Source organism: Cynocephalus volans, chromosome 8 (genome assembly GCF_027409185.1).
Source record: "Cynocephalus volans isolate mCynVol1 chromosome 8, mCynVol1.pri, whole genome shotgun sequence".
Lineage (NCBI taxonomy): Eukaryota > Metazoa > Chordata > Mammalia > Dermoptera > Cynocephalidae > Cynocephalus > Cynocephalus volans.
In genome coordinates, this window is record NC_084467.1 from 154,394,633 (window position 1) to 154,682,990 (window position 288,358).

The window sequence follows — 288,358 nt, forward strand, 5'->3', positions numbered from 1 at the left end:
AAAGGGAGTCAGCCACAGCTACCATCACTTGCATTTGGCAGAGACTCAAATTCATTCAGGTGAGTGGAAAAGCTTCGCAGGAAAAAAAAAAAAAAATGGATGGCTTTAAGGTATGTTCTGATTGGAGGTTGCGGCATGGGGAAGCCAGAGGTGAGCTAGTTAGAAGTGGGGGATCTTACGTGGTTACTTTGGGGAGCCTATTTGGCTTGGTTTCTCTGGTTGGTCCTAAGTTGGAAGCAGGGGCAAAATATGAGGGAGCTGCCAGTTATTGATCAAGTTCTCACCGTTTCATTCAATTACTACAGAGGTAGTGGTTCAACGTTCTATTGTTATATATCATCTACCATTGTCTGTATATTCAGTCTCCCAGTTCCCCTTTTCTTTTGGTCATTCTGTCTCTTGTGAGAGATTGATCAATTCAAGGATGGCTAGAGATTCGTACATTTGTGACTTGGGCAGTTGTCATCATCGTCCAGTTGTCACCATCATCAACTGTATTACAGATCTTCTTGACAATTATGTTGTTATGCCAACATGATGATCACCTGCTGAAAGAGAGAATACATAGAAGCATTTAAAATTCTGGATTGAATGGAATAGAAAAGTCTCGTGATCACCATAACAAAAACAAGGACAATTAATAGTCCCTGTAAGATGCTTCAGAACAAGGAACCCCATTTTACCAACCCAGACATGGAGAACAAATTCCACAGGCCATGAAGATCAACCTTAAAGAGGCAAACATCTTTTTCTTCAAGGTGATATATAGACTTGTTCCCCTTTCCCATTTGATTGATACAACCACATACAGAAAGAAATATTAGCAATAGCACAGACACCACCATAGCTAGCCAGCACAAAATCTAGAGCAATGAGATGGCTCTTTCCTACACATGATGATAAATTGAGACTGATTTGTATTCCACCTAGGGCAGAAGTGGCGTTATTAATAGATTGTTAATAATTAATAATAAATTCTTATAGTAAAGTCAGCAGTCTGCTTCCCAGAAGAGGAAACTAACCAGCATCTACCATGTTGGCATCTTGATCTTTGACTTCCAGTGTCTAGACTGTGACATATAAAATTCTGCTGTTCACACACCACCCAGGTTATGACATTTTGTTATAGCAGCCCAAATGGATTAAAACATGAGGCAACTGGAGGCAAAGAAGGTAGAGGATTTACAAAGGAAAAAAAAAAAATCCTAGCTTGGTAGCTTGTTGTTGCTTAAGTTTGTCAAACCATTCATTGGCTTATGAGCATTAGCCAAAGAAGATTTTAGTGCAACAATTTTTGATTCAGAATTTCTTTTGAAAGTCTCTACGTATCAGTCAAAAAATACTGCCTATTTGGCCTGAGAAATCGTATTCCTATTTTTTTTTTCTAAAGTGTCTATCAAATGAACAATTTTGCTCATGTCAGATGTTCCCCTGAGCAGCCACTAAAATCAAAACCATCCTTGGTGAAGTTATGTCATTTAGAAAGAGAAGCATAAGAATTAAGACTATAATAAGGAGTACATATAAAAAGCAGGAGATTTTCCTAGAAGAGGAGAGGATACAGATTTAGATGACCCTTTGCGAGCTGGCAGTGACATGTAAAAATGTCTGTCTGAGGCCCTCAACCTGACATTTGGCCTCTGAACACAGACCCAATCTATGCTCCTGGCTGGCGGGAAACTAGAGAGATCAAAGCCAATCTCACAGCACAACAAATCAAGATGGAAGAACTGTGTTCAGTTGTATTGGTGACCCACAGAAAAATTTATCCAAATGGACATTCATCTGGTGAGAATTGCAAGCTCAGCCATTTGTGAGGCTAGCTCGAACAAAAGACTTACAAAGCTTGTACCTGTGTTTTTCCTTCTTCTGAGAAAGAACTCTTTTAAACAATAAAACAAAACATGGAAACACAAAGGAATAAACAAGAAAGGCCTGATTTCACCAAGAATGATAAACAAATGGGAACCAATAACAAACCCAGGGTACAAAACCAAGAGGAAACATTCAAAGAACTCACTGAAAAGGAGCAAAATTCAGACCTACTGTTGATTTATCATGTTGACATGTGCTGGAAAAAACTGTGAGCAGCAAGGCACAAGGGGTCTTTATGAGTGCTGTCCCTGGTGAAGAGACAGTCAGCTATGATGGTCAATGTAGAAGAACCAAATGGAAACAGACAGAGTCTATTTATTCAGAGATTGCTATATAGCAAGGGAGTCAGGCACAGCCATCATCACGTCTTTGGCAGAGACTCAAAGGCAGGCTGGGGAATGGAAAAGCTGTATAGTGGAAAAAGGGATGATTTCAGACATGTTCTGATGGTTGTTGGCAATAGAGAAGACAAAGGTGAGCTAATTAGAAGAAGCATATCTTATATGAATAGTTTCATGAGTTTGTTTCGCTTTTTATGGTCAGTACTGAGTTAGAAGTCAGAGCAAAAATTAGGGAGGCTGACAGTCATTGTTAAGTCTTCACCATTTAAGGCCAGTTGCTGCAGAGGTAGGAATTCTGTTGTCATGTGTCATCTGGCAATTATTTGCTTGTGTATTGTCTCTCAGTGTGTGTGTGTGTGTGTACTTGTAACAAACATCTGAGATGCCAGCTTTAAACTCTCCTCTACTGATCACAGATTACTGAAGTTAATAGACTTTATACCAAATCTGAGCATAATTGATAATAAGCCATAATATGTATTTGTTATATATTTAATATGTATTTGTTAAATGATTGTTGATTTGACTGAAAAACGTGATGGAATTTCAATTTCATTTTACTGTTACAGCATTTGAAGCTTTATTTTAAGGCCATTTCTTGACACTGTTTGGGTCAAATAGAGTTGAACTATTTTGCCAGGGCACACCACCAACAGAGATCCACTTGGCTTTCTACACCTTTGCGTGTGACTGTTGGAAAAGGCTGAAACTGCTTCTCTCCTTTGATACTTGGTCTGCCTGAAACTTCAGGAAAACAAGAACAAGAGAGGAGGTATCTCTAGTGGTTTGCTCAGACCTCAGTATCTGAATTTGTCGTCAGAACCTAGCATTAACTATATTGTGCGGCTTTTCTTATTATTATCCATTATTTCAATTCCTGATTTTATGTGAGTGAATAATGGTCACTTGTATTTATATAATAATGTCAATGACAGTTAATTGCTTGAAATGCCTGTAGAATTATATACATATTTTATGCCAAGACTCTAAGCCTGTATCTCATTCACTTAGATATTATGTACTACATAGAAGTTTTCAGAAATCAGTTTTCAAGCCTAAGTATGTGTTTGCTACATATGCATTTATATATAAAAGTGAAAGAAAGGCAAATGATCTAAAGTATGTACAATGATCTCTGGGGCTCACTTGATGTATATTTCAGCCTTTAATTAATTTCTTAAATGTGGTAAAGAGAAACTATTTCTGGTATAACTTCATTTAATTTAATAAACTGTTTCATGATTAATTCATTTTTTCCTAACCCTGTCATTTTTACACTATGACATCAACCTACTTTTAAATCTTTTATTTGAAGTATGCATTTTCACAGTTATTAGTTTAACCTATAATTCTAGAATCAACAGATTTTTTCTGTTGAAACATCATGCAAAGTTGTGTACATCTATTTTATCTATCATGAATCTTCTGATTTAAATGAAAAGGTGATTGATGATAATGTTAAAACATACAATTCTGTCTCCTGTTTGATTACACTCTAAAATTTTATTTATAAAAACAGAGTAATAAAATACTTCCTTGATAATGTCCTTTAAATGAGATAATAATAGTGGATTCCTTCTATCAAGGAAACAGGGCAATAAAAGCTGCACTATTGTAACCACAACTTTTTATGCTTAGTCAATATAATGTAAAATGAAAAGATTGTATGGTAAAATTTTACAAATTGGAGAGAAAGGGATGTGCGAGAATCATGAATTAGACTTTTTCAACAACCAGCTTTTTGTAGGAATTCCTATCATATCTGGATGTTCTCAAAAGAAGGGCTATAGGTATTCATTTAATCTTCAGTATGCTGTTTTGGGTCAGAAGGATATATCTCAGTTTTCCCTGTCCATCTCTCTGCTTCCAACTGTAGAGAATAATCTTCTCCATCTTTGTCCCAAAACAAACAAAAACCAAAACTCTTTTTTTTACATCTTTTAAAGGTTGATTTGTAGATAGAATATGTAACAAAATTGAAAATAGCAAGGATGAACGAAGAGGAGAGATTAACTATGAGTCCTCCCAGTAACCACCCCATCCCATATCCAGCACCATCTAGAGTCTTTGTAAAACATCCTTAGTTTGGGAGGCATCTTCAATCTGTTAGGATGTAGGTAACTCAAAAAAAACACATTGAAAGTAGAAGCCCTCTTAAATGTAGATGAATCATAACTTTTCATGTATACTCAAATGCACTCTGATCATCAATTTACAATTTTCCTCTAGGGTTCAAAATAAATAAAAGAGAAGCAGAGAAGAACACACGGATACTTTTTTCCTGTATTTGTATCATGTATGTGGGCCTGACCTCGTTCACAAGCTTCAGTGGCACGTGTGCAACTCTCTACTTCACATCTTCACCTTGTTGGCTAACAGGTTTCCCAAAATCTCCATGTCCAAAACTGAGTTACCCGTAGAAACAGTTCTCCCAACTTTTTCCCTCCCCCTATCAACAGTGCCTTTATACAGTCAATACTCGAGCTAAAATTTGATAATCATACTTGAGTTTTCATTTTGCTCTCTTTCCTAAATTCAGAGATATTTCACAAAAATGGAAGTGACATCCAATAAGGAGAAAGTATGCTGGCCTCTCTGACGATCAAGACCTTTAAGATTACGTTGAAGAATTGTGGATGTATCTGGAGTGTTTGGGGAGAGAAGAGCCAATGAGATGAGGGAAAGCCCTTGGGAAGCTAAGCACATTATTTATCCACTGGTGCATACAAATTTTCCTATTTTGAAGACCAACATAACTCTGATGATAAGTACTTGGTGAATATGACTGCTGAATTCCATCTGTCAGAAGTCCTCCTGGACTCAACTGTACAATACGTCTTGAACCTACACTTTTCTCCATCATTATGGAAGCCTCCCTAGTCAACCCCATCTTTTCTCACTGTGACAGATTCCTGCCTACCTCCTGGACATCTACTCCAGAGTAGCAAGAGTGCAGTAGTCTAAAGATATAAATCTAATCATGCCATTCTGATTAGACACTTTTTATGACTTTCCTTTGAGTTCAGAATAAAATACAAACTTTAACCTTTGCCAACAATTTCCTATGTGATTTCAATCTTGTTTTGTTTCAAATTTTACTATTGCTTCCTTGCTCACTATTATTCAATCACACTAATCTTATTTCTCTTTCTAGGTCAAAGCAAATTTATTTCTATTCCATAACCTTTTGCACTTCCTCCTGCCTTTCAGTGAGCTGGCTGTTTCTCTACTTTCAAGTGTCACCCAAAATGTCACTGCCCCAGAGAACATATTTCTGACCAACCAATGAATTATTTTCTATTGTATTAAGCTGTTTAATTCACAGCATTTATCAAAATTTGAATTTTTTTTTTACTTTCGTATTTTCATTTTTATTATTTATATTTTTAAAGTAACTGTAGGTAAATTTAACTGAGGGGACTTGTACTCCCCATATAACACCACAGTAGAACTCCAATCACTTATTGTTTAATAAAAGAATGTTCCTGGTTGGTGAAAGTATGAAAAACAAATTTTGCAAACTCCAAAAAAGCAAATTATGACTTATTTTGGGCAGATAGTAAAGATTATCTTTTTTATTTCTACTTCCAGTGGAATTTCTAGCAAGTTTCTGGTGTAATAAAGTTACACTTTCGAGAATCAATTGAACAGATTTTAGAAGGGACAAGTGAGATTAAATATTAGGACCTCTGAATCCGTATACAACATTGATTGTTAAATGGTGCCTAAACTACATGCAATTCTCCTTCACACAATAATTATTAAGATCGAGCGATTGTTTATTGAATCAAAGCCTATTCATCTTTTCCAAATGCATTGAATTTAAAAATGATTTTAAACATAGTTACTGAGAGTTATGAGGAAAAAGAGAGTGAGGTTTCTGCCATAAAGTTCAAAGCACCTGTAGCTCTACCCCCTCCTCTTCCATGCTGAATTTAAAATGAAAAAAAAAAGGAGTCAGTCGATTAAAAATCCATATTTTCGTCATTCAACAACAACCAAATGTAAGGTTTAAAAATCAATTGTGGTTGATTTTTTTTCTTGCACAAAAGAAGTTGATAAATTTTATAGATTGCTTTCTGTATTGCTTTTGAATAATTCACAGTGGCAAGATGTGGTAGAGCTACCATATATTTAGGGCTCACTGTGAGCTTCTAACTTTTCTCATTTAATTCTACAATCATTTAATGACACTTATTAGTATTAGTTTTACAAATGAGAGCGTAACGTTTAGAAAGTTAGGCAAATCATTTAAGGTTACACAGCTCCGAGTAATTGTGATGAAATGTATTTCCAGGTCTGTGTGACTCTGAAGTCTGTGTCTTATCCATAAACAATTGCTTTTTTTTTCCCACCTATAGATATGTGATACCATGGCCTATTAGAACTTATTTACCCACTCCTTTTTGATATTAAGAATCACTAGCCATCCTGTTATTTTAAAAGGGGCTATTACTGTTAAGCTTTATAAGATTTACTTTAGAATAAAAGAATGTTAGTGTTAAAGATGGACCTTCAAGATAGTCTAGTTATAGTCTGCTGATATATATACATGCACATATATGTATATGCACACACATATATGTATATACATATATTTTAAAGAAAAATTTTAGTGACAAATTAAATATAGTGATGTTACTGTATTACTATGAATGTAGAATCAATGAAAACCTAAATATAATTAACTAATTATTAGAGGATTTGTTAAATGAATGATGAAATGTTATGCAGCCATGGAATTTGTGTTTTTGAAGGTACTTATTTACATGGGAAAAAGTTCACATAATATTTAATGAAATGAGAATACAGAATTGAACACGGGGTAAAATCACAGTTTTATTACTATACATGGAACTATATATTAAAGTGGAAGAAATGGAAGTAATAAACAATAAATGTCAACCACAGACTGACAGAGTTTGAAAAAAAAAAAAAAAAAAGAAGTAATCATTAATATTGCCTTAAGTACGTTGAGACAAAGTGGGGAAGACTTGGAGTGCATCCTCAGCCAGGAGTTGAGTTACTAATTCTCTCTATGCTAAGCACACTCTAGTGCCCACCTACTGCTGAGAAGGGTGGGCTTTGCATTAGTGACTTTTAAGTAACATGAGCATCTTTTCAAGGATGAATTCTATGTTTGTAGTTCAATAAAGGACAAGCACTTCTATTAGGACGTTTGGTAGACCTAACAGCAAAGGTTGTTCCAGAGAAAAAGGAAAGACCCTGTGTCCTAATTCCATTCTCTTTCCTATGTGCAGACAAAATGAACTGAATGAACCGGCTGGGTGTGCTCTCACCCTTCCCATAATATCAAGGAAATTCACTTTTAGGGGGTGGACACCTTAATCTTAAAAAGTATCCACTATTTTTTGGTGGCTGGCTGGTCTGGGGATCTGAACCTGTGGCCTTGGTGGTACAAGGCTGTTCTCTAACCAACTGAGCTAATCAGACAGCCTAAAGGATCCATTTTTAAGGGATAGGAAATATTTATTTATACTTATATTTAGGAAATGCACGTGTGTGTGTGTGTGAGCGTGTGTATACATAAAATCTCCAAAACACAAGAGCTATCTCTGTTTCAACATTTGTTGTGTTCTGATGATGCAGAACACAACTCAATGGCTCGATGGCCTCAGGATATATGATTTATGACTTACAGCATAGGAGGAGAGAAGGCTGCCACCGAGGGCCACGTAGAGGACTGCTCCAAAGGAAGGGCAGCAGCCAGCCAGAACTATAGGAGCTAGTTTATATATGGCAAGGTAGCTTCCTGAGTATTGGGTATTTTGAATAATTTCACAGGCTTATGTGAGAAATGTCTCTTCTTAGATGTTTGGCATGTGGCGTTTCTGGCAGCTGGGTATGTATGTTCTAACCCAGGAGTGTTATAGTCTGGTAAAGGAAGTGGCTGTGATGTGGGCTTAACACACTGCCCACAAAGTAGAACTGTGAATGTTTAGCCATGATCTCAAAACTGGTTCAAAACAGCAACTATGAAATATGATATTCCAGCCTCTACAGGTAAAAATCACTTTAAATCTCAGCCAGTAATATACCAAACGTAGGTTTGATTCCTAAATTCAAACTGTTTTCTTGCAATTAAGTTGCATCTTTAAAGGTATATACATATTTGTGTGTGTGTACGTGCAGGTGTGTGTGTGTAGTCCTTCAGTTTTTAACTGCTTTGTCTTTAACTGGTTTAGAGGTGATTACCAAAAGGAAGCAAGTTGTTTTTCAAAGAAGCTGTTGGGAAGAATCAGACTAGGCCCCAAAATCAGATTTTTCCCAAAGCCTCTTTACTAAGACATTCACTGATATTATAAAAATGTGACCCCTGGATATCTTGTATAGATTTCACTTTCTTTTTATACACACTTATCTTTATGAAGTTTTCTACAATGTACATGTTTAGCTTTCATAATAAGCCAGAAATAACATCCAATTTTAAAGATTATTATATTTGGAACATACTAAAGGATCTGCTAAATATCCGCTCTATGGTATCATATTAAAATGTTAATGTTTTCTCAAAGACTATGCTCATTTTATATGAGATTATTTGACATTTCAGTCATCCTCATTAACATACTCTTTATTAAGCATTCCCAACTGTCATAAATCCTGTTCTTATGAACAGAAAATAAAAAATCCTTATTGGAGCTTTACCTTTAAAGAGCTTTGATTTCCTTTTTTTTAATGAAAGTTTTTATTTATCACTTGGACTTTTCATGTTATTTTTCAGTTGATTTGATTGTGTGATGACCTTTAAGTTTTTGTTGGTTATAAATTCTAGCTTATCACAATTTTATGTACTTCTTTACTCAGGAGAAGCACAAATATAAGTGATGCAATAGGACATAGGGATACTAGTGAGATTCTATTGTTACTTGTAATAAATTGGGAAGTAGATCTAAGATGAGTAGGTGATTGTCAAAATGAGGTAAATTTGAATTTAGCATTAAATTTAAAACACGGAATAGACTGACTTGCAAAATTGTAAGCTCTTACACACACACAAAAGTGGAAGCTGGATGATCTCTCAGGTATATTTCATAGGGACTTAAACAGTAGAGTTAGATGATTTTTAAGTTTAATTTCAATCACACTATTGAGTAGTTTAAAAAGTTTTGAGAGGTAAAAGTTACTTTCCTTAAAAAATAATGACTCTTTTATTAATACATAAGCAATGATTAAGCTAGGTTGTTTTTAAATGTTTATATGATTATAATGAAGATCATTTGATCCGTGGAGAGATCCAGATCAGCGATAATAACATATGATTATTAAAGATTTTATTTAAAAAATATTAGAACTAATAAACAAATTCAGTAAAGTTGCAGGATATGAAAATCAGCATACAATAATCAGTTGCATTTGTTGTTCAGAAGTTTTTTAGTCTGATGTAGTCCCACTTATCTATTTCTCCTCTTTTTTTTTTGGCCTGAGCTTTTGGGTTGATATAACAAAAAAACATTGGCAAGGCCAATATCAGTGAGAAAAGACAATTTATGGACTGGTGAAAATATTTGCAAATCTCAGATCTGATAAGGAGTTAATATTAAAATTATAAAGAACTCATGCAACTCAATAGCAAGAAAATATATAACCCAATTTAAAAATGGGCACAAGACCTGAATAAACATTTCTCCAAAGAAGGCATAAAAATGGCGAAAAAGTATATAAAAAGATACTCATCATCACTAATCATCACTGAAATGCATGTCAAAACCATTATGCGATATCGCCTCACTCATGTTGGTTATTATCAAAGACAAGAGATACCAAGAGTTGGCAAAGGGAACCCTCATACGTTGTCGGTGGGAATGCAGATTGTTGCTGCCATTATGGAAAACAGTATGAAAGTTCCCAAAGAAGATAAAAATAAAGCTATATGATCCGTCAATCCCTCTGTTGGGTATATACCCAAAGGAAATAAAATCACCACCTCATAAATGTATCTGCACTCTTATATTCATTTAAGCATTATTCACAGTAGCCAAGATATGGAAATAACCTAAGTATCCATTGATAGGAAAATGGATAAAGAAACTGCATAGTTATGAGTACAACAAATATTATTCACCCTTAAAAAAAGGAGATCTTACCATTTGCCACGAATGGATAAACCTGGAGGACATTACACTGAGTAAAATCAACCAGATACAGAAAGAAAATTATTGCACAATCTCACTTATATGCAGAATCTGAAAAACAAAAAGTCAACTATACAAAGATAGCAAAGAAAACAGTGGCTACCAGGAGTGAGATGGTGGAGAGGAAATAGGAAATAAGATGAACAAGTCTGGAGAGCTAATTTACAACATGAGGACTATAGTTAAAAATAGGGTAACAGGTTCAGGATTTTCACTAAATGAGTAAATTGTAGCTGTTTTTACAACAACAACAACAACAACAAAAGGATAACTATGTGGGATGATGGTCATGTTAATTTGTTTCACTATAGTAACTATTTTACTAACTATATGTATCTCATAACAGCATGTTGTATACCTTAAATATACCCGATAATACTTATTTTTAAATTAACAGAAAAAGAGAATGTAAAAGATTTCATTAGTAGTTACTTTGTACTGACTACATGTTGAAATTGTAGTATTTTTTATGTATTAAGCTAAATAAATATAATCTTTTGATATATCAAATAAAATAAATAGAATCTTAAAATTTAAAAAAAAAATCAGTTGTGTTTTTTCACACTAACAAACTCCCTATAAAGGAAATTAAGAAAACAATTCCATTTAAAACAGCACCAAGAAGAACAAAATACTTAGAAATAAACTTTATTAAGGGGGGTGAAAGACATCTTTACTGAAAACTAGAAAACACTAATAAACGAAATTAAAACACAAATAAAAGATATCCCATTTTCATGGATTGAAAGACAATATTGTTAAAACATTCATACTACCCAAGGCAATCTACAAATTCAAAGCAATCCCTATCAGAATTCCAATAGCATATTTTTTTACAGAAATAGAAAAAACAATTATAAAATTTACATGGAACAAAAAAAGAACATAAATCACCAAATCAATCTTTCCAAATAAAAAGAATCTGGAGGCATCACACTTCCTGACTTCAAACTATACTACAATGCTAAGTAATCAAAACCGTATGGCACTGGCATAAAGACAGTTCAACAGAATAGGTAAAGACCAACTCAACAGAATAGAGAGCAAGAAATAAATCTGCACATACATGCTCAATTGATTTTTGACAAGGGTGCCAAGAATACAGTGGGGAAAGGAGATTTCTTCATCAAATTATATTGGAAAATAGGATATTCACATGCTAAAGGATGTAATTGGACTCTTACCATATACCATACACAAAAATCAATTAAAAATGGATTAAAAACTTAAACATAAGACCTGAAACCATAAAACTCCTAGAAGAAAACAGAGGGGAAAAGTTTCACAACATCCATCTTGGCAATGATTCTTAGATATGACACCAATAACACAGTCACCAAAACCAAAAATAAACTGAGAGACCCCAAAATCAAGTGGGACTCCATTAAACTAAAACGCTTCTGCATAGCCAAGGAAACAATAAAGTATGAAAAGATAACCTGTTATATGGGAGAAAATATCTGCAAATCAAGTATCTGATAAGAGGTTAATCTCCAATATATAAAAACAACTTCAACAACTCAATAGTAAAACATAAAAATTCAATTGTAAAACTAAAAATCTTGTAACCCAATTAAAAAATGGTCAAAAGATCTGAATAGACATTTTACCAAAGAAGAAGTACAAATAGCCAACATGTATATTAAAAAATGTTCAATTTCACTAATCATCAGAGAAATGCAAATTAAAACCACAATGCGATACCACCTCACACCTGTCATCTGTCAGGATGGTTATCATCCAAAACAAAACAAAACAAAACAAGAGACAAGTGTTGATGAGGGTGTGGTGAAATTGGAACTTCCCACACTGATGGGGGAATATGTAATGGTGCTGTGGAAAACAGTAAGGAGTTACCTCAAAAAATTGAAAACAAATCTACCATATGATCCAGCAATTCCACTTCTAGATATTTACCCAAAATAATTGAACCAGGATTTCAAAGGGAATTAGAACCCTATGTTGAATGAAGTATTATCTGCAATTGCCAAAATATGAAAGCAATCTAAACTTCCATTGACAGATGAATGGATAAAGAAAAGGTGGTAAATATCAGCAAAGGAATACTATTCATCCTTGAAAAAAGAAGTAAATTCTGCAATATGTTACAACATGAATGAACCTTAAGGACATGATACTAAGTGAAATAAGCCAGTCACGTGACAAATATTGTGTGATTCCATTTATATGAGGCATCTAAAATGTTAAATTCATAGAATCAAAGAGTAGAATAATGGGGATCAGGGACTGGGGGAGGGGTGAGTGTATAATTACTAGTCAAAGGGCATAAAGTTTTCATCAAACAAGATGAAAAATTTTAGAGATCTGGTGTATAACATTGTATCTGTAACAACAATAATGTATTGTGCATTTAAACATTTACTAAGATGGTGGAACTCATGTTAAGTTCTTTCCACAATAAAGAAAATAAATAACACAGTGATTGCACTGACTTATGCTGGTATTTATATCTTTCCAAGACAGCACTCAACAAAGTAGTATTAATTTTGTATTGGTCCTGCCAGTGGGTTCATTTTTATTTCAGTGTCACTAATGTTGTTTTGTTGTTGTTAGTATCTTTCATATCTGTTTTTTTCTTGTATATTTACATGATGAATTTATACGCTAAACGTTAAACATAATGATTTCATAATCTAAGGTAATATATTTTATCAACATGTAGACAGCATTCATTATGATCTCATTAATATTGGACTACCTGCCCACTAACCATATATTTTCTGTGGAGAAATCATGTTATAGGATTATAACTTAATGTCAAGTATTTCCCTATTTGGCCTGTATCTCTTCCTCATCCAACAGAAGCTTAAACAAAATAAACATTCAAACCATATCATATCTAACTGCCACATGAAGATTTTGGAGATATGCTTGCTGGGCTGTTTTTTCCCCTCCAAAACATGATTATGTAGCACCTTGAGTTGGAGAGTAGGAACAGAGAACTAAGGATTCCTAAAAGTAGTAGTAAGCATGAAACATCATGGAAAACCAGGTAGCAAAGCTGAAGGAAACCCCAAAAGGGCTGTTTTCCACTTGAGGAATGCTCGTCTGGAAAATCACATGAGGACAATTGTCAGCTAATAGCCTTGGGCACTTGCAAGTCCCTGTGAGCAGACGGAGCAACTTAAATCCCTTCTTGGGAATGCAGACATGGAGGAATAATCTTGCACTAGAGATTCATTATGTGCAGAGCCACAACAGACCTACCATCACTGTTACATGTGTATCATTGTTCATTTACCAAATTTCATTAAAATATGTTTTAATACACAGAATATATTATCTGTCTGAAAAACTATTTCTTAGGATCCGGTTTCATGGAGCTTGATAATAAACAAAGCTTTGGTTAGTACCTGGAGTTTGTATTAAACAACCTTGGATGTCATGGGAAATTATTCAAAGATAATTTAATTTTTAAAACACTACAAAATATTTTGACATGCAAAAATTAACAAAGGGTAATATGCTAAGTCTCCAGTTACTCATCAAGTGGCAAAAGAAATAAACTCTACTATTTAGTACCATGTACCATCCTTTAACCAAAAGTAAAAATAGAAATTACTATAAACATTATCTTAATGTCCCTTCTTCAAGGCAACAAGTATTCAGATGTTGATGTTTATCATTACCATGTATTTTTAGATGCATTTTATGCCAAATATATGTGTATATAATATATAGTATTATTTAGCTTTTTATTCATTTATGAAAATATTATAAAACTGTGTATTTTCTGCAATTTGTTTTTTAACATCCTATTGACATATGTAATAATGATTCATTTTCACTGTTGTATAGCATTTTATTACATAAACACAGCACAACTTAATTGTTTATTCTCATATCAATAGGCTGCTATGTGTTTCCCAATAGTTTTCTTTTACATAGCATATTACTGTGACCACTTTAAATGTCTCTTTGTGTATGTTGTATACATTTTGAACACCTTTAATTTTACTAGATATTGACAGTTTTCTCCATAAAATTGTTCTATCAGCTGAGACCATCACCAATAGTGTATGAGCTTTGCCGAAACTTGGCATCCAGGTCTACATTTGATATATGAAACTTCTAATGTTTGCTGAATAGTAGGTATAAAATTATATCTCATGATGGTTTTAATTTACATATCTCTGCATGATAGTCATTTGCTATAGTTTTAGGCTTCCTGGCATCCAATCCCTTTTCCACAGAGAATTCCTCACTTCCTAAATTTTGTTGGGAGCAAAGTGTAACTGCACTCATAGGACCCAAAATGCCACTTTGCCAGGCCCTGAGATGTCGGGTCATAGGTGCATATTCTACACACCTCTTGTCAGACATACCTTGGCTATAGAAAACAATGACTTTGACTATAGAGCCAATGAATCAAGAAGGAAAAGATTGGAAGTTCTCTCTCTCTTTTTTTTTTTTTTTTTGGCCCTACCAGAACTAACTTTGGTTACTAAAATTCCTTGAGCAATCATTGGTGTGGTAGTAATAACATTTACATCAAACTCAACTATGCCAACTGTCTTTTGTAGTTCTTCATGATGGTGGAATAATTTTTTCATGTTATACCAGTTCTATAGACGATATTGGGAATGTTTATGAGGAAGCACTGACACATTGAAGAACTTGCCGATTTATATTCTCCCACTACAGCCAATTTCAAACTACCATAGTGATGTCACTGATCATGGAGCTGGCAAGAAATACTAACATTCAGAACTTGAAAACTAAGCCATCTGCAACATGCAACACATACACACACACACACACACGCAGAGCAGGATTTGGGTTTCCTTTTACGTTAATTCTTGTTATATCTTTTAATCGTTGTTTTGTATGAGAGGTGGAGAGGTGTACATTTATCTTATTCTAATTCTTTATTCTGGCTATTAATCACTTGCAAATTGCATGTGTTTTGATTTTCATCTTTCAGTCTCTGACTATTATGGTGTCTTTTGACTCACAGATGTTTTGTTGGTATTTTAATTCTTGTTTTTCTAAATATGTGTTTTATGCCATATTTCAAAAGTCCCTCACTTCCACAAAGTCATAAAAATATCTTCCTATGTATTCTAAAATATCTGAAGAACTCTACTTTTTTTTTTTTTTTTTTAATATTTAAGACTTTAATCCAAATAGAATTGATCTCTATATATGGTGGAGAAGAAAATTTATTTATTATATTTTATTTCACATGTGGATAATCACTCTTCTCATTTATTGAGTTGTCTAACCATGCCCAGTTATCTGAAATGACATGTCTGTAATATATCAAGTTTCCATAAAAATATGTGTTAGTTTCTGAGTTCCCCATTTTGTTCCGTTAGTCGGTTACATCTGTTCCAATACTTAGATTGTCTTATTTTTCATAATGTTTATAATAAGTGTTGAAATCTGATAAGGCAGTCTGCTCACTTTTTTCTTTTGGAAAATTTTCTTGAATATATTTGTCCCCATGCTTTTTCAGATATACTCATTTTGTCAAGTTCCACGGGGAAAAAAAGAAAAGAAAGAAACTATTAAAAATTTGTACAAAGGAGTTTCAAGATGGCAGCGGCTGCGGCGGCTGGCGCGGAGTAGCTGAGGTGGAAAAGGTGGCCACTGGGCCTCAGGCAGCCGGGAAGCTTGTGGACCTTCCTCTGGCCATGTCTTAAGGGAGGACTGCTGCTGCTGGCCGGTCGTGGGGGCTCAACGCCACTTTGCCCCTGGCAGGAGAGGCTGCCTCATTTACAGGCAACAGCTTTGAAGTGTGGAGCAGGAAAAGAACTGATTCTTAGCTGCAAAAGCGAGTCTAGAAACAGGGAACACGGTGCCAGGGCTGCTGTGGATGCAGCCAGGATCCCGGAGGCTGGGGCCGCACTGAAGGCGGCCAGCTGCCCTATTCAGGATTCGAGGTTTCAGGCCGGCATTAAAGAAGATTCCTGGGAGCGCCCGAGCGGCGCCGCGACTGAACAGCCCGAGGCGGCAGCTCAGAGAACACGGAAGGCAACAAACCAGAGACAGAGCGAGCGCCTGACCTGGCACAGCACTGTGAGTGATCCCTGGCACAGCTCTGTTCGGGGGGTGGATGCCCACGCGGCTCCCGCCTGCACCACCAGGCCACTCACTGCCCGGGTGCTGCCTCCATTTTCCCAGGTGCGGGCAGCTCCGCCCTGCTCGGCCATCACTGAGCCCATTTGCTTGGCCTGGCGCGGGGCTTTCCGGAGCCTGCGGGCCGGCCTCCTCTCCCACTCCCTCCGCGGTTCTCTGGCGGGGCTGGGGATGTGGGGCGTCCCGACCAGTCTTGGGAGGGCTAGGAAGTACGGGCGGGCCGACTGTCACTCCACCACACCCTGGACTCCGGCCCCGGTAAACTTCCTGTTACTGGGAGGCAGATACCATCTCTGTGACCACCAGTTTGGAAAAAAGCCTAACGAATTTCTGGTTGGGAATAGTGTGGTAGGAGAGTTCCCAGGTCCGCTTGAACCTGCCGGAGAGCAGGCTGCAGGTGGGCACTAGACTCGGTTTATACCGGGGGGATACAAAGGTGAACAAGACCCGAGAAAGATCTACACAGTGCTACAAAGGCACCCAGAGAGACCGGTCGTCTGTGCCTAGCAGAAACCTGGTAGACTTCGTGGGCGAGGCGGTGCTGAGCAGGGTCTTGAAGGCCCAGCTGATAGACGAGGGGTGCAGAAGACACACCCCAGCCCAGCACAGTGTGCACAGAGGGGGGAGACGTGCGGCCAGGGAGGCGGAGACTCGACAGAAACCACACACCCGGTGGGGTGCCACTGCACGATCTGACAGCCTGGGCCAGAGCACACAGAACGGGGAGAAGTCCTGTACAGAAAGTGAAAGCTCAACAGAGATCACACACCCTGTGGTACGTGATCCACCAGCCCAGCAGAGTACAAGCTGACCAGAAAGGTGGATCCCCGGAGAAGCCCAAGACCCGAGGCAACCACACACACAAGACACTAGAGGCCAACTGAGCAGTCACGGCGGGAGCCATACCAAATTGGCAACCACAGCAACATCCTAGTTAGTCATTAGTCTCAAACCGGTGGACTGTGAAACCCCCTGCCACAATGAATAAACACCAAAAAAAAGACACCAGAAATACAAAAAATCAAGAAAGTACACCACCAAAAGTTAATAAATCTCATACTCTAGATCCTATAGAACAAGAAGCCCTTGAAATAACTGACAAGGAATTTCGAGTGATAATTCTAAGGAAACTGAATGAGATACAAGAAAACTCAGCTAGACATCATGATGAAATGAGGAAAAGTATACAGGATCTGAAAGAGGAAATATACAAGGAAATCAATGTCCTGAAAAAAAATGTAGCAGAACTTGCTGAACTGAAGAAGTTATTCAGCGAAATAAAAAACACAACGGAGAGTTTAACCAGCAGGCTTGTCGAAGTTGAAGAGAGAACCTCTGAACTTGAAGATGGGCTGTTTGAAATAACACAAGCAGACAAAAAGAAAGAAAAAAGAATCAAGGACATGGAAGAAAATCTGAGAGAGATATCAGACAACCTCAAGCGCTCAAATATCCGAGTCATGGGTATTCCAGAAGGGGAGGAAAATGGAGATTCCATTGAAAACATATTCAACAAAATAGTGGCAGAAAACTTCCCAGGTATAGGAAAAATCACAGATCTTCAGATCCAGGAAGCTCAACGATCTCCAAACGTATTCAACCCAAAAAGGCCTTCTCCAAGACATGTCATAGTCAAATTGGCAAAACTCAGACACAAAGAGAGAATCTTAAAAGCTGCAAGAGAGAAGCGTCAAATCACCTATAAGGGAGCCCCAATCAGGTTAACATCAGACTTTTCATCACAAACCCTAAAAGCTAGAAAGGAATGGGATGATATTTTCAAAATACTAAAAGACAAAGATTGCCAGCCAAGAATACTCTACCCTGCAAGGCTATCCTTCCGAAATGAGGGGCAAATAGTATATTTCTCAGACAAACAAACACTGCGGGAGTTCACTACCACAAGACCACCCTTACAAGAAATCCTCAAGGGAGTACTGGGTTTGGTTCCTGAAAAATAACTACCACTGCCATAAAAAACTAAGAAAAATCTAAACCCGCTAGTACAATAAAAATGGCATTCATGAAGAGAAAACAAGCTAACAAAAACACTATCTACAACCTAAGGAACCAACAAACAAAGAAACCAAACAGTAAATCAGAAAGCAAGGAACAAAAGACACCTAAGACAACCAAACAACCAATAAAATGCTAGGAATAAATCAACACCTTTCAATAACAACTCTTAATGTTAAAGGCTTAAATTCCCCAATTAAAAGACACAGACTGGCTGACTGGATCAAAAAGCAGGACCCAACTATATGCTGCCTACAAGAGACCCACCTCACCCATAAAGATTCACACAGACTAAGAGTGAAAGGATGGAAAAAGATTTACCATGCAAACAGAAAAGAAAAATGAGCTGGAGTGGCTATTCTTATATCTGACAAAATAGACTTTAAACTAAAAACCATAAAAAGAGACAATGAGGGACACTACTTAATGATAAAAGGACTGATCCATCAAGAAGACATAACAATCATAAATATGTACGCACCCAATGTTGGAGCAGCCAGATTTATAAAACAAACTCTATTAGACCTAAAGAAGGAAATAGACACTAATACCATAATAGCAGGGGACCTGAACACTCCACTGTCAATATTAGACAGATCATCTAGGCAAAGAATCAGTAGAGAAACACAAGATCTAAACAAGACTCTAGACCAATTGGAATTGGCAGATATCTACAGAACATTCCACCCAACAACCTCAGAATATTCATTCTTCTCAGCAGCACATGGATCATTCTCCAGGATAGATCACATATTAGGTCACAAATCAAGTCTCAATAAATTCAAAAAAATTGGAATTATCCCATGTATCTTCTCAGACCACAATGGATTAAAACTAGAAATTAATAACAAACGAAACTCTGGAAACTATACAAACACATGGAAATTAAACAGCATTCTACTTAATGACATATGGGTCCAAGAAGAAATCAAGCAGGAAATCAAAAAGTTTATTGAAACTAATGAAAACAATGATACATCATACCAAAACCTGTGGGATACTGTAAAAGCAGTATTGAGGGGAAAATTTATTGCATTAAATGCTCACTTCAGAAGAATGGAAAGATGGCAAGTGAACAACCTAACACTTCACCTTAAAGAACTAGAAAAACAAGAACAATCCAATCCTAAAGTTAGCAGACGGAAAGAAATCATTAAGATCAGAGCAGAACTGAATGAAATTGAAAACCAAAAAACAATTCAAAAGATCAACGAATCAAAAAGTTGGTTTTTTGAAAAGATAAATAAAATTGACAAACCATTAGCATGGCTAACAAAAAAAAGAAGAGAGAAGACTCAAATAACAAAAAATAGAAATGAAAAAGGCGATATTACAACTGATTCATCTGAAATACAAGGAATCATTCGAGACTACTATAAACAACTATACGCCAACAAATTTGAAAATCTGGAGGAAATGGATAAATTTCTGGACACACACAAGCTCCCAAAACTGAACCGTGAAGACGTAGAAAATTTGAACAGACCAATAACAATAAAGGAGATTGAAGCTGTTATCAGAAGGCTCCCAACAAAGAAAAGCCCAGGACCAGATGGATTCACAGCAGAATTTTACCAAACATTCAAAGAGGAATTGACACCAATTCTTTACAAACTATTCCAAAAGATTGAAACGGACGCAAATCTCCCAAACTCATTCTATGAAGCAAACATCATCCTGATACCAAAACCAGGTAAAGATATAACCAAAAAAGAAAACTACAGGCCGATATCCTTGATGAATATAGATGCAAAAATCCTCACTAAAATACTAGCAAACAGAATACAGCAACACATACGAAAAATTATTCATCACGATCAAGTGGGATTCATCCCAGGGATGCAAGGTTGGTTCAACATACGCAAATCAATAAATGTGATACACCATATTAATAAACTCAAACACAAGGACCATATGATCATCTCTATAGATGCTGAAAAAGCATTTGATAAAGTTCAGCACTCATTCATGACAAAGACCCTCTATAAGTTAGGTATAGAGGGAAAGTATCTCAACATAATTAAAGCCATATATGCCAAACCCACTGCCAATATCATCCTGAATAGGGAAAAGCTGAAAGCTTTTCCTTTAAGAACAGGCACTAGACAAGGATGCCCACTCTCACCACTCCTTTTCAACATAGTGTTGGAAGTACTAGCCAGAGCAATCAGAGAAGAGAAGGAAATAAAGGGCATCCAGATTGGAAAAGATAAAGTCAAACTGTCCCTGTTTGCAGATGACATGATCCTATATATCGAACAGCCTAAAACCTCTACAAAAAAACTGTTGGAATTGATAAATGATTTCAGCACAGTAGCAGGATACAAAATCAACACACAAAAATCAGTAGCATTTCTTTTCTCCAATAGTGAACATGCAGAAGGAGAAATCAAGAAAGCCTGCCCATTTACAATAGCCACCAAAAAAATAAAATACTTAGGAATTGAGTTAACCAAGGAGGTGAAAAATCTCTATAATGAGAACTACAAACCACTGCTGAGAGAAATTAGAGAGGATACAAGAAGATGGAAAGATATTCCATGCTCTTGGATTGGAAGAATCAACATAGTGAAAATGTCCATACTACCCAAAGTGATATACAAATTCAATGCAATCCCCATCAAAATTCCAAAGACATTTTTCTCAGAAATGGAAAAAACTATTCAGACATTTATATGGAACAATAAAAGACCACGAATAGCCAAAGCAATGCTCAGCAAAAAAAATAAAGCTGGAGGCATAACACTACCTGACTTTAAGCTATACTACAAAGCTATAATAACCAAAACAGTATGGTACTGGCATAAAAACAGACACACTGACCAATGGAATAGAATAGAGAATCCAGAAATCAACCCACACACTTACTTCCATCTGATCTTTGACAAAGGCACCAAGCCTATTCACTGGGGAATGGACTGCCTCTTCAGCAAGTGGTGCTGGGATAACTGGATATCGATATGCAGGAGAATGGAACTAGATCCATACCTCTCACCGTATACTAAAATCAACTCAAAATGGATTAAGGATTTAAATATACACCCTGAGTCAATAAAACTTCTTAAAGAAAACATAGGAGAAACACTTCAGGAAATAGGACTGGGCACAGACTTCATGAATACGACCCCAAAAGCACGGGCAACCAAAGGAAAAATAAACAAATGGGATTATATCAAACTAAAAAGCTTCTGCACAGCAAAAGAAACAATTAAAAGAGTTAAAAGACAACCAACAGAGTGGGAGAAAATATTTGCAAAATATACATCTGACAAAGGATTAATATCCAGAATATATAAGGAACTCAAACAACTTTACAAGAAGAAAACAAGCAACCCAATTAAAAAATGGGCAAAAGAGCTAAGTAGGCATTTCTCTAAGGAAGATATCCAAATGGCCAACAGACATATGAAAAAATGCTCAACATCACTCAGCATCCGGGAAATGCAAATCAAAACCACATTGTGATACCATCTAACCCCAGTTAGGATGGCTAAAATCCAAAAGACTATGAATGATAAATGCTGGCGAGGCTGCGGAGAAAAAGGAACTCTCATACATTGTTGGTGGGACTGCAAAATGGTGCAGCCTCTATGGAAAATGGTATGGAGGTTCCTTAAACAATTGCAAATAGATCTACCATACGACCCAGCCATCCCACTGTTGGGAATATACCCAGAGGAATGGAAATCATCAAGTCGAAGGTATACCTGTTCCCCAATGTTCATCGCAGCACTCTTTACAATAGCCAAGAGTTGGAACCAGGCCAAATGCCCATCATCAGATGAGTGGATATGGAAAATGTGGTACATCTACACAATGGAATACTACTCAGCTATAAAAACGAATGAAATACTGCCATTTGCAACAACATGGATGGACCTTGAGAGAATTATTTTAAGTGAAACAAGTCAGGCACAGAAAGAGAAATACCACATGTTCTCACTTATTGGAGGGAGCTAAAAAATTAATATATAAATCCACACACACACATACACACACACACACACACACAAACCGGGGGGGGGGGAGAAGATATAACAACCACAATTATTTGAAGTTGATACAACAAGCAAACAGAAAGGACATTGTTGGGGGGGAGGGGGGGAGGGAGAAGGGAGGGAGGTTTTGGTGATGGGGAGCAATAATCAGCTACAATGTATATCAACAAAATAAAATTAAAAAAAAAAAAAAAGAAAAAAGAAAAAAAAAAAAGAGGAACTACAAAGAACATCCCTAAAAATGCTGGACATAGTTTCTGCTTGACATGACACATGGATCCAGAGTTTGGACTGCAAGGTGCCACAAGAATAGTAAGTGGAGTTGAGCTGGGACAGTACCAGCCCTGCCTGGCCAGGCCTCAGGCTTAACCTCATATTTTTATATGACTTTTCTAAATAAATAAATAAATCTATACATAAAAAAAAAAAAAAAAAAAAATTTGTACAAAATTACAATGACATTTTAGAATGATATTTTTTATGATACTGTGTCATCTTATGCATAGACTTCATGTATATTTTTATGTTGAGAGGTCTTCTTTAACATCTTTAATAAAGTTTTTTTTTTTCTCTCCGTAAAGGTAACACAGATACATTCTTCAGCAAATTATAGACTTTGCTGCTATTTTAAACATTGTTTTAATATACTCTGTTTTTACAACTGTCTCTTGCTTATGTAAATCAAGCAACCCTGCTGTACCTAGAATTAGTATTATATATACATTTATAGATTTTCTTGGATTTTCAGAGAGAAAATTATATTGCAAATAATGACAAAATTCTTCCTTTTAAATCCTAATTAGTTCTACTGATTTTTCTTGATTCACTGAGCTGGATAGAACCTCCAGCAAAGTGTTGGAAAAAAGTACTTTCGTTGTGTCTGACTTTAAAATAATTTTTCTCCTGTTTCTCTATTATGAATGATGTCTGGTATAGGTTTGTGTATTTATTTTGTTAATATTTGCATTAATTTTCAGTTGCTGTGTAACAAATTACCACAAACTTAGTGGCTTAGAAAGTTGACCAACATTTATTATCTCATAGTTTCTGGGGACCAGAAGTCCAACATGTTTTAGCTTGGTCCTCTGCTCAGGGTCTTAAAAGACTAAAATCAACGCATGAGTTGGCCACATTGTTACCTAGGTACTCTACTGGCAAAAGATCTTTTTGCATGCTTATTCAGGTTGTTGGCAGAATTCAGTTCCTTGCAATTTTGGAACTGAAGTCTCCATTTTTTTGCTAGTTGTCAGAAGGGCACTACTTCTGGCTTGGCCCTCAGTCCTTGCCAGAAGGTCTCCCAATTTGGATTTTCCAACAGAAAGTATCCAGTCATCTTTAAAGGCTCACCTATGCTGTTCACCTATGAATTACATCTACATCTGTGAAATTCTTTTGCCTTTCTCATATAAGTTAATTAATCACAGAAGTGAATTTTTCTTTTTTTGTATTCAAAGTCGTATCACTAGTCAATAAGAAATTATACAGGGTGTGTACACAAGGGGACAGGAGTGTTGTGGGGCTAATTTAGAATTTTGTTATCACATCATTCTTTACCAGATTAATAGCATCCTTTTTGGTTGATGGTTTGCTCCCTTTTTAAATGTATTTATCCTTATATCTATTCCTTAAGAATGAAGACTATAGCTTTAAAGTAAATCTTGAAATTGGGTAGTATAAACTCTTCAGATTTGCTTGTTTTTAAATTTGTTTTGACCAGTCTAAGTCTTCTGCTTTTTCATAAACGTTTTAAAGAAAATTGATTACTTTTGTTCGATGCCTTGTATTCCCTGGCCTCCTTTTTTTTTCCCTGAGAGTAAGAAGTAGAAATTCATTCGTAGTCATGATCCAACTTAGAAATGAAGCACTAATAAAGACAATATATTTATTAGTTTTTTATAACATTTTCTTTATTTTATAGATTAACTGTAGCAGTATACTTGTACATGAGTTAATTTGGATCAGATTTTCCCATATTATTTACATTTATCAGATTTCTCTCCTGTGGGAGTTCATATGAGGAGCTATCAATCTACCAAAGTTGTGCATATACCCATGGAGGTGACACTACGTCACTTTATCAGACAACACAGACAACACTCATACTTGTCCACAGATAGATTCTACACATAGTCTTAGCTTTATTCCTTAAAAATTTATGTATAATGAAATATTATAATGAAATATAATGAAAAATAAATCATCTAAAATTGCAAAGATATGTTGGGTGAAAGCAGAATTTACTGAACTTTTTGAATAAATAATTGACTCTCTATACACTCCATAATATTGTGGGGACAAGACTGAATTCATCTGTTGAGGAAATTTTCATGTTATATCATATATTCTCCCATCAACATTGACTCTACTGTTAAAATCAGGAATTAATATTAATTATTAATATTAATTATTATTTCCTGTGCAAATAATAATATTAATTTGCGTTCTGTCAAGGAATCGTTTCTAAACTATAGTTAAATGTCATTTCTAAATTTAAAAAAATACTGTAATAACAATACTTATGATTGGAAGGACATGTACTTAAAGGGTAAACAATTTACAGTAAAAAGTAATTGAACAACTGAGAATGATTTTTTGAGACGTGCAAGATCTATATAAAAAAAATAGGGACATTTCGCAGAAGGTATTCATTTAAATAATCACATTTTGGGATTTAAAAATGCAACTATTCTAAAGATGTCACTTACCCTTAATTAAGATATAAATTTCATGAAATTCCAATAAGAATACTAAGCTGAAACTTTTTTGAAAAGCATACTAATTTATGGGAACATTTTATAGAAGGTATTTTGAGGCATTTTAAAGCTGACATAATTAAAACCATGTGTAACCGGCAATATGACAAAATACAAGTTTCAGTAATTAAACAAAATTACGTGGAATAATTTATTAAAGTAACTTGTAAAATCAGTAGAAATAAGTAGAATGTCTTGTACTTGGTATTGATATAAGCAGCTAAGGTTCTGGAAAAACATTACATTAATATATTATTTTATAACCAAAATAAATTTCAATACATGGTATATTAAATATAAAAAAAATAAAAAGAAATCATAAGAACATTAGAAGTATATCAAGGCAAATATTCTTTGTAATAAAGCAGAGCTTTATAAAGACAGAAAAAAATGAAAAAATATTGATAGAAGTAAATATGATTGACAAAAATCATCCAACATAAATAAATGAACAGCAGACAAAACCCAGGAAAAACATCTTCGGCATACATCTCAGGTAAATCAGGAATAAAATTGTTACATTTGAGAGCAAAGCAGTAATGATTAAGAAGGCATATTTTTCTGTCAGAAAGTGCTGGGTCAAACTCTAGCAACATAGCTCTAACTACAGGTAACTTAATTTCCTTGTACTTCATTTTTCTCATCTAAAAATTAGGGATTTTAATAGCTAGTTTCAGGATTCTTTTAAATATTAAATGCATTGAAAAATGACATCATATTTCCTCACATAATGTATATATTGAAATCTAGAAGTCATCCTTTGCTTTTCTTAAAGTTGTCTTAAAGTTTTCTTAAAGTTGACATATATATATATCAATAAATGTCAGTTATTAAAAACACACACACACACAAATCTTATTATCAAAAGTGCCAAAGGACATGAATTGGCAATTCTAAAAAGTAATAATAATAAAAGGAAACAACCAAAAATTTCAATTTATCTATTGGTCATCAAAATAAAAATATTTAAAGGAAATATTATTTTTCACTTAATATGAAAAATGCCTATTTTACCGAGTTTTTGGAAGTAGATAGACGTATGAAAGGTACAAGAGCACAAAAAGGGATTTTGGCATCTGTAGTGGCTGCTGTTTTTATTTGCCCAGACCCATTTTTCCTTCTTTGGTCACAATGTGCTGTTTTATGCAATTGTTCCCTATAAAAATAGAAACTGGATAAAAGATTAGAAGTTATTAAAATTGTGTTCTGATAAATACAGACACACCCTGAATTTGACTATTTTAATGATGGTAGGTTGGAAGAAAAAAATTACCAGTATAGTTCAAAGCTCAACTCAACAGGACTTGTGATCAATTAGACAACTTTAAGAAAAGCAAAGGATGACTTCTAGATTTCAATATGGGATAAATTAGTACAGCTATATAGTACAAGCAGGTAAAGAAAACCAAGAAAAGCACTTTTGATTGAGCTTGTCATTTTCAAGATGTTCTTCAATTCAGAAGACCATTTTAACACAAATCTGAATTGCCCTGTGTAAACCTGAATATTATTTATTTGGATAATTTCATTGAGGAGAATAGAAAGTTCTGTTGTTTCTGGCATTTATGTGGTCAAGAAGACAAGACTGTATAATATCTTGTAATCTACTTTTGCTATATATATATCAATATTGATCAAATACTTGTACATTGAGCATTTTATTTGATCTTTATCGAAATTTCAATGAAATGGGCTTTCACTTAATGCCTAAGTCGACCTTAAAAATAAAATGCAGGTGAGGATGCAGAGAATAAGGCACTCTCCTACATTGTTGGTAGGAATGTAAATTGGTATAGTGACTGTGGAAAACAGTAGGGTGGTTCCTAAGAGAACTAAAAATAGACCTACCCTGCTACCCAGCTATTTCACTGCTGGGTATACACCCAAAGAAAATGAAACCAACATGTCAAAAAGACACCCGCACCCCCACATTCGTTGCAGCACTATTCACAATAGCCAAGAGATGGAATCAACTTAAATGTCCAACAGATGAATGGATAAAAGAACTGTAGTTTACATACACAATGGAATTTTACTCAGCTATAAAAAAGAAATGATATTATATCATTTGCAGCAACATGGACAAAACGGGAAACCATCACATAAAGTGAAGTCAGTCACAAAAAGACAAGAACCACATGATCTCACTCATATGTGGGAATCTAAAAAAAGGGAAAAAGTGGTTCTCATAGAAGTAAAGAGTAGAATAATGGCTACCAGGAGAGGGGAAAAGGAGGAAAAAGTGGCGGACTAATGGGTACAAAATTACGCTATCTACCCTAAGCAAATCATTGTGCAGTATATGCGTGTATTGAAATAACACACTGTACCCCACAGATATGTACAAATAAATGTTTTTAAAAAATAAAGAGAAAAGAAAAATGCTGGCCTATATGTGTGTGTGTGTGTGTGTGTGTGTGTGTGTGTAAATGTATATATGTACACATATACACACATATATATATATTTCAGTTTTTTATATTTTACCACAACTTTCACTCCATTGTAGAAATCAGGAAGAATGTGGCTTCTGTACCTGCTTGTTTGTGAAACGAAGCAAGAATGCATTGAAATGACTGCATCTGCTTTGGCTGTTCAAGATGTTTTTCAGAGCAGATTAATTCACCATGATTAAACTTGGCCATAGATTTACTAAGATAATTTAACAGCAGCTTTCATTCTTTCTCAAATTTACTATTGAAGCCGGTTGCCAAGAATGAGAACTAGGCCACTGTGAAGAGAATAACCAACGACAAATCAGGGTCAGGAGCTTAGTAACAGGTCATATGTTTCTTGACTCCTCTTTGAAACTGCTGATGTATTACCCACCGTAATGGATCGAGTTATGTCCCCCCAAAACTATTGAAGCTTGAATTGGCTCCCAAGTTTTATGTATTAGAAACTTAGCTCCCACTGTGACTGTTAAGAGGGTGGGAAATCCTGTTAAATTGGATCCTATTAAATTCTATGGAGTCTGTCTCTCTCACTCTCTCTGCTCTCTCTCCTTCTACCATCTTGCAGTGGGAGAACCTTGGGTCACTGTCACCACCACCAGATGGACTTTGGAATTCCCAGCCTCAGAAACTGTAAGCAATAAATTTTGTTTTCTTTATAAATCACCTAGTTCACTGTATTTTGTGATAAGAAACAAGAACACTCACCTATGGCAATATCTACAAGTGAAGTGACTAAAATCATCAGTCAGAGCTATTATGAAACTACATAGGCCGATTGCAAAATAAAGCATATGAAAGCCAGGTGAAATTTCCCCCTGGTTGTGCCCTGAAACATAGGGATATTTTCTTAAACTTGATAAAATCGTGCATAAAACTTGAGTCTTAATGTGTGTTCCTGAAATGAAAACACATATAAGAAATATTCCAGTTTTCTAGCTAATGGTGGTCTTAATGGTGGTTCTATCAAGGGCTCTTGAAAGCCAGCTGTATAATACAAATGATTTAAAGAGTGTAAATCCACATAAGTTGAAACAGGTTAATACATTGCCCCCTACTTAATATTTATGTCTGCTCGTGTAGTGTACGGAGCTTACGTTGTAGTCTCTCAAACTTAAAATATGGATACTGACCCCCTTCTATCAAGAAGGCATCTTATGGAAATTAAAAAGCCATTTAAATGAATGACTAGAAAACTTTCTCATGAAACTCTTCTTCAAGAAGATTTTGTTTTGGACAGGTAATATACCAGTAGCCTTGTAGATAAACTTTTTAAACTGTCTATACATTGCTCTGCCAATTCAGCAGGAGTCAAATAAATATTATGATAATTTTTTTTATTTCCCCATAGATATGACAATGCTATATTATTCTTTTATTTATATTATTACACAATCAGTATCTCATGCAAATTGAGATTTATTGTTTAGATGACTGAATCACGTGTATTCAAATACCGAGAGAGGAAGGTTTAATAATGCATAATTATTTTAAAATTTATTTTGCTTTAGTAAATTTCATATACTGAATATATATACTTAACAGCACATAAAATTAATAATTTGGAATTATTTGAAAGCTGTATGTTTTTCTCTTCTTCATTTCAAACATCCAAGCAATGATAATCATTGGTTAAAGAAGTGATGCCTTTAAAAACTAAAACCCGTTATTTTTCATGCTAAATTAAAATGTCTAAACTTCCCTTTCTTTTATACATATGGTTTTCTCTAAATCATTTCTATGAATATTCTGTTTGAATTCTTATGCTTTGCTTTGCTACTGTTATTTTAAAATTTTAAAATCTCTCTGCATTTCCCAAATGAAAAGAAAGCATTTTCCAGAAACCCGTTTAGCAGGAATGCCCTGGTTTTAGAGATTCATTCTGTTACTAATTTAGCAGATTATCTACAGACATCCAATTTTCTTTTCTTTTCTTTTCTTTTCTTTTCTTTTCTTTTGTCGATATACATTGTGGCTGATTATTGCTCCCCATCACCAAAACCTCCCTCCCTCCCTTCTCCCTCCCCCCCTCCCCCAACAATGTCCTTTCTGTTTGCTTGTCATATCAACTTCAAGTAGCTGTGGTTGTTATCCAATTTTCTGCTTTGAAAGCAGGTACATTGATTACTTAAAATATTGCATAATTATACATTTTAAAATTAACACAAAGTGGCTTGCTATATAATATACATTTAAAGAAACAAAATATTTTGGCCAATTTTCTTCTACTTCATTGCTAGAATAAAGTAGGATATTTCTGATTAATGTGTTTGAGAACTGTGATCACTCTTTAAGTCCTTTCTGAATGATAGCTGGTTAATAGCTTTGTCTGTGTTCAAAGTTCTAAATACATTCCCAGGCAGCCCATGTAGATGGAAAATGTTTTCCATGAAAAAGAAGAAAAGTGAATTCATCATTTTGAATTAGACTTTCAATGTGCTTCAATAAGCCTCCGTTCTATTTTAAGGACAGTTAAAATACAAGTGATTAAACAGTAACATGCTTTATAATAGAAAACTTTCCATTTGAAAGGAAGATTAATGCTGAGCCTTGAAATAAAAGAAAAAAAGTTATAATTATGTTTGAATCTACTTGTACTAATATCTATGCTCTCCATACACCCGTTACTTATATCGCTGCTGTACAAATTTTTTAAAGGGCATTGAACAGGATCAATGATAAATGTGCCCTTTAAAAGTTCATTTATGTTTCATTCTTTACAATTCACATTAAAATCAGGTGTTTTGGAGTTTCTCTTTTTCATTTGTTCAGTGTCGATTTTACACATTAAAAAAATGTAGTGGAATCTAGCATCAGTTAGCAATCCTATGCATAAAACTATCCCCAAAACTTAGTGCCTTAAAACAAGCACTTACATAGTTATTATTCTGTGGATTGACTGAGCAGGGTTTTTTGGGTCTGGATCTATGCAGCGGAGCACTTTGGATGCTCTACTTCATCTGGTAGGTCAGCTGGTAGCTATAAGATTTAGGAGGGCCTGCTCACACATCTGGCACTGGGGAGGCCATCCTGGGCTTTATCTCATGGTATCAGTCACAGGATTCCAAAAGTAATGGAGAGAGCCATCCCTGTTGTGCAAACAGTGCTCAGCTTGTGTCTGGTTCGCCAATATTGTTTTGGACAAAATAAGTCATATGGCCAACCCATATGAAAGGGTGGGAAATAGATGCTAAGTCTTGATGGAAGAGGAAGAATTTGTAAGCATTGTTGCAGTCCATAACTTCCTGGATTAAAAACACTCAATGACTCCTCATTACCATGGGAAGCTCTAAAATGTTTAGCATGGCATACAGGGACCTTTTGTCTCCAGGACCTGCACCCAGCCATGTCACACTTCTTATTGCCTTATGTGTGCTTTATCTGCACAAAAAGATTTGTATTTTAATATAGTGCTCTTATACTATTAACACCCTATTCACACCTATCTCTGTTTCTACATGACAAACTATTTTGTATTAATTATTAAATGATCAGGTCCTTTTCTCCAAATAATGTTCTCTAAAGTTCCAAAAATGTCTCCAGAAAAGATGATCAAGTTCTCTTTTGCAGATCTTATATATAAAACATCATATAGTATTAGAGTTATTTGTTTACTTTAACATTTCTTTCTTCTGGCACAACCCACAATCCAGATTATCAACTACGAAAGACAAGCCCACTCATATAATTTTTTATCTTTTTTTCCTTAGATCTTCTGATATTATAAATTGAATGCATTGGGACATTATTAATCCTAGGTATGCTATAATCACAAATGATTATATGCCACCCATGTTTTATTTTAAACAAATGGAGTTACATATGTTCCATATGCATTTCATTTTATAACAGCGCAAACCTCTTGTATTAGTCAGGGTTCGCCAGAGAGATGGAATCAAAAGGATCTGTATACAAATATATGAGAGGGAATTTATTAGGGAAATTGGCTCACACTGTTATGAAAGCTGAGAAGTCCCATAATAAGCCAGCTGCACACTGGATGCCAGTCGCATGACTCACTCCAAGTCTGGAAGCCTCAAAACCAGGGAAGCCAATGGTGTGAATCTCAGTCCAGGGTCAAAGACCAGGGAGCCCAGAGGTGCTGCTGGTGGAAGTCCTAGAACCCTAAGACTGAAGAGTCTCAGGTTCTCATGTCCATGAACAGGAGAGAAGAGGGTATCCCAGCTCTAGAGGACAGAACAAGAGATTCACCTTTTCCCCCCATCTTCTGTTGTCTTTGGGTCCCCAGTGGATTGGATGGTGACTGCCCATGTTGAAGGCAGATCTTTCCCACATTTTCCACTCAGACTCACATACTAATCTTCTCTGGAAACACCCTCACAGACACATTATGTTCTTTTGCCATTCAAAACATTATAATGACTTGTCACATACCTACAACCCAAAAATATTGCTTTCTCAGGTTTGTAGACATTTCTTAATCTAGTCAAGTTGACACCTAAAATTAACCATCTCAGTCCTTCAAGGGGAAATGTACGTGTTTATTTTTGTGTGTGGTTTAATGTAGTTTGGAAACAAGGCTGGTATTTTAACAATAGATTTTGAATTGAAGGTAAAATTTCCTTTTTGCTAGCTAAAATTATACACAAATTATTAATTTTAACTCATATATGGAGAATAATCTAGTTTATTGAATCTTTAAAGCTTTAACATAAATTTTTTACTGTCATAAATACTGCAGTTTAGCTGTATCAAGTTTATATAACACTATGAAGTTAAAACACTTATGAAAGCCCTAAGTACATTTATTTTCAAAAAAGGAGGTAAGCGTGCAGTAGAAAACATTTACAAAGCTGTTCATTTAACAATTATTAGTGCCTCATAATCCAATTAGTGGACTGATTAAAAGAAAAATCTCAGCTCAATTTATTTAAAGAAACAGCTGTAGTCTAGACATTTTGATTATATGCTAGCTTTTGTGAAACTATTTTATTTAAATCTTTGACCCCATTTATTCAGCTAAAGCCTGGGATGAATTTAATCACCCAGATCAACAATGTAAGAATGAAAAAAAAATTAAAATAAAAAAATAATATGCTTTCGTTGAGTGAACTCTGGGCTGCAAACTAACACAAGGCTTGACAATGTATCTGATGGTTTAGCCACTTCTCTGTTCATTTTCTCTACTACAGTCTTGCCTCTCTTCCGCCCTATGATAGTTGACCTGCAAACCTTCTTTTATGATGGATTATTTTATTTATTTTGTATTAGCTCTGGTAAGTAATAGGTCAGCATATGCACATGTGCATGTCACTATTCCTCTACTACTCAGTTTTTAGCAATAAGAAAAGAAAAAAATTGATATACTGTCAAATATGTACTAAAAAGTTCTTGTTTAATACTTAGTTTTGACCCATGATTGAAAGGTCAACTCAATGTACATATAGCATGTGCTCTTGCCATTCAAAACATATTAATCAAATGAGCCATATCCATAATAGTCAATATTATTTTGATGTCTTAAACAACGTCAGACTGAAGCTTATTAAATTAAATTGACTATATCTCAATTGCAAATCAGAGCTTGCATGTCCAAGAATCCACATAAACTACGCTCAGTGTCATACTCATATTTAAAAATCAATATTTTTTGTTCAACCTTAGTACATATGGAATGAATTTCTCATATGGATATCAAACAAATCTCACACATCTGTGGTGCTGCAATTTAAGCTGTTAAAAGAATGATTTTCTCTATTTTTTTAAGTGCCTCCAGGGTCCCTGGAAGAAATTTTAGTAGGTCATGTAATCTATCCTAATCTATATCTAAAACAGAATAACAGAAATATTCACAAAATATTTCGTTAAAATCTTTCTGTATTCTCAACCTCTACAAAGGGAGATTCTGTATTTTGGGGATGTTCCTCAGACTATACAATGGATATATATTTTTTATGTGATATACCATATTGAAAGTCATATCAACCCAAATTCATCCTTCTAACTCCATAAAAATCTGTCCTACATTTCCCCTAGGATGAAGAATGACTGCCCTTTTCTAAGATGTGTTCTGCAGGAGAGCAAATCAAATCTTACAACTACCCCATGTCCTATATTTTAAGCAAAATCCTCTCAAACTTAAACTTCAAAATGGCTTTAAATACATCCTGCTATTTGCATGTATCGTGGAGACAAATTTGTTTTTAATTATTTAACCATCAGTTTTATTTTCGATTATTGTCTAAACTCAAAGTTTAAGAGTAAAAAGGACTGAAAAATCCACTAATTATCTAAGGAGATGAGGTTATATTATAAGAACATACAAGAAGTAAGAAGGAAAAAGGAACTGGCTGAGCTGCACATGTAGCTCACATGAAGAGTTGGCGTCTCACATGACCCGCAAAGCAACTGTTAGGTTAGGCTCTGGCGAGTCTAGGGGGGAGGAAAAGATGTCCTCACGGCCCAGCCATCTCCTCGTCCCTCAGTGGCTCATATTCAAGTGTCTTAGTTTCTCTTTCTCTTTGATTTATTCTTTTATTTCTTTTTTTTTTCCTGTTTCATTGAAACTTTTCAACAAACAGAGTCTCTGACTGTGTCCACAATCCTTGTGTGATATTCAGTACCATCTACAATTTGCCAAGCTAAGTAACCAATGTTCTCTCTTATGTTGAGGAAGATACCTAAACCAGAGACCATCAGTTGTAATCAGTATTACAGGGTGTTATAATGCAAAGGATAAGCATGCATCCGCAATGTTTCCTGTAGAAAGAGAATTTGGATCTGTCATATATTTAGAGCCTTGTACATTTCTATACAGGTCCAAAACCAAGTATTAATTATAATCATTAGACTGGCTTCATTACAATTATTGCCTATTCTGTTATAGCTATCCATCTAAGTGTTCTAAATATAGTACTTTAAACATTTATCACAACCTGTAAAGTAGGTATAATCTCTATTTTAGATTTAAGGAAATTAATCAGAGAGATTAAGCATATAGCTCCAAGTTCATACAGTTAATTAGAAGCTAAGTGAGCATTTCAACACATATCATTTTATCTTTTCACATTTGTATGTAATTTCTTCAGTTTACCACAATACATACATTTGAGATTTCCTCTAAATATACAACTTAAAAATATATTAAAATATTTTAATATATGAACAAAACAGAAAATTCCCAATTATTTAAGCATGAGTGGAAAAAAAAAAAGATTTTCTAAAAGGTATGAACTTTCAGACTGTTAAATCAGTTGGAAATATCTTATGATATATATTATGAAATGGAGAGGCATATGAAATATAGTGTAATATACAAACCCTAAAAATAAGACAGAGAGAGAAATTATGAAGAAACAGCTTTGAAAAGCTCCTACATATTATTTATCTTGCTCTCAGGACATTTTAATTTATGCCTTGAGTTCTAAAATTGTGTGATGAGAGATGTGTGTCTGATTAAATTTTTTGATACGTTTTAGTACTTTAAATCTGGAAATTCTGTCCTACTGTTCTGAAAAATATTCTTGCTTTAATTCCTAAATTATTTTCTCACATTCCTTATTTTTATTGTTTCTCCCTTCCTCCCTTCCTCTGTCTCTCCCTCTCTTCTTCTCCCCTGCTTTTTATTGCAGTTGTTTGAAATCCTGAGTTTCAAACAATTTTCCATTTTTTTTCCCATTGTGTTCTCCAATTCTCTATGCTATACTTTCTGGAGGTATTTCTGAAGTTTTTCCACTATGTATTCTATTTAAAAAAAATATTATCTGGGCCAGCCCATGACTCACTCGGGTTCGGAATCCATATAGGGATGGCCGGTTAGCTCACTTGGGAGAGTGTAGTGCTGACAACACCAAGCCAAGGGTTGAGATCCCCTTACCAGTCATCTTTAAAAAAAAAAAAAAAAAAAAAAAAAAAATTCTTTTTGTGTAATACTGTGTTTATAATTTTCAAGAAACAGTTTTCACTTTTTGCTTTTTTTTATATATTATTTGCTATTTTTCATATCATACTTGTATGTATGTGTGGTAATTCATATGTTAAAGAGTCTGATCTAGTCATTCCACAATATGTACATGTATCAAAACATCATGTTGTACACTATAAAAATGTACAATTTTTACTAGTCAATAAAAACTAAATTAAAAACATTAATGGGTAACACCCAATGGGTTTGTGTGCATGATTGGGCTATACAGTCTCCTTAAAGATATCTTGGACTCCAAATGTTGTTATTATATTGGAGAAAAAATCTTAATTAATTTTCTTCATGTTTATGCTTTTATATTTTATTTTGTTTGTTTTACTCTTGTTCTAATAAAACAACATTTTTAAGGCTACAATATATTAATCTATGCACCTTAAAATCTCATAAAATCATTTACTAATTTTCACTGCTATGGTAACAATTGAACCAAATATCTCAGGCAAAACAATTCTTTTTGATTAAATAGTGTAAACTTTTCTAGATATTTATAATGTAGCAAACAAATAATTTATATCATACTTTAGTTGCTTTAATAATTACTGCCTGAAAGCAAGAGGTACTTATCAAAAATATCTCTTTGGTCTATATCTTTGTTAAATATTATTATTCAACACAATTTAAAGTCTGGATAAATATTCAGCATCAGCTGCATTAAACTCATGTTAGAACTGCTTAGCATTACTCCTGTCCATCATTGGAAAGAGTACTTGGCTGGAACTTCAATATGTATGGCCAAGATCAGTTGGCAAGAGCGTGACATTGTCAGTTACTATGCATTCTGAGTGACTTTACTATGCCTATCAAAGTCAAACACGTCTTTTTTTTAATCCCACTTTTTACATTTTTAGGAATGTGAGTGATTTGTGCAACCTCAAAAATATTGCATTTCTATCAAGAACTTTCATTTCCTATATTATATTTGATTTATACATGACACCCATCTACATGCACCACCACCGCCACCATCACTGAAAACAGAAATCCAAAAGATTTTTTTATGTTTGAGTTTTTATAATTTAAACTTTTTATTATTAATAAAATATTTATTAGTTGTTACCTATGAAATGCTTCTAATAAATTGTATTTTTATTTATTTTAAGGGTTTCACTAAACCCAATTTTGAATAAAATAATTGAATCAAATCTTTTGAATACTTACCATTATAAAACAATAGCACATTACTATCACTTTTCAATATAGCAATTATCTAAACGTATTTCTTCAGAGCAGAATTCCTTAGTCTATACAAATATGGTTCCCATTTGACAAATAAAACTATTGAGGCAATAAAAGATAAGTTTTGAAAATAATTTATGTTATAATACCAAGATGTCTGTGAGTCTAATAATTCCCAACACAATGTCAATATACTGGGCCATCTTATTATTAATACTAAATGATATCACACTGGATCATTTGGGATATAATATCATAAAATAGTTAAAAATTACAAATAATATTAAAAAGTTTAAAAAGTATAGTCCTACAGAACTTTGTAAAATGGAACTGTTGAAAAAGCTAAAGATTTTTTTTTTTTTTTTTTTTTTGTCATTTTTTCGTGACCGGTACTCAGCCAGTGAGTGCACTGGTCATTCCTATATAGGATCCGAACCCACGGTGGGAGCTTCGCCGCGCTCACAGTGACGCTCCCAGCGCAGCACTCTACCGAGTGCGCCACGGGCTCGGCCCAGAAAAAAAAAGCTAAAGATTTTGATTAAGAAAAACAAAACAAAAAATGTAGAAACTCCCATACAATTATATCACTGTATAATTGCAGAACAATTTGCTTATTTTATGTACTTTAGATGTTTTAGTTCTTAGAATTAATATGCAGGTGAATGTCAATGTTTTACATTTTAGATTCTACAATCTCCATCTCATGAAGTTGTATTGTGAAATTATATAAGAAGTTACCTTTCTAGTTATGATTTAAAATACATCTTGGTTAGCCCACTTCAAGTGCCAGTAATGAAAATTTTTTTTTTTTTAAAAAAGCTCAAAAATAAAGAAGTACAGGATATTTATAAGAACTCTAAATACAATAGTACAGTTGTACCTAAAAAATGGACTAGAACCAGAAGATGGAAAAGGATCTTTTTCAGACTCTTGCCTTTATGTTTTCCTTCCTCAAATGGCTCACTCTCTTCTCTTACTACAATTTTTTTTCAATATAGTTCAGAAAATTTTACACGGCTTTTCCTGAAAAAAGATTGGATTCTTTGTGAAAGCTTTGGGAATTCTAAAAGGAGGCTCAAAAAACAGGCGGACACTTTTGTTGTTGTTTTGACTGCTACACGGTACCAACAGCAGCAAAGCTAGTCCAATAACAGCTGTCACTCCTAGCTGCCATTTGATACTGGCTTCTATACTGTGCACTCTGACACCTCCAGTACCGGACACTAGATTTTGGCACATATCATTGCTATTTTTTTTTTTTTTTTCTGGTATGGATGTAACAACCTTACTATTAGAATAAACTTAAGTTCCAGGTTCAAAACTCTTCATATGCATCCCTTAGTTGTTATGGATCACCAATTTTACAGGTGTAGCTGAGCTTCTCATAGAGCAGAGAAAAAGTACATGTACTTTTTTCCCCTTTAAGAGTGTAAGAGGGTGGCTCTACGTCCCGCAGAGGCTTACTGTTTGTGAAAATACCTAATCAAGAAAAAGGGCATAGAAATTGTCAGAGACAAAGTCGTGACATATTTGCCCCTGTTACCAAGTCCAAATGATAAACGTCCAAGTTAAGAAATGTTAAAGTAGTTACCTAATTTCTATGCCAAATTTTCAGGGGCAGAGTGTATTATTGTGGCAAATTTGATAAGGTACACGTTTCTGTCATATCTAATTGACTCAGAATAAAGGACAGGGTTACGTGATATGTATTAAGGCAGGCCCACCTCTGTATTAGTTTCTTATGGGTGCTGTAACAAATTATCACATATTTGGTGGTTTAAAACAATGGAAATTATTCTCTCATAGTTCTGAAAGGCGGAAGCTTGATATGAGTTTTCCTGTGCTGAAATCATGGCACTGGCAGGCCCGTGCTCCTTCTGGATGCTCTAGGGGAGAATTTATTTCTTTCCTCTTCCAGCTTCTGGTGGCTGCTGGCACTTCTTTACTTGTGGTCATACCACTGAACGCTTTCTCTACAGTCACATTATCGCCTTTTTTTTTCTGTGCATGTCAAAGTTCCCTCTTCCTCCCCTTAAAAGGACATAGGTGATTGCCTTTAGAGCCCACACAGATAATTCGGGATAAGACTTTCTCAAGAGCCTTAAATTATATCTATACACTATTTACTCATGTCAGGTAGTACGCACCATTTCCAGGAATTAGGGCAGAGATATCATTTGGTGGGGGGCACTCATTAGACAACTACAACCTGCTCTATGGACCCTAAACATTCATATTCATCCTATATGCAAAATACATTCAGCGCATCTCAGAGTGTCCAAAAGTCTCACCCCATGAAGAATTGACTCGAAGTCCAAAATCTTATCTAAATATCAGTTCAAACATCTAAAATCTCACCATCTCAATGATCTCAATCAGTTACGGGTAAATCTCAGGGTATTATCTCTACTGGGATAAAATTCATCTCCAGCAAAGAGATGAAGACCAGCAAAACTAGAAAACAAGTTGTGCACTTCCAAAATGCAATGGCGATGTTAAGTAGGTAGTCAGACATGAACAGGTAGGAGAAATGAGAGAGAAAAGAATGGAAAATAACAGGTCTGGTAGCCCAGAAACTCTTGTCCCAGGCCCACCTCAGTCTGCCCTAGCCTGCCCATGGGACACCGATTTAGCACTCAGAACAGAATAAACTGCCACCACATTTTAACTACAAACCATTGGTGAGGATTTTGCACAACTTGAAGCATGCACAGATACAAAAACGCAAGACCATTGACAACCTTTGAACATGCTAAATACTCATTAAAGCTTATGCACGTGCAATCCATAAATATATCATTATACTACAATTATAACAGAATGAGTTATAGGTAAGGATATGCGCAGCAGAGAAAAACCGTTCAATGCCAATTAAGATGCCACTCAAGCAAGCTTATGTTTATGCAAAATGAGTAGATAAAAAGCTACAGGAAACACCCAGGGGGCCACTCTCTGCTTGGAGTTTGGCCCAGGCCACATCCCACCCAGGATCTGACCTGCACAGCACGTTGTATTTTCCTTCCCCCCTTTCCTTAAACGCCTCTTTCGTTCTTGGCAATAAAGCTGCAATTTTAACTGTGCTTTGGTTTCTGATTCTTCTTTAACGCAAAGCAAGAATCGAGGACTGTTGACCTGCCAGGTGCTGGCCACCCAGTAACAGTGGGCAGGCATAGGATAAAGTTATGGACATTCTCATCTCCAAAACAAAGCAAAAAAATAAAAATAAAAAAAGGAAGAATGAGGAAAGAAGTTACTGATTTCAAGCAATTTCAAACTCCATCAGGGAAAGTTCCGTAAAGTTTTAAGGTCTTGAAATAATCGTCCTTGGCTGGATGGTCTACCCTCTGGGGCCCGCAGGGGTTGTGAGGACTAGCATTCTACAGAGAGAGCAGATTCCAGAGAAGGAGAAATGGTTATAATTTTGAAGACATTTCAAAACATATCTACCACAAAAAGGATTGCTGGTGAATTTTTAAAATATTCTAAAAATTATATTGGCTTCTCTCAAGTTGTCTTGAGAAAATACCAATAAAGCATACAAGCTGAATGTCTTTCAAATCCAGACCTGTGCAGTAACTCTTATATATGAGCAATTGAGCCTCTATATTGTAATCTCTTTCATTGACATGTTTTCGTAAATGATCAGTGCCTTAGTAATGTTAAATTATATATGCGTGTGTGTGTGTGTGTGTGTGTGTGTGTGTGTGTGTGTGTGTGTGTGTGTATTTAAAACTCCAGGTAAAGCATTTGATTTTCTAAGCTACTTCCTCAGTCTAGAATTTTTGTATACGATTCTTTCCTCAAAGAAAAAAGAAAAATAAAGTTTACTGTAAAAGGTGACAAAGACTCTCCCCTTTTACCACAACTTTAGTCAGGCTCCATTGAGTATTCTGCCTGACTAGGTCCAAACTAGGGCTTCCCGCCCTGTCCTTGTAGAATCCAATTTGGAAAATAATTCTGCCAACTCAGTTTAGTGAAAAATCCCCACCTTTGGAATCTGACCACCCTTCAACAAGAATTCTGTAAAGTGGGTGCAGCAAGAATCCCCATCACCCTTAATGTTTCTTCTTTGTAATTTTCTATTAACAAGCCCCCACCCTGCTCCTTGGCTGTAAGTCCCCACTTATCTTTGTTGGAGTCGGAGTGGAGTCCAATCTCTCCCCCCACCCCCCACACTGCAAGACCCTATTACAGTGGTCTCTATACCTAAAGCCATGGCCTCCCTTGAATAAAGTCTGCCTTCCAATCAAGTGTCATGAATAATTTCTTCTTTACAAAAAGGTATTCATTTCCTAAAATCATGACTTCCTTGGAAATTCATCACAGCTGCTGTTTGTCTTTTTATGAAAATAAATAGTCTTTCCTCTCTATTTAAAATCCATTGATGTACATGTGCTTTTGAATGTGACAAAGTCTTTTACAATGAAAAGAAGTTAAGCTACCAAACAATGTGTCAAACTACTTTTCTTGTAACTTTGCGTTTGCAAGACTGCTTGGTTAATGATTTGAAAAATAATATATTCCACTGCCCCATTTGACGCTGGGTGAAATGAAGCAACATCATCATACTTCAGTGCATTTAAGCCCAACAACATGTCAAATTCTTTTGAGATAAACTGCAAATCATTAACTGAACTTTTTCTTTTTTTTTCTTGCAAATCTTAAAAGACAACTTTTTCACAACAAAATAATTTCTGGGAGCATAAATGTAATGCCATTTTCTAACATATTAGGTTCATTTTTGTTTGTTTTGTTCATTTATTTATTTTTAGTATATAATACTAATAGCTATTACTTATTTAACTCTTGCTGTGTAGCAGAGTCTATACTAGATATTTCATTTTCACAACTATAAGGGAAGTAATTGTTGGAGAGGCAAAATTTTACCTTTACCTTCTTTTTAATGGCTGGGTCCAAGAATTAACTTGACATAAGACAGATCAATCGGAGAAAAGCATGCAAATTTACTTAATACAGGTTTTCCATGGCACAAGAGCCTTCATACGGAAATGAAGACACAAGATGCAGTGAGAGTTAATCACTTATACACTGAATTGAACAAAGAGTAGTGAATTATGAAAATATGACAAGGCAAAGTGGTTGGGGCAAGTGTAGCTAACTGGGTGCAGAAGTAGCTAGGATGGTAAGGGTTAATTTAACAAGGTGTATTTATATAGATTTCCCTTGATCTCAACTTCCTGTCCTTGATAATAAGAATAAGTTTCTTGTGGTATTAGCAGGACAACTTTCACATGAGAATTTCATCTCCTGCTTTTAAGAAACAGAAGGAAGTTCAGAGTAATCTTCTCACACCTGCTGTTGTCTTTAACCCAAAATACTTAATATGTCAAAGTGGCATATTCTGGGGTGGCATGTTCTTAGTTCCTTTATACTATTTGTGGCACTGGATCTCAGATCCTTCTACGCTTTCTTGTGCAGGCCATGAGTCAGGTAATTGAAAGAAGATTCTGGCAGCTTTATGCAAGGTAGACATAGTTTATTCTTCAGATTTGAGCTTCACAGACGTGCTCTAGCCTCAGACATGAGCTCTGCTGTTCCCTCTGCCAACCCTCCGTAAATGTGCTGAATCTTGCCCATTTTTAACAGATGTCAGGCGAGAGATCCTGACTAAACTTTTTCTACTTACCTTACAATAGTCTTCTTCTTCTTTTAGATAAGAAAATTGAAGCTGAGAAAATAATTTTCAAAAACCGTACTATTATTAATGGTAGACTAAATATATAAAATATTTATTTCTCTGACTGAAAAGATTATGATCACTCTCTTATAATCCATGGCCCTTGTGACAACAAATAAATATGAAAATAGTTTGTCTATCCACATTCTCACCTTCATTTCTTATCCATGAGCAGTATAAAAATAGACTAAGAATAAACTTTGAGGAGTAAACGGAAAGGTCATTCTTTTACATGGTTAACGAATGACCATGAGCTCTATGGAGGAGGAAAACGAGAAACTTTATTTCCATAGAAAAAGAAAGGCAATCTGCAGGTCAGCGAAACGTGACCTCCAGGGAAAAGCTAAAGTGCGTGGTCCACAGAAGGGGGGGAGGAAATAGTATTTATGTCTTACAGGGTTAGCTTTGCATATATATTTAGAAGGTTTAGAGGAATTCTATAAATATTTATTAGGGAAGTTATGCACATATGTAATGGGTAAAGATACATGTAACGTACATCCCCTGTTGACTTTAGGGTAAAGATCTAGTATTAAAATGGGGTAAAATTTGGGTCCTGTAGGGCACAAAAGACAATCAATTTGCAGTCCCTACGAACTGGTCAAAGCTGATTCAGAAGTTGCAGACGCTTATTAAAGAAAGAACATTTGTGAAGCCAGTTCTCTGTACAATTGAAGCTGTAACAGGGCTGCAAGAACGAGGGTGGGGGTACGGGGTGGGGGAGAGGGTTAGTGGGCTGGCAGCCAGGTGCTATGTTGGAGGTCAGGTGGGAAAATTTCGAGTTGTAACTATGTTGATATTAATTTCCAGGAGCCGGTTTCTGCTAAGTTACAGGGGAAATAAAGCTTCCTGACAGTCAGTAATATGCACATATTTTGTAAGCAGGGGAATATTTGTCTAACCCCTCACTCTGCTATGGCCATTTGGTTCTGATAGATTTAGAGCATCTCTTTTGACACAGGGAACTCATTTTGTCTATCTGTTGGGGTTGTTGGGGTGCTTTTTTTTTTTTTTTTTTTTTTTTTTTTTGGCAGATGGCCAGTGCAAGGATACAGGGATTCAACCTTGGATCTTAACCAACTGAACTAAATGCGCAGCCCTGTTGGAGTATGTTTTAACAAGATTATTTTTGTATATCTTTTTGTATAACAGGAAAACTAAAACTTTTGTCTTGGGACACAATAAAGTTATTAAATGAGGCCATGAGAGCATAATCAATGGTAGTCCCGTAGCTCTTGGTCATTGTCCACTAGCAACGTCATACCCCCAGCCTGTGAACATGAAGCTAATCCAACTCCCCTGACAAGTAAGCAGAATAAAACACTCTCCTTAAGGGCTGGAATATCTCAAAGTAGACTGGCTTGGAACCTATTTGTACGGGAGAAGATAACACCTTGGTGGATTAATTTTACTGTTCCTAAATGTCATGGGCTTCTAGCTACCATTTGCAGTTACTGTTATTCTCTATATCCTCTTTATATATGTTTCTATGACCAGGGACATTGATCTGTTGTTCTCTCTCTCTTGGGCTTCCTACAACTTACCTCAGAGGTAATGAAATACTGCTTTATGCATATGGAAATATATAGATTCCCAACATCAGTTTACAAGTTGCCATGTCTTGGCTGAGTCTGGGACAAAGGCATCCTCACTAACACACGATGGTCAAGGAGATCAGGTCCCCACACCAATCCCAAAATGCTGTGGATTGAATTGCATCCCCCAAAGTCCATGTATTAGAAACTTAACCCCACTGTGACAGTGTTTAGTGGGTAAGAAATCCCATTATGGTAATTGAAAGGTGGGGCCTTGAAGAGGTGATTAGACTGTGAGGACCACGTCCAAGTAAATGGATTAATCCATTGATGTTTTAATGGTGCTCATGGGCATGGTTCTGAGGGCTTTTAAAGGAGGACTGAGGAATTAGCGCTCTTCTGCTTCTACCATTTCACATGTGACAAGCTGCTTTGCTGTAAAACGTCACTACTCACCAAGAAAGATTTCACCAGATACGTTCTTTGGACTTTGGACCTCCCAGCTTCTGAAACTGTGAGCAATAGACATTCCATCTCTTTATAAATTACCCAGTTTCAGGTATTTTGTTATAAGCAGAAGAAACAGACTAATACACCAAATTAATACATGGACTGTAGTCTGTTTAGTCTTCCCACCTCCATGAGATAGTTTCTACGCTCACATGTTCCAATGTTTTTTTCTATTCCTTATTAGATTTCTCTCAGTTTGTTTTTTTAAAATTAGTTCTTTCTCACAGTTGCCAGGATTGTTTGCATGAAACAAATCTACTATGGTAGTTTTGCATAAAAAACTGACACAGAAAAAAGGAAAGAGCCTGTTAAAAATATAGATACTTGAATGGTAAAATTTGATAGAAAAATATTCAGCATAATAAGAAGTTTAAAAATAAAGATTTTTTTTCCTATATTCAAGCATAGTATTTATCTTACAGGATTTTTTTAAGACTTAAATGACATAACTTTTAAATAGTCCTACATCTGAATCATCAGTATAGATATTGTTATGACATCCACGATTATTTTAACAATTATATCTATAGTGTGGAAACTAAAAACCACATATGGGCATTCTTTGGGCAAGAAACTACAGGCATTGTGTGGATAATGACAGCCCCTCAAGAAAGCCCTTGGTATTTTAAATAACTTATTTTTTTTTTTTGGTTTGCAGAAATCAACAGCAACATCAGTAAACTTCTAAACAAGTAGCAATGTTTTCAAAATCAAGACAGTTTATTCTTGAAGTTCTTGCTTCCTTTGGCTTCCATTTTATAAAGCTACTGGCAGCAAATCAAATTAGAGAGTGGCTGATTGGCTTATTATCATCTGTTCTTTAGAAATATCTGTTTTCCACCAAATCACTCAGTCACCACCAAGCACTGTAGCTATAGAATCCCCAATTAAGAGAGGTAGTTTTTCTTATCCAACTATCAAGCATATCCTGTTTTATTCAAATTTGCTATTATTAAAATACTTGGGCTTTTAAAACCTATCAATCTTTTTAATTTTAAAAGTAACATAATTCCTAGGTTGAAATTTTAGAAAATTGATACATACATAAAACAAATTAAAAATATCTTTTATCATGATGGCTAGTTTCAATGTTTTCATGCTTTTTTTCCTGGATATATTTCAATGCGTATTTAAATAATTTTTTCTCTCACCAATTCTAACTATAAAGGAATTCAAAATAGTGTAAAAAGCATAAGTCTAATTTTGTAAAAAATAAATATGTTTTAAGGACTTTTATCTTCCTCTCCTGCAATGACAGTCTCATAGGTTATAGAAAGAAAATAAATGTAAAATATGACAAATTTGAGAGCATTTTTAACACTCTACTTTGTGTCTTCATGCCATTGACTTTTAAGAAGAAAATTTATCCAAATAATATAATTAATACCTATACATGGAGAAGTGAGCCAACATAAATGATGAAGTTGTAAGAAAATTTAAACATTCAGTACACGTTCAGTACTTTTAGTACATATTCCATTCATTAAAGCATAACAGGTAAAAGTATGAGCCTTAAAATGAGCCGTAAATTCCAGTTTCACTTTTTACTCACTGAATTATGGCTAAATTGCTTGGTTTCTCTAAGCCTCAGTTTCCCCATTGTAAAATGTGGTTAATACTAATAATAATATCTAATGAAATGGAATTTTATAAGGTTTATGAACTAATCTATGTATATTCTCAATACACGATAGCCATCATTATTATTACTTTATTTGGATGCATAGGATGAGTTATTTGTTCAAAATAAGTAAATCAGGCAGTTTTCCTGATAGCCTAAAATTCCAATTGTCTGGAAAATTTTAAGTTAGAAAAAATGAAACAAAAACAGACCAAGCAAACAAAAACTTTCATTAACCATGATAAAGTTTTATACTTAGATTTTTTTCATTTAAAGTTTTTGTACTTTTTTGGGAAAGGGGCTGTTATTTTTCTGTATAATATGGCATTATATGTTACATTTATGTCAAATTAGTAAATTAAATGTGTTCAGTATTGTGTGCTCAGAAATTATTTGCTCATTTTAAAATGTGCATTTATTTTCAACCAACAACGAACAACAAGAAATATTTAAATATATTGAGATTTTTTTAAAAATTGTCATTCACGATATAGTATTTTCATTAATGTTTACGTTCTATGGACTGCAAATAGTTTGACAGAATGTTCTTGCTTCTTTTATTTATTTTTACAATTAGAATGATCAGGCTCACCCATTTTACCACAAATAACAGAATTTCATTTTTTATTTATGGCTGAATTTCCTTATCCATTCATCTGTTGGTGGACACAGGTTGATTTTATATCTTGACAATTGTAATCAGTGCTGCAATAAAACATGAGAATGCAGATATATCTTCAACATTCTGATTTTCTTTCTTTTGGATATATACCCAATAGTGGGATGCTGGATGTTTTAGTCTGTTTTGTGTTGCTATAACAGAAATACCTGAGACTGGGTAATTTATAAAGAACAGAGGTTTATTTGGCTTATGATTCTGGGACAGTTGCATCTGGCATAGGCCTCAGGCTGTTTCTACTCATGGCAGAAAGCCAGTGGGTACAAGCAGATCACATGGCCAGAGGAAGCAAAAGAGAGAGAGGAGGTGCCAAGGTCCTATAAATAACCAGTTCTCGTGGGAACTAATAGAGCAAGAACTCACTTATTAATCCCCCTACCTAGGGAGAGCATTAATCCATTCATGAGGGATCCACCCCCATGACTCAAACAGCGTCCGGCACTGCCACATTGGGGATGAGATTTCCACACGAGTTTTGACAGGGACAGCACATCCAGACTCTATCACTGGATCATATGGTAGCTCTACTTTTAATTTTTTGAGAAACCTCCATACTGTTTTCCATAATTGTGAACTAATTTACACTCCTATCAACAGTTTATAAGTGTTTCCCTTTCTCCAAATCAACACCCATGTTTGTTATTTTTTGTCTTTTTGGTAATAGCCATTCTAATTGGGGTGATGTGCTAATCGCACCGTGGTTTTGATTTTCATTTCTCTGATGATTAACGATGTTAAGTGAAATGAGTCAGGTTGAGAAAGACAAATACTGCATGATCTCACTAACACGTGGAATCTAAAGAAGTCAATGTCATAGCAGTAGACAGTATCATAGTGGCTACCAGAGGCTGGGGAGGGGTGGGAGGAAGGGAGAGATCGGGAGAGATTGGTCGACAGGTACAAAATTACAGTTCGATAGGAGGAGTAAGTTCTGGTGGTGTATTGCACAGAAGAGTGACTATAGTTAACAATATTGCATATTTCAAAATAGCTAGAAGATAGGATTTTAAATGTTCTCATCACAAAGAAATGATAAACGTATGAGGAGAAGATATTCTAATTACTGGGATTTGATAATTAGACAATGTATGCATGTACTGAAACATCACACTGCACCCTACAAATATGTATATTATTATGGGCCAGTTAAAACAAAAAATTAGAAATGTCAGCAGTCACGTTGTCAATTTCCTTTCTGTGAATAAAACAGTTATCATTGTACTCATTTTCTCTTTCACAGTTTTAATGACATCCACCTTAAAACTATTTTGACATAAAAATGAATAAGAGTTTTCTCTCAGCTCTTCATACGATCACTTTGACCACCACATTGATGCAAATATAACCACATTTATTTTGGCTCTGATGAACAATTCAATGGATTCATGAATATAAATCAGTTATTTAGAGATTGCTTAGCAGGTAGTAAATTCATACATATCTGTCTATATATTGCTTGGCAAACTTCAAGTTCATATCTTATTACATTTTTCCGATAATTCTCTCTGTATTTACATAACCACAGGTATAGCTTCAAATCTTAGTCATTTATTTTGGTTGTACATGACCTAATCTCATGCTTATGGAGGGAAGAGAAGCTATTCAACTGCTTCAAATTTGTTTTTTCTTTGCATAATACAAAATGCAATATCAGAGTGATTATTATGGTCTGAATTACAGCTATCCTCAGTGTCCCAGGCTTGTCCTATCAACACTGGCTTTTATAACTCTGAAAAAAAATGTGTTCATATTATTACTATTAATGGATTTGCAGATCCCTTAGCTAGGTATGGCGTATTTTCAGCAGACTCTGTTATTGGTTCAGTTATTCTTCTTTGTTAACTTTTCTCCTTTCATCTATTCTCTATTTTTGTTTACATCTTAGGTTAGTATATTACCTCTGGTCATTACATTTAATAAAATATTATTTATTTTCTAGAAGAAATACCAGATAAATAAGTTTCTATTCGTACTTCAAAAGGAGCAAAATACAGATAAACCCACTTAATTCGGAAGTTTTCAATTTTGTACTCTTTATCAAAAGGACATCTTTTCCTAATATCCCAAATGGACTTGACACTTCTTAGTAAATCTACACGATTTTAGAGTATACAACCTCATTTCTTAACATTTAATAAGCTCATGAATCCCTATGAGAAAAAAAATAAATATCGTATCCTTCCTTAAATGTAAAGTCAAAATAAAATGAATATCCTGAATTAAAGCGAATCAAGACAATCAGACAAGCCGTAGCTTGTTTTAAAAAAACATTTTTACTTGTTTATACTTTAATATAATTGAAAAGAATTGTGAGGTACCTGTGTTGTTTTTATGTTAAACACATTAAATAAACTGAAGATTCAGAAAAATCAGCGAGAAATATTTAATATAGCTCTTTTAATACCAGTAAGTTACCCATGTCCACTAAGTTTATGTGAACTCTGAGAGGTTAAGAAGTATGAAGAAGAGAACTCACCTTAGCCGTAATCTTCTAAGTAAGCTATTACTTCCTTACACAGAATAAGTATATAATCCTTTTTGAAATTCTTTTTAGGGTTAAGATTAACTTTGTAGGGGTCAGAGAGTAATTGGCTAAGAGACACAAAGAATAACAAGCTAATAATATCAATTTGATCATCACATACTCTACACAAATACTGACAGTCAGCTGAAGTATGTTTAATAAAAATTAAATTAGTATTTTAGAAAAAAACATTGTTTGTAAAATTTCTTTGTTTTTCTTCATTCACAAAAGTATGTGGTTGAATTTAGATGATTTTTTTGAGAACATTAGGGTATGGCATTCTGAGGAGAGCATATTAATAGCAGATATTTTATGGAAAGTGTTCCATTTGTTTTATAGTGGCATACGGATATAGATAGATAGGTAGACAGATAAATAGATGAATAGACTTCCCTTCTTGTCCTTTAATACTGTGTCTTGACACAGCTTGGCCCTGGTAACAGAAGTTTTTAGTCTCCATCTTAATAAGCAGACAGTTTGGTATTTAATTTGTTTTAAATAATATGGTAGCCTATAATTGAAAAGTTGAAAAAGATTAATGAGTATAAGAATATGTAAAACCTTCTTGAGCAGGTAGCTTGTTTTACTCTTAAATCTTACTTTCTTTTTTTTTTTTAAATTTTTTATTTTATTTATTTATTTTTTAAGTTTTATTTTTTCGATATACATTGTGGCTGATTATTGCTCCCCATCACCAAAACATCCCTCCCTTCTCCCTCCCCCCTCCCCCCCAACAATGTCCTTTCTGTTTGCTTGTCGTATCAACTTCAAGTAATTGTGGTTGTTATATCTTCTTCCCCCCCCCCCCGGTTTTTTTTTTTTTTTGTGTGTGTGTGTGTGTGTGTGTGTGTGTGTGTGTGTGTGTGTGTGAATTTATATATTAATTTTTAGCTCCCACCAATAAGTGAGAACATGAATCTTACTTTCAATCTTTTGTTTTTGAATGTTTCAACTAACCATGGGAATGTACCTCAGCTTCTTCTTGGTTAAATTATGATATGAAATACTTGATACACTTGGGATAATGTTGGTCAGTTTTGGGGGGATGAGCACTGTACATTTTGTTATGAGTATAATAAATAGGTCTTATCTGTTAATAACAAGAAAATCAGCATAGAGACAAAGTTTGACAAATTAAGCTATTCTGCATTTATTCAGATAACATAAAGAGCAACATAGTACCGTTTATACTATAAGAAAATGTAGAAAAAATATTTTCACATTTTGATATGTCTTTCTCAGGGCATAACCTTAAAACATGCAGAACTTTCAAGTGGTTTGAATATTATCCATCTCTGCAAAGTTCGTGCACATCTAACACTTTTCAAGAGCTGCACATACTCTTTTTTAACCTTCATCGTTCACATGCTTGGAGCTAATTTTGCCTGCATCTGATGCAATATTTGTAGATAAAAGTCCGAGGAATTAATAAATTAAAACATTCTGTCATAAAGGACTAAACAAACCATGATGTTTCAAATAAAATTTTAGGTTGAAAAAGGTTTTGATATTGTGAGAAAATGTGATCGTGTCTATGATCAATTTGAAGGATTGTTGTGCTCGAGGGCTGGGAAACACACAGGGATATTTAATAGCTCCACATTTCAGGTAGAAGGAAATGAATAATTTCTTTTTAGACTAAGGATTTAAGCTTTTGTTTCTGTCTCTTACAAGGCCTTTGTAAAATATGCATAGTATCTTAAGGGATTATTTTATAGACATTTCTTATGTATGCCTGATTCTTAGACATCATAATTTTCTTTTGTACTGCAAAGTATTTAGACACAAAAATATACAATAAAATGCATAAGGCATGAAATTATTTTCTATATTTAGAGTATTTGGAGCATTCCATTGTTCAATACAATAAAAGCCTTTTCTCTCAGAGAAGAGAATATTAATACAATAATTTTATGTCACTAAAGTATGAACTGACTTGTGCAATTAGTATCAGTAATATAAGAAAAACAATATACATACCATTTAATTTACTTTTTTTTAGTGACCCACATATTCCTCCTCCTTTCTCTCTCACTCCTCCTTCTTCTCTTTCTTCTGCTCTTTTCTCTTCTCCATCAACTCAATATAGAGAAATTGGCATAACAATTAAATGCACAAATTTTAATATTGAATAGTATGGTTTAATGCAAAATCTAGAATAGGACATTTTCATCACCTCTAAATGTTCCCTCATACCCTTTTGTTGCTATACCTACAAACTTGGCCTAGCAGATTATATTTGCCTATTTGAGAATCTCGTAGAAATGCAGTTATATCATGTGCAGACTTTTGCGACTGTCATCTTTCACTTAGCCAACACTTCTGAGACTCATTTCGGGTTTAATGCTGCTAAGCACTATTTTACTGTGTTGATGTAACATACTTTGGGTATCTATCTACGCTTTGGTGGACATTTGGGTTCTTTCAGTTTTTCCATTTTTGAAAAAACTGTTAGGAACTTTTTGGTGGATAAGAAACTGCCCAATTGTCTTCAAAAATGGTGGGGTATGAATAGATCCCATTTCTGACAGCAGTGGGAATTTCAATGGTCCCCATCCTCGCCAACACTTGTTGTGGTCACTCTTCAAATGTCACCACTCTAATGGCTGTGTAATAGTACCATATTGTAGTTTGATAATTTTTGATATTGAGTTTCTTTTCATATATTCATTGGCCAATAATATAGGTTATATATACATTCTTTTCTGAAGTGTCTATTTTAGTCTATTTTGACTATTTCTAATTGGGTTATTTATGTGTTTGTTTTCTCATTATTGATGTTTTTATCCACGTATTTATGAGGAGGGCCAAACTGGCAGCTGTAAGAGTTTATTTGTCCATATGTTTCAGTTCTATTAGAATGTGCCTCAAGTATTTAGAATCTCTATCATAAGGTGAAAACATACTGAGAATTGATATCATTTTTTGAAAATTTGACTCTTTCATTATTATAAAATGCTCCTTGGGTTGGGTTGAATTGTATACTTTAAAAAGACATATCACATTCCTAAACCCAAGAACATCAGAATGTGACCTTATTCGGAAATAGTGTCTTTACAGAGAGAACCACATTAAAATGAGGTCATTAGGACAATCCCTAATCCGATATGATTGGTATCCTCGTGAAAAAGGAGAAATTTGGACAGGGAGCGAGACACATGCAGAGGAAAGACAATGTGGGCAAACGAGAAGAATGCCATTTGAGGGTGGAGTTATGCTGTCGCAAGACAAGGAATACCAAACGTGGCAAGGAAACTACCAGAAGCTAGGGGAAAGTCATGGAACAGATTCTTCCTTCCAGCCCTCAGAAGGAACCAACGCAGCTGACACCTTGATTTCAGAATTCTAACTTCAAGATCTAAGAAGCAGTAAATTTCTCTTGTTTTATGCCATCCTGTTTGTGGTACTTTGCTGTGGCAGCATTAGGAGAATCATATACCCTCTATATCTCTGGCTAACTTCCTTGCCCTGAATTCTATTTTGTCTTGCATTAATATAGTCACTCTAGGTTCTTTAAGATTATTATTGCGCTGTATATCTTTGTCCATCTTTTTACTTACAACCTGTTTCTTTATATTTTGAGTGTATTCACCGACAACATATAGATGAGTTTTATTTAAGTCGACCAACATTCTTTTACGTTTAATAAAATTATCAATATGGTTGTATTTAAATCTACCATCTTGCTATTTGTTTTCTATTTGTCCTGTCTGCTATTTCCCCCCCCCCCTTTTTTTTTCTTCTTTTCCTATATTATTTTGGGACAGTTTATTTTATTTGTGTTTCTCTTTATTACTTGGTTGTTGACTCTCTCTATCTCCCCACTCCATTTCTTTCAATTTTGACTAGAGTCAAGCATATACCATATTTTACTTATCACACTCTATCTCCATGTAATAGTATAGCACTCTACATATAGTTCAATAAGTGTAAAGTGTAACATATCCTTGACTTCCTTCATGATGTGTACTCCAACTATGCTAAACTTATTTTAATCCTTTGAATGTGATAGGATTCTTCCCACTCAAGTGTATTCATATATGTTAAACCCTCTGCCTACATGCTTCTCTGCACACATGCCTATTTAACTCATGAATTAAATGTTTTGCAATATTATCACACAAAATATTTTAGTAGAAATGATTATATATGTATATATACAACTATATCCACGTTTATGCATGTGTGTATACACACACACTCATATATACAAGTTTGTATATACAATTTCCTGCTGTTGATGTTGTTTTCCTTCCTTGGAATTACAGTGTCAAAAGAAAACAACACAAATACAGATGCTTTATTGTAGGAAATATCTAAACTCTTTCTCTTCTTGCTGAATAGGAAAGTATTTTCAAAAATGGTAGTGCTGACATTGATTAACCTACCCAAAGTTTGAGAACAATTTTAATGAATAGCTTAAAAATCAAATTTCATGACTGCTGCAGCAGGCACCGAGGTGAAGAGACAACCTGAAGTCTGCAATCTGTAACCTGCAAGAGATTCTTCTCCAGAACCCGACCTTGCTGGCATCTCTGTCTCAGAATTCCAGGCTCCAGAACTCTGAGAAATGAAATTATATTGTTTATAAGCTATAAAAAAAACAAAAAAAATCAGATTTCCTGGAAACTGTTTTACACCAAATTCCAAAAATTTGTGAATGTGTGTATCTTTTTTTGTGTGTGTGTGTTTGTGTGTGTGTGTGTGTATTAAGTGTTTCCTTTTTTCTTTTTTTTTTTTTTTTTGGTAACCTGTAAATTATATTTATTCTCAACTGAGGGGTTCACTTTCTGGAGTGTCTAGGTTCTTTTCCCTTTCATTTTCATAAAGACTCTATAAGCAAGCAGCTTTTTCCTCTTAACCTATCCTTTTGCCCCTGATTAAAGCTTTAATGGAAGATAAAAGAATACTTAAAGAAACTTGGTTTCCCAAGGTATATTATTTTTTCTTTAATACTCATAAATAATAGATCATCACAAATCGATATATTCTAAAAAGATATTTAGTATTCCCTATGGTCTGAATCTTAGCGTCTCTCCAAAATTCATACATTGAAACCTAATATCCAATGTGATAGTATTAAAAAGTGGGGCCTTGAGAGGTGATTAAATCCTGAGGGCCCCACCCTCATAAGTGAGATTAGTTCCTTTATAATAAAAGAGGCTGGAGGGAGCTTCCATTGTCCTTCTGCAGTGTCACAAGACACAGCAAGAAGTTGCTATCTATGAAGGAGACAGAGCCCTCAATAGACACAAAATCTGCTGGCACATTGATCTTGGACTTCCCACCTCCAGAACTGAGAGAAATAAATTTCTGTTGTGTATAAATTACCCAGTCTAATGTATTTTCTTTAAGCTGCCCAAATGGACTAAGGCAATAGTAAACTACTTAACTGGAAATTTGTGATATATAATTATATTTCTGAATTGTTTACTTTGGTTCAATATGTAATGTACTCCCATGTGTCAAAAATCTTTCTATATAAAAACATCTTAAATTTTCCTGTATTTTGAAAGTGGAAGAAAGGAGTTTGATAGAGACTCTAATTTGTTTTCTGTTCTTCGTTCTTTCCTCCCTTTCCTCATTTATAATACAACTTCCTTCAGAGTTTAGTAAGTTATATGGACACCAAAATCGAGACTACTTCTTACCTGTAGTTTAATGGGGCCACATGACTAATTTATGGCCAAATGGGATGAGAAGTATTAAAATATGTAACTTCTCAATCATGCTCTTAAAATTATTAGATATCTACTTCTTTTATTTTATGTTTCCCAAGGAGTGGAACACAGAAACAGAGTGTAAAAGCTTCCTATGCTTAGGAGCACTACACTTTATTGCTGATGGTACAAAAATATAGAGGGGCCTTGTATGACATTGTGAAGTTAAGCCATCTACTGATCCTGAACTCTCTATCTGCATCTGGACTGTTATATAAGAGAGCAGTCTCATGATTGCACCAAATAATTGTGTTTACTTTTATTTCTACAGCGTGCTCTATTTACTACTGCAAGCATTTTTCCCATATTTAACCTTTCATTTGTAAAGAGTTGGAAATCTAAATGCCAGACACTCTTAAAATTTCAAACACAGGATGAGCATATCTTTTCTGCAAACAAATAACTTCCTTTGCATTCTTTAATTTTATTTTTTAGCACATATTTTGGCCAATCCTTCATATTGCAATTGCTAGTGACTATAGGCACAAAGCATTACTATAATTTAATATTAATATTTAAAGAAAAAATAAATTTTGTAATGATTATACCGAAATATTTTACACTTCGGATGTATTTTTCTTACTGAAAGTATGTATAATATCTGTGCATTTTTGTTATTTTATTTTTGGTTACAATTGAATGGCATTTGATTGCCTGGAAAGCTGTTAAGCTGGGTTTTTTTGTTTGTTTTCTGGTTTTTTAACAAAAACACTTGTAGGCATAGAATTTATAATTTAATCTACACTTTAAGAATCACCACCTGTATGATTTATGCATGTGTTCGTACAAAACATGTTTTTATTGCAAATATGGAGATAAAATTATATACAATCATACAAATTTATCTCTAAACAGTTCCCTCCAGATATATTGATCAGAGTGATGTTTTTGTAAAACTAAAAGTTCAAAAGAGCACATATTTTCAATTAAAGCTTATTGCTTTTAATGATCTGTCACATGTTTGAAACACGTTGAGATCTATAAGTAGGCCCATTGTATTGTTTTCTATAATTTTATGAATAAGTAAAGGCATTTATTATAAATTGGTAACATGACATATACTGATTTGGGAGATGAAGTTATAATTTCATTACCTCTTTTCTTTTAACTTTGCATTTTTGCCATGATCATTCAGCCTGCACTCTGAAAACAGTGACTCCCACGAGAAGCTGATCAATTAATATTGGTTTTATCAGCCCATACCTAATACATTTTCTTCTGTTGCTTAATAAAAGTGTGCTAATTTTTCAGAAGATGAAAAAGTCTGGGTTTCTTATACGGATTTATGTTTAATGAAGGACATAAATATATCTTACATAAATATAACAATTAATGTGGAAGCAGCTTCTAATAAGAGAATATGTATAAACGTTAACAGTTCATGTGGATTGATTTAAGTAACCGAGTAAAAAGCATCCACTCATTTTTCTTTTCAGGTTTATTCAATTAGAAAAAATATTGTCTGTATATTTCATCAGTAGGGAAACTAAATGAGTGCATAAATTATAAAAGTTGCAATCTTATCTTAACACTGGGGATTTAAAGTGTTTTTTTTTATACATACATACACATTGATTCTTAAAGTTAAAAAAAATTGAATTAATTGACATGAAAACATTTAGTAAATGGTTAAGCATTTAACATATAGTTTTGTGATGATTGACTTAAATACTTACTCCCCTTTCTCATAATTCCTAAATTAATAACTCAGACATTAAATACAGACGGTAATACATATTTCTCCAATATATTAAACTTCTGAGATATATAGAAAAGTTTTGATAAACATAGGAAATATTATCCTTTAACTAACCCTCTCTAACAGAATTTTTTTAAAATCGAATTTCCACCTCCAGTCTTTTGTGTAGTTTAGAAAATCCTCTCTCTCTTTCTTAAAAAGAGAGTTTATTCTATTAGTTCTGTTATTTTTATTAAAACAGATTTGCAGGAAGCTTTTCCTTATTCAATTCAGACTTCTTAGATATATTTAAATCTTTCGTGTGTTTAGTGCTCAGAATCTCAATCCAAGGACACTAATACATGAATAACTGACTCTAATATTTTCTTGAATGTTCGTAAAAATAAGCTGAGCCAAAATTTTAATTTTCTACCTCAAGCAGGCTTACCTCACAGTTTTACTAATCTCAGTAAATAGCAAAGTCAGCTTTAAATATGTATATTCCTGCCACATACTTATGTATTTTGGCTCCTGTAAAAACAAACACACACCACCACTCAACAACAAATCTTGGACTTGTTCTTGTTTCCTTTCTCATATCACATCCAAGCGATCGCTAACATATTGCAAACCCACACCTCCTTCAAAATAACTCATCTGACTGATTTGCACTTTGCCATGTTTACTGTAGAATAGTTGCTGCAAGAGTTTCCTATCACGTCTCTCTGCTTTGCCCCACCACAGTGTCTCTTCAATACAAAAGTGAGAATGCATCAAGTGTGCACAGCTGTCACTCTTGCTCAAAAGAGTACATTAGTTTCAGTCACTGAAATGCTTGCATCTCACTCAGAGTGAAGCCCAAGTTCTTATAATTGCCTAAAAGGCCTAACCATCCTCACTTCCTGCTAACTCCATGGAATCTCCTTCCTCCCTGGCAGCAAACGTGCTTCCACCTGAGGGCCTGGGCACTAGTCTTCCCTTTCCTAGAATCCCTTCTCTAGAGAGCCTCCTGCTCATGCCTTAACCTTCTTCAGATCCTACCCAAACATAAGCTTCCCAAGCAATTTTTCTCACAAGTCTCTGGGTACAATAGGAGTACTTCACCCCTTCTCTCCAGTTATCCTACTTTGTTAGTTTTCGTAATACATGTCATCACCTTGCCGTATGTACATGGCATATGTGGGATACTTTGGCTGGTACTTGTCAGCTCTCTTGTAAGTTCTTCTTCTGTCCCCTGATTTTGTATTTTATCCTGAAGTACATGATCTATCTTATATTTACGTTTCAAATGAGATTTTGAATAATTTGAATGTTGAATGGAAAAAAGTATCCATTTTGCTTTGAGTCTCTATTTATTACAGAAAGTATATAATTTATAAATTGGGGTATTTTTTATAGAAATTATGCAGTATACGGTATTTTTGAAGACCAACCTTTCTTTATCTGACTATATATTTCTATAGCAGGAAGAATCTATTGAATCTAATCTGAGGTATAGGAAAGGATGATTTACTAAAATAACAATATAATGTTATATGATGGCTATCAGTGGGGTTAGAAATAATAAGTTTAACAAAAAAATGCTTATTTTAACTAAATTAAACATAACTCCCATTCTTTTGTTTAATTACATGAGTAATTAAAAATCTTGTAGCAAAATTGAAATATTTGCATTCTATATTCATAAAATATAATTAAAATAATAACTTATAGTAATTTAACATTTGGAAAAAAATTGAAAGTAGAATATTTTTCACCAAAATGTATATGTGATGAGCAGCATACATGTGTTTCTGCAGAATAAATTATTTTGGGCTTCTGATGTTCTTTCTTGTTAGGACTCCAAAAAATACTTTACACCATCTTCGCTGCTCCCCATATATAAGAACGTCTGGGATTGTAGTTGGGAGAGTACATTGCATCAAACATGGACACAATATAAGAATAGAAAACTTGTACATTTTTGTGCATGAAAGTATGTCGTTATTGTTCTTTCAAGAGTAGCTATATGCCTACCTACCAACAAAGTGACATAATTAATTAAATCTCGGCTTTCTGTGAATAAAAATTCACAGCGTGGAACCTGCCCAGCAGGTCCTCCCGTTCGTCTCTCTTGTACCAGCCTCCACATTCTGGCGCTCTCTCAATCCTTTGCATGATGAGTCACAGAATTCCCACTTCAGGAACAGAAAGTACCCTGCATGTGCACCAATTCACGGAATGTTTCTTATATTTTTATGCCTTAATAAAAACTTGGGCCAGCTATGAGCTGATGTGTGCTGTAGTTCTCTTAGGTACAGAATGCTTACTTTCATTGACATTCTATTTGAAAAGAAGTGAGTTTGCTATGTTTTTCTTCATTAGTACTACCCCAAGCAATAATTGCCTCACTGTTTTAAAAATTACTGTTTGTTTTTGTTTATTCCATCTACCTATTACATTCTCCACCACTCCTTATTGCTATATTCTTTTTATTATTATTTATTCATTTTTTTTTGAGAAATGCATTTTGAGCTGGATTTCAGTCTCCCATAACAAAGTCTGTCAAAGAAAGTAAATGATAGTTACATACTTAACAAGTTACACAATATATATAAAGATTATCATACCCTAAAAGAATTGCATAAAGTTAATGATTGATTAAAATATTTACATCGATGGTGCTTTGCAGACTGCTTAATAGCCTTTTTTTCTTTTTCTCTCTTTTTTGATTCTTTAAAAAGATCAACAAAATTTGCAAACCTTTATCCAGACTGACCAAGAAAAAATAGGGAAGACAGAAATTACTAAAATCAGAAATAAAGCAGGGGTATGGCAGAGCAGTTGCCTCTTCTGTAATGCTGCAGTGGACTTTGACGAGGGAGCCGTCCCCTTCTTTTTCCGGCCTCTGCTGGTGACTCTCCTTGTGTCACAGTGGCTGTGACTGCTGCTGTGGCGTTAAGCCACTTTTGCTGTTGCGGCCGTCGTGGCCGTGGTGGCGCCTGTGGTGGGCCACCCGGAGGAAGTGGTGTTTTCCTCATGTCCCTTGCTTGTTTCCCGGCAGGGATGCTGCCCTCGGCTTCAGCCTCAGGACCCCACCCCTCCCCCCGTCTGCTATGTTCTATTTGTACCAAACACACCTTTTCATTCATTGACATCTGGCCCTTGTTTCATAGTCTCTCTTTCTGTGATGCACTTGTTGCCTTTGGTCTAGGCTGACCAGTCACATGACAACCTGGCCTCTAAGATCTCTAATCCACAAGCCTGTGATTCAAAGATCCTTTTCACTCTTTGTCAGTTGTCATTCCCCTGGCCATGACCTAGAATTTACGACTGATTCATACTGCAGAAGTTCTGAGACCTCTAAGTTAGACAGCCACGGTCTGAGAAGAACCTTTTGTTTATCTTGCTTCCTGTTCAACTACTCCCAAGATAGTTCTGCCTTGCCCAGTCCATGTCTTCCTGTCCATCAGACTCCTCTGATCTCATTCAGCTTAGAATCCACTGTCAAGGTGATCATCTAATAAATGTCCTTGGCCCTTTTTTTTATCTTTTTAATATCCGTACAAGTCAAAATCCCAATTCTCAATAGATATACCAGTTTTTCCCTATTATCTTCTCTACTCTTGCCAAACAGCTGACATTCTTATTCCCGCTCTAATAATCAGCTAATAATTTCCTCATCCAGTTAATTTTAAAGAAAAATAAAAACCAGAGGGAAGATATTACAACAAAACCCCTTTAACTTCTTACCACAAGGTAAACAAGCTACAAATAACTGCATTGTTCTTTTCTTAATTCTTTCTTAAGTGGATTTCACTGGGTAAGATGACAATAAAATCCCCTTGTGCTCTTTGGCTAATGCCCCTTATCTCTTCTGCTGGCCTCCCCTTTCTGCCCAGACATTATCTGTTGGAGTTCTTCAGGAACCCTCCATTTTATATATCATCTTTATGTGACTGTATTGAGTCCTATTGATCCAGTTGCCTCTAGACTCGATCACTCACCCTCAGACTTGCATATCTGACCTGCCACCAGACATCTCAGCTGGGACAGTTGTGGGAAAACTCATATTCTACTGATTCATAAATTATATGATATCTCTTGCCCTAATTTGCTTACTTTTTATTCTTTGTCTCATGACACAGTACCTTGAACCATGCTTGTGCAAAAAAAAAAGAAAAAGACAGCCAATTTTTTCAAAATTTACTATCCTAAACCTAAGTAGTCAATCAATCTCTAAATTTGGTCAATTCTACTACATATACATCAGTTCTACTCCACATATATCTTTTCTGTTTTCCTCCTTCTCTCTATTTCTACTGTCACTACTGCAATCCGTGCCAGCACTATCCCTCCCCTCCTCTGGACTACGGAAGTAAGTTGCTTTTTGGTGTCTCAACTCTTATTAATCAATGCCAATAATTTTACTCTGAAACTAGAGGGATATCATTTTAAAACTCGAATGTGTTTCTCATCATATTTCTCTGAGGACAATGTTCAGAATCTTTACTGTGATCCATAATACCCTGTGTGGTTTTGTTCATTTGTTTATGTCTAGTCTCAGCTGTAGCCACTGTCCCTCAAACAGTTTTAGCTCCAGGACATGGAAATACATTTGCCTTTTGAGGATTATGCTCTTTCTTAGTTTAGGACTTTCCAGACTAGGTTCATTCTTTTGTTTAGTTGCTCCACAGTTCTCTGCATTGCCATTTAATCTGTTGATCAGCTTAGGGGTTTTTTGTTTGTTTGTTTGTTTGTTTGTTTGTTTGTTTTCCCCCTTCCAAATGGTGATTAACATGTTGGGCAGGGATGCACTTGTCTTATTTACTTCTGTATCTCTGATACCTGTTATAATAAAACATTGTTGAATGACGCATATATCTTGCAATATTACCTAACTGTGATTTTGTTTGGTTTTTGCTGTTTCCCTTTTTTTGGTGAGAGTGTGTTTGTGTGTGTGTGTGCTTGTGTGTAGTCTAGTGTATGCAGGTATTATTTGATTTTCCTTTTCCCCTATATTAGGGTTACAGTAGATGGTAGGCTAATTTAGCTCACTTGGAGAGGCCAAGTATATCCTCTTGCTTTTAATTATTTTTTCATTATTTATCTTAACAAGAAAAATACTTAACCTACTTACTTCGTTTATTATTTAAAGTAAATTCTTAGTGAGAACTTTATATTAATCTTTCTATATTTGTGTTAAATTGAACATAACAGGTACTAAAGGGATTTTTAAAATAAATCAATAACTAGAATTACCTAACTTGACTGATTTTCTAAATTGTATTTCCTCTGCCTCTTTGTCTACTTTTTAATGCCAGTTATATAAATATTGATATCGAGAAACTAAAATGTTGAAGTAAATTCTATTCAACATGTGCATTTAATTGCATGTGATAGCAAAATTAGGTGTTCCTTTATTCATTTACAGATGGTCCTGATGTTGTGTGTGTGCCTAAGGCAGTCTATCTGACCTCATTCCAGTTGAAACTGCCATATTGACAAATATCTATGAAGCAAATAGACCAAGTGTTTCTTTTCTATTTGATTAAGCCACCTGTAAATGGATGCAAGTAAAAATATGTTTTTCTTTCTAGATATTATAACTTCTTTGAAGGGTAATACACAGAACCATTTAAAATATTATCTGCTTTCTTATTAAAAAGTAATTCCTTAAACTTTACATTGCTATTTTAATTGGTAAATCCAGAACAAATGCATGGTTTTAATTCTCCACATTTTACATGTGAAAATGACTGAGCTTACAAATTATTACTTAAATAATTTTCTAATAAAGTTATTAGATAAATACGTTTTATTAATTTGCAATATGATTTTTTTCAATTATATTACAATGCTATGTCTTGAAGTAAAGTGTAAAATAGAATCAGTTCTAATAGACAAGTGCAAGATATTTAGAATAAAGTATAATCTAAGTTCAGCTATTGAACTACCAATAAATAAAAAATGGGCTGAATTGCAGGTACACTGTCTTAACTTAATAAGTTAACACATTTTTAAATCAGTGTAATTCTGGTACCACTTTTTCATAGAATAACATCTGACTTGGCTCAGCTGTAGGCCATAAGACAGTTCCAGATTCAGAGTTATCCCCACCTAGCCACTGTTTTTGCCCTAATCAAAGCACCCGTTAGCTGTGATTATTAGTTGAAGCCCAATGTCTGATACTTTTGAGATGAGTACTGAAAAACCTCTTTCCACTGAGACAAAGTTTTCTTCATATGTCTGCATTACTATTCTAGTCTACAGGAGAAAATTCCTGCCTTTCTTAATTTTTTGAACTTTTCTTTGGGTAATCTGCTTTTGCAAGGACGTACAATAAATGAACTTTCATTTGGTCACAATCTTTCTACAGTCTATGCATTCTGCTCTTTGCTTTCTGAATATGTTCAAAAGTATCAGGACAATCACTATAATAACAATGCCTCTGGATTAATTCAGAATATAAGTACTTCCTGAAGCACTTTTTGCAATACTCATAAACTCTATACCAAGTCCATATTCTTTCCTTATGAACAAACAGCTAGTTGATATTTCCCAGCCTCCTTTGGAGGTAGACATGGCCAGGTCATGTAGCTATGGTCAATGGATGTGGACATATGTGATGTACATTCTGTCTGGGCTGGGTATATGAAAAATACCTATGTAGTGATTGACTCTCTCTTTCACATCTACTGGCTAGATGTCAACACACACAGTGAGTTGTGCCTAATCAGACTTTAAGTGAGAAATATATAGATTTCCATAATGTTAAGCTACTATGATTCAAGGTTTAACCTGTTATAGTGGCTAGAATTATCTCATGTAATTTATACTCCCACCAGTTAAGTCTCTTCCTTGACAGTCTCTTTTTGCCTGGGCTCAATTCTTTTTTTTTTTTTTCCCCCCCAGACACTGACATTTGGCATTCTGCCAAATATGCCTTGCATCTGCTTTGTCTTGACCATGCATAGGCCCAGATTAATCTTCTTTGCCCCACCATCAAACAGGTAGATTCTCAGAATACCTAAAGCCTGGCCTGCTCCAGATATGACTTAACATATTTTCTTAAAGAATATCTTAATAATTTATCACTGATACAAAAAATTTCGGATTGAGATTTAAGCATTGGGCAAGGCAAGTGAGTTTCATATACGATTACTAATAAGTAAGATATTTTCAGTAGTAACTATGTGCTAAACACTGTTTTAAACTCTACCAGTAAATTCATTTAATCCCTAAGAATGACTGAAAATATAAAATTATTTAAATTTGTAGAAATACTGTAAAATATATTCAAACAAAACCATCAGACTTCTAAAGTCTTGGCATATCAAAAGAAGATGGTGGGCGAGGGACCACAACAAAGCCCCGGAGAGGCCCGCTCACTGCCCAAGCAGGAGCCGAGATGGTCTACCACAGCCACCACCAGACCTACTGCCACTGCAAGGATAACTCACCACCACAGTAGCAGCCAGGACCACCCTGCAGATATAGCCCACTGCACACTTGACTGCACTGATACAAGAAGAGTCACCAGCAGAGTCTACAACCAGAGGAAGAAGCCTTTGTACTCACAGCCCACTCCAGAGTAGTAGAAGCAAGTACCCTACCAGATGACTAAACATCAATGAAAAAATATTAGAACTACAAATAAACAAGAAAATATGATACCATTGAAGGAGTACAGTAATTCGCAAGTACCAAACACTATAGAGCAGGAAAACCTTGAAATATATGAAAAGAATTCTGAGCAATGGTCTTAAGAAAACATAAACAGATAAGAGAAGACTCAATTAGAGAACACAATGAAATAAGAAAAAATATCCAGGACACGAAGGAGGAAATTACAAAGAGATCAATATCTTAAAAAAGAATGTAGCAGAACTCCTAGAACTGGAGGATTCACTCAATGAAATAAAAAACGCAACAGAGAGATCGAGCAGCAGGCTAGATTAAGCAGAAAAAAGAATTTCAGATCCCAAAGATGCTCTTTTTTGAAATAACCAGGAAAGCAAAGTAAAGGAAAAAAGAATTTTAAAAATAATGAAAATCTAAGAGAGCTAGCAGACAACCTCAAGTGCACAAACATCTGAATCACAGGTATTCCAGAAGTGGAGGAGAAAGAAAAAGGCATTGAAAAAACTATTCAAATGAAAAATAACAGAACACTTCCCAGGTCTAGGGAGAGACACAGATCCAGAAAGGCCAAAGATCCCCAAACAAATTCTATGCAAAAAGATCTTTTCCAAGACATATAATAGTCAAGCTGGCAAAGCTCAAAGAAAAAGAGACAATTCAAAAAGCAGCAAGAGAAAAGCACCAAGCCAGCTATAAGGGAGCCCCCATCAGACTAACAGCAGACTTCCCAATTAAAATCTTACAGCCCACAAGAAAATGGGATGATATACAAAATACTAAAAGAAAAATATTGTCAGCTAAGAATTCTATACACAGCAAGGTTATTCTTCAGAAATGAGGGAGAAATAGTGTATTTCCCAGACAAACAAAAATTATAGGAGTTCACCACCACACAACCAGCACTGCAAGAAATTCTCAAAGGAGTCCTGCAACCAGAATTTGAAAAATAATAATCACTATCACAGATACACAAGACAGAGCAACACCCATCCTTAAAACAAAAATGCAAATGAGAAAGAGAAAGAAACTAAATCACACCACCTCAAAAATTCAACTAACATTGAAGATGAAAAATAAAAGGGTAAGAAAGGAACAAAAGATATCTAAAACATTTAAACAAAAAGCAATAAAACTACAGGAGTAAAGCAATACTTGTCGATAACAATCCTAAATGTAAATGGATTAAACTTTCCATCAAAAGACACAGACTGACTGATTGGATTATCAAGCTAGATCCACCTATCTGCTGTCTTCAAGAGACTCATCTCACCATATAGATAGACCACATGTTAGGTCAAACATCAAGTCTCAGCAAATTTGAAAATGTCTAAATCATTCCAAGTATCTTTTCAAATCACAATTGATTAAAACTAGAAATCAATAACAAGCAAAACTCTGGGAACTATAAAAGTGCATGGAAACTAAACAACAGGCTCCTGAATGACCTTTGGATCCAAGAAGAAATTAAACAAGGAATCAAAAAATTTCTTGAAACTAGTGAAAATAAAGATACATTATACCAAAACCTGTGGGATACTGCAAAAGCAGTACTAAGAGGAAAGTTTATTGCAATAAATGCTTACATCAAAAGAATGGAAAAGCTTCAAAAGAAGATGGCAGGCTTTTATATTCATACTCCATATGCAAGAGCAGTCACCAAAAGTACCATAGCAAATTTGATCAAAAAAAGACCTTTAAAAATATGAATAAATGGGTTCTTGAATGTTCTCCAATATCACTAAATATCATGTTGATTTTACTTGGTTTGCTTTGACACACACACAGATGCACACACATGCACTCACATTTGCCAGAATGTTAAATTTTCAGAAATTTATTAAAGTGATAATCAACAAACGTGGATACATATTGAATTCAAGCACGTCTTGCATTCTAACATTATTTTATTAATATGCATTTACCAATTATAAAGCATATGTGTATTTTTGATAACTAATTATTTTAAAATTATTATAACTTTAATAATTGTATATGTGTTTGGGTGTGCATATCAAATTTATGACATGAATTTAAATAATTACACTACATTTTTTTTATTTGGTTCATGTTAATTTCATATGACATAAAAATAGAACTACGAAGACAATTGAGACCTTGGAGGAAATTTTCTTGATACCAAAGACAACAATTGTAGTATATCTCCAGATAGCCTAATTTTTTATATTTTTTTGTATCTAAAATGCTTATTATAATTCTTTCTCATGTATTTCTCATTCACTTAATTTTGGTGTGCATGAATTTGCTAGACAGGCCAATTTCAATCCAGCAGTGCAAGAGAAATAAATCAACTTATTGACAATCAAATCTCACAGCCAATATGCTTGTACAATGCACTTGAAAATAACTGTCATTATTCTGTACCAGAGGAATATGTGTTCGTACTTTAAAACACAGCTGCCATTTGAATTGGAAAATTAAGTTCACAAATTCCAATCACCACAAGATCTTAGATTTATAGCTAGTGTGATCAGATACTTAGTGTGAGATAATTTTCACACGTTGGAAGGCTGTCATTATAAATCAAGGTACCCACTCCAAATAATATAGGAACATGGTGAATGTTCTAAGCAAAAGCAAAATGAAATATTTACTAGAAAATAAGCCTTCGTGTGCCAGATATATACACCATAACAAACTTTAAAATAGTTATAGCATAGTTTTTAATTCTGTAATCATATTTTTTTTGTGTCCGAAAACACAAAGCCACGTACTTAAATAAACCCGAGTAAAAAAATTGTTCAAGCCAAGAGATAGACCTCTTGGAGTGCTGCCATCAGCATTGGCTCCTTTGTAAACCCATTAGATTGTATGTGAGAGAGAGTTATTTACGCATCCATAAAAACTAATTCAGAATTTTTTTTCACAGAGCTATCTTTATTCACTGTTCCTTTCTTCCTGCCTTTCTTTCTTTCTTTCCCTACTTTTCCCCACCTTTCTTATACAAGAGTTTACTAAGTGTCTATATGATGTGGCAAAGTCCAAATACTGAAATACATGTATTCATACAAATGTGTGCTATTAAAAATAACTTTGTATTACAAAAAGTGATGAAGGTAAGAAGAAAACATGCTTGGGTACAGCCTTGTACAAAAGGAAGGAGAAAGCATCATGATTTATAAATTTCCATAACTACATGGATTATGATTAAAATTTCCCAAAGGCAATGGAAGATATATATTACTAGAAGGGGCAAAAGTGAAAGTTTGCTTGAACAACTAAATAATAGTTTAAAATATGTACTGAAATATACGTTATTTTACCTTCTTACTGCCCGATATGTATTCATGCCATTTCCCATGTTACATTTAATTGCAATGATATTTACTCCTAATATAATACACTGTTTCTACTTACAATGGAAATTAAGCCTATCCTTTCCCAATGAATGGCAGTCAAGTGTTTATAAAGTTCCAAGTGCTTTAACACAGTCTTTCTATTTTTATTGTAGCATGTGACTTCTGATGGCCTGTCATTTTCAGGCTAAATGATATGCTCATCCTCTATAATGCAATCAAACACAAAGGCAGAGTGAAAATGAAATATCAGCAATAGAGAATCTTCTGTGGAAAAAGAGCAAAGTGGGGAAAATAAACCAATTCAAACCATATTCTTTATCAAAAAAAAAAAAGGGGGGGGGGGAAACAACAACACAAAACGAAAAGCTTCCCTGCCAATTGAAGAGTATGTCCTTTGGTTACTGAATGTGACTGTCTTCTGATTTGGTTACTGGGATTATATTTCTTGGATATTTATTTTTCATGGTGTTGAGAAATTTGTGACAAATATTTTACAAGTTTGGAGTTTCTTCTCTACAATGAACCTCCTCTGGAATCCCCGTAAGTTGGATTTCTTTTGAGTTTTGGAAACTGTTTTTTACTGACCAGCACAAGAAATCTGATCATGGTCTTTGTGGTCTAATTATCAGACATCATAGCTCTTTCTGCCTATTTAGTCTTTGGTTTATGGGCTTATGTTTCTTATGTTTGGGTCCAGGACTAAAGTGAATTGGCATATATTATATGTCTCCAATAACCATGTTATAATCCAATTGATAGTAATATAAAGTAGAGAAGAGTTTTAGCTATCAGAAATTTTCTGCAGAACTTAGGCAGTTTCATATAATTCACATTAATATTTCAGAAAATCTAGATTAGTGCCATAGAATAGAAATACAATGTAAGTCACAAATGTGAACCATATATAATTTTAATTATCCTAATATTTCACATTGAATAATATAAAAATTAATGCTAAAATTAATTTAAGTGATATAATTTATTTAACTCAAAATATCCAAAATGTTATTATTTCAGCATAACCAATATAAAAATTGTATGATATATTTTAACTTTTTTACGTGTATAAAGATTTGAAATTCTAGTGTGTTTTGTACACTTATACACATTTTAAGTGCTCAATGGTCACATCACTTTAGTATTAGATGGTGCAAAGAGACCAAAATTTTCCCTTTTCTCTGGACCACATTTTTATCTCATGGTCTCATTCAAGATGCACACTCAATTTTGCTGTCACCAACTTTATCAGGAAGCAGAAAAATCAGTCCCTTCTCAATTCTGGAAGCCACATAATTATCTGGCTGCACCCGTCCCAGATTATTGACCATAAACAAAGAGGAATGTTGTTGAGTGATGTTTCTTATCTGCTTTCATAAAGACCATTTTATATGACATCTTTTGGCTACATGTATGTATTCAACCTCGTACAATATTTTCACGTATTTCTTCACAGACTTCTAAATCTCAATCTTCAGTCAACTCTATGTTCCAAATCAAGCCAGTATTATAAGTCTATCATCTGCCACATTCTGTGCCCATGTACCTATTTTCTGTATTATACAGGGTATTTGGGTTGAAAATTAAAAACCCAACTCCAATTTTGGTCCATAAAGAGCGTGCATTGGAACAAATAATGCCCAGTGATAAGGTAGGCTGAGAAATGACTGAGTTCAAAAATACAAAGTAAATTGTTAATGTTCCACCTTTCCCTCTATCTCTTGGTTCTCCTTGTCCCTGTCAGTATTCTTTGGTAGAAATGACCTATGCCACAACAAATTAAATTTTGAGATCTGTGGTTCATACACTTATAGCTTAATCATCACTGAAAGGGATTTTGTATTCTGAACATCCAAATCTCAATCTGGTCCCAGTTCTAGGTAATTGCATCTGCATCTAGACATCGTATAGGTGTGGTATCCAGCCAGGTACTCACTGAATGTGCCAACTCCATAATGGTCCTACAGGTGTAGAGAAAAAATGTGGATAGCCCATTAAAATGACGCCTTCACCTCAGGACATAGACATCTACATCATTTACTTGCTGTGATTGTGCAAGACAAAGCATCTCAGGAGAATTGCTTTTTTATTACGCCACTAAGAGCAATTCTAATTAACTGCCATTTTTTTCTCCCACCTACAATACTTATGTGACAAGATATGTTTTGTATATTAGCTGATGTGTTTTTTCTCGATACTTCATTGATATTTTTCATTTATTATCCTTTGAAGGCTTTTTTGTCAAGCAAGTCATAGAAACATAAGTCACACTCTACCATAAACAAAGATTACCAGAGAACTAGAGAACGAAAAGCATACACTCTTTTTGGGTTTTCAAATTTCACTGGTGGTCAAAGTATAAAACAGAAAATATTTTTAAATTAATCCAGATTCTTTTTCCCTGCCTTGAGGCCAGACAAAGATTTTATGGACTTCGAATGTGTTTAAAGGATGGACTGATCTGTGTGGTGTGGTCATCACAAAGAAACTGTGCCTTAGCAAGCACCGGTTTTGACCAGGGAGCCTTTTGGGAGCCAGTGTCTAGAAACCACCAGTCTCCATTCAAGAGCTCAGTATACCTCGCCTTTGCCAAAGGTTCTTAAATCTAAATGTTCCTGCTTGGTGTCTGACTTCCCTCTACAGGAGTTTATACTTTTGTAACGCGGGAGCCTTAAGCCTGAGAGGACACTTGCATAGTGTTTGCCTACACAGAGAACTCATCTGGGGTCCGACAGGTAGAGACATTGGTTTATGAGACTTACACAGGCTACTGAAGGTGGCCAGTCAGTCAGATATCCACGCCACGATGGAGTAGCTACAATAGTTATACAGTGAACAGATCAGAACAGGGATGTAAATCATGTTCAGGCTTACGTGCAGATCCTCACCCAGCTCACATAACTCAGAGCTCCCAAAAGCCCTGGCTGAGCAGATAAGTTAATCTGCTTGCTTGTCTCCTACTGCCAGGGTGCTGTCCTTAGGGTCCTGCTCCCTTCAGCCCTCTGTTTGTCTTAAAAAGGATGTGCCTTTCCTTAGGTAACTAGCTTGGCCAGGGGTAGTCTCTGGGGGGTGGAAGACCTCTGGTGTGCACAGGGAAAGGGAATAAGGGCCATGTTCACCATTTGTCCTACAACTTTCCTTAGTAGTGAAGCCTGTCTTTGACCCGAGCTCTGACTCAGTCACTGTTTTAGTTATGCTGTGTTGACTAAATATTTTTCAGTGACCTAGAAGAACATTTATAAGATGCCCAGAACAGAAAGAAAAACTTTGGACTCCTAGGAAATTAGATATAGTATTCAAAAGAGTAAGGGAAAAAGGAGGAGTTCTCCTTATAAAAAAGAGCGAAACCTCTTGACTCTTTCCCATCAAGCCATTTCTGTTACTCTTTCTGAGAGTGGAAAAGCACATCACTCCCTTATACGTATGTGTAGTGCAGGACCCTGAGAGGTTTGGAGGTTAAAAAAAAAAAAGCGAGAACCTCAGACAGGCTCCATCCAGCTCAATTGAAAACCAATTTTTTTTTAAACACTGTTGCTCATGTATCCACCAGGCTTTAGATAAAACGTTAATATAAGTGAAAGCCTGGTATTATCAAATGTTTTTGTCCTGTCCAAATCCTCACATCATCCTGAGAACTTCAGTAAACAGGGATTCCTCAAAAAACTTTATGGAAAAATAGAATTAAGAGATAATATGAATCTTTCCATGAACTTTTTGAAGTACTTCATACACACTGACTACATATCAAAAACCATTCCCTCACTTTTCTTGAGTTTTTTTTTTCCTAATTGTATTTTATTTTGTCACTATACAATGTGGTTGATTATTGTGCCCATTACCGAGACCTCCCTGTCCCCCCTCCCTCCCAACAATGTCCTCTGTTCACTTGTCTATCAACTTCAAGGAATTGTAACTGTTGTGTCTTCTTCTCCCCCCCCCCCCAGTTTATATGAGTATTTATTTATTTATTTTGAGTTTTTAAACTTTATTTTTTCTTCTACTCCTTTACAGACTCTAATTTTTGTCATATTTCTTCCGAAATTTAAAATATTACAATTTCTAAATACTATGACCTAGCTTTCAGATTTTTGAACTTCCTTATTCTCAATATGTTTTTAACACCATAAATATCTCTAAGTGTTGTCACCTCCTTTTTCTCTTAATCAGTCTCCCTTAACCTTTGTTCTTTCTCATGGTGGCCTAGAGCACACTTCCCAGCCCTCTCTCTGTCATCCTTTTCTCCCTGGCTCCTACTCAATACACATCTTTCCAAACAAATCGCAATCCTAGATAAATCTACCACATGGCATTTCATTATTTCACTTCAACGAGAAATCCTACTGAAGGAATACATACACACAGTGACACACCTACACCCACAACTACACACACCCACTTCAGTTCACCCTCCCTGAACACACACACCCCAGTGTAGTGACACATCAAATTAATTTTCTTTAATCTTACAAAAAAATTCAGCATCACGTAGCACTCTAATGACATCAGTCAGTTATCTATTTCATGTTCATTCCAAGCATTTAACACTCGGTCCTCCATTCCTGTGTCCTACCACCAACTTCATCATCCTCAAACACCTCACCACTTCATCAGAAAACAAAACAAAACGAAGCAAAGCAAAACAACAAACACAAACAGCAAAACAAAACAAAACAAAGTCATTCAACTGGAGCTTACTTACTTTCATCTACCTACCAAACAAATGTTTATCCTCTCTACCCTTTCCATCTCTCCTTCATTTTACTAGAGGTTAACACCCCCATCTCTCCTCTAAGATCCATGACCCCCTGCATAGATTTTCAAATTTCTCTATTTTAAAACAAACAAAAATCTACAGCCCTATGTCTCTCTCTTCAGTAAGGACATCCCTTGATATTCAAATTAATCAAAGTTTGTTAATTCTATTTTCTTACAATTTTAAAATCCCTTTGGTCTCCTGCAAAATAATTGCTTTGCTTCTTTTAAGGCAATAATTTCAAAACCTCGGAGTCTTTTGTCATACTGTTGCTCAAATGTTGTTTATAAAACTCAAAATTTGTCATGAAAGTCTTGTCATATTTCTTCATGAAATCCTAATTCCCTTTATCCAACCTCCTACACATAGCACAGCATATAAGACATTTATAAACTAATAACTTTAAAACTCTTAAATCTCTTATATAGATGATTTTTTTTTTCTCAAAATTTATGTCTTAGCTATATGAAACTAATTGAAGATAGGCAAATGTTTAATAGTCGCTGATGTCTCTGGGATCTCACTTAACCTAGAATGACCTTAGTTATTAACCCGCAAACTCGGTTTTATGTAGTTATTGCCTCTACCATAAAACTTCAGTTCAGAAGTCATTTCTAGTGACTTGGGAAAGTAAAGCATTTGATGTCTATACAACCTTTCTTCTTTGTGTGTCTGGTGCTTTCCTGATCATTCTGCATTATACAAGGATATGTCTATCTTCCCATTAGTTCATTGAAGTCACCAACTTTGGGATTTCTTAAAACAAGCAAACAAAAATCTAGATTATATGGCATAAAATAAAATAATGATTAAAGTATTATTTATCAAAAAATGAAAGAATATATCCCATTCCTGCTAGAATCAAGTATAATACTTTGTCAAGGGATCTTCTTTTGATTGATTTTTGCTGCTGTTCTCACTGTTTTGCTATTGTCATCATTTTATTATTTTATGTCATCAAAATGAGAATGATACATTTTGAAGAGCAGTAAACACAAATATATTAGAAAACAGGTAGTTAATATATCACCAATTATAGATAAAATGTCTGTTAATGTGTGGAATTTTTCAATTTTTAGAATTTTTAATTTTATATTTACCTAGTGACATACGCTGATTTTTTTAAAGTTAGCTTTAACTAACACTTACTCTAAATAGAATGCATTACATTTTAATGCTATAGAGGACCCTCTGGTGCACCGCTGCTGATGGGAGAGACACCAGGGAGGCAGGAGAACAGGCCCGCCGTCCATACAGGCCCACCGCAACTGAGCAGAAGGTGGGAACTCGTACACCGTACCACCACCACGAGGCTTCACAAGGCTTCCATGGAGGAGGCCCACAACCACCACCACCACAGCAAATGCTGTTTCAAGGATGGCTTGCAGTGTTAGTAACATTCACGGCCACTGTTCAGGTGGCCCACCACATGTCTGACTTCATTGACACAAGGAGAGTCATTGGAGGAGCCTGGGAAAAAGAAGTCTTTCTCCTCAAAGTCAGCTCGTGAGCAACCGAAGAAGCGACTGATCTGCCACATAACCAAAAATCAGTGTAGAGACATTAGAAAGATGAAAAACTCAGAAAAGATGACACTACCAAAGGAATTCAGTAACTCTCAAGTACCAGATCCTACAGAACAGGAAACCTTCGCAATGGCTGAAAAGGAATCCAAGTAACTATCTTAAGGAAACTCAATGAGATAAAGGAGGATTCTGAAAGACAACACAATGAAATGACAAAAAAAAAAAAAGAAAAAACAAATCCAGGATATGAAGGATGAAATTTACAAGGAGATTAATACCTAAAAAAAGAATGTAGCAAAAATCATGGAACCGAAGGACCCATTCAATGCAATAAAAAACACAGCAGAGGGCTGAAGCAGCAGATTAGAACAACTGGAAGAAAGAATTTCTGAACTTCAAGACAAGCTTTATGAAATAACTCAGGAAGACAAAAAAGAAGGAAAAAAGAATTTTTTTAAAAAAATGAAGAATCTCTAAGAGAGCCAGCAGACAAACATCCAAATCATGGGTGTTCCAGAAGGAGGAGAGAAGAGTAAAGGCATTGAAAATCAGTTCAACAAAGTAATAATGGAAAACTTCCTGGGTATAGGGAGAGACACAGACCTTCAGATCCGGGAAGGCCAAAGATCGCCAAACAGATTCATTCCAAAAATATCCTCTCTGAGACACGTTATTGTCAAACTGGCAAAGCTCAAGGACAAAGAGAGAATCCTAAAAACAGCAAGAGAAAAGCATCAAGTCACCTATAAGGGAGACCCCATCAGACTAACAGCAGAATTCTCAACTGAAACTCTACAGGCAAGAAGAAAACAAGACGATATATTCAAAATACTTAAGAAAAAAAAAAAAAACCTGCCAGCTGAGAGCACTATATCCAGCAAGTCTGTCCTTCAGAAATGAAGGAGAAATAGTTTACTTCATAGACAAACAGAAACGGCATGAGTTCATCACCACATCATATATTAATTATGTTGTTTTGGGTATTCTATTATAGCAACCCGAAAAAAGCAGGCTAATACAGTTATAACTTCCTTAATAAGTTAACAAAACTTTAAAATCTAGATTAGTAGTAAGTGACATTGAAATGCATATTTGACTTTTGAGACTCTCTGAAGTAAAAACTGAAGGAGAAGATAAACTATCGTTGGTTTTGACAACAGATTTGGGTGTCAGATTTGAAAAAGACTGTATTCTGTTCTGGTGTATGTATATATTTGAATTATGACAGTATACATAGACACATATTTTGATCTATTTTTTTCATGTTGCTGAGGATGAATGCAACTGATACACCCATTTAAGTTCGATATAAAGTTAATTTGTTTTCACCGTGCATTAGTTAATTAATGAAGTTATTCACATTCAGAAAATCATCAAGATCATATTGCCAAAACTATTACAATCTGAAAACTGTAGAAGAGTTTTACTACAGACATACTTAATTTCATATTTTTATTTTAAAAATATTTTTTCATAGCAATACATGCACAAGATTAAAAAAATCTAATGATACAAAAGAACCTATAATGTGAACTAATGTAAGACCCATGCACTATGCACAAATCCCACACATCGGGATGGCTCACCTCACAAAGACCACGAGATAGAGACCATTGCCATAAATATGAGGTTTTATTATTCCAGCATGCTGGGGTCGTTTTGTCTCCAGGACAAAAGTGGCCCCCAGTTTACAATACAAGTACCTTTTATACTGTTTTTCCTGAACAGATCTTTACGACAGGATGAGTTGTTAGTTATCTGTGGCACCCTTGGATTTATGGGCAGACTTTAGCAGGCTGGCACCCCGATAGATCATCTAGATCTGTGGCACCTTTAAATTTACAGGTGGGCTTCAGCAGGCTGGTACCCACAATAAGGAAGGGTGCATTTCTTAATCGTATATCTTCCCTGGGGCCTGGCTAGGAGGCTCTTAGATAAGGTACTAGTCAGTTCCTTGAACCGGGTGGGGGCCATTCCCTTCTTGGAATGTTTAGTGTACTTGAGCCCACCTGCCCTTTGTACAGCCTCTTTAGAAGCTGCTTAATAGCCCCTTAGAAGCTGCTTTACATAGAATGTCATTAGCAAGCATTTGTCACAAAACTACCATCCCCTACACTAACAGACACATCATAAGTTCACACATGAGATGAATCTCCTTTTATTTATTTATTTGTTTGTTTGTTTGTTTGTTTGTTTTGATAACCTAACATTATTATTTGTCTTATTCTATGTTTTCACCAATTTATTTTTATTATTTTATTTTATTTTTTTTTATTGAAACATAGTTGATTGTACATATCTGTGAGGTACAGCACTGAATATCAATATCTGTGTGCAATATGTGATGCTCAAATCAGGATAATTAGTATATTCAACATTACACAATGCAATCTATTTTTGTGACCCTTTACTAATTTCTCCCTTATCCCCCTCCCTCTCACACTTTCACACCTCTGGCAACTTCAGTTCTGTTCTTTCTTTTTGAAACTTCAATGTATTATTGTGATTGATGTATCTTTCATTTTTAAAATTTAAGTATTTTTTTAGCTCTTAATTTTGAGTGAGGATATGCAATATTTCCCTTTTTCTGTGCCTGTCTTACTTCACTTAACATAATTTTGTCTAAGTTCATCCATGTTGCTGCAAATGGCAGTATATCAGAGAATAGTATTCTATTAAGTATATATACCTCATTTTCCTTGTCCACTCATCTGATGATGGACATGTAGGTTGAGTCCAACTCTTAGCTGTTGTAAAAAGAGCTGCAATAAACATGGCTTGCAGGTATGCCTTCAGTGTGATGATTTCAGTTCCTGTGGGTATACACCCAGGGGTGGAATTGCCGGATTGTATAGCAGTTCCATCTGTACTTGTTTGAGGAAACTTCATACTGTTTTCCATAATGGCGGCATCAATTTACAGTTTCACCAGCAAGTGGAGGGTTTCCCTTTCTCTGAATCCTCACCAGCATTTGTTATTTTCTGTCTTTTGGATAATAACCACTCTAACTGGGGTGATATGATATCATAATGTAAATTTGACTTACATTTTTTGCATTTCCCTGGTGCTGAGTGATGTTGAGCATTTTTTCATGTTTCTGTTGGTCATTTGTATAATTTCCTTTGAGAAATACCTATTCAGCTTCGTTGCCCACTTTTTAACTGGGGCTTTTTTTCTTTTTTTTACTGTTAAGTTGTTTGAGTTCTTTGTAGATTCTGGATATTCATCCTTTGTCAGATGCACAGTTTCCAAATATTTTCTTCCACTCTGTAAGTTATCTTTTCACTCTGTTAATTGTTTATTTGCTGTGCAGAAGCTTTTGAGTTTGATTTAATCCCATTTGTTTATTTTTCCTTTTGTTACTTGTATTTTGGGTGTCATATACATAAAGTCTTTGCCCAATACTAAATCCTGAAATGTTTCTCCTACGTTTTCATTTCAGGTCTAATAATTAAGTCTTTAATTCATTTTGAGTTGATTTTGGTATATGGCAAGAGATGCAGGTCTAGTTTCTTTCTTCTACATATGGATGTCCAGTTTTCCTAGCACCATTTATTGAAGAGGCAGTCTTTTCCCAAATATATGTTCTTGGTGCCTTTGTTAAAGATCAGTTGGCTGAATGTAGGTTGATTTCTTGGTTATCTATTCAATTCCATTGGTCCTTGGGTCTGATTTTTTGCCATACTGTTTTGGTTACTATAGCTTTGTAACATAATTTGAAGATAGTATTATGCCTCTGACTTTTATTTATTTATTTTTTGGCTTAGGTTTGTTTTGGCTATTTAGGGTCTTCTATTGTTCCATATGAATATTAGGATTCCTTTTTTTTCTATTTCTGTGAATAATGTCTGGTATTTTGCTGGGGATTGCATTGAATCTGTAGATTGCTTCATCTAGTGTGGACATTTTCACAATGCTAATTCCCCCAATCCAAGAGCATGGAATGTCTTTTCACATTTTTTTGGCCTCTTTAGTTTCTTTTAACAGTGATTCATAGCTCTTGTTTTAGATATCTTTCACCCCCTTGGTTACATTTATTGCTAAGTATTTTATTATTTTGGTGACTATAGTAAATGGGCTAGCTTTCTTGATTTCTTTTTTCTGCTAGTTCATTATTGAAATATAAAAATGCATGATTTTTGCATGTTGATTTTGTATCCTGCAACTTTGTTTCTCTTTGTCTTTGAGCTTTGCTATGTTGACTATAATATGTCTTGGAGAGAATATTTTTGGATTGAATCTGATACGGGATCATTGAGCCTCCTGGATCTGAAGGTCCATGTCTGTCCCTATACCTGCAAAGTTTTGCACTATTACTCAATAATAGTAGTGGAATACGTTTTCAGTGATTTTTCCTTTCTCCTTCCCTTCTGAAACACCCATGATTTGGATATTTGTGCACTTCAGGTTGTCTGCTTGCTCTCTTATGTTTTCCTCATTTAATTCTTTTTTTTTTTTTTTGGCTTGTCTGTGTTATTTCAAAAAGACCATCTTCAAGATCAGAAATTCTTATTTTTCTCTAAACTGCTGCTTAAACTCTCAATTTTACTTTTCATTTCATTGAATGAATCCTTCAGCTCCAGAAGTCCTGCTACATTCTTTTGTAGGGCATTAATCTCTTTGTTCATTTCCTCCTTCAGATCCTGGGTACTTTTTCTCATTTTGTTTTGTCATCTAACTGAGTCTTCTTGTATCTCATTGAGTTTCCTTAGGATTGTTGCTGAATATTACTTTTCACTAATATCAAGAGCTTCCTGCTCTATAAGGTCTAGTACTTGATAATTATTATATACCTTCAGTGGTGTCATATTATCTTGTTTTTTTCATATTTCTAGTATCTCTGCATTGATGTCTAGTCATCTGATTGAACAATTGCTTCTTCTATTACTCTGGAGTGGGCTTTGAGGAGAAACTTCCTCTTGTACGTGTGTTTTATATTTACCATTCAGTGGGGTATTTTAGTATTTGTTTCGTGTCAGTGGCATAGTCTCTGTGTGGGTACTTTGGCTTAATCAGTGTTGGAATTGCTTGTGAGTGCCTCTGTGCCCTAGCTACTGGGGCACTTAGTGATACCTTGCATAGGTTGGTGACACTATGTCAGTTCATCCAGGCTGTGGGCAAGCTTTCAAGTCCTTTGGAGATGCTCCTGGAGTCCCTGGTGCTCTTTGGCTGTGGTGCACCCTGGCTAGCTCCCCATAAACCTGATAGGTACACTGTGGAATACTGGTGCTCCTCAGTTTAAGGACTTTACGTCCCTGGGCATATTTTCTCTTTCTTACAGGCGGATGCTCCTCCTGGGACCTTGCTTCCCCAGTTGGGGGATGGGTTGGTGGTGATTGGGAATTTTCTTCCCTACTCTATTTGGGTGTCCTGGGTTTCTATACTCTGGGGGGAAGGGGTCCACATGTGTCTCTCCCCAGATCAAGGTAGTCCCATGGGCTGTGCATGTACCTCCCACTCCCAGGTGTGCAGCCATGTAAGGAAGTGTAATTCCCTTTGTGGTCTGGGCCACTGCGTCATGAATCTGTGCTTGCTCATTTCTTTCCCTGAGCTCCACTGGTCACTCTCTTTCAGGGGCCTGTGAGATCCCCAGGTTTGCTGGTGTGGGACCACTTGCCAGGGGCAAGGAAGGTCTCTGGGCATGCTGGTGCCATCAGTCAGGTGGCAGTATCTACTTTTAATGTCTTTTGTTTTGGGTCTCCTTGCAAATTTTTCAATATTCTTTCAAATATATGTATGTATAAAAGCAAAAGTACAGACTTGCATATCTTCCAAGTATATGCAAATAAAATGAATAAGGACAAATGATATAACAAAAATTTTGCTGGATCCACAAATTGGCCCTTTTATGAATACAGTATAAAGTGTGCGCTTTGCAAAACAAATGTAGCAATTATACATCTCCATGTGCAATTGTCACAGAATCAAAAGATGTAGAGCACAGATAGCAACAGTTAAAGCAATACTAGTGAGATATGTTAAACAATAGCAACATAAAAAACCAAAAAACTCAAGTGTTAAAAACAACAGTGTGGCTACTCTTTTAACAGAATTTTCAATTTACAATATTGTTATCTTTATACACTGCATTGTACAGCAGATGTCTAGAACTTATTCATCTTGCATACCTGAAATTTTATAACCACTGGATAACAGCTCACCGTTGCTCTCTCCCCTCAGCTCTTGGCAGCCACCATTGTACTCTCTACTCAGTGTTCTTACTACAGAAGAGAGAGAGAGAGAGAGAGAGAGAGGGAGGGAGGGAGGGAGGGAGGGAGGGAAGGAAGGAAGGAAGGAAGGAAGGAAGGAAGGAAGGAAGGAAGGAAGGAAGGAAGGAAGGAAGGAAGGAAGGAAGAGGGTGGTAGGATGATAACTTTTGAAGCTTATTAATATGTTTTATTACCTTCATTGTGATGATGGCTTCACTAGTGTATACATTTGTTCAAACTCATCATTGTATACAATGAATATGTGCCATTTTTTTTGTTTATCAATTAAACTCAATCAAGCTGTTTAAAAAGTGTGTGTGTGTGTGTGTGTGTGTGTGTGTGTGTGTGTGTGTGTGTGTGTGTTTAAAGAGAGAAAGAGGAGAGAGAGCAACTGTAAAATGCCAGTATACATTTGTAAATCTTTATATAGTGAAAAAAGAGGACATTTTTTAATTCTAGGCACACATATCTTGTTTTCTAAAATGTATTCTGTACCAGACCAGAAAAAAATTTTTTTCATAATATTAAAAAATTACTCCTCAATGAAATCTTATTTTACTTGTATCCTTCTTTGTAATCAGACTAAATTAAATTACTTTGTTACATATTCCATAACATTTCATTTGACTGATTTATCACAATCTATATATCTTTTTTCTTTGGCTCCTTTTAATTGATATGCACCTCTTGCAATTGACTCTTAGCTTCATTAAAGTAGGGCCTGTGTTGGCCTGTTGATAAGTTTTCACCCGTGTCTAGAACAGAATTGCAAAATACAGACCAAAAACCGTATTTTCAAATAAACATGTGAATCAAAAAGATGGAAAAGTAAATTTGACTGATATTTGTAAGTTATAAAAAGAAATCATTAAAAAGAATATCATTAGTTAGGATCAACAAATAAAAAAAACAGAGCCAGAGAGGAAGTTATAGTTCAAAATTGGAAAAATAATAAAAAATTATTGCAATTATTAAAAAGTAATAAAATTAATAAAAGTATTAAAAATAATAAAATAATTATTATTCAGTAATGTAAAGATGTTGATTTTTCCTAAAATAATAAAGAAATTCTGTGCAGTCTAAAGCAAAATCTCATAAACAAAATTTGGGAATTGTTAGTTAGATTATAAAAGTGTTCCAAAGAAAAATGTATCAGACAACATCCAGAAAAAAAATGTTTTAAAATGTTGCATAATTAAGTGGGAAAATTTATATATGATAGAAAAAGAATGAAAAAATTTAAAAGATAGAAAAGTGTTGAATCACTACATATAAATAGACAGATTGTTTAAAGAAATTAAATAGAAATTTGATGAAGTTGGAAATTTAAATCAAAGAATAAAATTCTAAATATTAAATATTGGTATTGGGGAACAGGTATCCCTTTGACTTGATGATTTCCATTCCTCTGGGCATATTCCCAGCAGTGGGATAGCTGGGTCATATGGTAGGTATATCTGCAATTGTTTGAGGAACCTCCATACCATTTTCCATAGAGGCTGCACCATTTTGCAGTCTCACCAACAATGTATGAGAGTTCCTTTTCCTCCGCAACCTCACCAACAATGTATGAGAGTTCCTTTTCCTCCGCAACCTCGCCAGCATTTATCATTCACAGTCTTTTGCATAATAGCCATCATAACTGGGGTGAGATGATATCTCAGTGTGGTTTTGATTTGCATTTACCGAATGCTGAGTGATGTTGAGCATTTTTTCATATGTCTGTTGGCCATTCGTATATCTTCCTTGGAGAAATGCGTATCACAGCACTCTCTACAATAACGAAGAGTTGGAACCAGCCCAAATGTCCATCATCAGATGAGTAGATATGGAAAATGTGGTATATCTACACAATGGAATACTACTCAGCTATAAAAAAGAATGAAATACTGCCATTTGCAATGACATGGATGGATCTAGAAAGAGTTATATTAAGTGAAACGAGTCAGGCACAGACAGAGAAATATCACATGTTCTCACTTATTTGTGGGAGCTAAAAATAAATAAATAAATACACAAATAAAAAGCCGGGGGAGGCGGGGGGGAGGTGGGAGAGAGGTTTTGGTAATGGGCCACAATAATCAACCACATTGTATATTGACAAAATAAAATTAAATTAATTTAAAAAATAAATAAATACATATTGCTATTTATTTTGAAAAATGACAGACACCTATATACCCTTGACACAGGTTTGTCAATTGTTCATATTTTGTTCTATTTGTCCTCTCTCTCACTCTCTCTCTACCTCTTTCTACCTATCCATCTATCTGTGTAATCTCCATAAATATATTTGCATATTAATATAAATACTCTATATTTATATAAATATTTACCTATACTATTTATACATTTATGCACATATAATTTTTTCTGAACAGTTTGAGAGTACATTGAAGTCATGATATCTCTCTACTCATTAATATCTCAAAAATATTTATTAAGAAAACAAAATTTTAAAAATAGCAATACAATTATGTGATCAGGAAATTTAACATTGGTGTATAACCTAATCTGTAAAACTATTCAATTTTTGTGCATTACTTTAATAATGTCCTTTATAGTTATTTTCCTCAGGAAAATACAAATTTAGTTGTCATGTTTCTTTAGACTCTTAAGCTGAAACGGTTTCTCTGCCTTTCTTGGTCGTTTACGATTTTGATATTTTTCTATTGTTCACATTAGTTCATCTGCAGAACATTTCTCTGTTTGGGATTATCTAATGTTTTAATGTGTCACTTTTGCTCATTGTGAGGAACAGTTTAATTGAGGTGGGTAAAAGTGAAAACAAGAAGGTCGATTTTGGCATAGCACGTGAGATAACGGTAGCCTAGACAAGATGATGAATGTGAGGGAACAAAGTAAGGCAAAGCCAACGTATATGTTGCTGTAGAGCTGAAAGAATGCAAAGTGTAAGAGTGAGGGCAATAGAATGATTTAAGAAGATTATTAAGTTTTTAGGTCAGTCATAACAAAATATCACAGGCATGGTGGCTTAAACAGCAATTTGTTTTCCTATAGTTCTGGATGCTGGAAGTCCAAGGTCAATGTGTAGGTAGGTTTGGTTTCTTCTGAGGCCTCTCTCCTTGGCTTGCAGATGGCTGCTTTCCTGTCATGTGCTCATACGGACTTTTCTTTATACAAATGCATCCCTGATGTCTCTCATGCTTCCTTCCTAATCCACTCTTCTTATAAAGACACCAGTAACATTAGATTAGAACATACACTAAGGCCTTCATTTTACTTTAGCTACCTCTTTAAAGACCCTGTCTCCAAATACAGACACAACCTGGGGTACTGAGGAATAAGCTTAAACATATGAATTTTGAGAAGAAATAATTCAGTCCATAACACCTGGTTGTTGTCCGTGTATCTGGGTGATGGTGGAAAGACAATGATGGAGGGGTAGGTTGGGGACAGGCTGTGATTTTATCAAGGTGATGTTGCTAACTGGACATACAATTTACATTTTCAAAGAATATGTAAGAGACAAAAATGGGTTTTATGAATGCATGACTACACATAGCTCTTATTTAAACCAATAAGAATTGATGGACTCATCTAGTGATAGTGTAAAAAGAGAATAAAAGAGAGCTCAATGCTACACTGAGAAACATTAACATAAAAGTCTGATAGAGAGAGAATGTGACTGAGATTAAGAATCCAGAAAGGTAAAGTAAAGATACAATGAGAAAGGGCTTATTTTTGTGCTGATGGTAATAATCCAGCAGAAATGGAGTGACTGATGCATCCATAGAAAAATAAGATAACGAAGTGGGCTGAAATCTGTGAAAAGTTAAGAGGGGTTAGTCATTCACAAAACATGCTTCCCTCATTGCTGTAAGAGAATAAATAAAATATGTGCATATGTAAGCTTGTGTGCTAAAGAGAATAACCCCACTTCATAACATTTACTTTTTAATTTTTATTTATTTTTTTCTTTTAAAAGCCTTATGATTTTTCTTTTCTTTCTTTCTTTCTTTTTTCTTTCTTTCTTTCTTTCTTTCTTTCTTTCTTTCTTTCTTCCCTTCTTTCTTTCCTTCTTTCTTATTTATTTATTTTTTATTGGGACATAGTCAATCGTATATATTTGTACAGGGGTACTGCATTGAATATCCATACCAGTATGCAATGTGTGATGTTCAAATCGGGATAATTAGTATATTCATTATTATACAATGCAATCAATTTTCATGGCCCTTTACCAATTCCTCCCTTTCCCTTCTCCCTCTCCTGCTTTCCAACCCCAGCAACCTCAGTTCTGTTCTCTTCTCTTAAAAAGTTCAATGTACTATTGTGATTGTTGTGTGTGTGTGTGTGTAGATAGATAGATAGATAGATAGATAGATAGATAGATAGATAGATAGATAGATAGATTGATAGATAGATAGATTGATTTTTATTAGCTCCCATATGTAAATGAGGACATGTGGTAGCCAAATGACATGTGGTATTTCTCTTTCTGTGCCTGGCTTATTTCACTTAACATGATTTTCTCTAAGCTCATCCATATTGCTACAAATGGCAATATTTTATTCCTTTTAAGGGCAGAGTGGTATTCCATTGTATAAATATACCACATTTTCCTTATCCACTCACTCAGTGATAGGCATTTAGGCTGGTTCCAATTCTTGGTTGTTGTAAACAAAGCTACAGTAAACATGGGAGTACAGGTGTCCCTCTGACATGATGATTTCCATTCTTTTGGGTAAAAACCCAGCAGTGGGATCACTTGCTAAGTAACTGAGAGTGATTATTGAAGGTAAGGGCATCACAGCTTCTTAAGAAAAGGATGAGATACTTCAGCCCTTTCTGTATGCTAAACTGGGGATTGATAGGATCAGTTTAGAAACAATTTATTGATCTCGGTTGCAGAAATTTGTCCAGCTACTTTCAGTTTCTTTGGAGAAGACTAGTGGACAGGAAGATGAAAGAGTTCATCCTGATTTAGTTGCCAGATGAGTATAAAAGAAGAATGAGCGATATAGGCTACTTTCCTGGGAGTGGTTTAAATGATGGACTGCAGGACCAGACTGGACAAACAGGGAAGTAAAGCCAAGATATGCTGATGGTTAGTGGCGATAGGAATAAAAATGGGATCAGGTCAATGAATCAGGGGTCATGAGAAAATAGGAATGATGACAAAGGTTGAGAACGTTTGTAAGCCAGTGGCTTAAATAATGAGGAATGGCAGGAAATCTACACTTGATGACAATGGTCTGGAGCAGATGGCACAGCCGAGTGACTTGCATCTCAAAGGAACAGTAATGCATCACCAAACCTCCACTCCCATTGCTTCTGTGGAGAGTGACGAAAATATTCAGCAAACCTCAATGAAATACAGGAAGGAAATCAGCCCCAAATTCCTGGTCCTAGGTTTGCAAGGTGTGTTTGAGGTAGGGCAGCAAATTTGTTGAGTTTCAGATGAATTCTGTACGAGCAAATGTATTTCTGTTGGATTGATATTTGAGTGGTTTCAAATAAACCATTTTAAGATGACTAAGCAAAAACAAAACTAGAAATCATCAGGAAAAGATAGATGTTTGCTTATTAAAATATTGATGTCTTCCACAGAACTAAAAATAAAAATAATTTAAAAGTAATTGTAAGAAAAACACAAGTTGGGACAGCATGAAATATATGATGCTCCAAGAGGTAATACATTTAATATACGAAGAGTTAGTAACACAAAGATGCCTCCATTAAATACAGTCACAGGATACACACACACACACACACACACACACACACACACGTGCGCGCACACACACACACACACACACACACACATACACACATACACAACATTGAGATATATGCACTATTTTTTTTCAAAAATATTTAGAAAGAAAGGAAGAAAGAGGAGAAAGGAGATAAGGATGAACAGAGAGAGGAAAACAAAAGTACAGCACTGGTCTCGATGTAAAGAGATGGGTCAATTAACTCACTGTCTTGCTCCTAAAACCCTCAAAGAATTCCCATCTCATTCAGTGTAAAAGACAAATTCGATGCAGTCAATGGAGCAGAGCCCCACTCTGTGGCTCCCGTCACCTCCCTGTGTCACCCTCAGCTTCTCCTGCTCACTCTGCACCAGCCACGCAAGCCTTGCTGCTCCTCAGATACACCAGGAAGGAGCCAGGCTCGCTTGCATTGCACTTCATAATTTTTCCCTTCCCTTTTCCCCCTCTTCAAACACCAAATGCTCAAAAAAAAAAAATTGCCATACATCTTTTGGTTAATGCAGCACTTTCTTAAACATCTAGATCAAATATCACTCTTATATTGGTCTTTCTAACTGAGTCCCTTACATAAAATTGCAACTTCTGCCATTTTCTGTCATTCTTTAACCCTCCTCCCCTGCCTGTTTTGTTTGTTTCTTTCCATAGCATTTATCAACTTAAAATACAAAAGATGATGTATTTATTTAATTATCTTTTTTCTTTTTTGTCCCCCTTAGGAAGAGTACTAGCCAGTTTTTTGTTTTGTTTTGTTTTTTAATGTATTTGGTTTAAAATTCCATTACCAGCAACATAAGCAATGCCTGTCAAGTAAAAGGTAGTAGAAAAAGCGTTTACTGTATTAACAGTACTTGCATATGTTCAGTGCTCAGTAAATCTGAGGACACTTCAAAAAGTTTGTGGAAAATGACATTGAAGATAATGCGAATCTTTTCATAACTTTCTGAAGACCCTTCTTACTGGTTGAATTAAAAAATGATGGTAAGAATGCTGATAAACGCTTTTCCAACAAACAGATATTATTGTTTGGAATATCCAAAGGATGTAGGAGAGGATGTATACTTTCCATTTTTCTGGGAGAAAAAGATGCAATTGTTTTTAGCATATTAATTTGTGTATAAATATATATGCTACCAAAATGTAGAGTTATTAAAGTTCTTTTTAAATTTTTGAACTAAGAAACTGTACAAATCTAAAGTAACTTATTAATACTAATTGTATTAGTTACACTACTTTCAATTTTTTTTCTTATGCAACTCTTGAAATTTTGATAAATATTTAAGTTAATATTTGGACATTTATAAATATCCAACAATTTGTTACCACTCCAAATGATCTAATACAACATGTATAATATTCTGTGTTTACTTATCCTAATTTTCTTGGAACAATGCTATACCAGTATACTCTTGCAGGTGGTAATTCAATTTTGTTCTCATCATATGAATTGTTAAAAAGAAAACTAGAAGTAGAAGACCAAAATAATCCTGAGATGACTAAAAGGTATTTTTAAATGAATCATTGAATTTTAGAAATAGAAAAAGTTTAGATATAAGTTGTTGCCTTTCTCCCTTATTTTAGAGATGAATGAGTAAGGCCGAAGTGGTTAGGTGATCTAGAAAACCAAGGAACCCAAACTCCCCAGTATAGGCAAAATATCATAATGTATTTAATGGATTTTATCAATATGTAAGAGAAAAAAAGTTGTGGGACCAATTTTAATGTTCAGGTCACGAAAACAAACAAACACCAAATTATATAAGTAAACATTAGTAGAAGCCATTATGGCTTAGTGATAAGGAGGATAATATGTGTTGCATTGTTCAGGAATAGATTGTCAAGAAAGAGGCACAAGAGAAAAATAAATGTTATTCTCAGGCTTGGATACACACTCACAATAACTCACAGGTAGTGATATTCCTGTGGAACATGCCCAGCTACAGAGCATTTTATAGAAGAGGCGTATTTCTTTGGCATTGCTGCTTATTTCATCTCTTTGGGGAATGACAGTGAACACACACACACACACACACCCACACACACACACACACACACACACAGAAACACACAAGTAAATTTACTTTGTTTCCCAGCATATAGAAGAAATGAGATCTTACTGGTCATTATATCAGAATATGTTAATATGTGTAGAGTTATAATAAAATTGACAGAAATTGAACATATTAATAAGTTAGTGTGGCAATCATCTATTCATGATGATTTTTAAAAGTTTATTTGCAAATATTAAATTTACATTAACAAACACAACTCACCCTTCAATTCCCAGCTTAATTCATATTTCCTCTCTGAAGGCATTTTGTTTTTTCCTGGGAAAATATGTCTATTTAGTTTTAATGAAATTTAATATGTCTCCATTATACTTCTTACACTAATATGTTGGAATTTTTTTTTTTTTTTTAGGAGAAGGGGTGGAGGATGTTATCTTCTCGCCAGGTTGTGAACTACTTGAGGCAGGAGCACTGCTATCCAATATCTAGTAGAAGTGTTTAATATAATAGGTTTTAAATTCACACATGCTGAATGAAAGAATAAATAGAAAGTGGAATAAGACAGCAACATTTACATCATGATAGAGATAAAAGAAATCAGTGAAACTTTATGTGTGGTAGAGTTACAGTGAGTAGGCAATTTTATTCATAAAGGATTTTGGACTTTATTTGAAATATTCTTTTAATTTATTCATAAGATTATTAATGCACCTTCCATCTTTTATTCTCCCCTATTTCTTGACTCCATATCTTCCCAATTTATGAGAACGTATTAACACTAAATACTTAAGAATTGCCTGAAACCTTGCACATACAAATGGAGGCTGACAGCATGTTACAGTAGGCAATTTGACTTGAAAGTTCTTGTCAGCCCTTAAGTCAGAACATAACCTCTGGAGATCATGGGGACAAAGAGTTTAAATTGGCTTTTAAAAAGCTGAGGAAATAAAAGCACACACACGCACACGCACACGCACACACACACACACACACACACACACACACACACACAAGAGCACACGATCACACATGGAGTCCGTTCTTTTGACCTTAGAAAAATCTGCGGAGATTGCATAATGAACTCTATTATAAAATGAACAGCAGTTAAAAGGGCACTTATGATTCCAAGTGACTTCTTTTGTAAAGAGGATTCTATTGTCTGTTCTATATTAATTACTCTTTGATTTGCTTTCTACATAGAAGATGCACTATTCATTCAGTAGAATTTCTATGCTTGAAATTGAACATTTTTTTAAAAAAATATTGAGCTTCAAATATATTTTAATTCAAATAACACTGTTTCAAAGAGAAATTGATTGTGTAAAGAATGTTGATGAATAAACACTACGCTCTTATATTTAACCAGATATTTGATTAGTATAGTTAAATGTAAGTTTTTATTTCGCAGACTGCAACCTACTGGATTTATACTAGATTGTATTTCATTTTCTGCAGTCAGTCATGGAACCACCTACACTCTTTTAACATTGCTTTGTTCTTAGGGAATGTGTTTGTTTACGTTCCCTAGAAAATAAAGCTTGAGGTAAAACAGTGCTGATGCTTTATTTATTGTAAGATATTCCAGGGTAGGATAAAGGGAACAGAGAAATCAGCAGAGAAAACTAGGAAGTAAATAAAAATAGCAAGTTTTTGAGCTGTTAAATGTTGAGGCAAGCTAGCTCTGAGACTGTCATCGATAGTCATCGTCTCTTTTTTCTACAATCTATTCTAAATTGAATTGTCTTTAACCAGTAACTTGTCTGGTTTGGGTTGCTTGATGGTAGGGTGACCCAGACCTTCAACCTTACATGGTCTTGCCTTTATCGGACTGTGGTTACTGAAATTGCCCATTGACAGTTGTTGCTGAGCATGACATGCTAAGTGACGGCCCCAGGAAAACCCCCTGAAATACAGACTTATTACCTTTGCCTCATTTTGCATTTAAAATCCTCGATTTTTATGGCAATCCAGGATGAATACCCCAACCAACAACGTAGCTCCCTTTACCTAGTGGAAGAAAAGGAACTTCCTAGAGGTCTATGATGGCCCAAAGTGGACAAATAGTAGTTATAACATCAGGCAGTATCCTCTTACTGTGTCCCTTGTCAGAAAGGTTCACTTCCAGGGAACGAGATTCCTAATTCAGCATAACCTGCAGTTTTGAGGATGAGAAACACACATGGAGAAGGGAGTCTGTGAATGACAAAGGCCTCCTTGTCTGTACTCTCTCTCTTTGATGCTATTGGGCACATTGCCCCATATATTGGCTGTCAGACTTCAATGCATTTTTTGCATTCTAGATGTCAGTGACTCAGCCCTGTACAGAGAAATTCCAAAGCTGATCTCTTATCTAAATCTTCAGTAGCTGTTCCGCCATTCTATCGGGCTGTTTCTTCAGAGTGGAAAAGATGAGCCAATCCTTTGTCATGAGCCAACTGTCACACCTTTTTGTCTGTTTTTCTTATTCTGATTAGAAAGTTAGGTCAGAGTAACTATAGATGGTCTATCCTTTAACATTTGCTTTAGACCAGGCTCACGCAAAGCTTTATAAGGTGGAACCTCTCTTCAGAATGGGATCTCTACTGGCCTTCTCACAGCTCTGCTTCTTTTCACTCCAGTAAAAGGATCATTCTTCAAACTTTCAGATTCTTTTCACAAATCTCCAAAAAAATTGCATTACTCCATCTTTTAAAGAGTTTACCATACATCAATAATATTCACAGTTTTGGGAGTGGGTTTTAGATTTTAATAAATATTTATTTTTTGCCTCCTTTGTGTGAATAATTGAACGAAAAAGCTGGAGATAAATTGCTGGTTTTTGTTCTTGCTGCTGCTATTCTAAAAAAATGATTAGTATGAATTCTGTTTTCTACACTAACCCTCATGTACAGATTACATCACATCTGCTTGGATCACCTAGAAATTTTAGTTTATTACTCTGGCTAAAAGTACTACTCATCCCCAAATTTATCTTTTAACCAGAATCAAACCCTTAAATTATAAGTGGTAAAAATGTGATAACAGAATATTTGGGGAGGGGAAAAAAAATAAATATTTCTCTTTCATAGTTAAAGAAAATATCACTTGATTTAAATTTCTTTTAATGCCTCCAAGTAAATTCAAATATTTAGTATTCTATGATTCAATATTTTTGTGGAATCAATTTGAATTAAATTAGCCTGTAGAGAATATGATGTTTCTTTTCCAGGCACTTACGTTTTTAAAAAGACAATACCAGAAATAATCCAATTTTTATTTAATTTCTTTGAATTTTACTCCTAAGATTAATGAAAGTTGAATGTTATCAGTGTTCAATCAAAATAAATATTTGGGAAACTTTTGGGAAGAATGTTGTCATAAGAAATGAATTTAGGGATCTGTTCAAATATATGATTTAATTAATAAATAATTTTATTAATTTATAAAAAGCAGTTTTGAAACAGTATTGTTTTTGGAAATATCATAGGAATGTTGAATTATATACATTTATGAAGAAATAATAAATAATGATTTGTCTATATTATTTAAATATATGCATATAGTTTAATAATACTGAAATCAACACAGGAGTAATATTTCCTGGATATTTGTAAAATAATTTAAATTTTATTTCAAACAAAAATTTTCCAAATTTTTATACTAACTTAGAAGTAATTATACATGTATATTATGGAAAAAGAAATGTTACATTGAAGATTCCAATGAAAAACTTTTAAAAAATCACATAAATATATAATCCAAATACTTGGAAATTACAAAAAAAGAGATTAAAACAAAGCCAGCTCCCAAGTGCTCATCTGAACCTGTGAATACTATATTGCAGCACTGTTTTAATTATGAAAGGCAAGGCAAGGCCCCCCATAGAGCAGCAACACAACTGGGACTAAAGAGATTTCATTCCAGCCTTTTGGTGTATACACACAATTAACAGAGACTTAGGTAAAACTATGTTGACAGGAACATTCTATGTGCAGTAAATCAATGGTATTGATTTTAATATGTCTGATTTCTGCCTTGGGATTAGCAATTTACAGATAGGGTCCAAGTTCACCATTAAATATGATTTCTTGGCTCCTTGCTCACTCTGTTTCTCACATTATTCCCCTTGTACAATTGTGGATTTCACTGAGTCCTTAGAAAATTTTGTTAGCTTAGTTATTCCTATTGAACATGAGAAGCAGATATCTCAAGGCCTTACTGGCCTGATTTAATGAAATTTTATATCAAATAATCAGGGTCGAAGGAAAATAGTCTATAGCATCTTCTTTTTCATCTATGTTTCTAAGTACATTTCAGGAAGCTTGGGACAAATGAACTTTCTGTGTATGATTTCAAGTTTATTCTATTATGAACTGGCCTGAGTCAATTGTTTTCATTCATTGGTAGTAAATAGGAGTAACCTGTGTTTAGAATTTCAATTCTCTGTAATGTTTTCCAGATACTAGCAAATAAAAGTTGAAGACCAAATCCTTTCTCCATGCTGATATTTATTAAAGACATTTACTTTTTAGCAAGGTGGTATAAAATACCACACATAGTCTTTCCTGGAGGTTTGATTAAAAACAAGCTAAACAACAACAACCAAAAGAACACAAAACTTTTCAAAACCTTTTATATACTCTGCTCTTTTATGTACTCTTACCAAAACTTAAATAATCCATTCTAAGAAGAGAAAAAGTATTCCACAAGTACAATTCTCTTAACCCTTAGCATAAGTATTAGGCCACCAGAAAACTCAGATCCAATGGTTGAATACAGAACTAGTTAACCATCAGCATTGGTTTTCATTCCTAAGGTTACATGCTTGCAAAATGCTTAAGGTCTGCTCGAGAGGTTAAGAGTGATTCTGAATGTTTTACTCAAGTCATCTGTACTAGTGATCTTGACAAGGAGATCCCGTTTTTATAGCCCATATTGTTATTTAGCAAACCTCTAATCTCATAAGTGAACAATCGAGTAGTTACACCAGTTGCAAAGCTTCTAACAGCAATAAAATAAAGACATAATTAAAACACATGTAGTAATCACATCCGAAGTATGAGCATTCTGCTTAGAATGTTGGTAGACCCTCCTAGAATATAGACTTACCTGATATATACATGATGGTACATCCACAATAAAGACAAATTTTTGCAGTTAAATATTTGGTCATTTGTGATTCACTCAGAACAGAGCACAAAGGAGAACCTGTTTTTCTTCCTCTCACATAAATTACATGAGGAAAAATGGTTTGGGGCAGTGTCCATCCAATATTTGCAGGCAGATGACAAACAGAGGATTGAATACATTAAGAAAAATCTATATTTTAGATATGCTGACTTTGGAAAATATCTTCTTCCATATCTCATTTCAGAATGAATTAATTATAAGACTGGTCAAATAACATTTAAAGTCATAGACCTTGAGGTAAGAAGTCTTGAAAGGGAGCCATAAATGGTTTCCCTCATGGAAATTGTATTTTATTCTGCATTTCTATCAGCAGCCAAGGCAGAACCTTAAGTTAAGGGAGCAGGGAAATTGACATTTGTAGAGATCTGCTTGAAATACTGTTTTTTTTTTTTCTATGTGATTAGTCCAGTTTATTAGTGTAACGAAGCAATCAGGAATTTGTATTCCAAACACTTTCGGGGAATACCTATCTCTCTCTCTTTCTCTCTCCATATTTCTATCTCTATCTCCCTATATATACATATATATGTGAATGACATCCTTCCTGCCTGAATACTGAAGATGTATTTAAGAATCACTACAAGGAGACTGCGGAGTCCTGACAACATTCCCTGACCTTGCCAATGGCTATGCATTTTATTTTAAGAAAGACATTTAGAATTTGTGGGGCTCAATTTCCATTTAAGTAAGATTATGGGACAGGAAAGCGTGGGTCAATATAAGGTCATTCAGATTCTAATGTTCTCTGATCTTCCCTATCTTACATTTAAAACTAAAATTTATTTTAAAACTTTGTGCTCTCTGTAGATTATTATCAGTGGCTGAAACCCTGAGAGAAACACAGCTTGGAAGACTGGAATTCCTTGATAGCTTTGAAAGGGTTTGCTTCTTGGAGAGTTGTATTTCTGGAAACATACAGCAGGAAACTATTGTGCCTTAGGTTCTCTGCCATACAACAAGATAACACTTTGCTACTGAAAGAAGGCAGGGAAATGAAATATGGAGGCATGTGATTTTTCTTATCAAATACAGTACATATTTTCAGTGACAAATGTAATTTTTATAAGATAATACTTTAAAGTACCTGGCTTTTTTAATGACCAGGGTATGTGTCTCAGCTGTATGTGTGTGAACTTGCAATTTATAAGATAATGTTTACTAAAAATTATCATTAATTTTTAGACTATTAAGGAGTATAAAATAGAAAAATATACTAATAGAAAATACTCAATTTGACCATAATTACAGCTAATTTTTGACATATGCTACTTTTGATTTAACACTTTAAAGGGATTCATGGCAGCTGTCTGCAGATAGCCTCAGTCATTTTGCAACGATGAGTTAAATGGAAGTGTCAGAGAACGATCCACCAATGCTACTCCTTCCTTCTCTCCTTGTAACACAATTTCAGCCCTTCTTTTACCGTTAATTGGGAATATGTGCATTACGGACAGAACTGGAAGACTGGAGAAGTTATAATCCTACATCCCAGATTGTTACACAATAGATGAAAGATGCAGTTGCTTTGGAACATTTTAATTATTGTCTTATGTAGGTAGTATATTTCTGCTTAAGGATACACTCTAAGATGGATATGAAGTGATAACTATGTGAAGTACTACATTTGTTAATTAGCTAGATTTAACTATTCCACAATGCGTATATGCTTCAAAGACTTATGTTGTACGCAATAAATATATACAATTTTATATGTCAATTTAAAACAATAAGTAAATTAATAAAATAAATATGGAAAAATAAATTAAAAGTAGAAATTAAATGGATGTTTAAGTATCAAGAAACTGATTCAGAACATGGTCCTACATTTGTCATCATTTGAAATTATAACATGAGTTATTTAACCATGTATTATTTATAAATACATGGTTAAATAACAAGTCATATTAAAAGGACTAAATTAAAATTTTCAATGTTGTATATGTATATAAATTTCAAAGACGTATTCATGTCAATTTAATAAAATTATTTTATTCTACCTATTCTAACATAATCCTTTGGTGATTACCACAACACACTCTTAAATTGTATAGCTATTTTAAAAGATGCTTTATATTCACTTTATCCCAGATAGTTTTATTAGTCCAGAAACAGCCTTAGATTTTGTGTTATAAAGATATACATATAGTTTTTGAATTGAGGGATTGAGAGGAAGTTTTATTTATTAACCTGAAAAGATATCATTTGCAATTATAACTTTTTTGTTAGAAATTTTGAATAATTCTATTATGAAAGACCACGATTAATATAGTGAAGTAAATTTGCATTTTATTGTTTATAGAAAAATCTAACTTATAATATACTATGCACATTATAATGTAATTTTAGTATAAATTATTTTATTATACACACACACACGCACACCCCCCAAGAAACAAAAACAATTATAGTACTATTTCTGGTTGCAGTTTAGTAAAAATTTTACTGTTGGCTTTCAAATTTTCACTTTTTCATATAATACACATTTAAAAATAAATATTTGTCAAATAGCTAGGCTTAATGTTAAAGTTAACTTTTATTTTTAACATTGTAACATTTTTAACTCACTATGATTCTACTTTGATTTGCTTCAAATCTTAAATCTCAGTTAATTACTTCAAATCTTTAAATCTCAGTACATTTCAAAGATTGAGGAAATGTTTAATTCCTAGTTTCAACATTGTCAGGAATATTCTTAACATTTGGCAGTACAATAGTTTTATTTTCTTTTGAACTAGCTATATAGACTACTGTTAATTACAATTCCCAAGTTATACTATTTTACAGGAAATATCATACTTTAGTGTTATATAACAGTGCATCTAACATGCTATCACCCCATTTTAATAATTGAAAAGTTTGTATTTCCAATATACTCTTCCTTTAGATTGTCTTTCATTATCCTGGACTAATGCATGCTAATTTATATTCTGAATAATATAGCATGCACCTAACCAATGATACTTATTCAATTTTTCTTCCGTGTGGTATTCATTTAACAATGAGTGCATAGCAATGCTTTCCTTAATATAGATTATCTGTAGTCAGAGGATTTCTTAATGAATACTTTCACATGAATATATACTCTGTCTCTGAAGCAAAAATTGTCAAGTTTATTCAAATATATATAACTGTGTACAGATTTCTACACTTTTTTAAAGGAATTTATTTTTAATTTAAACATATTGATTGTACATATTTGTGGGTACAGAATTATATCTCAGTACATATATACCAATGTGTAATGATCAAATCATGGTAGTTAGCATATTCATCATTCCAAAAACGTATCTTTTTTTGCCTTTAAATGTAATTTCTTTTTTTTTACTTTTTCATTGTATATGTTTATTGGGTATAATTTGTTGTTTCAATGCATGCACCTATTGTATAAGGATGTAATAATAATACTTCGCATATCTATCACCTAAACATTTACCATTTGTATGTAGTTATAACATTCAACATCCTCTTTTCTGGATTATTTTTTAAATATACCATAGAATATTATTAGCTATTGTAACCCTAGGGCACCAGAACTTAGTCTTCCTATCTCACTGTAACTTTATAATGTTCTACCAGTCTATCAACCTTTCCCAGGCCCGCCTTGCCCTCCTTTCCCTGACTCTGGTAGTAACTGTTCTACTCTCTACTTATTTCTTTTCTCTTTTAAATTTATTTTTTTAATTGACCCATGGTAATTGTATATGTTTATGCAGCACAATATAAAAATTGGGTACATTCATATTATGTGCAGTGATCATATCAGGATGCTTAGTATATATAGCACCTGAAACATTCATCATTTCTTTGTTAGGAACGTTCAACATCATCTTCACTAGCTATTCGTAGAAACACAGCACTTTGTTAACTGTAGTCTCCCTGTATTACTAGAGAAAGCTAGATCCCATTCTTCTTATCTAATTTTTTGTATTCATTAACCACCCTCTTCTCATCTCTCCACCCCTTCCCCTCTTCAGTCTCCAACCACTATTCTATTTTACACTTCTGTGATACCGAGTGTTTTAGCTTCCACATTTGAGTGTGAACATGTAGTATCTCTCTCTCTCTCTGCACCTGGCTTATTACACATGTTGCTGCAAATGGCAGAATTTTATTCTTTTTTATGGCTGAGTAGTACTCCATTGTGTATATACACCACATTTTCCTTATCCAGTCATCCATCGGTGGACATTTAGGTCAGTTTCATATCTTGGCTATTGTAAATAGAGATGTGATAAGCATGAGAGTGCAGGTACCCCTTCAATGTGATGATTTCTATCCCTTTGGGTATATACCCAATAGTGGGATTGCTGGATTGTATGGTAGTTCTATCTGTAGTTTGAGAAATCTCCATACACTTTTTCCATAGAGGCTGTACTAGTTTACGTTCCCATGACAATTTGTAACAGTTCCCCTTACTCCACATCCTCCCAGCATTTGTTATTTTCTGTCTTTTTGATAATAGCCATTCTAGCTAGGGTGAAATGATATTTCTGTGTGGTTTTAATTTGAAGTTCTCTGATAATTACCAATGTTGAGCACTCTGTCATATGCCTGTTAGCCATTTGTATATCGTCTTTTGAAAAATGTCTATGTAGTTCCTTCACTCATTTCTTAATTAGATAGTTTTTTTATTGCTTTCTTTGAGTTCCTTGTGTATTCTGTATATTAGTCCCTTGTCAGATGCATAGTTTACAATTATCTCCCATTCTGCACATTGTCTTTGTGCTCTGTTGATTGTTTCCTTTGCTGTGCAGAAGCTTTTTAATTTGATATAATCCCATTTGTTAATTTTCCCTTTTGTTCCCTGTGCTTCTGGAGGATTATTCATAAATTATTTGACCAGACTTGTCCTGAAGTGTTTCCCCTATGTTTTCATCTAGAAGTTTTATAGTTTTTGGTCTTACATTTAAGTATTTAATCCATTTTGAGTTTATTTTGGCATATGATGAGAGATAGGGGTCTAGTTTTATTCTTCTGTGTATGCATCTCCACTTTTTTCACAGCCATTTATTGAAGAGACTGTCCTTTCCCCAGTGTATCTTCTTGGCTCCTTTGTCAAAAATCAGTTGGCTGTAGATACATGGATGTATTTACAAATTTCTTTTCTGTTCCATTGGTATATGTATCTGTTTTGTGCCAGTACCATGCTGTTTTGGTTACTATTGCTTTGTAGTGTATTTTGAAGTCGGAGATCATGAAACTCCCTGCTTTATTTTTTTGCTCAGAATTGCTTTGGCTATTTGAGGTCTCTTGTTGTTCCATATAAATTTTTGAATTGTTTTTTCTATTTTTGTGAAGTATGTCACTGGTAGATTTACGGGGACTGCACTAAATCTGTATATCACTTTGGGTAGAAAGGCCATCTTGATTGGCCTTCCAATTCACGAGCATGGGATGTCTCCCCATTTTTTCACGTCTTCTTTAATTTCTTTAATCAGTTTTTAACAGTTTTCGTTGTAGAAATCTTTGTTGTTGTTGCTGTTGTAAATGGGATATCTTTCCTGATTTCTTTTTCTGCTTCATTGTTGGTGTACAGAAATGCTACTGATTTTTGTATGCTGACTTTGTATCCTGCAACTTTACTGAATTTGTCAGGTATAGGAGGTTTTTGGTAAAGTCTCTAGATTTCTCTCTATGTAAAATCATGTCATCTGCAAACAGATGACTTTATCCTTTCTAATATGGATGTCCTTTATTTATTGCTCTGGCTAGGACTTCAAATACTATGTTGAATAAAAGTGGTGATAGGGAGCATCCTTGTCTTGATCCAGTTCTTAGGGGGAAAGCTTTCAGCTTTTCTCCATTCAGTATGATATTATCTGTAGGTTTTTTATATGTAGCCTTTATTGTATTAATATATTTTCCATCTATATCTAATTTATTGAGAGTCTTTATCACAAACAGGTGTTGAATTTGACCAAATGCTTTTTTTTTTTGCATCTGTCAAGATGATCATGTATTTTTTTTCATTCTGTTGATAAGATGCATTACATTTATTGATTTGTGTATGTTGAACCATTCTTGCATCCCTAAGATAAATCACAATTGATCGTGGTATGTAATCTTTTTGATGTACTGCTGGATTTGGTTTGATAGTATTTTATTGAGGATTTTGCATCTGTGTTTATTAGGAATATTAGTTCATAGTTCTCTTTTTTTGTTGTGTTCTTGCCTGGTTTTGGTATCAGGGTAATGCAGGCCTCATAGTATGAGTTTGGAAAAATTCCATACACTTGAATTTTTTGAAATTGTTGAAAAAGCATTTGTCTTAGTTCTGTTTAAAATGTTTGATAGAATTCAGCAGTAAAGCCATCTGCTCCTGGGATTTCCTCTGTTGGGAGACATTGTGTTACTGATTCTATTTCATTACTAGTTATTAGTTTATTTATGTTTTCTATTTCTTCTTAATTCATTATTGGAAGGGCATATATGTCCAGAAATTCATACATCTCCTCTAGGTTTTCTTATTCTGTGCATAGTTGTTCATAATAGTCTCTGATGATCCTTTGTTTTTATTGCTATTTGTTGTGATGTCTCTATTTCAATTCTGGTTTTATTTATTTGGGTCTTTTCATTTTTTCTCTTGGTGAGTCTGGCTAATGTTTTTTTCTTCTTCTTTATATTTTCAAAAAAACAGCTTTTGTTCTGATTGGGTTTTTTGCATTGTTTCAATTTATTTATTTCAGCTCTGATTATTATTATTATTATTATTATTATTTTACTTATTTTGGGTTTAGTTTGTTCTTGCTTTTCTAGTTCCTTGAGGTGTATTGTTAGGCTGTTTATCTGAAATCTATTTTTTTGATGTAAGTGTTTATGCTATAAACTTTCCTCTTAATAGTGCCTTGGCTGTATCCCATAGGTTTTGGTATGTTGTATTTCTGTCTTCATTAGATTCAGTAAATGTTTTGATTTTCTTCTTAATCTCTTCTTTGACCCATGAGTCATTCAAAAGCATGTTGATTAACTTCCATGTATCTGTGTATTTTCTCAAGTTCTTCTAGTCATTGTTTTCTAGTTTTGTTTCGTGATGGTCAGAAAAAAAATACTTGAAGTGATTTTGATTTTCTTGAACTTGTTGAGACTTATTTTACGGCCTAACATATGTTCAATCCTAGAGACTCTTCCACATGATGATGAAAAGAATGTACATTTTGCAGCTATTGGATGAAATGCTCTCTATGTCTATTAGGTCCATCTTGTCTATGCCGCCACTTAAATCTGATGTTTCCATGTTGACTTTCTGTCTTAATGATTTGTCTACTGCTGCCAATGGGGTGTCAAAGTCCCCAACTATTGGTGTTTATTTCTCCCTTTAGATCTGATAATATTTGCTTTATACATCTGCATTAGTCCGTTTTTGTGTTGCTTATAACAATACCTGAGACTGAGTAATTTATAAAGAACAAAGGTTTATTTGGCTTTTGATTCTGGAATAGCTGCATCTGATGCAGGCCTCAGGCTGCTTCTACTCACAGTGGGAAGCATCAGGCAGCCAGCGGGTACAAGCAGATCACATGACGAGAGGAAGTAAGGGTGGGAGGTGCCAGGGTCCTTTAAATAATCAGCTCTTATGGGAATTAATAGAGTGAGAACTCACTATCCCCATCCCCCAGGGAGAGCATTAATCTATTCATGAGGGATCCACCTCCATGACTCAAACAATTCCTAACACTGCCACATCGAGGATCAGATTTCCACATAAGTATTGTGGGAACAATATACCCAAACTCTATCAATATCTGCATGCTGTTGTGTTGGGTGCATATTTATTTATACTTGCTATATCCTCTTGCTGTATTGATTCCTTTATCATTATATAGTGCCTCCTATGTCTCTTAGTACAGATTTTGATTTAAAATCTACTCTATCTGATGTAAGTATAGCTACTCCTGCTCACTTTTAATTTCCATTTGCATGTGATATCTTTTTCTATCCCTTCACTTTCAGTCTATGTGTGTCTTTGTAGGTAAGGTGTGTTTCTTGAAGGTGTCATATGGATGGGTCTAATTTTTTTTAATCCATTCAGCCAGTCTATCTTTGATTCAAGCTTTTAATAACCATGAATGTTTACATTCAAGATTATTATTGATATATAGGGTCTTACTCATATGATATTTTTGGTTGTTTTCCCATTGTTGGTCTATACTTTGTTCTTTTCTACCATTCTTAATGTTTATCCTTCTGGTTTGGTGGTTTTCTATATTGATAAGGGTTGTTTCTTTTCTTTTTCTAATTTGTGTACCTACTCTACCAGTAAGTTTTATATTTTCAGTTATTTTTATGATGGTCATTATTGTTCTTTCTTTTCTAGATGCAGGACTCCCCTAAACATTTCCTGTAGGGCAGGACTAGTGGTGATGAAGTCCCTTCATTTTTGTTTGTCTGATAATGATTTTTTTTTTCTTCTTCACTTATGAACGATAGCTTTTCTGGATATAATATTCTTTGCTAACTTTTTAAAAATTTCTTTCATTACTCTGAATATATCACCCCTTTTTCTCTTGGTCTTTTGGGTTTCTGCTGAGAAGTCTATTGTTAGTCTAACAGGGATTCCCTTATAAGTGACTTGTCATTTTTCTCTTACTGTTTTTATAATATTCTCTTTGTCTTTAACATTGGAAAGTTTGACTACTGTGTATCTTGGAGATGACCTATTTGGGTTGAATCTATTTGGGGACTTTTATAGTTCCTGGACTTGGATGTTCACATCTTTTCCAAGACTAGGGAAGTTTTCAGCTATTATTTCTTTAAAGAAAATTTCAATACAATATTTTTGTTTGTTTGTTTTCTTCTCTGTCTGGAATGTCCATAATTCAAATATTCATTTGCTCAATAGTATTCTATACATCTTGTTAGCTTTGTTCATTCTTTTTTTTATTTTTGACATGTCAGGGTTTCTGGTGCTGGTTTGCCAGTGGCAGGGTCACTGTTCTGCATTTCTGTCAAGGGTGCCGCCTGAAGCATTTCAGCCAATCTCTTTCTCACTTGGATGTATGTGCATAGCCATGGCTGAAAAACACAGTGGCAGGTCTTCCAGGAATTTGACAGTTGAGCTCTTTCTCTGAACCAGAGAAACATGGCATGGATGCACTTTAGCTTGGCTAGCTGAATGTGGGTCTGCTGGTTACCTTTGTGCTGTACCAGTTCTTGGGGCCCAATGCAAGATCATGCTTTCCTCTGTGGTTCAGGAGCTTGACTGCCAAGGGCAGAGCTACTGAGCTACTTCTCAAGAAGCGGGTGAAGCCACTAGGTAAGAGTGCAGTTTCTGGGTTGTAGGCTGTGCCACTAGGCATGTTTGCAGTGAAGTGACTCATACAGCTGCTTCTGGGCAGTGGGTGGTGCTTTTAGGCAAGACTGCAGTGAAGTTGCCTATCTAGTTGCTTCTGGGCAATTGGCAGGGCCACTAGGCAGGCCTGGAGTGAGAGGGACAGTGCAGCTACTTCTGGCTGTTGGCAAGACACCTAAGCAGAACTGTTCAGCACGGAACCACCAGCCTGTTCTCTATGAGGAGCAGATGCCCTTTATTTCCACTGGCCAAAAGGTGTATTCTTTACGATAGAGACCTGTGAACTGTTTTTCAACGTTGGGGTCTCATGTGCACACAACTCAGTCAGTTGGCAGGGCTGGGGGTTAGGGGAAGGAATGCAGGGGAGGTCCACCTGAAGTGGTTCTGTCTATCTGATCTCCGGCCAGGGACGTGGGAGTGTGTCAGTTTAGCAGGAGTAGCGTTGGCTTCCTGGACTATAAAACTAGAGTCATAGCTGCTGTGAGCCCAGGCATCCAGCCACTGTGATCAGGGCATTGTAGCCTCTCCTGTGACTGTGCTGGGAGGAGGGCCGAGCCTTAAGGTTACTGGCTTAAGGTTACTGGCTCCGGGACAGGGCATGCTCTTATAAGGGCTCTAGTTCAAGATGGTGCCATCCTGCATCAGCTTGAGTCTCCAGGGTGGAGGGTGGGGAATTCACAGTTTGTGCTACTATTGTAGAACAATGCAGTGTGTGTTTTCTAGGGCACTCCCCACACTTGACTCTGGGCTTGTCTTGCCAAAGGATCTGTGGGACTGTGGTGAGAATGAAAGAGAAAATTCTTCCTGTGACAATCCCAGTGTCAGAGACATTGTGGGTAAGGCCATGTGTCTCTCTCTCCTCTCTATGCCACTTTTCTGGGCTTTTGCACTCAACAGGCATCTCTCCAATCTCCTGTCACCCTCCTGTGCTATTTCACAGAGGTTCCAGTCAATATTTAGCTGTCTCTTAGTTTTCCTGGTTCTTTTCTGTGGGAGGAATCTGCCCTGGGCACCTCTAGTCCATCATCTATGCCCCACCTTCAAAGTGTAATTTCAAAACAACTGTCCAAAAAGGTACCATTTCTTTGTGATGAGAACATTTGAGCTCTTTTTGTCTAGCCAGTTGAGAACACAAAATAAATTATCATTAAGTATAGATAACTAGAACTACTGTATACCACTAAAACTTATTTTTCCTATCTAGCTTTAATTTTATGTCCAATAACCAACATCCCCTTATCTCTTTTCCTTTTTCCCTTTCCTCTCATAACCACAGTTCTACTCCCTACTTTTAAATTCTACTCTCAACTTATCATTTTTTTTTAACCTCCCAGATACGAGTGAAAACATGCACTATTCACCTTTCTGGGCCTGACTTATGTTACTTAACAGAATGCCTTCAGGTTCAGTCAGGTTTATCTGTGTTGCTGGAAATGACAGGATTTTATTCTTTTTCATGACTCAGTAGTATCCCATTGTTTATATATGTGATATTTTTTTTCCACTCGTCTGTTGATGGATACCTTGCTTCATTCTATATCTTGGCAATTGTGAATAGTCCAGCAATAACATGGGGCTGTAGATATCTCTTTGGCATACTAATTCTCTTTCCTTTGGATAATACCCAATATTTTTCCTTTGGAGAAAAACCCCAATGGATGAATCATAGAGTAGATCTACTTTTAGTTTTTTGAGAAATCTCTGTACAGTTTTCCATAAAAGCTGCACTAATTTACAGTCCCACCGATAGCATAGATGAGTTCTCCTTTCTCTGCATCTTCATCAACATTTGTCATTCTGTCTTTTTAAAAATAAGACGCTCTAATTTAGGTGAGTAATATCTCATTGTGAGATTATTTGCATTTCCTCAGTGATTAGTGATGCTGAACATTCCTTAATATACTTGTTGGCCATCTGGATGTCTTCTTTTGAGAAATGTCTGTTCAGCACCTTTGCCCATTTCCTAATTGGATTATTTGGTTTTTTTATTATTCAGTATTTTCAGCCCCTTGTATATTCTGGATACTAATTCCTTGTAGATGGATAGTTTGCAAATATTTTCTCCCATTCTGCTGGCTGCCTCTTTGCTCTGTTGATTGTTTCTTTTGCTGTGCACAAGCTTTTTAGTTTGATGTAATCCCATTTGTCTATTTTTGTCTTGTTGCCTGTGCTATACTATTAAATAAAAATAAATATTTGTATAAGCACAAAAGCAATTTTACAAATATCTATGGAAATAATTGTATTTTATAATAGTTGGAAATGAAGGTTGTTACAGCATCATACAGCATCACACAATCTAAAAGCTATTAAAATTGAGAGATTTATTTAGATGAATTGTAAAAACTATTGTATGTTAAATGAAACGTAACTTTTAAAAGACAAAAAAGTAGTTGATACGATTATTTGTAATACATAAAACAAACAAATATTTAACATCTCTATATTCAAGATTAATATTTTTATGTCAATAAGAAAATAGCCTAGAAACCTGAAAGTGAAAGAAGCAAAGGACATGAGAAGGCAATTCAAGGAGAGAAATTTAAGGAGTAATGTACAACAAAGATGTGCATGTAACATGAGAAAATCACATTGTGAAAAATGAGATACTTTTTTTAACATATGAAATTGCCAAATGTTGCAAATATATTTTATCCCATATGGGGACCATTCATAAAACATTTACAAGTATCAAATCTATGTACTCTGTCATATGTTCACTTGAGAAAATTACCAAAAATATAGGCTGACCAATGAGGGGTGCTCTGATGACATGGGCAGGATGCCAACATTTAGAGATAGAAAAGATACCTGTCCTGTGAAACATAAGATGATAATGTGAGCAATTCTGTAAGTGTTTGTTTTCTTCTAAGAATTATTAGAAGAATATTGGAGAATATTGAGCATGAGAGAAAATGTTCTATATGAGGCAAGAAGAGTATATTCTACTTTAGTATATATTTGCTATCTTATCTCAAATGTTATTTATGTATATTCTATCTCAAATACAGGGACACAAATTTTGAAATAGTTATGATAAGTAATGTTTTTGTCCTAGCTCCCTAGACACCCCCAAAACCCCAGAAGTTAGTAAATGCCCCTGGGGAAAAACAGCCTATCAATTTTTAGCATGACAGCTACAAACCTGAGTCCCCCATTTAGCTGTGTTCTTTACCTGGTTTAAGCTAGATCATCAGACAATGCCCAGAATAAGCAAAAACCCCCTGGGGAAAATAAAATTAGTGATTATCAGCTCATTTCAAGAAAGTTTTGTCAGTTTGAATTTTAGTTTATATTATGTTACTTGCTCATATAGCTTTCCGTTGCCTTTATTTAAAAAAGAATATATATATATATATATATATAAAATGGTTTTTTTTTTTCTAATTGTAACAGCAGAAGTGATTTTTTTCCCAAATCATTACAACTATTTATGATGTCTAAGCAAAAGTACAAATGGATTTAACTTGTAATTATGTAATTCATAAATATTTACATTTTGCAGATAGCAGACATAGTTCACTACTCTGGAATTTAGGAAAAGCACATCTTTTAATATAACCTTTAAGAGAATGATATATGAGCAGGGAGCAATATAATCTGAAACTCATATAACAGCAATTTGACAGAAGATTAGCTACATGTTTTATTGACTTTATCTTATGACCAATATTTGTTTCATGTTTACATTTGTGTGGACGTATATGATTCCTTTTAAAAGCGAAAGAGAATTTGGCTAAATTTAACTCATATTCAATAAAGAAATCCAACACTAAACATAGAAGAAAAATTCTTAATATAATAAATAATATATCAAAATCATTTATAGCAAATATTCTCAGTGACAAAATATTGGAGGAAAATACCCCCTGAGATTAAGAATGAACAACTAGGTAAGCCTTTTGTTATTATCATGTATTTATTTGTGATGATTTATTGAGATACATAATCATGAAATGCATGTTATCCTTTGTATACAGTTTAGTTCAATTAAATGTTAAAATAAGAATAATTAGTAAAATATTGAAATGCAATCTGTATTTTACCAAGCAATTATAGGGAAGAAATTGTAGAATACTTTATCCATACTTAAAGAGTTCCTAAAAAGAGTAAAAAGCAAGAGCAATAAATAAAGAACATACATTTTGAACAAAAAGAAGTAAAACTTTTATTTACAGATTGGTGTTTGTTTTCAAAGGCAGTAAAAATATCTACTGAAAATCTGTTCAAATGAATGAGTGAACTGAGCAAAGTCAAAGATTCGAGATCAATATTAAATACTAGTAGTATATCTCTATACCAACATTACAAATGTAAATAAATATCCAAAAGCATACCGATAGTAATGTAAAGCTATTAAAATATGCCCACAGCTTCTGTACTGCAAAGTAAAAATCATTGCTGGGAAAAATTAAACTATATGAAATAAATGGAAGGGTATACTGTGTGCATTGATTCAAAGATTCAATAGTATCAATAAGAGTTGAAGCAATCTTGGAGAAGAAAAACAACTCTTAATGATTTGCATTGCCAAATAAGATATTTTGAAAGTGCTGGTAATTAAGACAGTGGGTATTAGTAAAAGCATTTTCAAATAAATTAAGGAGTAGAATAGAGTTTATTCATTATGATTTATTTATGACAAAGATGACCCAACTGTTTAATAGGTGTAAGAATAGTCTTTATAATAAATAGCTGTGGGCAACATTAGAAAAAATATATCTTGATCCCTAAACTATACACAAAAGTCAAGCTCATTGGACTGCAGGCCTAAATATAAATATCAAAAGAGTAATGTGTTTTAAAACAAAATATGAAAACATTTTGGATTGGGTAGAATGCAAAGATTTATCATTCATGTCACAAAAACTGTTAACAATAAAAGAAAATTATAAAACACTGAATGAAATTAGAATTAAGTAATTTTATTACCAAAACGTTATTAGAAAAATAAAATATATAACCCATATAATGAGAGGAGTTATTTGCAATGCATATAGAATAAAACAACTTACATCTATACATAAAGAAATTTCACAGATCACTAATATTTAAAAATAGGCAGAGAACATTAAGAAGAACTTCACACAAAAAAATAATAAAAGAGAGAGAGAGAGCTCTAAATGACTGGAAGCAATACAGTGCATTTACATAAAATACAAAGTTGGCAAACTAATTAATGTGCTTTGTAAGGTAAGAATACTGTAAAGGCTATTTTCACTATTTTCAGGAAATTGTGAAGTGAAGGGGGAATTCTTAGTATGGGGCGATGGTAATGTTCTATTTCTTGATCTTTGGCCTCCTATCATGGTTTATTTGTGAAACTACATTTGTTACCAGGTGGCCAACGCCTGGCGGGCCAGTGGTGGGACTGGTGGTCCTCGGTTCTTGGTTTGCTTTAATGAAGAATCAGAAACCAAAGCACAGTTAAAATTGAAGCTTTATTGTGAAGAGGGAAAGAGTGATTTAAGGAAAAGAGAAAGGAAATTTTAGTGCACTGTGCAAGGATGAGTCTAGAGAGTTGCCCCATGAGTGTTTGCCTATAGCTTTTTATTTACTCATTTTGCATAAACATGAACTCACTTGTCTAACCCTCTGATTGGCACCTAGGTATGATTTTCTAATTTTGTTACTGTGCATGCTTTTTTTATTTTATTTATTTTTTTCCCATAATGCTGGCCGAAAAGCCCATGGGGGAATCAAAACCGTAATGTAAATGTTATTCTAATGCCACGCTAATAACTATTAGGCTAACTCTGGGTCAACATACTATTCTTATGTGCATGCTCCAAACAGTGGGAAGTCCCTACCCACAAGCTGTGGTGGAAATGTGGTGGAAGTTTATTCTGACTGCCATGTTGGTTTTCCATGGGCGGGACAGGGCGGATTGAGGCAGGCCTGGGACAGGTGTTTGTGGGCTACCAGACTTGTAAATTTCCATCTTCTTCTTTCCCATTTCTCCTACCCTCTCATGTCTGACTACCTACCTAACAAATCCCCCCTCAAGTGATTGGCACTCCAGACCTTTGGAATAAGGCCTGGACTCAAGTCTGGCTGCTTCATGCTGGATGGGGGCGAGGAAGTGTTGGAGGTCTATCACTTGCTAGCTGACGGGTAGGGAAGGGAGTGAGGGAATGGCTGTTGGTGACCATCCAAAGGACTCTGGAGAGCATTAGGGGGCAAGGTTGAGCTTGACGAAGGTGACGGGAATGGAGTTGACCACATGGTCTATGTTGTTCTAGTAGCAATACCCGCGCTTTCAGGATTTCCTCCTGTTTTTGGATAAAGGAAGATAAACATTGTCTTAGGCAAGGTGTAAATAAAACCACAAGCATGATAATTATTAAAGGTCCCAATAAGGGGGAAATCCATCTTCATGCTTTAGAGGACATACTTTTGAACCAATCATGTACTTCCGCACAGTTGACCTTAACGGAGGCCTTGTTAAGCTTTTGTTGGATCTTTCCAGAGTTGTTAACAAAACGCAACAATCTTCACTGAGGAAGGAGCAAGTTCCCCCAGCTAGGCTGTGAGATCTAAGGCTCTTCTATTTTGGAAGACGACTCTCTGGTAGTGAGCCCACTTGTGTGTTGAGGGTTTCGAGAGCCTCTGTGACTTCTGCAAGGGCTTGAGCTGTTTGAGTGAACAGAGCTATTTTGGTTGTGCCCAAAGCTGTTCCAGCTGTGCCTAGCAAGGTGTGATTATGGGTACTAACATGGGGCCAGCTACCCTTTTACATATGTGGTGGTTTGTTGTAGTAGGTAAGGGCATAGGGCTGGTTTTGTTGGCATAGCTTATTTTAGGAATTACATATGCTAGGCTGCAGACTCCCTCCAATTTGGGGGCAAGGAGATGGAAGTTCGTTATCCATAAGTAAAGAGCCCCTTGCTGGTGTTAAATGAAGTCCATATCCACAGGCAAACAGTACCCTTTCCTTTGTTGTCCTATTAGATGTACCTGTAAGATGGGACTAAATTAAGTTAATATCTAGTGAAATTTGTTCCACATGGCCAATTACAGGTGTGCTAGGGGGTTCTTCTATTAAGCGGAAAAGCTGTGCTCCCAAGGACGATGTATGAAGTGTAATGGTTAAATTGAAAGCCTTGTTTGAACAGAGGACTGTGGTATGCTCCACAGAGCAGGTGGAACTTGGAGGTTATGTGCATTTGAGCCAGTATGTTTTTCCTGGTGCATGGGGAGGAAATGTATTCATTATACTGCGTTTGTGATCTACAGGGTAATGTTTTTCTTGAGACTGTGGAGTTCCAGCCTCCTAGAGACCTGGTTCCCCTAAGGGTGATGGTAAAGTCGCAGTGCAAACTGCTGTTACCCAAATTAGTGGAAAACTCGTTGGAGGAGTGCCTGTGGTGTCTGCAGTGTCTGAGGATATGCATAATGGGAAAGGGGTGAAGTGGTGTTTAAGTAAGAGATGGATATGGATCTGTTGGTGTATTGGGGGTTCTTAAGGTGATGGAAAACATACTCTTCATATCCTTGGTAAAAAAGTTGTGAAATTTGTTTATTTGGGAAAGTGGCTGTCTGGAAAGTGTTCCAGGTGATGGTAAAGGTGACATGTTTCCCGTGCTAACAAGGGGGCCGGAACTGTCTGGAGTTTATCTAGGGTTGTAGAAAAACAGAGCCAGCAGTCTGTTAGGTTTAGGGCCTGAGTAATGTCTATTATCCAGGCTGGTGGCCTGGTGTTAGAGCATAAGGAAAAGTTAATTAAGATTAACAGGCAAATCATGTTTTGTTTTACCCTTAACATGTCTTACTTATCTACTTTAACCAATTACCCCCTACGAAGAAGTGAGGCTATAATTGAAGCATGCCAGCAGTGAAGTTCCCAAAGGAGCACATGTTAGAGACAATAGGATAAGTAAAATGGCAAAGGTCAAAAGGAGGAGGTCTATTACGTCAGTTGCTGGTAGCATTTTCACTTTTTAAGGTGGGAGTAGGTGGAAACCCTCCTACACTGATGGAGAAACTGTAATTTAGTGCAGCCATTATAGAAAACAGTATGGAGGTTCCTTAAACAACTACAGATAGATCGACCATACGATCCAGTAATCCCATTGCTGAGTGTTTACCAAAAGGAATGGAAATCATCATGTCAAAGGCATACCTGCACTCCCACGTTTATTGCAGCTCTGTTTACACTAACCAAGATATGAAACCAACATGAATGTCCATCAGCGGAGGACTGGATAAGGAAAATGTGGTATATATACTCCATAATACTACTCTACTATAAAAAGGAATGAAATCCTGCCATTCACAGCAACATGGATGAACTTAGAGAAAATTATGATAAACAAAATAAGCCAGGCGCAGGAAGAGAAAAACCACATGTCCTCACTCATAAGAGGGATCTAAAATAAAGATAGAAAAGAAAGGAAGAAGGAAAGAAAGAATGAATCACAATAATACATTAAGCTTTCCAAAAAAAAAAAAAAAAAGGAACAGAACTGTGGTTACTGGAGGTGGGAAAGGTGGAGGAAGAGAGAAGTTGGTGAGAAACTAGTTAAGGGTCACAAAGATTGATTATGTTTTGTCAACATGAGTATACTAATTATCCTGAATTTATCACCTGCATATTATAGGGGACTATATCTAGAGGATCTGGAGTTTAAGGGTTACTTTGCAAATCCTGTCTTGAGAAGACACTGCTTTTCTGAATATTCATATGTAACTTTTTATTATGTTGTGGCAGCCATATCTACTGTGTGACTAGAGATCAGAGAAATAGTCTTTATACTATATTTGGAGAAACCGTCCCACTAATATTTTTACAAATATCAATGCTTGGTATTTTGTTATAAATCAATTTTAAGGTTAATCCTTTTCTGAAAATATATTTCACTCTATGACTGTTGATAATGCATGTAACCCAAAATTTTTCTGACTATACCAAAGGACAGTTTATGACTAATATAATCTATGTCTTATTGCCATCAGCAATGTGATTGTGGAAAAAGGAACACAGGGCTCCATATTGAATGTTTTGCAAATATATGCATTAGGTAAGTGGACTCATTAATTGCTGCAATAACTTTTTTACTATGTATCTTTTATAGTATGGAATTATATTGTATGTTGTGTAAAAACAAACAAAACATTTTGGATTTTACGAGTTCCCAAAATATCTGCTTTTGTTCAATGGAGCTCTATGTTTATGCAAATAATGATAGCTTGAAATAAAGCAGAGTAAGTAATTGTGAATTGTCTGAAATAGGTTTCTTAAATAATTTAGTTCAAAATTTTTCTTGATAATACTTGGAATGTGGAAGAAAACTTGCCTATTGTTATTTTTAAATAAATATGTATTTTATTATGTGCATATATTCCATTCGGTGTCAACCATGATGCATGGTGTGTTGAAATTCCCCTCAGTAAAGCTGGACCATGATATTTTTTGAAAAATATTGTTCCGTGAATTGTGGCTATGATCCCTAGAACTGGAGAAATACTAATTTATAAAAATGTTGTCACAAAGAGAAAGGGCACTCAAGTGTGACTATAACTACATTTTGGTCTGTATGGATAATTACAAAAATCAAATAATTTTTGAAATGTTAGATTCCTCAAGTATATGTCCTCGTATCTGTTAATGTATTCCACACATTACTTAGAATATATTAAGTGCTAATATCATACAAGAGGGAAATGGACATGTTCCAACTTCCTACAACTATAAATAATGGGAGTAGATTCCTAGGGCAGTTGCAAACATAGCCCTCCTGGGTCACGGAACAAATATGAAGATTCAGCAGTTGTCTTTTCCACTACACATCCAAGATCTGGAGATATAAATTCATTGTGGAATACTAAAAATATGAAGTCTATTTAGATAAATCTAGGTCAGAACTTCATTTAATAATTGCTCTTAATTATTAATTGCTCTTAATTAGATCTTTTATCTGTTCATGTAGCATGATAGAGTTTTAGATCCCAAGGAGATACACACACACACTTCTAGATGACAATTGGGACCTAGTTTAATATATCTATGTGGGTGAAAATATAACACATACATGTATACATAAAATACATGCACTATGTATATACATTCTTAAACTAGGGCCTGATTGAAATGTAGAATTCTTGGTATTACATTTCTCTTAAATGACCTCTGAATTCTTTTGAGAAGATAAGCAGAAAATATACTGCCGTAGTAACTTACAGAGCCCTTTTTCAATGAGACGTGGATTCTCATTCATTTAACTGATGTATGAGTGGGCTCAAATCAGGAAATTATTCTCCATTGAAGTTATTCAAGTCAGTCACTAATCATCATTCCTAGGATTTTTTTACAAGTACAATTTAGGTAGGATTTTTTGGGCACCCATCTGCCCCAAATATTTAGCATATTATGATCAATTGGCCACTGATAAAAATGTTTGCAGATAAAGCCACTCTGCTTACTGAACCAGCCATTGGTGTTGTGCTATTTCAAACTCATTTAATATATGCTTGAATGCATGCTTTAGTTAATAAACCAAATTAATTGTTAAAGCTACTTCCAGTTATCAAGCTAACACAGTGTATCCAGAGTCCAGAATCTCTATATGTAAGTAAAACCATTTTGACAAACTCAGCCTGATTCAAAATGATCTTTCTTCCCTGAGGCAACATCCTTAGAATATATTCCTGCATGTATTCCCATGATTTTAACACCATAACTACATAAAATCATACCATATTTTTGGTGTGTGTGCTACACCCCAATATAAACTTTGTACTTGACCTCTGCCCACCCTCAGTGAAATCTACTTCTATTTAAATCTAATTATGAGTGTCGTACAATAAGAGATGATAGAGGAAGGTTTTGAAGACAGGTGTTTACAAGACAACTGTTCAATTGAGATATTCACAGAGATTTAAACAAGGGGAAGCTAATATTAAAATGAGAAGGAGAGATTGCTTCTCCAGGTAAGGAGGTTCAAAGGGAACTGGGTTCAAGGCACCCAGATGCATCAGAATCCCCCATATGGTGCCACTCTCATCAGATTCCTAACTTCTTAATTATAATTACAGCACTTGCCAGGCTGTGAATTGTAATTTAGCAACCTGTAGACTCATAATTTGTGTCTAACATTCTGAAATATTTCTATTGTGTCTAAAGGGAGCTAAGAAATTATTTCAGGAAAGTTATAGAAATTCTGATTCTGTGGTTGTGACTTGAAATGCGGATTTAAATTCATGAGATTATCCTTTTCTTTCTTAATCTATCTAATGCATTGAAAGGGGCTAACTTAAAACAAAGTATTTTAATCATTATTTATGTTATACTATTTCAATCGACCGATCACTTGACTCTCACTTAATGGCTTCCAATAGTAGCTTTCTTTCATTCACCTTCATTCAGTTAGGTATTTATACTAACAAAAAAAAATGCTATTTATTACTGCATGCTATGTTTTCCATGGGTCACGTTTTTCACTGTTGATTTAATTTCTTGTTTTCAAATTGATTCAGGTCAGAAAAGCAATCTCAAATTCTTATCTTTGAGGTTCTATTTTCCTGCAAATACTTTCATTTCTAAGTAATGTGTCAGTCTGAGTGTGCTCATTAAAACAGAAGACATTTATTTTGACTGCCTTCTATTTGATGACGGAGTCCATATAATTGGGAGAAGACTTTCTGGTCACTTCTGAAAGTATGAAATTGTTTTCATTTAGCATCTACAGTATGCTCAGTGCTACAAGAAAAGCACGACCATCTTCAGATTTCTTTATAGATGTGAAACAAGCACACTTGCCAACATTTAAACAGTCATAAATTAGATCGAAGTCCAGGTTTTGTCTCACTTCAAAGCTTTTTTTTTTTCATAATGAAATTAAGCCTCCTGATCATAATTGTCTTCTCATGTCCCCTATTCCTAGAAATGCATTGAAATTCTGTCAAGTGTTAAGATCTTTCAAGGCATTTTTTAAAATAATTTGGACAAAATGCAGAAGAGTTCAGGGTAAAGACCAGAAAACAACCATTGTAACTATGCAAATATGCAACCCAAAGGCAGAATTATTTATATAACATCAGAAACAAAGTCAAGAACTGAGCCTTGAATCACGGAATTTTTAATATATAACTAGCCCTAACACTTTTTATTTTGATTTAAAAGAAATGTGTACTAGAAGGTACATTACAAAAATTGAAGAGACTGCTTTGGAAAAAAGCAAGTATTTTTCCACTTGAAATGTTAAGTGTTTTGAAATATTACATGATTTTTTTCCTCTTTTTCTGTGAAAATAAAGACCATTGCATAGATTTGGAATATAAAGTCTCAAGAAAAATAACTGAGCTGGTCATGTTACATAAAACACGTGGAGAGCTTTCAATTCAGGATTCTTTTTATCATGATTTCAGTATTCAGTCTGAGTAACATCACCAGCAAAGGTAAAAAGGCAATCTCAAGTTCACAGTATTTTATCTGATTTCTGATACTCTTAAAATATTTTAATATTAATTTTAATACATTATTTTGATACATTTACTCAGATTCAGAGGTGATCAAATTCTATAATTTTCATGCTGTATGAATATTGTAGTCTTTCATGTGCAATAATTCATAGCTTTTGCAAACCTAAGGAAAATTAAAGAATGTAAAGAGAAGCAATGAAATCAAACCTGTGATCACATATATCTTGATGTAACGGTGCTACATGCATGCATAGACTAAAGTCTCATAAGGAAATGGAAGCTGTGTAATAAATACAACTTATGCTTGAGTTAGTTCAAGAATTGTGCCTTTCTACTTCATCATTCTACACATTATAATTTTTCCTTGAGAAAAAAATAACTTTGAAGATGTGTACTGAGCTGGTGACCAACAGCAAATGAGTAAGTCAGTACTTAGCATTTAAGTTAATTTCCTCATTATGGTTGCTAATATTTACCCACCCTTCAATTCACAGTCTACAGATGTACATATTCTAGATATACACATAACTCATCATTCAGTAGTTTGTGCAGTGTTACTTCCTAGAACTCTGAACTGTCATGTCTGATGTATCTGTGCATGGTACTGCAGTTTCTGAGATGAATGATATGAGTTAAATTTTTCAATTAACCAACGAGCTTTTCAAATTATATTTTTCCTCAGGGTTTCTGATTAATCGAATTCAATTTGATTCTCCTTTATTTGAATCAGCTGAATGAACAAATATTTGCTTTTCCAAATAGAGGTATTCTGGAATGGTTATTTTGTTGGCTAAAAGAAAGATTTTTATTCATAAGCCTGATTACAATTAAGTCTTTTATTAGCCCTTAACCCACAAAGAGAAATACCTACAAGCTGTCTCTACTTCAAAACTGACAACAATGACTCAATTTATTTATATAACCATTATAGATTATTCGCATGCACATGTATTATATTTATGTATATTATGTATAAGCATGTGTATACACACACACGTATTTTAACCCAATCTGTTCATTTACTCCCACTTAAATCTTCCAAAATACATATTCCTAACTCATACTTGTTTGTTCTTATGTTTATTTATTCAGCAGTTTTCTTAAGCATGTTCCATGTGCTATTAAATGTGCTAATTATTAGAGATACCTAGGTGTGTTTGTAAGTAATATGACAGACAGACAGTCATAATAGTCAACTATAAGTGTTGTAATGGATGCATAGCATGGGTGAAATGGATGCAGAGAGGAAAAAACAGTTTTTGATGACTTTTTCTTTACTCAAATCTACTGCTACATTTTAGTTATCAGTTACTGACGTAAAACAACACCCATTTATTATCCCCAGTTTCTGCAGGCCAGAAGTCTGTACATGGCACAGCTGGATATGCTATGGCATGGCATCTCAGCTCACGGCCTCACTAGAATTAAATTAAGGTATTGACAAAACTGTGCTTGAATCTGGAGATAGACTCTTCCAAGATCATCCAGGCTGGCATAATAAATTCCTTTGGTCGCAGGTCTGAGCGCCCCATTTCATTACTGGCTGTTGGCCAGGGGTTGCTCTCTGCTTCTAGTGGCCTCACTCAGGTCCCTGTACAAGACTCTTACTTATTTCTTCAAGGACAGCAGGAGAATATCCTCACCCCTGACTGCTTCAGCTACAAGGGAATCTTATATGACATACCCTAATGATGGGAGAGACTTTCCTATCACCTTTGCCGGATAATAACAGTATAAGAAACCACTATTCTATTATATTCACAGGTCTCATGCAAACCCCAGGGCAAAAATTATACATAAAGTTAAATGCATCAGATTTTCCTTGATTATTGTTATTTGTGCCTTGTTTAAGAAATCTCCTCTCCTCCCATTTCTGCTTACTATTATAATCTTTCTTCCAATATGTTTCAAGTTTTATTTTCCCATTTAAGATATTATTCAACAGAATTTGTTTTGTGTTTGGTGTGAGATAGGAATTAATTTTCCCCACATGAAAAAACAGTTTTTCCTCTACCTTTTATTGAATAATCCATCATTTCCCTACTTCTCTGCAATTTAGTTCTTTCATGTATCAAGGAGATGTGTATGAGCTGTCTATTCTGTTGCACTTATTTATCTAGTCCTTTGCCAATTACGTATCTTTATTACCACAGTCTTGTAATAAAACATATTGATATATAATATATTTATGCACAACTATATTTTTATTTCTTCAGGGTGTTATTTTATACTGTTGGGTCTTTATCAAATATGTTTTAGAAAAAAATTTTCATGTCCCACCAAAAAGATGCTGTGATTTTGATTGGAATCATATTGAACTTATGGGCTAACTACAACACAATTGACATCTCAGTGCCATTGTCTCCTCATTTGTGTAATTGTTTCTTTATATCCATGTATTAAGCCTACTTTAATGTAATTTGATAAACATTTTCTGTATAAACATTTTATGCATATTTTATGATTATTTCTGTTAGATTTGCATTCTACCATGTTCTCTAAAATTAGTATGAAGTATGGATTAATGTGTTCTACAAGTAAAAAAAAAATCAATTATTAAAAGGCTATTGTAATAATCCTGTTAGGAATAGTGGTGGATTTAAATAATATAAATAGACATTAAAAAAAATAATGGGATGTTTTCAAAACAAAGCATTTCTTTTCTGTAATTTCTAATATTATAAAGCTCTTCCAATAATTGAGGAGATTATACACACACACACACACACACACACACACACACACGCACGCACATATACTGTAGGGAGTAAAGTAGTAAGCAGAATATCAAAGAGAAATCTAATCTATACACAGTAGTATACTCAATCCTATCCCAAATTTATTTCCGTATCCCAATACTAATCACAGATTTCCCTTAACAAACCTCTGTAATTCCAGTTTTCATATTTGTTAGCAATGTATGGGGAGATGATGAATTAAAATGTCAACATAGTTGTGTGCTATATATTGACTACAATAAAATAAAAAATGTATATTAAAAACATACAAATTTTAAATGTTTCTAAGAAATTAATAATACAAATAAATATAAAACATTATGCATAACACTGGAAAATTTACTGTATTTAAGAAACTAATTAGATAAAAAAAATTTTTAAAGACATTAAGTTTAGAATGATAAGCCTTCTTATTTTTTTTTTTTTAGTTGGTTCATTTCCCAGAAGGAAACACTGCAATAGTTTACATTTTATTGTGCTAGACTCTAGTAAGACAAAGTGAACTTGCACAGAGATATCAGAAAATGCAGAGTGATCACGGACAATTACTCAAAAACTCCTTCAGATTTGCTGCCATGGTTAAAAAATTTTAAAGTGGTTTATATTATATTAAATGTATTACATGACTAAATAACAAAATAAGTTTATATGTTTTTTTAAAAAATGATAGTGCTTTAGGCTAGGAGTAGAATAAGATCCAGAAAAATGATAATAGCAACCAGTATAATAATAATAATAATAATTGTGGATATCCTATAGAGCGCTTAGTACATGTAATATACTGTTAAAAGTGTTTTAAATAGTTGATACTTGTCTACAGTGTGAAAAATGACTTGATATAATATCTTGTTGTTTCTTCAAAATAATGTGCAAGTTTTTATTTAAATCCTTTATACAAAGAGGATAAATGAGAGTCTGTGATGCAGTCAGTGCCGAGAGTCAGTGACAGATCTCACACTCTCATGCAGTGGCTCAGATCGTGGGCTTTCTGGCCAGGAGATTGGTATCTCTGGTTTCAATTTTTGAAAAGTCAAATGAAGCTAAAAATAATTCCTTCCTCATTAAACTGCAGAATTTTTTTTAAAAAACATAATGAAGATAAAATTCAAAATGCATAACAAAATGTAGTGAATCAACGAATATTACTTTGTAATAGAGTATCTAATATATAATTAAATAATATATCATGATATATTACTGAATTGCACATATGAGGATACTTCAAAAAGTTCATGTATTATCTTTTAATTCATTTTTTCCACAAATTTTTTGAAGTACCCTTGCATATAACATACTCATATAATAAACATAGTCATAAAATTTTGAATATGTAAGTATATAAATATAAGTATATATGGTATATGCATTTTATAGTTTATAGTGTATTTTAAACTAATATTTCTTATTAATTATTATCAGTACTATTAACCAGAGTTGAAATTTAATCTTTGTAACTCCAGTAGCATTTACTATTTTTATAATGTCATTACAACTCTCAAGAAAACTAACGCAGATTTTAAACTTTCTTTTATTTACTTTTTTCTATTCTTAACACGAGAGAGATGAGTTACATCACCTCAAGAGCTTTTTACTATAAAATTGATAGTAAGAATTTCTTTTGATGCAGAATATGTCATATGTTTTGGTTTGTTCTTACATTCAAAATTTATAAATTTTGCGTTTTTTCTCATTTATAACTTAAAATACAATTTCCTATTTATATCCATTTTTAATGAACAATTTTACTTTCTATGTTAACTATGGTTGGTACATTTTACATTGACACTCTTTTCTGGAAAAAAATTCTGTGAACAACTGATTTGGCTATTTGTGCATCACTATATCTTCAGTATTTCTATTTTTCAATTTGTTTAACTTGAGGAAATATAGACTTAGAATTCTGTGTTGAGACTTTTGGTCATACTGTATAATTTTAAATCAATGAAAATATGAATTTCCAAATTGCTTGTGCATTATTATGGCTAACTTTTTAACTTCTACAATGTACTAAGGGACTAGGTTTCATGATGAGAAATATATTTTATTTCTCAAAGGTTTAATCTCCTATCCTGAACTTATTTTTATTCAAGGCAACTAGGCAAACTCTAAATGTTCTTTTCATGAGAGGGCCATCATTTGCATTACGTGAATAGATAAATAAACACAAATCGGGAAGAATGTACAAAATCAATTAACTAAACAAATCATGCATATAACTCCAAAGCTGTAAATTCTAAATGCTAAAAGAGCATTCAACCAAAAACTCTAGCAGTTTGCTAAAATAACGATAATGATTAATTTTAACTTAGTATAATTTATTTTTTATTATGACCTTTTAACCTGTGTCACTTTGTGTGTAAAAAGAGAGAAACATGAGACCTCTGGTTCATAAGTATTCTTCATACTTTTTAAAATTCAACACTATATGACTTTCATAGATCAATGTTTATGCGGAGCTCAAACTTCTCAAATATAAGGGGAAAATCATTCTAAAACACTAAAGTATAAAAGAAATATCTTGTGCTTATTTAATCTTCATGATTCTCACGTACAGGAAATAAAAAGTAAAACTTTATCAAACACTTGTACATTTGAAATGAGTTAATGCAAGTAGAATGATTACCAATAAAAAGATACGGTTTCAGCTTCTTGAGTCTTTACAAACAAAAGGAATAATTTACCGTGATTTTCTACACAGAATGGTAATATTAATACCCCAAATTTTGAATTGCTCTAACATTTAAAATCAGTATATTTTATATGGTAAATATGCCTTTGCGTTTGTACTAGGATTTTCATATTTTCTCAAGTTTCTAGTTTTTGACCTTTATGAGTGAATAAATTAAGGAAAATCCTATGTCAGTTCTGTCCTCAAAATATGGAGCTGCCTCTCATTTAGCCAACTGTAGCTGTAGCTCAGTCTGTGGAGGAGGCAACTAGAATACTTAAGATGTTCTCGAAACTTCACTGCAGTACTTTCTTAGCCTGCGAGAACAGTAGCATCCGCTGGATGAAGCAGGGCCTTGAATAAACATGTTTCTCTTAACTCTCTTCTAAGGTTCTTGCTCAGCGATTAGTAAGTGGCTTCTGCCTCCAGCTGACTTACAGAGGTTGCTAAGTGGTCACGAATCTAGGAAATTGCCAACAACATTCCCAAATACACTCTTGAGAATTTCCTCCTCCACTGAACTGGGACTTGAGTTTTTAAATATATAGTAAGCTTACAGTTCAATAAATTATTAATAAGGCTATCTTATGAATAATAATATCCTGTATTTGAGACTTCCTTCAGCTCACATAGAAATAATAAGTTCCAATTAAAAAAAATGAAGTTTCTATTGGCATGCCTTACATATGATTTCATTTGACCTTTGCAGCATTTTACGGAAGACTGGATAAGAATTATTATTTTCCTTTAATTTCTCTTTAATAAAATGATTAAACCAAGCAATTTCAATGGCTGACATTAATTTCTTCGTGTTGCTTTATCGTTCTCTTCTGGTTAATGGGTTGCTTTCACTATCCACCATGCAATATAGTTCATTTTTTTCCTGTCATCACTATGTTCAGGGTACACTTTTCAGGAACTCTGAAACATCATCTGAGAGATTCATCCCACTGCAAGTTCCAGCCTAAATCCTCAGGTGAAGGAATTCTGAGGAGGCAAGACAAATAAAAAGTCTTCTCAGCCTATGATTCATTTATTTGAATACTTTCGTTTTGTTGCTTGTACACTTCTGATATGATTTATTACACATTGGTGGCCAGTTGTGCACACTTGCTTGGTTTTTGTGAGCAAATCCCTGTCACATACACTTGTTATTTTAATACGTTTGTGTTTTATCTGTTTCTTGTTGCCCATCTGAAGTCCATTTGTAGCTGCTTGGCTCTCTTTGATACTAATTTAGCTTGATTCAAGCTGTGCAATAATTTATCAATTTCTTTTATCAACAATCACAGGTTTACATGATTTCAGATGCCTTTGATGCCATATTTTAAAATCGATTTACTCAGTGATTCAGTTATATCATTTTTCAGAAGTAATTGCTGGTCTAGACTTTACCAGGTGACGGTAAGAGTGTGTCCCATTGAGTCTGACATGCGTTCCTACCATCCAAAATCTTCCTTGATGATCTGTCCACACCCATTTAATCTATTATTGTTTATTTAATGATATTCCATCACATATCATTTTAAATATATAAAAATGGAAATATAATATTTAGGTATCCATACCCAAGAGGAGGAGAAATTAAGCTCTATATTCTGGTGGATTATTAAATAATATGTGGATGTGTTAAAATCACAGAAAATCTTTCGAGAGAGATATTTTGAGGCTATGCATATGCACTGTTTCTTCTTAAAATTTGCTCACAAATTGTATCATTAATCATTGCCTGCCTGTAGCAATTATGGTTAAGGTATTCTAATAGTGACTTTCTATTTCTAGTGTTCCTTCTACATTTATTATTTGGAACTGTTCTGTAGGAAGATTTGTCCTTTACCCATCTATTTAAATCAGATGGATTTATATTATTAGTTTTCTATGGATGCCAAAAAGTATGACACAAATTTAGCAGCTTAAAACAACACACTTTTATCGTCTCACAGTTTCCGTGGGGCAGAAGTGTAGGCACAGTGTACCTCAAAGGGATCCTCTCTTCCGAGACTCACAGGACAGAAAGCAAGGTGCGGAATGTCTTTTGGGGTCACTTTCAAGTTCATTCAGGTTGCTGGTGGGGTTCGGTTGCCTGTGGTTGTGGGGATGAAGTTTACTTGCTGGATGTTGACCCAGGGTGATTTTCTGCTTCTACAGGCCACACGCATTCTTTGACTAGTACCTCTTTCAAAGCTAACGATGGTGGGATAGTCCTTCTCATGCTTTGATTCTCTCCTCTGCTCCTTCCTCCGCTGCAACACTCTGGCTGAGCCTAGCTGAAGAGAAATCTCCCTACTTTTAAGGGCTCCATTGATCAGATTTGGCCCATCTGGATACTTGAGAATAATCTCCTTATTTTAAGTTTCATAACTTAAACTATACCCGCAAAGTCCCTTTTTGTTCATGTTACACATTATGCACTTTGCCCAAGCGGCAAAGATCATGGGAGCCAAGATCCTGCCTACCGCAGTTTTTTATTTTATCTTGGGCGTAATAAGGAAATAATTTTGTATTATATTTTGTTACTCACATTCTGCTACCTTTGGCCGTTAGAAACTCTTTCGGGTTGGTTCCTGTATTTGTCATGACTACTGTCCTCCCTCTTTATGCACTTTTTAATTTTGTGGCCCTACTGGATGTCCCAGGCTCATCTAGAACTTTCCTCACCCCGGCCTTAGAGTCCACAGTTTGTACAAGGAGACCTGGTTTCTTTTGATCTGAATTCTTTAACATATTCCAAAAATCAAAAATAAAATGAAACAACAGGTCAGTCATGAGATGAGAAAAAGCAATCCAGTATCTACAACTAACATACAACTAGAAGACAGAACATACAAATTCACATTAGTTATAAACAAGTAAACGCTGTTGTTCTCCAGAATCAGCTCTGGAATCCACGGCTTGTTAGTAAGTTAGGCAGAGACTGCAATTCAGATTTAAGCTCTAATGTTATCTTATTGCTACCTCATGACTTCCTAAAAATCTAGGTAATTTTTGACATTGTATCCTTGAATATTGTCTATCTCTTATTCTCTAGATTTTTTTCTTTCTGGAATTCTGTTGGGCTTCTTGGAGTACTTTGCCTCTTAGCTTCTCCTTTCTATTTCTGTTTTTAAATTTTCTATAATGTGTTTCAAGTAGTTTGTTTATTGCCACCTTCAGATTCAACTATGCTTTATCTGCAGCTTAATATATACAGTGAGATTTATTTTTTATTTTGATATGTATATATTTATTGTCCAAATTTCAATTTTGTTATTTATCAAATATCAGTAGGGGTAAAGATAGAAACAGCAGGTTATGTGCTGCCACAGTTAATGAAGTCAGTTTTACCCTTTGGTCACAATTTTTATTGTATTTATTTGGGCAAATTCTGGCATTGCTTCAACATGACTTATCTAAAATGCAGATATGCTTTTTAGGTTTATTTCCAGCATTCCTAATGAGACACGGAGCTTTTAATTTATATTCTGTGAGGACATACCACATGAATAATTTAACAACCTTATGATTTTAATTAGAGACCAATTCGACAGCAAATTTAGACCTTACCACAAACTTGGGTCTTACCCAGCTGACGGTGTTGTGAGTCTCCATTTTATTACACAAGCCTGCTGAAACATGGAGAGGATAAATTTCTATGGGCTAAAGAATAACTAAAGTGGTAAAATCAGTATTCAGTTCTCCTGGTAATCTAATCATGAGATCTGTGTTCCTGCCCACTATTATAATGAGTAAATACTGGGTTTCTGCTACATTTTGTATCATGTAGAAAGCCATCGTGGCCCAAAAGTGAACACAGGAGAATAAAACATATGATACCTGCATTCACAGGATTTGCATCTTATGATTTTTCTGGAAAAGCCTAACGAATTTATTGAATCAAATATTACTATAGAGGAATAAATATAATATAAAAGGCATAGCATGCCATGTAGATAATATAAAGGTGGAGTCGATGTACATTACCATCAAGAAGTTTATAGTGGGCAGATTGTGGAATGTACCTAAAAAATCATAACAGGAGGCAGAATGGAGTAATAGTTAAAAAGAAAGATATAAATTGTTCCTTTAGTTTTTTTCAGGCATCAATTTAATATGCTTTTAAACTTTTTTTCTGAAACATTTTCTGGCATTTGTGGGTATGTAAAACTCATTCAACTTATAATCTTATAGCACCTATCAACTCCTCACATCATTTATTAAAGTTATATTAATTGTTGGGTAATCTAATCTGAATAATGTCTATTCTTCCAATACACTATAAGCTCCATGATAACAAGACCCACATTTACTGTGATATTTAGTTTTTATATTTTTCTTATGACTTTTAGATGCCAATAAAATTATGATTTCAAAAAATAAAAATAAAAACATGTTTTCCCAAAATGCAAATTTAGGCAGTCTCTCACAAGAAAAAGCAAACTCATTTTTAATTTTTAAATCATTCTTTTCCCCACTTTTCCAGGTGAGGTTTTGTTGCTTTTATGCAATTTGCCCTACTTTTCATATTCACTCAATATATGTTAAAAATCTCCTATTCATCCAAAATATTAATAAGAAAATAATGATTCCATAATTTAAAATGGTCATCTTATATCTTCCTTAACCAAAACCTTATTTGTACATATTTAAAGATAATTTCCAACTTTTATTGAGATAAATGAAATGAAAGAATATTGTAATGTGTGAAGCTTCCTTTCTATTTAGAATTATTTTGGGAGACAAGATTCCCAGCATTTTATTTGTAAGATCTGAGTGAGAACATTGGCATATTGAAATAGGATGATTTCGGATTATGTAAAATGCTTTCTGGAGATACCTGACATGTCGTATTAATAAGGCAGATAAGGTCTATAATTATAGTACTTTGTGATTGAAAACATGGAAATGCTTTATTAAAGAAATTACATATTTTTAAATTATACTTTATTTCTATACTTTCTTGTGTCTGAGTGTAGTGCACAGTAGGAATATTTGCCTGATTCTAGCATTTGAAAGTGCAGTTCGTTCAAAGGAAACACATTCATACTTATTATCGTAATACGCAGTAATGAAATGAATGCCATTCAGGTTCCTGTCACTGTGTTTCTTGGAATGTTTTTTCTCACACAAAATTCAAGTTTAGGTTGGAAGAAATTTGTTGAGGTTGGGGGTCCAATAATTGTATACTTAAAATTTACAACAATTTACTCTAATTATTTGTTATCTGAGCTCTTACCTAGCGTATCAGTATAGCTGAGTGACAGAAAACAAAACATTCTAGGTATATACAGAAGAATGCAGTTCATGTCCTGAGGTACAGGTCTGACAAAATCAATAGAAGGCCTGCGCGTGTGTGTGAGAATCGAGATATACCACTGCAATTACTCACTTTAAGACCAAATTGTCACTGCCAGTATCCAAGGATCACAGCTTCCAAGGCTGCTTGCAACAGCACGTAACTGGCCGTTGAAGTGCTGGGTTGCTTGTCAGAAGAAACAGTCGACGGGAGATGGCTCCACCTCTTCTAAAACTTTTCTTCTGAATGTCACACAAATGCTTCTTAGTTTGGAATGGAACTCCTGTCCAGATGAGACCAAAAATACATAGGCCAAAAGCAGTTTTGAGCTTTTAAGTCTGCAGTTCAGAAAGGCATGGTAGAAGGAGATAAGAATTGATACTGAGAACCAATGGGCCATATCCTACATTGAGATCCTATGAAAGATCTATACAGCATACTATAGGAGGGATCTTCAGATTAGTATTATCTTTCAATTCCATTTTTCCATGAACTTTTTGAAGTACCCTCAAATTTATATATATATAAATTCCAGTAATGAGAGAAACAACTGTTCCAATCTAATATATTGCATTTATTGCAAGGGTGTGTGCATATGCACACACACACACACACAAATGCATTAAGCATTTTCCCAAGAGCTATGAATAATTTTTTAGTCACTTTATCTATCCATGGGTAATTATTGTTATTGCAGTTCAACTGTAGTATCAATTTTATACTTTATAATATAGAAGCGAATGATTAAGAACCAGCACAGAACCTCTAACACACAATTTCTTAATGAGGTAGGGGTGGTGGGGAGGAAAAGGGGAGAACACAGATACCAATGGCTACAGTTCTTATCTATAGCCATAGATAATATATTGAACTTCTTTCTTCCCCTACACTTTTTTCTGTTGTTGTTGTTCCATTAGTTTTCCAGATGGCCAGGTTTTTTATCTGGGAGACAGGGAAGACCAGAGTTTCTATTCCTAGGGAGTCGGAGTCCTCTTGCTCGTGTGCCTACATCAGTGTTCTGTAATCAGCCATTGTCTTTACCACTAGGCATATCAGTTATCAGAAAGTGTCTTAGACTAAAGGTATCCAGACATTGTTGCCCAGGCACCTTGTAGAAATTTGAAATAAAATATATACCATTTTAAATTTGATATATGAAGTTTTTCATAATTACAACAGTTCTAAAGTAGTAATTCCTGAAGTACTGTAATATTGACATTTTAAGACAAAACTGATTTTTCTTAGGGTATATGTAGTCGCAAGAGAACTTTATTGCACTCTAACAATGTGAGCAAGACATCTGAGAGTGTAGCTGGCAAAGAATCTAATTAACTAAAATGTAAAAAGTCACAAGTCTATCTTTGGGGAGGAGGGACCCATAGCAGCTTTTATTCTTGGTGGAGCAGCAGGAGGTAATGGGAACTGCCATAGATGCAAGTAAGAACACTGATGGCATTTATAAAGTTTGTAAAACCTTATGGTGGCTTGGTATGATAATTTAGAATCCCTGAGAGGGGAAGACACATCGGGAATGTGCATAACATTTTTATTCTTTATCACAGCCTTCCACACAAAGCTCTTGAGAATAGTTGGGGGCACAGCAGTAGCATGAAAGAGACCTCCTTGGAGGAAAGCATGCTGACGTCTGAGTGTGGTGCAGGCACCTCAAGCCTTAAGCTGGGTAGGAGGCAACATCCATCTCCCATTTGGGAGAGAATGCAGGAGAAAAGCAGAAAAGACCCAAAAGATGAATGCTCAAGATGCTTGCTAAAGTCTGATGTTAAAGAGGCAACTGAGAGAAACCTATGAACATTCTAAGCCATTTAATGATGAAATATGATCAGGGAAGTTGAAAAATATCCACCCGCAAAGGATTAAGCTCAGGGTGTGTGCTAAAGTCTAAATGGAGAGGGGAACAAAGAGAAAATCCACGTAGGTATTCCAGAGCTTAATATATATATATATATATATATACGAAGCAGTGGCAGTGCTCATTGGGGTGGGAGGCACAGGTGCCAGGGCATGCTGAAGTCTGCAGGTGGGGCAGCAAGTGTGCGACTTAAACCATAAGTTCCACTAGAGGGAAGATTCTACTTCCACCAACTGCAAAACCCAACCCAACTCCAGACTAGATCAACTTCACCATCCGTTCTAACAGACTGACAAAAAAAAAAGCATAAGCTCTTCTGGCCATAAATATTCTTAGCATATTTATAATATATTAACATTATTTACTTCAGCCTCTAGTGTTCTTTTACCTAGAACAGCTTGCACTCAAACCAAATAATTGAAAATACATGAAAAATAATCATGAAGATGTGGCAGAGTGTCAAGAGGGGAGAGTTTGCAGAGCCTGATTCAGAGATAAAACAAAGTTTGGAATTATCAGGCAGGTGTGTGCGTGTGTGTGTGTGTGTGCGCGCGCGTGTGCGTGTGTACAATCATGCACAGCATGACATTTCAGTCAACAATGGATGGCATATGTGATGGTCATCTTATAAGATTATAATGGAGCTGAAAAATCCCTGTTACCTAGTGATGTCACAGCCATTGTTACATCATAAGGAAATTATTGTTTCATGAATTTAGTGTAGCCTAAGTGTACAGTATTTATAAAGTCTATGCTAGTGTACAGTAATGTCCTAGGTCTTCATATTTACTCACCACTCACTCACTGACTCTCCCAGAGCAACTTTCAGTCCTACAAGCTCCTTTCATGGTAAGAGCCCTGTACAGGTGCACCATTTTTCATGTTTTATACTGTATTTTTACCTTGCTTTTCTATGGTTAGACATATTTAGGTACACAAATACTTACAGGATTTAGTACAGTGAAACGTTGCATATGTTTGTAGCCTAGGAGCAATAGGTTGTACCATGCAGCCTAGGTGTGTAGTAGGCTATGGCATCTAGGTTTGTGTAAGTCCACTCTATGATGTTTACACATGGACAAAATTGCCTTATAATGTGTTTCTCAGAATGCATTCTGATAGTTAAGCAACACATAACTGTGTGTGTGTGTGCATATTTATATTTAAATGAGGGTACTTCAAAAACTTTATAAAAAAATAGAGTTAAAAGATGATCTGAATCTTTCCACTGAAGTACCCTCACATATAATTTTAGTATATACTTTTAAAAATTTATATGTAATGATATAGTGCAAAAGGTAAACAACAAATGTGCACAAACAAATTTAGCAGTGAGATACCAAAGACAAAATAAGCCAAATTAATTAAAATGTTTAAAATAAAAAATATTTAATCAGAGATAAAGAATATTTCAAGGGCTTATCAGCAGATTGGACAAATTAGAGGAAAGAATCAGTACAATTGAAAACCAATCAATAGAAATTATCCCAACTAAAATGCACGCACACACACAAAAAATGAGTAAAAAATACATATAAAAACGTGTACAAGAATATGAGAGAAAGAAAAATGGCCTACTATATGTGCATTTGGAGTAACAGAGGAGAAGAGAGAAAATAGGGCAGAAGAAATCTTTGAAGACGTAATGTCTAAGATTACCTTTGAAGAAAGAATGTCTAAATTAAAAGCATAAACCCATAGATCCAAGTGGCTCAGCAAACCAAAAGAAGAGTAATTACAACACACACACACACACACACACACACACACACAAACACACATCTCTAGGCATATCCTTGTCAAACTACTGAAAATCAACCAATACAAAAGAAAATTTCAATATCAACCAATTAAAATGGATGAATTACATACAGGAAGAAAAGAAGAATGATTATTGAGTTCTCATCAAAAATAATGGAAACAAACCAACCAACCAGCAACCACCCACCCAAAATGGAGATCAGAAGGCAATAGGAAAACGTGTTCAAAGTATTGAGAGACAGTTAAAATTGTTAACCCAGAATTCTAAAGCCAATGAGAACATCCTTCAAGCATAAGACCTAAATAAAATTATTGCAGACAAATGTCAAAATAATTAACTTACATCCAAACTGCACTATACAAGAAATACTAATAGCATTTTTTGTTTTTATTTGTTTTTGTTTTTTTTAAGAAGCTAAAAACAACAGCCAGTATCTCACATTCCCTGGGGGTCAGAATTATGGGCATTGCTTAGCAGAATCCTGTGCTTGGGATTTCACATGCTGCAACCAAAGGTAGATGCTAATAGATAATGTTGCAGAATGGAATGAAGATTTCATGAAAAATAACCTTGTAAAATCTCTCTCTCTCTCTCTCTCTCCTCTATCTCTCTCTCTCTCTCTCTCTCTCTCTCTCACACACACACACACACACACACACACACACACACACACACACACACACACACCCCTCAACTTCTCACACTTCTTATAATTACTCCAAATATACTCAAAACATACATGATGGAGTTTGGATGTATTGTCCCCTCCCAAACTCATGGAAATTTGATCTCCAGTGTGGCAATGTTGGAAACTGATTGAGTCATGGGAGTGGATCCCTCATGAATGGATTAATGCTCTCCCTGGGGAAGGGGGATTAATGAGTGAGTTCTCGCTCGATTAGTTCCCACCGAGAGCTGGTTGTTTAAGAGACCCTGACACCTTCTCTCTCTCTCTCTTGCTTCCTCTCGCCATGTGATCTGCTTGTACCCCCAGGCTCCCTGCCACTTTCCACCATGAGTAGAAGCAGCCTGAGGCCCGTGCCAGATGCAGCTGTCCCAGAATCGTAAGCCAAATAAACCTCCTTCCTTTATAAATTACCCAGTTTCAGGTATTTCTGTTATAGCAACACAAAACGGACTAAAACAATACAATGAAATTGTTTTAAGTGCATGTTGATTGCTTGATATAAAAATAGCTATGTGTTTATTTATGGGTTTGTATCCATACACATATTTCCTATCTCTGTCTGCTAAGAGAGTTCAAAAACAGTTTGAACCCACGTTATACACTCAGATTTTTGTTTTTAATTAACATTCTCCATCTGAATAATATTGTCTTCCAAATCATGAACATGAAAACTCTTTCCAAAATACTTTCAGCAAAATTTTATAGTTCTCAGTTTGTAAGTACTGCACTTATTTTGTTAGCTTAGTCCTAAGTATTTTATTCTATTTGATGCTATTATAAATAAAATTGTTTTTAAATTTTTTTACGTGTATGCATTTTTATTTATATAGAAATACAATTGATTTTTTTCTATTGATCTTGTATCATGAAACCTTGTTGATCTAGGATATTAGTTCTAATAGTTTTCTGTGTGTGCATGTGTGTGTGTATTCCTTGAAACTATCTATATATGTATAAGATTTCAACATCTGCAAGTAGAGATAGTTCTACCATTTTCTTCCCAATAGGATGCCATTTGTTTTTCTTGCCTAATTTCCCTGCCTAGAAAGTCCTGCACAATCTTGCATAAAAGTAATGAGAATGAGCATTTTTGTCTTATTTCTGATCTTATTGGAGAAACATCCAGTCTTTCAATATTAAGTATGATATTGACTGTAGGTTTCTTGCTTGATAAGTTTCCTTCTATTCCTAATTCGCTGAATTTTTCACTGTGAATGGGTTCTATGGTTTGAATGTGTACCCAAATGTCATGTGTTGGAAACTTAATCTCCAAATTTATATGTTGATGGTATTGGAGGTGGGGCCTTTGGAAGGTAATCAGGATTAGATGAGGTCATAAGAAGAGAGACCTAAAATGACATGCTCTTGCCCTCTCTCCATGTGATGCCCACTGCCATGCTATGACACAGCAAGAAGGCGCTCACCAGATGCTGGTGCCATGCTCTTGTACTTCCCAGTCCCTAGAACTGTAAGAAATACATTTCTTTTCTTTATAAATTACCCAGTCTATGGTATTCTATTATAGCAACGGAAAACATACTAAGAAAATTGGCACTGGGAGTGGAACAAGTTTTGGCAACTATGAATAAAACTTCTATAACCATTTATATGCAGGTTTGTGTGTAGATATAATTTTCAACATGTTTAAATACATACCAAGGAGCATGATCACTAGTTCATATGTTAAGAGTATGTTTAGCTTCATAAGAAACAAACTATCTTCCACAGTGGCTGTACCATTTTGAATTTTCACCAGTGCCAAAAGAGAGTTCCTATTGTTTCACCTTCTAGTCATCACTGGATGTTGTCAGTGTTTTGCATATTAGATATTCTAATAGGTGTACGGTGGTACTTCATTATTTTAATTTGCATTTCCCTAATGACACATGATGATATCTTTTCATATGTGCTATAGACTCAATTGTGTCTCCCCAAAATCCATGCGTTAAAGTATTAACTCCCAATGTGATATTTGGAGGTGGGACCATTGGGAAATAATTAACTATAAAGTTATGAAGGTGGAACCCTCTTAAGGCAATCAGTGCCCATATAAGAAGAAAAACAGACACCAGGGCCTCCAGAACTGTAAGAAAATTTATTCTTGTTGTTTAAGCCGCCAGTGTATGGTATTTTGTTATGAAAGCCTGAGCTGATAAAGCAATGCACTTATTTACCATCTGTATATTTTATTTGGTGAGGTGTCTTCTCAGATCTTTTGCACATTTTAAATTTTTTGTTTTGTTTTGTTTTCTTATTATTGAATTTTAAGTGTTCTTGGTATATTTTTGAAACAACACTTTTATCAGATATATGTTTGGAAAGTTTTAATGATTTTTAACTGTATTTTGAAATATTTTTAGAGTTTGCTCTGGAGCTTAGGATATATGTCTTGATTTGCCACAATCTACTTCTGAATTACACTAATTTAATTTCAATGCAATAAGGAATTTTTACTCATAGAATTCTGTTCTCTCTTTTATTATCCTATATTTCATACATATCTACATATGTTACGCTCACAGCAATACATTATTATACTTATTTTATATAATGTTGTATTTTTAAAGAAGCTGAGAGAAGAACAAGGATTAAGTATATCTTCTGTAGTTTTTTTTTAAATTTATCTTTTTTTTTTCTTTTATAATTTTTTTTTTTTTTTTTTTTTTGTGATGGTAAGGGGATCGCAACCCTTGGCTTGGTGTCACCCACACTGCGCTCAGCCAGTGAGCGCACTGGCCATTCCTATATAGGATCCGAACCCGCGGCGGGAGCGCCGCTGTGCTCCCAAGCACTGCACTCTCCTGAGTGCGCCACGGGGCCGGCCCTTTTCTTTTATACTTTACTTCATGTCCTTCTTTCCTTCTAAGGGTTTGATTTCCCACGTCATATCATTTCCTTATTCCAATACAGTCTTATACCCCGTCACCGGCTTTGCACTGCTAATGTCAACTATATTGCTTTTCTATATGCTTTATGCCCAATAATATATACCACCAAGGATGAGTGTGCCTTTAGCTAGGCTGTCTTTGATAATCTGTTTCTCTAATCTGCCTTCTTCCCATTAAACTTCTACATCTATTGCTATCATATCAGGCTCCTAGCCTCCATTAATTGCTACCTGATACCTCTGTTCTTTTCAGCAATGCCCTAAGCATAAACTGCTCCATACCTTGACCAAATTAAATTTGGACCCCTTTTGAGGTGGTAGGGTTATTGCCAGTCTTTAAAGTTTGCTCCAATGCTTAGAGGGCTCTTAGCCTTGTCTTTCCTGGTAAAATATGTGACACTTCAAGTTAGTGTACTATTTTATTTTCTACTAATGTCATGGAGCTAACAGCTTCCATTTAATTGCTGACGAACAAAACCTTCCTTTTTTTTTTTTTAAAGCTGTTTCTCTCCCTTGTGGCACAGCCTCTGTGTCAGTGCCCAGAGCTGTTTGAAGACAAAGTGACCCACTTTCCCAGAGTTACTCCCCTGCTCTTCAAGCGGGGTACTGGATAGATAACTCCTGATCTTTTCAGCTTTCCCATTCTTGTGGGGAACCTCTGCCCTGTGTATGAGCTGAGCCAAGACTAATCAGGGCCCACTGTGCTTGCTGGCTGGGTCTAGGGTATAGCTCCTACCCTTTGCAGCATGATGGTGGGAGAGGGGAGGCTCAGTCCTGTTGATCATGCCTGCCTGGAATAGTTTCTGCAGCATAGAGCTGGGAGTGTTATGAGTGTTATGAGAACTGTCAGTGGGCTGTCCCTTCTGGGGTAAAAACTTGCTTGGGAAGTTAAAGAGAAAGCCCTGTGTTGTTATCTGCATCCTCCTGGAGTAGACCTTCTGTCATTCTGAGCTGGGGGCTGGATTGTGGGAGTATGCTGTGGTTCATGCGCCACAGACTCTCACAGTTGTTACTGAGATTTTGTCAATTTTCTTGAATATATGTTTCTCTATTTGTTGTATGCCTTAGGACTATTCCCAGAGACTTCAATTTATATATATATGGATATAATTTTCACCTGCTAAATGTTTGTTTCCCTGGTGGGAGGATCTGTCAGGCACCTCACATTACCATTCCAGAAATCATCTTTTTCTTTTCACTGTAATACTGATTTCCAGCAACCTGCCCCATCCTATTCAAACGCACAACCACTGATTATCTCTTTAGTTTCTTAGCTACTTCGTTTTGTTTCGTTTGTTAGACTCTAGATCAGCAAACATGAGAAAATGTCAAAAAGCTTGTAGAGAAAGTTAAGACAGAATCTCAGGCTCACCTGTCAGAGGCTTCAGTTTCTTTGGCATCTTGAACCCTGAAGTCTAGTGCACTTTTATATCCCTGATCTCCAGCATTTGTCCAGCTACGTGAGGCTGCTGTAGTTTGATCTTCTTTCTACTTGACCTCTAAGCTGAATACCAATTAAGAGCCAGTAAGTTTCTCAAGGAAAAAGCAGCGAAGGATATTGAGCTCACCTTGCAGCCATCCCCTTCTGACTCTTAAATCTTGGCTATCTTGGATGCTTTTGGATGCCTTCAAATGTCAGTATTTTGTATTTCATCTTGCTTTTGCAGTTGCTGTCATTGTGCTGTTTGTGTGCTACTCAGTCATAGCCAGGGTTCACTTCTTTCTAAAAACTCTTAAGTTAAAAAGTCCACCTTGAAGCATGGTTAGGCAGAAGTATCTGAAATAGGTTATGTCCATTGTGTTAATGTACCTATTATCCACAGCACAGAGATTTTTTTAAAATATGCTATTTTATAATTGAATTAATGCTTGATACTTAGCAGAGTGTTGTTTCAATGGTCACTTACTCTTTCTGGTATTTTTTTAGGTGTTGGCTACTGGTGTTACGATTACCTCAGGTGCTTGGAGAATGCAGGAATTTGGGAAGATGTGGCAAAAAATATTTTGTGTATTTTAGTTTAGTTTTGTTTTATGTTTGGAAATCATATGATTCATGTGTGAGTTCAGTCATAACTTTTCATATCATTCTCACTTCAATTGAATTGCATGCAGTCTTGTCAGTCAGCATGTTAAATTGCACTTGCAGTTAAGTCCTTAAAGAGATTGGGCTAATTCAGCGTTATCATGAAAAGTTATTGTATAAAAAGGCAAGAAAGCAGAGCAGGGAAGCATAATTTGATATCATTGAAACAAACATTTATTTCTAGTACAATGACTAAAATTGCATATTTTCTTGAAAAGTAACCAAGAGTTTTATAGTTACTAAGATTATACTCATAGGTAGATAGAGCTGGGTTATGTTTTCTTACTGAGATGCCTGCAGTGAGATTTATTATCACATGCTAAGAAATGCAAATGAAGCAAGAAGAATTAGAAAGTCTATGGAATAAGTGTAAAAAGTGAACAGCAATGAGAGGTAGATAGGACCAATTCTTGACTCCTACAGGGTTCTTTTTAATGCATTGCATCATACTTTAATTACATTTTTTTCTCTCCAAATTGTATACAACATAATTTTGCATCTTCATCACTAAGCATCAGGGAAATGCAAATCAAAACCATATTGAGATGTCATCTCATCCCAGATAGACAGGCTATTGTCAGAGAAACGGAATAATAAATGCTGGCAAGGATGCAGAGAAAGGGGAAGCCTCCTAGACTGTCGGTGGGACTGTAAATTAGTGCAACATTACGGAAAACAGTACGGAGTTTCCTCAGACACCTACAGATAGAACTGCCATACAATCCAGCAATGTCACTGATGGGTAGATACCCAAAGGAATGGAAATCATCATGTTGAAGGAGTACCATCACTTGCATGTGTATCACAGCTTTATTTACAGTAGCAAAGATATGGAACCAACCTAAATGTCCATCAAGGGATGACTGGATAAGGAAAATGTGGTACAAATACATCATGGAATACTAGTCAGCAATATAAAAGGATGGAATTCTGCCATTCGCAGCAACATGGATGAGCTTGTAGAAAATTAGGTGAAATAAGCCAGGCACAGAAAGAGAAATACTGCACGTCCTCACTCATAAATGGGAGCTAAAAAACAAACAAGTAAATACATAAGAAAAAAAAGATATAACATTCACAATAATACATTGAACTTTCAAAAGGAAAGAACAGAACTGTGGTCACTTGAGGTGTCAAAGGGAGAGGGCAAGGAGAGGGGTAGTGAGAAATTGGTATAGGATCACAAAATGATTTCATTTTGGAATGATGAATATACTAATTAACCTGATTTGATAATCACATATTGTACACAGGTGTTGATATTCAACTCTGAACCCCCAAAATATGCATAATCAATTATGTTTCAATTAAAAATCTAAAAGGTAGACCTGTTTCAGGTATAGAAGACTGCTGCCTTCTAAACACTTCCATTAGTTGTAAAACTGACATTTTATATTATCATAATCTCACTAGTACCTACTTGCCATCCAGTAATTAAACTTAGTTTACTGCAAATAAACAAAATAATGTTGCATCTTAATAAGTGATGACATCCTCAAATATATAAAACAGGGTATTGTTCTACATTTTATTCTCTGTTCTAGGTTACAGTGCCTTGTGTATATTACATACTAAATAAATGTTTGTGCATGTTTAAATTATGAGGTTTCTTGCTTGTATACTAAATCTATAACTTTATAGTTACTGTTTTGAAAAAATTCATATTAAAATTATGTCCTAATTTAAAAGTTTAAATAACTAAATTTTTACACATGAATGATGTTTAAAATTGATATTCTTTATTTTATGAATGTTTGATATTTTGAAGCCTACTAAAGGTTTATGATAAAATCAATAGCCTATAATATTTGAGGTCTTCAGAAAATGTTTTCATTATTTATTGACAACAAAACCTCTGATTAACTTTGGCTTTTTTTCACAGCAAAGACAAATCACTAGAATTTTCCTTAAAATTCTGTTAACAAAATTCTGAAAGAATGCCATAGAGTAACTGGAGTCATCTGGTTAAAGTTGACATTTTAGAAAACAATAAATTTTCCCTTCCCATTAATTTTTAATAAAATCCTTTTTTATTATATTTCTTCATATATTATTTGGAGAACCTCAGCAAATGTGACAGAATTTTTCTCAGGTTGTGATTTGGATAACATAATTATGTACACATGGAACTGCTGTGGAATAAAGAAGGTGAGATTCTGGCTTTAGGTCCACTACTGACTGTTGGAGTAATTTTGGACAAAGCAGCTGTAGTGGATGGAATCATGTCCCCCCAAAACTCCGTGAAGCTTGAATTGTGTCTCCCAAGTTTCATGTATTAGACACTTGGCCCCCATTATGACTGTTAAGAGGGTGGGAAATCCTATTATGGTAATTGAAAGGTGGAGCCTTGAAGGGGCGATTGGATTGTAGGACCGTGCAGTAGTGAATGGATTAAAAATGGTGGTCAGGGGCGTGGCTCTGAGAACCGTAAAAGAGGAGGAGAGTCTGTCTTTGCTCTCTCTTGCTCTCTCTGCTTCCACCATCTTGCAATGTGAGACCCCTGGGTTATAGTCACCACCACCACATGGACTTAGGACTTCCCAGCCTCGGGAACTGTAAGCAATAAATTTCATTTTCTTTATAAATCTACCCCATTCAGTGTACTTTGTTATAAGCAACAAACATGGACTAATACAGTAGCCTTCTCAGAATTAATTGTGCTCATTGAAAAACTGAGGATGTTGGCTGATAACTAAGTTCCCATTTTTCTCAGCAAATCTGTTACATTTTCTACTCTTTTATTATGATCAGAATGTAGTTATTAAAATTCATATTATACATATTTAAAAAAACTGTGACAGTTACAATGTTTTGGAGTAAAGACATCCTAAATGAGAACTCACTGTTTTTAATAATCTACTTGGAGCATTACTTACGAATAGGTGTTAACAGCAACTAATTCTTAAGACAAAAGTATGACCATTATAAAAATGTTATGCCATTTCTATTTTTAGAAAACATAAAGGATATTTAAAATTTAGAAGATATTTTACTAACAATACACTATGTGAGGGCCTCTGTTATTTTTCTCAACATAAATTTAGTGTTTGGTCAGAATTTACATCAAAATATATTTTAATGTTTTTCTTCATTCCTTTTAACTGTCTTAAGGTAAAACTTTAGACATGTAACATACCAATAAAGATAGCTTTTGGTCTGCCTTAAATGGACATTAATTTCATTACTAGTCACCATCTGTTCTTGGTGCAAGATACCAATACCACATTGATCTTGAAGCGATGCCCATCTCAATCATTAGCAGCTATTGCATTGACCTAAATGGGTTGCTGTGGAAAGCTGAGACGAGCTTTCCTACAGTCCTTAATACAAAGTATGCAAACCCTCAATAAAAGAATAAATAAATAAAATAAAAATAAAAAACAAAGAATGTGAAGAATCATTTGACTACCAAGAACTGATTTGAATAATTCGTCTCTCTTCCAGAATAAATCAAATCATTACTTGATAAAACAAGAACATGACTTATTTTTTTTTTTTTTTTTGTCTTTTTGTGACCAGTATGGGGATTGCAACCCTTGGCTTGGTGTCGTCCGCACCGCGCTCAGCCAGTGAGCACACCGGCCATTCCTATATAGGATCCGAACCCACAGCGGAGCGTCACTGCGCTCCCAAGCGCCGCACTCTCCCGAGTGCGCCACGGGGCCGGCCCAGAACATCACTTCTTAATCAACAGTGCCTACATATGAACACGTCACAGTGATTTTGAAATGTTGATTATGTTGCATTGCCATGATGTAGTTAATTCAAATAAAATATATACATTTTTGTATGTTTTAGAAATTAAAAATTTACTGGACTTTTTCTTTTTAGATAAAGTGGTGGTTATAGCTAAATAGAATTTCTTTAAGTAAATGACAAATTAGATGAATTCATTGCTACTATGGAGTGTTTGATTTATTCTAATGAAAAAAATTTTCTTAATGGGCTATTATTTTATAAGTCTTATGCTAATGTAAAAAATAATGAAGACAAAATGATTACATAAACACATACTTTTTAACAAATTAAAATAATATATGAAAATGATCTATAAATAGTACAACTAATGTACTTACTAAAAACATACCTCTGATTAAGGCTTCAAATTGGGAATAATACCCAATGACGAATAAAAAGCTATAAAAATTGCTTGCCGTTAGAGTGATATCTTTTAAATGCAGAATTTAGTTTTTGATTGCTTCTTACATATCTTTGAAAATAAAACTTGGTTTTTACTAATACACCAAATTTCAGTGAAACACTGATGCGTAGAGTAGATTTTTTAGACGTTTTCTTCATTATTTTTATTGTAAGAAATAGAAAATACAACATATGGCTTCCATTTGTATGCCCAGGGTGGTTGCCTCACTTCCTGTCACTGCCCCACCAAGAATAAAAATGCAGAGGACAAGAGAAGCAAAAAGTCAATTTTTTGAATGAGAAGGCCTGTATTAAGCACCAGTCATTGCTAGCCAAGTGCCTCAATGGCCAGAATTTAATCTCGAGTGCATCTAGCCACAAAGAAAGAACAAAAGTGGGAAAATTTAATTGTTACTCAGCAATATGCCATGCTAAACTTTTTTGAAAGAAGAAGAAAGCAGATATGGACTTGGGATTGTATAACTATCAGCACCAAGGACCAAGGGACATCTTTAGCAATTGTGTTTTCCAATTAAAAAATGCAGAGGAAATCAAATCTCCAAATTCAGTAAAGAAGTTTTAAGGCCTAACTATACAATAAATGCATAACTATTATATTAATTCCTCCAAGAAATTTTGATATTTCAAATATTCAAAAAAATTCCATGTTCAAGGGATGTTTCTATAGGCCTTACCAGATTTCCACATTGGAGATGCAGTATCACAGAGTGGGTGACACATGGATGTGACACTAGTTGCCTATATTTGATTCCTGGACCAACCACTTGCTGTGTGAATATACACAAACTTCTTAATCTGTTTCTGTATTGCGTCCAAAATTAAAGACAATACTCTATGTCTTTTTATTATGGTTTAAGAATTATTCAAATTAATATTTATATGTGTGGGCTAGCTACATACTATTTATATCGTACCATCATTAACATCTCTAAGTTTTGATATCTGTTCTGATTGCATGGCTTTAATAATATGAATTAATTTTTAAAATAATATTTCAAAAGACATTTTTTAGAAGGTAATACAAAAAAGTGTGAAAATGTGTCCAATGTCAAGAACAGTTCATTTACACATAAATGTATGCTTCCAGAAAAGTAATTGCCGTAAGAGTGATTTTTAAGTATCACAATGGCAACCACAAAATGCTAGTTTCAAAGTCCTGATGTTAGACACTGATTAAAAGTAGAAATATCGCAAGTACTTTATTAGTTAAATATTTATAAAATAAATGACCAAAGCTAATATTAAAAATAATTTCATAGAAAATGAGGGACAGTTAATCTATGGATATGTTTGGATAGTATGGTAATTTAAAAAGGATAAAACCAGAATATTTAAACACTTTTTTAAAGTATTCAGAAGATTCACTTTTTTGCTTATACATAGAAAATGAATAAAATATTTTGGTATTCAATACAAAATTCTCTAAATGTATTTTACTCAGCAATCTAAATGGTAAGCTTATTAATGAAGCTATTTGAATAAAATATGAAAGTATTATTTTAAAAGGCCATTTTTAGAAGTTGCAAGAATTATCTGGTATCTGTTAATACGGTTATTACATATACCAAATAATAACCAGATCTGGTTCTCCCCATCTTTCTTATTTCCTTTTCTTCATAGAATTAACCTGCAGCCATCAGACCAAGCAAGAATATTTCAGCTCTCATATGCCACTAGTGTCTCATATCCATCGAGTCCTCTGAATTGTACATCATTACTTTACCTCGTGTCTCTCCCCCCATGCTATTGCCCTGAAATGTTATAGTGATACTGTAATGAAAATCCCTTTTTCAACTTTAGAAACTATCCTCCATTATGTTATTTGAAGCTTTCAATATTACAAATTAAATTTAAATTTCCCCATATATTGCCAATTGCCCTCAGTAGGCTGCCGAACAAAGACTGGGTAAATTAACAAGGTATATAAGACCATGTCTAATGTAGTTCACTACTTTTTCCAATCAAATCTTTTCCTAACTTCAAACCCTATGAGGATATCATTCTCTGTTGGATCTGAAATGATTTCAGTCTTAACTAAATCACCACAGATATTCATATTTCCATGTCTTTGTGATGGCACTTTTCAGCTTGACCTGGACTGAATTTCCATTTCTTCTACCTGAAAAATTCTTGCTCATTCAGTTCATTGGCAATCATCTCTGGGAATGTCCTTCATAGCTTCTCAAAGTAAATTGATTCTTCTTTTTCTTCTTCTTCTTCTTTTTTTTTTTTTTTCACAGTCCCATGTCATCTTGATTATAACCCTGTTGGAATATTTACATCTCTCCAGAAGATTTTTGGTTATTAATTGAGGATCATTATGATGCCTAAATAATTATTTTATTCATATAGAATGTAGATGTAGTAGGTAATCTTTATTAGTAAACAGTTTCTAATAAATCATTTATAAATTTAAATAATGTAATAAATATATAATGTTTATTGTGTTATTGTATCATACATATTTTGATGGTGAGTAACTTAAAATATGTTGATGGATACATGCTGTAACTTATGAAAATGCCATTTTTAAGAAGTGATGTATTGATAATTTTTGGCTACCGAAAGGTGAAACAATATGGGGGGGCACAAGAGAGAGGAATTAGCATAGATTTGTTTTCCTTTGCATGACCTGAATAAATGTTGAGCATATAATTTTTATAAATGATGTTTATAATTAAGAGGATAATTTTTAAAAGTATAGTTATGTAAAAACAGTTGTCCATTATTGGACCAATAATTAGTTCTAGTTATATTAGAATGCTGAACTATCTGTCAAGCATTTAAATCTTAAAAATTAATACAGAGACATTTTTATTTTTATTTTTTCCTTTCCAAAAGAAAGCTTCAGTTAAATTGTTAATGCCACAGATAAACCAAAGACATCTTGCTCTCCACTGCATGGAGAATTTACAACTAAGGTTTTACTGTGTTATTGTCGTGTCCTCTAAATAGACCAAAGCCATCTGTGGTTTTAAATAATTCAAGAAATCATTACTCATGGAAATAATGTACACTGATAACTACATCTACAGTATTTTTAAAAATTGAGATAACTATTGGATAGATACTTTAGAAATTCTGAAGCTTAAGCTATTTGAAGTCTTGTGTACAACAAATCTACTTAAAAGGTATGATTTAAAATGAAGTACAACTTGCAATCAAGTTATCAATTAAGAAGCAGAAGGCCTAGATTGAATCTCAGGATTTCTGACTCCAACTCCAGTGTTTCCTTTGGTTCAGTAAGAATGGATCTGATTTTTATCACAATCTTAAAACTTGATCAGATATCTTGCACTGACACCATTTGTTTATATTAAGTTTTGATGAAGAGTGAAAATGAACAGACCAAATGAAGACAAGGTACCATTGAACTGCACATATTATAAAGACAGAGGCCACTGATACGTACAATGTGTTAGTTTCTTCTTGAAGCTATTTGACATATGTTCTGAAAGCAGAGCTAGAGCTGTCCTCCACCTTTTTCCTCATTCTGCTGTGATGGATTTCCTATTCTTGTCTCCTAGGGTTGCACTTCCACAGAAAACATCACAGGATATCATATCCTACTTTAATCCCTTGTGCTTTTTAATCTTTATGTCAAATGTGTTTAAGCAAACATATCTGGTCAGCTGAATCACTTCTAAAATCTTCTAATTTCTATTTTTAAAATGTAAATTATATTTTACTTCCACTGGAGATTCTTTGCAATTTGTACCAATGCTCTTGATAATGATACATTTACTCCCAAGGCTGACTGCCTCACGAAGGACACTTACATTTTCAAGATATGGGACCAAACCAGGATCACAACGATATGAGAGGTGGAATCAAGACTAAATCTTAAATCTTTTTTTTTTTTTTTTTTTTTTTGTCTTTTTTGTGACCGGTACTCAGCCAGTGAGTGCACCGGCCATTCCTATATAGGGTCCGAACCTGCTGCGGGAGCGTTGCTGCGCTCCCAGCGCCGCACTCTCCCGAGTGCGCCACGGGCTCGGCCCAAATCTTAAATCTTTTAATTCCAAATCCATACTTTTTTTTTTTACTGATAGAAAGAAAGAGGAAGAGCATTGAGTTTTGCAACCAAAAGAGTATAATCACCTAAATATAGAAACTAAATATGCTAGATATATTATTTGTAGTACATCATTTAATGATGCCTAATGATTTCCCATTGACACTCTTATAAAATTGCCCTTGTTTGATGAGAGAAATAAGCACGAACATTGTCCTGGTGAAGCAGGACTCTCTGGTGAAGCTTTCCCGGATATTTCACTGCTAAAGCTTTGGCTAACTTTCTAAAAACACTTTCATAATGAGCAAACTTCATTGTTCTTTGGCCCTCCAGAAAGTCAGCAAGGAAAATGCCTTCAGCATTCCAAAAAAACTGTTGTGGTGACCTTTGCTCTTTCCTAGTGAGCTTTTGCTTTGACTGGACAACTTTCACCTCTTGTGATGACCTTTGCTCTTTCCTAGTCTGCTTTTGCTTTGACTGGACAACTTTCACCTCTTGTGATGACCTTTGCTCTTTCCTAGTGAGCTTTTGCTTTGACTGGACAACTTTCACCTCTTGGTAGCCATGGCTTTGCTTGTGCTTTGTCTTCAGGATGGTACTGATAAAGCTGGGTTTCATCTTCTGTTACAGTTCTCTGAAGAAATGCTTCAGGATCTCCATCACACTTGTTTAAAATTTCCATTAAAAGCTCTGCTCTTGTCTGCAAATGGTCTGGGCACAACAGTTTTGGCATCCATCAAGCAGAAAGTTTACTGAACTTCATTTTTCAGTCAGAATTGTGTAAGTTGAACTAATTGAAATGCCTATGCTGTTGGCCGTTGTTTCTGCTGTTAAGCCCTCGTTGTCTTCAATTACAGCACAAACAAGATTAATTTTTTCCTCATAAATTGGTGTGGATGGTCAGCCACTGTGTGGTCCATCTTCAACACTGTCTCATCTCCTCTTAAAATGAGTTACCCATCTGTAAACTGCTGATTTCTTTGGGGCATTGTCCCCATAAACTTTTTGTAAAGCATCAATTAGTTCACTGTTCTTCCACCTGAGCTTTGCCACATATTTGATGTTGGTTCTTCTTGTATTTTAACAGAATTCATGTTACTCTGATAGTGGCTCTTTTCAAATTGATGTTTTATCCTTCTTAGGGCCTCAAAATAGATCCTGTTTAGATATGTTATAACAAGTAAGTATGAGTTTATTTTGGTGTAAAAAATTTTTGCAATCCATGCGTAGTTTTTTCATAATATGCATTTTCCATGAACTTTTGAAGACCCTGTGAATGTGTGTGCGTGTGTGTGTATATATATATATATGGTAGCTTAATCTGTATGTTGTTGGTGCCTTTATTTCTAGTGGAATAGTTTGGTGGTCATTCCATATATCAGTGCACTTAAAACGAACTAATTTTAAAAAATACCTCATAATATTTTATTATAAGAATGTAACATAATGTATTTAATCAATCTCTTTTGAAGACCTTTAGTAGGCTTGAATATTTTATATATTCATTATTCACACTCATGTTCAAATTATTTTAGGATTAAATGTCATAAATGTGATTGCAGGGTCAAATGTATAAGCATTTTTTAAAAAAATTTTGGAATCAGTTTACTTTCCCTCCATACACGGTTTACCAATTTACTATACAAGCAGCCTTATATGGAGTTTTTGCCTGACTTAGTGATTTTAAACATTGTGTCATAAACATTTTGATTCTCAAATTCTGAATAATGAAATATAATAACTCATTATAGATTATATTCAATTATTTTCTGTTATGTTATAACTGAATTCAACAATCTTTCTTCATTATACCAATAGCATACTTTTTCTATTGGGAGGTTGTTGTTTTAATATATATGTGTTTTATCTATTATATTTTCCTTTCAACCCAGGAGTATTAAAGTTCATGCCTTCAGACTATATTACTCTCTTTTGATCTATAGACTCCCTGGGGCACTACTTTTGGTTCCCTGAGTCATATTTTCACTATCACTCCTTCCATCAAACACCCATCAAGCAGAAAGTTTACTGAACTTAATTTTTCAGTGAGAATTGTATAAGCTGAACCAATTAAGATGTTTATGGTGTTGGCTGCTGCTGATGATTTTCTTGATTATTTCAACATACTTATGTTGGCTGCTGTTGTAGGTTTTCTTGATTATTTCAACATACTTATCAATACCTGGGTGCTCAGTTCATTAATTTAATTTATTCAAAGAGGTTTTCATATACCTTACTTTATCATCCACCCCCATAGTTATGAACCAGAGTGTCCCAACCATTGTTTTGATATCATGATCTTCTCAACACTTAGGGGATCCAGTTGGAACCAAAGTGACTGGTGAATCCAATCTGCCTCTTCTGAGGTTCTTTCAGAAAATGGTCTTAGCACAGCAACAACGATGCCATGACACAGTTTCAAGAGGTAGCGAATAGAAGTATCCATGTCCAGCATTACTTATGCAGCCATAATTCTGAAAATGGCTAAGAACATGCTGTGCAACCTAGACATCTACCTCAGCAGACACCTGCAGAACAATTAGATGTTCACTATATACAGAAAAGAAGACTCTGATAGGCTGGATTAATTCATGCTCCATGCACTGAAAATGGAAAGAACAATGCACACACAGTATACAGCTGGGTAAGACTGGAGCTTGAGAAACTAGAGGGACAAGTAGCCAGTACATCTCCTTATCTCTATTTCTCTGGCATTTGATAATTCAGTGAGGCTTCTGAACTCTGTGTAAGACAATCATACTAAATTAATTATCTTTGCAAATATATGAAATACATGAAAATATTCATTTGTTTCCAAATGTTTTCACATCATCACAAAAAAATTTTAAAATACATTTCTTAATTTAAAAAATGAAATGATTATAGTTAAATACTGTAAAATCCTTTGAAATGGTTTCAACTGTTTAAAACTTTTAAATTATGATAAAGTCATTTTACATTGCATCTTCTATTTATAAAAGCAGTACTATCATAGATGAAAATTTTTGCTATTTTCAAGTGATCAACATTCCATTATTGTTCAGGAATATTACAAGAATATACTTGATATAGAATAATGCTCATAAAAACTGTTTCATTTTATAATTAAAATATTTGAAAATGTTTTCTGGAAATGTCAGTGTTTAATGATGCTTAATATCTGCTCCTATTCTAAATATATAAGGCACATTTACAATGTATTTTAGCCGAGTCTCCATGACAACACAAGTCCCCTACAGTTTGTTCCTCTGCACTGCAGAAATAGGACCATTATCTGTACTTCTCACATATTAAAAATTTTGGGAAAAGCTGTCCTTGGCACAACATTGCCATTAGCTTTTCTTGCTCTATAATTTCACTTTCAAGTATCTTATTTTCTAACTATCATACTTATTGCCCTTTCCACCTTTCGTAGTACCTCAAATCCAAAATTTCTAAAAATTCACTGGGACCAAAAATCTGTTGTTCATAATTTATAGAGGCCTTCATTCCACATATCTTTGCCTCCTCCCTACCCAGCTTAGATTGCACATTTAATATTACAATCACTGTCTGGAATATACAATTAGGTTTATTGATCTTTATCTAGCATTATAAAAAAATTTAGACAAAATAGGTCATAAGCTTAAATCTGTTATGTAAAATACTAAAAATATTGTAAGTAAATATGAGAGAAACTTCGTTACATTAATTGTGGCAATTTTAACAGTTTACAGAAAGCATTAAGTATAAAATTAAAAAGTCAATGAATTGGATATCATACAAATAAGAAAAATATATCATTGCTTTTTAAAGACTGACAAGAAAAAGGGAAGTCATAGACTGGGAAGAAATACTATGAAACATGTATCTTAAGAAAGTCTTTGCATCTAGGATGTATAAATAAATCTTAGAACTTGAGAATATTATCAACCCAATATAAAAATGAATGCGAGATTTGAACAGATACTTCAGCAAATAAGACAAATACATGGCAAATAAGCACATAAAAAATGTTAACTCTCTTTAGTGAGATAATTACAGTCTCAATATGGTAATGCAAAGAATTCATTAGAATGGCTACAATTAAGACGACTGATCATATATTTTCAATATTTTATTTATACTTAATATAGCTCTTACAATATTATTGAATAGATACAATTAGTTTTGGATTAATAGATTTTTGTTTTGTTTTGTTTTCATGTCCAAAATAGAAGAAACTAGAAAGATGAATGTGGGAATAGTTGGTAAGCTAACGCCTGTTATTCCAAAAATGAGTGGGTTTGTTTCCTTATTTTTATTTCCTGAAGGTATTCATATATAAAGACTTCACACACACATACACACAGAAAAGTAAAAAGATAAAAAAATAAAAAACAGAGAGAAGCAAAACAAAATTTTAACAGCAATTTTTGTTAATATTTTGATGCTACTCTTCATCCAATATATGATCATAAGAATGGCAGTGATCAATCAGTTCATTTAATCCCATAATTTCTTTGTAGAAAAACTTAGAAGTCATTACAATAAAATATTCATAGTCTAGGAAAAGAATAAACATTATTCTCATTCCTACCTTTAAGTGTATATATCGGATTTATACACTTTCAAAGTTTCAAAGCCAAAGTTTATCAATAGTACACCATTTGCGAGAATTGAATTGGAAAATCAGCCAGCAAGAAAAAAAAAACTTCCAGAAAATATCAATACAAGCTTTTAAATGATGTCAAGTACCATTTACATCAGTGTCAGCACTGGTATGTTTAAATCTCAGAAGCAGATACATAATAACAGTATTCTAAATTATATTCATTTCTATATTTTACACATTTACTAGAGTTATTTTTCTCTAAAGAATGAAAACATGATTCTAATTAAAAGTATCTTTAGTAGAGTAGAATCTTTACAGTTTGATGGGAAAGAGTAAGATGTGATTCAGTGATCCAAGCCATTATTACAGTGTGCTCATGTTTCAGGTGCTTTATATTTTTTAAAGAAGAAAGCCACTAATGTTACTTTTTTGTTTAGATGCTAGCATAAGAAATCCATTCATTATTGAGTTTTTGTCTCTTGATCTTTAGGGTTTTAACTTAAGGGATGCTGAGAACAATCACCATAGAGATATGTAACATCTCTTATTGCTTCACTGAGCACAGAAGCCTTAGGAATAACCCTAGGGGGAAATCTCCTCCTGCTGTGTAGTTAAAAATCATTTATGCTTCCTGGATTCAGCATTCAAGCAGGCCATGCTAACAGAGCAATGCAATTAACCTTTCCTATAAATTAAATGTGCAAATATTCTATGCAGTACTTGGTTAGAATAATTCTCCATCATTTACAGAACGTGTTAGGAAAACAAGTCTCCATCAACTGCTAGGCCATTTGAAGATTAATTAGATTTATTTTATATTTCTTAATATATGATCTGTTTTCAGGGGCAAGAGGATAATAAAGTGCATGCATATTTATTTCTCTTTCTGATTTCATCACACTTTAAAAAGAAAATAAGGGTTTTTTTTCAAGAAAATGAGACTGAAATAGCCATTTAATTTTTTTTTTTTTTTTTTTTTTGCTGGCCCATATAGAGATTGAACTCCAGACCTTGGTGTTACCACTGGTGTTACCAGCATCTCACTCTAATCAATTTATCTAACTGGCTACTCTAATTTTTTGAGAATATGCTTGTATGTTTAATGACAACAGTCTCATTAATTTTAAAAATATATATATTTTTTTATTTTTACTTTTAAAAAAATTTTATTGGTTATACATATTCACAGGGTGCAGAGCTTACCATCAGAAACTCTGTCCAACCTAAGATGTGGTGATCAGATCAATACTATCAGCATGCCTACCACCTCAAATTGCAATTATTCCCCATGTCTTCTACCCTTCCTCTCCCCAAACCTTTCTCCCCGCAACACCAGCAACCGCAGGTCTGTTCTTTCCCTGTGCAAGTCCAGCACACCACTGTGGTTTTTCTTTCCCTACTTCTTTCTCTTAGGTCCAACTTAGGAGTTAGGACATACAGTATAGTTTCCTCTGTGCTGGGCTTATTTCACTTAATATAATTTTCTCCAAGCTCATCCATGTTGCTGCGAATGGCGGACTTTCATTCTTTTTTATGGCTGAGTAGTATTCCTTTGTGTATATGTGCCATATTTTCCTTATGCATTCATCTGTTGATGGACATCTAGGTTGATTTCATATCACAGCCACTGTACATAGGGCTGTGTTGAACATAGGAGTGCATGTATCCCCCTGACATGATGATTTCCATTCCTCTGGGTATATACCCAGCAGTGGGATTGCTGGATCATATGGTAGTTCTATCAGTAGTTTGAGAAATTTCCATACCGTTTTCCATAGTGGCTGTGCTAATTGACTGCCCCACCAACAGTGTAGACGAGTTCCCCTTTCTCCGCATCCTCATCGGCATTTGTTATTCTCAGTCTTTTTCTCACTGGGGTGAGATAATATCTCAATGTGGTCTTGATTTGCATTTCCCTGGTGATTAGTGATGTTCAGCATTTTTTTAAGTACCTGTTGGCTATTTGTAAATTCAACACCCATTGACAGAGCACCTTTTGTAAAAGCTCATTGACAGTGGTGAATACGGATGAATACATGTAGGTCATCCCCTTGTCCTCCAAAATTTTATGTATATAGTTCTCATTGCTATAGAATGTTTCTTGGTTACGTGTGTTTAATGTATAGTGATTTCACCACATGAAGCTACAAAATCATATGTAAGTAAGCAAAGTAAACATGGTATACCCACAAAAGTAAACATTATTTTGGTTTTTTAGCTATTTTTCTCCAGTGCCTACCTTTAACCACTGAATATATTTTTTTAATAACTGATATCATAGTGCATAAAACAAGATTCTATTAAAACATATTAATAACTAGCCAGAGTTCATATGAAACATAGTTCTATATATACTAAGATCACAAAGCTAGGTAACATTAACCTTTCCTTGACAAAAGAAGCCTTCATAAATGCTAATCACATTTTAGTTTTTCAAAATAAACTAGTAGTAATAAAAAGTAAAATAAGTAAAGAGATAGAGGTTACACAGCTTGTATCAGTTGATAAAAAAGCATTTCTGAACAATGAATCCAAATCAAAACATCTTTTTAATAGAGTGCTGTGAAAATGAATCCATTGAACTTTATCATCATTAATCCAAAGAGAAAAAGCTCATGAAACTGAAAAAAAAATTATAATCTTAATGATTATAATAGCAATTTTAATAACAAGAATTCTTTCTTATACATCACTAATTGAAATAACGCTTGTGGAATTTCAGAATGCTTATTCAGAATGCAGCTGAAAGTACTAAATTTTATCCCTGGATAATATGGCAGCATAAATCATGAGGTGCTGTGAAACATTAATTAATAGTTTTTAATTGCGCTAGAAAGGAAATCATTGCAGCTGACAATGTGAATCTTCAAAGGACTTAATTTTTATTTCTATTGCTGCAGAAAACACCCTGTGAAATAAGGGTTTATTAATTAATTAATATTTGCAATAGTCAACATAAAAGAATCTAGCTCATTTCTCTTATTAGTATAATAGTTTTCTAGCCATATTAAATCAAGCAACCTAAGAAATATAAAACAGTAGAATCACGTAATTGTATGCTACACAAATTTAATATGCGCACCTTTGCGTGAAAATTTACTATTTATTTTGTATATTTAGCACAACCTGCACTGACAGAACTGAAAGATAGCATAGTGAGATTTTCCAATTAATATTTATTTTATCAGAGCTATTAAAAATACATTTGTTCCATTTCATTTCATTCATTATTTATATAGTTCTTTTGAGTACTACATTCTATCCTCTTTCTAAAACTAAACACATCCACTCCTGTCAAGTGTTGATAGCAATGGACATGTGGCCCACATTGATGATTGTTTAAAATAATATAATGCGTATATAATAGAGGTCAGATATGCTGTTTTTTACACAATCAAGTTCATTTTTTATCTGTAGTTAAAATATATGTCTAACTTCATAAGTGAAAAAAATAGAAACAGAAATATGACTCATCTCTGCTACATTCAAGTTCCATCTCCCATATCCTTTTTTTCAAGATATATATGGAAAAAAATTTTTTTTCTTAGGTTTGCCTGTTTTTTACTCTTTGTTCTACTTTTTCTTCTCATTCTTTTCTTTTGCCTTCCAAAATGCCTTTTTGTGTTCTGTGGAGTTTTCTAATCAATAATTTGCGTCTCTCATTCCATGGCATGTTCCTGTGACACTGCCTACCCCCCTGTAGTCAGGAGTATAGTTCTGTATTTTCATATATATTATATTTCAACCAGTTACAATTTGTGATGGTATTGTATAAAAAGAAAATTTGCCATTTTCTGAGAATAAATACATTCTGGAAATTATGATCCAAATGTATTAGTCTACTTAAACATAAACATATAAAACATGGCATTTGCTATTCTAGTAACTTGGAAGAAATCTATTAAAAAGCCAATTGAAGGGCATAAAATAAAGAAAAATAAAAGGAAAAATAAAAGAACAGGAAAAATAAAGAACAATATATATTTCAAGTTAAATAGCTATTTTATTCTTACCTAAAAATGTTATAATTTGGAGAAAATTATTAGCTCCTAGCCAACATTTACATTGATAAAGAATAAAAATATTTGATATATAATTGACTGAATAAATAGTTCTTTTTCACTGGACTCTTTATTATAAAAATGCCTCTGTATTTTACATTATGAATGAACTCTTAACTATTTGACCTTCATAGGAAAAATAAAGTTGAAAGGTAAAGTAATTACTGGAATAATTCTGCCTAATTTTACTTTGTCTATCTAGATAGTTAGGGAAAGCGGTTTTTTATTAAATTAGCTATACAATTATCTTTATTTTAAAATTAGTTAGTAGATGTGCTACAAAGTAAAAACTGCAAAGAGAAAGAGGTAAGAAGTTTCTTCAAAGCCATTGCAATAGGTGACAGTTTCTAGAATATAGTCTACACTCAATTTTATTGAAACAAATGGTGGGGAAGTTCTGTGGTGAGGTGGAACATAGGCCATCTGTGTCTCTTGTTGTCCTTACTCAAAGAAAAAACAAGCTTTCTAAAAATTTTTATGGCAGGACTTAGTTTTAAAATCTGGAGCAAGGCACCTACCAAATTTAGTCTCCTACCCTCCCATAAAGTCTGGGAGATGGGACACAGTCTTCCTTAACGATTGCATTTCTTTTTTTTTATTTTTATTTTATTTTGTCGATATACATTGTGGCTGATTATTGCTCCCCATCACCAAAACCTCCCTCACTTCTCCCTCTCCCCCTCCCCCCCAACAATGTCCTTTCTGTTTGCTTGTGGTATCAACTTCAAGTAGTTGTGGTTGTTATATCTTCTTCCCCCCCCCCGGTTTTGTGTGTGTGTGTGTGTGTGTGTGTGTGTGTGTGTGTGTGTGTGAATTTATATATTAATTTTTAGCTCCCACCGATAAGTGAGAACATGTGGTATTTCTCTTTCTGTGCCTGACTTGTTTTACTTAATATAATTCTCTCAAGGTCCATCCATGTTGTTGCAAATGGCAGTATTTCATTCGTTTTTATAGCTGAGTAGTATTCCATTGTGTAGATGTACCATATTTTCAGTATCCACTCATCTGATGATGGGCATTTGGGCTGGTTCCAACTCTTGGCTATTGTAAAGAGTGCTGCGATGAACATTGGGAAACAGGTATACCTTCGACTTGATTTCCATTCCTCTGGGTATATTCCCAACAGTGGGATAGCTGGGTCTTATGGTAGATCTATCTGCAATTGTTTGAGGAACCTCCATACCATTTTCCATAGAGGCTGCACCATTGTGCAGTCCCACCAACAATGTATGAGAGTTCATTTTTCTCCGCAACCTTGCCAGCATGAAAAAATGCTCAACATCACTCAGCATCCGGGAAATGCAAATCAAAACCACATTGAGATACCATCTAACCCCAGTTAGGATGGCTAAAATCCAAACGATTGCATTTCAATGAGAAGATTCCCAGATCTTTAAGGAAGACATTTTTGAGTTTTAAAACTAGTAATCCTTGTACTATCCAGCCGCTAAACAAAAAACAAAACAAAGCAAAAATTTTTTTTTTTTAATTGAAAAGGGCTGGCTGGTTAGCTCACTTGGTTGTTAGAATGTGGTATGCTGCTGATAACACCAAGGTCCAGGGGTCAGGGTTCAGATCCCCTTATCGGACAGCCAAAAAAAACCACAAATCAAAAAACAAAAAAACAAACAAAACGAACAAAATCTAGCAAGAATCTTTTATAAGATTTACATCTCAAAGGGGCATAGAAAGAATTTACAATTACAATTAAGAATTAAGTTGCCAGGGGCCTAGAGACAGTAAGAGACCTGTCAAAAGTTTGGTCAAATATGTCAAAGAGATATTTGCATTCCCGTGTTTATTGCAGCACTATTTATAACAGTCAAGATGTGGAATTGACTTAAGTGCCCGTCAGTGGATGAATGAATAAAGAAAATATGGTGTGTAGCACAGTGAAATATTATTCAGCCGTAGAAAAGAATGAAATCCGGTCACTGAGGCCACATGGATGAACCTGTAGGACATTCCACGAAGTGAAGTATGCCAGGAACAGAAAGAAAAATAGTGCATGACCTCCTCATTCGTGGGATTTAACAAAGCTGATCTCATAAAAGTACAGAGCAGAACAGTAGCAGAGACTGCGGAGGGTCGGGCAGAGGGGGATGTAGAGAGATTGGTCAACAGGTATAAAATTACGGGTAGTAGGAGCCATAATTTCTGGTGTTCTGTTGTATAACAGGGTGACTATAGTTAACAATATTGTACTGTGTATTTGGAAATAACTATGACAGAAGATTTTAAATGTTCTCACAAAGAAATGATAAATGTTTGAGGTATGAATAAGCTAAAAATCCTGATTTGATCATTATACAACCTATATACTTATGGAAACATCACACTGCACCCCACAAAATGTGTAATTGTTATTTGTTAATTAAAAATAAAATAAAACTAGAAAATAAAATAATGTTTGGTCAAGCTGAGGGAAACATAAGATTGCCTTGGTCATTAAATGTGACAATGAAATACTACATAACAGCTTTCCACTAATATTACAAAATATTAGATATTTACTATAAAATATTGGTCCAACAATCTTGACAGTTTAGCTTAGGTTAGCTGTTTATTTTTTAAATGTATGATTTGCTACTTCACTATTATTATAAATAAAGACTTCAATGATTCACTTAAAATCTCTAGAAAATATATTCTTATTTTGTTTTGATCCAATGACTTTTCCACTTTGCATTATATAATGTTCTCAGATGGAACTAAACTTTATTTATAGTTCTCTACATATCTTTCATTTAGTATATCAAATCCATTAATAAATATGTGCTAATTGTCCTTCATGTTTCATTTAACTTAATTCTTTTTGATTAGATTTCACAATGTATATAAATTTTTAATTTACTGTTCTTTATTCTTAGCTTATTTGTACTTAACACCTGTCACTTTATCAACTGAAAGTAATATGCTCCAACTTATTGTTTGGATCAAACTTTATTAAATTTTCTTCTGACATATATTTTTTTACCTGCTGCTTTTCAATCATTCCACTATGCTTTACAGCATTAATAGACAGAGAAAATCAGAAATTCACTCATGCCCTTAACAGCTGAGCTTACACAGATAAATATTCATGAAGTGTGCATAAAATGTTTATTGCATTAAATTTAATGTGCTATTCTAAAAAATGTAATGAAATTCTGAGTTTCTAAAAAATAATATAACAAATGCATTATACTCTGGGTGACTTGACTTATACAACAATTTTCTTTGAAACTTCATGGTTGTAAAAGTTGTATGGTCTAATATTGTATTTGATTTTATTCAAGATCTCTAATCTAATTTTTAAATCTTAATATGAAGAAAAAACTATGTCCAATATTATTAACTTTTCTTAATGGTTTTATATAATACTCTAGAATTAGAATGTTTGTGTTATATATATAGCTTTCACTGATGTAAGGTGTCTTTGTGTTTGTTTTGGGGGGGTTCTTTTGTAAATAGATACGTTGGCTTCCTTTATATCTTGGTGTTGAAAAATCACCTAGTATATTCCCAATTTTAAGAGACCCAATGTATTAAAGGCCCTTGATTGCTTATGGTTAATTTCTAAATAATGATTAGTCATTAAGAATTTCCTATTGAAGGTGATCTAGGCATCTCTGAATGGAGTCAGATAAAAAAGCTGGCTTCCAAACTCTAATTTCCCTGTGTTTGCAAACTACAAATATATTCACAATGAAGCTTTGATTGTTGACTTTATGAAGTCTAGACTCTTTATTTTGTTTTTAGTATGTGTTCACTTTCTAATTTCAATTTTCAGGTTTCTGCCTTAATCACGGTTCCTCACTTTTCTAGTTTCTCTAAACTTACTGCTTTACTGAACTACCCATTCTTATACCTATAGCAAAAAATGATACTTAATGTAAAGCAATCTATCCACTGGTACATATTCATCTACTTAATAAGTACTGCCATCATCAGGTAGAGCGGACTAAACCCAAGTAAATAAATAAACAAAAAGGAGAAAAAAATAAACTGATCGAATTTATTTGCAGTAGAAGTCAATTGTTTTTTAAAATTGAATGTTTTTTTCTTTAAACATATTATAAAGTGATGGCTTTGCTATCACTTTATGTCTAATATCTTAAAATAATTGTGTTCCATTATCAAAAACTAATTAATATGTTCCCCATGCTACACTAAGTAATTTGTAGTCTTGGCATAATCTATTTCTCATAAATAACATTTAAGAAATGTATGTAATCAATTATACAAAAAAGATATTGAGACTCAGAAAAGTTGAAAATAAAAATCCAGATATAAAAGAAATAAAATCTCAGAAATAAAAATCCAGATATAAAAGCAGAGATGTCCTGATGATGAATTCTAAGCACATTTGCGGAAATTCTGATAAAGATTTTTATTGTTGTGCTTGTGCTTTTACCTTATTGGATCTAAAAAAAAAAAAATTGAAATCATTCAAGGAAATAAATGAAAGACTTGGTTTTATAGAAAATCTCAAAAATATCATGTTTCCTGTTTAATGATACATGATAGATACAGCATAATTTTTCATTTCTTTAGTTATTTTTTTGCTTGCTTTACTATCTTACAACAGATTGATTTCTAATAAATGAATGGTTTAATTCATATACAGGTCCAGGGTGGCAAGAGGTTTTGTCTGATGTGGAGAAGAAATAAAAGATAGGGGGAAAATATTTAGAGACAGATAGGAAAGAAAATAAAAAACCAGGGCTAACTGAAAATATGCTTTATCTCTATCTACTGAATTATCTTGTAAAATATTAGGTCAAACTACAGCCAGCAGACCCAATCCAGTCTGCTCTTGTTTTTTAAATAAGATTTTATCAGAATACCACCACACTTATTCATGTTCATATGGTCTATGACTGCTTGCACTCTACAGTGCAGAGTAGAGTAGTTACTACAGAGACCATGCGGCCCACAAAGGCTAAGGTATTTACTTTCTAGACCTTTGTCAACCTCTAATTCAGATTAAAGAATACAAAATTTACTTTAGATATAGAATTATAGAAGAAAAGAGTATTCCTGTTTTATAGTGTATTAGAAAATATCCACATGTTTCTTTTATTTTAAAAATGGAGGAATAACAGTCATTGAAGCTAATTCATACGCTCAGTGTTCAAGTAATAAAACTTCAAAGATCTAAAAGACTATGTGAAATCTTCAGGTTGTAACTAAAGTTATCCAAACACAGTCTCAAAATAGAAGTACAAACAGTCAACAAGAGAAAAAACAAAATAAGAAAACCTTGATATATGGCTATACAATAATAGATTTATGTACTAAATCTTTTGTAACACAAATAATTTGTGATTAATTTTTGCAACTACTTCTGAAATTTCTCTGAATCATTTGGAGCCAAAAGCCTTCATTTCAAACATCCAAAATTAAGTAATGCCTAAAGAGAGTTCACTGTGAATCTACAGTTTTTCATTTCCTTTTTCTCACTTTCTCTAAATCGTTTCAGAAAATTAGCAACCACACATTCACACTCAATTCTTTTGTTTCCTTTCTTACTCCATGGTTAAAGAATAAACAGATTGAAGCACAAGAGAACATTCTGTGACATTCTGTGACAACATACAAATTTTAAAAATAAATGCAGTCTAAATCAACACAAAATAAGTTAGTGTCTTAGGAAAGAGAATTGATATAAAATTTATTATATCACAAAATAAGATCAAAATTAAAAATGCAAAACAGAATATAAATTGGTGATTAATGTATATCTTGAGAATAATATTTGACTTCATATTTCATATGAATATTCTGTTCTCTTGGGAATAATATCATGATTTTTGTTTAACATTGCCAGATAAAATATAAGCTATCTAGTACAATGTTAATTTCAGATAAACAATAAACAACTTTTTTAGCTCGAGTATGTCACAAAAACATTCACACAACATACTTATACTAAAAGAAAAAGAAAAATGCTGTTTATCTGAAATTAAAATTTCACTGGTCCCCCTTTGCATTTATTCCCTATAATCTGAAAACTCTATATAACCTGCTCATTCCTTCTGGTGCATCTCAGCAGTAATACCTTGTACTGTTATTTACCCATAATTTAGCTCCAGTATTGCTAAACAACATCAGTTAAAAAACATGTTCATTTATAAGATTTATTTTATTAATATTTTTTTAAATACACTGATTACTCAAGAGAAGAATATATTGTCTTCAAACCAAAGGTTGTACTATGTAGGGAGACAGTATAAGGAACATACAGCATTGCTGTTATCTCACTGTTTAAAAGTTTATGACTGTCTGCTTAATACCAAGGCAGATTTAGAATAAGAAATGGAAAATGCATGAAAAATAAATAAATAGGAGGATTTTAGATTTTAATAAGTTGCCTGAGGAATATGAAATTGAATAATGGAGGTATCTATTTGCAAGCAGCTGCAGCTGTCTCTCACTTAGATGAAATAATTGTGTGGATGTTGGAGGGCTCAAAGAATTTCCGAGAAGCCTGGAGAACTGGTTTCAGAAAATGGGGCAGGAATGAAGACTGATACCGTACGGACAGAAGCACAGCCAGAGAGAAGACGCTGAAGCAGTGCCCGACCACAGGCTGCTGACCGCAGAATGGCCACAGCCCTGTCCCTGCTTACACAGACTACCCCCCAAACCTGATGTCACTGCTGCTTCTGCTCCATCTCTCAGAACACATTTTCCATTCGCCTGAGAGTCACTAAAACACCTTCAAAGTGAATGAATCTAATTAGCCGAGATTATATCAATGCAGACTAAAAGAGAAACTGAGGAAATAAACATTCAGGTCTTTCAGCTACTATATTAGGAAGCAAGCTCTACCTCCCACCAAGACAGAGAACCTTCAAAAATCACTAAGCCATTCCAGATTATGACCAGTTCAAAGCAGGAGAGAGAGGAGAGAAAGAAAGAAAAGGAAAGTGGAAATGGGAAGGAGAGAGGATAAGGAAAAATATGTGCTTAGATGCACAGGAACACCTGATCTGAGCTGGGACCACACTGATACTTGGGAATCAACTGGTAAAATACTTCAGATGATTGCTTCGCAGGGATCTTGAACAGCAGACACAAATGACCTGAGATGGGAAGGAGACTGGTGTGTTTAAATAACAGGAAAACAGATGGTTGTTGTGGCTGGAGCTCCCCTGCAGTAGGTGATGTGACCGGTGAGTACACAGGACCCTCAGACTGTTCATGGTAAGGACTTGGGATTTTATTTAAGGGACGCTGTTAAACGTATCATTAATAGCTCTATTTTTGTTTGTTTGTCCTTTATTTTACAGAAGGGTGGTTTAAAATGATTTAGTTTTAAAATATCACTCTACTGGAGATTAATCTGGGACATATGAATGGAAAGAGATAGATTAATTAGGAGACTTAAATAATTTATGGGAAAGTACATGGTAGCTTGGATTGGGGTAAGTTTTGGAAATAATGAGATATGGACTCGCAGACCAGAAGATTGTCTGGGTAAAGGAAATTGAGGAAGTGAGTGGGATCTGGACACCTTTGAAGTGTACGTTTTCAGTAAATATATACTAGTAGATAACCAGTACTCTAAAGTGAGACTGGAAACTCTGTAACTACAGCCTGTTTGGAGGGGATAGAAACATGTGCTTTGTTTTGGAAACACTGTTTTACATGCTTATATAGACATCCAAGTAGGTAAGTAGAGTTAGTAGCTGTAATATATAAGTTTAGAGCTCAAAGATCAAATCAGGATTAAAGCCATATCTTTCAACATTAGATATAAATAGCATGACTTATAGACATTACTTTGGGAAAGAACATGAGTGGAGATACACTCTCTCCAACATGCAGAGGCCAGGTAAAAGCATATGAGACTTATCAAAAATAATGAGTAAAGCTGAAAAACAAGGAAGCCAAGAAAACAAAGTGTTTAGAGAAAGAAGTAGTAAACAACATTAGGCTTCTGAAAAGATGAAAATATTGGACATTCAGTATATTTTGACAATGCAATATATTGGTTATTTTGTAAGAATTTTAAAGAAAAATATGTGAATAGCAATGTTCTATTTGATTAGTTAAAGAGGGAAAATGTAGGTTTGGCAGGAAATTCTTTCTCGTCTACATAGTCTGGAGATATGTGGCCTTAGTTAATTGAAAATTATCTGGCATTGTTAATTATACTTACTAATTTTTAAGTAGCATGCTAGATACAATGTTATTTTCATTCTCAGACAATCCTGTGCTGTAGCTGAACAAATGTAGAACAAATTCATATGCACTTATTTTTATGTGTTGAAGTTAAATTAGGAGAGTAACGTGGCTTACCTTGTTTTTCGCACCCAGTACATGGCTGAGCCAGAATTCCAGATTAGTGTCATCTTTTTAGGTCTATTGTTCTTTCTACAACACAATGCCTATTGCTCTTAAGGTACATATTATTTTAGAGTATTATCCCAGTAATACCCTACTTTTAAAAGGCCAATAAAGAGACATAATTAAGTTGCACATTGACATCAGTTAGCCAATGCATGATCTCCAGCTTACCAGTTTTAAGCTATATGACTTTGGATATTTACCAGACCTCGGTAAGGGTCAGTTTTATCAGCTGTAAAAGTGGTTTAGCAATATTTACTTCATGGTGTCACTTTAAGTTTGAAATGAGTTAATAGTGTCAACTGTATGTCATGCTAGACTTTTCAGATCCAAAAAAAAAAAAAAAAAGCATTATTTAATTAATAAATTGGGTCTTTTCTAAACAGTCCTTGATTTCTTTCTATTTTAAAAAATGTGTTTCTCAAAGTAACAGAATTTTAGGAGATAGTTCCCAAATTAAAAAATTTGGTTATTTTGGCACTGATATTAAGAATATTATAATCACAGGTTCTTTTTGGAAGTGCAGATTTTTAAAGAACAAATTTCAAGATTGTTTTACTGGAATGTCTTTGTACACTATTATGGAATTAATATAAAGTAATTATAATTCTTAAGATGTGTCCTCACTCATGAACCCAGAAACATTTGTTTTATGCCATAATTAAGCAATAAAAGCTTAACTGCAGCTATTTAAGTTCAAAGGTTATGCTCTGTATGGTAATTGAGTGGCATTGGTTCAACATTCTGAACATGAATTATAGCAACTAATGAGAGTATTTCTATGTTCTGCATATTGGGTAATTATATAATGGGTAACATTAGAGAATTCCTATAATTGTATCTATTTATTTTCAATCGGAATATTTGAAATGATTAAAACTTATCCGCATTTTAGAATAAAATTAATTGATAAAAGGTGTGAATTAAGACTTTCATTTTCTTTGAAAATGTCGCAACAGTTATCTGATGGAAATATGCTGTCAATCAATACTTGGATTGATGTAAAATTATAGCATATCTACCTCACAAACGACATATCAATATTGAGGAAAAAATTAGCAATCATTGTTTTTGAAAGGCTACCTGGTACAAATTTTCCAAAATCATCTAAGAAGTAGGTGGAGCACTCATAGCATGACTTCTCTGCTTCTCGGTGTCACATATATACTTGAAGAAATGAGTCCAGCGTTATACTAAATATTATTTCTTGGAATAATGTGTTTTATACCTGTACAGAGCACAATCAAACCTGGAGTAACAATATGAAGAAAGGCACACCACAGTCCCTTGCATGCATGCACACATGCTGAGGATTTTCTCCTAAGATCCACAACATAACAGCAAATAGCCCATGTGTATGTTCATTTGGCTCAGTTTCACAATGTTGCCACCACCTGTCATTACTGCCTAATCATGAGATTCCTATGCAATCATTGCTGCACAATGCTGCTGCCATCTATCCTGCTTCCCCAGTGGAATTGCTTCTGTCAAACAAAATAAAAACAATAGCATAATTCTTTTTCATCAATTTCACTAGACATATATAATAATATTCCCCAAAGTATTGACTTTCCCTACTACATTACTTCTATCTGTGTTTTAGTTGAAGCGATGGCTGACCCGAACAGCCCTAGCCTTGCTATCAGTCTCTCCCTTGGTGTCCCTTCGGGTGGGCGAGCGAATTGCCCGGATTCCTCTTTCCCTCCTGTCCCCTTTGGAAGGAGACGGGGGAAGAGAGCCGTGAAGAGAGGTGAGCACAGCGGCTGGCCCCGACCAGCCCGTTAAAGGACACTCAGACTCAGCTGGGGTTCTGTTGAGCAGTTCCGTTTATTATCACACAAGCACTTGCTTTTAAAGGCAAATGGGGAAGGGAGGTTTTTACATCCTCCAATCAGTTTAAAGGTTACGAGAGTGTGCATCCTGTCTCAATGCTTAGCTATTGCAATCACGCAGTGTTCACGAGTGCAGAAGTGTGTATTTGGCCAATAAGGGCTAAGGCAAGGTTCCTGCAGACACTCCCACCCTACTTCCTCCTGGCGCTGTCTTAGGCTGCCACGTTTATATGCCCTTGTGGGCCTATAATGGCGCCACTTGTAATGTCACTTAAGGTGGTGTTAGTTTTTAAGGCCTGACAAAGCAATGGTAAAAATGATTGTAACATTTGAATGTAGCCTAGTATAGGCCATGAAAACCCCAGGATAATGGACAGAAATAATATGTTCTCAACATCAGATATGCAATATATCACTCTTTCTGCAACTTGTTAAATTTTTCCGAATATCAATTTCCATATCTATTAATGTTCATAATGTATAATTACAATAATATTTGTGAAAGCTATTATATGAAAATCTAACTCAGAGCTGCTCCATAATAAATATGTCATAAACAGTGGTTCTCTGGATCTTTCCCTCACCCTCTCAACCATGAGACCATGTTCTTCCGAATCCTGAATGTAAAGGGAAGGAAGGTAGAAGAAGGTGGGAAACTTGAAGCAAATATTTTTTGTTTGTTCCTTTGTGAAGATCTTAGATCCTCACAATTATATAAGGAGTTGAAGATACAAATCTATGTTATTACTAACATCGGAAGCATATATATCTTTCTCTTTCCAATTTATAAAAAAAATAAAATTGGTGGTGGGGAGATTAATTTTACTTATTGAAAAATTATACTGCTAAAATTTTAAGACTTTACATATTTTATTTTCAGTGTCTATGGAATTAAATTTTTGATTGAAACAATTATATAATTATGATATATTATTTTTAAAAACAAAGAAAAATAAATGAGAGAAATTTACCTTTAAGTATGGATAAACTTCTAGAAGAGTTCCTTAAGAGAATTAGAGTAAAATGCTGTAGAACTCTCATATTGTTATTCTGAAACAAAAAATGTAGGGATAAAGGATGTTAGGCATAATTCGGCTTGGTGGGATTAGTGTCAGTTGCTTTCCATTGAGATGAGTTATCTCTTCTCAGTGGAAAACTGAAGTTTAATACAAAACGTACTCAGTTTACCCTGCACAGTAATACTCTACAGAAAGCAGCACGGCCCAAATATCTAAAATTATAGCAATTGTACACATATATCTTTTCAAAACTTCGTTAATTTGTTCTGAAAAAGTGATGTTTGTATTATAGAACTCATAATTACTATATAATGTTTTCCTTTATTTTTTTAAAATGTCACCTTTTAAAATAATTTTACAAGACTCAGATATATAAATCACAAATAAATTTTATATGTTTATAAACGTATTTATTTGGAAATTCAAAATATTTTAATCTGCAAAGAGAAAATAAAGTTCATTTTGTGGTATTTTAACACTTCAGGAAGTGAGTGTGGTATTTGGTAAATTGTTACATCAATTTAATTAAAGAAACATTATTTTGCAGTTAAATGTATTGATGACATAAAATAAAAATGTCAAAACATTTGGGTTATTTTTATTACAATATATTTAGCAATCATTTCAATAATAAAAATAAATGTTATCATTCCAGTTCTTCTCTGTTTTAAATATGCTGAAGACTAAAATTTAGAACATAGGAGAAAAGGGTACCCTACATAGAAAATGTAGGGTACAATAACGTTTACTTCAACTGTAATATACTTGGAAACTATGCTTATTTTTTTCATAAATACTATTATTTAGATATATAGTAAAAATTACAACAAGGACAACAGCCTTTTGGGCAACGAAATAACCAGATGTTAAAGAGATAACTGCTTTTAAACAGTTAATAATATCAAAATGCCCAAGGTACTCTGAAGAAATTGTTTTCATGGAAAAACTCATTTTATTTACTACTAAATAAGCTTATACCCTTTGAATATATTCACAAATCCTATTTGCCTTCAAATTAAAATAGGAAGAGAAGATTTACTTAAAATTTACTCTGAATCTCTAGTAAAGTAACCAGAGGTATATGCTTTGTATGAGGAAAAGTCACCATTTAAAATACCACATTAAAGGGTGTGATAAAAATGTACCATTTATGTTGCCTAGCAGTAAATCTTGCTAATAAATGTGCATAAACTATATGAAGAATATTTTTTTAAATGAGTTGTTAAATTGCACATATCTAAAAGAAGATTTATGCTTATATAAAGTAAAGGTATCATTTGTCAATGAAATAAGAAAAAGAATTGCAGAAGGATATTTTGAAAAACATGACAATCTGATTCTTAAATTTGCATTAAGTAACAAATCTCACAGCTTTTTTCAAGACATCCTTAAGATAAATCAGTATGGTTGGAGGACTTGCTCCACCAATTAGCCAACTTATGATCATGCTCTGATATGTAAAAGAGTGTTATATTAACACAGAAATTGACAGTGAGTCAAATGGGACAGAGCGCATAAAGGCCAACCCCAGACCATAGAGAAACATGATACACAAAAGAGTTAACGTTACAGATCAGTGTTTAAAAAAAGAACTTTTAATAAGTGGAATTAAGGTAAAGATTTATACGTAGGAGAAATGATAAAATAAAATGATGTTCCTAACTTATGCCAAGCATAGAACCCATTTCTCCAAACATAAAATGATCAGAAAATTCACATAATAATAAAATATTTTAGAAGACATACAGTATAATTAATTACTATATATAAAATATATAAAAATATAAACAATAAAATAACTGAAAAAATTCATTAACTGTCATTTTAATGAAAAAAGTGGTATGACTAATATCCTCATGAAGAGAGGTAATCAAGGAAAGACAAAGATTCCATAAGACAATATCTCTCATCCGCTAACTTGGAAAAAAATTAATATATCTGATAATGGCAAGAATTAAAAAATGTATTTTGACATGTGGTTTTTTTCCCCTTAAGTTCATAAAGCAAATGGAATGTAAGGTGTGTTATTGTTAAAGTCGGTGGTGAGTAAAGGATTGCTGGGCAGGATATGGGGTACACTTATAATCATTCTGAAATTGTCATACTGTTTCCTAATTTAATACCTTAGAAGAGAAACTTAAAAATAATTTATTACGGTATTAATATGTTATATCTTCCAACATCCTTTTATATACAAGAATAACTTCAATGACCTTGTTCTAACTGTTTAGGTATGATTTTGCCTTATTGAAATAATATCACTGATACTTGCAGTGCCTCTAACGTGAAAAACTAGGCTATGTTATAATACTCACAAAACATGTACTGTTAGATAACATATAACAAAAGTGTCTATTGAAATGTATGTCTGGAGTCACAAAAGAAAAAAGAATCTTTTTTTTTTTTTTTTTAGAAAAAAATTAAAGAACTGGAAGCCATAGCATTGACTCGTAAGGTAATGATCCTGTAGCTACCCTCGGGAGCTATTGGATCCAAGAATTTGTGGCTTGGGCTTTCTGCCCTTACAGGGACTGGTTAAGACAACCTAGAATTGTATAGTGTGCTAAAATATCGTTGTAGGGTGAGGAAAACAATATCACTTTGCCAAAAACTGAAGTTTTTAATACCTACAGTTTTTAGCGTTTGAAGAAAATATTAAAAGATATCTTTCATGAAGGAAAAAAAATGCAGGAGTTGAATGCAATTAGAGATGGCAAGGAAAAAAAAGGGTGGGAAAATATGTAGATAAAAATCAATAATGATAATGATTACTTGGAAGCTGTGGTTAAAAACAACATGTAAATAAAAATTAGATAACAGTAAAATAGGATTAGACGGAGTGACTGGAGGAAAGGATTTTAAGAATCCTGCATTATTCAAGAGATACACTAATGGAGCTCGCATTCCTCCAATGTTATCTTACATAAAGATACCCTATTGATAGCCAAAACCCAGCAATTCTTTTCTTTAAATTCTTCTAAACACTTTATTCTCTCCCAATTACCTTACTAAATACTTTTTCCCACCCCTCAAATCTATTGTTTTTTTGGTGAAGTATTCACTGATACCATCAAACAGATTTGGTGCAGTATTAGGTAGTTGTTAAGACCCCAGGCATTGCCTCAAATGTCTGGAATTGTTCCCAGCTCAGTCGCTTATTACATATGTGACTTTGAGTATGTTACCATTTCTGTATTCTAGTTTTACTCATAATACAATTGTTGGGAGGATAAAAAGAGTTGATGCATATAAAACCCTGTGAATACTGTTGGAAACATAGTTAAATCAAAATTATAGTTGTTCTTTATTATTATACAACAAATATCTTTATACTAATACTGTGGCACAATTATCTTCTTTTTGTAGGCCTTAGAAGATTTGTAATTCTTTTGTTGACTAATTTTATTTCTCTCTCCACCCCACCAGCCTTTAAACTCCAACAAGGCATGTACTGTGGGTGTTCTAGGTCACCATTTTAGTCCTGCACTTAGCATTGAACAAGGTTCTGTTAAATGACCAATTGGTTAATGAATAAATAATTTGTGTTTGTCAGGATCTTTTCTATCAAAATTTAGACATTTAGAAACCAAGTGAGAGGGAATAAAAATGATACTCTTCTGTGAAGCCATAAAATGCAAACTTGCATACCCCCACCTCACCCCCCCGCCATACATCACAGTTACACATGACAAAGTCCTGTGCATAGCAATGACTTACAGAGACTTCTGGACCCATTCACTGACTAGACTGGATGCAATGGATAGGGAGCTAATGTTCTAGATTCCCAGTGCCTGTCTGGAGTGCCCAGATGACACAAAGTGGATAGACAGAGGAGTTAAGTACTATGAGGATGGAATTTTTTTTCAGTTGAATATTGTATTGGTTCTTTTACTGAGGAGTAACAAATTTCCACAAACCTAGTAGCTTAAAGCAAGAAAAATCTATTTTCCACAGTTATGATGGGTCGGGAGTCTGTGTTACAGTTTAGCTAAGTCCTCTGCTCAGGTACGCACAAGGTTGCAGTGATTTCAGTCGAGGTGTCATCTGGGCTGCATTCTCATCTGGAGACTTGGCTGAGGAAGAATCTGCTTCTAAGCTCACTCCAGCTGTTGGCAAAATTTGTTCCCTTGAAGCTGTGTTTCACTTCCTGCTGGTTATTGGCTGGAGGCTCTAGAAGCTGTCCTCACTTTCTTAACCTGAGGCCCTTTCCGTAAGCAGTTCAAGATACGGCTTTTTCTTCTTTAGGTCCATCAGAAGAAAATATTTCTACAGTCTACTAAGAAAAATTCAAATGTGGTTGAACACAATCATCTTTATGTTTATAATCCCACTTTATGATGGGAGTGACATCCCATCACCTTTGCTGTATAACGTAACATAATCACTTCCTAAGTGGCATCCCATCACCTCTAACCAGAAGCAGATCATAGCTTCTACCTGCATTCCAAGAGGAGAGTTATAAATAAAAAAGTGACTCACTGGGGCTACCTAAAATTTTGTTCACCACAAAGACAATAGATGGGAAAGAACCATCAGATGAATTCTTCCCCTTTGCCAAGGTTCTGTCCTAAGACAAAGACAGCTATTGTATACCTGTCCAAATAAGCCACTTCAAATAGAGCAATCGGTGGCATTTGTTAAGAGGCTGTGTCCAGTTTATTATAGCACCTTCTTGTTTTTAATCTCTCTTTCTTTGCCTCCCATTTCTTTCTTCTTCACCCTCATTTTATGGGATTGTATCTTTTGACCATATTAAAACTTCATAAATATAAGAAAAAAAAAGATAATCTCAAGACAGTTGCCTAGTTATGGAGTGTTGTGAATGCCAGTGAACTTCCAAGACAGCATTAAAGGAGACTCATGAGCTGCAACTGTGGGGCTGACTTTACCAACAATCAGGTGTAGAAACTACTAAATCAGGTGACAACTGAAAATGAAACGAAAATTTCATGCTCGGTGTTATTCTGTGTCAAAATCAGAACTTCATTTCCGACTTGTACTCACTGAGACATAGAGTAGCAATGATCAAAAGCATTTTCAGTCCTGGCAGAAATTATCTTCTTTGCCTTTACAGAAGAAAGCAGGCATCTTTTACTGCTAGAAACAAAGCCAAGATGGTGCAAAATATTTGCTTATTTTTTCCCCCCTCCACCAGTCCTGCTTTCTACAGGCCAATAAGCAGCACAGTTTTAACTGAAGTACAGGCAAAGAAGTGTAATCTCTGTTCCAGAAAGACAAACCTTACACACTAAAGAAACAAGGCCATGTATCGCCAGACATTTGTAATGATTTTGGTTTTGACTCAACATAAAAAGGAGAGCTCTCTGGAGGATTACAAGTAGGGGAATGATTTATGTTACTTATACTTTAAAGGGCTCAATCCAACTGATATGTAATAATAAATAATGTATGTATGGGGGGAGGGGTAGCAAAGAAAGTTAAATAAAATAAAAGTTAAAGAAAATAAAATAATAGTTAAAGAAATTAAACCAGTTAGAATTTTGTCACAGGAAACGAGGTGAGGCATAATGATGGGTTGGATATACAGGTACAGGGAGATTGTAAAAATGATAAGACATTTGAAAATATAGCTGTCACTCTAGAATTCTCTACCAGGTGTATCTTTCAAAAATGAGATCAAATTAAACACATTTTTACATAAACAAGAGCTGAGAAATTAATAAAGGAGACGTTCAGAAAAGAAACTTCTAAAGAATGAACTTCCTAAAGAAAGAAAATAATTCTGTAGTAAAAGTCTTAGATGCAAGAATTAATGCTGAAAATGCAATCATGTTGGTAAATCAAAAGTATTTTTGCATGTATGAAACAATAGCAATTATATCTAGTGCATGGATTTATGAATCATGGTAGAACTAAAGCGGAAATAACAAGTGAGGAAGGCATATTGGAATTTAAAAATGCTGGGTTTCTTACATAATTTAGAAAATAATAATTACAAGTACACTATGTTATGTTAAAATGAATATTTTCAAAGGTAGCCACAGTAACATAAAAAATAAAATATGGAATACCAAAAAGTAAGTACACTAAAATCAACTCAAAATAGATTAAAGACTTAAATATAAGACCCGAAACCATAAAATTACTAAAGGAAAACATTGGGGAAACTCTCCAGGAAGTAGGACTGGGCATAGACTTTATGAATAAGCCTTTCTTTTGTTGCTTGTGCTTTGTCCCCCAAAGCACAAGCAACAAAAGAAAAAATAAACAAATGGGATTATACCAAACTAAAAAGCTCCTGTACAGCAAAGAAACAATCAACAGAGTGGAAAGATAACCTAAGAAATGGGAGAAAATATTTGTAAACTCTACATCTGACAAGGGATTGATACCCACAACATACAAAGAACTCAAACAACTATACAGTAAAGTAACAAATGACCCAATTAAAAATGGGGAAAGGAGATGAATAGACATTTTTCAAAGGAAAACATACAAATGGCCAACAGGTACATGAAAAAAATGCTCAACATCACTAGTCATCAGAGAAATGCAAATGAAAACCACATTGAAATATCATCTTACCCCAGTTAGACTGGCCATTGTTAAAAAGACCAAGAATAACAAATGCTGGTGAGGATGCAGGGAAACGGGGAATTCTTCTATACTGTTGGTGGGACTGCAAATGGAAAACAGTATGGACATTCCTCAAACAACTACAGATGGAACTACCATATGATCCAGCAATCCCATTACTAGGTATATGTCCAAAGGAATGGAAATTGTCATGGAGAAGGGACACCTGCACTCCCTTGTTCATAGCAGCTCTAATTACAATAGCCAAAATATGGAACCAACCTAAGTGCCCATCGACGGAGACTGGATAAGGAAAATGTGGTATATATATATATATATATACATCATGGAATACTACTCAGCCATAAAAAAGAATGAAATTCTGCCATTTGCAGCAACATGAATAAGTTTGAAGAAAATTATGTTAAGTAAAATAAGCCAGACAAAGAAACAGAATTACCACATGTTCTCATTCATAAGTGGATGCTAGGATGGAAGGAAGGGAGGGAGGAAAGGAGGGAGAGAGCAAGGAATGAAGGAAAGAAGGAAAGAAAAGACCACAACAATATGCCGAACTTTCAGAAGGAGGGAACAAACCTAAGTGTGGTAGAGATGGGGAGGAGGGGGGGGGTTTGGGAAGTGATAGGTCAGGCAAAGGGCATAAAGAAATATCATGATTTGTAGGAGTGAATATGATAATAATAAAAATTGAAAAAATAAAAATAGATACTTTCCTTCCTTAAAAAAAATCAAAAAAGTAGTGTAAAGAATTAGAATGACATATAAATGAAATTAATCCAAAATATGACGAGATACATACAACACGTATATACACACACATAAATACATCACACACACACTAGCCATCAAAAAAAATTGAAAATCGCAATGAATAGAAACTAAAACATAAAATAAGTAAAATAAGAATATTATAGGAATGAATCCTAATATATTTGAAATGTGTAAAAGGATTAAACTACCCTGGTAGTATAAGTTTTATCTCACAAACATGAAATCACTTAAAATTTGAAATTAAAAGGATATGTAAACATAAAACAGACAAACATTAAACACATTGATAATTATTTATATTCATGTGGGATAATTCATACTTTTAAAAAGTAGTATTAACAATTAAATATTGAGTCATCAAGATAATAAAATAATTCTAAATACCCATTCACCTTTTAATGGCCTCACATATATAAAAATCCAGGGCTAGAAATGACAAATAAAAATGATAAATTTACCATCCAAGTCAGGGATATTAACAAACTATTAAAACTTAACAATGATATAAAAGGTTTAACCTAAACAAAATCTTTTAATTGTTTTATTTATATTTATTTTTGTGTGGTACGATGTGTTGTTTCAATACACGCATAACTTGCACAGTGATTCACTCAGGGCAGAGAGCACAGTTTTGTCCCGATTAGTTCACACCCTATCTTCCTCCTCATCCCCACCTCTCTTAGCCTCTGGTAACCATTATTCTATTCTCTGCAATTTTTTTTAAGCATGCAAAGATTAATATCCTGTTTGCAAAAAGAACTCTTAAAAATGAATTAGAAAGATCAAAGCTGAAATTTGGTTAAGAACATGAGCAAATAAGTCACACAACCAAAGAAATACACATGTTTAAATAGGCGTCTTCTAGGACCTGGCTGTGAGTGGGGGTGCGACTGTCCTGACCCCTGACTCTCAGGATCCCGGGCAGCAGGCTTCCTCCAGCGCTGAGCTGGGTGTGCACAGGCAGCAGTGGCAGGAGGGCGGGACTGGGGTTCATGGCCCCTGTGTCCCAGGACCCCCAGGTGTCAGGATGGCTTCCTAGATTTAACAAATCTAGATAGAAAACCACACCAACCAAATGTAGAGTATAGGTATATATGAAAATAATATGAATAAACACAACTGCATTTTGAAACTTCTGCATTGAAACAAAAGTGGTACTTTGCATTTTATTTATTCGATTAAAAACGAAAGACGAAAAGAAAACAGTTTGGCACTGAAATTAAAAAGATAGAATAAAAGGTAACACTAAATGAAAAAGAACTAAGAAAATATTAACCATATAAGCCAAAAGTAACAATATTATATTGTTAATAGATGAAATATTATAGATGAAATATTAGATTTCATAATAGATGAAATATTATATTTCATCTATTGAAATATAATAGATGTCATCAGTAAGTAAAATTTGGTTCCTTGAAAAGAATAACAATATTTACAAAGTTCAAACAAATAAAGTGCAAAACAAAGGAGAACAATAGAATAGAAAGGAAAATACAGTGAAGCACATTGAGGAGATAATATAAATACTCATTGCAGACAGCAGTATGCAATGAGTAAGATGACCAATTCTGAGAAGAAATAAATAATAAATTTAAATAGTTGGATTATTTTCTTTAAGAAAAAAAAAGCTAGAGGTTTTGGAGGCTTTTGATTTTTTAATTGGAGAATTCTAATAATCATTCAAGGAATAAATATTTTTAATACTAAACAAATATTTTAAAGAATAAAAAGTATAACAATGCCACAGTTATTTTATAATTCCAATATAAACTTAATACTAGTAGGAGATAAATATATGAAAAAAATAAAGGCACTTATGATCATTAATATAACAAATTTCAAAATAAAATAAATTAGCAAAATGTATGTAACAGTGTCCAGATAGATACTTTGTTGTGAAGAAGTCGAGCCTATTCTAGAAACAGTTTGACATTAGAAAATTACTTAATATTATTTACCACACTAACACAGTAAAGAAGAAAAATTATATAATTACCTCAACCAATGAAAAAATAAAAATAAATAAATAAATAAATAGTATGTGTTGAATACTTGTACCAGACTAGAAATAGAAACACGTAAGATGAAAAAAAAATGGGAATCTACATAAGAATTCGCAAACAATATGTTCAATGCTGAAATGTTGAGACTTTTGCTTTAAGATAACCTGCAATGCCAAAATGCCCACTATTAGCAGTTCTGTTCATAATTTTACTGGAGGTTATAGTCAATGCAATAAAGTGAGCAAATAAATGTATTTGAAAGAAAAAATGAATTCATAGTGACTGGTAGAATATATGACTATTTTGAAAATACAAAAGAATCTACAGACACCACTTTACAATTAATAAGATGTTAAGCAACTTAGCCAGATATAAGATAAGTTGTATCTATACACACTAGCAACAAGTAAAAATACAATGCAAAAGAAAAATTAAAAAAGAATTATGTAAAAATAAGACTAGATGTGCATGACATCTATGTAGCAAATTAAAAACTTCAGTATAGAGGTATTAAAGAATATCCAAATAAATCAACAGGTTTATATATTTATAGATATGAAGATTGAATATCATTATGATGTCTATTCTCCCAAATTAACCTATAGATACAAGAAAATTGAAATAAAAACTTCCAATGAATGTTTTATGTGGTACTAATTGTCAAATGTGTCCCCCTGAAGTTCATGCATTAGAAACCTGATCTCCATTGCAATGGTTTTAGGAGGGTGGGAAATCCAATTATGGTATCAGAAAGGTGGGGCCTTTGAGAGGTAATCAGATTGTGAGGGATGCACCCTCCTGAATGGATCAATCCTTTCCTGAAGTAATGAGTTATCATAGGCACGGTCCTGATGGTTTTATAAGGAGAGCTAGTGAGGTTAGCTCTTGCCATGCGACACCCTGCAGAGAGTCACCACCAAGAAGGCCCTCACCAAACGTGTTCCCTGAACCTTGGACTTCCCAGGCTCCAAACTGTAAGAAATAAATTTAATTTCTTTATATATTATCCAGTTTCAGGTATTGTGCTATAAGCCACAAAAATGGACTAATACACGGGAAAAAAATGAAAAGACGACTCTAAAATGTATGTTGAAGAAGAGAAACCATAATAGCCAAGACACAGAAACAAAATAAACTATTCAGAGAATAATTCTAATATCAAGATATTTTATAAATGAATACCAAATACGACAGTGGGTTTTTACATAGGATAGGAGCAATACATCCAAGCAAGAGAATACTAAGCCCAGATACAGATTCTGAAATGAAAAGACTAGCACTGGAGACAACTGGCAACAGTACAGACTATTGAATAGTACAAAAATCGGCTGGGGGGACACTGAGGATGGGTCCTTCTCTTTATCTTGCCATAAACAAAAAATGAGTAAAGAATGATTTCTTTTAAAAACATATAGGGTACTTACCTGAAAAATAAGAGCTTCTGTTCATCAAAAGACAAGAAAACAGAAACGAAATATAATCCACAGAGTAGAAGCTATGTGCAAACATGTAACCAACAAATATAAAGAATTTCTATGAATTTAAAGTATAACAGATAAAAACAATTAGATAAAATACATTAAAAGGCTTTTCACAGAAAAGGAAACACAAGTATCCAGAAAATAACAGTTATTAATAGAAATTAATACTAATTAATTAATCAATACTAATCTATTAATCAATAGAAATCAATATATTAATTAATAGAAAGTAATATTAATTAATTAATCTATTAATTGATCTACTTAATAGAAATTAAAATAAGGAAAAAATAAAACTATAATGTAAAGAAATTTACAATAACCATATTAGCAAAAATAAGCATCTGAAAATGTATGTGACAATAAAGGTGAGGAAGAACAGAAACTTTCATATAGTGCTGATGGGAATGTAAATTGACACAAGCACTTTATGAAACAGTTTGGTGTGACACCGCGTACTTCAATATACATATTTGTTATGACCCAACCAAGCTACTTAGAGAAATCCAACTTTACACATGTATACGAGCAAGAATTTTTATACCAGCATTGTCATAGCAAAAATCAGGGATTAAACCAAATGTCCATAAAAAATGAATAATTGTGTGTAATAATAAATGAATAATAGAAATGAAATCAAAGGAATTACAATTACATAAAACAGCATGTTTGCATCTCAAAAACAAAACATTGAGAGATGATAGCCACAAAGAATCCACATAGTATATTTTAAATATATTACTTAGATGCATGTACCTGCCTGGTAAAAATACAGAGAAAAGTAAAATAATAAAAAGTAAACTAAAAGTATTGAGAAAACTATGGAGAAATGAATGCTTAATTAAATATTCAAAAAATAGATAAATCATGTCAGGAAAATGCAATCACTTAAGAGCTCAAATGGGCTTCAAAAACCCTGGTACTCTTCTATTTTTTTTGGGGGGGGGGGGTTATGGATAAATTAATGCTTTCTTATCTTATATATTATTCTTTAAAATGTCCATAGTGCATCTATAAATATATATGCATATGTATGCTCGTGCATTTAATATATTCAATTTTATAATTAGTGCATTTATTAAGCATTTATTAAGAAAGTGGTCTTCAGCAGGTTGATCAGTGAGACCTATGTATGCTCTTAGGAAATATGCTTTTATGAATTTGTTAGCTTATTACCTGCATATATTTTTTCGGAAAGGTATTGTTGGACTAATTTGGGTAAAGAACATCATTGCAGCAAAAGGAATTCACTACAGAGTTTCCCCAGAGGCTTAGTTCAAAGTAAGAAACTGTCCCACAGCACATTTAGAAATCTGTACAATTATAAAATCACAAATACTAGCCTTAATCATGTAACACATATAATGAAAGGAGTACCAAAAGTAACTTGTGGTCGAAGTTAGTTTAAAGTTAGATAAATAAAAATTAAAAACCAAACTGATGAAAAAATTCATTTAGTACCAGCTATAAATGCAACCGTTCTGTCTATAAATGATTCACGTGTACTATAAAAGCTAGCATTGGGAGTATGCACATTGGATAGACAGAGTCAGAGATGAAAAGGACAAGAGAAAATACTGCATTCTTTCATATTGGTACCTGGCTACAACATCAGGGGCAGGCAATTTATATGATAAAATATTTAAAATTTTGAAACTCATATGTCGGGTCCACTGCTGACCTACCCAAACAGCCCTAACCTCGTTCCTTTTGGTGGGCGAGCAAATGGCCCGGATTCCTCTTTCCCTCCTGTCCCCTATGGAAGGAGATGGGGGAAGAGAGCCGTGAAGAGAGGTGAGCACAGCTGCAGGCCCCAACCAGCCCAGTTAAAGGACACTCAGACGCGGCAGGGGTTCTGTCGAGTAGTTCTGTTTATTATCACACAAGCACTTGCTTTTAAAGGCAAATGGGGAAGGGAGGTTTTTACATCCTCCAATCAGCTCAAAGGTTATGAGAGCATGCATCCTGTCTCAGTGCCTAGCTATTGCAATCACGCAGTGTTCACGAGCGTGGAAGCACGTATTTGGCCAATAAGGGCTAAGGCCTAAGGCAAGGTTCCCGCAGACACCCCCACCCTACTTCCTCCCAGCGCCCGTCTTAGGCTGCCACGTTAATACGCCCTTGTGGGCCTATAATGGCACCGCTTGTAATGTCACTTAAGGTGGAGTTAGTTTTTAAGGCCCGACACTCATAGACTTCAGTAAGTGTAGCATTATTTTTATATTGATTACCCTCGTTTTTTTTAAAGAACGGGATGCTTCTCAAACTTATTAACCTCCTATGAAAGACACATACATTGGAAACTTACACAAATAAATTACAGCCAAGCCACACAAATTAAAAATGAATGTAGCACGTGACTCTGTAAAGTGGAGATCGCAAGACCATCTCTCTGTTTGCTAGGGAGAACAGCCAGGGAAAGTTGAAATGTATTCATTGTAGTTAAGAATTGGGTAACAGATGCCAAGATAAATGGAGCATATCAAGGGCATGTAAATTTTTGACAAACATAGTAAACCGAATGTTTCCAAAATATGGCATCTCTGCAAGTTTTCATCTTGAGAAGTTTTAATTCATTGTACCAAATCTCAATTATTTGAAAAGGATACAAATGAACTTACATTCCAAAGTAACGGAATGGGAAAGTTCTTTGGGTAAATATGATAAATGCAGAAAATTTATTTCTAGCAAAGAAAAGATAGTGACAGAAAATACTGCAAAAATAAAGGTGTTAAAGCTGGCAAAACCTGAAAATAGGAATGAAAAGAGAAGCCTCTCTTAGATTTGACCATCAATGCGTAAGTTGAAGCCAAAAGGAATCTGGCTTCTATCCCAGGTGAACATAAATGAAATTAAAGGAATTACAAGGCACAGGTTTACTGTTCTCCAATAGACTTGCATGCAATATTAGTCACATGAGGAAATATGTAATTGCTCCTAGTGGGATACAAAATTATTCTAACCAATATATTCTTACTCTCAGGGATGTGAATTATGAAGACAAATGGAAGAGGTTAAGCTAATTCCCACAGGAACTGAAATGGTAGTCACTTAATTGAAGTTTTAAATCCAGCAGGGATCTACAAAATCCTTTCAAGTCAACTTGTGTTGGTAAAGGGAGTGACAAACAGAAAGACACGTTACCAAGATGTTTATTCAAGCTTAACCAGTTTATAAATCAAGGGATGCTTACTATTTTGCAACAATATCTTTTTTACCCCCTCCGGGCATCAGATAACTGTTTACATGTAGGCTGCCCTGCTGTGAGCTCCTTGAAAGTAAGAACCGTATTATTTATTTGTTTGTTTATTTATTTATTCATTTTACATTGTAGTTGATTTTCATGGACAAAGCTTTACCAATCCCTCCATTTCCCCATCTTTCTCTCCTCTCACACCCCCATCAACTTCATATCTTTTCACTTATTTTAACAAGTTTAAGGAATTATTGATTGTTGTGTCTTTTTTCCCCAATTTATTTGTTTGCATATTTATTTATTTTAATTAGCTTCCATATGTAAGTGAAACCATGAGGTATTTCTCTTTCTCTGCCTGGCTTATTTCACTTAACATAATTTCCTCTAAGATCATCCATGTTGCTCCTAATGGGAGTATTTCATTATTTTTTATAGCAGATTAATATTCCATTGTGTAGATATACCACAATTTCTTTACCCACTCATCCAGTGGTGGACATTTAGGCTGGTTCCCACCCTTGCCTACTGTATTTAGCACTGCAATAAAAATGGGAATATCGTTGTCCCTTCAGCATGATGATTTCCATTCCTGTGGGTATATTCCCAGCAGTGGGAGAGCTGGGTTGTATGGTAGATCTATCTGCAGTTGTTTGAGGAACCTACATCCTGTTTTCCATAGAGGCTGCACCATTTTGCAGTTCCACCAACAGTGTAGGAGAGTTCCCTTTTCTCCTCATTCTCACCAGCGTTTATTATTCCCGGTCTTTTGGATATTAGCCAGCCTAACTGGAGTGAGATGATATCTCAAAATGGTTTTGATTTGCATTTTCCGAATGCCTAGTGATGCCGATCATTTTTTCGTGTGTCTGTTGGCCATTCATGTATCTTCCTTTGAGAAATGTCTGCTTAGCTCCATTGTCCATTTTTTAATTGGGTTACTTGTGGTTTTTTGTTTGTTTGTTTGTTTGTTTGATTTTTGCTGTTAAACTGTTTGAGTTTCTTATATATTCTGGATATTAATCCTTTGTCAGATGCATACCTGACATACATTTTCTCCCACTTTGTTGGTTGTCTTTTGTCTCTGTTGTTTCTTTTGCTGTTCAGAAGCTTTTTATTTTGATATAATTCCATTTGTTTATTTTTCCTTTGGTTGCCTATGCTGGGGGTTGTATTTATGAAATCTATGCCCATTCCTACTTCCTGAAGAGTTTACCCTATGTTTTCTTTTTGGAGTTTTATTATTTCAGGAAGAATATCTAATTCTTTAATCCATTTTGGGTTGGCTTAGGTATACAGTGAGAGGTACAGGTCTAGTTTCATTCTTCTGCATACGTATGTCCAATTTTCCCAGCACCATTTATTGAAGAGATGGTCTCTTCCCCACTGTGTTCTTGGTGCTTTTGTTTCATTGGTCTGTGTGTCTGTCTGTTTTTATGCCAGTGCCATCCTGTTTGGGTTCTTATAGCTTTGCAGTATAGTTTAAAATCAGGTAGTGTTATGCCTCCAGGTTAATTGTTTTTGCTCAGGATTGCTTTAGCTATTCATGGTCTTTTGTCATTCCATATGAATGTTAGAATTGCTTTTTCCATTTCTGTGAAGAATATCATTGATATTTTGGTGGGGATTATATTGAATCTGGAGATCACTTTGGGTTGTATGGACATTTTCACAATGTTAATTCTTCCAATAAAGAGCATGGGATATCTTTCCATCTTCTTGTGTCCTCTTTAATTTTTCTCAACAGTTATTTGTAGTTCTCATCACAGAGATTTTTCACATCCTTGGTTAACTTTATTCCTAGGTATTTTACTTTTTGGTAACTATTGTAAATAGGCTAGCTTTCTTGATTTCTCTTTCTGCTAGTTCATTGTTGGAGTACAAATATGCTACTAATTTTTGTGTGTTTATTTTGTATCATGCAACTTTGCTGAAATCATTTATTAACTCTAGAGGCTTTAGGCTGTTCTTTATATATATAGGATCATATCATTTGTAAACAGGGATTATTTGACTTCATCTTTTCCAAGCCGAATACACTTTATTTCCTTCTCTTCCCTGATTGCTCTGGCCAGTACTTCCAATACTATGTTGAATAGGAGTGGTGAAAGTGGGCATCGTTGTCTTGTTCCTGTTCTTAAGGGAAAAGCATTCAACTTTTCCCCATTCAGGATGATATTGGGAGTGGGTTTATCATATATGGCTTTAATCATGTTGAGAGACTTTTTTTCTATACCTAATTTATTGAAAGTCTTTATCATGAACAGATGTTGAATTTTGTCAAATGCTTTTTCAGCATCTATAGAGATGATCATATGGTTTTTGTATTTGATTTTGTTGATGTGGTATATCACATTTATTGACTTGTGTCTGTTGAACCATTGTCGCATCCCTGGGATGAATCCATCATGCAACAATATCTTTTATGTCACTAAATCCGTTTCTTAATTTCTATATGATGCCTGCTTTCTAATGGATTTGAAATCATATACTGGTTTCCATATAGCATAATTAGGGAATCACTTGAAACAGAGACAATGGGGTGAGTACATTACAGTGGATATCACAAATTATCTAAGATGAGCACATTATTATTATTGGGCTCTAAATTTTATTTAAGGTTTAATGACACTACAGTGTGAGCCCCTTGAATACAGAAATAATGTTTGCATTCCTTTTTCCATCCCTATTATTATCCATGCTTTCTGCACCAAAAATATCTGAATTAATGAATGCAAATAAAAAGTAAGTCATGACAAATATCATTATTTAAATTTATTTATTTATTTATTTATTTATTTATTTATTTATTTATTTATTTATTTGCCATTTTATGGATGCCTTTTATTATCATTATATAGTATGTATCCAATCTTAACATTCAGTCTGGGAAGGTTCAAAGTTAAAGCAAACCAAAGAACTGTGGTTGGTCCTATGGTGGTTATGTGTCCTTTCTGTATTTATTATTTGTTCCTTATTCTACTGTTTAGTGGTAAGAATAATTTGAACAAAAGATTTCTTGCATTCATTTAGAATTTTCTTGGGTTGTTCAGGATCTTAAGTTTTTCCTGAATTTTTCATGATCCTACTTGATATTCCGCATCTTCTTACATAGAGTTCTGATTCCCTACCCTTCCTTTCTTTTAGTTTATTGGCTCTACTGGTCCTTCTGCTTTATTCTTCTTTAATTTGATTCATGGCATGCTGACATCTGCCTCATCCCCCATATTTCTTTTTTGTAAAAAAAAATTATTTTTTGAATTGAAATGTAATAATTGATTATGCATATTCATTGGGTACAAAGTTAACTAAAAATAATATTTGTTCAGAAATAGTGTTGAGGATATTCTTGTGCCAAAAATTCAGTAATGACAAGGCCAAATGTCTGCCCTCAAGAAGATTATAGCTCTGTGAGTGAGACAGCCAGGAAAATAGGTAATTTCAATACATGGTAAGAAGTTTATTTTTATTTTTTTTAATTGCACATATTTGTGGTGTTCAGTGTATTGTTTCAATACGTGCATATATTGTACAATGATTCTTATGTTGGTAACATACATATCAGCTAAATATTTATATTTTCTTTGTGATGATTACAGTCAAGATCCTCTTTTCTAGCTATTTAGAAAAATAAATAGCTGTAAGACAGAGCAAGTTCACATGATATATATACACATAAAACAGAAACTAACCAAGAGTTGGAAGCTGGAGCTAGAGCTAGTTAGGAGTAACTCAGTTTTTACCTAAGTAGAAATTAACCAGGTAGACAACATTCTGATTTAATGGATTAATAAATTCATTTGCAAAACATCCGTTTAATCAGAAATTTATTGTGAGTTTTTCTATACAAAAAAAGTAATTTAATTTATTTTCCTATTTTGTAAATTCTGTGAAAGTAAATATTTTTAATTGATTAGGTCACCATCTCTATTGACATTATAACAAAAAAACTTGGGACTGTAGTCAAATTAGATTTAATTCATAATTTAACTTATACATACAGCTTATAAAACAATAATTATGCTTAAGTGAAAATTGTCTTGAGAGTTAATTAAATTGCCTATACTGAATACATATCTATACTCATGCCTCACACAAAATAATAATATGCATTTTCAAATTAGCCTAAGTCCTACTTTCCTCCATTGTTGAAACTGATCAATTTATATTGAATTGGACATTACATGATGAAGGAGTGGGCTTGTTTTTGCACCATGTTTTGTGAAACATAACTTTCTTAAACACAAAATCACTCTCAGGAATGTGTGTAGAACACCTGAAGGAAGTGGATTCATATATTCCATCATATGCTCACTCTAAGATACAACCTCTTTCTGAATAGAAGCAGAAGGGATTGTTCTATTTATTTCTGCTTATGCTATTTAAAGTAATCTGTCTCTCTGTTTCTCTGTCTCTCTCTTCCTTCAATCCCTCTCTCTTTCTTTCCTTTCTTCTCCGTTCCACTGTCCATACCTAATAGAAATAGTTTCTTATTGATTAATAACAAATTGCCACTAACTTAGTGATTTAAACAACTCTCATGTATGATTTTATAGTTCTGTAGATGAGAAGTTGAAGTCTGGAGTTTCTGGGTTCTCTGCTCAGGTTCTCACAAGTCTAAACTCAAGTTCCTGACTGGGCTACATTCTCATCTGAAACTCAGGGTCCTCTTCCAAGCACATGAAGTTTTGGCATAATTCAGTTCCTTGCAGATTTAGGTCTGACATCCCTTTTTCATTGCTAACTGTTGGCTGGAGGTTGCTCTCACCTACAAGAGATTGCCAGTGTTCCCTGACATGTGCCTCCTTCCATCTTCAAGGCCAGCAATAGAGACTCTACTTCCTATTGAATCTCTCTCAATCGTCAAATATCATTTGTCAGGAAAAGCCCTGCCCTTATAAGAGCTCATCTGAATAGTTTTGTCTACCAAGTAAAATCTCCCTAAGGAGAATTGATTTAGAAACTTAATGATATCTACAAAATCCCTTTCTCTAGAATCTAAATTAGTGTTTGATGGAATAGCTGGAAGAAGCTATACGTACACTGGGAAACAGGAATTTTGAATACCATCATACAGTTCTACCTACAACAGCACATATAGTTAAATTTGCTTGGATTATAATGATTATGTTTGTGATTTCGCTGATATGAAGGGTATGAAAATATTTTAAAGCCCTGCCTTGGTAGCATCAAATTGCTTAATTTTACATCTACAAAAGGGAGTCTGTTAACATATGCAAATATTCTTTATTATATTACACCCTTAATCAACTTATGAAAGCTTGATTTAAAATTAAGCTAAAAGATTTTGGAAAATTTTATTTGTTTTGCTGGAGCCTCAAATATGAAAGGTCATTCACATAGTGCTGTCTATTCCAAAAAACTCACCCAGACCAATAGGTAGAGATATCACTGTATTAGACTTATGGGAGTTGCTGACAGTGGCCAGTCAGCTGAAAGTCCACACCCCCACGAGGTACACACAACAGTTATGTAGTGAACAGATCAAAGTAGAGGTGTAAATCATTTGCATGCTTATGCACAGACCCTCACCCAATTCAGAACTTGCAGGAGATCTGCCTGACTAGATAGGTTAATGCACTCACTACTCTCTTGGCCCCAGTTAGTTTTAGCACCAGATGCTAATTTACTTAGGGTCCCTACTTCCCCCAGTCTTCTATTTGCTTTAGAGGGGATGCAGCTTTTCTTGGGTAACTACCTTGGCCAAGAGTAGTTTCCCAGGAGGTAAGGTATGCACCAAAAGGGGAGCAGGTCTATGTCCAGCATTTACCCTACATCCCACCCCTCCATATGACTAGTCCCCCCGCATAGTCTTTGCATCACATTAATCTTCCACATGTCCCCTAGATGGAATAGTGAATTGCACATTGTCCATAGCAGACCCAATGTGGCAGATAGCAGGACCTCCGAGCAGAAACAGCAGGCTGATCTATTATGTATTTGGGCCAGGACTGCAGCCCATTGAAGATAGGTGTTTTCCGTGGTCATTCTAGGGATAAGAAAGATGTTTAACAGGTTCAGGTAACACACAAGTGACAGTTTTCTCTTGAGACAGTATAGTTACACTAAGTGGGGCTTCCTCAGCTTAGCATACCAAGCCCTATCAGGTCCAGGGGCTATTTTATCTATAATAGGGGGTGGAGGGGAGAGACACAAAAACTCCAGAGGGAAATAATAATAATTCTTTTCTGTATAATCTGGTCTGTGGGGTTGTGACATCACACGGTATTTGCCTGTCCTATCACTGAGAGAAAGATCTCTAACCCTCTTTCTAGTCCTCCACCCCAGGGAGACAGCAGGGAACAGCAGTATGGCTTGGTTTGAGTTTCCCAGGGTCAAAGGAGTGGACTCACTCCAGGTACTATGTCTTGAGATGCTGAAACAGCAAGTGATTTTCGCTTCCCCACGGAGGTCTTAGTGAAGTCTCTAAAGTCTTAATTTACAGTCTAATAGCCGCTGTCCAAGGCTGCATCAATGTGTCCGGTGGGGAGGGGGCCCAGATCTGGGCCCCTCGTTCAATGTTACGTTGGTTGATCACATATATCTTGCCTGACACTGAGGGCCTTATTTATGATCAACTAGTCCTCTTTTTTCACTGGGGCAGCCACAACCTGAGCCCCTTAAAAACTGTCCAACTGCCAGTACAGACTGTTAGTGGGCCTTTCTCTTTGGCGATCACCATCCATGGTGTTCGCAGTTCAGCCCATTGTCTGCTTTGCCTAGTGCCATCATCCATCCTGATGGCATCAGTTGATGGACGATTGGTATGAGATGGCTTTCCATCAAGGGGGATGCTCTTGACAGGAGCCGTTGGGATGGCAAGCCTCTCCTGGCACCAGCTGCACACCTTCCTTAATGGGTGAGGCAGTCAATACCGTGGGTTCGGTGGGCACATTGTCTGAGTCCACAAATGTGATCCCAATAACTGCTGTAGTTTGTTGCTCAAGTGACTTGTGGATAACTTACTGCATTGTTGTGAGTAAGCATGCCACTTGCTTACTGTAGTCACCTGAGCACTGGAACTGTGGGGTCACATGGAGATGTTATGAATCCATCCAGCAATTGGCAATGCAGTCCTCACTGTCACAGCTGCCTGGCCAGTGACAGGTTTTGTGGCTAGCAATACTTAATAAACAGCTTTTACTTGTTCAGTGGGGCTATATCTGGCCTCTGCTCCTTTCTATGTCTGAGACCAAAGCCCTGTCGGGGAGGCAAGCTTTCCCCTGTCATTGCCATAACCCCCAAGCATAGCCCTACTGAGGAATATTTACGTTCAATTCACAGGGTCAGACTGGATATAGAAAGCTCAATGCTTGCACACCCCCTACTGCTGCTTTTGCAGAACTGAAAACGGCTGGACACACAGAAGTTCCAATCCCATTGTGTTCCCTTTTTTATTTGCTTGTATAGTGGCCTCACTATTTGTGCTAAATGGAGAATAAACACCCTCCAGTATCATACCAATCCCAAAATCTCTGTAATTGTTTAACAGTAGTTGGCCTAGGATATGCCTGAATCTTATTATTACCATGGAGGGCATTGCTTTTGTTTTATTAGAACAAATAACACCAAGTATTTGACACATAATCCAGGTTCCTGGACCTTGTTTTGGTTGATAGCCCATCCACTCCTTTGTATGGGAGCAATAAGGGATGGTGTAGCCTCCTCCAAATCTGTAAGAGAATTAAAGGTTAACATAAAGTCATCAATATAATGGAATAGTTTCACTGATGGAGGCACCATCCATTTTTCAAATCTTCTGCAACCATTCTGTGGTAGATGGTAGGGCTATGGGGGTAGCCATTGGCAAAACCATGAATGTCCTCTGGCAAACTTCCCATGTGAAGGTGAATTGGTTTTGACTATCTGGATGGATATCAACACTTAAGAAAGCATTAGTCAAGTCTGATACAGCATGATATGTTCCCAGCTGAGTTCCTAATTTCTCTATAATATCAGTAATATTAGGTAGAGTCACATGGAAAGGACTTATTTAGTTCCCTGTCGTCCACAGTCATTCTCCAGGTGCTGTCTGGTCTATGGACAGGCCACACAGGGCAGTTATACAAACTATCAGCTGGGTGTACTATTTTCACTTTGGCTAGTTATGCTATAGTTTCTCAAATTTCCTTGTGAGCCCCTGGCAATCTCCCCCACACTAGCATGCAAACACAAACCTTGCAGTATTTCAATCCCAAGTATGTATTTCCTGATCAGGGAGCTACGTACAGCATGTACCCTAGATGGGGGGAGCCTCCCAATCCTTAACGTGAGCTTCACTTTTCTTGCTTTAATGGGTTGTCCACCATCCCTATCTATAGCAGTAATCAGCCCCTATAATTCTGATGGATTCCCATATATCAACGTACATTCAGATCCTGAATCTACTAAGACATTCACCCTTTGCATGTTCTGCAGAGACCGACACATGGTGAGCTCAACATGTGGCCTCTGGTCGACAATGGTGACAGCTCGCCCTTCCTCCATCCCTTGGCCCCACTGCTAGGCTTGGGACCAAGGGAACGTGAAATCTGTCTCCTCTTCCTCTGGAGGAGCATTCGGCTCCACTTGGGGTGAGCTAAAGAGGCCCCCAGGGAGGGCGATTTCGTGAATTCCTTCAGGGTTGGTTCTGCCTGCACACTCCCTTGTCAGCTGCGCCTCCGTCAGCTTACCTGGCAGAGGATGGAATCATTTCTCTTTGGTCAGCTGTTGCCACAATCTAAGCCATGTTGCATTCAGCTGCTGATCTATTTGGGGGGATCGACCCCTGCCTTAGTTAGGTCCACCCACAGCTATTTTCTGGTTCTTTCTGATCTTCCCTCTCCCCTCCTTTCTCATTTGGTGTGGCTTCAGCCCAGGGCAGCTGTTTTTCTTTTATTTTCACAAAGTGACCTGCCAAATCATGTAGCTGATCTGTGGCTTGGTCTAATTGATGTGCTATCCTATCCTTGCTGTCGGCCTGAGTTAAACAAGCCTCTCTATCTAAGCTTAATTCCTTTAACCTTTATCCTTGGCTCCATGACCTAATTTTCTTCCCAGTCACTAGCTTCAGCCCACAAGAGGAGGCCATGCAGCCTCAGCAGCCGCAGTCTTGTATTCCTTCTCCTTCAGAATACCTCCTCTTTCCCCGATTGCCTTCCACACCTCCAGCAGTCCTGCTGCTGCTAGCATTTTCCGGGCATCCCTGTACTCATGCAGCAGTCCCCAGCTATCGACCAAGCTGGTGATATCAGACCACATTGAACTAGTGGTCAACTTATGTCTTTCTCCCTGTGACATTATTCCTATCCACTTCATTTCTCCCAAAGCCACTTCAGTAGGGAGTTTCTCTAGAATAGCCTGCTGCCTAAGCCAGTTGTATCCTGGGAGCCCCAGATCTGAAAAGGCACTTGTGTAGTGTTTGCCTATTCCAGAGAACTCACCAGAGCCAAGAGGTAGAGACATCAGTTTGTTAGACTTATGAGAGTTGCTGACTGCAGCTGGTCAGCTGGAAATCTGCACCACCACGGAGTACATACAGCAGTTATACTGACCAGAGCAAAGTAGAGGTATAAATCACTTGCCTGCTTATGCATAGACCCTCACCCACTTCAGAGTGCATGGATCTGGCTGAGTAGATGAGTTAATGCACTCACTACTCCCTTGGTGTGTAAGACTGGCCCGAAAGCACGAATCTTACTTGTTGGGAAGGCTCATCTCGCAAAGACCAGGAGACAGAGATCGCTGCAATCAAGCAAGAGGTTTTTTTATTCCAGCATGCTGGGGTCGCTCTGTCTTCAGGACAGAAGCAGCCCCGAGCTCTTAACACAAGCACTTTTTATACAGTTTGGTAGGCAGACTTTGGCAACAGGATGAGTTGTATACAGCTTATTGGTCACCTGAGGTGACTTTTAAATTCATTGGTGGCTTTCAGTGGGGTGGTATACAGATGAGGAACTGGGGAATTGCCCAACAGCCTACCCTTTGTGTGCTTAGGCCCTTCCCGGAACTGGGTGAACTTTGGGCGGTTTGGGAAGTCCTTTATCTGCCCTTACCAGAAAGTCCCACCCGCAGGGGCTTGTAAAACCTTGTGCAAGCTAATTATAGAAGCAGAAAAGCTAGTCAGTTAATATTCAAGGGTGGGGGAAGGGGTTCAGGTCCATAGGTGCCAGATTGTTTTAGCACCAGCATGCTAATTTACTTACAGTTCCTGCTTCCCCATCTTACATTTGTGTTAAAGGCCACATACCTTTTCTTGCATAACTATCATGGCCAGGGGTAGTTTCCCAGGGGGCAGGGGAACTCTGGAATGTATAGGGAAGGGGAATAGGTCTATGTCCAGCATTTATCTTACATATTCTTAAGTTCTCTCTGAGGTGTATCTTTCCACAGAAGTTTGAATTTCATTTGAGGCTGAAGAAAAGGCTAGGAATACCAGAAAATATAAACTAAAGTTCATTTTGTTCTTTTAAGAATTTAGTACATATGGATTAAAAAGCTTTATATAAACAGCACTGTCCAAATGATAATACTAAGCTGTCTTGGGGTTTGGTCTAAATAGATCATCAGAACAATTTTTTCAGCCTAGAAAACAATGAATTTCAAAAAACTGTGCATAAATTCATACTCTGCGTAGGCTAACCAACAAAATGTGTTCTATTTTGAGGAGTCTAATAAACACATGGGAAAATGACATGTATACCACACCATGTATAAATGTTACCAGACAGCATATCTAGGTTCTTTTTTTTTTTTTTTTTTTTGGCTTTCTCGTGACAGGCACTCACACAGTGAGTGCACCGGCCATTCCTATATAGGATCCGAACCCGCGGCGCATCGCTTCGCACTCCCAGCACTGCACTCTCCTGAGTGCGCCACGGGCTCAGCCCCATATCTAGGTTCTTAATCCCTGAAAGATTCTTCTTTCATGGGCCGGCAAAAAGAAAGGAAGAGAGAGACAGAGAAATGGAACATGATAGGACTTTATTCCCAAGTGAAGGTACATACCGAAGAGTGCAAGCATCTCCACCAGAGAGAGACGCACATGCCCCAACCTTCTGACCTTCCCCACCGTCTCCACCCATACGCAGACTCCGAGTGGCTGAGCTCAGCCCTGCTGTCCAGCCTCGTGGGCAGGCTCTGGGTCATCCCACCTGGATCCTCATAAGCTGCTCCCTGGGGAAGGTCCCTAGTCTGTTCTTCCTCATAAGTGCTATAAATGTGACACAAAAAATGTCCTAAATAGTGAAAAGAGAGAGATGACTTATGGTTTTAATGAACGTAAATGAGAAGCTCTTGGTAGCAGGAAATGACATGTAAATTGGATTTAAGAGGACACCCAAGATTTCAGCTGGAAAGTATGGAGAATAAAATGAGAAAAAAGAAAACAATGTCTAATTGAGTCTAGCAAGAAAGTGTGTGGGAAAGGAAAATATTTCAGCCCCAAAATATATTTCTTTGCCATATTGCAAGATGGCTAATTCAGAAAGACTGGAAAAACAGTATTAGCTGGAAGGCCCTTTCTTTGTAGAAAGAAATTTACATCTGTAAAAGCAAAAAGCCAGGCTCCCTCTTGAGGCTGCCTTCCTTCGGCTACTCTCTATTGTTTTTGAGGGCAGCTGTGAGACTACCTGAACTATTCTCATTTGAGTATAAGATGTCTCTGCTTAGCTCCTGAGTTCCTTCTTCCACCTGTGAGAACACCTCCCTCTGGAACTTCAGAGAAACCTGGTCTTGAGCCACTGTCCGGGGCTTCTACCTCCCCCCACCAGCTCATGAACACTAATTTATAGGCTTTACTATCCCATTGGAATTTGGGACATTTGGGACATTACCCTCTCGTGATTCTCCTGTGCTTTGCCTTCTCCCAGCATGTTAAATAATAAATTTGTTATGCTTTTTCTTCATATCGATCTAAATTTGTCAGTGATTTTTATTAATGAAACTTTAGTGGTGAAGTTTTCCTTTGGCCACTACAGTACCTATATGTCAAAGGAACTTTATAAATAAATAAATCAAACAACTGTCATTTTGTTTTTTATTTATAGCACACATTGTTCAAAAAGTGAGTCAGGGTGGCTTACAGTAGAAGAATTAAAACATACAAAAATATATTCTAAAATAAAATTCTTATATAAGGAACTCAAACAACTTTACAAGAAGAAAACAAGCAACCCAATTAAAAAATGGGCAAAAGAGCTAAGTAGGCATTTCTCTAAGGAAGATATCCAAATGGCCAACAGACATATGAAAAAATGCTCAACATCACTCAGCATCCGGGAAATGCAAATCAAAACCACATTGAGATACCATCTAACCCCAGTTAGGATGGCTAAAATCCAAAAGACTATGAACGATAAATGCTGGCGAGGCTGCGGAGAAAAAGGAACTCTCATACATTGTTGGTGGGACTGCAAAATGGTGCAGCCTCTATGGAAAATGGTATGGAGGTTCCTTAAACAATTGCAAATAGATCTACCATACGACCCAGCCATCCCACTGTTGGGAATATACCCAGAGGAATGGAAATCATCAAGTCGAAGGTATACCTGTTCCCCAATGTTCATCGCAGCACTCTTTACAATAGCCAAGAGTTGGAACCAGCCCAAATGCCCATCATCAGATGAGTGGATACGGAAAATGTGGTACATCTACACAATGGAATACTACTCAGCTATAAAAACGAATGAAATACTGCCATTTGCAACAACATGGATGGACCTCGAGAGAATTATATTAAGTGAAACAAGTCAGGCACAGAAAGAGAAATACCACATGTTCTCACTTATTGGAGGGAGCTAAAAATTAATATATAAATTCACACACACACATACACACATACACACACAAACCGGGGGGGGGGGGAAGAAGATATAACAACCACAATTATTTGAAGTTGATACAACAAACAAACAGAAAGGACATGGTTGGGGGGGAGGGGGGGAGGGAGAAGGGAGGGAGGTTTTGGTGATGGGGAGCATTAATCAGCTACAATGTATATCGACAAAATAAAATTAAAAAAAAAAAAAAAACAAAGATAAATTCTAATAAAAGTACTTAAAGCCCAAAAAAAAATAAAAAATAAAAATAAAAAATAAAATAAAATAAAATAAAATAAAATAAAATTCTTAAATAAGGATAAAGGGAAACAATATGTGGCATATAATATTGTGCAAATGTTCATATCAAGCTGTATCGTGGGAGCCCCAAGTCCGAGAGGTCATTCATGTGATGTTTGCCTGTTCCAAAGAACTCACCCAGGCCAATAGGGAGAGACACTGGTTTATTGGACTTACGGGAGTTGCTGGCAATGGCCGGCCAGCTGTAAATCCAAACCGCCATGGGGTACATACAACAGTTACGTAGTGAACAGATCAAAGCAGAAGTGTAAATCATTTGCATGCTTGTGCACAGACCCTCACCCAACTCAGATAACTCAGAGGTGAGGAGATTTGGCTGAGTTGATAGGTTAATGTACTGGATACTCTCCTGGCACCAGAGGACTTTAACAACAGCATGCTAATTTACTTAGGGTTTCTTCTTCCTCTCGTCTTCCATTTGTCTTAAAAGGGACATTTGTCCTAAAGGAGACGTGCCTTTCCTTGGCCAGGGGTAGTTTCACAGAGGGGAGGGGGACCTCTGGTATGTGCAGGGAGAGGGAATAGGTCTATGTCCAGCATTTACCCTACATGAGCCATCCTGTTAGTAGAGATGGGGCATACAGTTGATGTCTTCTCATGGTTTGATAACTTGCTTTTTGTTTTTTGGTTTTTTAGGTGCTGTATAGCATTCTATTTTCGAGATGCACCATAGTTTATCCATTCACTTACTGAAGGATATCTTGGTTGCTACCAAGTCATGGCAATTAAAAATAAAGCTTCTATAAACATTCGGGTGTAGGTTTTTTGCATGGACATAATTTTTAACTCCTTTGAGTATATACCGAGGAGTAGGCTTGCTGGATTCTATGGTAAGAGTATGTTTAGTTTTGTAAGAAACTGCCAAAGTGTCTTTCAAAGTGACTGTCCCATTTTGCATTATTCTCACCAGCAATGAGTGAGAGTTCTGTCTCTCCACATCCTTGCCAGTATTTGATGTTGTCGGTGTTACGGATTTTGGCCGTTTTAATAGGTGTGTAGTGCTATCTTATCGCTGCTTTAATTTGCAATTCCCTAATGACATATAACGTTGAACATTTCTTATATGTTTACTTGCCACCTGTATAACTTCTTTAGTGAGGTATCTGTTCACATCTTTTGCCCGTTTTAAAAGTACATCGTTAGTTTTCTCACTGTGTTTTAAGAGTTCTTTATGTACTTTGGACAACGGTCCTTTATCAGATATGTCCTTTGCTATTATTTCCTCGCAGTTTGTTGCTTGTCTTCTCATTCTCTTGACATTGTCTTTTGCAGCAAAGAATTTTGTAATTTCAATGAAGTCCAGCTCATCGACTATTTCTTTTATAGATTATGCCTTTGATATTGTATCTGAAAAGTCAGCACCATACCCAAGGTCACCTAGATTTTTTTCCTTAGGGTTGTACAATTTAAAATTTTATGTTTAGGTCTATGATCCACTTTGAGTTAAATTTTGTAAAGTATAAGATTTATGACTACATTAATTTTTTTTTGACATGTGGATCTCCAGTTGTTCCAGCCCCATTTACTGAAAGGTCATAAGATTTTTCATACTCAAATCTGAAAGTGTTTTTGTTTTTTGTTTTTTAATGTGTCTGTATATCGTTCTTTTCATCTTTATTAAAGTACAACTGACAAACAAAAATTATATTTAGGGTGTAAAACATGATACATGTACTAAATGATTACCACAATCAAGCTGATTAACATATCCATTACTTTGCCTAGTTACCTTTGTGCTAAGAACACGTTGAGATCTACTCTTTTCTTTTTTTATTAAGTTTTTATTGAAACATATTGATTGTACATTTTTTTTATACTTCAATACATGTACATGTGTGATGATCTAATCAGGGAAATTAAGAGTATTCATCATTGCTGATGGAGTTTGGATGTGTTGTCCCCTCCAAAACTCACGTGGAAATTTGATCTCCAATGTGGCAGTGTTGGAAACTGATGGAGTCATGGGGGTGGATCCCTCATGAATGGATTAATGCTCTCCCTGGGGGAAGGGGGATTAATGAGTGAGTTCTCGCTCTATTAGTTCCCATGAGAGCTCATTGCTTAAAAAGACCCTGGCATCTTCTCTCTCTCTCTCTCTTGCTTCCTCTCGCCATGTGATCTACTTGCACCCACGGTCTGCCTGCCACTTTCCACCATGAATAGAGAAGCAGCCTGAGGCCCATGCCAGACACAGCTGTCCCAGAATCATAAGCCAAATAAACCTCTCTTCTTTATAAATCACCCAGTCTCAGGTATTTCTGTTATAGCAGCACAAAACAGACTAAAACAATTGCAAAACTTAGTTATTTCTTTGTGATGTGAACGTTTGATCTCTCTTCTAGTCCTTCAACAATATGCAGTTAATCATTATTAATTATAGATTCTTGGGTTGGCTGTACACAGTGGGACTTATTTTTCCTGTGTAGCTGTAATTTTGTATCCATTAGCCAACCTTTCACTATCCACCCCCTTTCCTGTCTCTAGTAACCACAGTTTTTCTCTCCCCTTTTAACAGTTCAACTTCTTCTTATTGTTATTAATTTATTGGTTTTTGTTTTTGTTTTTAGCTTCCACATATGAGTAAGAAGACACAGTATTTCTTTCTGAGTCTGGCTTATTTCACTTAACATAATTTTCTCCGAGTTCATCCGTGCAGCTGCAAAAGGAGGCAGAATTTCATTCTTTTTTATGGCTGAGTACTATTCCATTGTGTATATATACCACATTTTCTTGATCCAAACATCCCCTGGTAGACATTTAGATTGGTTCCATACCTTGGCTACTGTGAATAGCTGTGATACACATGGGAGTGTAGGTATCTCTTTGATATGATGATTTCCATTCCTTTGGGTTTATACCTAGTAGTGAGATTACTGGGCCATATGGTAGTTCTAGCTGTAGTTGTTTGAGAGACCTCCATATTGTTTTTGATAATGTCTGTGCTAATTTCTAATCTCACCAACAATGTATAAGGGCTCCCTTTTCTCTGCATCCTCACCAGCATTTGCTATTTTCTGTCTTTTTGCTAATAGCCAGTCAAACTGGGGTGAGATGATATTTCAATGTAATTTTGATTTGCATTTCCCTGGTGATTAATGATACTGAGCAAGAGAAAGAAATAAAGGGCATCCAAATTGGAAACGAGGAAGTCAAACTGTCCCTGTTTGCAGATGACATGATCTTATATATCGAAAATTCTAAAGACTTCACCAAGAAACTATTAGAACTGATGAACAAATTCAATTAAGTTTCAGGATACAAAATCAATATACACAAATCAGTAGCATTTCTATAAATCAACAATAAACTAGCAGAAAAAGAAATTGAGAGCAATCACACTTACAATAGCCACCAAAAAATAATACCTAGGAATAAATTTAACAAAGGAGTTGAAAGATCTCCACAACGAAAACTACAAAACATTGATGAAAGAAATTTAAAATGACACACACACAAAAAAATGGAAAGGTATTCTGTGCTCATGGATTGGTAGAATTAATGTTGTGATAATGTCCATATTACCCAAAGCAATCTACAAATCAGTCCCTACCAAAGTACCAATGATATTCTTCACAGAAATAGAAAAAAAATCCTAAAATTCATGAGAAACAACAGAAGACCTCGAATAGCCAAAGCCATCCTGAGTAAAAACAATAAAACAGGAGGCATTACATTACCTGACTTCAAAATTTACTACAAAGTAATAGTTACCAAAACAGCCTGGTACTGGCAAAAAAAAAAAAAATGAACCAATGGAACAGAATCAACCCACATGTTTACAGCCAACTGGTCTTTGACAAAGGTGCTCAAAACATACACTGGGGAAAGGACAGCCTCTTTAGTAAATGGTGCTGGAAAAACTATATATCCATTTGTAGAAGAATGAAACTAGATCCCTGTCTTTCATGATATACAAAGATCAACTCAAAATAGATTAAAGACTTGAATGTAAGACCTGAAACTGTAAAAGTTCTGGAAGAAAACACAGAGGAAATGATCTGAGATTTAGAACTGGGCAAAGATTTTATGAATAAGACTTCAAAAGCACAGGTGACAAAAGCAAGAATAAACAAGTGGGATTTTATGAAACTAAAAAGCTTCTGCACATCAAAGGAAACACTAAGCAGAGCAAAGAGACAGCCAGTAGAATGGGAGAAAATATTTGCAAACTATGCATCTGGCAAGGGACTAATACACAGAATATACAAAGAACTCAAACAACTCAATAAACAACAAACAAATAACCAATTAAAACATTTCTCAAAAGAAGATATACTAATGGCCAATAGGTACACAAGTGTTAGTTTTGAACAAAGCACAGTTCTTTTTGAAACTCTGACCAAAGGAGAAAAAAAATGCTGGCTATGGTCTCTTGTAAGGAGAGTGCTGTAACAAACAACCGAATACATCTTTACGGTAAACAGAAAATAATTCTTTTGTATAGTCCCCTTCAGTGTATAGCTGTGAAAAGTGATTCATAAATAGGTATTTAATAAGGTGCAAGCAAATTTTGTTCCAGTATGTGTTTCCTGAGGTCATTGCTGTATCCAAAGAAATATTTCAGAACAAAAAATACAAACTATATATATAAATATGTATCAAATTTATATATATATATGCATATATATAATTAAAGTGTTTCTTCTATGACACAATCATTTTGTAAATATAGAATGGCAGTGAGTTTAAGGTTATCCTTCCGATGATATTCTAGAATCAAGCTGTTCTCTATTGAAGGTTATGTGTAAAAACTCTTAAGTATTCAGCCACAACAGTATTAAGTCTCTTATTCTAAGCAAAGGTGACTTGCTAGTCACCTTTATAAAAATGAAGGATTTTAACAAGGACATGTTATTTAGAAAAAGGTACCTACTGTAGAGAACAATGTTGGAGAGGACTTAGTACTTAAGATATAATTTTGCAAACAGAAAAAGTGTTGAATGGTCAAGGCCTTCAAGTTCTATGACATAAAGCAAAGATAACTATGATCTGAAAACACATTTTGAAGCAAATACCTACAAGTAGTCCATAAAAAGGATAATTATTCTAATCATCATAGCATTTTTTTTTTTTTGATACTCAAGAAGAATGTTCTCAGGTACACAGGTAATTGAATATATTTTTGCTGTATGATGCTCTTTATTTCAACTAATATAATATTTATTTAAAAGAAATAGTTAAGCTAAAGATGTTAATCATATAAGTTTATATAATATAAAACATGTTTTATTATTTATTTAATAATATAAAACTTATGTTTTAAATTATTATGGCTTGTTATGTGTTAGGTTACTCTCAGAATGTGTCAGAAAGACATGATATCTGCATGAAGAGGACATTATTTTTCAATATATTTAAAGTTATATCAAGTTCTCAATGTATGAATGTAAAGGAAGAGTATGAATAAATTCCTGTTTTACTCCCTAAACATTTTTTTGCTTCTTATGTCATTAAGAACATTACTACTGATTCTGATTTTAAAGTGGTATTAATGAGTAGATTCTGTAAAGACATGTACAATGAAAAATTATTGCAGCGAAACCTCTGATGTACGTACGTAATGTCAGAAGTCTACCAAGCTTCAAGCAATTAAATTTATCACTAATGTATTTTACTTTATTGCATTTTATATTTGAATAGATTAACCCTAAAGCACATCTATTCTTTGTAGAATATTTTCTTGATAAATTGAATTTGAAATATTAATGAAAAAGGAAATTATATACATTCTGTTGGAAGATTAGGTAAACTAATAGTTATTTAATTTGAGGATAAGAGTATGACATTTAAAAAATGAATTATCCTTTGACTAAAGTAAGCTTGGCTATACTATTAGAGTTAAAAAGAAAATAAAAACAATCAGAAAACTGGAGCTCACAATGTCTAGAAACTCTTGAAAGGCCATGGGGGTAAGAAATATCCCCCACACTGCTAATTATATTAAGCATTTTAACAGGGTGTATTGTATAAGAAAGAGTTACAGAAACAATCTTATTTAAAAGCAGCTCTGGAATTCACATTAGAGGTAATTAATAAACAAGATATTAAAATGCTATGACATTCATAATGGATTTTTTTTCTAAAAGAAACTATTTTTCACATGAGACAATAAGAAGAATGTGATTTTCAAGGCAAAAAGCTTATAAAATGTGTTTTATTTATGAACAATTATCAATGCAAGAGAAAAAAGAGTCAGTTTCTTTGAAGATCATATGGTAAAATATCAGTCATTTCTTTAGTAAAGGGAAATACATTTTGAAAACTCCTACGCTACAATGACTATACTTGACTTCTAAAATTTCCAGCTTAATCATAGGTATATGATAGCTCTGAAACACTATTGTCAAGGATTAAAATAAAGGTCCGTAATAAAGACCTTAAGTCTGGGAATTAGCAGAGGCAAAGTTAGCTCTGATATGCAGGCGCTCCTTGACAACTGAGGGAGCACTCTTGAAAAATTGTTTTACTTAAAAAAGCTTGTCAAAAGCAATTTTCCACATGACATAATGGCAAAGGACTTCACTACATATTTCTAAGATGCCAGCCACTACAGCAGATTAATTGCCAGTCTGTGGTAAAGAGTCGGGGAGGTTGTCCTTACCTCTGCCTGCTGTCAAAGGAGGAACTGAGACTTGGTGCGGAGAGATCTCCTTACAAAGTCTCCTTACAAAGGGCAAGGGACTAAAACCAGTGGCAATGGATGGTTTCCATGTACCACCAGCGTTTCCCAGTGAATTAGAATGATTTTCTCTGACAGGAGACAAGGAAAAATCACAAGTGGTCAGGAAAAAGAGTCAGCTGTAACCGCTGCTGTTGACTATAGCTGCTCTGGGCAGGAGACAAAGTGGAGTCGTGTGGGTGGTGATGCTGCATGACCCGAGTCACTGGTGATGGCTAGTTCTCCTGTCTCAGTGTCTGTTAATATCTGTGCTTTGAGAGGCAGTCTGTGATTACAACATCTGAAACTCTGATATTCCGAACAATGTGTAGCAGCTGCTATTCCAGCCTAGATGTAGCAGTGAACAAAACAGTCACATTCTGCGTTCAAGGGAATTACAGGAAATACAAATATAAGCAAATAAGCATGCAATATAAAATGACTGCATTCTTTGTAAAGACTATGAAGAAAAATAAAGCAGAGCAAATGGAGAAAAATTGATGGACATTACTCTATTAGTTAAATAGGTCATGGTAACCCATAAATAATACTTCTGAGAGCGATGTAGTACGAATAAATGTAAAAGATGATAAAAATGCATGGTCAGGGTAAGGGGAAGATATAATAATTACCGTTAGTATCCAGTAGCTAGCTTGCCTAGAGAAAAATCTTTCCCCCAATAAGTCCCTCTCAAATCTATGTATGCTGCTCCGTACCAGTAATTCTAATACACCCTCGTTTTTCACTTGAGGCATCTTTTAATCTTGTCCTCTCTCCTTCATAATGCACACCTATAATCTTAGCAATATTTTGTCCTTTAACTTTGTTCCTTCACTCACAGCATTCACTATGCTTGAACTCTTTTAGTTCTATCTTTCCCCTTACATTTAAAAGATTGACAACTGTTGTACCTTCATATGTCAATCAGCTAAGCATTTTCATTTGCTGGGAAGACATCCTCAACCATGAGCTGATCCCAGTTGACATCTCTTGATTCTCTCTGCCCAGTTTCTCTTTCCCATTACTTTTTTGTGGTACAATACCTTTTTGCCGGTTGTAAACTCTGTCTGCCCCACTGAACGTGATTCTGGTGGATCTCTTGATAAAGGGATTCCTCTTCCACCAAAGTGAGCATATTCACAAGGCTACTTTAAAAATGTCCCCTAACTCCCTGAAGTCAACGATTGTTCCAAGAAAAGGTGCCAGGACTTTAGATAGGCAGTCAAAATCCTTTGTGGATTTTTACACAAATGATAAAGAAAATTTTTCAAACAGAAGCCAGTAACAAGACATAATGAAGAAACGGATAGCAAGTAGATGACACAATCTCAGTGTCATATCAATCTCTGGAGGCAGCCTTTCCTGAAACCGTGCAACCCTTAGAATCTAGAGTTGCATGAAAACAAAATAAAAGAAACAAATGAAAAACATTTTTCAATAAAAAATTGAGGGTTTTTTAAAATTAAATTTAAACTTCACAACTAATATTGCTCTATTTTTCCCACCATCAATATACTTCAGACCTTTAACTATAACTCTCTTCTCACTTACCCTTCTTTTCCACTAGACTCTAAGGTATGGAAGGACAGGGATAATGTTTGCTAGTTTACTGTAACATTCACAGACTGAACCAAAGTCTCTGGCACATTGTGTCATTTACAAAGTACATAAAAATCTGAATCATGATACAATAATTTTAGTCATATTTTCCATTTCACCTTATATTCAAACTCTAAGGCTGGCAGAACAATGGGCCTGTGGAGGGTTTTCGGCTTGTTTGTTTCAGTGGAATTAATTCCCCAGCCCATCCCTTCTATGTGATTCCCTTTAACCACATATTACAGAACCCGTAAACTCCTTTCCCTTAATTCCAGGGCAATTCTGTGGAGTTTCAGTAATCACTGTTGATTTCCAATCACTTTATGACATCTGTGGTAAGAGCCCATTTATGATTATCTAGATCACAACTGAAAAAACAACACAAACAAAACCACAGTGGGATCTAGTGACTTTCACTCCTTCAGAATTTCTAATGGTTTTCTAAGTACCAATTCTCGATATCAAATGTATTTTTGCTCGATGTACCTAAAGCAGTTTTTGTTTTCTTTACAGAGTTCTTAATGAAATAGAGTATAGACCCCAAAATGGTTCTAAGAACTAGATTATCAAAAATGGTAACTGGGATTACTGATCTCTCCAGGTTGTTTTTGAAGGTCCTGAGATTCTCATTGTCGGGAAAATGGATGGTGGTTTTCTATGACAGAGAATTGCAAACAACTTTAAATTATCACATGTTCCTTGGTAAAGTGCTCTTTGAAGGCAAAGCTTAGAAAGACTGCGAAAAAAATATCTGATACAGAAAAACAGTGTGAAAGAATAAGCCACCACAAGACTTCATGGTAGGCCACCTGTTTTTGTCTAAATGAATTAGCTCACAGATAGGAGATAATTAGTTCGGGGCTTTTAGTTTTCAGCCAAAGTATTATCAAAAGGCTTCTATATCTACTATTAAGTGATCTCTTGTATGTTATAGCTGCAGAACATAGCTGGCTTCAAACCAGAGGCACCTAATTCTATGGGTTCCAGAATTAAGAGGTTAGTGAATTCATAGCATAGCTAAATCTCTTACATGATCTGGGGCATTGCTTAGGAAAGAGCTACACTCCTAAATTTTAACTGATTATATGCTCGATATTTTGGGCTTGTCTCTGAAACCAACAGGTAATAGGGTGAGTTATTATATACGTTAGAGTGATAAACCCTGCTACATAATGGTTGTTATGAGGTGTGTATCTGGAATCCAGAAGATTTCCAGGGGACACTTTCTGTGCTTCATTTTCTAGTTAGTAAAGCTTACTGAATTGAATGCAGCCACGGCCAGCAAGAATCCTCCACCAGATAAAGAAATCATAACCAACTAGAATGATGGCTAAGGACAAAAAAGAGATGGACTAAGTGGTGGAAGAAGAAATCACATGCACCATCACCTCCTGACTAGGTGCAGGCATATACTAGTAGCTAGGCATATTCTTTCCTTTTATTTTATTGGCATATATGAACCAGTATTTCACTTCTTCCTAAGTATTAGTGCTCATTTAACTTATCATTTTATCTGTGATTTTCATACAAGAGAATATTTTGACTAGAAAAAAAGACATATGCATCAATCAGAGATGGATATAGTGATTGATCAAACTTTGGATCTCCCTCTTGAGCAGGGAGCTTCAAGACCCCTTTACGTGTGTGTGGGATGGATCGTGTTATGGTAGATCAAGCACCCTATTAATAATGTCATTCTTCACAAGTTTAAATATAAGCCATAGGCTGAACTGTGGCAAAGAATAGCATTTTGGCAATGATAATCAATTCCCAAACACTTCTGTGCTCTGGTGTGAGATTTGTGAGTCTGGGAGTTACATATCTCAATTCCTTTGTCTCCAGATTTCTGATGGGACTTAAGTTTCACCAGGAATTAAACTTTCATGAGACTCAGAGGGTAGAAGGAAAGTGGATACCATATTCATCTTCATCAGCGGTGGTGAATCGAAGTATGTGCTCTTGTGAAATTGAGTCATTTTCTTTTTGTTATTTCTTTGCTTGTCATCAATGTTAGGTCATTCCTTTGTCATTCCTTTGCCTTGATGCTATATGTCAAGAGTGATAACTGATAACAGTGTCTTGACCTGGGGGCAGGGGAGAAACAGCAACTTCCTGCATCTCTGGGTAAAAACTGATGAGTACAATCTGAAAGCTACAGCATCTTCTCTTGACTTCCTTAGTACCTAAGCAATTTTATAAGCTCCTGATTTCCTCTATTTGATATGTTTTTGCTTGAAAAAATTTTAATTCATTTTCTCTTTTCCAGAGTAAATACTAATTAATTCAGGTAGCCTGTTTACCATTAATGCTGCTGAAATCTCTTTCACTAGAGACTGATATAAAGTTTTGAAATTCTGAATATGGGACAGTAATATTTCTAAAATGCATATCAGTTTCATGCATATGTTACTGATTTTCATATGTAAATACAACATATAGTATCTGAATATTTAGTGTTTCCAACTATTTATTTCACAGAAAAACTTTAGTTTGAGGAAGACATACAGGAACCCATTAACATGATCCTTAAAATGTCGAATAATGATTTATTTCTGTAGAATAAAATACTTCTGTACACATTGATGTCAATGGAGTACTCAACTGCACTTCTGCGAAGCTGAGGTTTTCAGTTGGCAGACCCTGAGTGATGTACACTTGACACACAAAAAGGTTCTCAAGAAACATTGCTGGGGAAATTCTAATCTGTTGAAGAGTGATTCACCAGGAAGGCCAGAGATGAAGTTCAGAGCTTCCTTTATTGGTGACATCAACTCAATAACCATCCTTGCAGCCATGTTTCCTGATGTCTGCTTGTCAAAAAACTCACCAAACAGAAAAAGAAATAGAAAAAATAAAAACTGTTAGAATTAAAGATTCAAAATATAAAACGAAAGTAGTTCAGTAAGACATGGCAACATGTAAAGAATAAATAAAACAAAATTAAATACATAGCTGGATATACAAATTTGTATATAGATTTATTTAGCCAAATACCTACTAAACATCACTACTTGGTTCTCTAAAAATCTTTTCAGAGTTAACATGTCTAAAACTGAACTCCTGATCTCTTTTTACCTCCATTTCAACTGAAAACCAGCTCTAACTATAACTTTCCCCAGATCTATCCTCCCAGTTACTCAGGACAGAAAACTTGGTGTCATTCTTGATGACCTATTTAAAATCCACATTTCAACCCATCCACAAATCTTCTTAGCCACCATCATCTATTGCCTGGAATATGCAATAACTTCCCAATGAATTTTCCCAATTTTGCTCTTGCACCTCTTAGTCTGTTCTTTAAAAATACCACCTGGAGTGAGCTGGTTAGATGTGAATCAGATTATGTCAGCTCCCTGCTCAAAATGTCAGCTTCCCCCTCACTCAGAGTAAAACTAGCAGCCCTGAATGGTTTCTGGCCCACACGATTCAGAGCCCCACAGAGCTCTGTACTGATTTCTTAGTGTCAGACTGGCTCATCATGAGCCAGTCGGACTGCCCTTATCGTTCCTCAAACATTGACATTTGCTGCTCCCTCTTTTTGGAAACCCCTCTCATATATTTGTATTGCTAGTATCATATCTACTTTTGCATGTATTTTTAAATGTAATGTTTTTACTGATTCAATTTGACCATACTTTTCAGTGTTTCAGTTTTCCAACAATATCTACTTCAATGTCCTGTTTTATTTTTCACTGTCACACTTACTCTTCACTAACGTAATTTGTTTTATTTACTTGTCATCTACTTCCTATTCAGCCATTAGAATATGAGCACCAGAAAAACAGGAATTTCTATTTTTAACTTTTTTCTTTACTTTGTATTCCCAATGTTAAAATCAGTGCCTGTCATATAGTAAACACTCAGTGATGTGAATGAATGCTTTCATTCATAGGCTTGGGACAGACTAAAGGGACATCCGGGGCTCTTCTTAAACCACTGTTCTCATTCTACAGTGGGTCAGGGCTATTTCCTTCTTCACTCAAGTTAACCCCTCTCAAGAACTTTACATAATTTTTTTCAGCTGTGAACAACACATTTTTGCCAGATGATTACATCAATTCTATTCAAGAAATCATGCTCTGCTAAATGGAAAGAAAATAGGGATGAGAAAAAGAATAACAATAAACCTCATCTAAGCCAGTATTTATTTAAGAGATCTCAAAGCTTCCATGCTCAAGGCCATTCTAGCTGCAACTCATCAGCCATGAAATGCAGAGCCTTCAGGAAACAACGCTGAAGGGCAGCATACAATGCCAGAGCTAGCTCTACACGTTGCAATGACCATTCCTAGACATCATTATCTCAACAACATCAAAATGGTGCTGTGCAACTTCTCTGACCTTAAAATATAACATGATAAAATTAAAATATAAAAAATGACTAAAAACTCTTTCTAAACGACGACCTTAAAATGTTAACATAGGAGATGGATTCCCTGACCATGCAAAAGGCCAAAGCACCACAACCAGGAAAGATATCTTTTTTTGCACTATTAATCATGCAATAGAAAATAGTGATCAAAAACAGCACTTAATTTTATAATGATACTTATAATTATTGGAGGCATAATTATTTTATTTAAAATTAGCCATTGCAGGACTCTGAATCTTGAATCCAAAGTTTGATTTAATTTTTAATTTATATTTGGGTCACAGACTATTTTGAGGATTTTTTTTTTTTTTTTTGGCATTGCCTCAAGTTTTACAAATAATGTCAAACAAAAAACCAGTACCTATGAATAAACTTTACAGCCATTTCAATATTATACTTAACCATTAATGAAATAAACTTGGATTGTTAGAATACATTTTTGTGTTAGTAAGTAATTATGTATATAAAATTTAATGAAATATGAGAGCATTTGTAAAAACAACCAAAACAATGTAAAATAATAATAAATTTTTCTAAAATATGTCTGCTAATTGAGCCAATGCTACTAAATTTAATCTATACTAGTTCCAGATATAAATGTGTTAATAATTATGTTAAATGCATTGAGTAACATTAATATGTTTTCAGAATTGAAAAACTGTTGTAAACCACATAATTAAAAGTCTGTTTCCCATAGTAAAGTTATAATAGTGTTTATTGCAAAAAAAAGATTCACAATCTCTGTTTTGTCTTTTTAAATTTTAATTTAATTATTTCCCTAGAATTAAATTTAAAATCAGCAAGTATTGTGAAAAGATTAAATGTAAGTATCTGTTTGGAATTTATATTGTATTTTAAAATTTTTTTGTTGTTGTATACTGTTTTGCATATCACAATATTTACACATCCTTGTGTGTATAAATGAGAAAGTAAAAGTAAAGGTCATATCAAATGTCAGTGTTTTCATTAAGAACAGTTATTTGTATAAACACGCATATGTATTCCCATTAATTTTTTACATTGTCAAGAGAATGACAAACTAAACACACCAACAGCTGTTTACAGAAAGGTAAAAATTGCTTTGTGATTTCTCCAAAGATTTATACCAGCATCTCTTCCCGAAAGATGTGCCTAAATTATATGACACATAGATAATGTTAAAATAAATTGTTTTCTTCTGTTAAGTAATTTTTACCAATAGCACATCATTTTATTTTAAAAATTAGATGTAACTGTATTAAAGGAATTATTACACTAATGATGCTGAATAGTGGTTCTCATATGTAATGGATGGACTGGGGTATTCTTATTAAGTAAATATTCTGGTGTTACTCTTGATGGATTGGCAATTTTTAAAAAGATAAAACAAAAGAAATTTTTTTTATGATTCATAAATACTTTAGAAAGACTAAGTATTAATAAATACTGCATTAGCTTTGAAATGCCATAGCCTTAAAATATAGCTAACATAAATTGATAATAGAATTCTATATAACATATTAGTGGATGTTATTTGGGTATATTCTGTCACCTATGTGCTAAATAAAATCTATCAACTCTACCTAATATGTATCTCTAAAATAATTAAAATAATAAAGCAAGAGTTATTATTTTTTCATTTAAGACATGATATAATTTGCTTTTCTTTGGAAGTTTTTCATAGTTTACAAAATTCTTTCTCATTATAACACAGATCACTATATCAGCCAGCCACCCCCCCAAAAAAAACCATTGTTCTTCACATTCAATGCTCACATCAACACTGTGTCATGTTTTTATTTCACATTTGCTTATGTGAAAATTGAGATTCTGATTAACTTGGAGACTTTCCCAATTTTTACAATATTACTGCAGAGCTAGTATTCAATTGTGTACAGATTCACAATAAAATATATTCCTTTCCATTTTGTTTTTTTAAAAAAACATTAGTTCTTATCAGAGAGCCTGGATTATATTGAACTAAGTAAATATATTAAATTGAAGTGCACTTTATTGATTGATCTTGGACATGAGCAGCACCATTTTTGCACACAATAAGCACAAAATAGTCACCAGCCCCTCCCTTTCTAAGAAACCTCATGATTTCTGAGAAACAGAAACTCTTTTTGCTTCCCCAAGGGCGCAATTCTCCACCCTGGTCACATAGTGTCCACATTAGCATAATGCCCCTCCTTGATGGTATCAGCCAGCCCTTGGAGCCCTGCATAAGCTCTCCCACCCTCACACCTCGTGCTGTCCTCCATTTTGAGTGCAGCCTGGCAGATTTTCTTCCTTTAATAAAGCTTATTAAAGTACCCAGCATTTCGGCTCACTTTCTTTCATTTATTAAGTTGGTTAAGTATGTAGAGAACACTTACAATGATAATACTATGAATAAGTATTGCAGAATAAATATGTTGACCAAACCAATAACTAACAGTTATGGCTTGTTGTTTTGTTATTATAAAAACTAAGACTTATTATTCAATATAAATGCTTAAATAAGTTGCTTTTTCATTAGGAAATGCCTTTTAAATAGTTCTAAATTTCCATAAGTTTACTATCCTTATCTATCTGTTAGTTAATTTTGAGAATAAAATAACTAGTAATTCACAACATTAGGTTAGCTAGTAACATTTACTCTAAATTGATTTTCTTGATCCTGGTAAGATAATAATTTTTTTCCCAATAATTTTATTAAATCATTCATTTTTTATATTTCTAATCATCAGACTTATAGTGGTTTTTATGGTCCTGGGTCTGCTCTTCATGCATGCCATTCCTTCTACAATATCAAATATTTCTAAAATTACTGTAGTTGATCATGCCCCCCCAAAAGAATACAAGCATCCCTCAGTTCCAGATCACCTCAATAAAGAAAATATAGCAATAAAGTGAGATGCAGAGATTTTGGGGGCTCCCAGGGCATAAAAGTTACATTGACACTATACTATATAGTCTATTAGGTGTGTAATAGCATTATGACTAAAAACCAATATACATACCTTAATTAAAAAATACTTTATTGACAAAAATTGCTAAAGATCATCGAAACTTTCAGTGAGTTGTAGTCTTTTTGCTGGTGAGGATTCTTGACTCGGTGTTGATGGCTTCTGACTGATCATAGTAGTGATTCTTGAAGGTTGGGATAGCTGAGGAAATTTCTTAAAATAAGACAATAGTAAAGTTTGCTTCATCGATTGACTCTTCAAGAAAGATTTCTCTGTAGCTTGGAATGCTGTTTGATAGCATTTCATTCAAGTTAGAACTTCTTTCCAAATTGAAGTCAATCCTCTCAAATGCTGCTATTGCTTTCTCAACTAAGTTTATGTAATATTCTAAATCCTTTGTTGTCATTTCAACAATGTTTTCAGCATCTTCACATAATAAATCTAATCTGTTCAAATGAATGAATCATTGGTACACCATCATGATAACTTCTAAAATATCTTGAGCCTATTGGGTAATTACATCATGTACTTTCTAAACCACTCAGCTCATTTTATTAATGTGCTAAGGATATTTCTGACTCATGTATTCTTTCTGGGAAAGAAGTTTTATCATCACCCCAAAAGCAATTAATTAGCCACTCCTGGCAGACCACTTCAGAAATTGTTTAAAAATCCTTCAAAATTGTTTAATGGAAAAGTTTGTCTTGAAGCACATGTTTTTTCCCCATTAGTAAAATCTGCTCTTAGAGGGATATTAAACCCTTAATGTGAACATTGATCATAATATCCTTCCTGCTTTTCTTTCTCACAGCCAGAAATAAAGCTATTTAAATTTTGATTATTTGAAAATAAAATTTTTGCATGATGTGAACAAAAGTAACTAATAAAATAAATAGACAATGTCAATCTGAAAAGAATATTTGCAATACTTATCAAACACATTTATTTCTGTAAGAAGGAGGTATAAAGGCAGAAAGAGGGTGATTCCTTTCCTCCCCACCATAAATATCACAGCCAACACACATATAACAAATGACAGGTTAACAACAGAAAAGCTTAAGTTTATTAATATGCACAGCATGGGAGCCATACAAAAAAAATATAAAAGCTAAAAGAAGGGACCTATGCTTGACACTTAAATACTCTCTTCGTAGGGTAGAGGTAAGTAGGAGGCTGTAGGAAATTTTGGAGTAGTAAATGGACTAGTAAATGACTTGGGAGAGATGAATTGATCTAGGAGACAGAAATTAACTTGTACCTGATTTTCTTTGTAAATTGAATGGGACTTGAGAACAAAGAATAGTTTGACACAAAGTTTTGTTGGACTATAGGCATGTTGTTTAATTTTCAGTCTCTTCCTCTGTGCTAGGAATTTTAATTCTCTCTGGTTATTGAAATTTTTAGGAAAGGGATCAAAGGCAATTAATTGTATTCCTCCTTGATAGGTCTGAAATCTAAGTACTTTAACATAAATCACTTGCATGAGATATTATTTTTCATCTATCATAGGGACAAAAAATTAAAGGTTAATAAATAACAATGATGGTGGAGATGTGGAGAAAGAAGCACTCAGACATTGCCGATGGGAGAACAGTTAACAGAGCTGCTTTAGAAATCCATTTGAGTATATAAAAGTTTAAAATGTACATATTAGGATCTAGTTTTACTAAGAATATTATAGCAGTCTAGTTCTAGAATTTTTTTCTTCTCTGTGGAGAATATAGTTGATATACATTTGACTCAGCAAATTCTGTCTTTATCTCTGGGAAAATCTGTCTGTCACTCTTAGCCAAAATAAGGGCAATGGGATTTTGATGTGCTGTATAAAGTACAAATATCTCTTGACAAACCCCAGGATCAGCTGGTTCACTGATAGTTTTCTCTGTTCTAACTAATTGGACAGACTGGTTTGATTGTATATTAGAAGGGCATTAAAAAAACCCATAAAAAACCCTAAAAAACAAACCAATAATAATAATAACAACAACAACAACAATATGGAAATTTATGCTTTATGCTTTGAGCTCTCTCAAGCTAAGATCCCTGAACAAATCTTGATGGTTCAATCCAGACACAAGTATTGGCCTTGAGTGAATAAGGACTTGGGCAGCTTGCACCTGTTCCTCACAATGCTTATCTGCACTGTATTCTTTACTTTTAAGTACAATCCATATGTGAGTATGGACTGTACAGTCTAGTGAGTGCTTTCAACTATTCACACTGGGGAAACATTTACAATTGCCTAAAAAGCACTGAAGGAAAAAAATAGAATAAAAGCAAAACTCAAAGAAGTACCTCTTCAGTAAAATTAGGGGACAGAAAACCCAAATGCTTATGAGTAGTTCCAGATTGGCAGCTGGTAGGCTATCTTTGGAAAGAAGAAGACATGCTCAGAGGAGGTGAAGGAGCTCACCGTTTTCAAGCACCTGTGAATTTACCAGGGAAGATGCAACCTGAGAGGGAAGCTCTACCAGCAGCAATATAATTGAATAGATTAGATTCTCCCTTCTCTGAGGAGTGCCCAGAAGGCTCTGAAAGTGTTGCTGGCACATGAGTAGGCAGACTACATGACCCAATGAGCATGCCCAGAAGTGCACCCAAATACAAATGGGAATTTGTGTGATCAAACTTCTCCTTTCAGTGTGATTAGCATTTCTAAAATGACAATGGGAAAACTGAGGAGCCATTAGAAAGAAATAGAGAAAGAAAGAGAGACCAAGAGGGAGAGAGGGAGGGAGAAAAAAGATAAAGAAGAGAAAAGAAAATGTAAAATTGCGTTAATATCTCACAACATAAACCAGAATAAAGCTCCAACATGATTAAAGTGATCTTAAATGTAAATCAAGGCTGGCTGGTTAACTCAGCTGTTTAGAGCATGGTGTTATAACACTAAAGTCAAGGGTTCAGATCCCTATACAAGCAAGCCAGCTGCCAAAACAAAAGAACAACAAAATGTAAAATCATACAAATATTAGAAAATTTGGGTGGGGTGAATTTGTTCATTTCCTAAGATTAAGATAGTTTAAATATGATCTAAATATAATTCAAAATCCAGAAAAGTGACAGGATAAAAAAAACAAAAACACAACTCACTATCCGAAATATATCATATGAACAATCATAGAAAAGTTTAAAAGTAATGACAAGCTGGAAAAGAATGCAAAACACTATAGACAATAAAATTGCTCTTTTTTATATTTAAACTTTCTAGAAATTACGCAGGTGACAAATGATCGATTAGGAAAAAATGGCAAAAGAAAAAACCAGTTCACAGAAAATTAAAGGTTGTAAGACTGGCCCGAAAGTGCAAATCTTACTTGTTGGGAAGGCTCATCTTGCAAAGACCAGGAGACAGAGATCGCTGCAATCAAGCAAGAGGTTTTTTTATTCCAGCATGCTGGGGTCACTCCGTCTTCAGGACAGAAGCGGCCCTGAGCTCTTAACACAAGCACTTTTTATACAGTTTGGTAGGCAGACTTTGGCAACAGGATGAGTTGTATACAGCTTATTGGTCACCTGAGGTGACTTTTAAATTCATTGGTGGCTTTCAGTGGGGTGGTACTCATATGAGGAACTGGGGAATTGCCCAACAGCCCACCCCTTGTGTGGTTAGGCCCTTTCCGGAACTGGGTGAACTTTGGGAAGTTTGGGAAGTCCTTCATCTGCCCTTACCAGAAAGTCCCACCCTCAGGGGCTTGTAAAACCTTGCGCAAGCTAATTACAGAAGCAGAAAAGCTAGTCAGTTAATATTTAAGGGTGGGGGAAGGGGTTCAGGTCCACAAGGTCAATAGCTTTTAAACATATGAATAGAGAAATCAAACTCAGTCATAATAAGAAAAGTTCAAATAATGACTTATTCAGATATACCATTTCATTATTTGATTACAAGACCAACTTGTTTCTTTGTTAATGATCCAATTAGAATAATAAAGGCTGGAATGAAGAAATGTGAAGAAAAAGATTGAGAAAGTGTGTGAGTGCATAAAAAGAGGGAAAAAAGCACAAAGAGAACCATCTATTTGGACAAAAAAGAAAAATATGTTATTAGGTTTGGTGGAAAGACTATTTTTCCCTTAAAAAAAAAATCTGATATCTTATTCTAAGTATAATACATTTATAAATTTGTGCTCAGTCTCTGACTCTGTTTCTTCTGCTTTAAAGAATACTAATATTTAACTTGCATGGTTGATGGCAATAAACTTTTCTTGGCTTGGGTGTAACAAAATGATTTTCAAATTTCTTTGCCACTAATTGTATTGTCATTTTTTTACCCAAACTGATAAGGGCAATACATTACAAAAAATACAAAATACACACAAAATATTTCTTGGTAGTGAAAAATTGTGAACAATTCTTGCATTGTATTTACTAAAGCCTTAAAAATTGAACTCTTTAGTATTGGCTAAAACTACAATTAAGTCTGGATTTATGGTGATTTCAGAACAAAATAGCTCACTAATGTAAGGTCATAATGTGCTGTGCATTGAGAAGCATGTGTTTCCATGTGTATAAACAAGAAATATCTGGGAATAGATGTTCTTATTAATGCAGGGTCATTCTTTAAAGGTTTTTGTTTGCTTGTTTTATCTGTAATCTAATTCCTTTATGCTAAAGCCATACATCAAAAAAGTTTAAAAATATATCTCTGTTTTCTTGTTTTTGTCATAGATGTTTAGCATCTTGTTAGGCAGTTTTCCACTTCTCGGTGCGATTCAGGTATTAGGAAGTCAGTTTTGCCTGGTTCCTGCTCTCATCAATTGCACAGATTCCTCATTTTTTCTGTCATGCTATTTCACTGATGTAATCCTACTCCCACACCTCATCAGTATTGACGCTCTTGTCCTCATGTATCAGCCTCATCTTCTCTGAAAAAGTACTGTGGCAAGGGAGAAGTTGACCCACGGAGAAGCTTTCTCTTGATTTCTTCTGACTCCTGATAAGTACTACAAGAAATACCACAGATCATGTCTTCTACTGTATAATAAATCTCACTAGGCAAATAGGAAATGTTAGTTGATAGATATTAAATAAATAAAATAAGACCCCTTTTCTCAAGCTTAAGAATTAAAATATGAAAATTTATTTTAAAATTAATATATAATTTAGCAAATTTTAAATATAATTCAATAATATTTTTATAATTTTTAAAATATTCCCTACAGCTTAGCACTTTCAGAATCCAAATTATCTTTATGTCTTTTACAGGAAAAGGAAGATAAAATTTGAATAAATATTAACTTTCTCTGAAGTGCAAAGGATTCTCCAAAGTAGCTATAGGACTTACTGAGGCTCATGGGATCCTGTTTCACAAACTAATTTTCAAAATGTGATTTACTTTAGAGATTGTGTCTGTGTTCTTTTCAATGGTGTGCTAATTGAATAAATATATGCTTTTGTTATTTGCTATGTTAATATGTTTGTCTTCAATAATATTATTTATTTTTATAATTAATAATTCTTCCAAGGCAAAAACTGAACATTTTATATGAGTCTCTGTATGAGTTCTTTCTCTGTAACCTAGAATAGAATACCTGAAACTCATAATTTATTTCAAAATGAAATTCATATCTTTAGTTTGGGAGGCTGGAAAGTCCAAGTTCAGGGGGGTGCATCTGGTAAAGGCCCTCTACTGGGTGGGGACTCTACAGAGTCTGGAGGCAACACAGGAAACCAGCTAGAGGCTGAGCAAGAGCTGCACAGTCCAAAATGCTTCTTCCTCTCCTTCTAATGCTCCTAGTGCCACTCCTGTGATAATGCATTAATCCATTGTAAGGAAAATGGAGTTAGTTTAGTCAGGCTCCCCTGCCCCATATCTGGCTGTGTATGATTCCGCATATCCATTGTAAACAAGTTACAAAAGAGTAGTGTTAGTTCACATGTGTGTTCCTGTGCCCGTTGGCTTGCTGCCACTATTGGCATATAAGACAACTGCTTCAAACGACTGGTGACAGAGCTTGTGATGGAATAAAGCATGCCTATCCGGTTATCAGCCACCAGAATCTTTTTTCAACTATCTGACTCATGACCTGCACAGGATGGGGTAGAGGCATCCATGATCCAGCCTCACATCCATTAATCCATTAATGGATTAATCCATTCATGAGGGCAGGGCCCTCACGATCCAATCACCTTTTAAATGTTCTGCCTCTGAACACTGCGACATTGGGGACCAAGCTTCCACATGAACTTTGGAGAGGAGAAATACTAGTGTTTTAGTAAATTAATAATTCTTTTTCAGCAAGAAATACGGTCATTTTCAAACAGAAATACAGATCCACACCTATTCAAGGGTTTGGGGGATGATTGTGACATGATATTGAGAGTTTGAATAAAAGTGAAGAAAAGTGAGCTGTTTATGTCTTGGTTTCTTTACAGTGCTGTAGATATGTCATACATTCTTATAAAACACCAACTTGCCTTCACTGTCCTTCCTTATATATTCATGTGCCTGATTTATTGATTGAATTTGTATTTGTTAGTTCATATAAAGTTACATGGAAGAGAGAAATACTGTGTTGCTTTGTCCTGTGTCAGTAACTGTTCTAGATCACACACAGTTAATTACTAGAATGCCAGAAGAAGAGAAGCTGGAGGAAGAAAACAAAAACAAGAAAAAGAAATGAAGGAAGGAAAGGAAAAGTAAAGGAGAAGAAAACCAGGAAAATGAAATAAAAGGTAAATAAACCTATATTCAAATTCACTAGTATGGTGGGGAAAAAAATTGAATTTGTTTAAGGCAAACTTCATGCCCAACAAAATACATGAGTATTCTCTTTCAAATTTTTTTAGATCTTCTGCCAACACATTTTACACATTTTATATGTAGTTAGTATCTACTTAGTAAGTATAAATGCTATATAAAAATAGCACAAAATAGATTTTTCTTTCATTTATTTTTCTGGTTAGATTGAAGGGGAAAAGCGCTAAGGATGTTAAGTCAGCCATGAATCTTGATATTTCTGCTTAATATACAGGGGAAGAAAACATTCTAAATTGGGAAATAGTTGTTGGAATGAAAATACACTTCTTAAAATGAATAGATTCATAGATTCAAAAAAGTTTGAGGAAAAAGTAGAAATTTTTAATAAAAATAGGCCCTTTTTATATCAGAATGGAAAAATTAGAATTCAATTCTTGTAGTACCTCATTTCAGGATTTTGTCTGTGGGCCAAATCTGGCCTGTCGCCTATTCGTTTTTGAAATAAAGTTTTATTGGAACCTTTTATTGGATGCCTTGCACATCCATTTGCATATTGTTTATGGCTGCTTTTCTGCTACAAATGTTTGGATTAGTAGTTGTAGCAGAAATTGTAGGACCCACAAAGTCAAAACAATTTGCTATTTGACCCTATAAACAAAAAGTTCATATACCTTTGTATTTATTTAAAACATGCATATCATTCTGGCTTCCAGTTGAATAAAATGACTTCTAAGAGTTATTTGTTTTTTGCAATTTTGTTTGCCTAGTGTACTGCAACTATAAATTGCAGTTGCAATTACAGACACTCATACATCCACATCATTCACTGCTTACTTTTTCTGTTTCTCTTACAACTATATTGTAAGCACCATGAAGGTTGGAACTATACTTTGATATTCTTTATTAAAGAGCTCATTGTAAGTACTAAGTCACCAAAAAACATTGTGGGCCACACATTATCTTTTTGTAGGAGATAAGTAAGGATAAAAGGGATAAGTAAGATTAAATTGTCAGTTCATGATAAAGTTTGTCATTAGGTAAAATCATCATTTTAAATTTGTCATTTGTTACTGTGCTTTCATTAACTGAAAGCAAAACACTGTAAGCATAAACTATGCATTATTACTAATATATTAGCCAACTAAATATTGGCAATCTGTCCATCAGGGCTATACAATAGAGCTCTCATACCTAACTGACAATGTCGAAGGGTCTTTATTCAAGCAAGGAAGTCAAATCTTGATTTTATATTTAAACTTGAAGAAAAGCAATGACAAATTACAGAAAGGATCATGTATAATTTTTGAGAAAATAATGTATAAGTTAAAAGAATTCAAGCCATTCGTAGAGAAGTACAAGAAGAAATTTCACAAGCTCGATAATAAAATACCTATTATCCATGTTTAGTGAGACTCATCAATACAAAAAGTGCACAATTCAGAAATTGCAGCATGTTGACGGTCCATAAATAAACCAGTCCATGCATCTGTCAGCACTCAGATGAAGAAACATCACCACATCCTGAAAGATTCTTAATGTTTCCTGCCAGTCAGTACCTCCAGAGGACAGCTACTACACTGAATTCTACCAGCAAGGATTTGTTCCGTGTCTGAATTTTATATAAATGGGATTATAAAGAATATGTTTTGTGTGTGTTCAACTTGTTTCACACAATGTTATGTTTTTTGAGTTTTGAGTATGTGTAGTGTTGCATGCATCTTAGTGTGTACAATCTCATTGCTGGATAGTGTCCCATTATTTGAATAATGTATAACTCGTTCTCTATTCTATTCTTAAGAGACATTTGGATAATTTTCAGTCATTAACTGTTACAGATAATGCACCTGGAGACATATGCACACATTTCTTTTAAGAAATTGTTGTATTATAGATGTGTCAAATCTAAGGGTAGTTACTAATTATCCCAGATATGTGCATTTGCTTTTGCCATTTTTTGATGCTATATTTAGAACAATATCTGTGGGTAGAGCTCAAAAATACTGTTGGTACCAAAGCCATTAACATGACTTCTGTTTCCAATCTTTGATAAATTGTCTGTTCCTAGACTTGGAGAACAAAGGGAAAGAAAGTTCTGAATTGTTTCTTTGCTTATAGTTAGAAAGGACACTAGAATTCCTGGTCGCATCAAGCATGCTTTAAATTTATACCAAAAACCTGTTCAATATGTCAAAATTAGTATATATGTATATTTCATTCGATGTTGAAATATCAGTGTTACTATAAGTCAAGGAGAAAGCACATTAAAGTTAAATGGAAGAATTTTCCACATCTCTTTTATGATTAGAAAAACATTGGCAATCAATAGTTCCAAGATACCACACTTTCTCATACTAGACACCAAGTTCTCTTGTATGTTGCTCGTAAATAAACCTGCATTGTTTTCATTTACCACTCATATAACTTGGTTCACTATAATTGTCTGTCCTTACTTTTATACATATTGTAAATATGTTACTAGTACCAACATCCAAACAATTCGACTTCAAACACTCCATATTTATACAAGACCTTTTATTGCATGAGCTGCTTATTTTGTCAATATCCTTCTTCTCCAAATCCATGTGGAATTCCTCATTACACATTAAGAATCAGCTTATGCTTCATTCTCACAATTCTTACATTCGCCCTCCACATTGCCCTCCCTAACATGAGAAGTAATTTTAATGTAAACCAAGTATCCACTACCATAGATTCTTAAACTTTGTTGTCATATTGTGGGTTTGAATCCAATCCTTGCCATCTATTAAATTACTGCATTTGTCCATTTCTGTTGCTTATAACAAAATACCCGGAATTGGGTAATTTGTAAGAAAAAATGTATTGCTTATGATTTCCGTGGCTGGAAGTTCAAAATCCAGGGAACACATCTGGTGAAGGCCTTGGTGGTGGTGACAGTGATGCAGGGGTCTCACATGGCAGGATGACGGAGAAGAGAGAGATAACTACTCTGTCTTCCTTTTAAAGCCCTCAGAACCACTACTAAACCATAAGATTTTTAGCTCATTTATTAGAGCATGATACTCAGTCTCTAATCACCTCTTTCAAGACCTCAGGTTTCAATTTCTGTAATAGGATTTCTCACCCTCAACAGTTATAGTGGCGATTAGGCTTCACTGAGTTTGGGGGACATTTGATGTATAGCAATTACTAATGGGCAAATCATTTCTCCATTTCCAGCTGTGTAATTGGGATAATAGCTACCACATCAATGAATTATGATAACTAACTGAGGTAGTGATTAAAATAGGCTTAGATTACTGCCAGGAACATAAGACATCAGTGACCATTGTTAATATATTGCTTATTTAGTTTGTCTGTAATAAAATTGTTGATTTGTTTGCCTTGTATATCTGAGATATTGTGAGCTCAACTTGTTCACGCTTTGTTAGGGATATGTCAATCATTATGTAACCTAAACCTAAGGCAATTCATAGTGCTAAAATTGTATTTCCTAATCTTTAAAATAAATTAAATCCTACCTAATCATATGATTGTATTGAAGAATGAAATAATGTATGTCGATTGCTTTGCAAAATATAAAGTGCTCCACAGATATAAGTTGGTATATTAAATGAATATAACCAAAACTTACCATCGCAATTTTCCTCTGTAATCTTTTTTTAAAAAAGTGATTTTTTTTTTTCCTTTAGAAAAACTGGATGAGTAAATTCTGTCACACTTTTAAGATAAATTCTGAAAAACTTTAGAATGAGCTCTCTGGAGGAAATATGCAAAAGCCACCATATGTTCTCTTGTTTTTACCTTTTATGACTCATGAGTCCAGAGACAGTTTTTACAGACAAAAACTCCATATGAAACTAGACGAATTATTTATTCTCACTGGAATGCATGGCTAATGCCTCACATGAGCAGCTTTTAAGATATTGAGGATATATTTTCTGAACTCTAACCTCACCAAATGCTTACATTAAACTGTGATATTAAAATAAAATATTTTAACAATACCATAATAAAATTACCCATACATATTTGATAATCATAGAAGTATGCTAATGATACCTAGATTTAAACATTTCAAACAGGCTTCATATATTTAATATTGTGACTTAGAAAATATTTACTGATTTTTTTATGTATCAAGAAAATTGCAAAAACAAAAATTTTAATACACATATTTGACTTACACCTGGGCAGCACAGCTGCCTAGTATATATATAAAATATATTGCTGTGCCAAACTATTTAATGTACTATGGAACTACTCCTAGAAAAAGAGGCAGAAATCATAAAAAAAATTTTAACGAGATCTGTATCTTTAGTTTTATACCCCAGAAAGAGTTGTTTACATACTACTTAATTGCTATGATAAAAAACATAATTTAGAGTTAAAAGAAATAAAACTAGGTTAATAAAACATCTAGAAAATAACTCCCCAATAAATATTGGATACTTCCTCTATTATTTTTTTAAAAGAGAAATTTTTAGAACCAAATAAACACTGAAGATTTCAGATTCTAACATATTTAACAGTTATATGTGTATAATAGTCAGTAAAATATAGTTATGCTACTGTATATCAGCTTTCCAATGCAGATAGGACATATTTTCAAAATTAGACATTTCTCACTACCTGTACATAATATGACTGTAAAACATAGAGACTTTGTATGCTACTTCTCTTTTGGGATTTACACTATGACAGAATCATAATCTAATTCTTCCTTTTTCTCCTAAATTATGGAAGATTAAGGAAAAATTAAAGGAAAGAAGTCACTGTTTTTAATTGAGTTTATTTTCTGTTTAGATTAAATATAGATGACTTGGTCATTATTTTAATTATACTTTTTAATTAGTATATTTACAAAAGAGGAAACCAACTAGAAAAACCTGTAGTGAATATAACAGGTTCCAAGTGTATTAAATCTCATCAACATCCAGAAAAAAATTCCAAGCCCAGAGGAGAGTCAAGGTAGATGAGATGGAACTTTAGACCAAATGGACTTGACAGACATTGACAGAGCATTTCATCCAACAAATACAGAATATTCATTCTTCTCATCAGCACGGGGAATATTCTTCTTATGTTAGGCCACAAATCAAGTATCAACAGATTTAAACAGATTCAGATAATATCAAGTATTTTTTCAGACCACAATAGAATTAAACTAGAAATCAATATCAAGTGAAACTTTGGAAACTATACAAATACATGGAAATTAAACAACATGTTTCCAAAAAACCAGTGAATCAAAGAAGAAATGAATCAGGGAAACAAAAAATTTCTTGACATGAATAAAAATAGAATAGCTTTGGTATCTTGACACTAATATGTACACTACATCATCACTTTCATCCTTTACTTTGAACTATTTTTATCATATGTATTTCATTGCTTTTCTCATACTGGCAAAAGTTACAGCAAGTCCCATAAAAAGAAATTTACTTACACATAATGCCCAATAGGAGCCACATAGGTGGTGAATCCTTCACATTGGCCTGTAAAGACGCCACTGGAGATTCAAATGTTATTAAAAACAAATATTATTAGGAAAAGCATCTAAGCTCTTAGCTGTTATTAGTGTTCGTTTGATAATTGTATTCAGTTATTCATGAATTCTGATGTATTTGTTTTATAGTAAGTACTATCTAGTTCTCATGGCTTATCTCAGAAAAGAGAAAAACAAGGAATAGATTTGTAACATTTGTTTACAAAGTATCACATCAAAGTGGAATTCATTATTGACTCTTACTAATTAAAAGTTTATAAGTAAATTGATAGAATTTTTTGACATTAAACATTGTAAATAAACTGTAATATTCCTAATTATCATTTACAATTTATATTCAAAGGTAAGTAAATTTGTTATAATTTTTTTTACCTGGTTATTTCTCACATAACAGTCTACCCTGTAATTGGATTATTCTCATTAGATACTTCAATTTTAAGGAGCATAATTCAATAAAAGCTAGAGTATATTTGGCTGCCACTATGTGCTATTTTATTATGGCATTTAAATGTCTGTGGTAGGAAAATCCACTTTAACAAAATTACAGCTTCATAGTACATAAATTCCTTCACTCTTTGACTGCAATGTCAGTTACGCTGACTTCGCTATTAACATAATTCTTCATTACTTGCAACAATGCTTGGTCTACGCAAAACAAATTACATATCCTGCTACCTTGCCATCATAAACTAAGGCTGGTCATAAAGTCTCCTGAGTAGCTTCTTTTAACTTTGTTAGGCAAATTAAGTAGGATAGGAATGTGTAGCCAACTAATAGAGCAATAAATAATAACCCATTTTATTTTAGGGGGATTTTGTGACTTAAAAAATAAGAGGTTTTTTAAAATTCCATAAAAATGTTATAATAATGCTCCCAATTAAAGGCTTAGTCTGAACTTTTTATAAAATCGGAATAGAGGAAAATAAATAGGACTTCCACTTAAAGGTAGAAGATTAAACACATTCATTTAGTTCCACTTAAGCATAAGCTCTAATATAATGAACATAATTTTCTAAATGCACGGTCTCATAAAGACAAAAGCAAGGGGAGGTAGTAAAAATAACAAAAGTAATAACACAAAAATGATCCCAGATGGAAAGCAGAACTAGTGACGATTAATAGCCCATTATGTGTTGTGTAAATGGGAATGATCATTTTCCATGGCTTCTATCTCCTTTCTGTCTGTACAAATGAGATATCTTTGCTTAACGACTTATGCTCTTTACCCATTCCTTACTCTTTTCCAGGGAGATGGGGGGGGGGTACATAATTTTTCAAGTAGGTGGAGCTAATTTATCCATCAGCATTATAGAACTCAAGGCACTTGGTCTCTCTTTCTGTCTGTCTGGACTAGTGTGAGGCTTTGACCTGAGGCTACAACATTAAGGTAAACTTTCATAAGATCTATATAAGCACAAGAGCCCTCATTTATTTGGACTGTCACACTGAAGTATATGCTACCTAGCTTCTATAGTGTGATACAAGTGCTATTTTGTTCTTCTACTTGGTAACACCTTTGTCTTATTTCAGTCGGTTGAGAACCTGAGTGTGCTCAACTCAATTGTTTGATCAACAGAATTGCCATTTAGTGTGCCTCATCAATTACTTTATTTTCAATCATAAGTATAGATTTCATTATACTTGAAAAGTTACTTTTATGCGTTTTCTATATTGACACTTTAATCTTGTATTATTTTCCCTTTATATTTTCCCTTTTATACAGAAATAATAATGGTAATAACAAGCACTTTTATAGTTTGTTAGATATACCAACTGTTTTAAATACTTTATATATGTATGGAAATATACATTCCAAGTCCCCCAGTGATGCCTGAAACTAAAATTGTTCTAAACTCTATCCACACTACATTTTTTTCTATAGATCCATACCTATGGTAAAGATTAATTTATAATTTAGGCACAGTAAGAGATTAACAACAATAATTAATAATAAAATAGAACAATTATAATAATATACTGTAATAAAAGTTATGTAAATATGCAAATGTGGTCTCTCACACACACACACACACACACACACACACACACACACACACACACACACACTACCTTGTACTGTACCACAGGTAAGTGGAACTGGAAAATGAAATTACAGATAAGGAGGAACAACTGTGTATAAATTGTTTATTCTTCACAACAACTCTATGAAATAGATATTATTATTGTTACCTTTATTATGTAAATAAGTTTAAAAAAATCTAACTAACCTTTTCTAGATCACAGAGCTACTAAGTGATAGAGTAGGGGTCAAAAATCAAGCAGTCTGATTCCAAATTAATGCTTTTAAAAATTCTTCTATGTCTCACATATAGTTTTTACTATTTTATTCATTTAAATGAAATACAATACAAAATAAAGCAAAAGTTTTTCTGCTCTTAAAATAAGTCTTTGGTTTGAAACAAGATATTGAATGTCAATTTTTTTTTTTCCAATTACTGATGTTGTACTTACCTTTTAGTTAAAGGTTAAGAGTTAAAGTTAAGTGAATTTCATATTATCACAAAAATTCAGAAAAGGGCATTAAGTATAACATAATTAATCAAAATTTGCTTAGTATTTTATTCAGCATATTACATATATAAATAATATGTACTTTCATACAAATATATTTAGAAATAATAAAACACAGGCATTAAAACTCTTTTAATAAGTTGCATTATTAAGAAAATGCAAAATTCACTGAATTACTAAACCTATTAATTATAAGAGTAAGAGAGAAAGAGTGTTTTGAATTAATGTACTAATTAAAATTTTATGAAGTAGAATTTTGCTTCTAGCCATGATAGAATAAAATGTCTAGACTTAGCCTTCTCTATAAATAGTTAGAGACCTGGGAAAAAACATAAACAAAAGCAAACAAAGAAGTATTAGACATTGGTCTTCTGACAGCACAGAACTGTGATCCCAGAAAGAAAGAAAATCAGTGATGTGAGAAATAAAATTGCCTAGCAACATATAAAGGACCACAGGGCAGAGACAGAAATCCCCAGTGGAGTACAGTAATATCACTGCATTAAGTATCTAGTGCTGAAAGTTCAGGAAGGCTTAGTTGTAAGTTGCAAGACATAGTTTGATGTAGGATGAATCTATATATAAAGATCTCAATAAATTTGCATGGCATTTGCATTGAGTCTTTCCAGAATGCTAAGTTACTTATGAGTATAAGGAAAATATATGAGACTAGACAAAAATGACAGGGGTATGGTATAAGCTGGATTGCCAGAGCTCACATGGGATGCAGAACTATTCAGACTTCAGCCGATATTAATGGAGAGTTCTAGTCAATAACCTGGGGCGTTCAACAGTGTTCCAAGGAGGTTTACATTTTAGTGGCAAACCTAAATTTTCTCCAGAGTAAACCATATTTTACACTCAAAATAGTAACGCTTAAGAATAAGTCTTGATAAAAAAAATAACCTGACGTGTAAGCAATTTAATTGCCTTACAGAACAGAAATGAGCACTCTTCTAAGGATAAAAACAAATCCTAGATATTCAACAAAGTAATAGTTGCAATGTTCCACATCCAATTAACAACATTGCTAGACACATCCGGAATCAAAAACATTTCTCTCATAACCAGGAGAAAAATAGCCAATAGAAGAAAAACTAGAATTGATGGAGATGATGGAAATAGCAAAGAAGTTGTGTGTATATATGTGTAAGGAGTTTAAAACAGTGTGTGTGTATTTGAGAGAGAGAGAGAATGTGTGTAAGACCTAGAAAATTAAAGGTAAATTAGGACATATTTATGATAAATATAAATAGCTGTGAGGGACATAAAAATACATTATCAGACATGAAAAGCATATTAGATGACACTAACAGCAGATTAAACACTACAGAAAAGGAGATCAACGCACTTGTAGAATACAAATAAGAACTATCCAAAATAAAGTACACAGAAAAAAAATAAGAAATCGAACTTTATAGGAGCAGAATTTGCATTAAGTATTGAAGCTAAGTTAGTAGTATTAATTCAAACTAGGTGATATAAGTTTAGGATGTTAATTGAAATGTACAATTATCCACTAAGAAATTAACTAAAAAAAAAATAATAAGAAGAAGAAAACAACTACTGAGGTAACCACTAAGAAAATAACTAAAAAAAAAAAAAAAAAAAAAAAAAAAAAGTACAGAAAAGGAAATTGCAAAGAAATCGAAATTTACACTAGAAAAAATAAACACAAATAAGGCAATAAATAGTAAATTGAGAAAAAAATATATAAAACGTAGAAACAAATAGAAAAGTGCAAAAGTAAGTCTGTTTTTATTTTTAGTTTCTTTTTTTTTAATGTAAATGGATTTAACACTCCGATTAGAAGGCAGAGATTGGTAAATGAAAACAAAGAAACCAAAAAACAGACATAGTTCAATTATATGTTGTCTACAGAGACTGGCTTTCGATCCACAGTCACTAATGATTTGAACGTAAATCAATGGGAAAAGCCACTTCATGCAGATCAAACTGAAAGACAGCTGGGGTGGCTGTACTAATAACAGACAAAATAAAGTTTAAGGCAAAGATAGCTACAAGACACAAAGAAGGACATCGTATATTAACAAAATAGACACCTATTGACAGAGTTCCAAAATATATAAAGGTACAACTGACTGAATTGAAGGGAGAAATAGACAGTTCTAATGTAATAGTTGGATACTTCAGTATCCTATTTCATTAATGGCCAGAACAACAAAAATTAATACTACTTTTATAAGCCAGAAATGATCAATAAGAATTCAATTCCAAAAATCTTTAGAATAAAATTTAACAAATAAATATGACTTCTTCACTGAAAACCACAAAACATCCCTGAAAGAAATTAAAGATATAAGTGAACAGACAGACATCTAGTGTACATAGGTCAGAAGACAATATATTTAGACAATGTAACTCCCCACATTAATACACAGATTCAAGACAAAACACATCAAAACCTCCATGATCATTTTTGGCAGAAACAGAAAAATTTCCCCCAAAGTTCATGTGGAAATTCAAGGAATTCAGAATTCCCAAATCAATTTGAAAAGGAAAAGTAAGACTTAAAAATTTACAGAAAGTTACAGTAATTGAGACTCTGTGCTACTTGCCTCAGTGTAATATATAGTTCAAAGGGATCCAATTGAAACTTAAGGAAAAACAAAACAAAACAAAAAAAACCTTACATGTAGAGTCAATTGACTTTCAGTATGGGTTTAAAATATTCCAAAGTGAAAAGAAATGTCTTTTCAACAAATGAAGCTAGAACAATTCTGTTTTCACATGCAAAAGAGTGAAGTTGGTTTCCTATTTCACATCTTCTAAAAATTAACTTAAAATGTATCATAGGCATAAATGACAGTGAAAATTTAAAACTGTTCGGAAAAAACATAGACATAAGTCTTCATGATATTTAATTAGGCAATGGATTCTTAAACATAACACTAAAAGCTAAAACAAGAAAAAAAAGAAACATCCATTAGACTACATCAAATTTAAAACTTCTATGTTTCAAATAACACTATCAAGTAATTAAAAAAATATTCAGAGAATAGGAGAAAATATTTACAAATCATATATTGAATGTATCTAGAAACCAGAATATTTAAAAATTTAACAACTCAATAATAAAAAGATGACCTAATTAAAAACTTTGCAAAAGATTTGAATAAACATTTTTCAAAAAATATACAAATGACAAATAACCACATAAAATATGCTCAAAATAATTAGTCATAAGTGTGATCAAATCAAAACCGTTATGTTTTATATCTTCACACTTATGAGGACGGCTGTAACAAAAAAGACAATTTTTTAAAAGCTGTTGGGGAGGATACAAAGAAATTAGAATCCTATACATTGCTGAAGGTGACATAAAATAGAAGAGGTACTTTGCAAACAAGTATGGAGTTTCATCCAAAATTAAACATAGTTGGCATATAACTCAGAAATTCCTCCTCTAGTCATATAATTAAGATAATTAAAAACAAAGGCCCCACAAAACTTGTAACAAATATTTATAAAAGCATTATTCATAATTAGCCAAAAAATGGAAACATGACATCACATTCCCGTCACTTAATGAATGGATAAGTGTAACATAGTATATCTATACAATAAAATATTGCTTAGTCATAAAATATAAAGTACTGATACATTATGAATATATTTTGATAATATGCTAAGTAAAAGAAACCACACACAAAAAGCCACATATTGTATGATATCATTTACATGAAATGTCCATAGTAAGCATATACTTTAATGTGCTGCATAATGACATTTCAGTTAACAAGGGACTGTATAGAACAGTGGTCCCAGAAGATTATAATGGAAGTGGAAATGTGAAAAAATGTTCTGAATTGGATATTAGTAATGGTTGCACAAATTTGTGGACTAAAAATCACTGTCTTGTACACTTCAAAAGGTGAATTATATGAAATGTTAATTTTATCTCAATAAAAAGTAGCCAAAAATGCATTTAAAAAATAATGCTATGAACCAAAATTCTCCTAGAACTTAGTCACAGAAATATTTAATATGAAATCCAGCAATATACAAACATATTAATTTCTCCATGGAAAGATTTATTTATTTTCCAGAATGCATGATTAGTTTTACACTTGAAAACCAATCAATGCAATTCATCATATTAACAGACTAAAAGTTCTGGAGAAGTATAAGTTTGCTATAATAAACACGATTAGCTTCTGTATGAATGCTTGGTGTTAGCTTGGCGTAACCGACACCATTTTAGGATGCCCCGCCATTTTAAAACAGAACTTGGAAAGTCCCCACAGAGGTCATGCAGAGTACACCCAGTTCCAGGAAGGGAGTATGCTCACCTGATTCCAGGAACAGCATGACCAGTTCCTTATCTTTGGACACCAAGGGAGGGAAGGGGGTGCTGGACCGTTGGTCAATACCTCAGTCCCTCCTTTGTCCGCCAAAAGCTAAAAGCCACCAATGATTTTAAAGGTCGCTTAAAGTAGCCAATAGACAGCATACAACCCACCCTGTTGCCTAAGTCTGCCTACCAAACTGTATAAAAAGTGCTTATGGTAAGAGCTCAGGGCTGCTTCTGTCCTGAAGACGGAGTGACCCCAGCATGCTGAAATAAAAAAACCTCTTGCTTGATTGCAGCGATCTCTGTCTCCTGGTCTTTGCGAGATGAGCCTTCCCAACAAGTAAGATTCGCGCTTTCGGGCCAGTCTTACAGTTCCAAACCTTATGAATATTTCTATAGAAAAAGATTAAGCACTTGGCAAAATTCAATACACATATTCATCAGAAAAACATTTTGGCAAATTAAAAACAGAAGAAGGTAAAATAGAAGGTAGGTTGAATTGAATAGTATCTCCCCTAAATCATGTCAGGCCTGAACCTCAGAACACGACCACATTTAGAAATAGAATGTTTGTTGATGTAATTAAGATGAATTCAAACTAGAATTGGGAGGGACCTAAATCCGAGGACTAATGTGCTTGCTAGGAGAGAGGACAGATGTAGACAAAACACATACGGGAGAACACCATATGGAGATGGAGACAGAATTTATAGACATCTGTAAGCCAGCGAACAGTAAGGATTGCCTACAGTCACAAGAAGTTAGGAGAGAGCCATAAGACAATTTCTCCCTTAATACCTCCAGAAGAAACCAGCCCTGTGGACACCTTGATTTCTGAATTCCAGGATCTAGAAATGTGAGAGAATAAATTTTGTTTAGACCATCTTTTGTGCTATTTTGTTACAGCAGCCCTAGAAAACTAATACAGAAGAAACAATGCAACAATGTTTTCAATTTTTCTGAGAAAAAAATTGAATTACAACCTAGAATTCTACATAAGCTAAAATATCTTTCAAATGTTAAAGTGGAAAAAAGATCTTTTTAAGGCATATAAAGTCTAAAATATTTCACCTGTCTTGCATTATTTTTTCAAGAAAACTAGTTGATGTTTTTTCAAGAAAACTAGTTGGGACGTTGTTAACAGGATACCAGACTCAGGAGATAAACAATGTCCCAAGGTGGCAGTGAATAGAAATCCAACAACCACCATGCAAAGGGTTGGGAATCCAACTAATCTGTTCTGGCGGAACAAGAAGGATCTAAAAGGAATACATCTGGTAGATAAAATAAGATATTATATGATACTTGTAGAGGATTCATAAAGCAAATGTACCTCACAGGGCCTGGTTTTCCAAAGCCTTGCAGTTTCAAATATTGACCTTGCAAAGGACGGGAAATTTCCCCCAGGGCATTGAGTCTCTGTTGCAGGATAAGAATCATAACACAGCAAGGCTGCTGATTCTAAGACAAACAAGTTACTAATTGATATGTAAAGTTACTAAAAAGCTGCTAGAGGGAAAAGGAATTTCGGCTAAATCAAGCCTTTGTTAGTGGATCACTTAATTGCCTAACAGAGTGTCATCTGACTTGTTTTTACTGAATGTTACCAGCTTCTATTGTAAAACTTGTTAAACTGAACTTAGCAAAACCCCACCTATGTCTCTTCCTGTAACTTCTTGGTCTGGAGAATACATGCAGGAAGAGAATCCCGTGGTTAATTTCCCAAATGGAAGAAATGACTCATGCTTGAGGAAGTTTTGGGATATTAACCCCTTTCTGGGGCTTCTCACTGCTTAAAACAGATGAGCTTTGAGTAATCTTTGGCGGCTCCATCACCCAGGGTAAAAAGGGTGACAAATCCATGGGAGGCAAAGCAACAATACTGATATATATGAAAATACATGGAGGAGTATTTAGTGTTATTTGACTGTTTAGGAAGAAACTATTAATAAGAACATTTCAAAAAGAAAAAGAAAAGAAAGACAAGTATTAACTCAAATAAACACAAATGACTATTAAAATAAAGAGTTTTTTGTGTGTGTACTAATACAAATTTAACCAAAAATTGTGTGGTAAATATAATGGGAGCTCAGCTAGATGGAATATGTTAAGGGGATGCAGAAAAATGGTGAAAGGAATTTAACACAAATTTCCTGACATTCTCACCACTGTAAAAGCAAAAGAGGAATATAAGTACATTACTTAGAAATATGGGTAACTATCAAAAGAAAATACTAAAAAGAATTGAAGATGCCATCGTAAGGACAGAAAAACATGGGGATGCTGTTTGTCATTATAATCCTGTAGTAAAATTTGACTTTTAAAAATGTGTGAACATATATTGTTTTTATAAAAAAAATTTCAGTAAAATAAAGCAGGGTAATAATTTCAGAATAAAATGTTTCATTTGATATTATAGATTCTAATCTGTTTTAATATCTTGTAAATAGCTGTTACATTTAAAGCACTGTTATAAAATATATGAAACAAATAAAATATACAGTAGATAATACAGACATGCCGAAGACATATTAGTGGACTTAAAGATATAAAATATAATTTGAGGGCCGAGCCCGTGGTGCACTTGGTAGAGTGCGGCGCTGGGAGCGCTGCGACGCTCCCGCCGCGGGTTCGGATCCTATATAGGACTGGCTGGTGCACTCACTGGCTGAGTGCCGGTCACGAAAAAAGGACAAAAAAAAATAAAAATAAAAATAAAAAAATAAAAATAAATAAAATAAAATATAATTTGAGATAAGCTAATAAAGTGGTAACTAGAATTGGATACCAAGTGAAGAGGAAATAACTGCGTTTAAAATGAAATTGAAACAAAGGTAACTCAATATATAGTTCTCAGTCTAAGAGTAAACAGAGATGAAGAAGGAATTGATATGAAACTGATATACTGTGATAGCATTAGCCCAAATATGATATTATTGGCAAATAGGCAAAACATTGTTATAGTTTAAGGAAGGTTGCAGAAGATATTGGGGAAAGAGAGAAGTTGTGAAGTTATGAATAAAAAGAAAATCATCTGTTTGAAATGCTAACAAGCTTAGTATAAGGAGTTTCTATAAGTTGTCATTGGAGTATACCTTAAGTACAGGTAGAAGTTTAGTTTGGTTTAAAGTAACATAGTAATGAACAAAAATCTGTATTACAACCTTGTGAATGAACTCTGATCACATGCCAGCCTTTGCATTTTAATTAGAAGGTTACACATTTAATAGTTTTCATTTACTGCTCAAGCTAAGCACAGTGCATCACTGGACTTAGCACAGTAAATGGCCTTAACTTAGTGTCAAAGAGATTTCCATACATATTATAGTTAAACTTTAAAAAATGTATTTAAAAAATATAAATACAATATATGCACATTTGTTCTGAAGAACATAAACACCACCAGCAGTCATATACATATTTCAATATTATTATTATTTAACTTAAGGTATTTTAATTTCTTTACCAAGAGTTGCAAATAACCTTGAAGCAAATTTTTGTTACACCACCCATAAATAGAACTAGGCAAAAACTAAGATTTTAGAGAAGTCAACAATAACAAAGCAAAGAGAGTTTGTTGGTAAATTATAAAACAAATTGCCAATAACAGACAACTGAAATAATTGCTTAATTTTATGCATTTTATATAATATTTTCAGGTCTTACAGAATTACCAATTCATAATGTAGAGACAGTCTCACAGAAGCCTTCTCTGTGCAAATAAATGAAAAATTCTTATGGTTGTCAAAAGAATCACAAAATATATGTTAAAGCAAAAAGAACTGAGTATTCAGGAAGGATAAATACTCACTAAGGCAGCCTGATTATTGAAAATTGATAGGCTAAGTTTTAGCCTTTTGCCCAGTTACTTTGCCAAAAGCTTTGATATTAATTAAACCAAGTACGAAAGGTGCATGGAGATCAGCCAGAGAATTTATTAGCTCTTCAATTGAAGCATCAATCTGTTCAAAGGCTAATTAGACCAATCTGTGAATGTATCAATCCCATAATTACTCAGACTAATTATATTAATCATTTAAAATATGTTCATGAGAAACTGCTAATGTATAACCTTGTGGTTTTGTGATGACCTTAGCTCAGTTAAGACATGGTGTCCATGTATGATTCACTGAGTGTGGTTTATGATAAGTAGGCAGAATAAGATTTTAAAAAGCAGAGGTATAGATAAGTAACAGATGTATTGATAAAATTGGGTTTAATAACATGATTTCCAAAATCTTCAATTATCAGGAACTCAGCTAAAAAGAATATTGGACACAGCTTCATCTGGGGAGACCGAATGTATAGATTATTACTCAATTTTGGGGGGGGATTCTGTGTACATGCATCTATGTGTGTGTACATGCACCTGAGCAATATGTTTATGTGTGTATAATCATCAGAAATATATATTAAACTCATATTAATTGAATAAATTTATTAAACTTACTATACACCAGGCATTAACGTCAGATGTTGGTAAACTATGGGTAATAAAGAATTATATTTTCACTCTAGGGGTATCCAGTTTGTTTGAGGATAGGAGCAGATAAATATGTAATAATAATAAAAGATAGAAACACTTGAATATGTATTTTTATTCACATCAATAAGGCAATATGAATTAATATCAAAATAATATTCATCCTTGGGCTGAAGCTTATTGTCCACAGGCAGGCAGCCAGGAGGGAAGACCACGAGCAAACTGGAACCCACGGGCAGTAGCTAAAGCTGTTCTGCCACTTGAGCCATAGGAACCAGCAAATCCAATGGTGCTTGCTGTATCACTGGCAAATACGGACATTGTTTGGAACCGCTGGCAGACAGCTGTAGGTGCATCACATTTGAAACCCTCGGGGTTTTGGAGTAAAGCCCAATCATCATATGTGGATAAGTAGTCCCCTTTTGAGAAACAGCTTCTGGCTTGCTGCTAGATCTCAGTAGAGACTAAATGCTTAATCATAAGCCATCAAGTTATCATGCAACCTGAACTGTCCATCAAGAAGTGGGATTTTTCTGACACACCAAGTCATAATTTTGGACCTGCCTTAGAGCATTCCAATATCAAATGGAAGTGATATGTATGAGATGAGGTTTGAGCAGGTACTGAATGAAAAAAAAAAGATTATGTGAAGAAATGGCCCAAATGTCCATGGCTCCTATTACTAATGTGTTATCTTCTCTCTCTCTTGGCCTAAACCTATGGCCTCATGGGAAGTTCCTTACAATGAATTGACTGATGAAGAAAACACTTGGGCCCAGTTTATAGACAATTCTGTACAATATGCAGGTACCATCCCAAAGTTGACAGCTGCAGCACTACAGCCTCTTGCAGGGTCATCTCTGAAGGACAGAGATAAAGAGAAATCCTCCCAGTGGGCAAAACTTCAATGACCAACTGTTTATTTTTTCCTAGAAGGAGAGAAAGGCAAATGGCCAAGTTTATATCAATTCATGGGATGTGGCCAGGGTTTGGTTGAAAAGTAAGGAGCTTGGAAAGCACACAGTTGGAATATTGGTGAAAATATGTTCCTGGGGAAGACATGTAGATAGGCCTCTTTGAATGAATACAGGATGTGACGATATTTGCATTCCATGTGAATTATCACAAAAAGATGATTTAAGCAGAAGGGGCTTTTATAATCAAGTGAATATGATCTACTCTGTGGATACCAGTTAGCAACTTCTAACTATTTCTGTCATTGCCCATTAACTGATAAACAATGTGGCAATGGTGGCAAGGCTGAAAGTTCAGCATGAGGTTAGCAAAATAGACTTCCACTCACCAAGACTGACCTAGCAATAGCCATTGTAAAGTGCCCAATATTCCAGTAATAGAGACCGTGAGTCCTGATATGGCACCATTACCCAGGTCATCAGGCAGTAATTTGGTGGCAGGTTGATTAAAGGCATATCACCCTGAGTGAGCATGATTTAATTGATCAAAGGGCTTTAAAAAAAGAGTATGCTTTTTCTGTGTTCAGAGACTACAAACTTCAGATTATGCTCATAAGTGTCCAGATTAATCATGATTGTCCTTTCCCAACTATCTTTCTTGCCAATTTCCACTACTTTACTAGTCCCCACAATTTTGTAAATCTATCCCTTCAATAAATATATATAAATATAAGTATATATAATATAATATTTATTTATAAGAGCTAAATAACAATTATATTTTACTTTATCTTCTTATTTATTTTCCTTTGCGATTTTTATTATTTTTATATTTATATATAGAATAACATATGAAAAAATGTTATAATAGTTTTAAGTGCTACACTATGCTATCTACCCTAAGTAAATCATTGTGCAGTATATGCATGTATTGAAACAACACACTGCATCCCACAAATATGTACAAGTAAATGTTAAAATATTTTGAACAAAAAAATAAATTATGTAATATGCATTTCATCACATTTTCTGGAAAACTGACACCTTAACAATTGTTTTCTTCCATTGTTAATGGAGATGGACAGAAGAATCACAAATATACGTAAATATATATATATATTTTTTGATGATTAGGAGCACACAATTCAAAGACAATAAAAACTAGATTGGCATTTTGGCTCTGCCACTAACTAGGCATATATCCTTTCAAGTTAATTAATCTCTCTAAACTTCAATTTTCTCATCAACAAATAAGTGACAATAATTGCAGCACACTACAAAAACACTATGATATTTAGTAGCTCCTCATATCAGGAAGTAGATTCTTCCTCCACTACTTAAACTTGGGCTGGCCTAGTGACTTTTTCCGGTCACTGGGAGAGTTTGCAAGTGTATTCTATGAAGGTGTGTGAAAAGGACTTGCACTTTGGGGAAACTCTGTTGCTCTTGGGATCTCTGCCACTGTCCCTATAAGAAAAGATCCCAGTGAGCCTGTTGAAATATGGGAGACGTGGTTATTCATTTCTGTCCCTAGAAGTAGTAATCAGCCAAATTAAAAGACAGAGCCACTGACTAGCAGCTGACTTCAGACATAAGCACGAGCTCAATGTGCAACAGCAGAACTTCCCAGATAATACCAGCCTCAATTGCCATTTCCCAGAATAATCTAAACAAACTCTTATATTATGCCATTAAGCTTTGATATTATCTACTATTCAGCAAAAGATAACTGACACAATAATTAAACATCTGCCAACTATTGTTATGAGGATTAATTAACCAGGTGTTATATGTGTTATGCTTAGAACACAGTAGATAATGTTACCTGCTTGATTTTAAACATATGCATAATGATCTATCAGCTTTTGTTCTGCTCTTCCACTGTCCTTACAAGGACCTTATTAATATTGCTGAATATTTTTTATAATAAAAACTTACAGATAAGTAGAAATTAAAATTTTAACTTCACTTCTGCATAATTCTCATCCCAAATCTAAATAGTCAATGCCATTATCTCCTTTTGTAGGTAAAGAAACTAAAAATCAGATAGTTCAATTGTCTTACAGACAGCTAGTGTCAGACAGTCTTCAAGCTAAGATCTACTAATTCTAAACAGAAGCTCTTTGAATTACACTCTAACCCAACAATGAATCACAGCATTCAACTCTTTTAAGAAACAATTTACACAAATCCCGTCTTTGTAACTTCTTCCTTGTTAAAAATGTTTATGTCATAAAAATCGTATTAAGGCTGAGGGAAGCAGCATGTTCCAAGGGTGAAAATTCAGACTACACGGAACCATGATGATAAATCATTTTCTTTGCTGGAGGGCAAGGGTTTCTGCATAAGACAAGGCTTGAAATGAATGTATTAATTGCATTGAAACACATTCTATGTGACTCCAAAGAAAGTGAAGGGACGAACAAAGATGCCTATATACATACGTGATATCAAAAAATTATCATGGGAACAAATAATGAATTACTAAAAATAATTTAGTATTAAAGGTAATTTTAGAAGTTAATGTAATTTCCATGCGTTCTTTCACCCATTTTCTATTTCATTGTGAAGTTTAGGAACGTAATCAGGAACCTCTAGTCAGATACCATTGAGTGTACATCTTCACATATATTTCTGTATGTGTATGTATTTTAAGTGCAACTCATGTACAATAAGTATGTAAGTTTTAATGAAATTGACTGTATAATGTAGGTGACAATATTTTAAACTCCATTTTTGCACTTACATCTATTAGTTTGCATGCCTGAGTCCCTATTAATTTTTCTGGCTTTTTGAGTGTGAAGACCAGGAATATATTTTCATATCAGTCTGCATAGTACAGCACTACTACAGAGTACTGAATCAAAAATAGGTGAGCGGAATTGATTTGTTGTTTGGTCTCTGTGTTAATCCTAATACACTGTGCCTGGAAACCAATCATATGAGACAGAGGCAATTTGGGATTACACATATGTGGAGCCTAAGCAATTGAAAGTAGTCAATTCAAGGCACGTGTTTAAGCAGCAAACCTTTCAAACATTGTTTCTGAAATCTTAATAATTGCCTATTGTTCCTTATCAGGGAATTGGAAGAAAAAATAACACACGATATTGCCTTTTTCTTTCCTTTTTTCTTTCTAACTTACACTATTGTACATGAGTTGCACTTAAAATACATACAACATACACAAATATATGTGAAGATGTGCATTCAATAGTACTTGACTAGAGGTGCCTGATGTAGTTTCTAAGCTTCCCAATGAAATATAAAGTGGGTGAAAGAACGGATGAAAATTATATTAACTTCTAAAATTACCTTCAATACTAAGTTATTTTCTGCAATTGAGTAGATTTTTGCAAACTACTACAGAAATTTATTTCCTTAGATTTCTGGAAGCTGGAAATCCAAGGAGAAAGGGCCAGTGGGGTTGGCTGTTCCTGAAGCCTCTCTCCTTAGTGTGGAGATGGCTTGACTTTCCTCCATGTTCTCACATGGCCTTTTCTCTGTGTATGGGCACCTGCCTGGTGTGTCTCTTTCTCTTCTTAAAAGTATACCAGTCAGGGTAAATTAAGGCTCACCCATATGACCTCATCCACCCTTAATTACCTCTTTAAAGGCCGTATCTTCAAATGCAGTCACATACCAAGATCCTGGGTGTTAGGACTTGAGCATATGAACTATGTGGGGAACACAATTAACTGAGTTTTTGCAAACTCAGACAATTACACATACTTTCCCATGAGAAATAAATATAACTGATTATATAGTAAAGAAGGCCAAGATATCTCTGGAGTAAGGGTGGAAGAGAAATAAAAGGCACTATATATAACACAGTGGAGGATATATGTGCGTGTGTTTGTGTATGTGTGTAGTACCATCCAGTTAGTTCTATTGTTTGTTGATGTCAATAAAATTTTGATGTGACAGAAACACTCTTAAATGTGGTGTCCATTACAATCACAACTTAGCTCTGTGTTGAATCATGTCTTGACATTTTTAATAGAAAACTCGTTAAAATTAGTATGTGTGACTACTGAGAATGTTTCAAAATGGTCAAATCTATTATTGGATTTGTTACAAAATTTAAACGAAGGTAGAAACATTTTTCAAGGATGTGAAACTTAAGTCAGCACCTTGCAAAAATAATCCATAGTCACTCTGTGCTAGAAAATTAAAATGAAACACATACTGGTTGTAATAATTAAGTCTGTGAACTCTGTGCCCTTCTGTGGCTAGACCACAGGCAGTTCAGTCCTTTGCTTGATGAACTGAATGCAAAATAGCAAAGTCCAGGTTAAGAAGCTTAGATGGGACATGTTATGGAAAGAATTGAAATTTTAAGAAATCAGCTCATTTGAATAGTCACCAATTAATATTGGGTCAAAGACTTTAACTGTTTTGACTGACATGACAACTCAACAGAAATAACCAAAGTTATCCTATTTTTCTTCATGTAAGGGGGGGGGGAATCATCTTATTTAATACATTATTTATCTAGATAAATCTTTATGAAATTTAATTTCTTATATTAAACTCAGTTTCTTTAAATCAAAGTGATGACCAAACTAAATAATGAAATAGCAGTGATTAAAACTTACCCTTCCCCCACCCCCAAAGCCTCTCAAAACTAAAATTTTTTAGGCTGTCCTTCCCCATATTGAAACTTTATAAGAAGAGATACAAATATGAGGATACTGAATTACAATTTGAATACTAGACTGAAAGATAAAATTTCAAGTTACTAGAAGAGTAAAATCACTAAAGAAATAAATTATACATAGTGCCAAAGTTCATGTTACATAACAACATGTAATGTTTAAAAATTAAATTTTAGGGGGAAAAGGATGAGTTAAGTGGAGCTTTCATCTCATTTTAAAAAGTCTTTATTTGCACATTGAAAATGTAAATATTTGATTATTTCAATAAATTTGCTCAGTGAATATTTATTTAGCACCTGTTAGGTACTAGGAGCTAGTAATTTGGGACATTGCAATACAGAAAATATAAAGAATTTCTTTCACCTCATGATGTAAGAATTCTCTTTGAAGAGAGATATATATAAATTTAAAAAGGAAATAAATTTGTATGCTAGACTGTGATAAATGCTAGAGGGAAAAACATAAATTAGGGCAAGAATAAACGTGGTGGGATGTGGTGATAAAGCTACCTTTGAACAGACATCTGAAGGCATAAACTGTGCAAGCCATTCAGACCTCAGGGAAGTAATGTGGAGGGTCCCTAAAGCCAAGACCCTGAGGGGCAACGTGGTTGGCCCACTCCAGGAATGGCGAGGAAGTTGACGGCGTGGAACTAGAGAAAGCAAGGGGAAAAGTGACAGGAGATGAGGTTGGAGGGGTCGACGAGAGCACGTTAGCTTTTGCTTCTCCTACAACTGGAAAACGTTAAGCAGAGAGTGGCATGAGCTGACTTCCATGATTTTGCTTTCTCTTATAAAATTTTTCAGTGACAAAGAGGGTAAAGGCAGTAGCAGGTACACATGTACTAAAATAATGAATAGTGAATGCTATTAAAATAATTTGGGAGATCGTTGTGATAGACTTGGTAGAGGCGGGGTTGGTGAGCCTTGGTCAGATTCTGAAGGTTGAGCTAGCAGAATTTAGTTCTGGAATTGATGTGGGAAGTGAAAGAAAGAGAGGGGTTAATCATAATTATCAGGGGTTTGGCCTAAAAAAAAAAAAAAAAAAAAGCAAAGGAAAAGAAAAAAGGAATTATTATTATATTTCCCTATGGAAAAGACAGAGAATGAACCTGGGGCAAGGAAAGATCCCTTCTATTGAGTAGACCGTTGAAGATGACTCGAGTTTGGAGAAGTTAGACTTTCAGGAATCTCAACAAACTAGAATTTGAAGTTCTGACACTAAAAATGTTGCTTTAATTGTTTGCACAACAAGATAGAATCCACTTTCATTTTATATTTACTTAAATTTAAATAGTGGAAGAGTTAATGAAAACTAAGGGAGTTAATGGTTTTGAAATTTTTCATTTTAAGAGAAAAAGCAAATGATGTTCTAACAAACACATTAAGATTAGTAGAACTTGACAAAAATAAAACATTGCATAACATTTTGTGAATGCTGTGCAAGCGAAATATCTCTAGATGCTTTTGCTCATTAGCTTCTTATTCTCCTGCCACTTTCTCTGCCCTTTGTCAGATTCTTACCATGAACTACTGGTGTAAATGAGTTTAATGAGTAATAATTGGAGTTGGAAGTCAGAACATAAATGTGTGACAAGGAACTAAAATCTATGAATATGTATATCATTGCATCCTTTAGATTATTTACCTTTTCTTCAATACGATCAATTATATTAAACAATCTATAAATAGCTAAGAAAATTAGAATTCGAAAGGTTATGTGATATTTTTCAAAGTCACTGTCTGAGTTTGCTAAGGTTGCCATAACAAAGTATCGGACTGTGGATCACACAACAGAAATTTATTTCCTTAGATTTCTGGAAGCTGGAAATCCAAGGAGAAAGGGCCAGTGGGGTTGGCTGTTCCTGAAGCCTCTCTCCTTAGTGTGGAGATGGCTTGACTTTCCTCCATGTTCTCACATGGCCTTTTCTCTGTGTATGGGCACCTGCCTGGTGTGTCTCTTTCTCTTCTTAAAAGTATACCAGTCAGGGTAAATTAAGGCTCACCCATATGACCTCATCCACCCTTAATTACCTCTTTAAAGGCCGTATCTTCAAATGCAGTCATATTCCAAGATCCTGGGTGTTAGGACCTGAGCATATGAACTATGTGGGGAACACAATTAACTCCATAACAGTCATATAGCTGTTAAATAATAAAACTGGGATTTACTTACTGTCAAATGTACATGTCCCTTCCACTATACCACATAACATATGAAATCAGAGCTAGGCCTGAGGCCAAAGATAGAAGTAGGACTAGAAAGGGCATAGAGAGCAGAAATTACTTGATAAGGCCTGTATTAGTCTGGTTCTGTTGTTTATAACAAAATACATGGAACTGGGTAATTTATAAAGAAACTAAATTTATTTCTTACAATTTGGAGGCTGAGAAGTTCAAGGTCCAAGGCACTCATCTAGTGAGGACTTCCTTTTGGGTGGTGATTCTCCACCACAGTGCAAGTTATCACATGGCAAGAACGGCATAAGCAAGAGGGCTAACCTTCTCACTTGCCCTCCTTTTACAGCAATCAGAGCCATGCCCAGTACTCCATGAATGATCATCCATTCGGGAGGCCACAATGCTACAATCTAATCATCTCCTAAAGGTCCCACCTTTCAATTACCATAATAGGATTTCGCACCCTCTTAACAATGCAGGCAATGCCTATGTCATAAAGATGTTCAATTTCTGACACTTAAATGATTGCTTACTGTGCATTGAGCTAAATTACCTACAAGCCTTCTTTAGATTAAAAAATAAAATGCTTTGTGAAAAAATCCCTTATAACTCATGTGGGAAAAACAAAATATAGTAGAAGCAGTGTAAAGAATGCAAAAAATAACCTTCATAATTAAGCTCTAGTGATGCCAAACTTCCCCTTATTCATAAAAACAATTCTTAAATATTTACAGCAAAATTAAACATTTGTAACAGAATAACTCCTCAAAATTGTAAAAGGTGCTTTGGGCTCCAATATATCTTATCTTATTCTCTTTTTATGCCTTGATAAGTTTGCTTCTTATACTTCCTGGACGTTGGATTTATCTTTCTGCTTTAACCTTTAAGATAAAGTTTGAAACTGTTCACACCAGTGGGTACGTGAGGAAGACTGGCCTAAAAACAATCTATGTATCTAGAATATGTCTATGTTTATTTAAGCAGTGCTTTAGTTAAATGAATGTGGGTCTAAAGAAAAACTTCTGGCTTGGCCAGTGGACAAGAGTAGGTGTTTTGAGAGAAATAAGGCCTTTAGTAACTCCTCTATATTACATAGCCTTAACAATAACTTTCCATGTCTGGATTCAATGGTCTTTTTCTGTTTGTGACATGTAAAAAACGAACATAGATTTAGATGTAAATGTAGATATTGTGCGATATACATTTATATTCCTGTATATCTTAAAATGTATAGATTATATGTAAGCTGCATCTTAAAGCTGCTTCTTTTTTTAAGATGAGGATTTTGTGCTTAACTTTAAAATACAATTTGTGTCTTTTGATAATATCATCTTGTATGCACAGAAACAAACAATACGGCTTTTACTAAGAGGATCTTTGCACAGAAAACTAAGTGACATCACAGAAAACTAAGTAACATCAAAGGACTCATCCAATTATATAACACTCTATAACAAACAATTATATCAAAGCAAGACTCCTTAAAATAATCACAATATGCATATTTCATTAACTAAATAGCAAAGAAATGTCAGAAGCTGTCCTCTAAAGAAAGCAAAAATGTACCTAATAGCATCCGTCCATTTTTCTGGGAGCTTTAATGCTCTCAGCTGTAAGGTAAAAAGTATTTTCTTTTGGCCGGAAGCCTGGAAAAATGGATTCCACATAAAAAAGCCCCAGGCCACCATTTTTATTTTTAATGTTTCCATTTGCACAGTCTTAACATCAGTATTCTGGTTGGTTTTTAAAGTTCTTATATTGCGTTTTCTTTAAAAGATTTTAAAAAATTTGTCAAGTCTGAAACAAGTGTAATTCATTAGCAGTGAATTTGATTGTTTAATAATATCACCTACACTTATATCTAATAAATAAGAAATTCAAAAACTTTATGGCAATCCTTTAAATGTTGTTTTAGAGAGCTTAATTAAAATAGTCATACCTAGGCAATTAAGAATTGTATTTTCAAAGTTTCTGATGTTTTAGTGAAATTTTATAATTAAAACTTAAAAATTACTTTTATGTTTAAGACACTCAATTTTGCATAGCATTCATGTATATCTCTTAATTAAAAACTATATATATTTTTAAAATTTAGACAGTAAATATTTAAGACAGAAAATTAAAATTCTATTTCAACTCATTTGATTTCACTTCTCTTTTAGAGGCAGACCCTGGGTGGCATGTGTTCTTTTAGACATTTTCCTATGTTTTTCTTTAAGTAACCAATTATGCATATGCTTTTTAATTCCATGAATGTCTTCATGCTGTACATAGTATCATTATGTCCTTCTCTCAAAGAAAATACTAATAATTATATATTTAGTGTTTTAGCTTTATAGAAAAACAGAAACGTACCTTGTATTGACATTTGGACATTCTGTTATTTAAAAATGCAGTAAGCAAGACCAACAGGAAAAGATGCTGGATATCCAGAGCTCAGAGCCCTGCCCTGGGGTCCAGGTTTGCCCTGGGGTCTACCTAAGGTAGGCAAGACTAAAACCAGTCCCTGAGAAAATAGCATCTCTTGTCATTTAATTCAGAGATCAGGGAAAGAAGGTGAACTCCACACTTTTTTTTTTCAAATTTGTGCAGGGAACAGGATCAACAAATAAGCACGAGATGGTAAAATTTACCCTTCTTTCCTTCCAGCCCACTTCTCTCCTGTTCAAGATCACTATTTCATACTCTCTGCAAGTAAAGATTCACTTGAGTTAGTAACTACTCCTAGGTAGAAATATAAGTATTCATTCATACACTCCTATAAGAAATTCAGACCTTTTCTGATTAAAGTAATCACTCTATTTTTCTCATAATTTTTCTTTGGTTAAATTATCATCACAAGTGGGTTACAGTGACTTAAAGAAAAGAAGTAGATAGGAGGGCTTAAGTGAACACTAGTTACCTCTATAGGCCTGAGGCTTAAATCAAGAAGGCAATAAGTTAAGCAATTATTCCTAGGAATGAAATCATACATTGCAAACATGCTTTTTCATTCCTCATGCTACATGAAATTATCCAGTACTACTCAATATGCGTATTGTATTAGGGATGTTTCATCTCATGAGTCCTGAAACGTAAACTATTCGGGCAATATTTAGCCATACAAAATCCCAAATTCTCACTGCACATAAACACAATTCTTCATGTCCTTAATATTTTTTTCTCAAATATGTACAATTTGTCTTTCTATGATAAAAATTATTTTTTGTTGTGTAACTCACATGACAATATCATAATTATAAATCCTCCTTTTCATTGTACAAGTTTGGAGTCACACCAAGAAAAAGCTATGCCTTACTGAGCTCTTTAAAGATAGAAAGCTTTGGAACTGAATACATATCTCTAGAGAAATGTCCTGACAAAGCAATAATGAAAAGGTCATGCCATTTTTCATGCAGCATTTGTCTTGTTTAATAAGAGCTGTGTACCAAAATTAGTTTCAATTACTGATAATTAGAAACATTATATTTAAGGAGGAAATCAGAATTACCTTAATACTAGATTAAGCACAGTGATGTAAATTTTTTAGTGAAATGATATCCCTTGGATACTAGCATTCAGATTTATTTTCAAAGCTTTTTAACTTTTCCTAAAGATCAAGGGCATAGAGTTTAGCAATTTCTATTTTATTGTAACTTGAGGCCAGATTTTAACTATTATTACTTTAAGAATCATGGCTTATGTCTGAAGGCTGGAATAAGGACATACCATACACAGACCAGATTATAAATTTAAATGAATAAATGAAGGATATAAGAATATAGAGAAAACCATAAAAATAGTATTTATTAAAATACTTTGGCACATTGCACTGAATAATAAAGTATTTAAAATTTTAAGTTGTATAAGTGAACAAAGTAGAAAGCAAAAGCCGTCATGTGCTTTTTATTGAATTTTCTTGTAAGAGTTCCTTTAAATATCATAATATGCAACTGAAAGCTGACATTGCAATAGCATTCTTCCTGCCGAGTACTTTTTTCAGCAAATTACATGTGTGGATAGGAGGAAAATATCTAAAATAAATTTTAGAAAAAGAGAGCTTTTTTATGTGTCTAGCTAAAGAGAAAATAATTTCCTACCTGTTTAGCTCTACCACCACAAGGAGAATTCCCATAAGTCACTCCATAATCCTATGGAGGGGAAGCTAAACTAGATCATCTCCAACTCTAATGAAACTGCCAAGTGCTGCAGCCTTTATAGAAAATGGTTTGGAGTTTCCTCAAACAATTACAAGTAGATCTACCATACAATCCATCTATTCCTCTGCTGGGTATATACCCAGAGGAATGGAAATCATCATGTCAAAGGGATACCTGTACTCTCATGTTTATTGCAGCACTATTTACAATGGCCAAGAGTTGGAACCAGCCTATATGCCCATCACTGGATGAGTGGATAAGAAAAATGTGGTATATCTACACAATGGAATACTACTCTGCTATAAAAAAGAATGAAATACTACTATTCACAGCAACATGGGTGAACTAAGAGAAAATTATATTAAGTGAAATAAGCCAGGCACAGAAAGAGAAATACCACATGCTCTCACACTTATTTGTAGGAGCTAATAAAAATAAATGAGCAAATATTCAAATGAACCAGGGCAGGGGGTAGCAGGGGAGAGAAGACAAAACAATCACAACAATTCCTTGAACTTATTAAGACAAGTGAACAGATATGATGTTGATGGGGGAGGGGAAAGAGGGAGGGAGGAAAAAGGAGGAATTGGTAAAGGGACACAAAAATCAACTATATTATCTACTGATAAAATAAAAAATAAATAAATAAAGTTGTATAATATTTTACTTTTCTGTAATTATGTGACATTCTAACTTACAGTAAATGCATTCTTTTAGAAAAATTAGAATGGGTGAAATGAAATGAAGATAACCTACAAAATCTTTCTGATACTCTTAAACTTGCAAACATCTGTATTATAAGTGTACTGGAAGGTGAAGAGAACGGAAAAGGTAATAAAAGTATATTTAATAAAATAATAGCTAAAAACTTTCAAAATATTGAGAGTGATACAGTCCTACAGATCCAAGAAATTCAAAGATCCCCCATTTCGAGATCAACCCGAAAAGGACCTCCCCAAGACACATTACAGTCAAGTCGTCAAAAGTCAAAGACAAAGAAAAAATTCTAAGAACAGCAAGAGAAAAGTGTTAAATCACGTGTAAGAATCCCCATCATACTAACAGCAGCCTTCTCGACAGAAACCCTACAGGCCAGGAGAGAGTGGGATGACATATTCAAAGTGCTAAAAGGAAGAAAACCTGCCAGCCAAGAATACTATATCCAGCAAAGCGTTCCTTCAGAAATGAAGGAGAAATAGTATCTTTCCAAGGTAAACAAGAAGTGCAGGAGTTTACCACTGACAAGACCGGCCCCTCAATAAATCCTCAAGAGAATCCTACATCTGAAATCAAAAAAGAGATATACGTCACCATAAATACATAAGAATAAAAACTGCTAGTAGAACAGATATGCAAATGAGAAAGAGAAAGAAAACTACAAAAAAACTACAAAAAAAAAACCCCAGCAAAGATAAATGATAAAAAGGAAAGAAGCAAAAGAAATATAATATATAATACAACCATAGAGAAATTAACAAAATGGTGGAATAAGGCAATACCTTTCAAGAACAACCCTGAACATAAAGGGACTAAATTCCCCACTTAAAAAGATACAGACTGGCTGAATGGATTAAAAACTAGGCACCACTGTATGCTGCCTGCAAGAAATTCACTTCACTGGTAAAGACTCACATAGACTAATAGTGAAGGGATGAAAAAGATACTTAAAAACAAATGCTAATTTTCACCTAACCAATTCCAAGGTGTTTTACCAGGCATCATTAACAAACAAATGGTTTAATATAAATCTAGAACATTTGAAAATATGCAATATAACTTTATTATTTTCATTGTGTAAATCCTGAATACTTTTGACAGTATTCATAGTAACAAAAGAAGCTTTTTATTGCCTGTCATTATATAGTATTGATTTGTTTATAAAATTAGAGGTTACTTAAAATATTATGTTGAGTCCATTTGATATATTTCTTTATACCTGAACTCATCAATTGGCTTCAGTTATTTTCTGAGTTTGCTAGATGCACATGCATGTATACATGCACGTCTGTATATAAATCCTTTTATCTATGTCCCTATTTTGCTATGTAATCTTTAATTTATAAAATATAAAAACAAATTTCTCAGTTATCTTAAAAATAATACTATACAGTATTAAATTTGACCTTAAAATGTATTTATTTATTTCCAGTGAACAAGTTGCTCAGAATCCCCTAATATTGTATTGAGTTTCAAAAAAAATCTCTTAGCCAAGGACATACTTTAAGGGATTTCTAACCTTTCAGTAATGCATAGCTCAGGTTATTAGTCCAATGGCACCATAAATACACCAGATTACAATGAAAGTGATGTTAAAAAAAAAAAGCTTATGACATTCATGCGGCTATCTCTTGAATTTATAATGTGACAGAATACATGCTAAGTGAATTATTAAAATAAACTACTAGCTCTACTATTCTAATGTATTAAGAACAGTTATCTGAGCCTAAGAAAAAGCACTCTCCTTGCTAGAGAACTCTATGAGAATTCATAAACTAAGTAATACAATATAAGTATTCTAAGAAATGATGCATGATCAAATTTAATCAAAACTCCAAAAAAAAAAAAAAGAAGCTATCCACACAAAAACATTAACATTTATTATAAAATTGTGTAAAATGTTTGATAAATGTATACTGAATGTATATTCGGGCAGTTAAATTAAATGTAAAACAATAATTTTAATGTGTCTAAGCTATATTCAGTTCTTTACCCAACAAATTATTACTGAGAGCTTTGTTTCTTCCAGATATTTTGCTAAAAACAACAACATGGTTCTTGTATTCAAGGTATAATGGTGTTTTAATATGACAGGATGTAACAAAATGAGTACCTTTAAAAGTCTTCCATGAATATGTATATAGAAAACTGTGATTGCATAGGTAAAGTTATGCATAAATTTGTGTAGATTGAGGGAGTTTGTCACAGATGAAGTTCTTCGCATTGGACAGCCAGGTTGACAAAGCAGGAGAAGCATCTGCAAAAGGGTGGAATGACTGAAGTAGTTAAGTGCTACTGAGGCACAATGTGTATGCATGTGTGTGTGCACAAATACACGTGTGGAAGATGCATCAAGAAAAGCAAATAAGAGTTTGTAATTAATTGGAGGGAAAATAAGAATAACAAAGGGTTTCATGTGCCATGACAATGAACTTAATAACCATCCTATTTGAGAAGACAAGATCAAAATGTTCAGATCTGTATTCCAAATAGATAACTTCAGCAGCACTCTGAAGGTTATATTGCAGCATGACAAGATTTGAATAAGGAAGGAGAAATTATTAGCATCACTGGGGAATAAGAAAGAGCGGACATCTTCAGTATATCACATTCACTAATTACTTTGCTCCATTCACTAGGTTTGAGAATTAAAAAAAAAAAAAAAAAGTATTTTCAGGACAACTGCATTTGTGATGGCAATAAAGCAATAAGGCACACTACTGAAAATGTTCAGGAACAGTTGTACAGATATACACATCCAGTAGTTTGAAAAGCATTCAGGAACAAAAATATGTATTTTTAATATAGATAGATTTAGATTATGAGTGATAGTAAAACTCTTCTACATGGATGAAATTATCCAAGGACAGAGTACAGAAAATGGACGATGGTCTGTCAATAAAAGCCAAGAATTAGGAAAATCACAAAACAGCATGAGTAACCAGACACTACGATGGGTAATGATCCAGGAAAGAGTGGGGCTCCAGAGAAAACAAAATAGGAAGAAGATATTTTTAAATGCAGGAGTCAGTGGAATTGTGGAACGAAAACAAAACAATTGGCTGAGGTATAACAAGAAAGAAAAAAAAAATGTAACAAAGGTAACTGTATAAGGTAATGGATAAAATATGTATATGTGTCTCAAAACATCATGTTGTACACCTTAAATATATACAAGATTTTTGTCCACTATATCTAAATAAAACAGAAAAAAATGAAAAGTGAGAAAGCCTTCTGTTTATTTAATTTTTTGTAAGTACATTTTTAACTATAAAGTAAATTTAAATTAAATCTACCATCCAGAAAACATAAGCTAAAGCCAATTTTACAGTGAGCTACTTTTAATTTGAAAATTCCATGTATGTACAGACTAGATTGAGACGGATTCAATACTTGATGGTCTATGATGTGCACAAAATAGGAATAGTAACAGGACACTGTTTTCCGTGTTCTAGATTCACAGAGAATGATAGGTATGTTTAAAATCAGCCTTTGACTTTCTGGATGACATCTCCTATTGCAAATAAAGATATTTTTGCTAAGTTTCTGCTTCTGTTTATCCCCCTTAATTTGTGGCACTATTTTTCTACACTCCCAAATCTACTACACAAATTCTTGTAATTATTATAATGATATAAGCACATTATAAATATTTTGAAAATCATCAAATGAATTTAAACCTTTGAGAAGTTTTAGAGAATCTAGAATGCCTTTTTATTAAATACAGATACATTTAGGAAATTTATTCTGTATAGTCAGAGTCTACTCCCCTTCCACCTTGGGTGCACGGTACAGACCTCGAATACGGACGCAAGAGTTCTAGGACACCAGCAGAGAGTGGCACACGTACTCCTTTGGGGTAGTAAACTGTTGAAACGTTTGTTATCGTGAAGTCAAGTATAATCTTCACTTTCACAAAGACTATATTGTTGTCAGGTATTGGCTGCAGAGGCTGATGCAGTAAAATTCCTCACATACAAAGACTGGTTTCAGCTATAGGGGAGTCTGATTTACGATAGCTCCTAAGCACTCAAACAATGACCCTCAGAGCAGTCTTTCTCTCTTAAGATCACTCCTCTGATCTAAAGCACTTAGCAATAAGCTATCATCTCATTTGCTCCTTTCCTCTTCTTAAATCTCTGATAGATTCCTGTCTATGCCTTCCTTAATTATTGACTATTTGTTGGTTTTACAAAAACTCTTTATAAACAATAAGGAAAAGTCTCAATTGCCCTTTAAATTCATGAAAGCCCTATATGAAACCAGTAGCCACATTTTTATAAAAATCTGATTCCTCTTTCCTCTTGGACAAGGATGGATCTTGTCTGAATTTTCCAAAAGCAGAAAGGGCTAATATTTGCTTTCTGCACTGGGTGGATATGTAGCAGATGATTTCATTCACGGGAAATAGCTGCTGTTCCCCTGTCCTACCCCCATAAGAGCCATTATTTTATTGTTTTGGGGTTTTTTTCCAAGAAATTCTTATTCAGCACCTACTCTGTGCCATAAGTTATTGTACAGTAGACAATAAAAAGAGCTCTGGAGAAATTTACCTTCTTGTGATGGAATGACAGATAGTAAGGGAAGACTCGAATGAATAAACAAGACAGTGGTCAGTGCACTGATAACTGATCACTCCCTGAGGAAGGACAGTAAAGGTGCTAATGCAGGTGAGCTGGTTACGAAAGGCCTGGTGGGGATCTAACACACGAACGCCAGGAGGAAAATACACAACCAGTATTACTCCAAAGGCTCGGGCAAGAACTTTGAATCTGATCCACCTAAAATGAGAAGCCCTTCAAGAGTTTTAAGCACAGAAGAATGTGACCTTACTGACTCTTGTCTTATATTCAAATTACCTTTAGTGAGGTATATGTTACATACAAAAAAATTATTTTCTAAAATTTTTTATTATTTAATTTGTTCATTTAGTTTTAACTGACACCGAATAGCATATATTTATGGGGTGAAGTGTGATATTTAAATACATATATACAGTTTGTAATCACTAAATTAGGGAAATTAGAGTATCCATCACCTCAGACATTTATTATTTCTTTGTGGTGAGAACATTCAAAATCCTCTCTTCATGCTATTTTGAAACATACAATGTATTATTGTTAACTGTAGTCTCCCAGAGGTTGGTCAATAAGTACAAAGTTACAGTTAGATAGGAGGAAAATTTATCAATTTTAAATGTATAACTCAGTAAGTTTTCACAAATGTAATTACAACCACAATCATGTTCTATACTATGATTTAACATTTTAAAAAGTCATTCTGGCTGATGAATAGAAGGAGAAGGGATGCAGAGAGGCAAAAGAGTGAGACATTAGACTATTCAGAACAAGAAAAATACAGTACTTTAGGCTTTAAATAATCATGAATATATCAGAATGTAGCAATGGGAATGGTAGAACTTGGTCATTCTCAAGATATATTTTGTAGATAAAACTGGCAGATTTTACAAATGGATCAGGTTGGCTGTGTGGACCAGACATGTAATGGGCAAACATCCTTTTTTGGAGGCAGTGATAATGGAGGTTCTTCTCTCTAAACCATCATCACAGGTGTTCAGCGGTAAGTGTCACTGGCAGTGGGCTTTTTGTGGGAAAACTCCTTGTCTTTTTCCAGGCTGTGTTATTTCAAACTGTATATTATCCATGTTTGAGTCCCTGCTTTTCTTTTCTTTTTTTTTTTCTTTAGAAATCTTGAAGCTCCCTAATACCCTCCATAAATCTTTATCTCCGTACATACTAGTTAGAGTGGATACTATAACGGGAGATGGAGTGGCAACCAACACCCTGAACAGTACAGAGATATGGATTGTGTGCAGGATAGTTAGTGATAGATTGAATGTTGCATTGAATTTCTGACCTTACTCAATATCCACACATATTTTATGATGTGAATTTCCAGTTTCTTCCAGAAACAATATAGTGTATTTTTTCCACCTTTTGGATCTGCCTTGGCTATGCATTTTGCTTTGGCCAATGGGGTGCTAATAGACATGCAGTCAGCAGGAGCTTTATATGTGTTTACACAAATAGGTCTTGGTATCTTGCCCTTAAGACATGTTGCAAAAAGAGTGACCTAAATAGCTTCTGTGCCTGTGGGTTGGGCTTCAAATTCTGGAGTAGAGTTCCCTCAGTTGATCAATTAATCTATCTGTCCTTATAAGAAGCATAGTCAGATGCCAGAGGTTGAAGCAGATATGTTCGACCTTGACCAGCCAACACACAGACATATGGAGATAAATAATAGTTACTTTAAGTTACTGAATTTAGGTTTGTTTGCTAAGAGGTACTATTACAGCATTAGATAACGCTTCCTACATTTAGTTGCATATTACATACAAAATCAGTCATTTGATGTATTTATTCAGTTATTATTCACTTGCTTACTCGTTTGACAAATATTTTCTAAGCACTAAGTACTAAAGTAAGGATCTGGGAATATAGTAATGATCAAAAGAGGCAACGTGCCTGCTATCATGAAGCTAATAGCATAGTCAATGAGAGAAAACATTACACACATAATTACTAAATTTTAAAGCAACTACTCCTTAAGAGGGAAAATCACACGGTCTTATGAGATGGTAATATTGTTTTGAAGAAAGATTTTAGAGAAGGCTTTTGAAGAAACGGCATTTGCTCTAAAAATCTGTAGAAAGCATTTCTTACTGTTGAGAAAAAGGAGGAATCCAGTTTCTATTCAGAGTGACTAGAATGTGAGATACTTTGCTTACCCAGCATCTGTTGCCCATTTTTCCCTTCCTATAGGCATCTACCCATACACAGCTCCAGATTCTGATTAGACTAAACCAACCTGTTCATGGAATCCCTAGTAACATTAGTACAGGCGTGGGCACTTGACCTAAATGAATCATTCACACTGAAGAAGGGATTTATATTCTGAGCTTTGAGGAAGGCTTGTTCCCTCTAATTTTGCCTAAAATAATAATTTACAAAAGAAAAAGAGAGAAGAATGAATTTGTAATCTGAGAAGATTAGGGAATAATTTTATATGGTCTAGCCAGAAATTTGTATAATCCCTAGTATTGGAGGTGGTATCTACTGTGAACTGAATTGTATCCCCCAAATGCATGTATTAGAAACTTAACCCACACTGTGAGTGTTTACATGGTGGGTAATCTTATTGTGGCAGTTGAAAGGTGGAGCCTTCAGAAGGTGATTAGATTGGGAGGACCATGCCCTAGGAAATGAATTAACCCATTGATGGATTAATAGTGGTCATGGGCATGGTTCTGAGGGCACTAAAAAGACAGAGAGGTTAGCTCTCTCTGCTTCAGGCATCTTCCATGTGATACCCTGTTTAGCTGTAAAGAGTCATTACCCATCAACAAGGGTCTCACCAGATGTATTTCTTGGACTTTGGACTTCCTAGCCTCTTAAACTGTAATAAATAAATTCTGGGTTTTTTGTACATTACTCAGTTTCAGGTACTTTGTTATAAGCAACAGAAACAGACTGATACAGAAAATTGGTACCAGAGAAGTGGGATGTTGCTTATAAAAAATGTTTAAAAATGTGAAAGCTTTGGAACTGGGTGTTGAGAAAAGGCTGGAAGAATTTGGAGGAGAACACTGGGAAAAGCCTAAATTCTGGTGAGAGTTTAAAAGACAAAAAGACCAGGGAAAGTTTGAAACATCTTAGAGACTGGGCAAATGGTGGTGACCAGAACGCTAATAGAAATACTAACAGTAAAGTCCATACTGAGGAGATCTCAGATGTAAATGAAAAAGAATTTATTGGAAACTGGGTCAAAGACCACCCTCACTATAAATTGGTAAGGAATGTGGCTGTATTCTGTTCAAGCCCAAAAGTTTTATGGAATGTGGAACTTAAACATGCTGAACCAGAGTACTTGGCAGAAGAAATGTCTAAGGAAGATTGCATGCTGTACTTGCAATAGCCTATACTGAGTTATGGCTTCAGAGGCATGAGGTAAAGCCAATATTTATAATTAACAAGGAAGTAGAGAGTAAAAACATGAATAACTCTCAGCCTGGTCATGTAAAGAATGAAAAGGTGTCTTCAAGAGAGAAAAGCAATGGTGTAGCTCAGTGACCATTTGCTAAGGAGATGAATACAAAAGAAAGATTATCAAGGGGAGGGAATGAAGACTTTGAAGGCATTTCAGAGGTCTTAAAGGCTGCCCCTCCTATCACAGACCCAGAGGCCTAGAGAGGCATAATGGTTCCAGAGAGCAGGCCCAAGGTGTCTGCCGCAGGCTCACTGCCCAGGGCCACCTCAGGATTCTGGTCCCTGCACCTCAGCTGCTCTGTGCACCCCAGCTGCTTTGGCTGCTCTAGCTGTGGCTAAACAGGCCTCAGGTATAGTTGGCACTCAGCTTTGGAGGATACAAGCCAGAAGTCTTGGAAGCATCCATGTAGTGTTAAGTTTGCAGACTCACAGAGTGCCAGAGCTGCGGAGGCTTGGGAGCCTCCACTCTGATTTTGCAGGATGTATAGAAAAGCCTAGGTGCCCAGGAAAAGATCTGGCACAGGGACAGAGTCACTGCATGTAGCTTTAGCTAGAGCAATGCTCAGTGGAAATGTGGGTCAGAGTTGCAGCAGAAAACCCCAACCAATGCCATTCTAAGAGGAGCTGTGAGAGCAGGACCATCATGGAGACCCCAGACTTGTAGAGCTACCAGCATGCAACACCAGCCTGGGAGAGTTAAACCATGGCCAGAGACTAGGAAAGCCATAGGAGAGGAGCTGCCTGTGGATTTGGGAGCCCATCTCTCATACCAGCATGCAGAGGATGTCAAACATGGAGTCAAGATACATGATTTGTCAGCTGTAAGATTTAATGCCTGCCCTGCTGTGTTTTGGACTTTTTTAGAACATGTTACCCCTTTCCTTTGGCCTATTTCTCCCTTTTGGAATGGGAATATGTACCCTGCGTTTGTCCCACCATTGTAACTTGAAGTAAATAATTTGTATTGATTACACAGATGGACCTTGAGACTTTGAACTTTTGAGTTGAAACAAGTTAAGACTTTGAGGATGGAATGAATGTATTTAACTGTGAGAAGAACATGCACTTTGGGGGCGAGGGGTGTTATGCTGTGGATTAAATTGTTTCCCCCAAAGGGCATGTGTCGGGTCCACCGCCAGCCGACTGGGACAGCCCTAGCCTCGTTCCTTTCGGTGGGCGAGCAAATGGCCTGGATTACTCTTTCCCTCCAGTCCCCTTTGGAAGGAGACAGGGGAAGAGAGCCGTGAAGAGAGGTGAGCACAGCCGCCAGCCCCAAGCAGCCCGTTAAAGGACACTCAGACGCAGCGGGGGTTCTGTCGAGCAGTTCCATTTATTATCACACAAGCACTTGCTTTTAAAGGCAAATGGGGAAGGGAGGTTTTTTACATCCTCCAATCAGCTTAAAGGTTATGAGAGCGTGCATCCTGCCTCAATGCCTAGCTATTGCGATCATGCAGTGCTCACGAGCGTGGAAGCACGTATTTGGCCAATTAGGGCTAAGGCAAGGTTCCCGCAGACACCCCCACCCTACTTCCTCCCGGCGCCGTCTTAGGCTGCCACGTTAATACGCCCTTGTGGGCCCATAATGGCGGCACTTGTAATGTCACTTAAGGTGGCGTTAGTTTTTAGGGCCCGACAGGCATGTTTTAGAAACTTAAGCCACCCTGTGACAGTGTTAAGACAGTGGGAAACCTTACTGTGGTAGCTAAAAGGTGGGGCCTTGAATAAGTAATTAGATTGTGAGGACCATGCCCTAGTAAGTGGATTAACCCATTGATGGTTTAATGGTGGTAATGGGCATGGTTCTGAGGGCTTTTAAAAGAGAGACAGTGAGGAGGATTGCTCTCTCTGCTTCTGCCATCCTCCATGTGATACCTTGCTTTGCTGTGAAGAGTCCCTACCCATCAACAAGGCTCTCACCAGATGTATTCCTTGGCCTTTGGATTTCCCAGCCTCCCAAATTATAGTAAATAACTTCTATTTTTTTGTACATTGCCCAATTTCAGGTATTTTGTTATAAGAAACACAAATGGACTAATACAGTATATTAGGTATACATTGATACTTTATATTGGTGTGTGGCACAGGGAAAAGCCAAGCATATGATATTAAATTCACTCTGGACTGAATGAATTATGAATGTGAGACTGGCACCTGCACCTTCACTATATATTTGCATCTGTTGGCACATTACTACTGTGAGTTGCTAGGATTCATTTAGTTATACCATTTGAAGCTCAATGATTCAAAGCTAATTTGGTTTCTCTGTGTGAGTTTTCTTCTCTGCTGTCTCTTATGTTCCATGGCCTTTTATTTGTATCAAAGTCTATAACTGTATTATTTTCAGTATTTGTATATTACTAGTAATTTATCATATTGCAAATAGACATTTAGAAAAGCACAGCATGCAATGCACAAAAGAAACAACAGTAACTTATTTCCTGAACTCATCTTATTCACTACTGTACTCAGTAAAAATAAAAATAGAGATAGATTATGATTTATTTACTTTTTTATTTAGATGGCAAACATCTTGTCAGAAGAAAAGGTTTTCCATGCAAAGTTCACTGTATTCTCCTCTTAATGTGTCAGTTGTCAAGGCACAGCCTGAAGTTTAATATCTCAGCTGCCAAGAGAAATAACCATACCTTACATAAAGTATCAATTTGAGTACCTTATAACACTGTTAAAATTATTGGTACAATATTTACACTTTTCAAAATGCATCTGGAGCACATCATTGGAATTTCTTAAAAAATGTTTTAGAAAATGATGCTTGTTATGGTATTATTTATAGCAATGATCATTAGAAACAAATTAAGTATAAAATTTAACATTTGTATGAAATAGTTATTGAAAGCATATTTGATCTAGGTTACTATTCGAGGTAAGCAGCAAACAAAACAAAGGTCCATCGCTCACAGAGCTTAGTTTCCAGCAGAGGAAAGGGACATAGACAACATAAAACCAGTATGTCAGGTAATCTCAAGTAAGTGGTAAGTGTTAGAAGAAAAATAAAGTAGGACAACTGTATATTTTCAAATATTATTTAGTAAATTTGAGCTTTTTGTATGATAGAAACACAATCATAGTGGAGTCTCCATTTACAGCTGCCAAATTTGATGAGAAATAATCCAATCTTGATAAAAGGAATTTTACCTGATTGAAGTTCTCTGCTTCTTTATCTTCTTATGCATAGCATACACCAGTGCCAGTTTTGGAAATTTCAGAAGAACAAAGGAAATGAGCTGAAATGAGAAATATAATAAAAGCTAGAATTAAATGACCTTCACAATGTTTATTCTCAGTTCATCAGAATAAAAACAATAGGACTTAATGATAGATTTAAATAAGCTTAATCAACATATTCTAATTCTGCAAATCAAAATTATTTTAATTTGAAGACTTCATCATTATGTTAAAAAGTTTTGAGTGATATGCTATGATATTTGTATCCATAATATTTTCTCTTATCTAGTGTAAAACTCTAGACCGCACTTTAATTTGACGTCTAAACGATTTAAGACGGATTCAGCAATTTGTTTCAGGAAGTATGTATTGTGTTGCTGTTTACGTACTGCTAGTTTTTAATTTTTACTTTATATTTCTGTTATACTTTGAAATAAAAGAGGAAAATTTGGTAATGCTGTTTATTTTTATTGAATAAATCTTTCAATTACTTCTCACATATTTACAGTATAAGCCAAAAATATGTGAATGGAAGAAAAACTGCTTATTAGGCTATTTAATATACCAATAATGAGACCAGAATAGAAAAAAACTATTTCAAGGTGAATATCTCAGAAGCTCATTATTTTTCATGGATATCTGAAGTACCCCTGCTGTGTTAAATGTCACCTTTCCCTATTTGAATAATAACATTTTATTCCCATTAATGCTTCTTTTATTTTCCCATTATATGTTAGTCGTTTTTGTTTTTCATTTTTCCATATTTCTGTTTATTAAGAAATGCAATATTATTCTGGAACAAGTGCTTTCACCTAAGTCCAAAAATGACCTTTATTTTCTCTTTCCACCAGATAAATTTTACTTTTCTGTTAGATCTAAATCCTATTGTTAGTAAGACCTCCACCACCATGAATATTTTTCTATCAATAACTAGTATTTATTACATTTAGCCATCATACATTTTCATAATGCAGCTGTTTTGTTCAAATATATTATAAAAATTGACTTTCTTTGCTACTTGTCATGTATATTTAACTATTGTTTTTTAGTTTGTTTCTGAGCAAATATTTTCTGTCATTTTCCTTTGTTTGGATTTTTGTTCCATAATAAAGGATATTAATTTATTTATTATTTTACCTCTGTGGCGTCACTTTGTTTTAGATTGGGGTGACCAGAGAAAGTCATTTGAGGTTAAGTTGATTCCTGAAAGTATCGTTATAGGTCTACAAAAAAATGTAGAGTGCAATTCTCAGGAGTAAGACTTGTGGAACTACATGGAAGTCCTTTTATCTTGACAGCCTTTTTTTTTTTTTTTTTCTTTTTTTGGTGAACAAGTTTTTATTAAAATGAAATGATTTTTTTTAACAATAAATCTTCTGGTCCACACTTGAATCAATATCAATTCCAACCAGACTTAGGATATATTTATTTATTTATTTGTTTTCAAATTTAATTTTATTTTGTCAATATACAATGTGGTTGATTATTGTTGCCCATTGCCAAAACCTCCCTCCCACCCCCCCTCCCCCGCAACAATCTCATATCTGCTTGTCGTATCAACTTTAAGGAATTGTAATTGTTCTATCTTCTTCCCTCCCCCACCAGTTTATTTGTGTATTTTTTTTATTTTATTAAATTTAAAAAAGATGACTGGGAAGGGGATCTCAACCTTTGGCTTGGTGTTGTCAACACCACGCTCAGCTAGTGAGCCAACCAGCCATCCCTATATAGGATCCGAACCCGTGGCCTTGGTGTTATCAGCACTGCACTCTCCAGAGTGAGCCATGGGCCGGCCCGTTATTTGTGTATTTTTAAATTTATTTTTATCTCGCACAAATAAGTGAGAACATGTGATATTTCTCTTTCTGTGCCTGACTGGTTTCACTTAATATAATTCTCTCTAGGTCCATCCATGTCATTGCAAATGACAGTATTTCATTATTTTTAATAGCTCAGTAGTATTCCATTGTGTAGATATACCACATTTTCCATATCCACTCATCTGATGACGGACATTTGGGCTGGTTCCAGCTCTTAGCTATTGTAAAGAGTGCTGCAATGAACATTGGGGAACAGGTATACCTTCAACTTGATGATTTCCTTTCCTCTGGGTATATTCCCAGTAGTGGGAGAGCTGGGTCATATGGTAGATCTATCTGCAATTGTTTGAGGAACCTCCATACCATTTTCCATAGAGGCTGCACCATTTTACAATCCCATCAACAATGTATGAGAGTTCCTTTTTTCCAGCATTTATCATTCACAGTCTTTTGGATATAAGCCATCCTAACTGGGATGAGATGGTATCTCAGTGCGGTTTTGATTTGCATTTCCCTAATGCTGAGTGATGTTGAGCATTTTTTCATGCGTGTGTTGGCCATTTATATATCTTCCTTGAGAAATGCCTATTTAGCTCTTTTACCCATTTTTTAATTGGGTTACTTGTTTTTTTGTCGTAGTTGTTTCAGTTCCTTCTATATTCTGGATATTAATCCTTTGTCAGATGTATATTTTGCAAATATTTTCTCCCAATCTGTTGGTTGTCTTTTAACTCTGTTAATTGTTTCTTTTGCTGTGCAGAAGCTTTTTAGTTTGATATAATCCCATTTATTTATTTTTCCTTTGATTGCCCTTGCTTTTGGGGTCATATTCATGAAGTCTGTGCCCAGTCCTACATCCTGAAGTGTTTCTCCTATGTTTTCTTTAAGAAGTTTTATTGTTTCAGGGTGTATATTTAATTCTTTAATCCATTTCAACTTGATTTTAGTGTATGGTGAAAGGTATGGGTCTAGTTTCATTCTCTTGCATATTGATATCCAGTTATCCCAGCACCATTTGCTGAAGAGGTGGTCTCTTCCCCAGTGTATACGCTTGGAGCCTTTGTCAAAGATCAGATGGCTGTAGGTGTGTGGGTTGATTTCTGGATTCTCTACACTATTCCATTGATCAGTGTTTCTGTATTTATGCCAGTACCATGCTGTTTTGGTTATAAAAGCTTTGTAGTATAGTTTAAAGTTAGGTAGTGTTCTGCCTCCAGCTTTATTTTTTTCTTCTGAGCATTGCTTTGGCTATGTGTGGTCTTTTGTTATTCTATATAAATGTCTGGGTAGTTTTTTACATTTCTGATAAATATGTCCTTGGAATTTTGATGGGGATTGCATTGAATTTGTATATCATTTTGGGTAGTATGGACATTTTCACAATGTTGATTCTTCCAATCCAACAGCATTGAATATCTTTCCATCTTCTTGTGTCCTCTTTAATTTCTCTCAGCAGGGGTTTGTAGTTCTCCTTATAGAGATTTTTCACCTCCTTGGTTAACTCTATTCCTAAATATTTCATTTATTTGGTGGCTATTGTATATGGGCAAACTTTCTTGATTTCTCTTTCTGTATGTTCAGTATTGCAGAATAAAAATGCTTCTGATTTTTGTGTGTTGATTTTGTGTTCTGCAACTTTGCTGAAATCATTTATCACCTCCAAGAGTTTTTTTTGTAGAGGCTTTAGGCTGTTTGATATATAGGATCATGTCATCTCCAAAGAGGGACAGTTTGACTTCATCTTTTCCATTCTGGATTCTCTTTATTTCCTTCTCTTCTCTGATTGCTCTGGCTAATACTTCCAACAGTATACTGAATGGGAGTGGTGAGAGTGGGCATCCTTGTCTAGTTCCTGTTCTTAAAGGAAAAGCTTTCAGCTTTTCTCCATTCAAGATGATATTGGCACTGGGTTTATCATAAATGACTTTAATTATGTTGAGGTACTTCCTATCTATACCTTACTGTAGAGAGTTTTTATCATGAATGAGTGTTGAATTTTATCAAATGCTTTTTCAGCTTCTATAGAGATGATCATATGGTCCTTGTATTTGATTTTATTGATATGGTGTATCACATTTATGGATCTGAATTCGTTGAACCAACCTTGCATCTCTGGGATAAATCCCACTTGATCATGGTGTATAATTTTGCATATGTGTTGCTGTATTCTGTTAGGTAGTATTTTATTGAGGATTTTTGCATCTATAGTCCTCAAGGATATTGGCCTGTAGTTTTCTTTTTTAGTTTTCTTTACCTGGTTTTGGTATCAGGGTGATGTTTTCTTCATAGAATGCGTTTGGGAGAATTGTCTCTGTTTCAATCTTTTGGAATAGTTTATAGAGAATTGGTGTTAATTCCTCTTTGAATATTTGGTAGACATCTGCTGTGAACCCATCTGGTCCAGGGTTTTTCTTTCTTGGGAGCCTTCTGATAACAGCTTCAATCTCCTTTATTGTTATTGGTCTGTTCAGATTTTCTACATCTTCTTGGCTCAGTTTTGGTAGTTTGTGTGTGTCCAGAAATTTATCCATTTCCTCCAGATTTTCAAATTTGTTGGGATATAGTTGTTTATAGTGATCTCGAATGATTCCTTGTATTTCAGAGGTATCAGTTGTAATGTCATCTTTTTCATTTCTAATTTTTGTTATTTGGGTTTTCTCTCTTATTTTTTTTAGTTAGCTGTGATTATGTTTTGTCCATTCTATTTACCTTTTCAAAAAACAAACTTTTCGATTTGTTGATCTTTTGTATTGTTTTTTCAGTTTCAATTTCATTAAGTTATGCTCTGATCTTAATTATTTCTTTCTGTCTGCTAACTTTAGGTTTGGATTGTTCTTGTTTTTCTTGTTCTTTAAGGTGAAGTGTTAAGTTGTTCACTTGCCATCTTTCCATTTTTCTGAAGTAAGCATTAAATGTGAGAAATTTCCCCCTTAGTTCTGCTTTTGCAGTATCCCACAGGTTTTGGTATGATGTATCATTGTTTTCATTAGCTTCATTAAATTTTTTGATTTCTTTTTTGATTTCTTCTTGGGCCCATATGTCATTAAGTAGAATGCTGTTTAATTTCCATGTGTTTGTACAGTTTCCAGAATTTTGTTTGTTACTGATTTCTTATTTTAATCCATCGTGGTCTGAAAAAAGAACTGGGATAATTCCATTTTTTTTTTTTTTTGCATTTGTTGAGACTTGACTGGTGACGTAATGTGTGATCTATCCTTGAGAATGATCCATGTGCTGATGAGAAGAATGAATATTCTGAGGTTGTTGGATGGAATGTTCTGTAGGTATCTGCCAAGTTCAATTGGTCTAGAGTGTTGTTTACATATTGTGTTTCTCTGCTGATTCTTTGCCTAGATGATCTGTCCAATATTGACGGTGAGGTGTTCAGGTCCCCTGCTATTATGGTATTAGTGTCTATTTCCTTCTTTAGGTCTAATAGAGTTTGCTTTATAAATCTGGCTTCTTTGACATTGGGTGCTTATCTATTTATGATTGTTATGTCTTCTTGAAGGATCAATCCTTTTATCATTATGTAGTGGCCCTCATTATCCTTTTTATGGTATTTAGTTTAAAGTCTATTTTATCAGATATTAGAATACCTTCTCCAGCTCCTTTTTCATTTCTGTTTGCATGGTAAATCTTTTTCCATCTTTTCACTCTTAGTCTATGTGAGTTTTTATAGGTGAGGTGGGTCTCTTGAAGGCAGCATATAGTTGGGTCCTCCTTTTTAATTCAGTCACCCAGTCTGTGTCTTTTGATTGGGGAATTTAATCCTTTTACATTAAGAGTTGTTATTGGAAAGTGTTGATCTACTCCTAGCATTTTATTGATTTTTATTTGGATGTCTTAAGTGTCTTATTTCCTTTCTTTCTGATTTACTGTTTGTTTTCTGTATTTTTTGGTTCCTTTGGTTGTAGATAAAAAAAATTTTCTCTTCATTATTGCCATTTTTATTTTCCTAGTGGGTTTCCATTTTTCTTGAGTTTTTATGGCAGCAGTAGTTATTTTTAAGGGAACAAACCCAGTACCAGTAGTCCCTTGAGAATTTCTTGTAAGAGTGGTCATTTGGTAATGAACTCTTTCAGTTTCTGTATGTCTGAGAAATACACTATTTGCCATTCATTTTGGTAAGATAGCCTTGCAAGGTATTCTTGGCTGGCAATCTCTGATGTAAAGTCTGATGTTAATCTGATTGGGGCACCCTTATAGGTGATTTGATGCTTCTGTCTTGGAGCTTTTAAGATTCTCTCTTTGTCTTTGAGTTTTGCCAATTTTACTATAACATGTCTCGGAGAAGACCTTTTTGGATTGAATACATTTGGGGATATTTGAGCTTCCTGAATCTGAAGGTCTGTGTCTTTTGCTATACCTCGGAAGTTTTCTGCCAGTATTTTGTTCAATATGTTTTCAATGCAATCTCCTTTTTCCTCCCCTTCTGGAATACCCATGACTCGAATATTTGAGTGTTTAATGTTGTCTGATATTTCTCTTAGATTTTCTTCATTGTTCTTAATTCTTTTTTTTTTTTTTTTTTGTCTGCCTGTGTTATTTCAAAAGGCCATCTTCAAGGTCAGAAGTTCTCTCTTCTGCTTCTGCAAGTCTGCTGGTTAAACTCTTCATTGTATTTTTATTTTGTTGAATGAATTCATCAGCTCATCAAGCTCTGCTGCATTCTTTTTAAGGGCATTGATTTCCTTGTACATTTCTTCTTTCAGGTCCTGTGTAGTTTTCCTAGTTTCATCGTGTTGTCTTGCTGAATTTCCTTGTGTCTCATTTAGTTTACTTAGAATTATCACTCGAAGTTCCTTGTCACACATTTCAAGGGCTTCTTGTTCTATAGGATCTAGAGCTTGAGAGTTATTACCCTTTGGTGGTATACTTTCTTGATTTTTCATATTTCTGGTATCTTTTCTTTGATGTTTAGTCATTGCTTGTTCGACACTCTTGTCTGGCTAGGATGCTGCTGGGGCTGCCAATTTGGCATGGCTGCCTCAGTGTTTGCTCAGTTGCCCACTGACACCTTGGGTCTTGGGCCTCTCCGGGGAGGCATCTCTTTGATTGGCACACACTCGGCCTGGCTGGGGATGTGGTCCAGCATTAGGGAGCCCTACCTACTTGGTTGCATGCTGGTACCGCACAATACCTCTTGACTTATACTTCGATAAAATAAAGATAACTGTAGAATTTTCTACATTGGATTTTTGGAAAAGTTAAGTAAGCATTTAAGTAGATCTGTACTGAGATGTGCTATATATTATAATTATGGTCTTTCTCATTTTCTTCTTTCTTTTCTTTTAGATCTCTTTCCTTGAAACCTCCTCTTCTTCTTCCCACCTTCCTCCTCCTCCTCCTCATTATTTTGTTGTTATTATGAACATTATAATTATAGCCAATACTTTTGGAAAACATCTTGAGAAACAAAGAAAAGGTGTGACAGAGACACAAAGATTACTCAGAGCCCAAATATTAAGAGCAATGTGAAGCCTGAAGGGACTGCACTGGGAAAACTGCCTCAAGAAGGGAGAAACCAGGTGCAGTCCCAAGTTGGTATTTGTTTCAGCTTTTACTGTAAAGATAAGGAAATACAAGAGAAAAAGCAACTTAATCAATCATTTATCAAAGGGATGAAAATAAATTGGCTAAGGGGCAGTCCCTGGAAAATATCTTGAGAAGCAGAGGAAAGGGAGTGAAGCTGGATAAGAAATGACCTTAACATTCTTATCTAATCTAGCAGAAACTATTTGTTGTTTCCAGCACATGCTGTTTTCAGCATTTTGGACTTTTGTCTTTGTTGCATTCCTTGTTCTTTGTCAAGCCTATGTGGTCTCACAAATGCTGTCACTGATGGATGCATCAGAACAGACAGGGACCTCATTTATTCAGTAATATGTATTTAAGAACCACCAAAAGCAAAGTGTTGTACTTGTTCCTGAGTTTTGAAAGATGAAAAGACACAGGATATGAAATTATGAGTGTTTATAAAAAACCTAAAACATGTTTCTTCATTACTTGTTTGTTCAGAAACATAGGAATGTCCTTTTATCTGAAATTAATTCCAGAGTTTCCTAAGTAAAACTTTAGCCCCTGCTGGGAGGGGTTGTCATTAGCAGTTACAGTGAAGTTAATCCCAGACACATCTCTTCTAAGACATAAATGGCCATGTTCTTGTCATTCAGCTCCTCTCCCAAAATGTCTTTGCTTTTTCTTGATCTGTTTCAAGTGCCAATCCTTATTTTTCTTTCTTCAAAGAATCAATTCTAACCATTTTAGTTAAATGAAAATTCCCCTTGCCATTGAACTCCAATAACTTAAAAAAAAAATACAAATTATTAATTTAATTATGAACCATCTTCTACTTTTATTGATTTATTCTATAGTTCTATAAAATTTAGAACCATATCACCAAATAGCCTTAGGAAGTAGGGTTCACATGTTTCCAAAATATCTAATACTTTTCTCAGCCTTGTAATTAATGCTTAATTATTATTATGCAATTCAAATCATATTAATATGAGCTCATAAAGGAAAATTATATATATGCATGTAAAGCATCCTTTGTGAGCAGTCTTTCATAATGATTTGATATTTCTACCTAAGTTGATTTTTTATTCCACAGACTTGCATATGTTTTTTGTGTGTCAACTATAAGTTTTGGAAAGGTTTTCAAGATATCAATTTTTTTTTCATTTTTATCTTTTTAAATTTATATTTTGAATAGAGACATAATTGATTATACATATTTATAGGGTACAGAGTTGACTATCAGTATTTGTGTACAGTATGTATGATCAAATCAATATTAAGAGCATGTTCATCATTACGAATTGTAGTTATTCTTTGTACCCCTTACCCAATTACTCCCTATTGCTCCCCCTTTCTCTTTCCCAGTCTAGTAGCTATAGGTCTGTTCTCTTTCTGAAAGTTCAGTATTTTATTGTGCTCTTTCTTTCTTTGTTCTCACTTATAAGTAAGGACACATAGTATTTCTCTTTCTATGCCTGACTTATTTCACTTAACATAATTTTCTCCAAGCTTGTCCATGTAGCTGAGAATGGCAAAGTTTCATTCTTTATTATAGATGAGTAGTATTCTGTTGTGTATACATGCCGTATTTTCCTTATCCAGTCATCCACTGATGGACATTTAGCTTGGTTCCATATCTTGGCTATTGTAAATAGAGCTGCAAAGAACATGGGAGTGAAGGTTTCCCGTCAACATGATGATTTACACTCCTTTGAGTATATATCCAAAAATGGGATTGCTGAATCATATAGTAGCACTATCGGTAGTTGTTTGAGAAATCTCCATACTGTTTTTCATAATGGCTATACTGATTCAGTCCCACCAGCAGTGTAGAGGCAGAGTACTTCTCTTTTCTCTGCATTCTCACCAGCATTTGATATTTTCATTATTTTTGATAATAGCCAGTCTAGCTTTCCTGAGATGATATCTCAAAGTGGCTTTAAAATTTGCTTGCATTTCCCTGATGATTAGTGATGTTGAGCTTGTTTTAAAGTACCTGCTAGCCAGGCCTTCTGCATGTCTTTGTTCTGAAAATATCTTTTCAGGTATTTTGGGTATTTTTAAATTGGATTTTTTCTTCAACTATAAAGTTGAGTTCTTTATATATTCTAGATATTAAACCATTGTTAGATGCATAGTTAGCAAATATTTTCTCCCACTCTGCTGGTTGATTTTTCAGTCTGTTGATTCTTTCCTTTGCTATACAGAAGCTTTTTAGTTTGATATAATCCCATTTATTTCTTTTTTCTTTTCTTGCTTGTGCTTTTGGGGTCTTATTCCTAAAGTCTTTGCCCAGTGCTACTTCTTGAAGTGTCCCCCTATGTTTTTATCTAGGAGTTTTACAGCTTTAGGTCTTATACTTAAGTCTTTAATCCATTTTGAGTTCATTTTGGTATGTGGAAAAAGGTATGGGTATCGTTTCACTATTTGACTCATGGAAATCTAGTTTTCCCAGCACTATTTAGTGAAGAGCCTGCCCTTTCACCAATATATGTTCTTGGTGCTTTGTCAAAGATCACTTGGCTGTAACTACCTGGGCTGATTTCTGGGTTCTCTATTCTGTTCCATTTGTCCTTGTGTCTGTTTTTCCAATACCATGCTGTTTGGATTACTATAGCTTTGTAGTATAGTTTGAGGTTAGGTATTGTAATGCCCCTGCCTTTATTTATTCATTCATTCATTCATTTATTTATTTATTTATTTATTTATTTATTTATTTATTTGTTTATTTATTTATTTATTTATTTATTTATATTTTCTACTCAGGATTGATTTGGCTATTCAGGGTCTTTTGTTGTTCCATATGAATTTTAGGATTATTTTTTCTTTCTGTGAAGAATGTCATTGGTATTTTGATGAGGATTGTATTGAACCTGTAGATTTCTTTGTGTAGTATGGACATTTTTACAATGTTAATTCTTCCTATTCCTGAACATGGATTGTCTTTCCATTTTTTGATATCCTCCTTAATTCTTTCAGCAGTGTTTTGTAATTCTCATTGTAGAGATCATTCACCTTTTTGGTTAAATTTATTTCAGGGTTTTTCTTTTTTTTTTTCTTTTGGTAGCTATTGTAAATGGGCTTGCTTTCTTGATTCCTTTTTCTGCTTGTTAATTGTTGGTGTATACAAATGCTACTGATTTTTGTGTATTAATTTAGTATCCTGCAACTTTGCTAAATTTATCAGCTCTAGTAGTTTTTTTTGGTAGAGGTATGGGTTTTTCTATACATAGGATCCTGCCATCTGTGAATAGTGATAATTTGACCTTGTCTTTTCCAGTTTGGATGCCCTTTATTTCTTTCTCTTGCCTCATTGCTCTGTCTAATACTTCCAGTATTATGTTAAATAGGAGTGGTGAGAAAGGGCATCTTTCTTGTCCCTGTTTCTAAAGGAAGGCTTTCAATTTTTCCTCATTCAATATGATGTTGGCAGTGGGTTTGACATATATGGCTCTTTTTTGTGTTGAAATACTTTCCTTCTATACCTAATTTGTTGGAGGTCTTTATCATGAAGGGATGCTGAATTTTGTCAAATGCTTTCTCTGCATCTACTGAGATAATTATACGGTTTTAGTTCTTGTTTTTGTTGATGTGATGTATCATATTTATTGATACATACACAAGTATGTTAAATGATCCTTAATTCCCTGGGATGAATACCACTTGATCATGGTGTATAATCTTTTTGATGTGCTGTCGTGTTCTGTTTGCTAACACCTTTTTGAGGATTTTTGCATTTATGTTCATCAAAGATTTTGGCCCATAACTTTCTTTTTCTGTTGGTGTTGTTCCTTTGTCTGATTTTGGAATCAGGGTGATGCTGACCTCATAGAATGAATTTGTGATAATGGCTTCTATTTCAATTTTTGTAATACTTTGAAATGGATTGGTCTTAATTCTTCTTTAAAGGATTGGTAGAAATCAGTAGTGAAGCCATCTGGCCCTGGACATTTCTATGTTGGGTGACTGCTGATTACTGCTTAAATACTGTTGCTTGTTATTGATCTCTTCAGGTTTTCTATTTTTCCTTGTTTTAGTCTTGGTAGTTTGTATGTGTCCAGAAATTTATCCATTTTCTCCAGGTTTTCAAATTGTTGGCATAATAGTTGTTCATAGTAGTCTCTAATGACTCTTTATAGTTCTGTGGTAACAGTTGTAATGTTTCCTTTTTATTTCTGGTTTTATTTTATTTTATTTTATTTTTTGGTTGTTGTCGTTATTTGGGTCTTCTGTCTTCCTTTTTTTAGTAAGTCTCATCAAAGGCTTACCTATTTTGCTTATCTTATCAGAAAGTCAACTTTTTATTTCCTTGATTTTTTGTATCATTCTTTTGGTCTCTATTTCATTTAGTTCTGTTCTGCTCTTAATTATTTCTTTCCATCTACTAGTTTTGGGATTAGAATCTTCTTGTTTTTCTAGTCCTTTGAGATTTAATGTGAGTTTGTTTATTGAAAGTCTTTCTATTCCCTTGATGTAAGTGCTTATTGCAATAAACTTCCTTCTTAGTACTGCTTTTGCAGTATTCCATAAGTTTTGGTAAGTTGTTTTTGTATTTTCATTTGTTCTTAGGAACTTTTTGATTTCCTGCTTTATTTCTTCTTTGACCGACTGATTGTTCAGGAGCATGTATTTTAATTTCCATGAATATGTAGAATTTCCAAAGTTTTGCTTATTGTTAATTTCTAATTTTATTCAATTGTGGTCTGAAAATATACTTGATATGCTATCAATCTGTTTAAATTTGTTGAGACAATTTGTGACCTAACATGTGATCTGTCCTAGAGAATGATCCATGTTCTGATGAGAATAATACATATTCTGTTGTTGTTGGATGAAATGTCCTGTAGGTGGCTGTAAAGTCTATTTGGTCTAAAGTACTGGTTATATCTAATATTTCTCTGTTGTTTCTTTGTCTAGATGATCTAGACAATGCTCTGAGAGTGGCATGTTAAAGTTCCCAACTATTACTGGGTTGGGGTCTATCTCTCCCCTTAGATCCAATAACAATTGCTTTGTATATCTGGGAGCTCTAATGTTAGGTGCCTATATCTTTATGATTATTATATCTTCTTGCTGTATTGATTCTTTTATCATTATATAATGTCCTTCTTTGTCTCTCCCTATAGTTCTTGCTTTGAAGTCTATTTTGTCTGATATAAGTATGGCAATTCCTTCATGATTTTGGTTTTGATTTGCATGGAATTTCTTTTTCCATCCCTTCACTATTATTCTGCATGTGTCTTTATTGGTGAAGTGAGTTTCTTGCAGGCAGTATATAGTTGGGTCCAGTTTTTTTAATCTATGGAGCCAGTCTATATCTTTTAAGTGGGGAATTAAGTCCATTTATATGCAGGGTTGTTACTGAAAGGTATTGCCTTCTTCCAGTCATTTTATTAATTTCTCATGGCTGTTTTGTATTTCTTATGTTACTTTGTTTCTCTTTTATTGTTTGCCTTTGCTGTTGGTTTTGTTTTTGTTTTTTGTAGCGAGAAGATCCATTTCCTTTCTGTTTCTCATTTGTGTATCTGTTCTACTAGTGTTTTTTTTATTCTTTCTCATGTGTTTATGGTGACATGTATCTGTCTTCATTGATTTCAAATATGAGACATCTTCTGGTGGTGAATTCTTGAAGTTTGTGTTTGTCTGGGAAAGATGCTATTTCTCCTTCATTTCTGAAGGAAAGCTTTGCTGGATATGGTATTCTTGGTTGGCAGGGTTTTGCTTGTTTGTTTGTTTCTTTTAGCACTTTGAATATGTCTTCACTCTTGGCCTGTACAGTTTCTATTGAGAATTCTGCTGTTAGCCTGATGGGGATTCCCTTTAAGGTAATTTGACACTTTTCTCATGCTGTTTTTAGAATTCTTTCTTTGTCTTTGACTTTTGATAATTTGACTATAATGTGTCTTGGGGAGATACTTTTTGGGTTGAATCTGTTTGGTGATCTTTGAGTTTCTTGGATCTGTAAGACATCTCTCTCCCAATATTTGGGAATTATTTCATTAAATCAGCTTTCAATGCCTTTTCCTTTCTCTTCCCCTTCCTGCACACTTATAATACTAATGTTTGCATGCTTAAGGTTATCAGAAAGATTTCACAGGTTTTCTTCATTTTTAAAAATATTTTTCCTTTTTTCTTTTTGGGCCAACTGTGTTAATTCAAAAAGCCTGTCTTCTGGTTTGGAAATTATTTTTTTTCTGCTTATTCTAGCCTGCTGTTTATGCTTTCAGTTGTATTTTTATTTCTTTGAATAAACTCTTAAGTTCCAGGATTTCTGCTTGATTTTTTTTTTAAATTACTTGTATTTCTTTGTTGAATTTCTTGTACATGTCCTTGACTTTCTTGTTATTTCTATCTATTTTTTCATCCATCATTTTGAGTTTCCTTAGTATTGCTCTTTGGGATTCCTCCTCAGGCAATTTATCAATTTCCTTTTGTTTGGGGTCTGGTATTGGAAAATGGTAGCCTTCTTTGGGGAGAGTCAAGTTTCTTCGTTTTTTCATACTCATCATATCTCTGTGTTGACGTCTGGGCATCTGGTAGTGTAGTCACTTCTTTTAATTCTAGGAGTGATTTCGAAGGGGTAGACTCTTTCCTGTAGAGGTATTCCATATTGAGAGTTGGGTTGGGTGTTTTAAGTTTGGATTTTGGTGTGTGCAATAGTGCAGGCTTTATACAACTTCTTCAATGGTATTCAATCTTAAATTTGTCTGTGGGTTCCTTTGTTGCCTAGGTGGAAGTCCCTTAGGCAGTTTCGTGCTGGGATGCATTTCTTATTGGGGTAGGTGATCCACTATCAGTAAGTTTCTTGTTGGAGTATATTTCTTGTTGGGGTAGGTGATCTGCTTTCATTGAGTAGATGTATACTGTTGCGGCATTTCCTGGTACATTTGCAGAGCTCCACTGGCCTGGAGTAAGCCTGTGTGGATGCTGCAGGACCCAGCAGGTTTCTGGTGGGGTGCTGGAGGGAGGAAAAGCTGTTACCTGATCAGCTGTTGGTTTGGAAGATGGTGTAGACAGCTGTCGCTGGGCCTGGCAGCTCTGAATGTGGCCACCTGATCAGCTGTTGAGCCTGATGCAAGCCTGTAAGGGTGCAACTGAGGCTGTTAGCTCTGCCTTGGGGCATGAGAACCTCTACCTGGCCTGCCATCAGTCTCAGAGTAGATATACAATAAGGCAACACATCCTAAGAGCTCTGAAGAGGGCCATTAGCTCAGCTGTTGAGACTGTAGCAAGCCTGTGTGAATGATACAGGATCCAGTGGCTCTCTGGAGGCATGCTGTAGAAAGGGAAAGCTGCTACCCAATTGCTGTTGAGCCCAGTGCAAATCTGCAAGGGTACAGCAGAGCCTAGTAGCACTATAGAGGCCTGCTTTGGGGAGGGGCTGCTGCATGAGTTCAGATGCTGGAGTCTCAATCTTTCTGTCTGTCCTAGGCTCCAGGCAGCTTGTGCTTTGGTCCCACCTGTACCCAAGTGAGTATGGCAGAATGCAGGCAGGGCCTCCAGAAAAAGGGACTCAGGCTCGCTGGGTCTGGTGCAGAGGACTAGGCTCCAAATAGCTAGGTCTGTGTCCCTATTACTGCCCATGGAAGCACATGGAGGGTTGCAGGAGGGATGGGGTTTACACTGAGCTCACTGTGAGCCCTTCAGGCTCCTGTGGCTTCAGCCCTCACGGGCCATGCAAAGTGGGATGTGAATGTGGGGAACTCAGCATGTCTGCCTGCTCAGCTGGTAGGGAGTTCAGACGCTGGGGTCTTGGTCACTCTCTGTCCTAGGCTCCAGGCAGCGTGCACCCTGACCCTAATGGTGCCCACGTGAGCACTACAGAGTACAAGACAGTGCCTCTAGAAAAAGGGACTCAGGCTGGCTGGGTCTGGTGCAGGGGTCTAGATTCCAAATAGCTGGGACTGTGGCCCTGCCAGTGCCTGTGAGAGTGTGTGGAGGATCCCAGTGGGAGGTGGGGCTGCCGGCAGGTTAGCTATGGGTTGTGCAGGCACTCATGGGCTCAGCCCCCACAGGCCTTGCAAGGCAAGCCATTAATGTGGTGATCCACTGCACTCCACTGGATTTTCCACTTGGCAAGTCTGCTTGCTTGCCCGGGGGAAAGAGGTGCTGAGTGACTTCAGACACTAGGGTCTTTGTCTTTCCATCTGTCTTAGCCTCCAGGCACTCTGTACCTTGGTCCTTCCAGCACCCAGGCGAGCACTGTAGAATGCAGAAAGTGCCTCCAGACAAAGGGACTCAGGCTGTCTGGGTCCAGTGCAGGGGTCTAGGCTCCGAGTAGCTGGGATTGTGGCCCTGCTGGCACCTGTGCAAGCATGTGGAAGGTCACAGTGCGAGGCAGGGTTGCCACAGGGTTAACTGTGGGCCACATGGGCACTTGTGGTTCAGCTCCCACAGGCCATGCAAGGTGGGCCATGACTGTGGGGAACCACTGCACGTTCGTGGATATCCTGCTCAGCAGGTCTGCCTGCCCACCTGGGAGGAACAGGTGCTGAGTCAGTTCAGACGTGGGTCCCATAAAGACTGGGGTCTTTTCCAGCTTACTTTCTCTCTGCCTGGTTCCAGGCTTGTCCTTGAGGCAGGGCTGAGGCTGGATGCCCTGCTCTGCTCTCTGTGGTGCCGTTCCCTTCCGCCCACGCCACACGAATCTCCTCCGTCTTCTGGTGCTCTGCACTGTGTTTCCTCGGGTTCCAGTCAAAACGTGTTTGTTTATCTACTATTTTATTCTCTTTTCGTGGGGCAGGGACTAGAGCCAGACCTCTGTAGTTGGCCATCCTTGGAAAAAATAAAAAAGGGACATCAAATATCTGTGTGACAATGATTCTGGCTTTCTTATTTCATGGTTATTCTGTGAATTATTTTCTTTCTTACTTACAGATTTATCTGTATAATATTAAAAACAAATCAAAACAAGACAAAATCTGTCTCAAACATACTTTGAGGAAAAATTGTCATAGAAAGTTTATAGTATGTATGCATATATATGTTCACATATAAAGTTTCACTCAATGATAATTTGGCATATATTGTCAATAGAAATGGTCCTAAAATATAAAGTCATTCATGTTAAATGAAACTTGAGGCATGGAGTTTTCTAGATTAAAATGGCATTGTTAATTTTTCATTTGAGAAGTAAAAGCATTATTATAACAGACAGGCATAGATGTGTGATATTAATGTCATTACATAGCAAACAGAGAGAGAAACATCGTAGACTAGGTAATAGCATGTGAACAGTCACCGTTAGTGATAAAGTGCTAGACCTTAATATTTGGCTGAACATTTTTGTGTTCTTTCTTCCTTTGCTTTTCCTCAGATATTCACAGAAATACTTTTTTCCTTATGACGTGTTCTCTCTTCTTCACTTCATATCTGTGAAAACAAATTAAACAGAGTAGAATGCACTATTAAAAAAAAATAGTAGGCAGATCTCTTGAGGACCAAAGCTGCATGTGAAGATAAAACTAAAGAATCATGCAGCCACCTAATTAAAGTATCTATTCTAAAAATATAGAGCTGTTCTAGAAGCAGACATGTATTTTAAAGGGCTCTAGGGAAGTACTTTTTAAAAATTTTCCTATAAAAATAATAATAAATTCAGAAATTTTCCTTACATATAGAGATGGGAGGAGAGTATTAGATAGTAGGTGAGAGAAATTTTAATTAAAAAGGTATTATAGAATTTTTTTTCTCTATCATTCTCTTATTTGTGTTATTTTTGTTTGTTTTGTTTGCTTTTACTTTGCATAAACTTCTGTTTTTAGGAATTGTAGAGATAATTATCATGAAATTGAACATGAATTTGGCAAGGACAGTCATTATAATTTTTAAAAATGCATGAAAATGGTATCATTGTTGCAAAGTGATGACGAAAATTACAGAGAATCAATTTCACACATATTAAAACCCAGATATATCTAATGTAAATTCAGTAATATTAACTTTCTAAGTTAGTTAATACAATAAAAATAACAAAATCATATAATAAAAACATAAATCATAATTTTGTTTTTATTTCTGCAGTGAGAAAAAATCTAAAGAAAAGATTGCTAGATTGACATGTATTGGAAATGCAATTTAGAAATTAAAATATAAATTATGGTAGCAGATATACATTATTTGCTTAGAAGTAACTGAACTTGAGCAAGTTGGCCAAGGCCTACCAAGTACCAAGGCCAGGGATTAATTGGGCTTTTATCTGCACATCCTGGAATAAGTTGTGTTTTTCTAGGAAGGGAGGCAGTCATGTGTCACTCATGGGCACTATTCAATGGCCTGACAACATGGAAATATTCTTGAGCGCTTTATAAAGGTCATCCAATATGCCAAAGACTAATTAAAACCAGATATGTGTGAGTTATTAAAGTTATGACCCAATAGTCTTTTTCCACTAAGTAGTCTACTGAATCCATATTGCTCAGGGGGCCTTAATATCTGCATTACAATTTTCTTCTTCAATTACTACCGGTGTAGCTTCGGTAGAGTGAAAATGAATGTCATTCTGCCTTTGAAGCTTTGAAAGTTAATTTGTTTTTAAACTTCAGGCTTAAACTCTGTGAACCAGAAGTGTCAGAAATAAAAATACACATATATTCCTGTTGGATGATTCAGCTCATCAATATTGTACAAAGATATATACTGTGAAATCTCAAAAGCTGACTTCTCAATTTGTTTCTACATAGTGTCAAATAGAAAAACAGAAAGCATCTAAAACTTAATACTCTAGAGATTTCTAAAATTCAGTTGATTTGACTTTACACACAAACAAACTAACTGGATAAACAATGTTCTTTCTAAAAACATTGGATGGTATGAAAAATAAGGCAAATTTTTTTTCAACTTATTTTTTATTTATACTTTTGAAGACTTTGTCTATATTAAATTATATATTTATGTGATCTCTTTTATGTAATTATATAAAAGGGAACCTAATAAACATAGAGAATAAGGAAGGGTCATCGTCCCATGCCCATGACAGATGGGCTAAAGTCAAATGGGAAATCAGGAATCTTTTTCACCAATATCAATTGCTAAGAGTTTGAAACTCCCAATAAAATCTGTCTGTCATACCACTGGAAAATCTTACTATAACCAAACTTTTTAAGGTTTTTTTTTAATTAACAACCTGAAGTAAAATTATAGTAACCACAAGACATCATTTCTAAGTTAATTCTTTCTTGTAATGAAAATCAGCAGAAATCCTTGAAAAAGTAAGCATTCAACAAATTTATAATATTACGATTTTAAGCTGACATCTCAAAATATTCTGTAGGCTAAATTTGTCTCAATCAAAAAGTTATTTAAATTTTTTAGTGTTTTTTAATTCCATTGATATATGAAAAAAATATTCCCCCTTCACAATAATCACCTTCTTATGCACTAAGAAAATCTAAAAATTTATAAAATATAATTTTAATAGCAATAGAGATTTTTTAAATATTATGCAATATGTGCATATATCCTAATCATCAATGTCCATCAGAACGGGATTATGATGTATCTGCTTTACCCAATGTTATTCTTGCACGATATTCGCTCATTCATTCTCCAAATATATCTTGAATACCTATTAAATATCATGTACTGTTCGATACAGCAATTAAAACAACATAGTGCCTGTGGCTCATGGGCTTTATTCTATGTAGGAGCACAGGAAGCCAATGAATAAAGAATGTCAGATGGAGATAACTCTTTTGGAGATAAATAAAGCAGGTGAAGTTGGACAAAAATAACCATGGGGGTTGAGATTGATATTTTATATATTGTGGTCAGTAAAGGGCTCACTTATCTGGAGATAGAAATCACACTGTAATTTGAACAGGGAAAATAAAACTTTAAGAATTATGAGTTCTAAAAGGAGATTAGAGTAATGAGAAATTGGCTAGTAGAAAGCAAAGGAAACTCTAGAGAACAGAGGGATTGTAGATGTAAGGAGCAGACCAGGGCTAAAACAAAGCACCCAAGAAAGTGGCCTCCCTGACCTCTACCAGGATTGAAATCTAGTCCCTGCTGGAGAGGGCATGGCTGTGGTTCAGCTGATGTCACACAAGTCACTCTGGTGCCACAAGAGTAGAATTTGCTGGAATTCTGTCCTCAAGATTTTGGGGAAAGCTGTTCACTGGGAGGTGTCTCATCGTAGGCACTTCACTATAAAATCACTTTTGGGAAGTTATGAGGGAGGTTACTGGTTACTGGGTTTAGCCGGCCACCCTGCTGGTGATATGGAGCCACTGCATGCATGGTGGAAGTACTTGCTTCTGCATGCAGCAAAGCAGACACAGGAAGTACACCAACACTAAGCAAGTAGCAGAACACACCAGAATTTGGAAGTAAAACTCTTTGTTCTTTTCAAGTCTCTCCAGTGCTTTGTATTGACAAAGCATGAAATCATGCTAGGTATACAAGGAAACAAAATATTTAAAGGGACAACATCCATTTTCATAGATCAGGTTTGGATAACTGGCATAATTAAGAGAGTCTTGGAATGGTTCTCTGATAAAGCAGAGAAACTAAAGGAAATAAGTGAGCAGGTTATGCAAATATCTAGGGAAAGAGTATTCCAGAGAGATAAAACAAGTGCAAATGTCTAGACTTGACAACACGCCACACATATTGCAAAGCCGTAATAAAGCCAGTTTGTCTGGAACAAGCAAAAGGAAGAGGGATGTAGTAAAATATGAAGTCAGTGAAGTAGCAGGGGCAGAGGTTTGACCAAGTAAGGATTATGCCTTTTATTCTAACTGTAATGAAAAGCAATGAAATGGTTTGGAAAAGATAATTCTTATGATCTGATATCTATTGGTAAAGATAACTCTGGTTGCTTTGTTGAACATAGAGAATAGAAGTCATAGTGGAAGAAAGGACACAAGCTATAAGTCATTGTAGCAATCTGATGATAGTCACTGGTTAACTGAAATGTTAATGGCAGAGGGTGTAGGCAATAGTCAATATACCCCCCCCCCATAGGTTTAAAGAGACAAGATTACCTACCGTCTTGTATAAAAGAAAATAAGTGTTAAAGATGATGCTTGATGCTAAGTTTTGGCTTAAGTAACTGAAATAATAGGGTTGTCATTTCTGAGTTTGAAAAGAAGATGTTTGGGATGAAATCAGGAGCTGTCTTTTGGATCCTTCATGTTTGAGATGCTTTTTAAAAATCTAAGTAGAGATATCCCATAGGTATTTGCTTATACTGGTGTGGCATTCACAGGAAAGTACAAGCTAGAGGTAAATATTTGAGAATTACAGGCATTAGATGATGTTTAAAAGTAACTAAATGAATAATTACATATATGGTAAGAGAGCAGCTAGAGGAGTTAGAAGTAAGTTCTAACTACAGAGAGGCTGAAGAAACCAATAAAAATAGCAGAAAAGACATGGGCTTTAAAGTCATTAATCTTGTTTTCTCTGGGATTGAAGAATGAGAGTTAGCGTTTTTTAAAAATATCTTAAATAATTCATATATAAATGAATGGAGTTCCAGGACACATACCTCTATAACAATTGCTGAATTCAGTCAAATAAATCAACAAAATATGGGAGGTGGATGTGGTTTCAACACAAATTAGGGTAATGTCATAAATATACAAAAGCACAGATGCACTGCATACAGAACAATGAAAATTGTTTCTAAATTTTGTTTTTTATTGTTATTACATAGAACCAGCTTTTTATTTGTTCCAATTTCTCAGTAAAGTTAAATGCAATTAAAATGTTTAGTAGAAATAAAAACAAAATGTGGGGAGAGGGGGCTGTCGATGGTGAAATTCTTTGCCAGAATTTCTGCCTAAAAATGACCCCTGAGTTTGTATTTGCTAATGTTTTTCTTTTCATTCTTATAGTTTTGTTTTTACAAAATAATTTTCACTTAAAATTTTGGCTTTTAAACGAAGAATCTTAAGTCAAAAATACATTTTTTTGCCATTGTCTTGGAAACATGAGAACTATTATAAGATGGCTGGAAAACTAATTATAAACTGAAATACAAGTTTTAGATTAAAGTCATTGTTAGAAGATAAATATTAAATTCTTATTATTGCAGAACCTACATTTTCATAATGTTGAATTTAATGTAACAGTTGTTATTCTTCATGAGTAATTTAAACAATATTAGCTACTAAACAATAAAAAGTGTGCAAAGCACTGAGCAGCCATGCACTGGAATATATTTTCTTCTTTAATTTGGGAGACAATGAGACAATGGAACCCAGGACCCAGATTACTTGGGTTGGACTGTCCTTTGTCACTTACTAGCTATGCTACATTGGGCAGTTACTTAAATGCAAATAATTGCTATCTATCTCTTTGAAGTTAACATATAAAACATTTTGATTGCTTGCAATAACAATAAAGTTAGTCATGGTTATTATGTCATTAGTATTAATCCTCCCAGCAACCTTGCCAGATAGGTATTTACTTTCCTCAATAAATACTGTGAAGCACATGAAGTAAATTTACCCGATAATCAACATACATGAATTGAGTACTGTTATATAGAGTGTGTGTACATGTGTATATATGTGTATATATAAATCTTTATATACATATATGTGTGTATTTATATACATATGCACATATGCGTACACATATACATATACAGTCATGCTTTGCTTTATGACGGGGATACATTCTCAGAAATGTGTCATTAAGTGATTCTGTCATCACACAAACATCATAGAGTGCACTTACACAACCTAGATGTGGTATAGCCTGTTAGACACTTCCAGCTCCTTTATAATCTTACGGGACCACCATCGCATATGCAGTCCATTGTTACTAAAACGTTGTTTTGCAGTGCATGACTATATATAACTAACTGTGATGGGATGAAGATTTAAACTTCAAATTCTGCCTAAATCCAATCTCTGTTCTATTCACTGTACAACTGAATTTACTTTATCCCATATTTGTAATATACTTTCACTTAAATTAAGTCTGATTTGAAAAATGAAATTTTTGTATTATGTTTAGGCAATTGTAAGAACATGAAGAAAATTCTAGGAAAGAAAAAAATTAAAGGATAACATCTTAAGATGTACAAATTTAGAAATTTCAATGTGTGATATTTAAATTGGGAACAGATGGCACATATATTTTAATAAGTTTTAAATACTACATAGTGTTATTATAGTTAGTCAGGAGATAGGCCAGATTAATCTTTGATTTATAAGATACGAGGAGAATATAAGTTCTTAAAAATAAATGAGTGAAAAAATAAATCACTGAAAACTCAACACTTTCAAAGCAGGTGTTGAGGAACACATGAATTACAAGGAATTTATAAAATTGTATTTTAAGGGACTTCCTACATTCAGTTTTACAAAACGTTTAGATATAATGCTTGAAGAGCTCAATGGACATGTGCATTCAAGATGTATTTTCATGTTTTAAAGATAAGTGTTTTGGGGGGGATAGTGAGAGGTTGCTTAACAGATATAAAATTGCAGATAGGAGGAACGATATCTAACAATAGCTAGTGTTCTACAACACCATACGGTGACTATAATTAACAATTTATTACATACTTTCAATTGGCTAGAAGGGAGGATTTTGAATGTTCCCGACACAAAGAAATTATAATACCACATTGTATATCGACAAAATAAAATTAAAAAAAAAAAAAAGAGAATTAGAAGAACCACCCCCCCCCCCCCGAAAAAAGAAAGAAATTATAATGTTTGAGGTAACAGAAAAGAAAATCAGTGGTTGCGGGTGTTTCCGGAAAGGAAGCAGGGAAGGGAGAGAGGGATTGATAGGTGGAGCACAGAGGGTGTTTAGGGCAGCAAAATTATTCTGTCTGATATTGTACGGGTGATTATATGACCTTATGCATTTGAAAAAACTCATAGAACTGTACAATACAAAGAGGGAACCCTAATGTAAAACTGAGTTAACAATAATAGATCAATATTGGTTCATAACTGTAACAACTACCACACTAATGTAACATGTGAACAGGAGAAACTGTGTGTGTTGGGGAGGGACGTATGGGAACTATCTGTGCTTGCTGTTCAATTTCTCCGTAAACCTAAAGCTGTGATAAAAATAGTATGTGACTTAGAAAAAAATGGTAAGTAGGTTTCAAATAAATAAAAAATCAGAAATATGTGAAGAAATTAAATAATTAAACAGAAAGCCACTTCTCTGGGAAAATAGTTATTAACTCAGAACAGAGCTAGTGTATTCCCAATTTCAACCTCTAACTGAATGATAAGAAAGCTAGCAATAAAATTGTTAGAATCAGAAATAGAAGACAATAATCTGAATATCAGATTTAGGGGAAATAGTTTTTCTTTTAAAAGTAACAACAACAAAAAACTCAACAAGTTCCTTACCGCTATATAATGATATAAATATACATAAACACTAACAATAGCATCTGAATAAAATCATAAGTATTTCTAATGTGTTACTTAAAAAACAAAACGGTCTAAGTGCAATTTTTGAGTTGCTTTACTTCCTATCTCAGTTTTTAAAAGGTCAGCATTTTCAAGAGCCCAGATGCAACTTGTAATTCTTTTAATTGTAATAAAAATAAAGGTATTTTGATAATATTTTAATTCTTTATGTAATGTAATACATGATCAATATAAATATGATGTTTATTTTCTAATGCACTGTAGTTATTTGTAATTTAACCTGAAAATAAGCCAACAACATCTTATTGAAAATTCAGTACTTACACTTGACAAGGTTCAGAGCATGCTACCCCCAAATATAGTGCCTTGGTACGTTGAATTGAGAAAGGACAGATCGTCATGGGAGAGATGCCCCAGCTATACCCAAAGGAAAGAAACATCTCTATCTGAAGATAGCGGGGTACAGAAAGGAATCCTAACATACAGGCCTTGCTACGTTTCCCCCAGTTTACTACTCATTAGTTAATACTCCTTTGCCCTATCACGTTTTTTTCATGACTTTCCACTCTTCATCAAACCTAATGTAAAACCACTCTGGTTTAATCATTTCTTTGAGTCTTCATTTCCTTATGAAGCCTCCCATGTCATGTAACACTTATATTAAATACATTTGTATGCTTTTGTCTTGGAAAAGAGCCCCAGCCAAGAACCTAGAAGTGTGGTAGCAAAAGATGTTTTTCTCCCTACAGTTTCTGGCAACAAGGATGAGAAGGATTAACACAGAGGGCTGGGACATATTGTTTGGCCTGGAGACTAAAGTTGACATCCCAGGCCTCTGACAAAACCACCCAAAAGGTAAAAATTCTTACCAAAGTCAGCCTCCCAGATTTCTGTCTGCAGGATCCAATCAAATGGTAAAAGTCTGCTTTTCTTTTCTCTTTCCATATTACATTAGCAGGAGCAAAACATTTGAAAGAAATAAGTTCTTTGAACTATGACTCTTGTAAACTTGCTTTTGGGTATCCACCTTTTTGTGATCCTTTCTCTCCCAGGGACAGCTATTGTTTATTTGTCTCATTTCCTGCCTAAAGAGCTTGCCTTTGTAACCAGTTTTGTTTCTGCCTGCCGGGGGACATAGGTTGTGAGGCCTGTGTCTTCAGGCAGCCATTTGATAGGTAGATGGATGGATAAAAACGTGGGTTGCACACGATTTGTAGCTGATGTCCTACCAGCTGTTGCCAGTTGTCAGGGGCTTTTGTCTAAATCTTTCTTTCTTTCGGCTATCTTCAGGAGGGCTCTGGATCACAAGGGCTCTTTCCTTCGCACCCTATTTGGAAACACCTCTTGCATCTGTAGTTAAGCCATGAAAAGGCTTATTGATTTTAAGTCATAGAAGGTTTATTGGTTTTAGTTTTGAATCACAATTGGAATAGGTGTACCTTTGAAGATTTGGACTTTTATTTTAAATACATTTGTACAGTTTTCTCTTAGTTATCTGTCTGTTCCTGCCAAGAACCCAGAACAAATGGAAAATCTTTCCACCCCTACAATAATTTCTATTGGTCCCACTTCTAATAACATTATGGGGTACACAAAGAGATCACCAAAAACTGAAATTAAGATGTCTGTTCTTGCCTGGATGGAGGATTGGATACTGTTTAAAGTCCTTCCCATTAAAATATAGCTAAAATTTTTTTAAAATGCGATGTTTTTGTTACTTGGCCTTTGCAATGTAAGATAAATTTCTTACTGGACAAGGAAATGAACTGAATTAAGAGAAGTAAGCATAACCTTGAAGACAAATTATGATATTATTTGTATGATAGGTGAACAAACTTGTGTCAGCAGCAGGTGAAAAATCTGAACCTGAAACTAATGTTCAAACCTGAGAACCTATTTGATTAAAATATCATATATATATAATATTTAAATGGTTTCGGTTTAAGAACATAACACATTTGTGAGGCAGATTTTCCAAGTATTTTTAGATTTGTCACTTAGCTATTTACTATCTTCTGTCAGTATATGTTCTTTGATATGGAAATTTTAACTATTTTCGTTTTTCTTATCTGTATATTCCCAAACAATTCTCACAAATATAGTCAGGTGAGATTCTAATACTCAATAATAGTGTCCACTTTTTAAAATTAACATTGACTCATCTGTGTAAATGCCTTTGCATGTGATTCAGGGAAGCGTAATTAACACATTAATTTATATGCAGATAACCATCTAAATGCCAAAGTCTTTTTATTCGACTCATTTCATCTGACTTTCAAATCAGAAGAGACATATGGCTCTAAACGTATATTAAACACCATAAAATAAGAACTTCATAAAATGAGAAGCATTGGAACTATCTGAGAAACATTTTAACTCTTTTGAAAACATATTCTCCCTGTGCACCATTGTGAGCCTAGAACATTAGGCCAGGTTAAGAGAATACTTTATATTTTTTTAGCCAACCAGAATTTTATTTAAGGACCAGAGGTTATTTATATATTGTTTCATTACAACTTTTCAAATACGAACATTTTTTTAAATCAGAAAAAGATACGAATATATACTGATAAATGGCATAGTAATAAACACTGCTCTTTCCTCCCTGGTTTTATCTCTGCTGCAGGTGCTGAGTCCATAATTTGTAAACTCAGCTTGTGCCAGTTTCACAACCAGTTCTGAATATTGCTGGCATTAAAAAATTCGGCCTGGGATATATCTGGCCTACAATGAGGCATCTGGGTGCTCAGTTGTGTTTTTTTCTAACTTTGGAAAAGAAAAGATCCATTTCATTCTGAGCTATTATCTCCGTAGAAATTCAATTTTTAATTAAACTATTTCTAAAAATGTCAATAACTTGGACTATGATGAAACATGTAATATAAATGAGTAAATTGCTATATTTCTTTAATCTGGCAGAAAAATAGCAGTGGTTCATTCCATTTATCTTGTGGTTAACTATTCTTCACCCATCAACACATTCTGTATTGTTCTAATCATTCAAATGGATGGAAAATGCAAAACCAATAGAGGGCTTAGCTTTAAGTTTGATATAGTCAGTAAAATTCAGGTAGCAAAAATTGAAAAATTCTGAAGAATTAGAAAATAACTTAATATGTGTATTGTTGAATTTCTTCTTAACTTTATTCAACAAGAAATGGTTTTTACATGCCTATTACAGGTGAGCAAGACAGAAAATGATCCGTGTTGTGATGAAAACTGTATTATAATTAGGGTAAAGATAGCAGAATCTTTAAAAAAAAAAAATAAGCAAAGAGTTTAGTATGTTAGAAGGAGCGAGCATCTTAAAATGGGAGGTTTGTATTATTATGGCATGTGGTGTGCAGGTTGCACCATTAAGTAGGATGGTCAGCGAGAGCTTCAGTAACAAAATATTTTCTCAAAAAATATGCAGGAAAGGACAAACACATTAAAAACTCTTTTACAGCCTGCCTTGAGCCTGTCTTTCTGCATCCACGGTTGTCACTCTGCAATCTATTCTTACACGTTAATCCAAAGCAAGAGTTTTTGTTTTTATTTTTTATAAGCATTTTGTGGCATGAATGGATGACACAGATGAAATGACAACTAACTTTGCTGCATAAGCTTGCTTTCCTGTTATAAGACACGAAACTTTGAACAGATTGTGATAAACTCTCTTTTCTTCAGGGTACATTTATCTGATTGAGATTGGTGGTCTATTCTGTAGGAGAGGGAATTTACTGGCATTACAATCTTGGTTATAATGAGAAGTTTTTCTGTTTCTTTCAACAATTTTGATACTACTTTATTTTCTCATAAAATTTCCAATTTCATATAGTTTTTCAGTTATTTTCGTCTGAAGTTCCTCAAAGTGTATTATTTTATCAATTTGATTTCCTTTGTATCTGCAATTACACACTCTTTTTAAAATTTCCTGAAGCTATTTATCTGCACGTATTATCTTTTTTTCCTTGGACATACTTGCCATCGTTGATCTATTTCATTTTATTTTCAAGAACCAGCATTTAATTTTGATTTTTAAAAAATTATATTCTTTTATTGTTTGGTTTTGAATTTTATCAATTTATTAGCCATAAATTTCCCAATGACCACTCCCTCATCAGAATCAAGAAATTCTAAAAAAAAAAATCAAGAAATTCTGGTATATTGTGTTTTTATTTTCAGTACTTTTATTGTAATAGTAATAGGACATTCCCTTTTAAGTTCCTTTTAATTATTTTTACATTTGATTCTATTCTATTTTTGTTATGATGTTAATAATGCTATAGAATTGACATATCTGTGTGGAAAAATTTGTTTTCTATCATTTTTAAATTTTCTGTGTCATTTGCGATGTATAATCTTAAAAATGCATTTTATTTATGTGAAAATGTATTTCTGTCCATTAGATATCTTTCCACACTTGATGAAGAAAAATTGGTATTTTTGTAACATGCATTTCATAGCATAAGTGAAAAATATTGCTATCACATTAACTAGCCTTATGTATACCTGTATGTTCATTTTATTTGCAATTACTTTATACTAGAATTAAAATTTATTCGTTCTCACATTTCTTACTGTTGGGAAAATAGAATAATTTAATCAGGCTCCGCTCTCCTCAGGGCCGGTTGGGGGTGGTTCAGTAAACAAATTGTGTGTGTGGGTGGGTGAAGTTAGTTTGCATGGGAGGCGCTGTCAACTCGGCTGGCAACTGCCTCCGACGGATGCTGCTCTGTGCAGCCATGTTTTTGAACCTACGGCTCCAAGGACCTTTTGGCTAGTCACCCAGCTCATAGACCTGCATGTGAGGGGTCTGGGGACCCAGCCTGGCATGGGAAGGGTTTGTGACCCAATCTGGACAATGAGCTTGAGGGGTCTGTGAGCTCCAGACCCAGCCCTAGCATGACAATTGGCCCAGTTGGCAGTGTTACAGAGAGGTAAAAGAGCTTTACACTTAGAAACATAATATTCTTTGGTATTTAATACATATTTGATTAAAAAAAAGAGCATATGAATCAAACTAACAGTAATGTAAAGTTTGTTAATTTACTATTACACACAGCCATTACCTTAAGTATGCACTGAGAAGATTCTCTCAATTCGCTTGGGGCAATTATTTTCCTAAACAACTTAACAAAAAATTATCCTATTGATTGGAATTGCTACACAGTTATCCATAACTTTCCCAAATCTCTGTACTTCTGTGAAATCAAGTATTTTACATTTCCTGTTTGCAATTACCCAACTTCAATTTGGGTAAGTATGTAACTGTCATTCATTCATCAAACTTGTCCCTGCTGGTAGAACTGTGCTTTTAAAGACAATGTTTTAATTGGTTCACAGGCTGTATTCCAGGACTTCTTTCTGGCAAATATAAATATAGTCAAAGTCAGCTGGTGAGGGTAAAAAGCTATTTCTAAACCAAGTGTATATGAAAAAAGGCAATCTATGTCACATATCCCGATACATTTTAAAAAATAATCGTTTCGAAGGAAAAGAATAAAAAAGACTTTCTTAATTACGGTATATCAAAATTACAGCAATATTACTTTCTTCAATGATTTATCTTTCTTAGATAATGATGTTTAATTTGTGTCTTCACTAATTTATTTCTACCATATTCAGGTATGACAGAAGAAAGAAGCTGTGTCATTGAAAACAATATTAAGAGGAGGTATAAGGGTATATGTTGCTCACTCAATAATGTGGAGGCATAACTAAAGTTTTAAAACTTAAGTATAGTTGCCATTACAGAAAGAGGTAGGTCTTTCTGTGTGCTAAAAACCTATAGTCCTCAGCAACTGATGTGTGATGGAAAAGATGAAGAAACCGTTTACATAACTGAAAATTTAAAATTTTATAAATCCAAAAAGCAAATATATGAAATATTAAGTGATACTACACAAATAATATTTCATACATGTGAAGAATTCTGTGTTGTCTTATAACAATTAGGTATGTAATAAAAAAAAAAATACTATTGACTTCTTAATAACATTCCAAGGAAGAATATATATATATGAAATAATCAGTATGATTAAATTAACACATGTATTTTAATGGTATTCAGGTATATCAATAACAGCTAGGAGAATAAGAAATTTAAAAAGCTTTGATATGAAAATGCAAAAATGCATTCCATTTTAATTATTTTATGTTGACCATGTAGTTCTAACAGAAATAATTACTGCAAAGACTTCGTATTGGCAGGTTATTTTTATTGCCAGCAATACAAAATAAATATGATTAACTTATAGAAAGAAGGGATTTATTGAGTTAATTTTGGATAACTCACAGAATGCAAAAGAAAAGCCACACAGTAGCCCGCTGGAAAGATGGGAGCAAAGACGTTCTGGAAACAAGCAAGAGTGAAAGGCCTCCACTGTTTTCTCCTTACAAGGAAGAAGCTCTGACTTTTTCCAGTCCTATGTCACTTGCATCGTTCAGATAGAAGAATCTGATAGCCTTAATTTATTTACATTTCCACCTCCCATCTTTGGGCCAGTAGTGTAAAAGTAAGTTTGAATGAGTAGGAAAATATAAAAATGCCAGGTATGCTTGATGCATTGTGGTATAAAAATCAGTAATATGAACTTGCACACCAATTGGAAAATGGGGTACATTAAATTTAAATGTTTACAGGTCAATAATGGTAATTTAAGACAAAATGAATCAGACCTTTTTTTTTTTTTTTTTTTTTTTTTTTGGTCTTCTGGCCAGTATTGGATGGGGATCAGAACCCTGGACCTTTTTGTTATTGGCACCATGCTCTCCAAGGTGACCCACCGGCCGGCCATTCAGATATTTGAAAAGTATTTCATGACTTTTCTGCATGTATAATTTGAGTCATGAAAATTTAGGCTTTTACCCCACTGACATAAACATAATATCTTTTATAAAAACTATTTTCCAAAATGTCATTATTATAATCAATTTTCATAGCTGTATATTTTAAAATTAGAGGATTGTCATTCTAAACTCTGCCAAATTTGCTTTTTTTCTCTATCATATTTAACCTCTTGTACTCCAATATGACTTTTAAAAAAGATGAACATGTAGAAAGCACATCTGTCCTCCACGTTTCTTGAAAATCACTTTTCGAATGTCAATTTCTTCATCATGTGCAAGATGAGTGACATTTGTCACTGAATATTTCTCTGATGACTTTGCATAACATCGCCAAATTCAAAATGTTTTTTCTTAATTTATGTGCAGATTTTCATCAAGTCGTGTAAAATCCTTCAGAGAAAATTTATTTTAGTTTCCACAAACATAACAACTTAGTAAACTATCATCAAACTAAGGTCCTCTGATTTTGTTTCATGACATCAAGTGATGAATCTTTCAATTTATCTATATATCAAACAATATATTTTAAATACAAATAACCAATTATTATTGCCTACAGCACTGCCAATTTTCTAATGCTCCTATCTCTCCATCTTTATTTATTCTTTATTTTCACAACTGTAAAATTTTAAGTACTTAAATTTTGTATTTCATTAGTGATTTTTTCACAATATTTTCCAGTTATATTCTTTAATATAAAAACATGTTCTTTAATTTCCCACAAGTTTACAAAGTACAAAAACATATTTGTTTAAGGAATTGGTCTCTGCCTTAAGTTTATGTCAAAAATCTTCTCTTTAGAGTAGAACAGTAGTTACCAGAGGATGGGGTGGGGGAGTAAAAGGGTGCAAAGTTTAAGTTAGACTGGGGGGATAAGTTTTAGAGATCTATTGCATAGCACGGTGACCATAGTTAATAATAATTTATTGCATATTTTAAAATTGCTAAAAGAGGAAATTTCAAACACTCACCACAAAAAAAAAACAAAAAACAGGTGAGGTGATGGATATGTTAATTTTCTTGATTTAATTTTTCTACAATGTATACATGTATCAAAACATCATATTGTACCCCATAAATATATACAATTATTATTTGTCAATTAGAAATAAAAAAATTAATTAAAAATCCAAAAAATCTTCTCTTAAAACCTCAGAACTAAAGAGACAGTGCCCTCAATGTGGGGAAATGGAAATCTATTTATATGTTTCATCGAAATTTTCTTGTGAAACAAGAATTGTCTCTTTAGGGATAAATATTTTTTAATGTACGTGATAATGATTAAGAACTTGATTTATTTATCTTTTATAAGGTATCTTTATACCTTATATGTATGTCATCTTTTTGGGTGCTATGAGGGTACTTCAAAAAGTTCATGGAAAGATTTGTATTATCTTGTACATCTATTTTTCCATGAACTTTTTGAAATACTGTCATATTTTCTGTTAGAGGTAAATCCATATTACCCACATACACTCAGTTATTTGAAAAAAAAAAAAAAAGCCATAAATGTGGGAACAAAAATAACTGTCAATTTAGGAATGTAGCATTCTAAGTATATTCCCAAAGAGTGAAAATAAATTCTAAGAAAATAGTGCAATAATAAGTTTACCATAAAAAGGTTTTAAAAATTATTTGTATACTATTTATTTATTCTTTAAACACACCATTTTATTTCTTTAATTATACAAATTCCACAACATGTTATTATGCTATAAATTAATAAAGGAACTTTAATTTAGAGTTATGCAAATAATATATGTATTTGACTTCTCGATGACCTGACATACCAACGTTGGAATTTCCTTAAGTAGGAGACTATGATTTTTATTTAATTGTTGCCTCCTCTGTTAATTATGATATTCAATAAGAAGTCATCACAAGAAGTTCAAATAGCATTTTTCTGTGTTCCTGACATAACTCTGTGCTTTTTATTTGCTTTTCAGTCTTAGTATTTTGTGGTTCGTAAGAACTTTTACCAAAAGGATGTGTTAAGTTATATGACACTGCTATAATCAATTGTTTTTGAACTTCAAGTACAGTAATTTTATATTGTTCAAACTAGCAATGTAAACCCCAGGAGGCTTATTCTTTGTGTAAGTCATTCTTCACTAAATTTCCATTGTGTATAGGGTATAGTACACATATAGTTACTCAAATACATTTTTTATTTTAAGTGCAAACTTAAAATATGCTTCTCATCAAATTATCATATAAAGTACTCTAAATTGCACTTATTTGACAATTAACTTTGGTTTAGGAGAAGCAACACTGGGGCTACTAAATTTTCTAGTCAATAGAATCATTTAAAAAATTAAAAAATGTATATAATATTTGTATAAGGAAAAAGACTGGCAGTTCTATTAATTTATAGTACAATGCTCCCTACATGTAAGAATTCAATAAGTTTTAACTGGTAGAAAAAAAGTAGATATCCATTTCAATAATGTAATTATGGTGGAATAAAGTCAACTGAAATAGAAGCAATTATTTTGATTATTTTCTGACCCCAGATACAGAAAATTGATTTAATCATTGTATTAGTCCGTTTCTATTGCTTGTGACAGAACAATTGAAACTGGGTGATTTATAAAGGAAACAAAATTTACTGTTTACAGTTTCTGAGGCTAAGAAGTCCGAAGTCCACGGATGATGGGACAGTGACCAGGGATGTCACGTTGCAAGATGGTGGAAGTAGAGAGAGAGACAGAGACAGAGACAGAGACAGAGACAGAGAGAGAGAGATTCTTCATGCTGCCCTTTTAAAACCCTCCAAACCATGCTCATAACCACCATTTCTAATCCATTCATTATAGCGTGGTCTTATTATCTCATCATCTCTTCAAGGCCCCACCTTTCAATTAACATAATAAGATTTTTCCACCCTCAACAGTTCCCGTGGGGATTAAGCTTCAGTGAAGTTGGGGGAGGGGGCATCCAGTCTACAGCGATCACATCCTTCCGTTCACTGAATATTTCACACTTGGTCCAGAACAAGCCTGTGCTTAGGCTATTTCCTTATTTATTCATGTTTAATACACTCACCAGTCTCATCTACTTCCCCGTCAAAAGTTTGTTTTGAAACATATTTCTAAAATTACTGTTTTTATATTGGTAAAATATGTACTGTTATTTTAGACTATTTGCATTTTTAAAATTTGCATAAGTAGTGCTGAGGGCTAGATATCCCCAACTTCTTCACTTAGCAATAGCCAGAAGCCCTTCTAATACACTGTATTTTTCTACATTAAAAATATGAAGCACAGATGAATCCTGTTATGGATGACTTCATGTCTATCTTTTCCTCTAGAATGTGAATTCCTGGATGAATGGTTCCCAGAATCATAAACTATTACTGGTTTACTGTTTTTTTGTTTATTTGTTTCATGTCTAGCTTTTTCCATACAAATGAAATTAATATTCACAAAATTAAAGAAAAATTACCCTTGGAAATTTAGGTATAGTTGGATATTTGTCAAAGGAGAGCAGAGGGTGTTCCATAATAGAAAAAGAAAAGGTCATATGCAAAGTAGAAGCCATTTTATGCTTTAATATACCATTACAGCTAAATGTTATTAGTGAAAATTTGAAGACTTGAAAATCACAGTTTTCAGGTGAAACATGGACATTGAAGTACTAATTAAATTTTCTGGTGGATTAAATATATTTTAATTTCATTTTGTTACTGTTATAGATCTAAAAGCTATTTAGGAGTATACATTTTAATTATTCATAGCTTAGTTGTGCAGGGCTTGCTAAGGGTCATTAAAAATGTATTATTCTTAACTCAGCTTCCTCATAAAATCACCATGTTTTGCACACTAGAATTAAGTTTACTTAGACAATAATTACAAATTCACTAATTTAATTTTCTTTTAAGTATTGTAAACTTTTATAATAGATGAAGCTAGACATTCTGATGGGAAGTACTCTTGAATAACTTGGGTTTATTTGCTGAAAACCTGAAAATAGACAACATTAACAATGCTATGGTAAAACAGTGCAAAGCAATATATTTCCTCAAACTAGTATTTTCCTCAGAATTAAGCAAGCATTCTATTCACAAACCTGGTTTTAAAAAGCATTTTTAAAATCCTATAATTGCCAATATATTTTTTCCTCATGATATTTATCTAATCAATGCTAACTTAGCTTTCACAACTGGTCATTTTGTATCTTTCCATGTTTGATCACTGTCGTTTTTTGCATTTCTATTAACTAGAAGTTTTTCAAATTTATTTTTCCTTCTACAAGTCTATTAAATATATCTCTGTATATCATCTTATTGTATTTTGCTCTGTAGGAAAGCCGAAATCTAAACAAATGCATAAATATATTTTTGTTCAAATATCATAGAAACTTTTTTTGGCAGATTCACTCAACCACAGTGTACTGCAGAGACCATTGTCAATTAAAATATAATATGTTCAGCTATTTAAAACTATAGTCAAGAGTAATTATTTAAAAGAGAAAACTATTTTTAAGCAGTTTATTACTAATTTTAATATGAATGTTTAGTGTCTTGTTTTATTCAAACCTGGAAACAATGTTTTATTACTTAAAGACACCTAATTGACAACATTATTCTAACCATTCCTACATAGTTACTAAAAATGTTAAAAACAGTATTTTTCTAAAAATTACTCAAATTTTACTGTAATTAAATTTTCACTAATTGGTCACATTTTGCACTACCATACAAACTATGAAATAGCTTCGTACTACCAGAAATTTGCTGACCTATAACCTTTGACTGACATTGTATAGTAAGTCAAAACTAAACTTAAAAAATTATACTCATTTATGCATTAAACATACTTACATAGCATTAGTGCTTCATGATCTAAATAAATTATCCATTATTATATCTCAAATAATCAAATGAAAATGCTAATGTTTCTCACTTTTCTATGGATTAAAAAACAAAGGTATGGTTAGATGACATGCAATATTTTAGCTAACATAATTATAATAACAAAAGAAATTGTAAACAAAAT